At 38.5% G+C, this 209312-nt stretch overlaps 1 protein-coding gene and 1 pseudogene across 3 annotated transcripts; both read left to right on the top strand.

Annotated features, from left to right (window-relative positions):
• The first annotated feature begins 24563 nt into the window (after positions 1-24563).
• On the top strand, positions 24564-162338 carry SLC26A7 (solute carrier family 26 member 7). 3 transcript variants are annotated; one of them, XM_043879256.1, is made up of 18 exons: positions 24564-24756; positions 47271-47381; positions 55498-55670; positions 66169-66333; positions 79324-79476; positions 85504-85586; positions 94147-94294; positions 96582-96695; positions 106640-106717; positions 107686-107781; positions 116098-116204; positions 119371-119437; positions 125000-125137; positions 134893-134938; positions 142419-142519; positions 157600-157654; positions 157737-157840; positions 159130-162338. In XM_043879256.1, exons 1-18 carry the CDS (start codon positions 24564-24566, stop codon positions 159163-159165), a joined length of 1968 nt encoding a protein of 655 aa, XP_043735191.1. In that variant the 3' UTR covers positions 159166-162338. The 3 variants fall into 3 exon arrangements, with proteins under 3 accessions (XP_043735191.1, XP_043735192.1, XP_043735193.1); XM_043879258.1 differs by lacking the exon at positions 24564-24756 and adding an exon at positions 40882-40885; XM_043879257.1 differs by lacking the exon at positions 66169-66333.
• LOC122679643 lies at positions 120581-123042 on the top strand (annotated as a pseudogene).
• Positions 162339-209312: the final 46974 nt, after the last annotated feature.

The following is a 209312-nucleotide window of genomic DNA, read 5'->3' as shown; positions in this document are numbered from 1 at the left end:
AGAAAAATCAGTATGTGTGGCAATTGTCATTTTTTTCTGTCATTTTATTTTGATGAGGTCAAGTATTTATTTTATGGGTATTTTGCAAGTGAAAGAGAATAATTTTTTGGTGTTAGATAGTTCAATTATGATTTCAGTTGAGTTCTTATTTTCTAAGAGGCACTAACATCTTTCTTTTTCTTTCTTTATTAAGGTAGCATCGGTTTATAACATTATGTAAGTTTCATATATTCAACATTATATTTAAGCTTCTGTATACACTTCCAGAAGTTTAGTTTCCATTCACTGCCGTATGGTTAATCCCCTTTTATCCATTTTGCCCTCCCCCACCCCACTTCTCCTCTGGTAATCACTAATAGGTTCTTGGTATCTGTGTGTATGTTTTGCTTGTTTATTTTGTTTTATATTCCACATATGAGTGAAATCATATAATATTCATCTTTCTCTTATTTCATGTAGCGTAATCCCCTCAAGGTCCATCCCTGTTGTAGCAAATGGCAATATTGCATCTTATTTTTTTATGACTGAGTAGTATTATATAATATCCCATATCTTCATCCATTCATCATTCATGAACACTTAGGTTGTTCCCATATCTTTGCTTTTTGTAAATAATGCTGCAATGAACATAGGGGGCATATGTCCTTTCAAATCAGTGTTTTTATATTCTTCAGATAAATATACAGAAATAGAATAGCTGGATCATGTAATTGTTCTATTTTTAATTAAAAATTTTTTTATTGAGGTATAATTGATTTATAATATTGTTAGTTTCAGTTCAGTTCAGTTGCTCAGTCATGTCTGACTCTTTGTGACTCCATGGACTGCAGCACGCCAGGCCTCCCTGTCCATCACCAACTCCTGGAGTTTACCCAAACTCATGTCCATTGAGTCAGTGATGCCATCCAACCATCTCATCCTCTGTCTTCCCCTTCTCCTCCCACCTTCAGTCTTTCACAGTATCAGGGTCTTTTCCAATGAATCAGCTCTTTGCATCGGGTGGCCAAAGTATTGGAGTTTCAGCGTCAGCATCAGTCCTTCCAATGAATATTCAGGACCGATTTCCTTTAGGATAGACTGGTTGGATCTCCTTGCAGTCCAAGGGACTCTCAAGAGTGTTTGAGCGTCTCCTGTGGAGGTGCGGGTCAGTGGTGGGCTGCCACAGGGACAGGGGCTCTGGGTGCAGCAGACTTGGCTATGGCATAAGCCCTCTTGGAGGAGGTGGCCATTAACCCCACCACGGAGCTGCCAGAACTTACACAGGACTGGGAAGTAGACTCTTAGAGGGCACAAACAGAACCTTGTGTGCACCAGGACCTGGGAAAAAGGAGCAGTGACTCCACAAGAGACTGACCCAGACTTGCCCGTGAGTGTCCGGGAGTCGCTGGCGGAGGTGTGGGTTGGCATTGGCCTGCTGCAGGTTGGGGACACTGAGTGTAGCAGTGCGTGCATGGGATCCTTTGAAGGAGCTCACCATTACCTTCATTACCTCCACCATAGTTTGGCCCCAGGTAAATAACGGAGGGAACACAGCTGCACCCCTCAACAGAAAATCTCAAACAGAAAAAAGATTTGCTGAGCATGGCCCCACCCATCAGAACAAGACCCAGTTTCCACCACAGTCAGTCTGTCCCATCAGGAAGTTTCCATAAGCCTCTTATCCTTATCCATCAGAGGGCCGACAGACTGAAAAACACAATCATGGAAAACTAACCAATCTGACCACATGGATCACAGCCTTGTCTAACTCAGTAAAACTATGAGGCATGCCGTGTGGGGCCACCCAAGACGGACAGGTTGTGGTGGAGAGGTCTGACAGAATGTGGTCAACTGGAGAAGCGAATGGCAGACCACTTCAGTATTCTTGCCTTGAGAACCGCATGAACTGTATGAAAAGACAAAAAGATAGGACACTGAAAGATGAACTCCCCAGGTGGGTAGGTGCCCAATATGCTACTGGAGATCAGCGGAGAACTAACTCCAGAAAGAATGAAGAGACGGAGTCAAAGCAAAAACAACACCCAGTTGTGGATGTGACTGGTGATAGAAGCAAAGTCTGATGCTGTCAAGAGCCATGCTGCATAGGAACCTGGAGTGTTAGGTCCATGAATCAAGGCAAATTGGAAGTGGTCACACAGGAGATGGCGAGAGTGAATGTCAACATTTTAAGAATCAGCGAACTAAAATAGGCAGGAATGGGTGAATTTAACTCAGATGACCATCATATCTACTATGTGGGCAAGAATCCCTTAGAAGAAATGGAGTAGCCACCATAGTCAACAGTCTGAAATGCAGTACTTGGATGCAATCTCAAAAACGACAGAATGATCTCTGTTCATTTACAAGGCAAGCCATTCAATATCAAAGTCTATGCCCTGACTAATAATGCTGAAGAAGCTGAACGGTTCTGTGAAGACCTACAAGACCTTCTAGAACTAGCACCTGAAAAAAGTGTCCTTTTCATCGTTAGTTTCAGTGTACAGTAAAGTGAATCTATTATACAAATACATATATCCACCCTTTTTTAGATTCTTTCCCCCTATAAGCCATTACAGAGTACTGAGTAGAGCTCCTGGTGCTATACGGTAAGCCCTTATTCAGTTCAGTTCAGTTCAGTCGCTCAGTCGTGCCCCTTATTAGTTATCTATTTTATATATGTACCATTTGCAGCAACATGAATGGACCTAGAGAGTCTCATACTGAGTGAAGTAAGTCCGGCAGAGAAAGACAAATATCACATGATGTCACTTACACGTGGAAACTGAAAAAAGGATACACATGAACTTTTAAACACATACATATTCTTAAAAACTAAAATAGAGTTGCAGGTGTAGAAGATAAACTTATGGTTATGGGGTGTAAAGGGTGGGGGGAACAGATACATTGGAAGATTGGATCGACACATACATATTTTTAATTTTTTGAGGAACCTCCATACTGTTTTCCAGAGAAGGAAATGGCAACCCACTCCAGTATTCTTGCCTGGAAAATCCCATGGACGGAGGGGCCTGGTGGGCTACAGTCCATGGGGTCGCAAGGAGTCGGACACGACTGAGTGATTTCACTTCACTTCATACTGTTTTCCACAGTGGCTGCACCAGTTTACTTTCCCACCAACAGTGCATGAGGGTTCCCTTTTCTCCACATCCTTGCGAGTGATTGTTGTTTTTTGTATCCATTCTAATGGGTGGGAGGTGATATCTCATGGTTTTAATTTCCTTATAATTAGTGATGTCGAACATCTTTTCATATGCCTGTGGGTCTTCTGTATGTCTTCCTTGGAAAAATGTCTATTCAGATCCTCTGCCCATTTTTGAATCAGGCTTTTTGTTGTGGAGTTTTATGAGTTCTTTACATATTTTGGATGTTAATGCCTTATTTGATACTTGATTTGCAAATATCTTCTCCTGTTGGAGGTTGTCTTTTCTTGGTGTTGATGGTTTCCTTTGCTGTGCAAAAGCATTTTAGTTTGATGTGGTTTAGTTGCTAGGTTGTGTCCAACTCTTTTAACTTCATGGACTGTAGCCTGCCAGGCTCCTCTGTCCATGGGATTCTCCAGGCAAGAATACTGGAAATTTATTTTTGTTTTCATTTCCTTTCCCTGAAGAGACATTTCTAGAAAGATACTGCTAAGACCAGTGTCAAAGAGTGTATTGTCTGTGTTTTTTCAAGGAGTTTTATGATTTCAGGTTTTACATTCAAGTCTTTAAAGCTGAGTTTTGTGTATGATGTAAGATAATGGTCTATTTTCATTCTTTTGTATGTGGCTGTTCAGTTTTCCCAGTACCATTTATTGAAGAGACTATCCTTTCTCCATTGTATGTTCTTTGCTCCTTTGTTGTAAATTAACTGTCCATATATGGCTGGATTTATTTCTGAGCTCTCAATTCTGTTTCATTGATCTGTGTATGTTTTTCTGTCAATACCATGATATTTTGATTACTTTAGCTTTGAAGTACAGTGTGAAATCAGGATTGTGATACCACCATCTTCTTTTTCTTAAGGATACTAATGTCCTCTTGACTAAGATAAAACCTTCATTCCACTTAAAAATGAGTAGAAGCTGAAAACCCAGGCTTGGTTACTCCTAACATCACTTTTTTTCTTGCTTTTAAAGCTTTTCAATTTTTTTTCCTACAGGAAAACTGTGGGAAGTAGTGCTGGGATGAGAATTTGACCCCTTTTCTCTGTGGGACAGCAGAAAAGTAGGGGGGAAGTTATGAAAATGTGTAGTACAGTTTGCATAGATGAGTAGCTTTTGGAAGTGTTGTTCTGTCCAGCAGCATGCACATCACTTGAAAACTTGTTGGAAGTGCAAATTATCTGTTCCCACCCTGAACCGCTGAATCAGAAACCGGGAGAGTATAGTACAACAGTCTGTGATTGAAAGCTCTTCCAGGTGATTTTGATGCACACACTTATATGAGGCCCCAGGGACAGACTAAGATAAATTTTCTGTGTGTTCAGAAAAGCAAGAAATTTAATTATAATTTATTTTTAAACCCCACTATTCATGTGACTAATTGGTGGTGGCTTTTATGGAAAGCTGAGTGATTTTTCATCTTACGTATGTTTTATTACCATGTTACCTTCCTAACTAGGCCTTTGTTTAGTTCACTTCAGGACATGGTCCTTCATGCAGGAGGGTTGCCTCTGGCATACCTGAGAAGCTAAATAAATGGAGCTTAACTGAGAGGCTCTCAGTTCTGAAGAATGTAAGAGTCAAGCCCCACTGAGACAGAGTTGCGTTGAGGAAAATTTCTAAAGGCTCCATTAACCAAGAATGCATTTTAAACAAACCAAAAAAACAAGGTACAAATGAAAGTCATAGGAGCTCACTTAAAAATGAGTTGCAGGAATAGACTGTGTATGTTTGCCGAGGGAAAACTACCGAGAAAATTGATTTTGATTAGGGAAATACCTTATGCAACCATGTTGTTGAAAAGCATATTTGTTTACCATTTTAATCTCATGACTTCCGCTATAATTTATGTGCCAACCTTGGTTTTGGGGAGAAAATTGTATTCACTCATTCATCTATGTGTTCACTTATTCAACAAGCATTTCAGTTATTCTTGAAGCTCAGGGGACATGGAGACTGTTGACTGTCCACCTTCACATTTTTACCCACCCCTCCTGCATGTCTCAAGTTACCGAGACTTGGTTTCTGCCACATTATTCCAAAAATGGCCTTTCAGAAAATGGCCATCAGGGGCTTCCTACCAATTCAGCTGCTCCTTATCTGGCTGTTCTGTAGGTTTGGTCCTGATTGACCATCTTCTGCCTCTTGGAACTTTATGCCTTAGGATCATTATTTTTCTGATGGCCTCTTGCCCATAGCTTTAACTGAATTGTCTTCTATATCTTCACTCAAGAACAACGGTTCTATGAGGAGATTTCTCTTAGTCCCATTTTATTGTCTCTTAGCACTGTTTCTTTACCTGAAGGAACTCACCTATTCCCACCAGTTTCATTTAGCTTCACTTATCACAGCTAGGGGAGTAGCTGCTAAATCTTTTTCTTTGTTTTTAACCCAGGTTTCCAAGCTTCACTATCTAAAATAGAATTTATTCTATTCTTCACAAATTATTTATTCATGTATTAAGTAAATATTTATTGAGGGGCTCCTGTCTACCGGGCACTGTTTTCTGTTCTAGGAATACAGCAGTGAACAAAACTGACAGGTCTCTGATTTTAGAAAGCTTATATTCTGATGGCGTTGGGGAGGCAAACAATAAAAGCCAGACAAATAGTATGGTGATATGTACTTTGAAGAGAAATAAAATAGGATTCAAGAGATAGAGAAATGATGAGAATACTTTTTAGAACATTTTGGCTGCGCTGGGTGTTCACCGTGGTGTCTGGACTCTTCCTTGCATCACTTGGCCTTTCTCTGGTGGCTGCACATGGGCTTAGCTGCTGTGCCACATGTCGGATCTTAGTTCCCCAACCAGGGATCAAACCTGCCTCCCCTGCGTTGGAGGGTGGATTCTTAATCACTGGGCCACCAGGAAAGTCCCCAAGGATACATTTTCTAGAGAGTAGTCTGGGTCTGATAAAGTAATATTTGATCAAAATTATGAAACAAGTGAGGGATGAATTCTGTGGGTATAATGAATAGGAATCAGTTGAGTCTTTGAAGGGCAAAAAGTGCAGGAAGAATGCCAGAAAGCACCAAATAACTGGGTGTGTGCTAAAGAGAAAGCATGACTCTGAGCTCAGGAGACTTAGTTTTGCTGGATGCATGATCATGCATGATCACAGGAAGGTTCTGGGGAATGATGCCGCTGCTTCTGCCCTGTGTTCAGAACCATTATTTAATTAAATGAGAAATTTAATCTTACTCCATATATATATGGGTGTCCATTGGCATATGCATGCAAGGCGGGAGATGCGGTGGGTTCGATCCCTGGGTTGGGAAGATCACCTGGAGAAGGGAAAGGCTACCCACTCCAGTATTCTGGCCTGGAGAATTCCATGGACTGTTTAATCCCTCAGGGTCACGAAGAGTCGGACACAGCTGACTTTCACTTTCATTGGCATATGAGATTGTAGTCTCTTCTTGCCAATTTGTAATCCTTCTGAAATTCTAACATTATGTTAGAATCTGAAACACTGCAAAATATTTTCAAGCAATTACAACAAACTTTTATTTACTCAAATGAAGTTGAAGCAACTGAAGCATTAACTTTTTGTGAGTTATTTGAATTTAGTATTTCTCTGTCTCTTTTGTGGGTCCTCTCTGGAATTTTTTGGTTCCCTCACACTTGCCTCAGGAAGACATAGCCGAGTAAAAAAGAGAGACTCAAGTCTTTTTTACTGTTATAAATTTGTTATTGTCTGTGTTGTGGGAAGGTAGATTCAAACAGAAAGATGTATATTTTAGGATTGTTAATAAATTCTGTTTGTCGCTGGTTACTAATTCCATGACACAGTGAGCAGAGAGGAATTCCTTTAAAATAAACCGGATCAGTGTCCCCACCTCAGTCTCCCCTTTCGCTCATCCCCGTCTGATGGCTCTTCTCTGACGTGCCTGCTTATTCCCCCGGCCTGTGGGAAGTGACTCCCTGGCCACCATGTTTCAGATTGTGAGTTTCACCCCCAGCACCTACTTCACCGCTTCCCTCCTGAGCGCTTCTCCTGTCCCTTCTGTTTCACTCTAGAGTTCCTTCTATTTCGCTCTGTAATCTGCCTACTGATTTTATTTATTGCCTGTCTCCCCCTGCTCACGTGTCAACTCCGTGAGAGGAAATGAGGCTTTTTCCCCCCTAACATTTTATTATAAAAATTCTTAAACATATAGAAAATTTGGAAGAATTTTACAGGGAATACCCGTTAAGTCCATCATCTAGATTCTACAGTTAACTTTTTACTCTATTTGCTTTGTTATATCCCTCCAGTCAGCCATTGATCCAACTTATTTTTTGATTTATTCTTGAAGTTGCAAACATCAGTGGTTTCCCTTCTAATATTTCAGTGTGCATGTCGCTAATTAGAGTTCAATATTTGTTTCTCTCTTTCTTCTGAGGTAACTTTGATATTTACATGTTTTTTAAAAAATTAATTAATTTATTTTAATTGGAGGATAACTACTTTACAGTGGGCTTCCCTGGTGACTAGGCTGGTAAAGAATCCACTTGCAATGTGGGAGACCTGGGTTCCATCCCTGGGTTGGGAAGATTCCCTGGAGAAGGGATAGGCTACTCACTCCAGTATTCTGGCCTAGAGAATTCCATGAACTGTATAGGCCATGGTGTTGCAGAGTCAGACACAACAGAGCGACTTTCACTTTACTTTACAATATTGTGATGGTTTTTGCCATAAATCAACATGAATCGGCTACAGGTATACATGTGTCCCCTCCATCCCGAACCCCCTTCCCACCTCCCTCCCTACCCCATCCCTCTGGGTTGTCCACCACTCTTTGGGTGCCCTTCTTCCTGCATTGAACTTGCACTGGTCATCTATTTTACATATGGTAATATATATGTTTCAATGCTATTCTCTCAAATTATCCCACCATCACCTTCTCCCACTGAATCCGAAAGTCTGCTCTTTATATCTGTGTCTCCTTTGCTGCTGTGCTTGTAGGATCCTTGGTACTGTCTTTCTTAATTCCGTATATATGCATTGATAGACAGTATTTGTCTTTCTCTTTCTGACTTCCTTTACTCTGTGTAATAGGATCCAGGTTCATCCATCTCATTAGAACTGACTTAAATGTGTTCCTTCTTATAGCTTAGTAATATTCCATTGTCTATATGTCCCAAAACTTCCTTATTCATTCATCTGCTGATGGACATCTAAGTTGCTTCCATGTCCTAGCTATTGTAAATATTGCTGCAATGAACATTGGAGTACATATGTCTCTTTCAATTCTTGTGTCCTTGGGGTGTATTCCCAGCAATGAGATTGCTGGATTTACATGCACAAATTTATATGACTTCAGCAAAAATACACTTATAAGCCCTCATTAAGATATGGAGCATTACCATTATTCCAGAAAATCTCATGTCCCTTCCCTGTAGTTTTGCTAGATTTTACAGAACACCCAGTTTAATTTGAATTTCAGTGAAGCAATGGATAAATATTTAATATAATAATGTCTCAAATGTTCCATAGGATATACTTATGCAAAAAAAATTCTTTGCAGTTTATCTGAAATTCAAATTTAACTAGAAATCCTGTATTCTATCTGGCAGCTCTACTTTCTAGTAAATTCTTGCCTCAACTCCCAGAGGAAGTTACTATGCTGATGTTTTTCCACCATAGATTTTGCCCATTTCAGAACTTCATATAAAAGGAATTGCACTATATATATTCTTTTCTGTAAAACTTTTTTCACTCAGCATAATGGTTTTGAGATTCATCTGTAGTGTTTATATGTATCATGAATTTGTTCCTTTTTATTATTGAATATTTTTCCATAATATAAATATACTACTATTTATTCATTCATTCTTCACCTTGGATTTTTTTTTCCAGTTTCCATCTATTGTGAATAAGCTGCTATGAGCCAACAATGGCTGCCAATTAAGTTCTTGACAAAGTCCCATCTCTTTAACATGGCTCATTCTGTGATTTTCTTACCTCTCCCCTGATCTCACCTCTCTCCACTCTTTTCTTAAGCTCACGACTCTCCGATCATACTCCCTTCTGTGTCCTGAAGCTTCCATGCTGCTCCCACCTTTGGCCTTTGCATGCTGTTCCCTCCATCTCCATCATCGACTCAATGGCCGTGAGTTTGAGCAAACTCTGGGAGACAGTGAAGGACAGGGAAGCCTGTCTGCGAGTTTTGCATGGTAGAATTGTACCTAAGCTATCTCCCTCTGGTATCAGGTGGAGAAGGAGCAGCTGGAGGAGAAGGAAAGAAATCTTACACGATAGAGTTTTGCTCTTTGGGACTGATCATAGGGGCTCTAGCATATGCTTTCTAATAAATTACCCACGTGGATGTTTTCACTCATTCTTATCAGGAGAAAAAGAGAGCATCATCATTCCCACCAGTTTAGGAACACTGTGAAACAATGTCAGTCATGAGCTACTTATGAAAACTTCGGAATGGAGAGAAGAGTCTGGGGAAGAAAGAACTGTGAAAGGTCTGGGAGCCACAGAAATATTTTGATAACAGAGAATCATTGGGGATTTAAAATACATATGTAAAAAGTTTGGTTCTTTAAAAGGAATAATTCCTAATGGATGTTTGAAATGTGTGTCTATGTATTTCTCAGAAACTCAGGATGTATTTCCAGCAGTCATTGACTAATAACTCTTGAGTCATATCTGAGTCGATATATTACCAGTTTTAACGCCATTTTTACTTAATTTAACTATCTGTTGGCCACTAGGCCATGGAATTCTGGCTTGGGATGTCTATAATAGTCTCATATAAGAAACAGATTAAGTAGAATCAGAGTAAAATCTCCTCCAAAGGCTATTTGGGATTCTTCATTTCTCTTGACATCTTTGGAAGTGAGCAAAAGCTGCATTTTTCACTACTTCTTAAAAATTTTACTCACATAAATAACCTTAAGAACTATAAATCTCTTATCTCAAGAGGCTCTCAGGGCAGAAGCTATAAAATATAACTAGAGTAGACACTGGTCCAGCTAATTTGGAAACAAAATTTGTGATTGAATATTTATATATCAATTTGAATTTCAGGAAAATAACATCTTTTCTTTTCCAAAAGAAGATCATAGATCCTCTTGACTGCATGAGAATGAAAACAGAAACTTCTAACCTGAATAGAGGGAAAATAATTTGAAGCTGGTAATTGAATAAACCTCAAGATTCATATTTCCAGTTCTCCCCACACCCTCCTCCCCTTCTGCTGAGATCTTCAGCGAATAGTAGAGTTAGGAGAAACTGTGAGAAGTTTGAAAACTATGAGTAATTTTTAATTAAAAGAGTTGGAATTTGTTTCTTTGACAGCATGTTAGACCATCAGGTGAAAATAGGTCAAAGCAGCAGATAGCTGAGACCCTTTTGGGAGTAGTATGTGGATCATTTTAATGCAAAGTGAGACTAATTTGATATGCTATATTGTGGAAAATATTATGTACCATCAAAAGTCATCACTGACATAATAAAGTCTATGTAGATACAAGCCCTGGCCACCTTTATCCAGGTGTTCTTAATTGTTTGTTGCTGACTTGACAGAGGGCAGAGGATGAGCTGGTTGGATGGCATAACTGACTCAGTGGACGTGAGTTAGAGTGAACTCTGGGAGACAGTGAAGGACAGGAAAGCCTGGCCTGCTGCAAGTCATGGGGTCCCAAAGATTCAGACGGGATTTAGCGACTGAACAACTGACCTGACAACCACTAGGTGGCGCTGTTGCTTCACCAAGTTGGTGCAGGAGGCTCCAGTAACTGCTCCAAAGGAAGTGCTGTTGTTTATTTTAGCCTGAAATGGAGCTAATACTGATCATCAACATAATTACAAGTAGCTCTGACGGTACTGTCTATTATACGTCATGTACGCAAGCTTATAGTGAAACGAAGTACTAAGTACTACTACTGCTACTCACCACGAGACCAGTGTCTAGTATATGTCGGTTCTGTGTGACCTTTGTGCTTTGTAGTTTAACTTAATCCTTCTGTTAATCATACTTGTGGGAGGTTATAAATCTAAGAAGTGGCAGAACCGGGTACCCTGGCCCCTTTATTGACAGATGTGGCCACAAGTCACATAGCAAGCTAGTGGTAGGATGTGACATCTCCGATGGTATGCGTTTCCAATCAAGCTGCCTACATCAAAATAAGAGGGCCTATGGAAAAACAGTGAAGTGAGTTAACCTAAACATAGTTTCCTTTCCATTACTTTTTAAAAGATGTTCTTGGAAACTCATATTTGTAGAAAAATTCTATTTGATATATCTACTAATATTTTCATTCACAGCAGATAATGTTAACTTAGGATTGCTAGATAAAACATGATTCCTATTTCAGATAAATATTAATAACTTCTTAGCATAAGTATGACCCATGCAAAAATCTGTATCTTTGGTAAACAATAAATATATTTATTTTTTGTATAAGTATGTCCCAAATATTGAATGGGGAATATCTATATCGAATAAAAATTATTTCTTATTTGTATGAAATGCTAATTTACCTAGGTCTCCTGTATTTTAATTTGCTAAATCTGTCAACATTACCTTACTTTCCTTTCAATTAATTTGGGACAGTTTAACAAAGCTCAGTCAATTTTCTCCCTCTTTATTTTGGACTCTCTCTCTTCTTTATCTACCCCTCTGTTCCTGAGGAATGTATTTGTCCTTTTACAGGCATATCCTGTGGTCTGAATCTTAAATGCTTCTGCTTCTTGCCAGACATACTCCGAGAGAATGGAGGTCACGTGTGAGAGTGCCGATACATGAGGCGCTTCGTCAGGTCCAGGGAGTGCTTGGTTGCTTTCACTGTACTCACTGTTTTTTGCATTTCCTGATTAGAGTGTGGGAAAGATCATACATACAATCTGCCTTATTCCTAATCTCAGAAATCAATTCCAGAAGGAAGTTTAGACTTTGAATTTTTAAATCTATTGTTCTTAGTTTTACAATCCTAATTATGTTAAGTCTCCTAAAGTGTCATGCTCCCTCATTCATGGGACCTCCCTGTGAATGAGTAATCCATGAGATATATCAGAAAACATTCTGATCATCCATTGTAATTTTTAAAGCAGCCAATTAAAACAGTGGCTTCAAATAATAAGACTGTTCATTGGACTGGAGACTTTGGCAGTATAAATTTAATTTAATTCCGTGAAGTTCTTCTTTTAAGTACAGGTTAATAGGCTCTCCCCCAAAAGTAATCCTTTCTGTACAGATAGGTAAAAAAGTTGAGAGGTATAAACACTATGTGCTACTAATAAGCATATTCATCACTTCTTACTTCACACTAGTTTTAAGATTCTATGTATTTTTTATAGATTAGAATGAGATCCTCAGCTTTTATAGAGTAGAATGGTTTTATAGATTAGAATGAGACCCCCAGTAAATTTATTAAAAGCAATTTATAGATGAAAATATTTCTTCTGGCTGACATAAAGAATTACCTTAGATTAAAGACTACCAGAGCAATAATGGTAAATTTACATTCGCACCAAACCATGGTGATATTACTAAGAGATCTATGCAAACTTTCTTTTTGAGCATGAATTCACTGCTTCAGAATTCTTCTTAACTCCTTATTTCAATAATTCAATTGAATTAATTCATCTTTACTGACCCAGGGTATGGATGACCTCTTGGTTAATCTTCAGAATCTAGAGGATATAAATACCAGAAGATAAAAAAAAAAAAAAAAGGCAAGAGTTTAAGCATTTAGAACCAACTTGAGGACATGGAAATGTTTAGAGTCTGAAAAGGAAACATGAAGTTGGCATTTTTGTTGCTATTATTCAGTCGCTAAGTTGTCTCCAACTCTTTGCGACCCCATGGACTGTAGCATACCGGCTCCTCTGTCCTCCACTGTGTCCTGGAGTTTGCTCAAATTCATGTCAATTGAGTCAGTGATGCCATCTAACCACCTCATCCTCTCCTGCTCTCTTCTCCTTTTGCCTTTCAGAGCACCAGGGTCTTTTCCAATGAGTCAGCTCTTTGTATCAGGTGGCCAAAGTATTGGCGCTTCAGCTTCAGCATCAGTCCTTCTAATGAATATTTAGGGTTGATTTCTTTTAGGATTGACTGGTTTGATCTCCTTGGAGTCCAAGGACTCTCAAGAGTCTTCTCCAGCACCTCAGTTCAAAAGCACCAATTCTTCGATGCTCCACTTTCTTTTCTTTCTTTCTCACATCTGTGCATAAGTACTGGAAAAACCATAACTTTGACTATATGGACCTCTATTGACAAAGTGAGTCTCTGCTTTTTAATACTCTGTTTAGATTTGTCATAGCTTTCTTCCAAGGAGCAAGCATCTCTAAATTTCATGGTTGCAGTCACCATCTGCAGTGATTTTGGAGCCCAAGGAAGTGAAATCTGTCACTGCTTCCACTTTTTCCTCTTCTATTTGCCAGAGAGTTGTCATGCAGGTCTTCAAACTAAGCAGAGATATGTGACCATTTTTTTGAGGATAAATAATGTTGTAGTGCAATTTAGAATTCTGAGTTCAAGCAAGGCAGATAGAAGTACTGGGTTGGCCGAAAGGTTCTTTCATTTTTTTCCTGTAAGATGGCTGTGATGGGACTTAGTTGTCTTTAGCTTCATTTGAGACAATTTTGTTAGACTGTATTGTGACAGCTGTCGTACCAGCATGTATTTTTTAAAAAAACTTAACAAAACTGGTGAATTTTTCCATAGCCATTTTAATATTGAAAATGGAAGAAAAAAGCAACACTTTTGGCATATTATGCTTGTTATTTCAAGAAAGGTAAAAGTGCAACTGAAACTCATACACAAAAATTCTGTGCAGTGTATGGAGATGGTGTTGTGCTGATCAAACGTGTCAAAAGAGGTTTGCGAAATTCTGTGCTGAGGATACCTTGGATGATGCTCCACAGTCAGGTAAGGCCAGTTAGGTAGGTCAGCTTGACAGTGATCAAATGGAGACATTGATTGAGAGCAATCAACATTATACCTTGCAAGATATGGTCAACATACTCAAAATACTCAAATCAAGTATTGAAAATCGTTTGCACCAGCGTGGTTTTGTTAATCACTTTGATGTTTGGCTTCAACATAAATTAAGCAAAAATAAAAAACCTTCTTTACCATATTTCTGCATGAGATTCTCTACTTAAACATAATGAAAACATTCTTTTTTAAAAAACAAATTGTGACAGGTGATTTAAAAAGTGGATACTGTACAGTAATGTGAGATTGTGGTACAAGTGAAATAAGCCAACATCAGCCTCACCAAAGGCCAGTCTTCATCCAAAGACGGTATTGTGTATATGGTGGGATTGGAAAGGAGTCCCCTGTTATAAACTCCTTCTGGAAAGATGAATGATTAATTCCAACCCAATTAGGCCAACTGAAAGCAGTGCTTGATGAAAAGTGGCCGGAATCAGTCAATAGAAAACGCATAATCCTCCATCAGGATAATGCAAGACTCTTTGTTTCTTTGATGACCAGGCAAAAACTGTTACAGCTTGTCTGGAAAGTTCTGATTCATCTGTTGTATTCACCAACCATTGTACCTTCAAATATCCATTTATTTTGGTCTTTACAAAATTCTCAATGGAAAAAATTTCAGTTCTCCAAAAGACTAGAGAAAGCACCTGAAACAGTTCTTTGTTCAAAAAGAAAAAGTTTTGGAATGATGGAATTATGAAGTTGCCTGAAGAAAATGGCAGAAGCTAGTGGAACAAATCAGTGAATATGGTGTCAATAAAGTTTTTGGTGAAACTAAAAAATGTGTCATTTATTTTTACTTTAAAAAAATGAAGTACCTTTTTGGCCAACCCAATAGATTTGGCTTGTTACTCAATTTGGATCTAAGTAGGCTGATTTGCAAAACATATAAACTGGATAAGATTGTCCATCCCAGGAAGAGAAAGCATTCCATTCTAATTTAGTGATTGGAAGTAAGACACTATTGAAATATATTATTCAAGTCATCCTAGCAACTAATGAAAGAAATGTATAGGAACTAAAAACTAACAGTTATCAGTGCTTCTCCTATATGCCAGATATTGTCCTTGGTACTCTACTTATCAAAATCCTCCCTTGAAAGACCTTGAAAAGTTGGCATGAAATTTTAGCTTTGCTTGCCAACATGCTGGTTGATTATCTGGCTTCACAATACAGTGCTTCAAATATTTCTTTTTTTCATGTTCTCCTTTTGACATGAATAAAAAGTAATGTTCCCTGGGGCTTAATTTGTCTGCTCTAGTATATATATACATATATATACACACACACATATATATGTAACTGCCAAATAAATAGTGATTATGTTATAAAATATCTTTGTAATCTATGTGCAACATAGATCTTACAGCTTTTCACATAAATTTTAGTTATACCACTAGTTAATTGGGAGAATGAGAATTCCGGTACTATTCCCTATGTGCTACTTCTTAAAGTGAAAGAAATGCTTTATGAAAGGCCTAAAATATACCTCAAAGTTTTGAATTTTCAATAAACTAAAATTATTTGAGTATTTGTCTACAGTTCAGTTCAGTTCAGTCAGTCAGTCGTGTCCGACTCTATGGACCCCATGGACTGCAGCACGCCGGGCCTTCCTGTCCATCACCAACTCTTAGAGTTTACCCAAACTCATGTCCATTGAGTCAGTGATGCCATCCAACCATCTCATCCTCTGTCGTCCCCTTCTCCTGCCTTCAATCTTTCCCAGCATCAAGGTCGTTTCAAATGAGTCAGCTCTTCACATCAGGCGGCCAAAGTATTGGAGTTTCAGCTTTAACGTTTGTCTCCATCTTCCAATAAATGATAAATTTTTTTTATTTGTTTGACTTTGATATCTGAGTTATACTTAACTACCCAATTTGACTTCCTAAGGACAAATAAGCTTGAGCATTGAGAATTTCTGAATGTTATTATGTACATTATGGTAATAAGACATTAGTTTTAGCAGCCGATATTTGAATTATAAATATTGAATGTAAACAAGTAAGAAAAAGAAAAACTGACTCAAAAGAAAAATATGTTTCATGGCTTCAATGTCCCAGGATATTCTAAGTGTAAGTGCTCTAAATTTCCTTTGGGAAGTCAGTTGGTCCAGAAAAGTAAGCATCATTTAAGTACTGTGGAAGTCAACATGTAATGTGTTGAAGAACGTCTCAGTAAAACACCTCAAAAGATCAGTTTCTTGTACATCTGGGCTAGCATGAGATGTTAGCCCAAAAAAAGCCTCATTGAAGCACTATTAGTAAGATGTATATCTCAGTGTTATCTTAAAAAAAAAAATCCACAAAACTGGAAGAACCAAAGTATCTACTCCTCGGAAAATGATGTAAACCTTGGTACACCTTTATGAGGGAATATTGTGCAGTCATTAAAAAATTGCGTTCTCTAATAAGAGTTTTTCATGATATAGCAAAGGGTTATAATGCTCAGTGAAATTTAAAAAAATGTTATGTGTACAGCATTGTCTCAGCTATGTAAAGAAAAATATTTCATAGGAAAAAATGGAACAAACTACAAGCAGAACTTTAATCAACAGTGTGATCCTGAAACATCTTTTTTTTAATATCACCATTCTATACTTTACAAAACTTTCTATTTTATAATAGGAATTTGATTATGTAATCATCAGAAAAATGAAATCTATTGAAAAAAATTAATGGCTTCTGAATTCTTACCAAAGTACAAGTGTTCTGCTTATACCCTATTGATCCTTGACACAAAGTATACAGAACAATGGAATTTGACCATGGAAAATGAAAGCAATGAAATAAGTAGAGACCTGAGTTTTAATTTTTGGTGTTTTCATACACATGTATTAAATACATATATATACACATGTATGTATATATGAGAGCATTTAAAAATTTTTTTCAGTTGTGTAAGTATACTCATATTTCATGTACACAGTCATTATCTTGGATAAAAAACACTTCTTGTTGCAAGTAAGTGAGACCATAAGGGTAATTAATTATCAGTCCTAAATCTTCGATTAGCCCCCTATTTCATGCATAAAAACCTGTGACCGTTTCTCAGGAATGCTATAAAAATGATTTCCACACAATTTGAATCCTCTTCATTAGGAGTCACTCCTAGGTACAATTTCAACTTTAAGACTTAAGACTTAATGAGGTAACACTAAAATATCCTTGCTAATATTGAATTTCCACTAAAAGTGATTGCATAAATCAAACACCGACAATGTTGGGGAAACTTGCTTGTTTGGATGATCCCTTTACTGCAATATAGACTATATGGAGTATTTTAGACATTTTTCTTCTAACAGAATTCCAGAGTCTATTTTTTTCTCTGTTATTATGAATGATACCTTCTAGATGAGTACTCTATACCCAGAGTAATGAAATTATTAGATAAGCTCTATCATCTCTTTTAATAGAGGTACTGGATTTGAAAACTTGCATGCCTACAGAAGACAGTATATTTGATTTCAGTAATAAGTTTGATACAAATTCTTAAGAGACTTGTGTGGACAAAATTAAAAGAAAGTCCTGTTTGACTATTCTCAATTTCTACTAAAGAATAAACTTCAATCTGAAGGAGAGAGTCTAGCCAATGTATCTGGGTTTTCTTATTTGCTGATTTGAATAAAGACTTATATGACATGCGTAATCAGATTTCGGGTAATACTATGGACATGTCATGCCCCCCGAATTCATATCTGAAAGTACTAACCCCCAGTATGATGGCATTTGGAGATGGAGCCTTCAGGAGATAATTAGGTTTAGGTCACATCATGAAGTGCTGCTTCTTTCTCTCTGTTACGTGAAGAAGAAAGTGAGATGGCGGCTCTTTGCAAGCCAGGAAGAGAGCCCTTATCAGGAACCAAGTTGGCTGACTCCTTGATCTTAGACTTTCCAGTCCTCCAGAACTGTGAGAAATAAATTTCTGTGGTTTAACCTAACCAGTCTATGGTATTTTATTATAGTAACATAAACGATTAATAATACAGGTGACAATGTTTGGTGTGTTTCAGGAAAGAGCTGACTCCATGTGGATCTGTTTCTTTAACTGTTGCTTTTGTTCACTGAAAGAATATGTTTATATAATGGCCTGCCTCTCGGAACCCTGCCCCTCTGCCTGAATGTTAAACCAGAGTGCCTTTGTTCAGCACCCTGTCACCTGTGGATGGCTGCAGGAAGAAAGAAATGAACACAACGTTAATACAAGGGAAAGTGGAAGTATGCAGTTGTAAGGTCCTTATACTAAATGTGAAGTGCTATGCTATCATTTGAAGATAGACTTTAATAGGTAAAGATGTACGCTATACACTCTAAGGGCTTCCCTGACAGCTCAGCAGTAGAGAATCTGCCTGCAATGTAGGAGACCTGGGATCGATCCCTGGGTTGGGAAGATACCCTGGAGAAGGGAATGGTAACCCACTCCAGTCCCTGCCTGGAGAATCCCATGGGCAGAAGAGCCTGGCAGGCTACAGTCCATAGGGTCACAAAGAGTTGGACATGAATGAATGACTAACACACTTATACACTCTAAAGCAATCATCAGTATAAGAGTATAGGTAATAAACCAACAAAGGAGTAAAATAGAATAATAAAAATGATTCAAAAGTTGGTAATAAAAGGAAAAAAATAAAAAGCTGATGAGATAATTATAAAATAAATTACAATGATAGTTTTAAACCCAACCATATCAATAACCATGTTACATATAAATGGTCTATATACTCCAAATAAGGCAGAGATTGTCACACTGGATTACAAAAGCAAGACTATGCTGCCAACAAGAAATCCACATTAAATAAAAAGACATAAAATATTTACACTTATTTCCCTTAGTACAAAAAAATGTTATTATTCCTAGAAATAGGACATCTGAAGCAGCAGTTATAGATTCACAATCATGCACTTCTTAGGAAGTGAATTTCTATTGGATAATCCCTTCTTTTGGTATCATCAGATCTGTTCAAGTCCTGCTATTTCCCCAGCTATAGTTTAATTTACTTACCATTTATCAATTGTTGGTCAGAAATGAGAAGGGGGTTTTTAACTAATACTCAGTGAACTGTTACTGTTTTTTTTTTTTTCCCCTTCCTTTTTACTCCATTCTTGCTTCCCTTTCTCCCTTCCTTTTTTTCAGTTCAGTCTCCTATAAACAAAAACATCACAGACTGCATGGCTTAAACAACAAACACTTATTTCTCACATTTCTGGAGATGCAGAAGCCCAAGATCAAGGCACCAAGAGATTTTGTATCCTCACATGGCTGAGATAGTAAGCTCTAGTCTCTTTCTCTTCTTGTAAAGATACTAATCCAATTGTGGTCTCCACCCTCAAGACTGTGTATAAAACTGATTATTTCACAAAAGCCCCACCTTCTAATACCATCTCATTGGCTGTTAGGGTTTCATCATAAGAATATTAGGGGGACACAAATATGCAGTCCAAACACCTTCTGTCCTGCCTCCCTCTCTTTGCTCCCTACCCATTCCCTCCTTTTTCTCTGAAAATGCCTTGGATCCTTGTAAATACACACTTGAAAGTACAAGTGATTTTTTTCACTTCACTAAAACTATCTCCTTTTGACCCCTATTATGAGTCAAAATAAGTCACGAAATAATGGCAGAAGGAAAAACATGTTAAAGAAACAGACTGGAAAGTGTTATTTAATTCAAAGAAAACAAAGTAAGTTATATGAGCAATCAACACTGAAAGAATAGAATTTTGCTCCCCCTACTATACTGGTTGGCCTGTCATGAGTAAAACATGAAATGCACTGTTTAGGACTGTAATTGACATATACGTGCAGCACATTTAAATGTCTCAGTATTTCTAAAACAGTACCACCAAAAATCAGAGCTTTTTAGGGATAGCACTAAATGAATCAGTCCTGAACCATTGTGCATGTCACAGGGATTAGGATAAAGACTGAAGAGTGGGCATTTTAAATGGCAGATATTGGCTCAGTAATTAGGAATAATGTTCTAAAAATTAGAGTGTCTGAAAACTGGAATGAGTTATTTTTCTAAACTTGTCAATTACAGTCATCGGAAGAATTAAAACATAGGTTGGATTCAGGGCTGTGTCAACCTATAAGACATTTTAGGTAAATTGGGAGAGAGGTACCCTATCTAGTGCATGACTTAATAAAGTTTGCTCCCTCTGTACTGATGTATCCCCATGCCAGTTACATGACAGTGGACCATGGATTAGTTTCAGCTGCTAGTAACCTACTCAGATGGGAACCTCTTGCAAGGTCCTCTTATTAGAAATGCTGTAGATCAGCTTTCTTTCTTTTTTTTTTAAACATTTATTTTTTATTGGCATAAAAATAAGTATAATGAGCATTTCATATTGAAATTCAAGTACACATTTATATTTCTAATATCTTACAGTGATATATGTATAAGTTTTTTTTTTAGAGATTTTCACTTTATTAGGAGTAGGTAGCAATGTTAATGATATAAGTAGACTTGAATTTGGAGTTAATGCCCTCTGAGATTTATGAGTCTACATTTCTGAGTGTAACCTGAATATAAATCACTACCTTAGGTGTCCTGCTCTCCACAAAGACCACATTCAAAGAAGCATAATGTTACAATCAAAAGTAATATGAGAAGAATTTCAGTTTAATAAGTGTCTCTCAAAAACTATTAAATATGATCCAGTTTATAGTGTACAATGTTTCTTGAAATGTTTTTCTTCAACATTTTTCTTCATTTGTACCTGGTTCAGTTCATAATTTTCATTATTTTATTTTATGTGTTTAAATTTTATTTTTTTAAATTTATTTTTAAATTTTTTTTATAATTACTCTGGAAAGATAGAATTTTCCTTATAATTGTGAAAGAATAGGGAAAATTTGAGCAAGTAAAGACAGAATCTCTCCTTGTTTTTCCCACTACTCTCTCTCTCTTTCTGTCTCCACCTATTTTCTTGATTCTTTAACAGCACAACCTGGAAACTAGGTTGAGATAGAGTAAATGATTCTCTGGTAATTTCGGGAGTAGGGATATGCATGTGTTAATAATTGCTGAGTGGATCCTATGTCTGCAGAACCTTCCATTAGATCTTGAGGAAAGAGGCAAAGCAAGTTATGTGAATAATATCTACACTCAAATAATTTACAGTCTCATGAGCCAACCTGGATAAAATCACACACAATAAATTTTAAGCAAGAAAATCAATAGACAGTGGAAATGACTACAGCTGCGCACCTATGGATAACCTAAAGGTTACCTAGATATCTGGTGTATAGGGAGAATGGAACTGTAGGGAAGCCAGGGAAGTTTTCACGGAAAAGTTACGTACGGCCTAAGTGTTCAGACAGGGAAAAAACTAGGAACGTGGAACTAGGGAACTCTGTATAAAACCGGAGAGTCAGTGTGCAGCAGATGGCGAGTATATGAATCTGCCGGAATACAGGCTGGAGGGGAAGTGCTTGTTCTCAGTGGGAATGCCACTCTCCATCCTGAGCTCCTGTGACACTTACTGTCTGACTTGACTGTTAATTTATTATATTCTGCCTTTTTTCTATAACCTCCATTAAATAATCCTTAGAAAATAGACAGTATCTTCCCCACCCCCATCCTTCTATTGCATTTCACATGATCTAGCCGAATATGATTGATCAATAAATACTTGCTAATTTAAATAGAGTCGATAAGTAGCTAGTAGGGAAGGGGTGGAGAAGTGGAGAAAGGATCACATGTTTACACTAAAGAGTTTGAGTGTAATATGAGAAATCACTGGAAGTTCAAACATGTCAGAGACACGATCAAAATATTTTAGGAAGGAGAATTTTTTTTGTTGTTTTACATGAAGATAATAAGTTCATCTTTTTATTTGTATAGCTGTTGCCTGAACATTTGGGAAGAGATGTCTCATATAGATGACATGTAGCACTGAATTTTAAACTAATTGTAGCCATTGAAATTTTTGAATAAATATGTTTAGCTTTAAATTTACGGGCTAGGTAAAGTGCTCTGAGAGTCTCATGGGTGTGCATAAATTTCTTCACAAAAGTTTTTTTTTGAGTTGCTGATTATAATCACTTCTACACTTGATAGCGTGCTTTAGAGTGAGATTTTGGCATGTTTTAAATAATGTCAAAACACATGGAGTTGGAAGAAAACCTGGAATTTAAAAAATATTTTTAGGAAAGATTTACTCTAACTTTTAGGAGTTTTGTTTTTTTTTTTTTAATTGAGAGACTTCAGAACTATTTTATCAAACTAATTATTTTCGCTCCTGGTCTTAGAATGAAAGTGAAAGTGTTAGTCATTCAGTCATGTCAGACTTTATGCAATCCCATGAATTGTCTCCTCTATCAATGGAGTTCTTCAGGCAAGAATACTGGCGTGGTTGCCATTCCCTTCTCCAGGGATCTTCCCAACCTAGGGATCGAACCCAGATCTCCTGTATTGCGGGCAGATTCTTGACTGAGCCGCCAGGGAAGCCTTCCTGGTCTTTGGATGTTTTAGAGCAATTGCTGTCACTAATATGCTTAGATGTTCTATATAGATTCATCTTCAATTCCAAAAATGTTGTTCATATGAATTCTTTGTTACTAGCATTTAACACAAAGATTTTTTTTAACATGATTGAAATTGCACAAATCATAGGTGTTGACTGATTATTTCAGTATTTAAGCTTTCAGTTACTTTTTTTCATTTTCTTAACTTGGATTTGAATTTTTGACCTAAATATATTTTGAAAAAAGAATCATTACTGTTAATTTTGATTTTAAAAGTAATAATACTCAGTTTATACATAGCTTCTGAATTTCTTCATTTATGTAATGGGTGAAGTATATAGAACAAAGTTAGATTGCTGTTTGTGAAGAAAAAGCAACATAACATCTCTATTAAAGGTGAATTTACTTATCTGATGAATCTACCTCTCACACTAAAAGAATAGGGCTAAAATATTATGAGCCTCTGGTGAGACTTTAAATCTCATGAAATGTTCGTAAATGTAACATGTGTAAACAACTGGAAAAATACAAAGTAAATTCTATTCTGTACATATGAATAAACTGTACATATATTGCTATATAGTTAGGATTCATTGCATTTAAAAAGAAAAGTATTTTTGCACAGATAGAAAGCCAATGATGTCATTTGTGGAAGACTGAGAGAGTAGTTCTTCACCTTAAGTTAAAAACAATGGGAAAAGTTACAGCCAGAAACACTGGAAGTAGCCAAGGTATCCAAGTAGCAATATTTTGTTATTTTAAAGACTTCCAGAAGACAGATCTCTACTCTGGACCAATAGGCATTAAGAGGGCTACAGCAAACTATGTACAAGCTATTCTTCTTGGCTTCACATTTTTTGTTAGTGTATTAGCTTTTTGGTTTATTTCAAATGGCACAGTCTCATAAATGCAGGCTCTTTCTTCTTGGAGCTGGGCCTTATAATCATAAAATAAAGGTCTTTGACAGCCTGACTATTCCATTATAAAATGCAACATCCTTTCTGAAATAGAGAAACCCACCCCCCCGCAAAAGTTTTATGAAAAGGGGGAAGAATCATAAAAAAATGCTGGGAACTCTTCAAAAAATATTATGAACCACATGTTATTCCTTGGAAATTTCAGTGAGGATAGTGCTGAGTGTGAGAATTATATGACTTGGAAAAATAGAAAAAACTGAGTGAACAATTCAGAGACAAGGAAGAAATGTTGCCACAAATAATTGTTCACTGTAAGCTTATTTTCCTAGCCCATGAAATGAAATTTCTTTTTGTTTATGAGAACTGGCTATTCTGTTGCCAGACTAGGCAGTGGCTGTCTGAATGTTTCTCGTGAATGAAAAGCTCGTCTCCCAGGGGGGAGAAAAGATAAGAGCATTTAGCAAAGCCTCTTAGGTTTCTGAATATTTCAGAAATGGCAGTCATTTGATATACTGAAAATACCCGCTTCCCAAAGAAGTAAATCTAGATTCTCTGACTACATCTTGCATAACAAAACCTCTCTGGTTTTATGATTTTGCATGGTTTGTCGGGAGAATGCAGGGATAGCTGAATGCTTCCTGGTTTCTTTAGCATAACCCAGCCCACTTGCAACACATGCCCAGAACTACCTCATTAGCCACTGGGATATAAGCCAAAACATCAGACTACAGTGAGTATAAGGGGGATTACTGGCAAGAGAGCTCTACACCAACTTAATACTGAATCTACTACTTTTCCAAGATCAGAAAATATTACACTAACAGGTACCATTTCTCCATCTCATTCAGATAGAAATTAATGGTTTTAATCTGCATCTTTTATCCAGAATAATTAGCCGTACCATAATAAAACATGCAGCCTGGCTGCATATATATTTATATACATATATATATGCTTTTGTTAATCTCTCTCTTTTATTATTTCCTGGGTAGCTTTGACATTGTAAACCACAGACAATTTGGAGTCTGGCATTGAAGGGAGGTGACCTACAAGAATTTTTTATCTTGTATAAAGAAGTTTAATCTACAAGAGGTAATCTGAAAATGACAGGGGCAGAAAGGAAAAAGAAAAGCATACTCTGGAGCAAGATGCGTGTCCCCGATTGTGAAGACTTTAAACAGTGGTGTAGACGGCGGCTGCCTATTTTGGACTGGGCGACACATTACAGCCTGAAAGAAAACTTGCTTCTGGATACTGTTTCTGGGATAATGCTGGCCGTTCAACAGGTAACACAAGGTAATGTACTGCATTGGATTTTCCTGTTTTATACAGAATAGATATCACTTTGCTTTCTTGGAAGAGTGTTGTGACCTAAAGTCTACTAACAAAACCGACTTTAAATAACTTTGGGAGAATAAACACATTGAATATCTGTACACAAAAGTTTTCCTACTTGTCTTTTTCTTTTTGCTATTTTTGAGAGATAGTAAGCATCAAACCAATTTTTAATGGCATTATATATTTGTAATGTTAAAATTCATACTATATGAGTAAAAGATCAGTCATTGTGGGATAATGAGTTTTTATAGTTTGACCTTACTAATACAGCTTTCTACTTAGGTTGACTCAAGCTATAAAATATCACCTGGCTTGAACATATCATTTGTAAACCTAATTAGCTGCATGCAATGACCTGTTGTAACCTTGAGGGTTGCTATAAGCAAGGAATAGAGCTATCTGTACATAAAGGAGGCTCTTGGCCAAGATCATTATTTGCTGAATCCTCTGTCCTGAATGTGCTGAATCCATGCACATTTTACTGTGCATGCCAATTTAATTTGGTATCACATTATGTACTATTTATTTCTCAATTATACATTTAAACTGATGATAAGTTTAACTTTCCCGAAGCTGTTTATAAATGATATTCTAGATTTAGATGGATGTTTCTCTGGGTAAAAACTGTTAGGTAACTGGTGTGCATATGGTGTATGAGCATGTGTGGGTTGTGTGTGTGTTTTCCTTAAAGATATATTCATTGTATTTTTAAAAACTAATTCAGGTAATAACTTCCTACTTGTAGCAAGAAAAGAAACTGATTTTTCAGCCTTGAGAATTTGTAAAATGTTCCTTGGCACAGACTCTGTAGATTTATATTTTTTTGCAATTTTACTACCTCCTGGCTTGAACTATTTTTCATACTGTTAAATTATATGCACTTTTCTAACTCTGTAGCTGGAACAAACTGGTTTGTGTGTTTGTGTTTTTAGTGTGATTAGGAACATCTGCTCTGGTGCTTTAAGATCTATACTACTATTGTACTTCCTGGGATTCCATTTCCCCGAATAGTCATATTTTTAATGACCATTTTGCTAAAAATAAAACATAGTAGTCTTTCATAAAAATACAAAGTAAATAACAGATTAGGCAATTTTTTAGGATTATTATTATTAGTTTTAAATTCAAAATGAGACACTACCATGGACTTTGAAACTAAGATGATGAATTTACAAGAGCTTTTTCACCAGATAGTTTTAGTATATTTTATTAATTTATTTTATTTAATTTATTATAAAGTAAAAGAGAAATATATTTTTAAAAATATTTTGTTTTATCATCTTTCTGAAATATCAGGTTAATTAGAAAATTTGGGGATATGATAAAGATACCTGTGATATACTATGAGTATTATCATTTATGTGTCTTTGGCAGTTGATTGTGTGACTTTCCTTTGGGTATAGAAATTGAGGTGTTTTGTTTGATGAGTCATACATTTTATTGGTTATGAAGAAATATGTTGGCCAGCCCCCAGTTGATGAGAAGCACAAAGCTTACTCAACTCTTGTGTCTTGGAAATTGTGGATCTGGCTCTTGATTCTCCTAGAAGACTCCTAGTGATTGGGCAAGGAAGGCTGCACTGCTAGAAAGAACTTAAAGGTTTTTGTTGGTGTATGGAAAGACTAATTCTTGAACAGGGAGTTGGTGGTAGACAGGGAGGCCTGGCATGCTGCAGTCTGTGGGATCGCTAAGAGACGGACATGACTGAGCGACTGAACTGAACTGAAATGAACTGAATTCTTCCAAAAGTTCTTATTCTTTAAAAACAATTCTCAGACTTTCTCATGATTACCCATGATGGGTAAATATCATAAGCTACCATTTGTTGTAAGGGGCCTTGTGCTAAATCCCTTATGTGCAATATCTTCCCCTGTCCCAACAAAATCCTAAGGGACAGTGGCCCTCCATTTCCCACTTGAGAAAGTGGAAGCTTAGACAAGTAAATAATTTTCTTTGGACCTCATACTTGATAAGTGGTAGAGTCAGGACTTGATTCCAGTGGTAACACTCAACATTTTATGCTTTATACTCTACACTGCCAAAATAAGTAGACTTTTTTGTAGTACCAATCTTAGTAACAGAAGGCATATCTTGGGAAAGGTGCAAATATCCTTCCCTGTAAATTACCTTTGTGTTTGGGCTTCCTAGGTGGCGCTAGTGGTAAAGACCTAAGAGATGCAGTTTTGATCCCTGGGTTGGGAAGATTCCCTGGAGGAGGGCACAGCAACCCATTCCATTATTCTGGCCAAGAGAATCCCATGGATAGAGGAGCCTAGTTGTTTTTTAATTCCTTTTAATTCTTCTTTCTCAAGATATGCAATTAAAATTAAGGCTAATGGAAACTAAAATTTGAGTCTTTTCTATACGTCAGCTATCAAGGAGCAATTTTAAATTACCTTATTAAAGATTTCCCAGTTGTCAAACACAGATGCTTGTTAGTCATCATAATAACTGATTCCAAAGCAGTGTTTTCTGTGTTGACTATACTCTCTCTAAAATCATTTCTTCTCTTGAGCTTTAGACATCGCTTTTCTGTTTACCTTCTACTGCCTCTCTGGCCTTCTCTTATTATTAGCTTCTGCAAATTTTGCCTCCTCTGTTACTGTTCAGTCGTTCAGTCATGTCTGACCCTTTGCAACCCCAGGAAGGCTTCCCTGTCCTTCACTGTCTCCCGGAGTTTGCACAAACTCATGTCATTTTCAGTGATGCCTCCAACCATCTCATCTGTCGCCACATCTCCTCTTGCCCTTAGTCTTTCCCAGCATGGCTCCTACTCTATCTACCCATTAAACAGTAGCGTCCGGGAGATTCAAACCCTGGGCCTTCTCTGAATATGCCTCAGGCTATTTCCTCTGTGTAAGAGGCTCTAGCCATCATCACTGTACTTTCTTCTCAACCAGAGATACATATATTCAACTAGACAAACCTAGAATTACCCAAAAGCATTACAATGCAGCACTAGTCTTCTGGAAGAAACAAACTGAATGAAACCACCATCCTAACCAGAATTATAATAATAAATAATAATAGCTAATTTTTAGACACAAAAGAACACTTGACATATATACAAAACTGAGGCTCACAGAGGATAAATAACTTGATTAAAGTTACACAGTAAGTGAGTTGGAAGTAATAGGATTTTAACCCAAGTAGTCTGGCTCCAGGGACTATATGCTCCCCTTTACACCAAACTTTGTACTAGATTGCCTCTTATATAGTCTTAAGTCATTCTCAGCTTTTCCCTCTCTTTCACTACTATACCCATCAGTGTACAATCACCCACCAGGTCCTGTCGTTTCTGTTTCCTAAATATCTTTCCAACCAAGAAATCTCACTTCATGTCCCCTGCTACCGCCCCAACCCCTAAACTATTGAAATCATCATGTTATGGGTCTTCATTGTCTGTCTCCTCATGTAGGCCATTCCATGCTACATCTAACCATATCAGTTCTATGTTCAGAATTCTTCTGTGACCCTCTGTTTCCATAGGATAAAGCAAAATTCTTTAGAATAATCTAAAGTTCAGTTCAGTTCAGTCACTCAGTCGTGTCCAACTCTTTGCGATCCCATGAACCGCAGCACGCCAGGCCTCCCTGTCCATCACCAACTCCCGGAGTATGCCCAAATCCATGTCCATCGAGTTGATGATGCCATCCAACCATCTCAACCTCTGTCATCCCCTTCTCCTCCCGCCCTCAATCTTTCCCAGCATCAGGGTCTTTTCAAATGAGTCAGCTCTTCGCATCAGGTGGCCAAGGTATTGGAGTTTCAGCTTCAACATCAGTCCTTCCGATGAACACCCAGGATTGATCTCCTTTAGGATGGACTGGTTGGATCTCCTTGCAGTCCAAGGGACTCTCAAGAGTCTTCTCCAACACCACAGTTCAAAAGCATCAATTCTTTGGGACTCAGCTTTCTTTATAGTCCAACTCTCACATCCATACATGACCACTGGAAAAGCCATAGCCTTGACTAGACGGACCTTTGTTGGCAAAGTAATGTCTTTGCTTTTTAATATGTTGTCTAAGTTGGTCATAACTTTCCTTCCAAGGATTACGCATCTTTTAATTTCATGGCTGCAGTCACCATCTGCAGTGATTTTGGAGCCAAAAAAATAAAGTCTAACACTGTTTCCTGTTTCCCCATCTATTTGCCATGAAGTGATGGGACCAGATCTTAGTTTTCTGAATGTTGAGCTTTAAGCCAACTTTTTCACTCTCCTCTTTCACTGTCATCAAGAGGCTCTTTAGTTTATCTTCACTTTCTGCCATAAGGGTGGTGTCATCTGCATAAGATCATTAATAATCTGGGCCCCTTAATACAAAGGTCTACTCAAAGAGATCTTTCCTCTGAGAATCCCTGCCAATCTTCTGGAAAGATGTACCTCCTACTCCCTTTGTACTTTTTACATATCTCTATGATTGGCCTTGACCACCTGACCTGCCTCTTGAGAAACCTGTATGCAGGTCAGGAAGCAACAGTTAGAACTGGACATGGAACAACAGACTGGTTCCAAATAGGAAAAGGAGTACATCAAGGCTGTATATTGTCACCCTGCTTATTTAACTTATATGCAGAGTACATCATGAGAAACGCTGGGCTGGAAGAAGCACAAGCTGGAATCAAGATTGCCGGGAGAAATATCAATAACCTCAGATATGCAGATGACACCCCCCTTATAGCAGAAAGTGAAGAGGAACTAAAAAGTTGAAATTAAAAGATGCTTACTCCTTGGAAGGAAAGTTATGACCAACCTAGATAGCATATTGAAAAGCAGAGACATTACTTTGCCAAGAAAGGTCCGTCTAGTCAAGGCTATGGCTTTTCCAGTGGTCATGTATGGACGTGAGAGTTGGACTGTGAAGAAAGCTGAGTGCCGAAAAATTGATGCTTTTGAACTGTGGTGTTGGAGAAGACTCTTGAGAGTCCCTTGGACTGCAAGGAGATCCAACCAGTCCATCTTAAAGGAGATCAGTCCTGGGTGTTCATCGGAAGGACTGATGCTGAAGCTGAAACTCCAGTACTTTGGCCACCTGATGCGAAGAGTTGACTCATTGGAAAAGACCCTGATGCTGGGAGGGATTGGGGGCAGGAGGAGAAGGGGACGACAGAGGATCAGATGGCTGGATGGCGTCACCGACTCAATGGACATGAGTTTGAGTAAACTCTGGGAGTTGGTGATGGACAGGGAGGCCTAGCATGCTGAGGTTCACAGGGTCGCAAAGAGTTGGACACGACTAAGTGAACTGATGATCAGCCTGAACAGACTGTATTGTATTCTTTCGGTACAATTCTTTATGCACTGGTGGGTAAGCTTTGGAAAGAATGTTTTAATCTTTATACTCTCGCCGGTTTATATATTACCTGGCACATAGACACAGGTCTTCAGTAAATGTTTCTTGGAATCATTAAGCAATTTGCCTCCTAGAGACTTTTATTATTTTATGGTATCTTGCTGCCACTCTTGGAAGGGAAATTTAAATTTCTTTTTATATTTTAAAAATAAATGTAATAAAGATACTGATAGTAAAAGATACATTAAAATATGAATAACTAATTTCTTCCAATTCTCCTTACTTTCCTGAATTTATAAACTTGTAGCCCTCCAGACAAATATGATAAAAGATTTGTCTGCATTCCCTTTTTCCCCGTGTTTAATTTTTTCTCAAGCCAACATTAACCCATCTGTATAGTTCATATGAAAATCTAGAAGTCTGTCTTCTCTTGCAAAAGGGAAATAAATGGCCATAAGGTTCTTATGTTTCCATGTGGGAAAAATCTTTTGGCTCCCTCTGTAGACAGGGCATGTGCTTTATATTTTGCCACAGTCCCCATCATTCACATATCTGCTGTCACCCTTTCTCCTTGTATCCCTCTAAGTCTGACAAGGCACTTTATAACATGTTTTGTTGAAATGCCTTGAACTCCCTCTTGAATAAAATCTTTAAGAGGGGACTTCCAAGGTGGCGATGTTGGTGACGGACAGGGAGGCCTGGCATGCTGCAGTCCATGGGATCACAAAGAGTCAGACAACTCAGCGACTGAGCTGACTGACTCCAAATTGGCACTAGCAGTAAAGAACCTGCCTGCCAACGCAGGAGATGTAAGAGACACAGGTTCCATCCCTGGTCGGGACGATCCCCTCGAGGGGGTCAGCCCACTCCAGTATTCATGCCTGGAAAATCCCATTTACAGAGGAGTCTGGCAGGCTACAGTCCATAGGGTCGCAAAGAGTCAGACATGGCTGAAGCAACTTAGCGCGCGCGCGCACACACACACACACACACACACACACAAAAGATTAGGTCCTTAAATCCACAGGAACTTCAGGTCTGTGAACCTGCATCAATATGTTCTAATATACTTCATTTCTTTATAATTCTATAATTCTCTTTAATTCTATTTTCTTTTACTTATTTTAAAAAAGTGTCCTGGGAAGGAGTTTATAGACTATATAAGATTGCTAAAGGGGTCCCCAAAATATTTCCTCACCAAGGTAAAAACATAAATGTAGATTTGCTCATTTTAATGAAAAAAAGAAAAGGAACTTTAGGTCATTCTTTCACCATGTTCAAATATTTCTTAGAAATGATTTGTGTGTTTGTTAATATTAAAAACATTTGGGAGCACTCATTACTAACATCAGGTGAAAACCAGTATAGCTGGCATGTACCAAAATGTTCTTAATTGGCATCTCACTGCAGAATGTAGTTTGAGGATCAACAAACATTCTAGAGAATGTCATTAATTTAAACATGTCACCGACATGGTTGGCAAGTTAAGCAGTATAAAACTCCTAGAGTATAAATACTTTAGTTCACATTCTACCCTGGATGACCACTTGAGGGGAATTTTTTTTTTTTTTCCCCAATCTGAAAACTCAAGCATTGAGACAGGGTGGAGACCTAAAATGCATGACTTACCATATAAGTACCTAATACACTGAGGAGGAATATGAGAATGTTTTGACTTGCATTCCATGGGATCACCTAGAATTTTTGTTGCCAAATCATGAAAATTTTCTGCTGCCATAGGACTGCCTGATGTTCAGACCACAGTGTTCTGGGTCACAGACAAAGGATGGATGTTCCTTATAATAATGTAGAACTTGTGGCATTACTGGTACCAAAATATGTGGAAGCTGATCTTCTTTGTACTCCTGAGGGCAGCTTAGAGACGTGTGGAACAGTAAGTGGAATTCCTGGAAGCATTCACTGTGAAAATTAAAGGCTTGTCTGAGAATTTTCCCTGCATGGTTTCAGCCTTGAGGATTAAGAGACGTAGCATTAGCTACATATCTCTAACCTAACCCTCTTAATCATTAATGTAGATTATAATGTAGAGAAATTATAATGATTGGTTATATTTGTTGAATGGTATCTATTCTCTTCTCTAAGAACAATGGCAGCCAAATATTGCTAAATAAATCTAAAGTATACTTGCCCTGGGGCTTCCCTTGTGGCTCAGCTGGTAAAGAATGCGCCTGCAATGCGGGAAACCTGGGTTGGGAAGATCCCCTGGAGAAGGGAAAGGCTACCCACTCTGGTATTCTGGCCTGGAGAATTCTGTGGACTGTATAGTCTATGGGGTCTCAAAGAGTCGGACGTGACTAAGAGACTTTCACTCACTCATACTTGCCCTGACCGCCATAAAAATGTACCCAGGAGCAGGGAACACTCTGCTGACTTTTCATTCTCCATTTTCTCTCATCCCATGATACATGCTCTCGCCCAAAGCTTTGGGCTTCATCCAGCATTTCTGAGTTCCTTTCTTTCTTACATGTAAATTAATGGTGATTTGTGTGTTAAAAGGTTACTTTTATATTTCTGCAGTTAGAATAATTCTCCCTGTAACATTTAGACCAGTTCACATGGAAGACTTTCCAGTTTAGAGTGTTGAAAACTTGGGAAGGTTTGCAACAAAATAGATTGGCAGTGGTTGTGAAGATAAGGTATGTGGCCTACGTAATAGGACACTTCTGTTTTTGCCAGCTAGAATCCATCCCTGCTTTTAGTAATTTTTGTAATTAATTACTTTTAGTAATAATACAAGAATTGCTTTTAGTAATTCTTGGATTTGTTTTAAGGAACAACCCCCGCCCCACCCCTGCTTCTGTTTTTGGTATACGTGGTTTCAGTGAGGTTCTAATTTTGGCTCTAGGCTGATCAGTAAAAGAAGTATCCCTCGACCAGGAGTCTCAACTTTGGGGACCCACTGGAGCCATCTTGGTGACTAAGAGAACATTGGTACGTGAGTCTCAGATTTCCCAGGAGTAGTTCCCAGGCATGGAGGACGTTGTGTCTCTTCTTTTTTCAGCTGTCCCAGATCGCAGTGTGCAACAGTGTTGACAGCTGCATCCAGACACTTCCTAGTCCAGGTGACGACTTGCGGCTCGTGTTGATAATTAGCACTGTTCCACACACCAGGTCAGCTACTGGTTCCGTGCTGAGGATTTCTCCTCTAGGCACAAGGAGGGTTGACTATACCACCAAGCAGTCATTTCTTATTTTAAAATGGTGGTGGCGATACCCGTCACCTGAGAGTGGCCCAGTCAGTCTGGATCCTGGGACGTGTGCAGAGCCTCTGAGGGAAAAGGGAAAGGCGTCTTCCTTCGCGCTGGGCCTACTGACAGGGAGGGTGACATTCCTCTACATCTTCCCTCGGCTCCGAAAGCCTGGAAGTGAAGCCAGCACAGCAAAGGGAACAGTAGAGAGAAACTGAGTCCTGATGGCAGCTAGTACACGTCTGAGTTTTCACTTGCGCGTGCAAACACTTTTCTGTTGTTGTTAATTAGGTTTAAGTTGGGTTACTTTCAGTCGCCTTAACTACACATTTGAGTGTCATTCCAATTTAAATGTTACACAAATTGTCTCCAATTTTCTAAACCCATCAAGAGAGATATATATACTTTATATTCATGTTCATTTTCATGAGAAGAGGAGATTGAGGTTCAGAACCGTGGGTATCTTGGCCTCAGTACTGCTAAGAAAGACTGAAATATAAACCTACTGGGCTCCACCCCGCATCCCTCGCTGTCTTCTGTTCTCCAGTTTGCCTTGAGTACTGCAGACATAACCTGAGCAGGACTATAACCTGAGAAGCACACCGCACGTCAGCCCCTCAGCCTGCCCCCTCCTGTGATGACATGTCAGCTTCCTTGATAAAATAAAACCCTGAGATTCTTGCTGAGAGGGGAGAGGACTGTGCCAGGGGAAAGAAGTACCTATACCAGAGCTCCTGTTCTTTCCCTTGAGAGCTGCTCATGCCCCCTGCTAGACTAGCTTAGGGTGAGGGACACAGGAGAGACGTGCTTTAACACTGGCCTGCGAATTCAGCAAACAATAAACAGCTTTTACCACGTGGCAGAGCTGGCTCACCCCTTCACAGAGCACAGCCTTGTCATAGCGAAGGGGCTTGCATAACTCAATGAAACCATGAGCTGTGCCAGGCAAGGCCACGCCAAATGGATGGGACACAGTGAAGAATTTTGACAAAACATGGTTCGCTGGGGTGGAGAAGGAAATGGCAACCCACTCCAGTATTCTTGCCTGGAGACTCCCATGGACAGTATGAAAAGGCAAAAAGATATGACGCTAGAAGATGAGCCCCCCACGTTGGAAGGTGTCCAGTATGCTGCTGGGGAAGAACAGATGACAATTACGAAGACCTCTAGTAAGAATGAAGTGGCTGTCTCATTTTAAAATTGAGTTTTTATCCCTTTACTTTTTTATTTTTTATCCCTTTATTTAAATCTAATTATTTAACAGCAAATATTCCTTGAATGGAAACAACAGGCCAGAGTTGAGTGGTGCCTGCACCCTTTCTGTGGGCGTGGGCTTTGCAACTTGTCATATTCCCCCAAATCCCCTATCCTTTTGTATTAATTCTGCCTCACTGCTGTTATTCACCCTCTTCAGGTCTAGAGTAGGAAGTTCTCAAACTCAGCTCAAAGACACCTTGATTGTCCAAACCCATCAAGGCATTCAGAAAAACAAGATATTTTATATAAAAAGAAAACTATAAATAGCCGACTTTTCTCTTTTTACACAGGCATGAACTTCTGAAAAGGTTTTTCAAGGCCCTTCAGTACCCGGATCTCACACATATCGTTTTCATCCTATGTTCTGGCTGCGCTGAACTCATCTTAGTGTTCTAAAGGGTCATGCTTGCTTTGCCTCAGGACATTTGCATGTCCTGCTTCCTCCTAAATGGATAATCTTTCTCCCCTGACCCTCTTTATCTGAGTATATTTTAGCATACTTAAGCTGGGTTAGGCTCAGTAGTTCTCAACCTTGCCTGCATATTTTAATCTCTTTTGGCACTTGAAAAAAATACCCATGCCTCAACCCTATGCCAGTTAAATAAAAATCTCTGAGAATTTAGGGCAAATCTTTTAATGTTTTGTACCTCAGCTTCCTCAACTGATGAAAAAATAAAGTAAAATGAGCAGCTAGGGTTGAGAACTATGGATTTTCAGAAAGTACTTGATAGATACCTCTGTTCTGTTTTCCCGTGGTACCCTCACTCATCCACTTCACTAACACTATCACGTTTGTTTTTGATTTATATTTGACTTTTCTTCTAAGCTGTTAGTTCTTTGAAGGTGTAGACTGTTTATAGTCTAGGTTGACCAACTGTTCTGGTTTTAGTGGTAAATGTCCTGAGTCCTAAGAAATCCTTTTAGCTCCTATCAATGTATTTGGCACATAGTAGGTGCTGAAATGTTTCTTGATGGTAAAAAAAATCATGATTCAAATGATGAGATAGGGCTTACCTGTGCCCACTCTTTGGTGGATACTCTTCTCCATAGACACTTTTAATCTCTTACTGTTTCTAATATTTAAGCTCATAGATCTGTTGATCATGAAGCTTTTTGACCATGATAATTCTTTATTTTCACTCTTGTGAAATCTCATCTACACAATATGTTACAGGATGAACCTATTGCCTTAACCTGTCCAGTGACTAGAGCCAATGATCTTTAACAGCACTTGTTTGTGAACCAAGAGGATGTTTGTCTACAGGAATTTTGTTTTCATACATCTATATTTCTTGGGTAGATACAAATTTACCCTAGGAGATTCACTTTTAATATCACTGAACCCTGAGCCCACTGATGCAGTGAACCAGACAGCTGATCACATTGTGGTTTATTAATAACAGTGCTAAAACCACCATAAACAGTTGCTACAGGGAAATAACTTTTATAATTACCCACACAATTTGTGTTTGATTTTTTTTATATGTAATTCTTGGGAGAGCCTACTACTACCTAATTATTTTGTTTTTAAGAATACTAATGTGTCTTCTAGGGTTCTTTATTCATTTCTATTTTTAAAAAGTGCTTGAAAAAATACAGTCTTTTGCTATGTTTTTGGTAAGAGAGAACAAAAAGGCAACAATCTAGCCCACAAGGGCCTTATTTTTCCCTGTCTCAAATTTGTACAAAAATTTATGTGAATATGATCTTGTTATTTCAACCTTGAAGATATTCTGGTGTGGGAATGCAAGGGTGGGAACATTTTCTTAATGAAAATTTGCAAAATATTGGTTTCAACCACTTTCTGAGTAGCTTGTATAAATCCAGGGAGCTGCCAAATAATACTGTGTTTTTATTTGGAAAAATGAAGAATGTACAATCCTATCTAATAAGAATGACATGAAATTAATATTTGGTGATAAAAATTGGGTGAACATAGAGAACAAAGTGACAGTCTTAAAAAAACTGGCAAGACTTGAAGAGCTGAAGATATATGGTATTATAAGATACCACTTCAGCATTCTTGCCTTGAGAAGGCCATGAACTGTATGAAAAGACAAAAAGATATGACACTGAAAGATGAACACCACCCCGCCCCCACCGCCAGCTCAGTAGGTGTCCGGTATACTACTGGAGAAGAGCACAGATATTGTTCCAGAAGTAACAGAGAGGCTGAGCCAAAGCAGAAATGACACCTAGTTGTGGATGTGTCTGGTGGTGAAAGCAAAGTCAGATGCTGTAAAGAACAATATTGCATAGGAAGTTGGAAACTTAGGTCTATGAATCAAGATAAATTAGAAATGGTCAAACAGGAGATGGCAAGAGTGAACATCAACATTTTAGGAATCAGTGAACTAAAATGAATGGGAATGGGTGAATTTAAATCACATGACCATCATATCTATTACTATGGTATGAATCCCTTAGAAGAAATGGAGTAGCTTTCATATTCACAAAAGAGTCTGAAATTGAGTACTTTGGTGCAATCTCTAAAACAACGAACGATCTTGGTTCACTTCCAAGGCAAACCCCAATATCACAGTAGCCAAGTCTATACCCCAACCACGAATGCCGAAGAAACTGATAATGACTGGTTTTATGATGACATATAAGACCTTTAGGAACTAACACCAAAAAAAAAAAGGTGTCATTTTCATCATAGGGGACTGGAATACAAAAGTAGGAAGTCAAGAGATACCTGGAGTAACAGGCAAGTTTGGCCTTGGAGTACAAAATGAGGCAGGGTGAAGGCTAACAGAGTTTTGCCAAGAGAAGGCACCGGACATAGCAAATACCCTCTTCCAGAAACACCAGAGATGACTCTACACATGGACATCACCAAATGGTCAATAACCAAAATCAGATTGATTATATTCTTTGCAGCTGAAGATGGACATTCTATATAGTCAGAAAAAACAATTCTGAGAGTGGACAGCTGTGGCTCAGATCATGAACTCTGTATTGCAAAATTCAGACTTAAGTTGAAGAAAGTAGGGAGAACCACTAGGCCACTCAGGTATGACCTAAACCAAAGTTCTTATGATTATACAGTGGAAGTGACAGATTGATTCAAGGGATTAGATCTGACAGAGTGCCTTAAGAACTATGGATCGAGGTTTGTATAGGAGGTGGTGGTCAAAACCATCCCCAAGAAAAAGAAATGCAAAAGGGCAACATGGTTGTCTGAGGAGGCCTGACAAACAGCTGAGAAAAGAAAAGTGAAAGGCAAAAGAGAAAATGAAAGATATCCCCAACTGAATGCAGGGTTCCAGAGAACAGCAAGGATAGATAAGAAAGCCTTCTTAAGTGAACAATGCAAAAAAAAAAAAAATAGAGGAAAACAATAGAATGGGAAAGACTAGAGATCTCTTCAAGAAAATTAGAGATACCAAGGGAACATTTCATGAAAAGATGGGCACAATAAAGGAAAGAAGCAGTATGGACCTAACAGAAGCAGAAGATATTAAGAAGAGGTGGCAGGAATACACAGAAGAATTGAATGAAAAAAGGTCTTAAAGATCTGGATAATCATGATGGTGTGGTCGCTCACCTAGAACTGGACATCCTGGAGTGTGAAGTCAAGTAGGCCTTAGGAAGTACTACTACAAATAAAGCTAGAGGAAGTGATAGAATTGCAGCTGAGTTATTTCAAATCCTAAAAAATGATGCTATTAAAGTGCTGTACTCAATATGCCATCAAATTTGGAATACTCAGTAATGGCCACAGTACTAGAAAAGGTCAGTTTCATCCCAATCCCAAAGAAAGGCAATGCTAAAGAATGTTAAAACTACTATACAAGTGCACTTATTTCATATGCCAACAAAGTAATGCTCAAAATCCTTCAAGCTAGGCTTTAGCACTACGTGAATCAAGAAACTCCAGATGTAAAGGCTGGATTTAGAAAAGGCAGAAGCAAGAGATCAAATTGCCAACGTCTGTTGGATCATAGAAAAAGCAATGGAATTCCAGAAAAACATCTTTTTCTGCTTCATTGACTATGCTAAAGCCTTTGACTGTGTGGATCACAACAAACAGTGAATAATTCTTAAAAATATGGGAATACCAGACTGCCTTACCTGTCTCCTGAGAAACCTGTTTGCAGGTCTAAGAGCAACAGTTAGAACTGGACATGGAAGAATGAACTAGTTCAAAATTGTGAAAGGAGTAGGTCAAGGGTTATTTAACTTATATGTCACCCTGTTTATTAAACTTGTATGCAGAATACATCATGAGAGATGCTGGGCTGGATGAAGCACAAACTGGAATCAATATTGCCAGGAGAAATATAAACAACCTGAGATATGCAAATGACACCACCCCTATGTAAGAAAGTGAAGAGAAACTAAAGAGCCTGTTGATGAAAGTGAATGAGAAGAGTGAAAAAGCTAGCTTAAAACTCAACTTCTAGAAAACTAAAGATCACAGTGTCCAGTCCCATCACCTCATGGCAAATAGATGGGGAAAATATGGAAACAGTGATAGACTTTATTTTCTTGGCCTTCAAAATCACTGCAGATGGTGACCTCAGCCATGAAATTAAAAAATGCTTGCTCCTTGGAAGAAAAGCTATGATAGACAGCATATTAAAAAGCAGAGACTTTACTTTGCCAACTAAGATTGGTATAATCAAAGCTATGGTTTTCCAGTAGTATGTATGGATGTGAGAGTTGGACCATAAAGAAGGCTGAGCACTGAAGAATTGATGCTTTTGAACTGTGGTGTTGGAGAAGACTCTTGAGAGTCCCTTGGGCAGCAAGGAGATCCAACCAAGCCATCCTAAAGGAAATCAGTCCTGAATATTCATTGGAAGGGCTGATGTTGAAGCTGAAGCTCCAATACTTTGGCCACCTGATGTGGAGAGCCAACTCATTGGAAAAGACCCTGATTTAGGGAAAGACTGAAGGCAGTAGGAGAAAGGAGCAACTGAAGATGAGATGATTGGATGGCATCACTGACTCAATGGACGTGAGTTTGAACAAACTCTGGGAGACAGTGAAGGACGGGGAAGCCTGGCCTTCCTCTATGGCATCACAAGGAGTCAGACACACGAATGACTGAACAACAACATGGTATTATATAAAATGGAATTTAAAGAAATGAAGTCCTACCATCACTGTTTCTCTGGAGAGGATCTCAAGGGACCTCTATGCACAGGTTACATTTAGGGAATATATTCCACTTTATTAGCTGAATTATTGTTTAAAACATAGATCTAGTAAAGCTGGAGTGGAGCACAACAATTTAGGCCTGAGATTGAAGAGCTATTACTATTTCTTTTTTTCTCATAAAGCTGAGATTTTAATGTGCTTGTGGAAAAAAAGAGACATATCACAGTTAGTCTTGAGGTAGGTCCTGGTCTTTTATTATCATATTGGTAGCAAAATAGTTCAGTTCAGTTCAGTCACTTAGTTGTGTCCGAGTCTTTGTGACCCCGTGGACTGCAGCATGCCAGGCCTCCCTGTCCATCACCAACTCCTAGAGTTTACTCAAACTCATGTCCATAAAGTCGGTGATGCCATCCAACCATCTCATCCTCTGTCATCCCCTTCTCCTCTCGCCTCCAATCTTTCCCAGCATCAGGATCTTTTGAAATGAGTCAATTCTTTTCATCAGGTGGCCAAAGTATTGGAGTTTCAATTTCAGCATCAGTCCTTCCAATGAATATTCAGGACTGATCTCCTTTAGGATGGACTGGTTGGATCTCCTTGCAGTCGAAGGGACTCTCAAGAGTCTTCTCCAACATCACAGTTCAAAAGCATCAATTATTCAGTGCTCACATCCATACATGACCACTGGAAAAACCATAGCCTTGACTAGATGGACCTTTGTTGGCAAAGTAAAGTCTCTGCTCTTTAATATGCTATCTAGGTTGGTCTCAGCTTTTCTTCCAAGGAGCAAAATAGTAGAAGAGCAAAAACACACGTACGGGTGGACATGGCCTTTCTCGTCATGAATGCGTCTCCTTCGGGGTGTTCCACTTTGACCCCTCCAATCAGCAGCCCTCCCCTCAGATAGAGGAGGTGGGAGGTGCTGGAGAGGAGCCTGAGGACGCGCTTTGCCACTTGGCCTGAGGTTGTGGCACCGTCACTGTCCTAGGGAGGTGGATGGAATCCAGATATTTGAGAAGGTGGAATTGAGGTCAGGTCCAGGGAGGTTAGCGAAAGCATACAAACTCACAAAGCCTGTGAGTATAAAGTTTAGTACCTGGGTGTCAACCAGTGGGACCAGGGCCCAAAAAGTCAAACTGGAAGAAGTGTCAGAAGCTCAGTCAAAGTGTAAGAGCAACTTAGGATTAGTACCTGGCTCCAAGATTCTGGGTAAACAAGGTCTAGATCGCATAGTCTTTTCTAATTTCCTACCAGTATATGAGCAGGCCTCAAATTTTGGTAGGTGGGACTGAACCCACAGGAGGCAGTGAGAAGGTGCACCCACCTAGGAAGAGACATGAAAGGGAGGAAGACATTAGCCGGCAATCAGTGTAAAGTGGGGAGGAAAGTTCTTATCCTTTGCTGATTTCTGGCCTAGTGAGTGGTATAGAGGGGTGTTATATAAACATGGTCCTCAAAAAAAAAAAAAAAAAAAAAAAACAAAACACCACTAAAATATGCCTTGAGTCCATTCCTGTTCAACTTTACTTGGATAGAGTATTCAAGGGGAAAGAGTATCAGGACCTCTGAGAAGCCTTGATGTCCCCAGTCACCTTCTGCCCTATGTGATCGGTATCTCCTAAAAAATTAGCATTCAACACCTTTGAGCTGGTACTGGGTTCTGCAATGAACTGCTCACTATCTTCATTTCCTGACCTCTTTACAATCTTCTGAACCATTTAACCTTGCTTGTGCCTTCATTCACCTGATAATCAAGGCCTTTCTCCGCTTTGTTCCTCTGTTTTTCTTTTCATAGTCTTCATAGCTTTGGATAAATGTGTCATTTGATTCCTGGGCCTGTTTCTGTGTTTATCACCGCTCCGTGAAAGAGATCCTAGTGTTTTGCTTGATGCGCTAAATGGAATTGATTCTTATTAGCTGCCTTAATAATATATCTCACAATATAATTGGAGACCTGGACAAAAAAGCAGGTTTTTAGGATAATTTTGGTATATTGTATGAATGAAGAATGTACAAGGTACAACAATAGCGCTGACAACATTATCATCTCTTCCTAGAGTGACGATGAGATTGGTAGTCAAGAGGAAATTATGCTTTAACTGAATCTTGAAGGGTCATATGAGTTTTCCAGGTAGCTCACAGATGAAGGGCACTGTAGAAAGAAGAAAAATATGCAGTGATAAGAAGAATAAAAGAATGTAGTTTGTTTAAATACTTCCCAATAATCCCACTTGGTAGGAGTTGTAGCTGGAGAGGTTAGCAGAGTCCAGATTATAAAAGTCTTATTGAATAACATGGGAAAAGTGTTTGGGCTTATTTTCCATGGTAATGTAGCACTTTAGTGGATCTTGTGTGATGACAGGGGGTGACAAAGGTTTGTGTTATAAAGAAATTACTCTGGCCTCAGCTTATATTATATACTTGACAGAGGCAAGAGACTAGTTAGGAAAGACTAGTTAGGAGAAATCTTGTTCTGTCGTTGGGACAGAGAAAGGCAGGAGTAATTGCAGTGGAAGAGAAGGAATCCACCAGTTTTAAATGGAATAGATAAGGTGATTAGTCTACTCAGGGATGTGAGGGTGAAAAAGAAAAAGCATGTTTTTGATAACTTCTAGGTTTCTAAATTGGTGACTAGATGGGTGGCAGTGTGATTTTCTGAGATAGGGGTTATGTAAACAGGGAATCAGCTGCAATTTTGTGTTTGTATTTAATGCATATCATTTTGTTGTTATGGTGGAACTTATGGTGGATGGGGTCAAAATAAATAATTAATAAACAATTTTCATTTTGGATTTGTTATGTGAGTGCCTGTCGGATCTCTAGTTGACGTACCTCTGAATCTAGAGTTTAGGTGAATATTATTAAGATGTTTGAATTAACCATGATTATCCTATCCAATCCCACAACATCAGTCATGCATGGATGATCCTCTAGAATAAACAGAGGAATCAGAATGGAAGAAGCTTTAGGAAACACTGATATTTAAGTGGATGAGAAGCTAGCAAAGGAGAATGTGATCCATGAATATCATGGTGCTCTGGGAGTCAGTGGATAGGAGCTTTAAGAAAGGTGTAGTTGACAGGGTAAGTTATATATATGGAACACAGAGCCTCCAGGACAAAAGCAATAATATTTAGAAACTAAAAAAAAATGTGACATTCAACAAAAGAGCCCTAGAAGATACTCTTAATGACAAAATCAGTTGTATCAGAACAAAGTGCTTGACAGCTGTTTAGGAACATAGTCAGCTTGTGGAAAAATCTTATAAAAATTCTGTCCGTGTTTTAACCCACACAAATTATAATCCTGCAGTAAAAGTTTCTATGATCATATCTCTTACAGTTTCTTTATCTTTAAAGTTTGACTACACTGATTGTTCTATAAACTGAACATAAATTGTTTAATGTTGGATAATGTTTGTTTCAGGCAAGGACCTTACAGTTCATATTTCATGTTCCTTTAAATCTCTCATGGAATTTAATAAGTGGATTTGGTTTCATCGTAGAGCTTTATGAGGCTTCCCTGGTGGCTCAGGCGGTAAAGAATCTGTCTGCAATGCAGGGGACCTGGGTTCAGTCTCTGGTTTGGGAAGATCTCCTGGAGAAGGGAATGTCTACCCACTCCAATTTTCTTGCCTGGAGAATTCCATGGACAGAGGAGCCTGGTGAGCTACAGTCCATGGGATCGCAAAGAGTCAGATATGACTGAGTGACTAACAATTTCACTTTCCAGTATTCTTGCCTAGAAAATTCCATGGACAGAGGAGCTTGCCAGGCTGCAGTCTATGGGGTCGCAAAGTGTAGGACATGACTGAGCACACACACACACACACACACACACACACACAATTTGTGTATAAAACATATCAGACTTATTTTTACATGCTCAATATATACCTTGTTTAGTACTGCATCTCCATTTGCATGTGCCTCTTCCAAGACCAATTGTCTTCATGTGATCATATATTTTTGTAAAATTTCCAAAGATATTTTAACAGAAATTAATTAAGACCACTGTCTTTTCCCAACTCACCTTCCCTTGAGTCATGGCTGCCGGTATGTATATTTTTAAATTATGAATGTATGATAACCCATTTATAGGATACTTGGAGAATACAGGACAAAGTTGCATATTGTTCACACACACACACACACACACACATATAAATATATATATATATATATAAGTGATTTCCCTGGTGGCTCAGGTGGTAAAGAATCTGTCTGCAATGCCAGAGACCTGGACTTGATCCCTGAGTAGGAAAGATCCCCTGGAGAAGGGAATGGCAACCCACTCCAGTATTCTTGCCTGGGAAATCCTATGGACAGAGGAGACTGGCGGGCTACATACAGTCCATTAGGTCAACATGACTGGGTAACTGACACTCACTTCACTATGTATTACAATTATTTTTCTAAGTAGATAAGATTTTTAGTTGGAGTTTAAATATCAAACTCTCAAAAAGCAATAGAATGAATAGACAGAAAAGTAGAAGGATACAGTAGACCTGAAAAGCACTATGGACCAATTCAACATAATTAAGATTTATACAATTTTCACAAAACAGCAGGATACAAATTCCATTCAAGTTCCCATACACTATAAACCAGGAGACACTGGAACATATCCAGGGATGTAAAAATGTAAAAAACATGCAAAAATTTCATGGCCTAAAGGTATTGAAATCATACAGAGTCTGTTTTCTTATCACTGTGGAGTTATATTAGCAAACAATATCAAAAGATTTTTGAAATAAGAGACATATTTTCATGTGCCTGTGATACTTACCAAGAGAGATCTTTGACATACTTACTGAAAGCCTCAAAAAAGTTAAAAGATTGAAAAATACAGAGGGTGATTGCAGAGAAGAAAGCATTTAAATGAGAAATTAATATCAAAATGAGAAATTAACCTAGCACATACTTAAAATCCCCATATATTTGGAAATCAAGTGTCTACTTTTAAATGATGGATGTATCTAATAAGCCATAACAAGGAAAATTAGAAAACATTTGTAATGGAATAAAAATGAAAAGAGAATTTATTAGAATTTTTTGCATGCAACCGAAGCTGCTCAATGCAACTAAATATAAGGTGGCATCTTGAATAAGGTATAAAGACAAATAAGGGCCACTAGCATAAAATTTTGTGAAATTTGAAAAAAATCAGTACTTTAGTTAATAATATTGTATCACATATTAATTTCATATTTTTTTACAACATGGTATTCCTTTATATTCTCAGAATTGGCTTAGAAGTTTCAAGACTCATAACATTTTTTTTTCAAAAATTGCTAAAATAATAAGGTTTTTAGACTTCTAGCAGTCATACTAGATGTCAGAATAAATGGAATTATTTGAAAGTTTTGAGTGACTATAAATTAGAAATCTAGCATTCTATTTATACTTAGTCAAACAAGTAGAACCAAAATGTCATGTATTTTTTAGCTAAGCAAAAATTCATGTTTTCTAAAATATATATATTTTACATCTCTCTCTATATATTTATGTATACAAAAGCTTTTCTACTATACATGATAAAGGCTTGAGAAAGAACAATAAAAAAAAGACAGAAAAATTGGAAAACATAAACTTAATGAAATGAGAGCACTGAATATGAAATAGAAGAATTGAAACAAACTAGATAAAAGTAAATGATCATCATCCAGCCCAGTTGTTTTTGAACTTGGCTGCTCATTGGAATCATGTCAGCGGCAGACATTTTTGTGGTCTGGTGAAGAGTAAGTTGCCACAAAAAACTGACTTGATGAAGATCAAATAAAGCTCATTGTATGGCACTGTATAAAGGACATTGTCATGGAACTGGTTAATTCTCAAATAATGTTTAAGCTTTTGCATACAAAAACTTGAAATGTCTTCCAGTTTTATAGTTATCAGCAATTCTAATAGAGCTTTTCTCAGTTTTAAACGTTATAAACCTAAAATAAAACTTTCTAATCTATTAATAGAAAAATAAATTTAAATATACTTTAGTCTGACTCCTCAGAAATTAGAGCTTGAGACAGAGGGATTATGCACTCCTTTATCGTTAGGGAGTGCAGGCCCAGAGGGCAGACGTCAGGTACCAGGAACAGAGAAGGCTTGTTAAATGTCTGGCTGCCCCTAAGGGGGTAGGTGACTCTATGTTGGGGCATCCTCCTTGTGACTGATGTAACGTGCACAATGTGTTTACAAAGTTGCTTGCCCTATCAATGCCAGGAGGTGTTTGCTATTGGGATGGGGAAATAGTTAGCCTTACAGTGCTAACTTGGCTTAGAGATATGCACCTTTGCACCCCCTTTCTCAACAACAAGATTGCTACGTCTCATCCTGCCGGTGTGAAATTCTAGAGCAGCATCTGCCACTGACTCTTCTATAACCGCTTTTTATTTGTTTTCACGAGACTGCTAGGAATACATTGTTAGTAAACAAGCAATGCAAGTAGGTTTTTAAAAATAAAGAGAGGACTAGTAGTTGGTAGATTTTTCATACATTTTACTCATAACTGAACTATCCTGTACTGCTTGGAAAAAAGTATTTGATGTAGAGCTAGAGTTTATTTTAAGGAAATTAACTTTAAATTAGTGAAAGTTAGGCAGTAAAAAGGTACTGATCTGGGAACCAGAGTACCAGGCTCCATAGTGTGAATAATTAACTGGCCTAACATTCAGGTAGTCTAGATTATAATGCTACCTCCTTCCTCAAATCTTTTTGTAGCTTGTCAAGTCCACTATGTCCAATCAAATGGCTATCATTAAACTGTACAAATTTGAATGGGTTATCAGAACCCAGCTGAACTAGCTGTTTAATGTCAAGGAACAGCCATAAACAAGATTACTTTAATCAATTTGTACTCACACATACTTTGGTCACATTTAAATGGCTAGTGTTAATTTAAACATGTCTAGGAAAATTTTTTGTGTGCCTGTAACAATCAAACTAGGCAAGCAGTAGTATCCAAGGAGAATAAAAAGGAACAGTTTTGAATTACTCCTTACTTATTCTTTGAATACATAGAAGTTTAATTTTTTTTCATTCTAAGAAATTGTACCTGAGTATATAGGCTGGGGTCCAGTAATGAGACATGCATGGAGTCACACGCTGGTCGATACAGTCTCAGGCTAGTCAGCTGGTCAGTCAGCCAGGCAGCTTTGAATGTGTGTGTCCCTTTTGACCCAGCATCAGTCACCTTTCATGTCAGGCTTCTTGTCTATCCGTGGTATTGCTACTACTCTTGTCCATCTCACAGATGCTATTGTGTGAATAGACGGAACATGTGAAAAGGATTCTCTGAGTGTGGAGATGCTTTGCTGTGATGCTATCACTTTTACCAGGAAGACACTCTGAGCTAATGTCTTCTTATAGACTTCTGGTAGTCAAGGTAAAATGTAGTAGGCCTAAAAGAATGGTTTTAGAATTGAAATGTAAACATGAGCTAATGAGTAAATTTTCTGATATTTGGGACAATGTTGCTAGTCTGTCACTGAACAAGTAGAAAAAATAATTGTGGTTCCTTTAATCATTAATAAACCAACATCCCTTCTACTTTGTAATGGACTGTCTGTTGAGGTTAAAAGGTGTCCTGTTTACCTCTGTATTCACAGGGCTGGCCTTTGCTGTTCTGTCCTCTGTGCACCCAGTGTTTGGCTTGTATGGGTCTCTGTTTCCCGCCATCATCTACGCCATATTTGGAATGGGGCGTCATGTTGCCACAGGTAATAATTTCTGTCTATTCTTATGCTTCTCATGCTACTAATGAAAGGGACTCAGAAGTGATCATTTGTTAATAACATTTCCAATGCAATTCTCACTTTACTATTGAAAATATTAGGGCAAATATTATCAGCAAATAATATCAGTAAATATTAGGACAAGATATTTAACTTTTTGTGTCCAATACATACTGTGACTTATTGCTCTATTCCTGTGTAACCAAGGTTATTGTTAAAGATTCCGTTCATTTTTAAGTTGTCAGAGAAGGGCAATGTTCCCAATTTACAATGAAATGAAAATAAGCACACCGAGGAAAAGAGAAGACTGTATAAAATTTAGTCACTCAAGTGTTAAAAATTGTTTTCCACACAATATTTGGATTAGGACTTCCCTGGTGGCATGGTGGATAAAAATCCACCTGCCAATGTAGAGGACACGGGTTCAATCCCTGTTCTTCAAAGATTCCACATGCACCGCAACCCTTGAGCCCGCGCTCTAGAGCCATGAGCCCCAACTGCTGAAGTCCGCTAGCCTACAGCCCATGCTCCACAAGAGAGAAGTCACTGCAGTGAGAAGCCCGCGCATAACAACGAGGAGTAGCTCCCACTTGCCACATCTAGAGAGCGCCTGCACAAAGCAGTGAAGACCCAGTGCAGCAAAAAAAAAAATAATTATTGGACTACACAATCTTTTAGGTTTCTTCCAGCCTAGATTCTACTTACCCTCTCATTAGTATACCTCTTATGTTGCCTAACATTGCATTACCAAATAAAATGTGAATCACAAGTAAGCTGATAATAGAGTAGGCTGGTTAAAAAAAAAAAGACTTGGAAGTTAGATAGATTTGGGTGTGTGTCACATTTGTTGTTTCCTATCTGCATGACCTTGAGCAAAGTTTTAAAGATCTGTTTGCTGCTTTCTTGATAGTAAAATGTCAAAAAAAGTCATGACTGTAATGAGCATTAGATGAGATAATTGATTTGCAAGTGTCTAATTTGTTACTTGCTACATAAAAATTAATTAAAGCTATAATCATTCCAGAAAAGAAAGTGAAGTTGCTCAGTCATGTCCGACTCTTTGCGACCCCATGGACAGTAGCCTACCAGGCTCCTTCATCCATGGGATTTTTCAGGCAAGAATCCTGGAGTGGGGTGCCATTTCCTTCTCCAGGAGATCTTCCTGAACCAGGGATTGAACCCAGGTCTCCTGCATTGTAGGCAGATACCTTACTGGCTGAGCCACCAGGGAAGTCCTTATACCAAACCTCAATCATTACAGAATTGATACCTTAAACTTAAATGTTAAGGTAATACAAAGTACAGCAAAATGAGGACGGCAGCCCACAAGACAGCACGTCAGATAGCTCTGAGAAAATGCTCCAAAGAAGTAATGGGGGATGAAGTGAAGTGAAGTGAAAGTCACTCAGTTGTGTCTGACTCTTTGTGACCCCATGGACTATACAGTCCACGGAATTCTCCAGGCCAGAATACTGGAGTAGGTAACCTTCCTCTTCTCCAGGGGATCTTCTCAACCCAGGGATTGAACCCAGGTCTCCCGCATTGCAGGTGGATTCTTTACCAGCTGAGCCACAAGGGAAACCCAATGGGGGATGGGGGAAGGTCAATATAAAAGATTTTGGTGAAGAGGGAGTTCAGTGTAATCAAACACTTATTTTACAAGAGATTTTCTGCTAGTCACGAGGAGCTGAGGTCATTATGAAGGGATTTAGTGCACTTCTAGATGTGAGGAGATGCAAGGATTGGTCAAATTGCCAACATCCATTGGATTATCAAAAAAGCAAGAGAGTTCCAGAAAAACATCTACTTCTTCTTTAGTGACTATGCTAAAGCCTTTGACTGTGTGTATTGTAGCAAACTGTGGAAAATTCTTCAAGACATGGGAATACCAGACCACCTGCCCTGCCTCTTGAGAAATCTGTATGCAAGTCAAGAAGCAACAGTTGGAACTGGACATGGAACAACAGACTGGTTCCAAATAGGAAAAGGAGTACGTCAAAGCTGTATATTGTTACCCTGCTTATTTAACTTATATGCAGAGTACATCATGAGAAATGCTGGGCTGGATGAAGCACAAGTTGGAATCAAGATTGCTGGGAGAAATATCAATAACCTCAGATATGCAGATGACACCACCCTTATGGCAGAAAGTGAAGAAGAACTAAAGAGCCTCTTGATGAAAGTGGAAAAGGAGAGTGAAAAAGTTGGCTTAAAGCTCAACATTCAGAAAACCAAGATCTTGGCATCTGGTCCCATCACTTCATGGCAAATAGATGGGGAAACAATGGAAATAGTGTCAGTCTTTATTTTGGGGGTCTCCAAAGTCGCTGCAGTTACTGACTGACTGCAGCCATGAAATTAAAGGACACTTACTCCTTGGAAGAAAAGTTATGACCAACCTAGACAGCATATTAAAAAGCAGAGACATTATTTTGCCAACAAAGGTCCGTCTAGTCAAAGCTATGGTTCTTCCAGTAGTCATGTATGGATGTGAGAGTTGGACTATAAAGAAAGCTGAGCACCGAAGAATTGATGCTTTTGAACTGTGGTGTTGGAGAAGACTCTTGTGAGTCCCTTGGACTGCAAGGAGATTGAACCAGTCCATCCTAAAGGAAATCAGTCCTGAATATTCACTGGAAGGACTGATGCTGAAGCTGAAGCTCCAATACTTTGGCCACCTGATTCAAAGAACTGGCTCATTTGAAAAGACCCTGATGCTGGGGAACACTGAAGGCAGGAGGAGAAGGGGATGACAGAGGATGAGATGGTTGGATGGCATCACCAACTCAATGGACATGAGTTTGAATAAACTCTGGGAGTTGGTGATGAACAGGGAGGCCTGTTGTGCTGCAGTCCATGGGCTCGCAAAGAGTCGGACATGACTGAGTGACTGAACTGAAGGATTGGGATCACGAAATCAGTTCCTGAAAATATCTAACTGTCTAAAGTCCTGTTCCACCAGTTTCCCTGGAGCAGAGTGCCTCACTGTCCACCCTGAACTACTTTCAGGGCATGTCAAAGGTCAATAGCTGCAGCAGCACAGAGTTCAATCTCCACAGGGGCAGAGGCCGAATGCCCTTGGCAAGCACCAATCTGCTGTTGACACTATCTATCTGTATATGTTTGTGTATATATATGTACTTAGATTTGAGAACCTCAGATATACTATTAGGTGCTTTATTAAGAACTTTACATATTTTATCTTAATACAACCATTTAAAATAGACATTGTTATTTTGATATTTAGGTTAAAATAAACCCTACATTTCAGAAAGGTTTCTGTGAGCGCACAGATTAAGTTGTAGGTGCATGGGTTACAAACGAGATGTGGCTAAATCTGAAGCCCAAGCTTTTCCTCTTTTCAACCAGTTGCTCAAGGATGCAGTTTCCTTTTGTCCTGATGTGAAGGGAAAAAAGCACAGTAATGATTTAGAAGTTCGTGAAGCCATTATATTCAAATTTTCCTGCTCTGTAATTTCCTAACATTTATTTTCATTCTTCAAAACAGTTAACTATGTCACTAACAAGAAAAAGTCTATTCTTGTAGAGCTGACCTTGAAGCATTTCCTCTGTTAAACAAAAGATAAATGAAAAAAGTAAAACAATTTCCCAATAGACACTAATTACTTTACAAGAAAAAAGTCAAAAATACTTAACTTGATATACCTAAGTATGAGTTTACATAAACCACTTTATTTCCTAAGGAATCATTATTCCTAAGGTGGCATTGCTGTGAAACTGCCATTTATATAACATTTTGTATTTAACAGATATTGTTAACAGCTAACAGTTAACAAATATTATTAACAGGAATCTTGTAGTCTACTAGGTTAATAATATACATTTCAAAATACATATATAATTTACAGACTCTACTGTAGACACTGTGTAACACAATAAATGCTTAAGGCATTTTATTTCTGCATATGTATCAATGCTTCTCCAAAGGACAGAGTCAGCTGTACCTTCTCATTTCTCTATTTATCCTAACAGATTTAGAATTATTTAGAATAATATTAAAACGTTAGCATTGTGTGTATATATTTATATTCAAGAAATATACTGATTATTTTTTGCTTTCCTATGGTCTTAAACTTAGGAGCCAAGTGAATCTCACCTAAATTTCCTGAAAATATTTAGTATAGAGAAAATATTTTTCTTTTAAATAATTTTGTTGTACTTTAGTTTGATATATAGAAGTATGTGAAGCTTCCTACTTTCATTTTACTATTAAAAGACTGATGTTGCTTTCATAAAGAACAATCACTTTATCTGGGATTTTAACTCCAATTCTGATAGTCAGAATACAATAATGAATTAGGAAATGCAATAATAAATTATGCTTGAGGTATGTTTAAAAGCAAATAACTTAAAAGCCAGACTATAAAGACACCAAATGTCCTGTTTTTTAACAATGTGATTTTTTTCTTATTTTAATTTAAAATACATATATATTTTTTAAAGGATTAAATCACTGATTGCTTCTTGTGACTTGCAAAGAAAATGTCTTAGAATAAAGAGGAAAAGAACAGAAACTTGGGTATCAATCCAGTGGAAACAAAATTGTTAAAGATAACCCTTAAGTGACAATTTGTAAGATCTAATTATCTTCTAAAATTAGAGAAAAATATTTTTAAAGAGAGTGATCTGTTCAGCAATTTAGAGAAAAGATTAGGGAGATCATTGAGGATAGTCTTTAGAAGAAAAGTAAGCAAATATTTATTTACCAAATGGGGTAGGAGTTGTGATAGATGACTTTTACATATGAAATCTCATTTAATCTTTACCCAAATTTTATAACTAGATATTTATCATCATTTTGCCAATAAGGAAGCTGAGCGAGGTTAGATAAGTTGAACAGGAATTTGAGCTTAGATCTGCCCAGTCCTGAGGCCCTGCTACCCACAGTACTCTAAAGCTACTAGATGGATTTAGTGGTGGTGGCTCGGATGGTAAAGATTCTGCCTGCAATGTGGGAGACCTGGGTTGGATCCCTGGGTTGGGAAGATCTCCTGGAGAAGGGGATGGCTACCCACTCCAGTATTCTTGCCTGGAGAATCCCATGGACAGAGGAGCGTGGCGGGCTATAGTCCATGGGATCACAGAGAGTTGGACGTGACTGAGTGAGTAATCCCTGGAGAATGAAATGGTAACCCACTCCAGTATTCTTGCCTGGAGAATCCCATGGACGGAGGAGCCTGGCGAGGCTACAGTCCACGGGGTCGCAAAGAGTCGGACACAACTGAGCTTTATCATACTTTGAGTGAGTAATATTTTCACTTTCACTCAAAGTTACCACTGGTAGGCTTAAAACCTAGACAGGGTGAAAAGTTGACAAAGTGAGGGAAGGAGCAGAGGAGACGAGGGGAGGAGATCAAGACGAAGCCAGACCAATAAGAGAGAGAAGGTTAAATGTCATTCACAGCATCCTCATATGGTCACCACAGCCTCAACATCCTTGACTGTCATCAGCTGTCTCAGAAACAGCAAAGTAACAGCCTTTGAAAAGAGGCAGTGCTTCCATAACCATGTTGGCACAGTGGGTAACCCCCATACCCTTTCTGGCAATATCTCTCTCTCGAGTCATATCTTGGGATGTGACTCACGTGGAGGTGAGACTCACTTTTCTCCCCTCAATAAAACATTTGAGATGGCCTTTTCCTCTTACCATTCAATTCCTTCTTATTGTCTTACAAATGCTAGGAAAAGTAGGCCTAAACTTAAAAATGAACCCTAGATCATTTTTGTTCTCAGTTCTCTAGTTGTTTGTTCAGTGGCTTTCATACAAATCTTTTTGCTCTATGTCCTAGACTTAAAAGTCAAAAGACACACTTCTTTATTCTCAGGAATATCAAACTTTGAGAAATTTTATTGTAACATATTTGGAAAAAATGTCTTATCAAGAACAGATTCAATGGCAGATATTCTTTATTTGGTATTGCTTATCTTTGATGCCAGAATCTTGTCTCTAATCATTAGATATATTTGTTCTTTGATGTGTTCTTAATTTAATAATTTGTGATGAGAACAGTGATCATGAGAGCAGATAGTTATTGATGATTTATTGAGAATGACAACTTCCTGAGAGAACACATTTTTATGTGCCATCAACTCAATGGAACAGTTAATATTGAATAACAGAGCATTTTGATTTTAATCTCATTGTGAATTATCTTTTTTAGGTGCCATATGTTGTGATGTGTGGCATATATATAAATGTGTGTGTGTATAATTTTTTAGTTCCTAAGTCATGTCCAACTCTTCTGACCCCATGGACTGTAGCCCACCAGGCTCCTCTGTCCATGGGATTTTTCAGGCAAGCATACTGGATTGGGCTGTCATTTCCTTCTCCAGATGATTACATTATTTCTTTTAAGTCTCATCACAACCCCTTTGGGTGAGGAATGCTTTCTATGTTTAGATAAAGAGATTGAGATGTAGTGTGCTGGGATTTAAGGTGAGGTTTATTGGAGGCTACCATCATCATACTATTCTGAATCACAGCACATACTGCCTTATCCTGTGAAACCAAGGGATTGCTTATGTTGGGTTTTTACTGAGACCTTGTCTCTGTTTGAGTTGGCTCTCTTGATCTATGAGGCTGCATGCCATTTGTTGAGATGTCTACATCTTGTAATGTAGACCCTTTTTCACAAAGTGTCACTTATGATCTGGGGCAAACTAAGGTCTTTAGGTAGTGAGTTGGAATGTTTGCACAGTGCTGCAGTTTGTTTCTTTAATCCCAAACTGCTGCACCCTCTCTGTGGGAACTGGCCTGCCGGTGTGGCTGCATTCTCAGACATGCTGCGCCAAGATAAGAGCATCAGAACTCTTGGCAGAAAGAGAGGAACACGCTGAAAATGATCCTGCATTTCTGTGAGGCCAGGACAATTCTTGGGAAATACCTTTGAACCATATCTGGGTATAGTAGACAGGAATGGTATATTTAGCCATTTTATGGGCCACAGCATGTTGTTGTTTCTGTGCCCTGAATAGAAAGATTAAACCTGGCCCGGAAGGTCTGGGATGGATCTATGCTGAATATGGGATTTGAGCCAAACAAGGAAAGACAAGGGTAGATTGTCTAAGAAGATTGGAGGAGCAAGCATTTCAGCAATGAGTCTCAGATTCAGCAAAGGGTCCCATTTTCCATATGAGCTTATTGAGGTGTTTATCATCTCTTTCATATTCTTCTCAAACTCTAGAATATAGGCATTATCACCCTCATTTTTTTTTTTTAAAGCAGAGACATTACTTTGCCAACAAAGGTCCGTATAGTCAAAGCTTTTCCAGTAGTCATGTATGGATGTGAGATTTGGACTATAAAGAAAGATGAGCACTGAAGAATAGATGCTTTTGAACTGTGGTGTTGGAGAAGACTCTTGAGAGTCCCTTGGACTGAGATCAAACCAGTCCTTCCTAAAGAAATCACCCTGAAGAACTGATGCTGAAGCTGAAGCTCCACAACTTTGGCCATCTGATGCAAAGAGCTGACTCATTAGAAAAAACCCTGATGCTGAGAAAGATTGAAGGCAGGAGGAGAAGGGGATGACAGAGGATGAGATGACTGGATAGCATCACCGACTCAATGGACATGAGTTTGAGCAAGCTCTGGGAGACGGTGAAGGACAGCAAAGCCTGGAGTGCTGTGGTCCATGGGGTCGCAAAGAGTTGGGCATGACTTAGTGACTGAACAAGGGCAACAGCAACAGCCTATTTTATGGATGAGGCGATTTAGACTCAGAGTAATGTACTTTATGCTGCGATAGTGATAAATGGAGGAGCTGGATTCAAGTCCAGACTAGGACCTTTATCCCTGTCCTGCATTCTCTATATAGGTCTGCAGAGAGGTAGGAAAACATATGGCCTAGGAGGGAATAGCAAGTAGATGGTGTGGCTGTGCAAGAAATGTGCAAGAAATATGTGTGTATAAAGGTGAGTTCTGTTTATTCCAGAGTGAAGGGTGGAGTAGTGGGGACGCAGAAGAGAGTGCTTCTAATAGATCTGTTTTGGTTTTACAAGGTAGATTCACCTTTAATGGTGGAATACAATAATGTTTATTCAGTCTGATACTAACAGAAGACTCCCTTTCCCTTTTTAGGCACTTTCGCCTTGACATCCTTAATATCAGCTAATGCAGTGGAACGACTTGTCCCTCTGAGCAGTCAGAACCTCACCACACACAGTAACACAAGTGTACTGGGATTATCTGACTTTGAGATGCAAAGGATCAGTGTTGCTGCCGCTGTTTCCTTTCTGGGTGGTGTGATTCAGGTAAGTATACTGAAACTGGTGAATAAAGAAAGGGAGAGAGTGGCCAGGAAAAGGAAATTGGTGCTTTATTAAACTTTTCTCTTCAATTGAATTTTTCTTCCAGTTTTATTGAGATAATTGCCACAACACTGTATAAACTTAGGGTGTACAGAAAAATTATTTGATATACATACATCATGAAATTTAAGTTTCATGAACATCCATGGTGGCTCAGCTGGTAAAGAATCCACTTGCAATGCAGGAGACTTGGGTTCGATCCCTGGGTTGGGAAGATCCCCTGGAGAAGGGAAAGGCTACCCACTCCAGTATTCTGGCCTGGAGAATTCCATGGACTGTATAGTCCATGGGGTCGCAAAGAGTCTGACACAACTGAATGACTTTCACTTTCAATTAGAGCAATGAGGTGTTGATTTCAAGGCAAGGTGGAACCATTTAAAATGCCTGTATCAGTTAGTATTTTTGCTGGGGAATCAAGCACTTGATAAAAATTATGGCACTTTAAAGCCAAAACTATTTTTCTCTTTTCTCTGTAGCTTTTATTATCATCTATAATGGGCACTTTGCCTTTTTTCCTTTTTCCAAGAACTTAAAGTGGTCTGGGATTACTTTTGGAAAATTTCCCAAGCTTTTTTTTTCTAAAGCAACCACTGGACAAGATTTCTGCCCCAGAGGACATGGAGATATATAGCTCTTTTGACAGTTACACAAGCATGGGGTGACATAGCTGGAGGTATTTAGTGACAGAGCCTTTTATTATTGTACTGGTACATTCTGGAAACACAGTCTTACATCTAAAGGACGGTAAGAACAACTGCATACCCAAATAAGAGATTCTCCACTTACTTTTGATTTTGTACTAGACATTTTTTTGCACCTTTTAAATAAAGGGATCATGAGTATAGAAAGGATTTAAGATGTTAACTAGTTTAACCTGCCTGTTCAACAGATCATTCTTAACTCTTTCCAGAAAAATCAGTTTTATTCTATTGTAATGCTGGGGGAGGACAATCTAAAGTTCCTTTTGACGATGTTTCACTGTTTCACAACCATTATAGACGAGAAGCCATTACTGTTTAAATCTTTCCAGCTGTGCGCCCACCTAGTAAAGCAAGATGCAATTCACTTAATAAAATTAGAATTAAAAGCCTTAAAATTATAAATTGAAAATTCCTCACATTAAAAATAGTAATTATATTCATTACCCTACTATGTGCTAAGCTCTGTTCTAAGCATGTATTCATATATTCAACCTCTGTCAGTATTGTATGAAATAAATATTTGTCTTCCCATTATACTGATGAAGATACTGAGAAGTAAAGCAACTTATTTAGAATCTCATAATTAGCAACTGGCAGGGTAGGAGTTGAACTAAAAAATAGAGTCTCTGAAGTGCGGTGCTGCACAGCTTTTTAAACTAACATTGCGAAAGGAAGCAAGGAAACTCAGTCCACCACCTTTTCAAGCCAGACCCCGTGCTAGTGTCTCCCACACTTTATCCCCTTGACAATAGCAGCAACCGTGTTTTAGGCGTGATTCGTCTGGTGGGGCCATGTCCTTGGTTATATAACTGTGTGTCTGTCATTCTTGAGACCTTCAGGGTCTTTCTCACACCACTTACATGACACCGCTTGTACTTCTTTCAAGGCTCAGCTCAAATATAATCATCTCAGAGAAATATTCATTGACATCTCTGGACTTCCTCTAGAAGACTTTGGACCTGACTTACATGTTAGGACTTCTCAATCTACCAGAAAATATTTTCCTCTAGAAGACTTTGGACCTGACTTACATGTTAGGACTTCTCAATCTACCAGAAAATATTTTCCGGGTATTTGCCTCTCTACCTGGAATTAGTCTCTAGAATTGTTGAACTCTATAATTCTAAGAGCTGGTACAGAATAAATGTGAGTTGAATCACTTGAATAAGAATAAAGTCAACTAGATTTTAGTAGCACTATTGTGTCAAATAGGCAAAATTAAATTGAGATTTTATTTTTGTGTCTTCTAGTTTATCATTTTCTCTCTCCACCCCCCACCAGAAGAATAGGGAATGGGTGAATATCTGCTTAAATTGTAACACAATTCCTAATGAAAAGGAGTAAAAAAAAAATGTATATAATTTTTTACTTTGGTCATCGATTTTGTCAGATCCACCTAGCTAAAAGGTGAAGACTTTTTCAATGAAATCTCCCACCTCTTCTTACAACTATCCCCCAGCCAATGCCTGAAGAAAAATAAAAATGCAACCACTCCTACAACTCCCCCACTCCTCCGTGTCTTTTAATAATATTGTGCTCCAATCATCCCATTTTAAAACTTAGTTGTTTTCTTTAGCTAGGGCAGAATTCCTTTCCTATAGCGTGCACGCACAGTCACTAAGTTGTGTCCGACTCTTTGGACTATAGCCTGCCAGGTTCTTCTGTCCATGGGATTTTTCAGGCAAGAATACTGGAATGGGTTGCCACTTCCTACTCCAGCGACTATTCCTGATCCAGGGATCGAGCCTGTGTCTCCTACATTGCAGGCAGATTCTTTAACTGCTGAGCCATCGGGGAAGCCCAGTGGAAGGCTGAAGAGTCAAATTGTTGTCCATCCCTCACAGTTCTGAGTCTCACTGCCTCTTACATTAGAGGCTATTTTCTTTTCTACAAAAGTCTGAGAACTGAGAAGATTATGGTGCTGCCTTCAACCATGCAATTCCAAATAAAAATAATTCTTAAGCAGTGAATTTCTACTATATTCTGTAATAAAAAATAAAATATGAATTGTGGTGGTTTCCTAAACATATGATAAGTTTACCTACTGAATGATCCACTATTTGTCTCGGATCTGTTGCCCATTCCTGCTATGTCCAATGTAGGTGCTTTCATCTCTTTTACTCTTGCTACTCCTCTCAGGAGGAGAAGGGGGTGACAGAGGATGAGATGGTTGGATGGCATCATCGACACAGTGGACATGAGTTTGAGTAAGTGCCGGGAGATAGTGAAGGACAGGGAGGCCTGGCATGCTGCAGTCCATGGGGTCTCAAAGAGTCAGACAGGACTGAGTGACTGAACTACAACTGCTCTTATACTAACCTTTTAAGCAGCCAGTGGTTTCACATTCTATCATCAGACTCACGCTACCAAAGTGCAACTTGATTTTTGAGCCAGCGGGCAACAGTGATGTCATTGCTGAGTCCTTTCAATGAGTATTCAGGGATGGTTTCCCTCAGGAAAGTGGGCAGCATACTTGTTTGCAAAATTAGATGTTCAATAAATGTAGGGAAGAGTGATGTCACTCACACTTGGAAAACTCTTCTTTTCACTACATTTTGTTGTTATTGTTCACTCAGTCATGTCTGACTCTTTGCAACCCCATGAACTGCAGCACACCAGGATTCCCTGTCCTTCATTACCTACCAGAGTTTGCTCAAACTCACGTCCATTGGGTCGGTGATGCCATCCAACCATCTCATCCTCTGTTGCTCCCTTCTCCTCATGCCTTCAATCTTTCCCAGCATCAGGGAAAGCATCACTGCTTCTAAACTGCTTTATACTGTGACTTCAAAATGGCTTGTTTTAATGTTATTATTACCTTTTGGCTAGTTGTGCTTCTTCTAAACTAACAATGCTGTGTCTTCCGTACATAGTCTGTGCTGTCCTGCTTTATATGCGTATTCTTCCCTCTTTCTGGAATTCTTTCGAATAGCGTCTTTCTTCTTGGATTCCTTAAGGGTCAAGATATAATTATATTCCTGTCTAGCAGTATTGCATTCTCCTTCTGAAAAACTAGTGGCACATTTTCTGTTCCTCTCTTTTATATGTGTGCAGGTTTGTCTTGGTGTGGTTATCTGCACAATCATGTCTCTGAAACCCAGCTGCTTAGAGCTTCTCCTAGAGTCCCTCTTTTCCCCTGTCCCTGTGTATGTGGAACTTGGAAACTCGTATTGAACAACGCATGCAGTTGGAGAAATACAGACTTACCTGAGGTTCCTGTGGGAGAGGTAGAGGAGGTTTTCTTCTCTTTTTCATTTTTTTTTTTTAACAAATTCCTTGATTTAGAATTTTTTTAAGTAAAGTTGCAAAGATAGTAAACAGTTGCCACGTATCCTAAGCACCCACAGTTTCCCCTATTATTGATATCTACATTAGTCACAACTAACGTATCAGATTATATACACTGCATACATTGTAATCATACATTATAATGAGATTTCCTTAGATTTTACCTGATGTTTTCTGTTCCAGAATCCCATCTGGTGCACCACTTTACATTTAGTTGTCTTGTCTCGTGGTAGGGTCCTCTTACCTGTTAAAATGTCTGAGACTTTTCTTGTTTGTGATGATCTTGACAGTTTTGAGGACTATTGGTCAATAGTCTCTAGAATGTCCCTTAACGGGGGCAATTTGTCTGATGTTTTTCTCATGATTAAACTGGGGTTGTGGGTTTTGGAGAGAAAGATGAGAGAGATAGAGTGATATTCTCATCACATCTTATTAGGAGTACAGACTATCAACTTAATGTACTACTTTTAATGTTAACCTGGATCACCAGGCTGGACTAGTGTTAATTTGTCAGGTTTCTTCAAATTACTCTATTTTCCACTTTTCCAAACTGCAGTTTTTGGAAAGAAGTCAATATGCACAGCCCACTCTTAAGATATGGGAGTTATGTTAAAGAAAAGTTAAGATAAAGAGTGGGGAGTATCTACATAAATTACTGGAATTCTTCTCAACAGGAGTTTCCCAACTCTCTCATTTTAAAATGTAATCAATCATTTATATCAGTATGGACTCAGGGTTATTTATTTTATCCTTTGGGTTATAATTCAGTACAGCTTTATTTATGTTGTTCTTCACATTGTGCTGGCTTTGAGCATTGGGAGCTTTTTTTCAGTTGGCTTTTATGTCCCTCCTTGATATGCTCTCATTTATTTATTTGTTAGTTATTTTTGGAGCTCTTTTTTATTTCCTGGCACTACAAGATGATCTAGGCTCATGGTATATATTTGCTACCTTAGTCATAGAATCAGTCATATTTCTAAGGAGATCTGATTTCTTTTGTTGGAGAATGCTATTAGAAATTAAGATTTATGTGCTGGGTGTGCTCTTTGCCACAGAGGTGTTGTTACTTCTAAGCTATTTCAGCTGACACAAGCAAGGAAATATATATATATGTGTATCAACTAAAAGGCTTCCCTGGTGGCTCAGATGGCAAAGAATCTACCTGTAATGCAGGAGACTTGGGTTCATTCCCTGGGTCAGGAAGATCCCGTGGAGAAGAGAATGGCTACCCACTTCTGTATTCTTGCCTGGATCCCATGGCCAGAGGAGCCTGGGGGACTACAGTCCATAGAGTCACAAGGAGTCAGACATGACTGAGTGATTAACACTTTCACTTCATGTCAACCTATGTATGTAAACATATCTCTCTAATTTCTAAATATTTCCATCTATATCTGTGTTAAAATAAACATGATTTCCTACTGATGTCTGCAATTCTTATCCCTTCCATACTGATCATTCTAATCTTCTCCCCTTGCTTGCAGTAGATTTCTTCAATAGTGAGAAATCTGGCTCCCACCACCTACTAACCATTTATTTCATTTTTCAGTCCCAGTGTATACTTATAGTGGTTTCAGAATTATTAACTTCTAGACCCATGGGAATTAACTTTATCAACTCAAGGACAGTATCTTTATTACCTTTGGTTTGACATACTTTGGGCTTCCCTGGTGGCTCAGATGGTGAAGAATCTGCCTGCAATGTGGGAGACCTGGGTTCGATCCCTGGGTTGAGAAGAAGGGAACGGCTACTCACTCCAGTATTCTAGCTTGGAGAATTCCATGGATTATACAGTCCATGGGGTCGCAAAGAGTTGAATACAACTGAACAACTTTCACTTTCACTTTACATACTTCACTCATTTCCAGAGTTATTCATGTGAGCACATTTTTTGCATCCCTTTCAGTGAGGTTTTTTCATACCTTTAACTAATCTGAAAAGTCTATATATTGTATGAGTCCATTTAAATGCTACTTAGGAAAAGCAAACATATAAAGATAGTAAATGCAGCTTTGGTTGTCAGATTCTTTGTCACATTCTGCAATCCACCCTGGGACCTCCCAACCTCCAAATAATTTTCTAAAAAATAAGGTTCATGGGTTTTGATAAATGTGCTATCATATATCCACCATTACAGTATTGTACCGAGTAGTTTCACCATTCTAAAAAATTCCCTGTGTTTCACCTATTATATATTTTCCAAGCCCCAGCAGCTACTGATCTGCTTACTGTCTTTTTAGTTTTGCCTTTTCTAGAATGTTGTGTAATGGAATCATGCAATAAGTCATTGCATGACTTGATAGGCCATTCCTTTTTATAACTGAATAGCATGGAGGCAGGCTTTATCTTCTGACTTCCATAGCACGTAACTTCACAGAATACAACTTCACAGGTACCCTTTTGACGTTTTTCCTCTATTCTCTGGTCACAGAGTTTTTTTCCTGCCATATCCCTGTGCAGCACTCAGCTGTTCCATTGTTGTTTAGTTGCGAAGTCATGGTGAACTCTTGCGGCTCATGAACTGTCACCCTCTAGTCTCCTTTCCCAGGCGAGAATACTGGAGTGGGTTGCCATTTCCTTCTCCAGGGGATCTTCCCCGCCCAGGGATTGAATCCATGTCTCCTGCAATGGATTCAGGAAGGTTCTTTACCACTAAACCACAGGGAAAGCCAACTGATCCATTATCATGAGCAATTTAGCTCTCTTCCCCAAGTCTGCATGCAATACTCAGTAGAGAACAAAGGGCTTTGAGGGTTTTAGCTCCCATTCAACTTCTTAGTCTTTACCTTCCTAGCAACAGCTACGTTGCAGTTCTTTACACTCCTGGTTAACGTTCCCTGCTCCCAACATCAACACTTTGCCTCACTTTATAAGGTTTTTCAAAGGAACTGTGTCTTTATCTCTGTATTCTGCAACAATATTGTGCCTTGACCCTAGCAGGTATTCAATAAATATGCATTGAACAATCAAATAAATGATTTGGTATAATTATACAGACTGCAAACTGATAAAACCTGAAATGCATGCAGTATTCCATCCACTTGGTCAGTGTAGTTGTTTGATATGAACTCTTTTCTTTTTTCACTACTTGAAGGCCTCTTGCAAAAAATGGCTTGAGATCTGAGATACATTCAATTTATATAGAACACATGGTGTTTATAAGAGCATTACCAAATAGTATCATGCTTGTGGACCTTGATAATGTGTGTCAGGGGTTTTCAGCATTAGCGCAGAATATCAACATTACTACAAACAGCTGAAATATATTGTATGAAATTAATTTTCTCAGGAAATGTTGCATGGGCAAATTTTGGGAGTTGGCTAGCCAGATTATAATTATTATCATCCCCATTATTAGTCAAAGGAACAGATGTGGCTGTTTATTAAGTCATTAACCTAACATGTTTTTTAACATTGGCATAAAATTTAAGTATTAGGCCTCCAAGCAAAATATTCTAGAAGGATCCTCATTTTACATACTTAAGTTCCAGGATAATCTTGGAAACTGCAATTCCATCTGTGGATACCTCTTACAAAGCCTGTGTGTTACAGGTACTTGCTGCCTTCAGCTTGTGTACCTCAGCCTCTGTATACTAGAACCCTCATTTTGATGTGAACGAACTATTGAAACGTGGGTGGTGAGGAAAGAGATGTTTTAAAATTTCTCCTTCTTCTCTTTCTCCTCCTATCCCTCTTTTTTCTTCTTAAAATGTCTGCCCTTGTCTTGGATTATGGAGAATGTTGTCATCAAGAAGAAAGTAATTTCTCTTTAGTTAAATCTCACATGTTTGCAACCATCCTTCACATACACAATATTTTGTATCAGAAAGGAGGTCTTAGGGGAGTTGGTGAACTTTCAAGAGTCAAGAATTCTTCATTTTAGGAATTTATCCGTTACTGGGAAAGTTTTTTTCTAAAGAATAAAAATGTGTACAAGAAGTATATTGCAAAAATACATGGGGTCTTTGGATAACTTTTACAGATTACCCCAATCTTTTTGGTTTATATTGTAAGGTAGGTACATGTATTTTCAAGATTTGAAATGGCTGAGCCCTTCATATTTTGAACTTTTCCTATATCCTTCTATTTGTAGCAATCTGGTCGTGGAAATGACACAGAAGTTTTTACTAGAAGATAGTGGTTAGCTGGAGGTGGCTGGCGTGTTACTTATGGTTAGGTGACCTTTGTTTCTCAGGCATGAGAAGATACTAACCCCTCTTAGTAGGTGGTGGGTAGGAAACAAGTAAAAACCAGAATGTAAAATGGGGATGATCTCTACACGTCCTCTCAAAGGAATTTGCTTCTCAAAACAAATGAAAATAAGGTTTCTTTGCATACAAATAAGAACTTTCTGACACTCCACATATGTGTCAAGTTCCATATAGGGAAGCAGGCTTCCAATTTCAAAGATTTGGATCGCTTGTATGCTGCATTTCAGTGAATGAAAATTCAACTCTCTGGTGTTCATTTTGCCTCAATAATATGCTAGTTTCATCCTCATGGCCTGTAAGAATTAGTGTCATAATTTGGAGCGAACTAATAGAAAGATACTTGGGAAAAATTGGTTCCATATTTTTCTTAACTAATTGTGTTTTTAGGATGAAAAAATCAAAAGACTATGAATCGGTGTGTTCCACTTGTACCTACACCATTGATTGATTGGGTATTTCCCTTGGGACATTTCTATTTGACAAACTGACACAGTTTCTGAACCAAAAAATGTTGGTAATAGAAGCTGCTGCTCTGGTTTCATTTTTTTGGTGGAAGAATTGCCTAATTTCTGTGTTGGCAACCTGTATTGTTTTCTTTACTACATATTGAATAAAAAAGGGGGGGATAAATGCAATTTATAAATAAATTATTTTAATTTATTAATAAATGCAAGCAATTCAAATGCATTTCTTTCTGCACTGATAAATTCTTTCATGCTCTCTAGAGTTGGAAAATATGGTGTGGCTCTTTCTACATTTTCAAATCTAGTGGCTAGTTTTCCATGCTATGTAAATATATATGGCACCTTATGACATTCTAGGTACAACACACATGTTGCATATTTTATGGGTCTCAAAACTCTTTCATATGTTATTTCACACTCTCAACAATTCTGAAAAATCAATAGAGCAGACATCATTCTCATTTTTTATAGATGATGAGGCTTGGAAAATTTTAACAGATATTCTATAGGCAGAAAACTAGGATACGGTAAAGTCAGAATCAGAACTCAAGTTTTCAGATTTGAGCTCAGAAAACTCCATGCTAAATACAAGTTTAGAGTATTATTGTTTCTGGTCAAGGAGCATTGTGATGTGAAGGAAATGATATATTTTTCAGTGTATTCTCTGGGAGTATTTAGCACTTTATACTTCTCATTTTTATTACTGTGGCATCTTGATAGAAGGAGATTTCATTGCTATTCTTTCCCTTGATTTCTTTAATACTTAATCTTATTTTCCAGCAAGAATTTTAAGACCTGACCTAAATATTATAATTAACACATTAAGGAAGATATGTCAGCATAACTCACTTTGTGTTCCCTTTTTCAGTGTGAATACTAATGAATATAATTTAATGTTACTTTCAAAATGGCAAATTTCTATGACAGTTTACATGGATATAGTGGATGTAGTCAGAGAGTGGGCCATCTGAGTTCTTTCTCTTTACTGATCATTGCAGTGTTAACAGTGAGAAAAGAGATTTGATTTTTGCTGTCATCTTTGCCCAGTAGAACTCAATGCACAGCTTCTGCTCAGATGAGATGATTTTGTCTGGTCATGAAACAGTTTTGCAATGGAGCATAATGTTATGAGCAGAAAGGAAAAGTTTTTAGAAAATGACTTTCCTATTATTGATTTCTGAGTTTCTTAAGGCATATTCCTTAAACCTATCTCTGTCTTTTCCTCTTCTCCATAAACACTGATGTCTTCTTATTAATATATGCCCTTTATAGCTACTTGACAGAGTATCTTGTCAAAACAGTATGTTTCCATTTCTTAAAACCTGGCATAAACTCAAGAAATGGACTTTTCTCCTCAGTGCTTTTGAATTTTAAGCCTATTGGGTATAAAGTCATGAATTATGTCCTTTGGACTTTTAAAAAAATTATAGATATGATAATGCAAGTTTTATTTTTACCCCACAGACTCCAATATATTAACTGATTTGAACATATTTCCTTTCTTGTAATGGGCATTATTAGGAAAAGAGAAAAAAAATCAATGTTCAAAAAATAACTGTGTTAACTTTAATTGAAAGACTTGTAATTGTACCCCAAAACATTTGGAAAGTCTTGGAACCTACTAATGTTCTAAAGAAACCTCAGTCTGTTGAATGAATGAAATTTAAGGAGCACATTTCTCATCATTTCTCCGTGTCTGTGTGTTGAAAATGAAAATGTGTCAGACATGAAACCCTCTAGGAAGCCTGGGAAGTCTCACCTTTCTTTGTCCTCTCAGGTGGCCATGTTTGTGCTCCAGCTGGGCAGCGCCACCTTCCTGATTACAGAGCCTGTGGTCAGTGCAATGACAACAGGGGCGGCCACTCATGTCGTGACTTCACAAGCCAAATATCTCTTGGGAATGAAAATGCCATATATATCTGGACCACTTGGATTCTTTTATGTGAGTTTTCCCCTGTACCTTTGTTCATATATTTGGGGCATGTGTGTTTCACATAGTAAAATTTGGTTAATTATGATGCTGAGATTTTTTCAGTTTTAAAGCAACTTGGGTTTAAATAAAATCTTTTAGGATATTTAAATGTGATTGAGGGTATGAGACTAGTTTATGAGTGAAACCTACTAATTAGGGAGCAATTCTTTGTAACACACAATTAAACAGTATAATTTGGGAACATGGTTGAAAAAATATAGCTTGAATTTTTTTGTTGCTAACTGCTAATGGAAGCCGCATCAGGCTTGTGACCCAGTGTAACAATAGTATACCCTACCACACTCTTTCAGTATAGTGAACCCAGGTATAGATCATATCCGTTCAGTTCACTCAGTCATGTCCAACTCTTTGCAACCGCATGGACTGCAGCACGCTAGGCTTTCCTGTCCATCACCAACTCTTGGAGCTTGATCAAACTCATGTCCATCAAGTCAGTGATGCCACCCAGCCATCTCATACCCTGGGGTCCCCTTCTCCTCCTACCTTCAATCTTTCCCAGCATCAGGGTCTTTTCTAATGAGTCAGTTCTTCACATCAAGTGGCCAAAGTATTGGAGCTTCAGCTTCAGCATCAGTCCTTCCAATGAATATTCAGGACTGGTTTCCTTTAGGATGGACTGGTTGGATTTCCCTACAGTCCAAGGAACTCTCAAGAGTTTTTCTCAACACCACAGCTAAAAAGCATCAATTCTTTGTCGCTCAGCTTTCTTTATAGCCCAAATCTCACATCCATACATGACTACTGGAAAAACCATAGCTTTGACTAGATGGACCTTTGTTGGCAAAGTAACGTCTCTGCTTTTTAATATGCTGTCTAGGTTGGTCATAGCTTTTCTTCCAAGAGCAGCATCTTTTAATTTCATGGCTGCAGTCACCATCTGCAGCGATTTTGGAGCCCCCCCAAATAAAGTCAGCCACTGTTTCCATTGTTTCCCCATCTATTTGCCAAGAAGTGATGGGACTGGTTACCATAATCTTAGTTTTTTGAGTGTTGAGTTTTAAACCAACTTTTTCACTCTCCTCTTTCACTTTCATTAAGAGGTTCTTCAGTTCCTTTTCACTTTCTGCCATAAGGGTGGTGTCATCTGCTTATCTGAGGTTATTGATATTTCTCCCGGCAATCTGGATTCCAGCTTGTGCTCCATCCAGCCTGGCATTTTGCATGATGTACTCTGCACAGAAGTTAAATAAGCAGGGTGACAATATACAGCCTTGACATACTCCTTTTCCTATTTGGAACCAGTCTGTTGTTCCATGTTCTGTTCTAAATGTTGCTTCTTGACCTGCATACAGATTTTTCAGGAGGCAGGTAAAGTGGTCTGGTATTTTCATCTCTTTAAGAATTTTCCTTGGCTTGTTGTGATCGACACAGTCAAAGGCTTTAGCATAGTCAATGAAGCAGAAGTAGATCTTTTTCTGGAATTCTCTTGCATTTTCTATGATCCAATGGATGTTGGCAATTTGATCTCTGGCTCTTCTGCCGTTTCTAAATCCAGCCTTGAACATCTGGAATTTCTCAGTTCACATACTGTTGAAGTCTTGCTTGGGCAAAAGAGTCTGAAATGCAGTACTTGGGTGCAACCTTAAAAATGATCTCTGTTCATTTCCAAGGCAAACTATTCAATATCACAGTAATCCAAGTCTATGCCCCAACCACTAATGTTGAAGAAGCTGAAGTTGAACGGTTCTATGAAGACCTACAAGACCTTCAAGAACTAAAGGACATCTCAAAAAGGATGTCCTTTTCATTACATGGGACTGGAATGCAAAAGTAGGAAGTCAAGAGATACCTGTAGTAACAGGCAAATTTGGCCTTGGAGTACAAAATGAAGCAGGGCAAAGGCTAACAGTTTTGCCAAGAGAACACATTATTCATAGCAAATCTCTTCCAACAACAGAAGAGAAGACTCTGCACATGGACATCACCAGATGGTCAATACCGAAATCAGATTGATTATATTCTTTGCAGCTGAAGATGGAGAAGCTCTATATAGTCAGCAAAAACATGACTGGGAACTGACTGTGGCTCAGATCATGAACTCCTTATTGCAAAATTCAGACGTGAGTTGAAGAAAGTAGGGAAACCCACTAGACCATTCAGGTATGACCTAAATCAAATCCCTTATGATTATACAGTGGAAGTGACAAATAGATTCAAGGGATTAGATCTGATAGAGTACTTGAAGAACTATGGATGAAGGTTCCTAATATTGTACATTAGGCGGTGATCAAAACCATCTTCAAGAAAAAGAAATGCAAAAAGGCAAAATGGTTGTCTGAGGAGGACTTACAAATAGCTGAGAAAAGAAGAGTATTGAAAGGCAAAGGAGAAAGGGAAAGATGTATCCATTTGAATGCAGAGTTCCAAAAACTAGCAAGGAGAGATAAGAAAGCCTTCCTCAGTAATCAATGCAAAGAAATAGAAGGAAACAATTGAATGGGAAAGACTCAAGATCTCTTCAGGAAAATTAGAGATACCAAGGGAACATTTCATGCAAAGATGGTTACAATAAAGGACAGAAATGGTATGGACCTAACAGAAGCAGAAGATACTAAGAAGAGGTAGCAAAAATACACAGAAGAACTACATAAAAAAGATCTTAATGACCCAGATCAAATCAGAGGCCTGGTCAAAACCAGGGGTTGCAGCCCAAATAGCAGACAACCGGTTATTAAAAGTCACTTGAACTTGAGAGAGGAATACGTGTCCAGTTTCAACATATCATCCTAATAATTCTCCATTGTTTTTGGTCTCTTTTTGAAGTTAATGTAAGATCTGTAACTGCTCAGGAACTCACATCCTATTGGAATTTTACAAGGAAATCAATGTCGTCTTAATGAAGTTGAGTGCAATCAGGCTTCATTTTATTTAATTTTGTATTGTAGAGAAAGAGAAAGTATCTTTCCTTCTACCTTTGAGGAGCTGAGGCCCCTGTAGCAGAAGACAAATTAACAAAAGAAAAACAAACAGATTTATTAGCATGTGTACTACCTTAGCTTCTCAACGTTAAAGAAGCCATCCGTCAATGCAGGAGATATGGGTTGGATCCCTGGGTGGGGACGATCCCCTGGAGAAGGAAATGGCAACCCACTCCAGTATTCTTGCCTGGAGAATCCCATGGACAGATGAGCCTGGCGGGCTACGGGCCATGGGGTCACAAGAGTCAGAATGGACTTAGCAGCTAAATACACAGACACACACACATTTCATACACACATGGGAGAAACGCTGGGATGAGTAACTTGTATTGCTTCCCATCCTGCTCACAGCGCCAAATGTCTCGCTGTTCACACTGTCCGCACTGTTCCTGAACCCAGGGTGGGCAAGGTGCACGCTAGGAAGCTGGCAGGAAACGCGAGGAGCCGCAGCAACTAGGGACGGGTTTATTCTCTTCTGGCCCGCACAGCACCCGCAGAGGCAGACACAACACAAGATGACGTCCACAACCTCCCTCCTGGCTGACGCAACAGCCTAGCAGCATTCGCGTGTATTCTCTCCTCTCAAAGCTGACGCGGCAGACATAGCCGTGAGGCAGCAGGAGTCCCTGCCGCTTCCGGGTGGAGCTCCTGCGTCCCTGCAGCAGGGCGGGAGTGCCGGTGACGCATGCGCAGTGCTGTAAATAGCTCAGCGGTTCAGTCACCACCAAACGTGGGTTGAGACATCCTGACCGCCATCTTGGCTAGTTTGCGTTTTCTCTACATAACTCAGAATTGGCTAGGATGTGGGCTTAAACGACGTAATTCCAAGCTCCAGATAAAACAAAAGCAGACCAAAGCAGCTGTACATTATCAGGCGACTGGCTAAGCTACAACTTTTGGTGACATCAGGTCTGCGCCAGCAGGAGCCAATCAATACTAGATTCTGTCTTGACCTCCTGGCTGGGAAGAGCATGCTTATCTGTGCATGAACTACACGTAAAGAAATACATGCTGGTTACAAATTGGTCACTTCAGTCATTTTCACATTACACAAATAATCATTCCTCTTTTCACTAGTTGGGTTGAAAGAATCTGGGTAGCCTGATATGAGAACATTTGACCTTTCAGCTTGTTTCTCTGGTGGCAAAGTACGTAAAATGCTACACTGAAGTGTTTTGTGTATGATTTTTTTTCCCTCCGGCTTCTTGGAAGGTAAACTGCAAGCTACATTTTCATTACTTAGTAGATCAGACATTGTAATGTGACTTTTGGGGGCCTTTTGTAAGTTCTTATGCTGAAATGGAATCAGATTTAGAGACGTTTTTGGATGGCTGACTAAATTCGCATCACTCGGTAGAAGTTGCTAAGCTTTGTGCAGATGGAAAACAAAGAAAAGTTGCTCTTGCTTTTCAAAGTCACAGATCCTCATACTATTAAATATCTAGGTTGGAATGATGCTTTAATTCTTTGCCAAGGTTTCAAAAGTAATGTTGATATTGCAATGTTAAAAATTATTGCAATCTGAGCATTACCTTAAGAAATAAATTATGTGTCATGTATAGGTTACACTTGGACATTTGGAAGGTGTGCTTTGGTGTAGTTAGACTGAAAAAGACTCTGATGGTGATAATGTAAACATTAATTTGCCATAGATCATTTAGGTGGGATGTGAAAGAGGAGAGCTGACTGAACTCAGCCCAGAGGTATAGAACAGAGGACAAAATAGATGCATTGATCATCAGGTAAGAGAACCTAGAGGAGAGTCATTTCACACATTTTTGGATTTTTCCTTCTAGGTTCTCATAACTGTTATATAATTTACTAAAATTACTCAGGCTGATGAAGGATAAAGAATCTGCTAGTGATATTCCTTAGAACATAAGTTAATATCTAGAATATTTGAGACTCTTATACAATAAGCCAGTCACCACTCCTTAGTCTTAGCTGGAACACTCAGATTTCCTGAAAGAATTCAGACTTGGCCAATCAAAATCTGCATTGATTAATTCTAGGAAGAGCAGTGCTTCTGGGCAATTTTGAGAGAATGCATAGCCTTTTGCATTTATTCTGTTCTCAGGTCACTGTGTATTGGATATCTTCCACCTGCCACTCCAATGGCATCTGTGGTGTTTTCTTCCTGGTGGCTGCCTGATTATGTTCTACTGTGTGTGCTGTGTGCAGTGCTCACTGAGTCCTGTCTGACTCTTTGTGACCCCATGAACTGTAGCCCACCAGGCTCCTCTGTTCATGAGATTCTCCGGGCAAGAGTACTGGAAAGGGTTGAGTGCCCTTCTCCAGGGGATCTTCCTGACTCGGGGATCAGATCTGTATCTCTTAGGTCTCCTGCATTGGCAGGCAGATTCTTTACCACTAGCACCACCTGGGAAGCCCATATGTTCTAGTAAGAGACTCTAATCCTCTAGTCTGAAAAGTGGAAATCTCTGTCTCTTTGGTTACTTGGGGCTGGTGGTAGTTCTTGTTTCCACGGAACATCCCTAAGGAGTAATCTGAATCATATATGTTAGTGTGATGTGCTCAGTTCTGCCCTCTCAGATTATCGGACAAGATTCTAATAATTTTTTTGTTTTGAATTGTAGTTGATTCCTTTTCAGATTCTTTTCCGTTAAGGTTATACAAGGTACTGAATATAATTTCCTGTGCTATACAGTTGGGCTTCCCAGGTGGCTCTGGGAAGAATCTGCCTGCCAATGCGGGAGACATCTGAGATGGGAGTTTGATCCCTGGGTTGGGAAGGTGCCCTGGAGAAGGAAATGGCAAACTTCTCCAGTATTCTTGCCCGGGAAGTCCCATGGACAGAGGAGCCTGGCAGGCCAGTCAATGGGGTTGCAAATGAATGGATACAACTGAGTGACTGAGTATGCTATACAATAGGTCCTTCTTGTTTAGTTTGTGTCTGTTAATTCCAGATTCCTAATTTACCCCTCACCCTTACTCTCTTTCCATTTTGGAAGCCGCAAGTTTGTTTTCTATGTCAGTGAGTCTGTTTCTGTTTTGAAATAAGTTCATTTGTGTTATTATTATATTTGTAGATTCCACATGTAAGTGATATCATATGATATTTGTCTTTTTCTTTTCGTCTTGAGGGTAGACATAGCCCAATGTTTCACCCTTTGCTACATCTGAAATGCAGAGCACATGTCACCAACTCCAGTTAGGCTCAGGTGTTTAGGCAACTCTTTCTCTTCTAGCTGAAAACTGTTAACCAGCTTTCTCATGTGAGGGATTCTCCCAAAAGTGTTAAATCCACTGGTCCTTTGAGTAGCTCTCCCAGCATTTCTGGGGTCTGCATATTCAAAGGGAGGTTCTGGAATACTGTCATGACCTTATTTCTTTAAAAAAGTGAATAGAATTAGGTCTAAATCATCATTTATTCTAATTCCCTTTACATATAATATTTTATTTTCCCTTTGTTCTTCAAATTTTATCTTTAAATTTATATACTTCTAATAAAACTTTCTTTTAATGTTATATCTGTTTCATAATGAATTTGAAATATCCCTCTTCAGTTGTATGTTGGGTAAAACTTAGTTTTTTTCTCTAAGTGAACTTTTACGTCTGATGATTTTATTAGGGCCCATGCAATCAGGTAGACATTAATTGATCTGTCTTTTTTCCCTTAGAAAGAGGCAATAGAACTAGAACTTTAGAATCAGTGAAGCCCTGAGTCAGATCATGGCTATTCTCTTGACTGAATGACCTTGTAACTTTGACTTCCAGTTGTCTACTGTATAAGTTGGTGATAATAATACCAATGGGGATTCATTCCCAAAATAAAATGCCTGGAACATGGTAGATATACATTTAATGGAAGTGATTATCTTTGTACTAGTAATGAACAGTTAGATTTAACAAATTTAGAGTTTTAAAAAGTGCTATGTAAATAATAGTTACTAATCCTTTTCCTCTCTACAAGACTGTTAATCAGATAAAACAAATATAAACAATATAACAAAATCATATATCCTTTTTCAATTTACAAATAAAGATGATTCCAAAATTTATAAAACTTATAAAAATACCTGCTATTAATGAGGGCTAGTCATCTGGAGTAAAGGAATGCTATGTTTTTTAGTTTATTTTTATTTTAAAATATTTCCATCTATTCAGCTCAATTCCCCCAAGCAGTTATAAATCCCTTTAATAAATTATGAACAATTCTGCAGTATATTTGAAAATAACCAGAAGCAATATTATTGTAAGAGCCACTTCTGTCTTGGGACCCTGGCTCACCAGTTAAATCATTTTATTCCTGTGTTCTCAAAAATGTTTTCCTCTATTTTGTTATATTTGTAATTTTACTTTTTAGACCTCACATATATATGATATAATATATAATATAGTATTTGTCTTTCTTTGTATGACTTATGTCACTTAACATAATACCCTCCACATCCATCCATGTTGTTGCAAATAACAAAATTTCATTCTTTTTTATGGCCGAATAGTATCCATATCTTGGGTATTGCAAACAATGTTGCTATGAACATTGTGTAAATGTGACTTCTGGAATTAGCATTTTCTTTTTGGAGAGATTAATACGCAGGAGTGAACTTACTGGGTCATATGGTAGTTCTATTTTTAATTTTTTTGAGAAGACATCATACTGTTTTCCATAGGAGCTGTACAAATTTACATTTCCACTAACAGTGTACTAGGGTTCCCTTTTGAGAGATTAAAAAATGAAACTTTGAAGTTTTATACTCATTAGAAGTCAAAATTCTCTAATTGGTAAAACCAAAATCTAAACAAAAAGGCTAACTATGTGACTTTTTGAAGCTTAAACACATCTGGAGAAGGCAATAAGAGAGGAAGAAGATCGGTCAAAACCAAATAAAATTTTTTATCAAATTTAAAATTTCTGACTGATAGTTGGTCCCACAAGAGGGAAAAGTTTAACGATTCTTTTCAATTAAGATTGATTTTTATTTTGAGAACTGATGTATCTTTTTATTAGAAGGTTGTTTTCCCCAAAAGGCACAATAAAAATTAACAAAAATTCTTAGCTCATCTTAGCACTTGTGAATTTCTTTGAAGTGGTGCAAAGTGTCTCAGCCTGTAGCAGTCTATGATAAATTTGGCAAAGCTGTTTTCATTTGCATGACTTTATATGCGTATCCTTCAATATGATTATGTACAGTTCTGTACATTAAACCCAAAGCACAAGCCAAACTTGGCAATATATTCAACTAACTTTTTGGGAAATTTGTATTTCCTTTCTTAAAATGGGTTTTCAGAACCAGAAAGCAATTTCATTCCCATTCCCATCTATGAAGTGCAAGCAAAGCATTTTTCTAGTTTTCAGGATATCCCTGAAGGCTATGAAGCAGGAACAAAGAATGTTAACAAAATGGGACAAAAACATCGGAAGGAAATCAGAACCAATGAAATATTTTCTTTTATAGAGAATGAGATCACAGTCAAATATGTACAAATAAGAGTTATATGTGGAGTACAAATCTACTTTGAAGACATAGGCCTCCTGAGATTTCTGAATCAAGAACACACTTTGGTGGTTTATGGAAACCCACATTTTCTCCACAGTTATTGTGACATTTCTATTGTGACTTGTGAGGACATTCATTACACCCTGAAAAATGGACAGAATAAACTGAAGAGGAGAGAAAAGGAATATTCATCTGCAGCTTGAATCGATCAGTGACCCAGGGGATAGAAAATGTCTCAGGTTTAATTTGGATATGAGACAAGTATATGGAAATTAGTAACAAAGATTACCTTAAAATTCTAAATATTATAAGGCAGATATTTTAGCAACTCAATTATCTTGAACTGAGCTCTCCATCCTTCACTGAAAAAATACATCGCCATAAAATGTAGTTGTTTAACTGCTTCAAATTAAACCTAGTTTTCTAAACAAGGGATGGCTGGATGCCACTTGGACCTTGGCATGCTTGGTTGTGAGTTTGGGCCAAGTGAGTTTTGTGCTCCCATGTTGTCTCTAGTTGTTTAACATACCATATTTCCTCTACATCATATTTTGGTTGGAGATTTACTGTATCCCTTACAGCAATAGTTTCCTGGGATAAATTCCCAATGTGAGATGCAGTTATTGATCAGAAGTTTGCATATAAAATGATGTAAAGAATAATAGAATGTTGTAATTTTTTCTTCCCTTTGGAGTTGTGTTTGTATTCATGAAAACACAGACTGGGGTTGAGATTTAAACTTAATATCAGTCTTATTTTCCTATTAGTGTGTGTTACTTTGGGAAGTAGAGGGGTTAGGGGAGCTTGATTTTAACAACAACTATTCTAAGTTGTTTAATGATATAATGATATATAGGCAAAGTTTATAGGTGACATTACATTCTTAAGAACAAAGAGAACTTGTACCCACATCAATTTTAGAATTATCATAGATGGCTTTAATGGTCCCTGAGTAGGAATCTAGATCTGTTTAGATGTAGATTTAAAGCATAATCAAGTTAAAAGCAAGTTGGGGCAGAGAGAGGGTATTCCTGGGAAACTGTGGCTCATGTTTAAAGACTCCAAGGATGTGAAAGCTACTTTAAAAAACAAAAGCCAAGGCTGGCAGCAGACTTCAGTCTCCTCATCTTCAAAGTGGGAGAATCAACTAAATATGAGGCTTCAAAACCAGAAATATTCAACAGAATAATCCACACATGGATGGGAAGAGATTAGTATGCATCTTTGATTCAAGAATTGCTATAATAGATTTATTCAACAGATGTTGGTTGACCACTTCATAGGCAATGAAGATGCAGTTGAAAAATGACATCCCTTTCCAATGGAGTTTTATTGAAATGCTGAGGGGGAGGATGTGGAATAGGATCAGTTCAGTTCAGTTCAGTCGCTCAGCCGTGTCCGACTCTTTGCGACCTCATGAACCGCAGCATGCCAGGCCTCCCTGTCCATCAGCAACTCCAGGAGTTTACTCAAACTCCTGTCCATCGAGTCGGTGATGCCATCCAACCATCTCATCTTCTGTCATCCCCGTCTCCTCCTGCCCCCAATCCCTCCCAGAATCAGGGTCTTTTCCAATGAGTCAACTCTTCGCATCAGGTGGGCAAAGTATTGGAGTTTCAGCTTCAGCATCACTCCTTTCAATGAACACCCAGGACTGATCTCCTTTAGGATGGACTGGTGGGATCTCCTTGCAGTCCAAGGGACTCTCAAGAGTCTTCTCCAACACCACAGTTCAAAAGCATCAATTCTTCTGTGCTCAGCTTTCTTCACAGTCCAACTCTCACATCCATACATGACCACTGGAAAAACCATAGCCTTGACCAGATGGACCTTTGCTGGCAAAGTAATGTCCCTGCTTTTTAATATGCTATCTTGGTTGGTCATAACTTTCCTTCCAAGGAGTAAGCATCTTTGAATTTCATGGCTGCAATCACCATCTGCAGTGATTTTGGAGCCCCCCAAAATAAAGTCTGACACTGTTTCCACCATTTCCCCATCTATTTCCCATGAAGTGATGGGACCAGATGCCATGATCTTAGTTTTCTGAATGTTGAGCTTTAAGCCAACTTTCTCACTCTCCTCTTTCACTTTCATCAAGAGGCTTTTTCGTTCCTCTTCACTTTCTGCCATAAGGGTGGTGTCATCTGCATCTGAGGTTATTGATATTTCTCCTGGCAATGTTGATTCCAGCTTGTGCTCCATCCAGCCTGGCATTTTGCATGATGTACTCTGCCTATAAATTAAATAAGCAGGGTGACAATATACAGCCTTGATGTACTCCCTTTCCTGTTTGGAACCAGTCTGTTGTTCCATGTCCAGTTCTAACTGTTGCTTCCTGACCTGCATATAGGTTTCTCAAGAGGCAGGTCAGGTGGTCTGGTATTCCCGTCTCTTTCAGAATTTTCCACAGTTTATTGTGATCCACACAGTCAAAGGCTTTGGCATAGTCAAGAAAGCAGAAATAGATGTTTTTCTGGCACTCTCTTGCTTTTTCGATGATCCAGCGGATGTTGGCAATTTGATCTCTGATTCCTCTGCCTTTTCTAAAACCAGCTTGAACATCTGGAAGTTCACAGTTCACGTATTGCTGAAGCCTGGCTTGGAGAATTTTGAGCATTAAGTTATGACCAACCTAGATAGCATATTAAAATGCAGAGACATTACTTTGCCAACAAAGGTACGTCTGGTCAAGGCTATGGTTTTTCCAGTGGTCATGTATGGATGGGAGAGTTAGACTGTGAAGAAAGCTGAGTGCCAAAATATTGATGCTTTTAAACTATGGTGTAGGAGAAGACTCTTGAGAGTCCCCTGGACTGCAAGGAGATCCCACCAGTCCATCCTAAAGGAGATCAGTCCTGGGTGTTCATTGGAAGGACTGATGCTGAAGCTGAAACTCCAGTACTTTGACCACCTGATGTGAAGAGTTGACTCATTGGAAAAGACCCTGATGCTGGGAAAAATTGAAGGTGGGAGGAGAAGGGGACCACAGAGAATGAGATGGTTGTATGGCATCACTGACTCGATGGACATGGGTTTGAGTAAGCTCCCGGAGTTGTTGATGGATAGGGAGGCCTGGTGTGCTGTGATTCATGGGTTTGCAAAGAGTCGGACACGACTGAGCGACTGAACTGAAGTGAACTGAGATGAGTGCAATTGTGTAGTAGTTTGAGGATTCTTTGGGATTACCTTTCTTTGGGATTAGAATGAAAACTGACCTTTTCCAGTCCTGTGGCCACTGCTGAGGTTTCCAAATTTGCTGGCATATATTAAGTGTAGCACCTTCACAGCATCATCTTTCAGGATTTGAAATAGCTCAACTGGAATTCCATCACCTCCACTAGCTTTGTTCGTAGTGATGCTTTCTAAAGCCCACTTGACTTCACATTCCAGGATGTCTGACTCTAGGTGAGTGATCACACAATCGTGATTATCTGGGTCATGAAGATCTTTTTTGTACAGTTCTTCTGTGTATTCTTGCCACCTATTCTTAATATCTTCTGCTTCTGTTAGGTCCATACCATTTCTGTCCTTTATCGAACACATCTTTGCATGGAATGTTCCCTTGGTATCTCTAATTTTCTTGAAGAGATCTCTAATGTTTCCCGTTCTGTTGTTTTCCTCTATTTCTTTGCATTGATCACTGAGGAAGGCTTTCTTATCTCTCCTGGCTATTCTTTGGAACTCTGCATTCAAATGGGTATCTTTCCTTTTCTCCTTTGCTTTTCACAGCTATTTGTAAGGCCTCCTCAGACAACCATTTTGCCCTTTTGCATTTCTTTTCCATGGGGATGGTCTTGATCCCTGTCTCCTGAATAATGTCACGAACCTCCTTCCATAGTTCATCAGGCACTCTGTCTATCAGATCTACTCCCTTAAATCTATTTCTCACTTCCACTGTATAGTTATAAGGGATTTGATTTAGGTCATACCTGAATGGTCTAGTGGTTTTCCCTGCTTTCTTCAATTTAAGTCTGAATTTGACAATAAGGAGTTCATGATCTGAGCCACAGTCAGCTCCCAGTCTTATTTTTGCTGACTGTATAGAGCTTCTCCATCTTTGGCTGCAAAGAATATAGTCAGTCTGATTTCGGTGTTGACCATCTGGTGATGCCCATGTGTAGAGTCTTCTCTTGTGTTGTTGGAAGAGGGTGTTTGCTATGACTAGTGCATTCTCTTGGCAAAACTCTATTAGCCTTTGCCTTGCATCTTATTTGCTCTTAATAGTGAATCTGCATGTAGCTAATGAGTTTTAGATCTCTGCCCATTGAAGTGACTGAGAAGGAGCTGGAAGTGTTGTATTGTCCTTATGTAGGAAGGAATAAACACTGAGTTTGGTGGAAGAATCAAGAGGAAAGCAATTCTGTACGTGCAAATGAATCATAGCCTTATCTGTATCAGCACTGACTGATATACCCTTCTACGCCCCACTGTTTCACTTTCAGCTATTTTTTTTTTTTTTTTGCAAGTCGTCACAGAGTTCATCTGGGGCCAGATTTTAATTCTGGTATATTGTGGATGATTCTGAAATCTGTTTGTATTTTTCCTTATTACTGTAGATCTATGCATATATCTTTAAAAACATCAAGTCTGTGCGACTGGAAGCGCTGCTCTTATCCTTGCTAAGCATCGTGGTGCTTGTGCTGGTTAAAGAGCTGAATGAACAATATAAGAGGAAAATTAAAATTGTCCTTCCTGTTGACTTAGTTTTGGTAAGTACAACATGAACGTTTAAATTTCTTCCCTGCAACACTTGCAGCTGCTGTGGGTAACATGCAAAGGTTCACCTTATTGTCTATAGCAACCCGCAGTTAGTCCTGTCTCTCACTAAAGCAGGACTAACTTGGCTGTACATTCATGTATAGAGAGGAAATATTTTGAGTCAATAATTTTAAAAAGGAGGCACACATGTTTCTAATTTTTGCAGAATTTCTCATATGCTTGTATGTTTTTGGATAAATAAGACAACATATATCCTAAAATTTTAAATATGGAGACATTTCTGAGGATGAGACTCAAAAGATCTCTGGCATGATTCTCCATAAAGCAACAAAAAGTGATAACTCATCTTTTTGATATGGCATCTATATGCTGCATAGAAATATTATCAATCAACAAATGTCTACTAATGGTTGATAGATTTATTATATTTACTGACCTAATTTTGCTTTATTGAAAGGATATTCTCATAATTTTCAGTGTCCAAGGCTTATTCTCTAAGATATTTTTGTTGTTGTAGTTGGCAAAGCAACAAATTGTACTTTGCTCCTAAGGCTTATGAAGTTCAAAAATACATTTTGAAATTTTAAGAGCCTCTAATGGGAACTCTTTTTTAAAAAATTATATTTATTTATTTGTACTTGATTGATGATTGCTGTACAATATGGGTTTGGTTTCTGCTGTAGATCAACATGAATCAGCCATAGGTATAGACATGTCCCCTCCTCTCTCTTAAAACTCCCTCCCACTTCCCACTCTTTCCCACCCCTCTAGGTTGTTACACAGCCCTGGTTTTAGTTTCTAATGGGAACTCTTAGCTAAACAAAGCATTAGATTGAAAATGAAATGTTAAGCAAACCAGTCTTCTAAATTACTTATTATTAATTGGCCTTAGTTTTTTTTTAATTATTGGTGATAAGTGGTGTCTAAATAATTTCACCTATTGAAATGTCACTTCATACAAATAAAATGATGTAGGTTTTCTGTATATGTATATAAGGCTAGCATATTGGCAACTGTCTCTGAGGGATATGACTTCTTTCTGCATAACTAAGATGTATTGCCTCTTTGAATAGTTCAGTTCGGTTGCTCAGTTGTGTCTGACTCTGTGACCTCATTGACTGCAGCACATCAGGCCTCCCTGTCCATCACCAGTTCCCGGGGTTTACTCAAACTCATGTCCATCGAGTCGGTGATGCCATCCAGCCATTTCATCCTCTGTTGTCTCCTTCTCCTCATGCCTTCAATATTTCCCAGCATCAGGGACTTTTCAAATGAGTCAGTTCTTCGCATCAGGTGGCCAAAGTATTGGAGTTTCAGCTTCAGCATCAGTCCTTCCAATGAACATTCAGGACTGATTTCCCTCAGGTTGGACTGCTTGGATCTCTTTGCAGTCCAAGGGACTCTCATGAGTCTTCTCCAACACCACAGTTCAAAAGCATCAATTCTTTGGTGCTCAGCTTTCCTTACAATCCAACTCTCTCATCGATACTGACTACTGGAAAAACCATAGCTTTGACTGGACGTGCCTTTGTTGGCAAAGTAATGTCCCTGCTTTTCAATATGCTGTCTAGGTTGGTCATAGCTTTCCTTCCAAGAAGCAAGTGTCTTTTAATTTCATGGCTACAGTCACCATCTGCAGTGATTTTGAAGCCCAAGAAAGTAAAGTCTGTCACTGTTTCCATTGTTTCCCCATCTGTTTGACATGAAGTGATGGGACTTGATGTCACGATCTTAGTTTTCTGAATGTTGAGTTTTAAGCCCATTTTTTCACTCTCCTCTTTCACTTTCATCAAGAGGCTCTTTAGTTCTTCTTCACTTTCTGCCGTAAGGGTGGTATCATCTGCATATCTGAGGTTATTGATATTTCTCCTGGCAATGTTGATTCCAGCTTGTGCTCCATCCAGCCTGGCATTTCTCATGATGTACTCTGCATATAAGTTAAATAAGCAGAGTGACAATATACAGCCTTTTCATGCTCCTTTCCTGATTTGGAACCAGTCTGTTGTTCCATGTCCAGTTCTAACTGTTGCTTCTTGACCTGCATACGGATTTCTTAGGTGGCAGGTCAGGTGGTCTGGTATTCCCATCTCTTTAAGAATTTTCCACAGTTTGTTGTGACCCACACAGTCAGAGGCTTTGGTGCAGTCAACAAAGCAGAAGTAGAATGAGCTACTGAACTGAACTGAAGTGAGCTGTTTCTCCTGAACTCTCTTGCTTTTTTGATGATCCAGCAGACGTTGGCAATTTAATCTCTGGTTCCTCTGCCTTTTGTAAATCCAGCTTGAACATCTGGAAGTGCACAGTTCATGTACTGTTGAAGCATGGCTTGGAGTGTTTTGAGCATTCCTTTGCTAGCGTATGAGATGAGTGCAATTGTGAGGTAGTTTTAGCATTCTTTGGCATTGCCTTTCTTAGGGATTAGAATGAAAACTGACCTTTTCCAGTCCTGTGGCCACTGATGAGTTTTCCAAATTTGCTGGCAAATTGAGTGCAGCACTTTCACAGCATCATCTTTTAGGATTTGAAATAGCTCAACTGGAATTCCATCACTTCCACTAGTTTTGTTTGTAGTGATGCTTTCTAAGGCCCACTTGACTTCACATTCCAGTATGTCTGGCTCTTGGTGAGTGATCACACCATCATGGTTATCTGGGTCATAAAGATCTTTTTTGCATAGTTCTTCTGTGTATTCTTGCCACATCTTCCTAATATCCTCTGCTTCTGTTAGGTCCATATCATTTCTGTGATATGATTTCTGTGATATTTCTTTATTGTGACCATCTTTGCATGAAATATTCCCTTGGTATGTCTAATTTTCTTGAAGAGATCTCTAGTCTTTCCCATTCTATTATTTTCCTCTTATTTCTTTACATTGATCACTGAGGAAAGCTTTCTTATCTCTCCTTGCTATTCTTTGTAACTCTGCATTCAAATGGGTTTATCTTTCCTTTTCTCCTTTGCCTTCAGCTTCTCTTCTTTTCTCAGCTATTTGTAAGGCCTTCTTATACAATCATTTTGCCTTTTTGCATTTCATTTTCTTGGGGATGGTCTGATCACTGCCTCTTGTACAATGTCGTGAACCTCCATCCATAGTTCTTCAGGCACTTTGTCTATCAGATCTAATCCCTTGAATCTATTTGTCACTTCCACTGTATAATTGTAAGGGATTTGATTTAGGTCATGATTGAATGGTCTAGTGGTTTTCCCTACTTTCTTCATTTTAAGTCTGAATTTGGCAATAAGGAGTTCATGATCTGAGCCTCAGTCTTTTCTGTGGCTTGATCTCCTGGTCTTGTTTTTGCTGACTGTATAGAGCTTCTCCATCTTTGGCTGCAAAAAATATAATCAATCTGATTTTGGTATTGACCATGTGGTGATGTCCATGTGTAGAGTCTTCTCTTGTGTTGTTGGAAGAGGGTGTTTGCTAGTTAGGCCTTGTATAATATGTGGAGATACATATAACTGACTTGATGGACATGAGTTTGAATAAGCTCCGGGAGTTGGTGGTGGACTGGGAAGCCTGGCATGCTGCAGTCCATGGAGTCACAAAGAGTCGGACACGACTGGGTGACTGAACTCACTGGCGTATATATAACATATGTGACCTATATAATATGTGTGTTTGTATGTGTGTGTATTTAAGATAAGCCATACAAGTGGAGGATACTATGATTATTAATAGTTTTTTAAAAAACCAACTGTGAAACATATTTTATTCCAAAGTCCTATAGATATTAAGGAATCCTTATTATATATTGGAAAGCTTGGTTATATGTTTCATGAGATCAGACATTGAAAGTTACCTTGGGGAAGTAGGCCCTTGAATTTGTTTTATTCAATATTGAATAAAATAGTTGCCTTTTTTTTTTTTTTTTTTTTTTACAGAAATAGTAAAAATTATCCTTACAAAAGTAAAGGGTGGAGAATCCCATGGACAGAGGAGCCTGGTGGGCTACAGTCCACGGGGTCGCAGAGAGTCGGACCCGACTGTGCGACTTCACTTCACTTCACCTCACTCCTTATGCAGTGTTGACCCTACTGTTGTAAGACCTAAAGCAAAAATAGTAATATAGGCCCAAATACTTGAGTTATAGATCAGAATGTAAATAAAACGAGTCCTATTTTCCTATCTTGGCTAGAACACCTTGAAAGGCAGGTTAAAGTAGAGAATTTTCCTAATTCTTTGGGCTCTGCCAGAATGTGGCAGTATGGAGCAAGGAGAAAACCAGCCCCTCAGCCTGCCTCTTCCCTTCCCGTTCAGCTCTATCACCTCCAATGGGACTCATGAGTATATACATAGATACTCCTGCCCCAGCATCCAAACTCCAAACACGTCTCCACTCTTCAGCCACCACAACTGTTTCTTGGCCTTTCCTTGGGCCATGCTGGAAGGGTAAACCTGGGGAAGGTATCTAGAAGCAGACTTTGGCAGGAAATTATAGATTCTTGGGAATTCAGTGTGTGATCCATAAAGATGAGCCCAGGTTTGAGTTAGGTACCTCCTCTTGCCCCCACAAAACTCCCATTTTATGAGGAGAGTTACAGCTGGAAGATGGCAGATGAGAAACTTCTAAAGCATTGTCTGAAAGACAAAGTTAGTGACTTAAGTTACTTAATTTTAATATTGGCTATGTGCATTGAACACCATGCATTCTTCCATTTTCAATAAGGATTCAGCATCTTGTGGCTATGGTGTATTTTCTTTTACAACTCTCAGTATTTTCTGACTTGATATAAATATTTCATGAAATTTATTATCAATTAAAATGTATTAACTGGCTTAGGAATTTTTGAATACATTAAAGCTTCTGATTCCAACCTAATAGCCTGAATTTTTTTTACTAGTATTTAGAAAATACAATTATGTCATAATATTTATAAAATTTGAAACTATTACCTGTCGAGTTTTGTTGCCTTTTAAAAAATTCTCAAGGGTCCTTTGTTTTTTGTCTATTTAATGTTTTAAGAAATCTTATAAATTCAGTTAAATATCATCACGGAGAAGAGAAATAAACAGTGAAAATCCCTACAAAATAATATTATTGGACATTGTTAGATATTCCTTATTTTGCTAGTGTGATTTTTTTTACACATTTTTTCTGACCATGTATATGGTAAATTTATACTTTAGGTAATTAGTGTGTTTATTTTTAACAAAAAAGCATAGTATATAAATGGTTAAACAGATATCAAACTGATAGATAACCATGTGAAATTTCCAGTACCTATTAAATAGTCAAAAGAATGAAGAGAATGTGAAAATGGATGGAAAACATTAAGGTGGTATGACTGGTGAAAACAAATCCTGAACAGAATTCCGAACATACATTTTAAAGGGGATTATGGATACTTGCAGAGAATGCATGGCTTTGCTTACTGTATGTCATACAATAGAGGGTCAGGCTCCTGAAACTCCAGGGAGGTAATTTAAAAAACATTGGGTTCAACACATTATTAACTAGCATATTTTTCTTCAAGAAATAGCAAAAGCTCAAAATTCAAGATTATTCCAGGAGACTGTAAATCATCAATTACTAACCTACATTACGAATATTGATACAACATCTTAAACTCTTTGGTGACTACTCCAATGAAAGGAAAATGTTCTGTGTTAAAACATTCTTTCATATCATGAGAGACATGTATTTAGGTTGGATTGTGGTATCTGTGCACGCACACACACACACACACACACACACACACAAACACACATTCCACATTCTGTATTCTGCACCCCTTCAGAATCAGACATAATTGGGTTGATATAATTGGAAAGGATATGATAAAAATTGTATTATTGTAATGGCATTTAATTTTTGAGACTGCAGATTAAGTGCTCTCAAATCTCAGAGAGATTTTATTTAAATGTTTTCTTAGTTTTAAAAAATCTGTGCAACTACTATATTACTGTTGATAATCATGGAGCAGTGGATAATGTTTGCTTTTAAAAATAGTTTTAAGATGTTTGAGAGATAGGAATAATTTTCTTTTTCTCTTTTTCAAATGGAACCACACAGATTATTGCTGCATGTTTTACTTGTTATTGTACCAATATGGAAAACACATATGGATTAGAAGTAGTTGGCCATATTCCAAAAGGGTAATGTAGTCTTTTTTCTTTCTCTCTTTCCTTTTGTTTGTTTCTTGATGGAGGAAGAAACTGGGTAGTAGGTGGGTATGAATTTTATTTCTCTCAATGGTTATATGTGGTACAAAATTCTAGTTAATTTCTGTTTTACAGTGTTAGAAACAGCTCACAATAAAGAAAAATAACTTCTTAAAGTGTATATCTATTATTTGAGAAGTTGATAACTAGCTTATACAGCATTGCTTCAAGTGAAAGATTTGGAAATTATTAATACAAATTATTTGAAAAAGAAAGCAGATCATCGAATTTCCAAATTAGAGTCATGCTCTAGGATGTAGTCTTCCCTATTCCACTCACACATTCCTATGACTATTTTTATTTCACTTAAAATATAGTAAAAGTACACAAGCATCGATATAGCAAACCTATAGACATGGGAGGCATGCATTGGTGAAAGAGAGGGTGGAAATAGAAAAGACAGCATGTTTCCCACCTGTCTTAAAGCCTTCCTTTGGACACTAAGAGAAGATTAACAAAAAGAAGCAGTATTCACCCTGAAAGTACAAAATATTTTTCCAAATATAGCCTGAAAGAAAACAACATCATCTTAGGGGAGAAAGAGGATGTCTTATGAATTATTCTCTTTTAATGGGCTGTACTATACACGAATATTTATAGATTTGGGGCAAAATTAGAGTTGTTGGCTTCTCCATATTTTTATCTTCCAAACATAGGCCAATAGTGATTATTGGAATCAACTTGTGTTTTCTGAAGAGTTCTCTACTTTACCTTCAAATTTAGTTTATTATTTTTTATTCCTATAGATTAACCTATCATTATTAATAATTAGGCAAGCTTTATTTTCATGAAACAAAATGTCTTATTGTTTGAAACACTTTTATGTATAAGTGGGCAAAAAATATACCATGCCTCTCCTTCATCTAGTCTAGTTATCCTTTATTTTGAGTGACTTTTACAAACTCATCTTCTTAAAGAATCATAGAAAAAGTATGGCAATGATAAGATGGAGCTGAGGTTGTATCCCAGCTCTACCATCACTTTGTGATTAAGATACATTTCTTAGAATGTTTTCTTATCTATACATTGCATTAGTGGTACTTGATCGGGGGATTGTGGGAAGAATTTAATAAAACTGCTACTATGAAAGTGCTGAGCATTCAATTTATATGCTCAGTATTACATTAACATTAATTATTTTCCCCCTTTCTTCTACTGTTGCCCCAGAGGGATTTTTTTTTTTTTTTTAAAGAGAGGAGGTAAGTGTCACAAAGCATCATCAGGGATAAATAAACAATGATACTTTGGCTCAAGTGGTTTTCAGAAAAAAAAAGTAAGACAATGACTAGGTATTAGTTGTATTAGTTGGAAGAAATATTTTAAACAGTTGTTTAAAACTGAGAAACAGAAGCTTGCACAAGCCTCTTAGCCTCATCCACCAGAGGGCAGACAGAAGAAGCAGGAAGAACTACAATCCCACAACTTCAAAAACAAAAACCACAACCACAGAAAGTTAATCAAAATGAAAAGGCAGAGGATTATATTCCAGGTGAAGGAACAAGATAAAAGAAAACTAAAAGAACAACTAAATGAAGTGGAGATTGGGAAACTTCCAAAAAAAGAATTCAGAATGATAGGGAAGATGATCCAGGATCCTGGGATAAGAATGGAGAAGATGCAAGAAATGTTTACCAAAGACCTAGGAGAGCTAAAGGACAAAGAAATGGAGAGGAACAATCCACTAGAAGGAATCAGTTGCAGAATAACTGAGGGAGAAGAATGGGTTAGTGACCCGGAAGGCAAAATGGTGGGGATCATTACAGCAAAGCCGATTATAGGAAAAAGAATGAAAAGAAATGAAGAGAGCGTAAGAGACTTCTGAGACAACATTAAATCCACCACCATTCACATTATAGGGCTGCCGGAAGGAGAGAGAGAGAAAGCACCTGAGAAAATATTTGAAGCGATAATAGCTGAAAACTTCCCCACCGTGGGAAAGGAAATAATCAACCAAATCCTTGAAGTGCACAGAGTCCTAGGCAAGATAAACCTAAGGAGGAATACACTGAGACACATAGCAATCAAACTGACAACAATTTAGGACAAAGATAAAATGTTAAAAGCAACAAGGGAAAAATGACATATACCCTTGTGTGTTTTATATATTATCAGCTGATTTCTCAACCAAAATTGTACAAGTCAGAAGGGAATGGCAGGATATAGTTAAAGTGATGAAAGAGAAGAACTCACAAACAAGAATACTCTACCCAGCATGACTTTGTTCAGATTTGATGGAGAAATCAAAAGTTTTACAGACAAACAAAAATTAAGAGAATTCACTACCACCAAATCAGCTTTACAGCAAATGCTAAAGGAACTTCTCTGGGCACAAAACTTAAGAGAAGGAAAAGACCTACAAATATAAACCCAAAACAATTAAGAAAATGGTAATAGGATCATACATATTGATACTTATCTTAAATGTAAATGGATTAGATGCACCAACCAAAGGCAATGGACTTGCTGGGTGGATTTTTAAAAAGACCTATATATATGCTGTCCACAGAAGACCCACTGCAGACCAAGGGACAGTGATAGACTGAGAGTAAAGCAATGGGAGAATGTATTCCATGCAAGTGTAAATCGTAATAAAACTGGAGCAGCGATACTCATCAGAAAAAATAGGCTTTAAAGCAAAGGCTGCTTTAAGAGACAAAGAGGACGCTACATAATGATAAAGAATTCATTCCAAGAAAAAGATATAACAATTATAAATATATGCACACCCAACGAGGAACACCTCAAAACAGAACCCATTTTCAGGGCAGCAATGGAGATGCGGACATAGAGAAAAGAGTTGTGGACACAGTGGGGGAGGAGAGGGTGGGACAAACTGAGAGAGTAGTATGTAAATACGTACATTACCACATGTAAAATAGACTGCAAATGGGAATCTGCTATGTGACACAGGGAGCTCAACCAAGTGCTCTGTGACAGACCAGAGGGGTGGGGTGGGGTGGAAGATGGGAAGGGGGTTCAGGAGGGAGGGAACATGTGTATACCTGTGGCTGGTTCATGCTGATGTACGGCAGAAACCAACACAATGTTGTAAAGCAATTGTCCTCCAATTAAAAAAAAAACACTATAAAAAACACAAACATGTGGCAGCTAAACAATATGCTACTAAATAACTAATGGATTACTGAAGAAATCAAAGAGGAAATTAAAATCTAGAGACAATAAAAATGAAAGTCAAACCTTCCAAAACCTATGGGATGCAGCAAAAGCAGTTCTAAGAAAGAAGTTTATAGTGATACACTCCTACCACTCTTACCTCAAGAATCAAGAAAAAAAAAAAGCCTAACTTTACACTTAAAACAACTAGAGAAAGAAGAACAAATAAAACCTGAAGTTAAGTAGAAGGAAATAAATCATAAAGATCAGAGCAGAAATTAATGAAATAGAGAAAATAATTGCAAAAATTGATGAAACTAAGAGATGGTTCTTTGAAAAGACAGATAAACCTTTAGCCAGACTCATCAAGAAAAAAAAGGGAGAAGACTCAAATCAATAAAATTAGTAGTGAAAAAAGTTACAACTGACTCCACAGAAATCCGAAGTATCATAAAAGACTAATATGAGCAACTGTATGCCAATAAAATGGATACCCTTGAAGAAATGGACATATCCTTAGAAAGATACAGTCTCCCAAGACTGAATCAGGAAGAATTAGAAAATATAACAGACCAATCACAAACACTGAAATTGCAACTGTGAATAAAAAACTTCCAACAAACAAAAGTCCTGGCCCTGATGGCTTCACAGTCAAATTCTATCAAACATTTAGAGAAGAGCTAATACCTATCCTTCTGAAACTGTTCCAAAAAATTGCAGAGGAAGGAACATTTCCAAACTCACTTTATGAAGCCACCATCACCCTGATACCAAAACCAGAAAAAGATACCAGAAGAAAGAAAATTACAGGCCAATATCACTGATGACCATAGATGCAAAAATCTCGAACAAAATACTAGCAATCTGAATCCCTGAATACATTAAAAAGATCATGCACCTTGATTAAATGGGCTTCATACCAGGGATGCAAGTATTTTTCAAGATCTACATATCAGTGTGATAAACCACATCAATAAATGAAGAATAAAATCTGTATGATCATCTCAATTAATACAAAAAAGGTTTTGATAAAATTCCCACCCATTTTTTCTAAAAAGTCTCCAGAAAGTGGCCATAGAGAGAACACACTTCAACATAATAAAAGCCATAAGACAAACCTACAGCTAACATCATACTCAACAGTGAAAATCTGAAAGTATTTCCTCAAAGATCAAGAAGAAGACAAGAATTCCACTCTCATCACTTTTATTCAACATAGTTTGGAAGTCCAATCCATGGTAATCAGAGAAGAAAGAGAATAAAAGGAACCCAAATGGGGAAAGAAGAAGTAAAACAGTCATTGTTTGCAGATGACATGATGCTATACACAGAGGATCCTAAAGATGCTATCAGAGAGCTGAAATCATCAATGAATTTGGTAGATTTGCAGGTTACAAAACTAACAGAGACATCACTTTGCCAACAAAGGTTTGTATAGTCAAAGCTATAGTTTTTCCTGTAGGTATATACAGATGTGAGAGTTGGACCATAGAGAAGGCTGAGCACTGAAGAGTTGATGCTTTTGAACTGTGGTGTTGGAGAAGACTCTGGAGAGTCCTGTGGACTGCAAGGAGATCCAACCAGTCCATTGTAAAAGATATCAGTCCTCAGTATTCATTGGAAGGACTGATGTTGAAGCTGAAACTCCAATACTTTGGCCACCTGATGAGAAGAAATGACTCATTTGAAAAGACCCTGATGCTGGGAAAGATTGAAGGCAGGAGGAAAAGGGGATGACAGAGGATGAGCTGGTTGGATGGCATCACCGACTCATGTCCACCGAATGGACATGAATTTGAGCAAGCTCTGGGGGATAGTGAGGGACAGGGAAGCCTGCTGCACTTCAGTCCATGGGGTCATAAAGAGTCAGATATGGCTGAGCAACTGAACAGCAAAAACAAGATTTGCAAGTTACAAAATTAATACAGAGAAATCACTTGAATTTCTATACATTAACAATGAAATATTAGTAAGAGAAATTCAAGAAACAATTCCATTTTCTATTACATCAAAAAAATAAAATGCCTAGGAATAAGCTTATTTAAAGAGACAAAAGACCTATACTCTGAAAACTATAAGATGCTGATGAAAGAAATCAAAGACACAAATAGATAGAAAGATATACCATGTTTGTATATTAGAAGAATCAATATTGGCAAAATTACCATACTACCCAAAGAAATCTACAGATTCAATGCAATCCCTATCAAATTTCCAGTGGCATTTTTCACAGAAGTACGACCAAAAATCTTAAAATTTGTATGGAGACGCAATAGACCCAGAATGGCCAAAGCAATCCTGAGAAAGAAAATCAGGGCTAGAAGAACCAGGTGCCCTGATTTCAGATTATACTACAAATCAAAACAGGATGGTACTAGAACAAAAATAGAAACATAGATTAATGGAACAGGATTGAAAGTGCAGAAATAAACTCACACCCTTCTGGTCAATTAATCTATGACAAAGGAGGCAAGACAACATAATATTGGAAAGATAGTCTCTTCAACAAATGGTGCTGGGAAAATTGGACAGTGACATGTAAGAAATGAAATTTGTGTGCTGTGTGTTTAGTCACTCAGCTATGTCCAACCCTTTGCTACTCCATGGACTGTAGCCCGTCAGTCTCCTCTGTCCATGGGGCTTCTCCAGGCAAGAATACTGGAATGGGTTCACGTGCCCTTTTCCAGAGTATCTTCCCAACCTAGAGATTTAACTCAGGTCTCCCACATTGCAGGCAGATTCTTTACCATCTGAGCCACCAGGGAAGCCCAAGAATGCTGGAGTGGGTAGCCTATCCCTTCTCCAGGGCAACTTCCTGATCCAGGAATTGAACCAGGGTCTCCTGTATTGCAGGTGGATTCTTTACTAACTGAGCTAGCAGGGAAGTCCTAGAGAGGGTTGCCATGCCCTCCTCCAGGGGATCTTCTCAACCCAGGGATTAAACCCAGGTCTCCCACATACCAGATGAATTCTTTACTGTCTGAGCCACCAGCAAAGCCCACATGTTAAAAAGTGAAATTATATCATTCTTTAATACCATATAGAAAAATAATGTCAAACAGATTAAAGATCTAAATGTGACACTGGGCGCTATAACACTCCCAGAGGAAAACAGGCAGAGTACTCTGACATAAATCACAGCAATATCTTTTTTAATCTGTCTCCCAGAATAATGGAAACAAAAGCAAAAATGTACAAATAAGATGTACTTAAACTCGAAACTTTTGCATAGCAAAGGAAACAATAAAGAAAATGAAAAGACAACACACATATTGGGAAAAAATATTTGCTAAGGATGTGACTGACAAGGGATTAGTTTCCAAAATTTACCCACAGTTCATGACACTTGATAGTATTAAAGCAAATAATATTGTTTAAAAATGGGCAGAAGACCTAAATAGACATTTCTCAAAAGAAGACATACCGATGACCAAGAAGCACATGAAAAGATGTTCAACATCAGTAATTACTAGACAAAAGCAATTCAAAACTTCAGTGAGATATCATCTCACACCAGCCAGAATTTGTTGTTGTTCAGTCGCTCTGTCATGTCCGACTCTTTGTGACCCCATGGACTGCAGCATGCCAGGCTTCCCCTGACCATTTTCCAGCCTGAATGGTCATCATCAAACTGCAATGGTCATCCACAAACAGTAAGTGCTGGAGAGGCTGTGGGGAGAAGGGAACCCTCCCACACTGTTGGTGTGAATGTAAACTGGCACTGCCCCTATGTCGTATAGTATGGAGCTTCCTTAAAAATCTAAAAATAGAGCTACCATGTGACCCTGCAATCCCACTCTTGGGGATATATCTGGAGCAAAATATAATCCCAAAGGGTACATGCACCCTGTGTTCATTGCAGCACTGTATATGCTAGCCAAGAAATGGAAGCGACCTAAATGTCTATCAACAGTAATGGATAAAGAGGAAGTGGTGCCCATATACAATGAAATATTACTCAGCCATTAAAAGGAATGAAATAATGCCATGTGCAGCAGCAGGGACGGACCTAGAGATTGTCATAGTGAATACAGTCAGTCAAAGAAGGAGAACTATTGTATGATACTCCTTATATGTGGAATATAAAAAAAATTGTACAAATACACTCACAAAACAGAAAGAGACTCACGAACTTAAAGAACAAACTTATGGTTGTTGGGGGGAAGGATTGGGGAAGGGATAGTTAGGGAGTTTGGGATGGACATGTACACACTGCTGTATTTAAAATGGGTAACCAGCAAAGACCTTCCACAGCACGTGGACCTCTCCTCAGTGTTAGTGGCAGCCGGGATGGGAGGGGAGTTTGGGAAAGAATGGATACATACATTTGTATGACTGAGTCCTTTTGCTTCCCACCTGAAATTATCACAAGGTTGGTAGTCTGCTACACTGCAATAAAAAAAAAAAAAAGTAAAACTGAGAAACAGTGTTAGCTCTTATGCGGTCCCATGTTTTGCAACAGAGGGTAGGTGGAGCCTATATAGATATTTTTCATAACATGTGGTACATAGAGTCACAAAACAAAATTCAACTAAGTACATTTAGAGGTCTACATTGAGCAGCAGCCTATCTACCAAATCAAAAGGAGCTCTGAAGAGCTAAACAAAATAAAGGCGTTACAGTCAGAAGGAGGACAGGAAAAGGGCGTTTTTAGCAAAGAGTGAATCCACGATTGTTTCAGGTAAGCTCACCTTCCATTGGGGTATGGAAAGGCACATTACCTCACTGGTGTTAACCAGGTAATTCTAGGCTGACTGACTCAGGTTACATTCCTGGAATAAGGTGAAATTCACTTAAGTTAGGTATTAATTCTTGATTTGCTTACATGGGGCTTAGCACAAATAACTTCACTGTGGGTCTGTTGTCTCCTTTTTAACAATCATTAAGTGCACCATTAAAGGGTCAAGTTAAAAACATAATTAACTCAATGGCAAACTTAAGGATTAGCTGAAAGAATCATAGCTCACAGTAAACTAATGTTTGCATACAGTACTGTAGTATTCAAGGCAGGAGGTACAGTATCTACTGCCAGCCACATAAGTGTTTCAAAAGATTCAGTGAAAGAATGTTCCTGATTTGCTTTTGTTCTGATGCAGGACATTTTTGTTGAGTCAAAGTTTCTGTGCTATTACTTAAATTTCCTGGGAGTAAATGCCAGTTAAATGTGTGGTGCTCTCCCTATGGTGTTCTTTGTGATTTTGCTTTTCTCCAAAAAATGTAGAAAATAAAAGGCTTCTAAGGGCAAGGCTGCTTGGTTTTCTCAGGGGTATTTCATGTATTTTGTGTCAACTTCAGAGTCTTTACCATAGTTGAATTCACTGCAAGTTGTTAAAGAAATTACCTGTGAGTTGATGAGTTCAATATGGTTTCTCTTTCACAGAATTCCTCCACCTCGAGCTCCCCCAATGAACATCCTCTCTGCAGTCATCACTGAAGCCTTTGGAGTGGCCCTTGTAGGCTATGTGGCCTCATTGGCTCTTGCACAAGGATCTGCCAAAAAATTCAGATATTCAGTTGATGACAATCAGGTGTAGTATGTCCCAGTCCCTCTCCACACCTCCCCATAGCTATTGTATCATTTTGATGTGTACTTCCAGATGCTGAAAATGTTGAATTTATGAAAAATACAGCTTTCCTAAGTGTATAACAAGAATAGGTAGAACAAACCAAAACAAAAATCTGTAAATCACTGATAGAAAGGTGAAAATCTGAGCTTCTTGGGTTGGTTATAGTACACTTTTGTTTTGAAATAGAGGGATATCTTGTTCTCTTTGTTTTTAGGAGAAAATCTAAATATATTTAATGACTCATGCCAACTTTTTAAAAAATTCAGATTTCAAAATACAAAGAACACTATTATCCTTCTTAGTAAAAAACTAAAGGATGAATGGGTTTCTTAGCATACCAAGGATGAAGATTTTACTGAGAATGTTTCTGAATCTACTTTTACTAGTGTTTTGTCTCAAGCCCCATGGCCCTACATTCCTACACAGTTCTGCAGGAATAGCTGTGCAGTAGTGCTTAGAATCCCAAAGTACCTACGTCTAAAATCTCACTCTGAAATTGTTTCTATGCCCCAGTTTTGTCATTTGTAAAAAAGCAGGTTTATTAATTCAACATATGGATATTGAACCCTATGTATAGCAGACACCAGTCTAGGAGCAAGGGATACAATGGTGCATAATACAGACCATGTCTTTCTTCATCTCAAAACCTCCCAGTGGCTTCCCGTAGTACTTAGATTAAAAGCCTATTGCCAAGGCTTACAAGGCCCAACCTGACCTTGCTACCATCTCTTTTCCTCTATAATCCCATATTTTTTTTGTAGCCTGTTCGAGCCTCACTTCTTGCCTTGTTTTTTTTTTTTTTTTTTGAGTTTACTAGCTATGTTGCTAGTTCAGGATGTCTGTACTTGCTGTTCCCTTTTCCAGGAATTCTATACTCTCAAGTAGCTGCATTCCTCCTTTATTTAAATATTTCCTTCTTAGAGAGGCCTTTCTTGGTAAACTAAATCCTCATCTCCGAAACTTCCCACTCTCTGTTTTATTTTCTGTGTTCATCTTGTTTATTGGTAGCATCCCTCCACTAGAACACCAGTCTGTGAGGGCAGGGATTTTTGTCTGTGTTCCTGGAAACAGCAGAAGCAGAAAAGTGTTAGGAAGCTTCTGTAGGAATCCAGGTGACATCTGATGACTTGGATGCAGCAATGAAGGAGATGAGAAGTGGATGGATTATGAATTGGATGTGGGCACCATCTGGGCAAAGGGGAAGTCAAGACTCTCTCTAAAGCTTTTGGCCCAAATAGAGCTTGAGGTGGGGAAGGGTGTGGGAGGACCAGCGTGGGAGTATGTAGAGCAATAGCTGATTAATTAAGCTTGGGATACCTGTTAACCATTCAAATGAAAATGCTGAGGAATAGGTTGCCTGTATCAGTCTGAAGTTCAAAAGAGTAGTCTAGGCTTGGAGAGATAAATGTGGCGGCTGTCAGCATGTTTTTGGGTAGCTCAGAATAGAGAAAGGAGTGCTCCAATGTTTGTGATTGTTTGTGTGAGGAGGAACCACAGAGGAGGCTGAGAAGCGGTGGCCAGGGAGATCGGAGGAAACCAGGGGGGTGAGAGGTTCAAGAAGGACCAGGAAGGAGGCTTTCAGGCGGAGAATTTGGGCGACTGTGTCAAATGCCACTTTTACTGCCGGGGAGGTAGGAATTAACCATTGGATTTGGCACCCTGGAGGTCATTGGTGGAGTGGTGGGAACAAAACCCTTTATTGTAGTAACTTGAAACCCGAGTAATTGGCAACAGATACAGTAAATACCTTGTGCTTCCCTATAAAGTTATTATTGTCACAAGGATCAAATGAGTGAAGGGCTCAGAACAGTTTCTGGCTCATTGTAAGCACTCAGTAAATGTTAGCTATTTTTAGAATGATGGTTAAATTACAACCAGTGGAGAGAACAGAAGAAGACAAAAGACGCTGCATTCCATGACAAGCTCTATCTGTGGTCTCTAAAATCTGGGCTTCCCAGGTGGCGCAGCGGTTAAGAATCCACTGTCCGTGCAGGAGATGCTAGAGAGGCAGGTTTGACCCCTGGGTCAGGAAGATCCCATGGAGTAGGAAATGGCAACCCACTCCAGTATTCTTGCCTGTATGAACAGACTCCTTCATGGACAGAGGAGTCTGGCAGGCTGTAGTCCATGGTGTCGCAAAGAATTGGGCATGACTGAGCACATCACACACACACACACTCAAACACACACACGCTGAAAGTGGATTGTGATTAGGGAATGATACATTGCCTTGTCATCATTCCTGCAGGAACTCCTGGCCCACGGCCTCAGCAATGTGATCGCCTCCTTCTTCTTCTGTATACCAAGTGCGGCTGCCATGGGAAGAACGGCTGGTCTCTATAGCACAGGAGCAAAGACACAGGTAACTTCATTCTTCAGCAGGCACAGAAGGACTGAGAGAGAGAGAGGAATGAGCGTCTCTCTAAGTTCCCGAGAATGTTGTTATGTCTTTAGTCTCTTAAAACTAGCATCAAGGCAGTTTATCTGTTCTCCTGCTTAGAAATGCCCCTTGAGAAGCTGAAGGATTCAATGAGCAGACAAAAAGAAAGTCCTGTGCTAGCGGCAGGTTTCTTGTCGCCAATCGTTGAGCAAAAGCTCCCTCTCGTGGTGCCTCTGATTTTACTTTTTGCTAATCTAACCCGTCAGTTTGAAATTTTGAAATCTTCGTTCGTTTCCTTTAAATAGAATGAAAACAGTTGTATGCAACATCAGTCCTTGATACTGACATTCCTGTCTATAGAGATGTACAAGTATGTGCATGAACAATACAATGTCTATGCACATTTTGGCTTAAAGAAACAGTGGTGTGTTTTAGGAACTCAAATCAGTTTGACATTTTAGAGCCTGCTGTATAGTAGTGATTATGCTGGATACTAGTAAAATTATCAACGGTGGCAATTAAGATGATTCTGTGATGATAAGGATGGTGGTCGTGGTGGAAGCATATATTGAGTTATATGCCAGGCATTGCATGTCATACTTTTTTTTAATAAATGAACTCATTTAATGTTTTAGGAAACTCTATGAAGGAGGCGTAATTATTATTCTAGGTTTCCACATGAGAACATTGAGGAAAAGAGGGTTAAACTAACTTACCCAGGTCACGGAGCTAGGAAGTGGCAGAGCTGAGATTTGAACCCAGATAGATTTACTCCAAATCTTGCATTCTTAAGCACTGTTCTATACAAGGAAATTCATATGTGTGTTGATTTAATAAATTAACACGAACAGCTAACCATTGTTAAAACAATTCATGCATATTTTATTTTCTTTTTAGGCTTTTTTTGTGTTATTAGTTGGCTGTGACGTGTCTTGGTTGCTGCACGCTGGCTTTCTCTGGTTGCCATTGGTGGGGGTGCCTTTGTTGCCCTGCATGGGCTTCGCATGCAGTGCTCCTCTTGTTGCAGGGCCTGGGCTCTGGACATGGGCTTCAGTCGTTGCAGCACGTGGGCTCAGGGGCTGGGGCACACGGCTCTGTTGCTCTACAGCATGTAGCCTCTTCCTGGACCAGGGATCCAACTGGTGTCTCATGCATTGCAAGTGGAATCTTTACCTGCTGAGTAACCTGGGAAACCCATTTTTTAGTAGCCTACCTTATGTTAAGTCCTTTTGGGGGTGTTGTAGAAGAGTAAATTTGAAAAATATATAGTTCTTGACCTTGGGGGAGAGTGGCAAGAGAAAGATGGGTAAATAAACATTAAAATATAGCATAAAACTAATAAAATTATTGATGAATGTATCATGAAGCAGATGGGAAGCAGTAACAAATTCTGATTCTATCATAAAATATGACATATTATTGCCACAACACATCAGCAAGGATGTGTAATTCTCATTCAATGTTGTTTTACATGACATTTGATTTTTAGGTGGTTCATGATTTAAAGCATAAGTTCATAATGTGCATTGGCACAACCATTTTTGCCAGCTCTCAAATATTTGTAATCTAAATTTGAATGTTTAATATATAGTGTACTCAAATATCATTCCTTACTCTGAAGACTTACATCTGTAAAATTCGAGGATTCTATAGTGATTTCCACCTGGTTTCTTACAAGGATGAGTGTGTGAGATTTCCTTTCATCAGTTCTTCATGGTATTCTCTTCATTAGACTTGAGAAGAAATAAAAGGCACCTAACAAAATACTAATTCACAGAAGCAAAACTCAGCAGCACTGTATTTTTATGCTGTTTTGCTTGTTGAGATCATCCATAATCTGCTCAACTAGTCCCATTAAATTGCACAGGGAAGTAACCTGACTTAATGTGCATACCTCAATTGAGGATGTTTTCCCATGGTAGTCATTTTGGCATTACAACTATTAAGTTTACGTGGGGATAACAGACATGATTTGAAGAAGGCTCTGGGACAGCCAAGTCTTAAAAGTTTTGTTCTAAATAGGCTATTTGTGAAAACAACTTTCCATGTGACAAGACTTCACAAAGTAATCCCTTAAAATATCTCTCTTTCTCTCATAGATACTAGACTTATACCCAGTAAGTTACTCTAGAAGAATGAAAATCTTTCAACTTTCAGGCTAATAATAGCCAATTGTTTCACCAATTGACTCTTATTCAGAAACACTATGAGTATTTCTGTAGAAAGATAGCTTTTAAAATGCAGATATGGCCTTGTTCCTTCCTCCCAGAGCCCATAAACGGTCTTAGCTTTCTGGCCTTTCAGCTACCCAAACTGTGTGCTTCCCCCTGCAGCCTCATCCTGGACTGTTCTCCGCCTCACTCTCAGCTCTCTAGTCCGCACCTCCTTCCTCGTGAGCTCTGGTGTCTTCCTTTTGTCCGTTTTGTCTCTGTGGCTGCCTCCTCTTCCCTTCTAAGTTAACTCCTCCCATTCACCAGATTTCACTAAGACTTCTGGGCCAACTGTGCTCTTTTCTTCAGAGACCTTAGCTCTATTGGACTTCACATGTTTATCGGTGTGATTACACGATTGATGTCTGCCTTCTGCTCTTGACTGCAGCTCCTAGAAAGTCCCTGTCTGCTTTTGTTCTCCATATCATCAGCGTCCAGCCCAGGACTTAGCACATGGCTAAGCACTTAGCACTTAGCACTCAGCACAGTAAGTGCGGCAAGGGTGAATGAAAAATAAAAGCGTTGGATGATTATAAAAAAGTCAATTTTGCTGGTTTAAGAAGGAACAGAATAAGTCAGGCAATAGCTTTTATTCTCACTTGATATAGTACATTTGAAATCAGGAAAATGCTTTCATTTGAAATCAGGCTTAGGATCAAGTTGCTCAGTCATGTCTGACTCTCTGTGACCCCATGGACTGCAGCACGCCAGGCCTCCCTGTCCCTCACCAACTCCCAGAGTTTACCCAAACTCATGTCCATTGAGTTGGTGATGCCATCCAACCATCTCATCCTCTGGTGTCCCCTTCTCCTCCTGCCCTCAATCTTTCCCAGCATCAGGGTCTTTTCCAATGAGTCAATTCTTTGCATCAGGTGGCCAAAGTATTGGCGTTTCAGCTTCAACATCAGTCCTTCCAGTGAACAACCAGGACTGATCTCCTTTAGGATGGACTGGTTGGATCTCCTTATAGTCCAAGGGACTCTCAGTGTTTAGCTGAGCAAAGTCTTCCCGGTCTCTAAACTGAGGATAACCAACCAGTCAGTATCCAAACTAATTCTTCCCAGTGTCCTTTACACTGGGGATAACCCACTTAGTGCCTGACTTGAATAAAACCTTCCCAGTCCTTCAACTGAGGATGTCACTCAGTATCTAAACTGAGCAACCCAGGTTCGTCTTCTTGAAACCAAGTTTCAAGGATAGCCTTGTCCCCCATCGACTAAAACTTAAAATCATCAATAATGGGAGATCCTAGAACCATGAAAAACTCACTCAAATTCATCTGGACTCCCTGAGGTGGTCGATGGGCACATGGAGCCTCTGCTGGTACCAAGGCTTAAGACCCTCATAGGATTCAGGCAGAGGAGAGGGATCCTTCTTTGTGGTTGCCATAACTGTCAACTTAAAAAAAATATTCAAAACCTAAAAGTTGAGAGTTATGCTTTAGTGAAAGTCGCTCAGTTGTGTCCGACTCTTTGCAACTCCATTGACTATATCCAGTCCCTGGAATTCTCCAGGCCAGAATATTGGAGTGGGTAGCCTTTCCCTTCTCCAGGGGATCTTCCCAACCCAGGGACTGAACCCAGGTCTCCCACATTGCAGGTGGATTCTTTACCAGCTGAGCCACAAGGGAAGCCCAGTTATGCTTTATTCAGTGGGAATTTTTAGGACTTCAAGCCTGGAGGACAGCATCTCAAGGGACCCTGAGAAAACTGATCTGAGGAAGCCAGGGAAGGAGTAAAGTCATGGAGAAGTTTTGCAACAAAGAGCAAGTAGTGTGAAAATCAAAACATTATTATAAAAGGAAGCCAGATATATTCAGGTTAAGGAATTTGGTGCTTTTCTAGGTAGGGGAAGATAAGAGAGTCTGGGCTCCCTGAAATCACTCCTTTCATACATGTCTCCACTATCTGGGACCAGTGTTCTGTGTTTTTCACACCCTGAGCTTCTCTGAGGTGCACCACAGGGAGTGGCTGCCGGATCACAGGGATTCTTCTTCCCGGGTGCCCTTAGGAGCCCAGGAGCTCACACTGGAGGGCTGCGATCCCTGATGGCGGTGACATCCTTGTTTATTGATACGGCAGGAAATACTCTATTTCTCAAGGTTCAGTTCAGTTCAGTTGCTCAGTCGTGTCCGACTCTTTGTGACCCCATGGACTGCAGCACGCCAAGGACTCCCTGTCCATCACCAACTCCCGGAGTTTACTCAAACTCATGTCCATTGAGTCAGTGATGCCATCCAACCATCTCATCCTCTATCATCCCTTTCTCCTCCCACCTTCAATCTTTCCCAGCATCAGGGTCTTTTCAAGAGTCAGTTCTTCGCATCAGGTGGCCAAAGTGTTGGAGCTTCAGCTTCAGCATCAGTCCTTCCAATGAATATTCAGGATGGTTTTCCCTTAGGAAAAGGTTAACACTGATGTTTGCATAGTCATCTTTGTAAGTAACCTGTAACGCAGATAATATTTGTTTGAGAATGTAACAAGAAGAAAATATAGATTATTTCATTATCCTATACCAGAGTTAGCATAAACATGAATAGTTACAACTTTAGAATAAAAAGTTATCTGTGGATATATAATTACCACGAAATGAAATGAGTTAAAGAAAACTAAAATGCCTAGAAAAATGTTTGTCCTCTGGTTAATTAAGTGTGTGAACAGTTTTTTCCTACTAGTTGCAGTCTAAGCTAAGCTGGAACTTATTAAGAAGGAGGCATTTAGCTTTGTTTGTTTTCTGAGTTTAATAAAGGAAACAAGTTTATCTCCCTTCTGGTTGTAATTTGCCTTTAAATTTTTTTCTAGGTAAGTCAGAGGTATGTAAGAAAGTAGCACTTCATATACAAAGTTATGGATGTTCAGAATGTGGGTAATACTTGAAAACATAGTGTAACTGTGTTATTACAGAAGTCTAAAGTCAGAGAAGTCTGTTATAGCATTGCAAATATCTCATCTTAGTTTAACCTCAGTGTAGTGACTGAGTTGGTTATCTACGGAACAGTGGCTTGGACTGAATGCTTTTTTTTTTTTTTTTTTTTTGATGCTTTTATTTTATTTTATTTTTTTCATTTATTTTTATTAGTTGGAGGCTAATTACTTTACAATATTGTAGTGGTTTTTGTCATACATTGACTTGAATTAGCCATGGATTTACATGTATTCCCCATCCCGATCTCCCCTCCCACCTCCCTCTCTACCCGCTCCCTCTGGGTCTTTCCAGTGGACTGAATGCTTTTAAAGGCGTTTTCCAAATTCAAACTTTAGTACCTGGGTCTCTTATTTATGGAGACAAAGAGTGTCAGTATTTTGAGTTTTGAGAGTGGAAACTATTATATTATTGATTTCTATGCCCGAGGAGTAGATACCCTGGGCATAACTGATAAGGATTTCTTATCTAATTAGATGCCCTTGTCTTTTGATCTAGGGCATCAACAAAGATGAAATGCATTAAAGAGCTGACATAAGCTATTTGATTACATAGTCTGTTTCATTATATGACTTACTATCTAAGGTAAACAAATAGTTTTTTTCACCCGTTGTTTGTCATCCTTTGAAAGTAAGATCCATTTAACTCTTATTTTAACAATAAGACTGAAATTATAGTTCAGTGAGCACACTATTGTTAATGTATTTACAAAAAGCTGTGTAAATAAAAAATAAGTAATCTTTAGAGAAAATCTTGAAGGTAGTTGACGTTTACTGTTTTTAAAAAGAATTAGTTAATTAGGTTGTAGCTTCTCTAACAGCTTTAGTGTATTTAAGGTATCTAGAAACTTGAAATATATTTGACTTTATGGATCTAATTCAGTTCATAATCCATATTCCTTCTAATTCTTAGCTCTGTGACCTTGGGAAAGTCACTTTGCCTTTATGTCCCTCAAATCCTTCAAAGGAATTTAGAGTCTAGCTGTCTCAAGTTCATAGCTGCAAATAAGATTAAGGTACCTTTGTAAGTGTTTGATAAAGGTCTCACGGCGACACTGCATGCCATTGTCTTTTTTTTTTTTTTTCCAGTGGGTTTTGTCATACATTGATATGAATCAGCCATGGATTTACATGTATTCCCAATCCCGATCCCCCCTCCCACCTCCCTCTCCACCCGATTCCTCTGGGTCTTCCCAGTGCACCAGGCCGGAGCACTTGTCTCATGCATCCCACCTGGGCTGGTGATCTGTTTCACCATAGATAGTATACATGCTGTTCTTTTGAAATATCCCACCCTCACATTCTCCCACAAAGTTCAAAAGTCTGTTCTGTATTTCTGTGTCTCTTTTTCTGTTTTGCATATAGGGTTATCGTTATCACCTTTCTAAATTCCATATATATGTGTTAGTATGCTGTAATGTTCTTTATCTTTCTGGCTTACTTCACTCTGTATAATGGGCTCCAGCTTCATCCATCTCATTAGGACATGGTTCAAATGAATTCTTTTTAATGGCTGAGTAATATTCCATGGTGTATATGTACCACAGCTTCCTTATCCATTCATCTGCTGATGGGCATCTAGGTTGCTTCCATGTCCTGGCTATTATAAACAGTGCTGCGATGAACATTGGGGTGCACGTGTCTCTTTCAGATCTGGTTTCCTCAGTGTGTATGCCCAGAAGTGGGATTGCTGGGTCATATGGCAGTTCTATTTCCAGTTTTTTAAGGAATCTCCACACTGTTTTCCATAGCGGCTGTACTAGTTTGCATTCCCACCAACAGTGTAAGAGGGTTCCCTTTTCTCCACACCCTCTCCAGCATTTATTGCTTGTAGACTTTTGGATAGCAGCCATCCTGACTGGCGTGTAATGGTACCTCATTGTGGTTTTGATTTGCATTTCTCTAATAATGAGTGATGTTGAGCATCTTTTCATGTGTTTGTTAGCCATCTGTATGTCTTCATTGGAGAAATGTCTGTTTAGTTCTCTGGCCCATTTTTTGATTGGGTCATTTATTTTTCTGGAATTGAGCTGCAGGAGTTGCTTGTGTATTTTTGAGATTAATCCTTTGTCTGTTTCTTCATTTGCTATTATTTTCTCCCAATCTGAGGGCTGTCTTTTCACCTTGCTTATAGTTTCCTTTGTAGTGCAAAAGCTTTTAAGTTTCATTAGGTCCCATTTGTTTAGTTTTGCTTTTATTTCCAATATTCTGGGAGGTGGGTCATAGAGGATCTTGCTGTGATTTATGTCGGAGAGTGTTTTGCCTATGTTCTCCTCTAGGAGTTTTATAGTTTCTGGTCTTACATTTAGATCTTTAATCCATTTTGAGTTTATTTTTGTGTATGGTGTTAGAAAGTGTTCTAGTTTCATTCTTTTACAAGTGGTTGACCAGTTTTCCCAGCACCACTTGTTAAAGAGGTTGTCTTTTTTCCATTGTATATCCTTGCCTCCTTTGTCAAAGATAAGGTGTCCATAGGTTCGTGGATTTATCTCTGGGCTTTCTATTCTGTTCCATTGATCTATATTTCTGTCTTTGTGCCAGTACCATACTGTCTTGATGACTGTGGCTTTGTAGTGCATCACCCTCAATGGTGAAAAATTGAAGGCATTTCCCCTGAAATCAGGAACAAGACAAGGGTGCCCACTCTCACCACTACTATTCAACATAGTGTTGGAAGTTCTGGCCACAGCAATCAGAGCAGAAAAAGAAGTAAAAGGAATCCAGATAGGAAAAGAAGAAGTAAAACTCTCACTGTTTGCAGATGACATGATCCTCTACATAGAAAACCCTAAAGACTCTACCAGAAAATTACTAGAGCTAATCAATGAATATAGTAAAGTTGCAGGATATAAAATTAACACACAGAAATCCCTTGCATTCCTATATACTAACAATGAAAAAACAGAAAGAGAAATTAAGGAAACAATACCATTCACCATTGCAACAAAAAGAATAAAATACTTAGGAGTATATCTACCTAAAGAAACAAAAGACCTATACATAGAAAACTATAAAACACTGATGAAAGAAATCAAAGAGGACACAAACAGATGGAGAAACATACCGTGTTCATGGATTGGAAGAATCAATATTGTCAAAATGGCTATTCTACCCAAAGCAGTCTATAGATTCAATGCAATCCCTATCAAGCTACCAACGGTATTTTTCACAGAACTAGAACAAATAAATTCACAATTTGTATGGAAATACAAAAAACCTCGAATAGCCAAAATAATCTTGAGAAAGAAGAATGGAACTGGAGGAATCAACCTGCCTGACTTCAGACTCTACTACAATGCCATTGTCTTTTGACGTGAAGTGCAGTTTAACAATTGGTGCCTTTTTCTTTCCACATGAACATGGATATACTGAATCACTTATGGGGATATCTGAATGAATTCTATAACTTGCCTTCTGACAACAAGCTTTTTTCAGTCTAGTGGAATGACAGGCATAATATTTTGTCATTTAAAAACTCATGTAAAATCACCAGTTCCTCCTAAATGATCAGTTTAGCGGCAGTTTAGTGTATTAGAACTTCCCTAACAACCTCTAGTTCCCTAATGACTTATTTCCCACAGAAGGATTTTTCCCTTTTATATGCTGTATAATGCTGTAGAGGAGTTCCACTAAATATGGAAGGAACTTGTATCAGTTTCTTTCTCTTAGTTTTATGATTTTGAGTTTAATCCATGCTGTTACATGTGTGAATAGTCTTTTTATTATTGAGTAGTATTCTACTATAAGGATGTACCAAAATTTATCTATTCACCAATTGGTAAACAATTTAATTATTTACAGTTTTAGTGTTTATGAATACAGCTGCTATAAATATTTACATGTATGTTGATAAGCATAAGTTTTCATTTGTCTTAGGTAGTTTTAGGTCAGACATTACTTCATCAGAAACTGCCAAATTTTTTTTGGAAGTGGCTGCACCATATCTTAAGTCCCACTAGCAGTGTCTGAGACCTCAAGTTGCTCTGAGACCTTACTATTGATTATTTGTCTATATATTTATTTTTAACCACTCCAGTTTCCTTTGATTCCTCCATTATGATATTTTAAGTATTTTTTTGGTCCCGGGAAAGCCTCTTTTCTCTTGGTAGGCTGACAGTTTGGCTAAATGTTTCTATTAAGATGTGAACGTTTGTTTATGTGAAACTGATTCTCCATCAAGTGGAGCTTAGTTAGAAGTGAGCTGTTTTGAATTGCCTTTTGTCAACATATTGAGTTGGTTAAAACACAATATTAATGATTTTTTAGGATTAATAAAATTGTTTGCTTCACTGCAGAGACTGCTTCCATAATCCCATATAACTGTTTCATACTAACGAAGGACTCCTAAGAAGAGAGCAAAGGCTTCCGTGGAAATTTGTCATCAGCCCAGAAAATCCCTAAAGCTGTGTGTATTCAGTTATTACCCACATAACTAAGAAATGAGAAGGGAGGTCAGGTGAACAACAGTAGGCTTAAGTACAATTGAAATGTCATTTTCACCACTAAACAACGGAAAATTGTGATGTGTGATAATAGTTGACGGTGTCCTGTTTCTTTGTGTAGAATGGCTTTTCTCTCAGTGCTGACTGAATTTCATCGCACTAGTTTGTCACCTGTCACGTTTGGGTTCCTTCAACTACACAATATAGATAACGATAGTCTGTATAATTTAACAATCCCGTGCCAACATTTTGTTTCTTCTTATCAAGAAGAACTAAGATTATCTTTCCCCCCTATAACTTTGGAATAACAAAAAATTGAAGGATTTCTCTTTTTGCTGTCTTGTGTTTTGCAGGTGGCTTGTCTAATATCTTGCATTTTTGTCCTGGTAGTCATCTATGCGATAGGGCCCCTGCTTTACTGGCTGCCCATGGTAAGCAGTACTTTTTATTATTTAATTTTAAACTTTAACATTAAAGAGAATCATTCCATTTTAAGCATTTCTTTGAAGAACAACCTCAGTGATCCTAACTCTGAGAAGTTATGTGGCATAAGTAATGGTTGTACGGAGGAGAGATAGAAAGAGCCCACATCTGATGGGTAAGGTACGGGAGGGTACCATGGCTGTTTTCATTTAATTAGATTTATTCTGTGTTCAGTTGGAAGGTAGAATTAAGCAATCTCTGTTATGAGAAATAGACTTTGGAAGAAGTTTATAAAATTTAGACTCTTAGAAAATGCATGCTGGGCAAGAGAGTAGGGAACAAAATATTTCTTGCCACCCTTGATACCTCTTTATACAAAGTGACTCAGAACATTAGTGTGGGTATCTGCCTTGCTTTTCGCAGGCCTGGGACACTATAGCAAGATGCTGGTCTTCAGGGATCCAGAGACAGTTCTTGTTCTAACTCTTCATTCATGTAATAAGAATAAATCATTTTCATGAGAGGATCTTCCAATAATCAAGTTTATTTCTCAAGAGACTTATAAATATATTCTGATGCAACCAGATAATTTATATTCAAGATGATTAAAGAAATACATGATACACTGAATTTTGCAATAAGTTGCAAACAAATGGCAATGAATAATTATTATAAAGTTAACAGGACATTCAGTCTTATCACATTCACCCTTATAATTCACTACTTTTCTTTTTATTTCCTCCTTTTTTTAAGAATGGAATAACATTTACCCTGTGACTTTTCTAGAACTGATATTATGTTCTTAAAGTACAATAATAGGTTAGTTCTAAACAAAATGAATATTACTTTAGTCTTCTAAATGGTAACTATTCTCTAGTAAGTATTTAGAAAACAAAGACATAAAATACCTTGATTCTTTTAAATTTAGATTAAAGTCTTTATCTTGCATCTTCATCAGCTTATTTTTTATTTGTAGTGTGTTCTTGCAAGTATTATTGTTGTGGGACTGAAGGGAATGCTAATACAGTTTCGAGATTTAAAAAAATACTGGAATGTGGATAAAATTGACTGGGTAAGTAGAAGTTTAATCTAAAATTGCTCTCTTGGCTTAAACACATGTTACAAAATAAGCTTTAATAGTTCCATTTGCAGAAGATAGTTTTAGCCATTTAAGTCTTACATTTTACGAACAGTTTTTACTTATTTACAAACTATAATTTTTTTCAAAGTCTTAAAACATTTTTTATAAGAACAGAAATGGAATTGTATCAAGTTTTGACTGATGTGCTGTTTAAGACCTTTTTAAAAAATGTTATCACTTGAATGGTTTGTGAATTCCCAGTTTCCATTATGAATTGATTATAGAAGTTAAGATCATCAAGAAAGAGCTAGTAGAAATATGACTATATATAACATATATGAAAAGCCAGCATTGATTTCTAAGAAACATGTGCTTCATTGACAGGATAAGCATACTAATAGTGACCATGTTCTCAGTCGCTCAGTCATGTCCAAGTCTTTACAGTCCCATGGACCGTAGCTCCCTAGGCTCTTCTGTTCATGGGATTTCCCAGGCAAGAATACTAGAGTGGGTTGCCATTTCCTTCTCCAAATGGTGACCATATTCATTCTAAATGCAGAGTCTCATGAATTGCTTTTTTAAATGAGTTACATTGAGAAGAATATTATGTTAATAGTATATCACTAGGAACACATTCCTCTGGTGGCTCAGCTGGTAAAGAATCTGCCTGCAGTGCGAGAGACCAGAGTTCGACCCCTGGATTGGGAAGACCCCCTGGAGAAGGGGATGGCAACCCACTCCAGTATTCTGACCTGGAGAATTCCATGGACAAAGGAGCCTGGTGGGCTACAGTCCATGGAGCTGTAAAGAGTCAGACACGACTGAGCGGCTAACAACATAACACAAAGGAACAGATTAAATTATACTATAAAATACGGATTCTACTAACATCAGTTTTTAGTATGCTTGTTCTAGAGAAATGTGTCTATGTGAGAACATTCAGTATTCTCTCCCTCCCATAGATGAGTGAGCTATTTCATGAGTAGACTCTGCTTAGCTCTATTATGGCATTTACCATATTGAAATGCAATTATCTATGTACTCCTCTTTCAAATTCTTTACTCTGACAGACTTTGGAGGATTATTTATGCTGGAGCCTAATTTAATAATACTCCTCTTATATCTCAATATTACTGAGCTCCTACCAAGGTACAGTACTAGGTGTTATGTGAAAATAACAGAGATAAATAAAGAAGTACTTATCGTCTTCAGACACTGATATCTGTGCAGTGTGCAGACACAGACACATTAACTGTTACGTGAGGCATGATACAACATAACAGAAGCAAAAGTAAGAACTTGGCACTGGAGAAAAGTAGAAGCTGAAACATTTAGTTTGGACTGGGTTAATACAGTAGAGTTACAGCAGAGCTGAAATGTGGACTGAGACTTGAAGGAATAGTGTTTTTTGGGCAGTCGAAGAGGCCAAAACTAACCAGGCTGATGAAGGAACAAGACTTTTTTAAGGTGATATATATGAAGTGGCACATGGAAATAGAAAAACTGAGAAGATGCAAAGTTATTTAACAAGCCATTGATAATCACATGATAAAGGTATTGATAAGAAACTCATTAATCACATAAGGGGGAGGACATTATCATAATGGAAGGGGAGAGATCTCTAGGAAGTGTCAGAGGATGAGATGGCATCACTAACTCAAACTAACATTAGTTTGAGTAAACTCAGGGAGATAGTGAAGGACAGGGAAGCTTGGCGTGCTGTCATCCAAGGGGTCGCAGAGTTGGACATGACTTAGCAAATGAAAAACTATATATATGTATACATATATATATATATTTATGCAATGAAATATCATTCAGCTATAAAAATGAACAAAAATGGGTCATCTGTAGAGATATGGATTGACCTAGAGACTGCCATAAGGAGTGAAATATGCAGAAAGAGAAAAGCAAATATCATAGAATGATGTATGTATGTAGAATGTAGAAAAATGGTGCAGATCAACCTATCTTCAGGGCAGGAACAGAGATGCAGATGCAGAGGCTGGACATGTGGACGATGGTGCAGGCGGTGGGGTAAGATGGATTGTGAGGCTGACATATATGCCCTACTGTGTGTGAGGCCAGTGGGAACCGCTGCGTAGTGCAGGGTGCTCAGCTCAGGGCACTGTGGTGATCTAGATGGGTGGGATGGAGATCCAAGAGGGTGGGGATGTATGTAAAAGTTCAGTTCAGCTCAGTTCAGTCTCTCAGTCCTGTCCGACTCTTTGCGACCCCATGGACTGCAGCACGCCAGGCCTCCCTGTCCATCATCAACTCCCAGAGCTTACTCAAGCTCATATCCATTGAGTCAGCGATGCCATCCAACCATCTCATCCTCAGTCGCCCCCTTCTCCTTTCACCTACAATCTTTCCCAGCATCAGGGTCTTTTCCAATGAGTCAGTTCTTCCTATCAGGTGGCCAAAGTATTGGAGTTTCAGCTTCAGCATCAGTCCTTCCAAATGAGTATTCAGGACTGATCTCCTTTAGGATGGACTGGTTGGATCTCCTTGTTGCCCAAGGGACTCTCAAGAGTCTTGTCCAACACCACAGTTCAAAAGCATCAATGCTTCGTGCTCAGCTTTCTTTATAGGCCAACTCTCACATCCATACATGACCACTGGAAAAACCATAGCCTTGACCAGACAGGCCTTTGTTGGCAAAGTGATGTATACTCACAGGCTGATTCACTTTGTGGTGCAGCAGAAACACACACCATTGTAAACCAACTGTGCCCTAATAAGTAAACTAGAGAGCCTTACGCATCATTAGTAGTAAGCTACCTTAGTTCTTTTAATAGCAGTCCTAGAAAAGAGAATGCTATTGAAAATGACCAAAACTATTCACAGTTTTATTTGCAATATTATTACATTAAATGAGAAAATAGTGGAAAATTATGGCATGCTTTTGAACCAAACACATAAACCAACAATTTACAGATTTTAAATAAAGTCTTTGTGAGGATTGAATTAGCGGTTGGCAACATCTCTATATAAAAGACTGAAATTTGTCACTTTGCCTTTCCATTAACCTCTGCCACAGGGAGTCTGATGGAGTGTGGATTTGTTTCTGTTTTTCTGGACTTTGTGTGTGTGTTTATGTGAACATATATTTTTATTTCTCTCAGGTAATTACCCAGTAGTGAAACAGGTTGGTTATGTGGTATGTGTGTGTGTGTATATATATATATATATATATCTATATATGCCTCCCTGTAGCTCAAATAGTAAAGAATCTGCCTACGATGCAGGAGACCAGCGTTTGATCCCTGGGTCTGGAAGATACCCTGGAGAAGGCAGTGGCAAGCCACTCCAGCTTTCTTGCCTGGAGAATCCCATGGACATAGAAGCCTGGCAGGCTACAGTCCATGGAGTCCCAAAGAGTTGGACACAACTGAGTGACTAACACACACACACACACACACACACACACACATATATAATTTAATTTATAAAAATATATATAATTTATTTTTAGTTGGAGGATAATTGCTTTAGAATGCTGTGTTGCTTTCTGCCATACAACAATGTGAATCAGCTATAAGGATACATATGTCCCCTCTTTATTGAATCTTCTTCCCACTCTCCAACCCATCCCACCGCCCCTGGTTGTCAGAGGGCACAAGTTTGAACTTCCTGTGTTATCCAGAAACTTCCCACTAGATACCTACCTTGCATATATTAATGTATATCTGGGTCTTGTAGTGTTTTTATTCCTAGTTTGTAAAGAAATCTTCATAATGTCTCCATAGGGGCCCTATCAATTTACTTTCCCACTAACAATGAAAGAAGTTTGCCTTTTTTCCACATCCTCTCCAACATTTATTTTTTGTAGATTTTTTTATGATGGCATTTCTGACTAGTGTAAGGTAATACCCCATTATACTTTTGATTTGCATTTCTCTAATAATGAGCGATATTGAGCATTTTTTTTCCCTGTGTTTGCTGGCCAGCTGTATATCTTTTTCAGAGAAATGTCTGTTTAGGTCTTCTGCCCATTTTTAGATTGGATTGTTTGTTTTTCTGATATTGAGCAAGCTGCATGAGCTTGCTTATATGTTTTGGAGATTAATCCTTTGTCAGCTATTTCATTTCCAACTATTTTCTCCCATTCTGAGGATTGTCTTTTCATCTTGTTTATGATCTCCTTTGCTGTGCAAAGGCTTTTAAGTTAAATTAGTCCCATTTGTTTATGCTTATTTTTGTTTTCATTACTTTAGGAAGTGGCTCAAAGAGGACCTTGCTATGATTTATGTTGAAGAGTGTTCTGCCTATGTTTTCCTCTAAGAGTTGTATAGACTTTTGGTCTTACATCTAGGTCTTTAATGCATTTTGAGTTTATTTTTGTGTACGGTATTAGGAAGTGTTCCAATTTCATTTTTTTACATGTACGTACACTTGTCCAGCATTCCCAGCATGGCTTCTGGAAGAGGCTGTCGTTTCTCCATCGGCCTGTGTTTCTGTTTTTGTGTCAGGATCATGCTCTTTTGTTCATTCATTTTTTCTGACAATGCAAGGGACTTTATTAGGAAGGGATGCCTGAGTGGAGAGCAGTAGGGTAAAGGAATCCAGGGGAACTGCTCGGCCACGTGGCTCACAGTCTTAGGTCTTATGGTGATAGTATTACTTTCCAGGATCTCTTTGGTCAATCATTCTGACTCCTTCCTGGTGTTTCCTGGTGGCACGTGCATTGCTCAGCCAAGATGTATGCCAGAAAGAAGGATCCTGAGAGGTAGTCGGACATGTGAGTACCATATTGTCTTGATCACTGTAGCTGTAGAGTGCAGTCTAATGTCAGGAAAATTGATTCCTCCAGCTCCATTGTTCTTCCTCAGGATTGCTCTGGCTATTTGGAGTCTTTTATGTTTCCATAGACATTGCAAATTTTATTGTTCTAGTGCTGTGAGATATGTCAATGTTAATTTGATAGAGTTTGCACTGAATCTGAATTACTTTGGTTAGTATAGTCATTTTCACAATATTTATTCTCCCAGTCTAAGAACATGGTATATCTCTCCATCTGTTTGTGTCATCTCTGATTTTTTTCACCAGTGTCTTAATTTTCTGCATATAGATCTTTTGTCTCCTTGGTATATTCCTTGGTCTTTTATTTCATTTTATGTGTTGCAATAGTGAATGGAATTAATTCCTTAATTTTTCTTTCTGATTTATCATTGTTCATATATAAGAATGCAAGGTATTTCTGTGTATTGATTCTGTATCCTGTGACTTTATTAAATTCATTGATAACCTCTAGTAATTTTCTGGTAGTGTCTTTAGGATTTACTATGTATAGTACCATATCATCTGTAAACAGTGAGAATTTTACTTCTTTTTTCATCTAGATTCCTTTTATTTCTTTTTCTTCTCTGATTGCCATGGCTAGGACTTCCAAAGCTATATTGAAAAATAATGGTGACAGTGGGCATTCTTGACTTGTTCCTGATCTTAGAGAAAATGCTTTCAGCTTTTCACCATTGAGAATAATATTTGCTGTGGGTTTCTCATATATGGCCTTTATTAGGTTGACATAGATTCTGTCTATGCCTATATTCTGAAGAATTGTTATCACAAATGGGTGCTGAATATTGTAAAAAGCTTCTTCTGCATCTATAGAGAATATCATATGATTTTTATCTTTCATTTGTTAATATAATATGTAACATTGGTTGATTTGCATATATTGAAGTATTTGTAGGATTAAACTCTAATTAATCATGGTGCATGATGTTTTAATGTGTTGTTGGATTCTGTTTGCTGGAATTTTGTTCAGAAATTTTTCATCTATGTTTACCTTTGATATTGACCTGTAATTTTCCTTTTTTGTGATGTCTTTTCCAGTTTTGGCATCAGGGTAATGGTGGCCTTCTAGAATGAGTTCATTAGTGTCCCTTCCTCAGCAATTTTTTGGGAAGAATTTAAGGAGCAACAGCATTAACTCTTCTCTAAACATTTGATAGAATTCACCTGTGAAGCCATGTAGCCCTGGGTTTTGTTTTTGGGAGATTTCTTTTTTATCACAATTTCAATTTACATGCTTGAGAGTGATCTGTTTGTATTTCTGGTTATTCCTTGTTCAGTCTTAGAGGTTGTAATTTTCTAAGAATTTGTCCATTTTTTCCTAGGTTGTACATTTTATTGGCATATAGTTGCTCGTGGTAGTCTCTTATGATCCTTTGTATTTCTGCATTGTCTGTTGCAATCTCTCATTTTTCATTTCTAATTTTGTTCATTTGAGTCTTCCTTCTTTTTATCTTGATGAGTCTGTCTAATGGTTTATGAATTTTGTTTTTCTTCTCAAAGAACGAGTTTTTAGTTTTATTGATCTTTGGCATTTTTCTTTCATTTCTTTTTTATTTATTTCTTTTCTCATCTTATGATTTATTTACTTCTACTTACTTGCTGTGTTTTTTGTTTGTTTTTTGTTCTTTTCCCAGTTGCATTATGTTGTCTATTTGATATTTTTTCCTATTTCTTGAGATAGGATTGCGTTGCTATATACTTCCCTCTTAGAACTTCCCAATAGGTTTTTTGGGTCATTGTGTTTTCAGTGTCATTTGTCTAAAGGTATTTAAGAAATCTTTTTAGTAACCTATTGGCTATTAAGAAGTATATTGTTTAAATCTCCATGTGTTTGTGCTTTTTTACAGTTTCTTTCCTATTATTAATATCAACTGTTATAGCATTGTGGTCAGAGAAGATACCTGTTACAATTTCAATTTTCTTAGATTTAGTAAAGCTTGATTTGTGACCCAAGATGTGACCTATCCTGAGAATGTTCCATGTGCACTTGAAGAGAAAGTGTATTCCAGTGCATTGGCTGGAATGCTCTGAAGATATCCATTAGGTTCATCTGATCTAATGTGTAATTTGAAGCTTGTGTTTCCTTATTAATTTTCTGCCTGGAAGACCTGTCAATTGGTGTAAAAGTCCCCTACTATTATTGTGTTGCTCTTGATTTCCCTTTTAAGTCTGTTAATGTTTGCCTTATGTGTTGAGGTGCTCCTATGTTGGGTGCATGACTATTTACAATGTTCTGTTTTCTTCTTGGATTGATAGCTTGATTATTATGTATCATCCTTCTTTACCTCTTGTAATGTTTTTTATTTTAAGGTCTAGTTGTCTGATATGTGAATTGCTTATAAGGTCTATTTGTCTGATATGCAAATTGCTACCCTGGGTTTCTTTTGATTTCCATTTGCCTGAAATACAATTTTCTATCCTCTCACTTTCAATCTGTATGTGCCCCTAGGTCTGAAGTGGGTTTCTTTTAGAGAGCATATATAAGGGTCTTATTTCTGTATCCGTTCAGCTAGTCTATGTCTTTTGGTTGAAGCATTTAACCCATTTACACTTAAAGTACTTATTGGTGTATAAGTTTCTTTGGGCATTTCCTTAATTTTTCTGAGTTTATTTTTGTAGGTCTTTTCCTTCTCTTGGGTTTCCTGCCGTTAGAAGTCCCTTTAGCATTTGTTGTATAGCTGATTTGGTGGTGCTGAATTGACTTTTGCTTGTCTGTAAAGCTTTAGGTTTCTGCCTCAAATCTGAATGTGATCCTTGCTGGGTAGAGTAATCTTGATTGTAAGTTTTTTCCTTTCATAACGTTAGGTATACTTGCCACTCCCTTCTGGCCTGCAGAGTTTCTGCTGAGAGATCAGCTATTAACCTTATATAGTTTCTCTTTATTTTACCTGTTGCTTTTCCCCTTCTTGCTTTTACTATTGTTTTCTTTGGGTGTAATTTTTGTTAGCTTGATTAATAAGTGTCTCGATGTGTTTCTCCTTGAGTTTGTCTTATATGAAACTCTCTGTGCTTCTTAAACTTGTTTGGCCATTTCCTTTCCCATGTTAGAGAAGTTTTCAACTATAATTGCTACAGAATTTTTTCTCAGGCCCTTTCTTTCTCTCTTCTTCCTCTTTTGTTGTTCAGTCACTAAGTTGTATCCAACTCTTTGTGACCCCATGGACTTCTGCACGCCAGGGTACGCTGTCCTCCTGTTTTGTGTGGATCTATAATCCTTTCCAGTGGTCAGGGACTCCTGCCAGTCCTCAGCTGGTGCTCTGTGGGACCTCCATCTGCAGATGTATTCCTGATGCATTGTGGAGAGAGATGTACTCCACATCCACCTAGTCCTCTGCCATCTTGTCACCTTCCCTGGGCTTGTGTCTACTACTCCTTAAATGATGTATTCTTGCTGAGAGATTTCATCACAGGGATGTTGTAGAGCAAGACTGTGAGGACTTAGCAATCAGGAGGAAGATGAGCATACGAAAGGACCCATACACTCTGTCTCCTGTTCTCTTCCAGGGCATATGGGTCAGTACATACTTATTCACAGTATGTTTTGCTGCCAACGTTGGGCTGCTGTTTGGTGTTGTGTGTACCGTAGCTATCGTGATCGGTCGCTTCCCAAGGTAAGATATTATTTAAATGCTGTTTATTCTGACACAGCAGCAAAATAAATGGTGTTGGCAGTTACTTTTATTTCTGTGGAATAGATGGTATTATAATCTCATGCTTTTAGATTTAAAGCTAGAAACAAAAGTTTTTATCTACATGTGAAATATAACAATGTTAGTCTTAATGGAGAAGAAATGGCCTTAAAGGAGGAGAAATATTTTGTTATAGCTATAAAATAGAATATATAAAAACTATTAAAGTGAATTAATTAGCCTCATAGCCATATACTGCATTATAGAGTTACTTTTTTTTTTTTAATTAAGGGAATGGATATAGTGTCTAATGAGACCCAAACAATATAGCAGTGTAATCATTTGAAAAGTTAAATAGCCTCAATACATTTAATTTTTCTGAAGTTGTATTAATTTAGCTACTTTTTCCAGATAACTTATTAAAAAGTGCATTGTTTTTGTTTTTTACTAAACATCTGTAAAGCATTCCATATTTTGATTATTTTTTTGTTTGCTCAGTGTTCACCATCTGATAAAGCTTCTACTCATATCTTATCCTTCTTTTGAAATTATTTGTGAAATACTGTAGTCTTAAAAATTAAGTTTTATCTCTATAGATTCAATTGTTATAGAGTCTATCAGTGCAGTTCAGTTGCTGAGTGACGTCTCATTCTTTGCGGCCCCATGGACTGCAGCACGCCAGGCCTCCCTGTCCATCACCATCTCCCGGAGCTTGCTCAAACTCATGTCCACTGAGTCAGTGATGACATCCAATCATCTCATCCTCTATCATCCCCTTCTTTTCTTCCTTCAATCTTTCCCAGCATCAGGGTCTTTTCCAATGAGTCAGTTCTTTGCATCAGGTGGCTAAAGTATTGGAGTTTCAGCTTCAGCATCAGTCCTTCCAATGAATATTCAGTGTTGATTTCCTTTAGGATGAACTGGCTGGATCTCCTTGCAGTCCAAGGGACTCTCAAGAGTTTTTTCCAACATCACAGTTCAAAAGCATCAATTCTTCAGCGCTCAGCTTTCTTTATGGTCCAACTCTCACATCTACACATGACTACTGAAAAACCATAGCTTTGACTAGATGGACCTTTGTTAGCAAAGTAATGTCTCTGCTTTTTAATATGCTGTCTAGGTTGGTCATAGCTTTTCTTCCAAGGAATAAGCATCTTTTAATTTCATGGCTGCAGTCACCATCTACAGTGATTTTGGAGCCCATGAAAAGAAAGTCTGTCATGGTTTCCATTGTTTTCCCATCTATTTGCCATGGAGTGATGGGACCATGATCTTAGTTTTTTGAATGTTGAGTTTTTTTTTGAATATTGAGTTTTAAGCCAATTTTTTCACTCTCCTCTTTCACTTTCATCAAGAGGCTCTTTAGTTTTTCTTCACTTTCTGTTATAAGGGTGGTGTCATCTGCATATCTGAGGTTATTGATATTTCTTCCAGCAATCTTGATTCCAGCTTTTGCTTCATCCAGCCCGGCATTTCGCATGACGTAGTGTGCATATAAGTTAAAAAGGCAGGGTGACAATATGCAGCCTTGGTGTACTTCTTTCCCAGTTTGGAGCCAGTCCGTTTTTCCATGTCCAGTTCTGACCGTTGCTTCTTGACCTGCATACAAGACGGTCGGGTCATGGTGGAGAGTTCTGATAGAATGTGGTCCACTGGAGAAGAGAATGGCAAACCACTTCCATATTCTGGCCTTGAGAACCCCATGAACAGTATGAAAAGGCAAAAAGATATGACAGTGAAAGATGAACTCCCCAGGTCAGTAGGTGCCTAATATGCTACTGGAGAAGTGTGGGGAAATAACGCCAAAAAGAATGAAGAGATGAAGCCAGAGTGAAAACAATGCCCAGTTGTGGATGTGACTGGTGATGGAAGCAAAGTCTGATGCTGTAAAGAGCAACATTGCATAGGTACCTGGAATGTTAGATCCATGAATCAAGGTAAAATGAAAGTGGTCAAACAGGAGATGGCAAGAGTGAACATTGAGATTTTAGGAATCAGTGAACTATAATGGACTGAAATGGGTGAATTTAATTCAGATGACCATTATATCCACTACTGTGGGCAAGAATCCCTTAGAAGAAATGGAGTAGCCCTCATAGTCAACAAAAAAGTCTGAAATGCAGTACTTGGGTGCAGTCTCAAAAATTACAGAATGTTCTCTGTTTCCAAGGCAAACCATTCAATATCATAGTAATCTAAGTCTATGCCCCAACCACCAATGCCGAAGAAGCTGAAGTTGAACAGTTCTGTGAAGACATACAAGACCTAACACCAGAAAAGATGTCCTTTCATCATAGGGGACTAGAATGCAAAAGTAGGAAGTCAAGAGATACCTGGAGTAACAGGCAGGTTTGGCTTTGGAGTATGAAATGAAGCAGGGCAAAGGCTAACAGTTTTGCCAAGAGAACGCATTGGTCATAGCAAATACCCTCTTCTAACAACACAAGAGATGATTCTACACATGGATATCACTTGATGGGCAATGCCAAAATCAGATTGATTATATTCTTTGCAGCCGAAGATGGAGAAGCTCTATACAGCCAGCAAAAATAAGAGTGGGAGCTGACTGTGGCTCAGATCATGAACTCCTTATAGAGTCTCTCTCTCTCTCTCTCTCTTTCTCTCTCTCTCTCTCTCTCTCTCTCTCTCTCTCTCTCTATATATATATATATATATATATATATATATATATATATATATCAGATAGAGATAGGATCAGATAACAATGAATATATATATATATATATATCTTGCTATTGATTATATTGATCTTGCTATTGATTTCCTCTTTACTTCCTGTATTTTACATAAGATTTCTGACAAAACATATACTTTCTAGCCTTTTCCCTTATTGCTCACTCTTTTTTGTCAATTCACCTCCTACACCTTGAAGATATGATAGCTGGGAGTTCAGGTGAGATAAATTACATTTTAAAAATCTCAGTTTAGATGTCTGTGCTGTTACTTTATTTCTGAGGGTCCCAGAGAGATACACATTTACCAGTGTCTTATGAACAGTTGGGATGTAGTGTGGAAACCACTCTAGATACTTTCTAATTGTTATAATGAAGTGACTCATCCTTTTTACTTCTTCATGGTTAATGTAGTAACTTGCAAATTATATATTTTATATATGCTTTCATTCTAGAGCAAAGACTCTGAGTACAAAAAATATGAAAGAAATGGAATTTAAAATGAAGACAGAAATGGATGATGTAAGTTTAGTTTCCTTTTCCTTTGTGTAATTAATAATTTTTGTAGGTCAGATAGTTTCAAGATATAAGAAGCAGATAAATTACTAATTTTAAAATGATAATTCTATTTTTGATTAGTTTGAACTTTTAATAGTATATGTGACCACTATATACATGGCAATCAACATGCAACAAATCAATAGAACAACAACAGAAATTTTGTATCAGCATTCAAATAATAGAATAACATGGTACATAAAAATACAGTTCACAGCAGAATCATTGTCCAGATTACTTCAAGTATTTGGAAACCTCTTTTCCGTCTGACATGTCTGTTAGTTTGTGTGTGTGTCACTTAGTCGTGTCTGACTCTTTGCGACCTCATGAGCTGTAGCCCACCAGACTCTTCTGTCTGTGGAATTCTCCGAGGATACTGGAGTGGTTTGAAATTTCCTTCTCCAGGTGATTTTCCTGACCCAGGGGTCTCCTGCATTGCACGCAGATTCTTTACCATCTGAGCTATTAGTTTATATTGACATATAACAGTCAAACTAAACTAATAGTCTATTCCAAATTAAATGATGGAGGAAGATAGGGAAAAGGGAAGGGAATAAAGAAAAGTAGGATCATGGTATTTGTTAACACAGTCAATGAATCTTATCAGCAGGGCCTAATTAACGACTCTAGGCTTGGTTTCTTGCACAGTGGACACCTTTTAAGGAAGTAACTTATTAAATTATCTCACCCCCAGGTGGCGCTAGTGGTAAAGAACTTGCCTGCCCAGGCAGGAGACGTAAGAGACGCAGGTTCGATCCCTGGGTCTGAGATTCCCTGGAGGCGGGCATGGTAACCCACTCCAGTATTCTTCCCTGAGGAATCCCATGGACAGAGGAGCCTGGCCGGCTACAGTCCATAGGGTTGCACAGGGTCAGACACGACTGAAGAGGCTTAGCAGGCACGCATGCAATCCATGTTTAGGCAGGCCAATTGTGTTTGATTACTAGCTTCTTGTTCTGAAGGACGATACAAGTTTAAGGTGAAGAAAGAAAATGTTGACTGAAATTCTTGTCAATTAAAGAAATTGGCCTTACTTTGAAACTGCTTTGTGATGCTTGACTAACCTTTTTTATCTTTATTTTTCATTTTTACTTGTTTTAATACCTAATGATTGTCCTCAGAACAGAGAGAACTTACCTCCTACCAGAAGGATCAGTGTCAGGGTATTTCTGAGTAGACTGGAAGTAAAAAGTAAGCAACAGGAGCCCTTCCCTGATACCCAGGGAAATGGCTTGTGTTTTTAATATGTATGGAAAGATTTGCTTCATGGAAAGCTATCAGAGTTCAAAGACTTTGAAGGTGTCCCAGACTCAAGTTTTCCACCAATGTTACCTTTCTTTCTTTCCTGTCCCTTTCTTTTCTTCCTTTAAATTTTTCAGGTGCCAAGTCCCAGACTCAGGCCTCTGTGTATCCACCCCACTCATGCAGCTGTGTACCACAGTCTTGACGTTCTTAGCTTTGAAGCAGAATTCAAATTTAACTATTTTTCAGTTTAAAGATCACTCATTATAAACTGTACCTAATCCATACCTTCTCCTCAGGCTAAATGTGTGAGAAAATGAATAAGGGGCTTTGCAGGAAGATGAAAGTGCCACAGTCTCTCCATGTCTTGCCCTTGATTTGTTCCAGTCTAGTTACCTACCCAAATAATAACTGTACCACAGGAAATCTTAATTTTATTAGAATATTGCACCTCACTGGTTATTTAATGTGTTATATCAAAACTAAGAGGGAAAACACTAAGAGAAAGATTTGAATATGAACTGTTCGGTAGAGTTTTAAGCTAATGTCAAGTGTAGCGGAGATCTGTCCCTTCTCTCTCCCTCTCCGTCTTCATATGAAACAGTTTGGAAGGTCTCTTTCTACTCAGGGACTTCAACTCTATTGAGAATTTCTTTTCTGGCCCAACTCCATTCCTTAATAAATGCCTATCTTTAAAAAGCACACTAACTTAAAACATACTGGCCCAATCATATGGTGAGATTAATGAGACAATCTAAGATGCGGGGGATTTGTCATAACTAAACACGACAGGCCACGTGTTTTATTTTGTCTTTTAAGAGATTTCCTCTTTATTAAAAGTTCCTTTGGTAACATAAAGGTTTTTATTTTCTTGAATTGTTTAGTTGTGGCAAATGTCCTCACTTTCTAGAGCTTGAACAGTTGTGTAGCTATAGAAACTTTCTGAGATTATCCGGTTTAAAACGTCCCTGCTTTAGCTCTCACGATCCCAGTAGGGGAAGGAGGAGGAGGCAACGAGCAGAGTCGCTGGGGGTGACGGGGGCGGCTGTGGTTTCTGCGGCTGCTGCAGCGCCGTCTCTGTGCTGCTGGGATGGGGAAGGACGTGAGGATCCCAGGTGGGGCCAGCGGCCATGGGAAGGCGATGACAGCATCATCTGATGGCTGCTGCAAGGGAGAGGGTCCAAGTCTGGCAAGAATGTTCAGCTACAGGGACAGGAAATCGGAGGACTGTTGTTATTACAGGCCTGAGAGAGCTTTCTCAGTCAGCCTATCCTACTAGGACTGGAAGCACCATTCAAAATACACGGTGATATCCATGGGCAATCCTGTATGATTTGCTGTGACTTTCTGAGTACAGTGGTTTCCCTCCAGAAGCAATTACTTGTTTCCTGGGGTCTATGTGAACAAGGGAAAGCAGTCATTGGACACTCTGCCTCTTACTGGCTTACAAAATCAAATATCTCTTGATTGTTTTGTTCTCAGAGGAAACCACGAATGTGACAGTATCAGTAGAATTTAGGGATTTTATCATGAATCAAAAGAAGATATATCATTAAAGTATGGAAAACTTTCGCAGACTACTTTAACTGTTTATGGATAGCAGTCATCCTGGATGAGAAAATATTCTGCTGTCATGGAGGATTGTCACCAGATCTCCAGTCTGTGGAGCGGATTTGGTGAATTATGCAGCCAATCAGTGACCCAGATCAAGATTGTCTTGGTGACCTTTTGTGGTCTGACCCTGATAAGGAGGTTTTTGGCTGGAGTTTGAAAATGACAGAGGGTCATGCTTTGCACTTGGTGCAGAAGTGGTTGCAGAGTTCTCCATAAGCATGATTTGGATCTTACATGTAGAGCCCGTCGGGTGGTTGAAGATGGATAGACGTTTTTGCAGAGAGACAGTTGGTCACTCTGTTTTCTGCATCCAGTTATTGTGGCGAGCTTGGCAAAGCAGGTGCCCTGATGACTGTGGATGAGACACTAATGTGTTGTCTTCAGATTTTACAGCCTGCAGAGAAAAAGCAGTGCCGTGCGACCTGAAGTTCCTCCAAGGGCTATGATCACAAAGCAAGCAAGGAAATAGATGTCATTTTGACACTGCCTAGTTGGGACTTGTAACATATATAGCTTTTATTTTTAAAGCTGTAATGTGTATTGGCCAGCTTACTTAATGTTTGTGGGCTCCCGTTACATTTTTTACTTTATCAATAGTATTTTTGATTTTAACAGCAAATAAAAGATTCCCCACTCTCAAGGAAAGATGTTTTATTTTGTTTAGTTCACTGTTCCTTTTGCAAACAATTTTAATGATAGTGTAAAGCTGTACACCCCAGGACAGTTTATCCTGACTAAGGGGTGAGTGTACAATTGATCTTTCTTTACATTTGTTACAGCTCATGAATAATGTAAATACCCATTTTTTTTAGGATATAAAGAGAGATCTAGGGTGCTCAGTGTGTACATGTTATTGTCATAAAAGGCATACTGTTGGATACAAAACACCATGAACTTTTTGTTTGCTTGCTTCAAAGAAATTGCTCTTTTTCTTGTCTTGTCATGTACAAACTAGTTTTTAGAGTTATCAAAATTAGGAATAGCTTTCAACCTTGCCAGCCTCTCTTGTATGTATATTTAATTAAAGTACACTTTCCCCTGTGATACACTTAAAATGACAATTAAAGCCATTATTTTAAGTGTTTGTGATTCTTTCCTAAAACCAAAGTTTCTATTGAAATATAAATGGACACTCTCCTAAGTACAAGGTGACATGATTGTGTACGCCTGCCGCTTTCTTGGGGATTCAAAAATAGGTTTTTAAGTTTGAATAACAATTAATAACATAAGGCTGTTTACACTACTAATGAATAAAGTTAATAACATTTGTACTATTTTCAGTCTATTCATTAAATAATCTTTTTATAGTTAGATCAGGACTGAACCTGTCCATTCAGAAAGCTTCAAATTATAAAAACAATACTGTTCTGTATGTGTGACTGATTATGCCTTCTTTGGCCTATGTTCTTTATTCTGTGATGAAGTTGAAGCTTGTAAGTCAAAACAAAGGAACTTAACTTACAGAACTCACAGTATCTATGACTTTTTAAAACTAATATCTGTTTTAAAAAAAAGAAAGCGGTTTCAACAGATGACCAGGTACAATACCATGTGGGAAAAATGAATTCAGACTTATTTAATGATGAACTTGTTAAAAAAATTACCTACTTTAAAAAACAAGGAAGCTAAGAGAGGTTAAATGAATTATCCAAATTCACAGTATCTATTATTTTCCAATCTTTCTATCTCCGTCTGTATGTGTCTGAAGCAGTACTGCTTTATTTAGTTGGTGAGGAATTAACATTTCATAGAGCTTCCATTTCTCTCAGCTTCTAAGATAGACCCCTGCTCCAAAGGTCATGGTGCTGTGCTGCGCTTAGTCACTCATCACGTCCGACTCTTTGTGACCCCATGGGCTGTAGCCTGCCAGGTTCCTCTGTCCATGGCGATTCTCCAGGCAAGTACACTGGAGTGGTTTGCCATGCCCGCCTTCAAAGGATCTTCCCAACCCAGGGATTGAACCCAGGTCACCCGCATTGCAAGTGGATTCTTTACCATCTGAGAAGAGGGTATTGCCAGGAAGACCTGGGCAAATGGCTGCAGCAGACAAATTCTGTATTGAAATTTCTCCTCCATTTCTTCATGTCTTGCCTACATCCTGGCAATCCAATATAATCTAGGCCTGCCCAAAGTGAAAGTACCTTCCTGATAATACCTCTTGGTTTCTTTCTCCCAGTTAGAACTATCAGTCACTTGTAAGGTGACTTCCAGGCAAAGGAAGGCTACATCATTATCAGATAAATGATTAACAGTTGACCTTTCAGGTCATATTTTCACTTTAAAAAGTACGGGATGGCTAGGCAAAGGAATTTTAAATTTCTGGATTGAGTGGAAGAGGTACTTTTAGGAGGATAAGTCTTTCTGATACTCTTTGGATAGTCTTTTGCCTCCCCAAAACTCAGTAGAAATAAGGGGTATTTTCTGAAAGGCTACAGACTTATCTAATGATTGCTAAAATTTCTTAGTAAAGAAGAAGTACATATTTTCCTTGAGAAGTATGGTAGTATATTAAGTCCTCTAACAATTTTTAATAATGAAAACATCAGCAAAGAAATTGTCAATCATGATTGAGTGACAGTTGGACTTACAGGGTTTCAATTCATTGTAGGATTTATTTCATTCAGAACTTTGAATCTGTTCATTTCTTTTTTTTTTCTCTCTCTCTAAAAGGAAACCCTGCAGCAGGTGAAAATTATCTCAATAAACAACCCGCTTGTTTTTCTGAATGCAAAGAAATTTCATACTGATATAATGAACATAATCCAAAAAGAAAATACTGGAAACCAACCACTTGATGAAATCAGAAAGGTAAGGTCAACTCTTTTGATTATATTATGCTACAGGTAATCCTATATCTTGATACCCCAAAAAGGAATCATGTAAATATAATACATTGTAAAAATGTTTAGAGGCCTCTTCCCTCAGTAAAAGCTTATATTATGTTGTAGTTTTTATCTAGTTTGTAGTTAGCTTTTAGGTAATTGCTCTTGTTCACTCGTTTGTTCATTCACTCATTAATTCATCATTATCTAAAGGACATGTGTGTTGCGCTGTTCTGTGCTTAGTCACTTAGTTGTGTCCAACTCTTTGCGACCCCAGGCTCTTCTGTCCATGGAATTCTCTAGGCAAGAATACTGGTGTGGGTTGCCATGCCCTCCTCCAGGGGATCTTCCCAACCCAGGGATCGAACCCACGTCTCCCACATTTCAGGCAGATTCTTTACCAGCTGAGCTATCAGGGAAGCCTGTGTTCTAGGTGCTATAACCCTGGGAGGAATATATATGACAATTTACTTAAAGCATATTTTTACCCAATGAAAGAAGAGTTAGGTCTACCTCTAAAAGAGAATATAGTAGATGACTCAAAGAGGTATAAACTGTCCACCTCATTGTGATAACATTGTCTTAAATTGCCATCATTTTTTATCTCCACAAATTATCTCAGTTAACAGGGATAGCAAATAAAATGTGCATGAGAAAGAGTTTATGCATAATCATTTGAATCCTTAAGCCCTCTGCAATGTTAAGAGCATAGACTTTGGAGCTAAGCTGCCTGGGTAAGCCACTTAGAAGCTACTAGACCTTCAGTTCAGTTCAGTTGCTCAGTCGTGTCCGACTCTTTGCGACCCCGTGGACTGCAGCACGCCAGGCTTCCCTGTCCATCACCAACTCCCAGAGTTTATTCAAACTCATCCATTGAGTCGGTGATGCCATCCCACCATCTCATCTTCTGTCGTCCCCTTCTCCTCCTGCCTTCAATCTTTCCCAGCATCAGGGTCTTTTCAAATGAGTCAGCTCTTCGCATCAGGTCGCCAAAGTATCAGACCTTAACCAAATTATTTAATCTTTTCTATTTAAGTTTTCTAATCAGTACTATCAACAATTAAATATGTTAATATATGCAAAGAAATTAGATAGTGCCTGGCCTACTTAATACTCTAAAATCTTAGCTAGTCTTACTGGTTTGATTGAGTGCAAATAATATCCTCTGAATGAAGAGTTTCTTGACTATTGTAGATCACAAAGTTCTCTTCTTTCTCTTATATCCTTGAGCATATACTATCTCTCTGTCAGTCAGATGCATAGGAGACCATGGTCCTCCCATTTCTGGTATCTCAGGAACTAATTCCACATTCCTGTCTCTGAAGCTTGACGTGTCTACCCCAGGCCTCATGCTGATCCACACTACAGAGACCCTAGATATAAGATCAGATATGAAATTTGCTGGGCACAGTTCAAAATGAAAGTGTGAAGCTCTTTGTTCAACAACTGTTAGGAATTTCAAAATGGTGACAACACAGCATTAATCCAAATGAGAGACCCTTCTAAGCTTGAGGTCTTATGTGACTGCGCAGGACTCTAGCCCACAAAACTGGATCTGCCTGTATATCTCCAGACCTTCTTTACCACTCACTGAGCTCTTTTAGATGTCACTTTCATTGGAATATTAGGAGCCACCGCCTGTGATTTTGGGTTGAAAAGAACTTGCTCTTATTCTAAAGGGGGAGGTATATACCTAATTATTCAAGTTGTAGTACTATATTAGGCCTGTTTTTAATCACAAAGTCATTCTATACCTGTATGTGAAACAGGTATGTTCTTGTAGCTGACTTTAAGCTCATAACCACCATGTATAACAGCATTATGGGAAAATCTGTCTAGAGCTTCATGTAATCTAATTAACCTACAAGAAGTTTGTGGTCTTATTTTTCCAAAATGTAAGCTTACTTCTTGAAATAATATACTAAATTGTGGGCTTTATCATTTCTAGTAGAGTACCTGACATGGGAATTCTTACAGCTAATTATTTATCAATAGTTGATAGTGTTTTCCTTATTTTCCTGCAAGATTAAGATTGCTCCAACTTGTTTTCAGAAATTACAAAATGACATGTGTTTACCTTTTAGTATATCTTAGAAACAAATCTCATTAACACAGTCTTCTGTGAGAAGTTGCCACATATATGATTTTACCTACTTGGGATTTCAGAAAATTGAGTCTAAAAATCAAACAGGCAACTAAACAGAAAATTAACAAGGAAACACAAACCTTAAATGACACAATGGACCAGCTAGACCTAATTGACATCTATAGGACATTTCACCCCAAAACAATCAACTTCACCTTTTTCTCAAGTGCACACGGAACCTTCTCCAGAATAGATCACATCCTGGGCCATAAATCTGGTCTTGGAAAATTCAAAAAAATTGAAATCATTCCAGTCATCTTTTCTGACCACAGTGCAGTAAGATTAGATCTCAATTACAGGGAAAAAATTGTTAAAAATTCAAACATATGGAGGCTAAATAACACGCTTCTGAATAACCACCAAATCATAGAAGAAATCAAAAAAGAAATCAAAATATGTATAGAAATGAATGAAAATGAAAACACAACAACCCAAAACCTATGGGACACTGTAAAAGCAGTGCTAAGGGGAAGGTTCATAGCATTACAGGCTTACATCAAGAAACAAGACAAAAGCCAAATAAATAACCTAACTCTACACCTAAAGCAATTAGAGAAGGAAGAAATGAAGAACCCCAGGGTTAGCAGAAGGAAAGAAATCTCAAAAATTAGGGCAGATATAAATGCAAAAGAAACTAAAGAGACCATAGCAAAAATCAACAAAGCTAAAAGCTGTTTTTTTTGAAAAAATAAAATTGACAAACCATTAGCAAGACTCATTAAGAAACAAAGAGAGAAGAACCAAATTAACAAAATTAGAAATGAAAATGGAGAGATCACAGCAGACAACATTGAAATACAAAGGATCATAAGAGGCTACTACCAGCAGCTCTATGCCAATAAAATGGACAACTTGGATGAAATGGACAAATTCTTAGAAAAGTATAACTTTCCAAAACTGAACCAGGAAGAAATAGAAGATCTTAACAGACCCATCACAAGCAAGGAAATCAAAACTGTAATCAAAAATCTTCCAGCAAACAAAAGCCCAGGACCAGATGGCTTCACAGCTGAATTCTACCAAAAATTTAGAGAAGAGCTAAACCTATCTTACTCAAACTCTTCCAGAAAATTGCAGATGAAGGTAAGCTTCCAAACTCATTCTATGAGGCCACCATCACCCTAATTCCAAAACCAGACAAAGATGCCACAAAAAAAGAAAACTACAGGCCAATATCACTGATGAACATAGATGCAAAAATCCTTAACAAAATTCTAGCAAACAGAATCCAACAACATATTAAAAAAATCATACACCATGACCAAGTGGGCTTTATCCCAGGAATGCAAGGATTCTTTAATATCCGCAAATCAATCAATGTAATACACCACATTAACAAATTGAAAGATAAAAACCATATGATTATCTCAATAGATGCAGAGAAAGCCTTTGACAAAATTCAACACTCATTTATGATTAAAACTCTCCAAAAAGCAGGAATAGAAGGAACATACCTCAACATAATAAAAGCTATATATGACAAACCCACAGCAAGCATCACCCTCATGGTGAAAAATTGAAAGCACTTCCCCTGAAATCAGAAACAAGACAAGGGTGCCCACTCTCACCACTACTATTCAACATAGTGTTGGAAGATTTGGCCACAGCAATCAGAGCAGAAAAAGAAGTAAAAGGAATCCAGATAGGAAAAGAAGAAGTGAAACTCTCGCTGTTTGCAGATGACATGATCCTCTACATAGAAAACCCTAAAGACTCTTCCAGAAAATTACTAGAGCTAATCAATGAATATAGTAAAGTTGCAGGATATAAATTAACACACAGAAATCCCTTGCATTCCTATATACTAACAATGAAAAAACAGAAAGAGAAATTAAGGAAACAATACCATTCACCCTTGCAACAAAAAGAATAAAATACTTAGGAGTATATCTACCTAAAGAAACAAAAGACCTATACATAGAAAACTATAAAACACTGATGAAAGAAATCAAAGAGGACACAAACAGATGGTGAAACATACCGTGTTCATGGATTGGAAGAATCAATATTGTCAAAATGGCTATTCTACCCAAAGCAATCTATAGATTCAATGCAATCCCTATCAAGCTACCAACGGTATTTTTCACAGAACTAGACCAAAGAATTTCACAATTTGTATGGAAATACAAAAAACCTTGAATAGCCAAAGTAATCTTGAGAAAGAAGAATGGAACTGGAGGAATCAACCTGCCTGACTTCAGACTCTACTACAAAGCCACAGTCATCAAGACAGTATGGTACTGGCACAAAGACAGAAATATAGATCAGTGGAATAGAATAGAAAGCCCAGAGATAAATCCACGAACCTATGGACACCTTATCTTTGACAAAGGAGGCAAGGATATACAATGGAAAAAAGACAACCTCTTTAACAAGTGGTGCTGGGAAAACTGGTCAACCACTTGTAAAAGAATGAAACTAGAAAACTTTCTAATAAACTCAAAATGGATTAAAGGTCTAAATGTAAGATCAGAAACTATAAAACTCCTAGAGGAGAACATAGGCAAAACACTCTCCGACATAAATCACAGCAAGATCCTCTATGACCCACCTCCCAGAATATTGGAAATAAAAGCAAAACTAAACAAATGGGACCTAATGAAACTTAAAAGCTTTTGCACTACAAAAGAAACTATAAGCAAGGTGAAAAGACAGCCCTCAGATTGGGAGAAAATAATAGCAAATGAAGAAACAGACAAAGGATTAATCTCAAAAATACACAAGCAACTCCTGCAGCTCAATTCCAGAAAAATAAATGACCCAATCAAAAAATGGGCCAAAGAACTAAACAGACATTTCTCCAATGAAGACATACAGATGGCTAACAAACACATGAAAAGATGCTCAACATCACTCATTATTAGAGAAATGCAAATCAAAACCACAATGAGGTACCATTACACGCCAGTCAGGATGGCTGCTATCCAAAAGTCTACAAGCAATAAATGCTGGAGAGGGTGTGGAGAAAAGGGAACCCTCTTACACTGTTGGTGGGAATGCAAACTAGTACAGCCGCTATGGAAAACAGTGTGGAGATTTCTTAAAAAACTGGAAATAGAACTGCCATATGACCCAGCAATCCCACTTCTGGGCATACACACTGAGGAAACCAGATCTGAAAGAGACACGTGCACCCCAATGTTCATCGCAGCACTGCTTATAATAGCCAGGACATGGAAGCAACCTAGATGCCCATCAGCAGATGAATGGATAAGGAAGCTGTGGTACATATACACCATGGAATATTACTCAGCCGTTAAAAAGAATTCATTTGAATCAGTTCTAATGAGATGGATGAAACTGGAGCCCATTATACAGAGTGAAGTAAGCCAGAAAGATAAAGAACATTACAGCATACTAACACATATATATGGAATTTAGAACGATGGTAACGACAACCCTATATGCAGAACAGAAAAAGAGACACAGAAGTACAGAACAGACTTTTGAACTCTGTGGGAGAAGGTGAGGGTGGGATGTTTCGAAAGAACAGCATGTATATTATCTATGGTGAAACAGATCACCAGCCCAGGTGGGATGCATGAGACAAGTGCTCGGGCCTGGTGCACTGGGAAGACCCAGAGGAATCGGGTGGAGAGGGAGGTGGGAGGGGGGATGGGGATGGGGAATAAGTGTAAATCTATGGCTGATTCATATCAATGTATGACAAAACCCCCCAAAAAATAAAAAAAAATAAAAATCAAACAGGGTTCATTGAATTTAGGTTATTAGTAGATGAAGTCACTCAAAAGGATTCTTCAACTCAACTTTATGATGGTGAGGAAGAATTTGTTGAAACTGAGTTCCACTATAATGATAATGATGCAAATATTGTATGTATATTTGTATGCTGTGAATTTTAAAGGAACTCCAAGGATTCAGATGGCAATTGGGAAGCCCTGCTCTCAGAGGAACCTGGGATAAACCTTTATTTGGAATGATTAAAAGGATAGTCTTGAGCTTGAGTGCTCTTTGGGGCATTTCGTATTATTCTTGTCAGACACTGTCAAGGATATCTACCTGTCTTAAGGACTGTGCACTTATTCCAAGTTCAGTTTTAGAGTAAGACGTCTGCATCGGTTAATCTCTATGGCAGCGTTGCCTTCCTTTATCAGTCTGCACAAAATAGTTCACAGTTGTGCCTTGAACCAGAGTACTCTGCCGGGGCCTCGATTTTCTCTTCTCTGATCTTCTCTTCTCTTCTCAGCTGCGTTTTCAGCAGCTGGTGGTGATGGAAGGACATTGAAAACACTCCAGAGCAGGAAGATTCACATCCCATTCAAAACAAGAATTGAAAAAGTATCCTCTGTTAGGTTATATAATGATATACTTCTATATTGCTATACTTCTTGTATGCTCAGTCGTGTCCAACTCTTTGAGACCCCATCGACTGTAGCCTGCCAGGCTCCTCTGTCCACAGGATTTCCCAGGCAAGAATACTGGAGCAGGATGCCATTTCTCACTCTAGGGGTTCTTTCCGACCCAGGATTGAACCTGCGTGTCTTGTGGCTCCTGTATTGGCAGGCGGATTCTTTACCACTGAGCCTGTATATCACCATTAAATATCTCCCTGAATGCAGAAGCTTAGAAGGATCTCAGGCTGCTAGCGTTTGATGGATTTGTGCTCGCTATTATATAGAGCTACAGATATTCACTATTCATTACCATTTGTGCTCTCACTTTGCAAGAGAAGTTTCAATCTACCATTTATCTAAAATTTTCTTTTGCTCAGACAAGATGTTTTTCAAAACTAGACTTTGTTTTTGGAACAGTTTTTTAGATTTACAGAAAAATTGAAAAAAGTTAGTATAGAGAGTTCCTGTATTAGAGAAAATTCCTATATATACCCCACATGACACAGTTTCCTCTATTATTAACATCTTGCATTAGTGTGATATATTTATTATAATCAATCAACCAATATGGATACATTATCATTAAGTAAAGTCCATGCTTTATCTGGACTTCTCAGATGGTGCTGGTGATAAAGAACCCACCTGCCAATGCAGGAGACTTAAGAGATGTGGGATCTGTCTTTGGGTCAGGAAGATCCCCTGGAGGAGGGCATGACAGTCCATTCCAGTGTTCTGGCCTGGAGAATCTCACGGACAGAGGAGCCTGGTGAGCTATAGTGCCTAGGGTGGCATAGAGTCGGACAGGACTGAAGCGATTTAGCACACATGCTTTATTTAGATTTACTTAGTTCTACCTGATATCCTTTCTCTGCTCTAGAATTCCATCCAGTATATCATGTTACATTTAGTTGTCCTATCTTCTTAGTTTCCTTTTGACTGTGACAATTTCTTAGGCTTTCCCTTTATTTAATGGTCTTGACAATTTTGAGTAGTACCGGTCAGATATTTTGTAGAATGCCCCTCTGTTGAAATTATCTCTTATTTTTCTTGTGATAGCACTGGGGATATGGATTTTTTAAGGAGGAAAACTATAGAGGTGAAGTGCCATTTTCATCACATTGTATCAAGGGTACATAATACCAACATTATTTCTCGCTGTAGATATTAATCTTGATCTTCTGGATGAGGTAGTATTTATCAGGTTTCTCCCCTATAAAATTACTTTCTTTCCCCTTTTGCATGCTGTAATCTTTGAAAGCGAGTCACTGTGTGCAGCTTGTATTTAGGGAAAGTGGAGTCATGCTCCACCTTCTTGAGGGTGGAGTATTTATATAAATAATTTGAAGTTCTTCTGCAGAAGAGACTTCTGACAAGGTATTTTTAAGAGGAGGGAAAGGAAACTCACATTCCTTGACTGTCTTTCAGGGGCTCATCTCTTTACCTGGGCTATCTAACATACTTATCGTCAGCCCCATGATGTAACTGACTTTACCTGAATGTTACGGAAAAAAAAAAAAAGATTGAGACTTAGAAATGTAAAATAACCTGGGGGAAATTATTTGATAACTGTCAGAATCAGACTTAAAGTACATAATCTGGGCCAGTGAGTGCAGTACCAGTGGCTTCCCAGGTAGTGCTGGTAGTAAAGAACACGCCTGCCAGTGCAGGGGACTTAAGAGTCGTGGGTTCGATCCCTGGATGGGGTTTGATCCCTGGGTTGGGACGATCCCTTGGAGATGGGCATTGGAACCCACTCAAGTATTGTTGCCAGGAGAATCCCATGGACAGAGGAACCTGGTGGGCTACAGTCCATAGGGTCACAGAGTTGGACATGACTGAGCAGCTAACACACACACAGTGGATATTAAGAAGGGAAATTGATATTCTGTGATCACCCTCCAAGATGAAAACTGATTTCATGGGAAAGTAGTATAATGTAGCAGTTTGGAGCAAGAGGTACAGAGTTGAAAGACATGAACTTAGATTTTAACTTAACTCTTGCTAGCTTTGTGACTTTGGTCAAATTATTTAACCATTTCAATCATTAGAAGTCTTCCAAATTTAAAAATTTTCCAACTGTCAAATGGAAAATGATATCAGTAACTTCACAGGATTATTCTGATAATTAAATGATTAATGTAAAGTTCTTAGGATACAGTAAGCAGTAAGTACTCAAGAAATAACAATTGCTATCATCATGAACAGTAACAACAAGACATTTTTGAGAAGTATATAGCCTGTTATAATTTTAGAGGCATCAATTATTTTTAATTTCAAAAAGTTTAATTGTAGGATATAAAGTCATTTTCATTCTCTAGCGTTTCCATAAATCAGGAATCTTTTTTTCTTAGACATTTTCATGAAACTTCAGATGAACAGCTAATTTTTAAAAAAAATTATTTTTATTGAAGTTTAATTGATTTACATTTTGTTAGTTTCAAGTGTATAGCATAGTGATTCAGTTACACATAAATATATTTTTTAATGATTCTGTTCCCTTATAGGTTAGTACAAAATATTGAGTATAGTTTCCTGTGCTATACAGTATGTCCTTGTTGTTTATCTATTTTATATGCAGTAGTGTGTGTATGTTAATCCCAAACTCCTAATTTATCCCTCCCCCACCCTTTTCCCGTTGGTAACTGTAAACTTGTTTTCTATGTCTGTGAGTCTGTTTTTGTTTTGTATGTAAGTTCCTTTGTATCTTTTTTTTTTTTTTTATTGGCTTCCCTGTGTATGTTATGTTATGTGATATTTATCTTTCTTTATCTGGCTTACTTCATATTACTCAGCCATAAAAAATACAATACTGCCATTTATAGCAACATGCATGGACCTCATACTAAATGAATAGCTGACTTTTGTATAACATGAAATGCATGTTTGGTGGCTCTCTCTTTGAGAGTGCTGTGTTAATGAGGTTAATTTCTGATTGGATACATATATGAAAAACACATGTAAATATTCACTTCCTGATATAAAAATGAAAACAATCTTGCAGAAAATGTTCTAAAAAGGAGAGTCTGACTTGATAAATTATCAGCTGAGCTAACATAAACTTAGGACTAACTTACTATTTCAGTTTGTTGTATTTATCATTCTGAAAGAAGGACTAGGGAAAATAATTATTGGAGACCATTTTCTGTTGTTATTATTATGGAGAAAAGAATGATGTTCTTTTTTAGGGGCAGAAATGAATTTTTATAATGTTGTTCATCTTTTTATGTGTTTTTATTTCAGTATGAACAAAGCACATTGCTCACTTCTCTGAGTGGCATTTGCAACGGTGAGTTAGCATAAAGGAAATGTAAGTGTTCTGATGTGACTGTAGAGCAGAAGATGAAACCTTTGCCTTCTTGCGGCTTCCTGCTTCTGTTCCCCTTCCTCTCTCCTCCTGTCTGCCTCTGCCCTCCACTTTCCTCCCTTCCTGCTCTTCCTCTCCTCATTCTACTCTGTCCCCCCCATTCCTCCTCCTTCTCTTCTTTGTCTTCCTCCTCACACTCCCAGTTTATTTTAGAGATTAATTTCAGATGTATCAGCCTACAAAGAATGAAGGTAGAAAAATTTATTATAAGACATTATGAATACCTGAAACACTTAAATTAATGGTATTTTTTAAAATGGAAGGAAATACAACGTCCATCAATCAGAATACACAATGTTGAAAAGATGTCAATTCTCAAATTTTGTTATAGATATAAATTGAATCACAATTAAAATTCTGATAGGACATTTTAATGGCAGTTGATAAACTCATTCTAAATTTTGAACAAAACTCAAATGGCCAAGAATAGGCATGACTATTGAACTATATGAAAAAGAGAGAGAGCTTGCTTTCTTATGTATGTATAAATGTATTATAAAGTTCTAATAATCAGTGTAGTGTGCCACCAGTTCAGAGACAAATGAACAGGTCAATGGGACAGAGCAGAGAGCACAAAAGTGAGGAAAAACTCACATATATTGGTGTTTTACTTGTGACAAATGTGGCACTGCAGAGCAGTGAGCCAAAGACTGTCATTAATATACAATGATGAGACAATCACACACCCATAATGAATGGAATTAGACCTTCATCCCATCCCATCCCATCCCATCCCATCCCATCCCATCCCCCAAATCAGTACCAGCTCAACGTCCTAAGAGTGGTAGGCAAATTATAAATTTAAAAGAAAATATAGGAGCATATGTACAAGAAATGTTAAACATTATCATTAAACTTCACTAGATTATAAAAAGTTTTGTTTACCAAATGACATCATATGAAGCCTGAAAAGATAAGCTAGGGTAAAAGAAGATAGACGTAATTTATAAAATGGAGAAAGAATTGTACTCCCCAACATACGAAGGAGTAAAAATGGCAGATGACCCATTAGAAAAATGCGCAAGAGACATGAACAGGCATTCCACAAAAAGAGACATTTTAAAATTTACTAATAAGCATATGTGGATATGTTTACTTAGATTCACTGATGCTATTCATAATACTTGGGGAAATCTAGATTAACTTCACAATAAATAACAATATATACGATTGATAGTTTTTGAAGTCTGACAATACCAAGTATTGATGAGAATGCAGAGCAACAAAAAGTCTCTTGCAATGCTAGTGGGAGCGTAAACTGTAACAACTACCTTGGAAAACAGTTTGGTAATATCATATAAACCTGAAGATACACAAGATACACAAACCAGCAATTCCACATCCAGTTTACATTCTAACAAGTTACATAAACAAGAATGTTCGAACAGTATTGTTTTTAACTATCCAAACCTGGAAACAGTTCGTATTTCAAAAAAAAAAATTAGCTGGTATGTATAAGTATGGAATATTTATACATTTGAATTTTTAGTTGATATATTTATTATATGGTACACATAAGCAATAATGAAAACTACATGAGTCTTATAAACGTAATTGGACCAAAGTGAAAAGGCAAAGGAAAACATAAATTCTATTATATAAACTTAAAAAAAAAGCAGGAAAAGCTGACATACTGGTTTTAGCTCTTCTAAAGACAATAAAAAAGGGAGCCTCTTAATATCTGCACCTGGAAACATATACAAGATTGTTCATAGTAACTCTGTTTATAATCCTCCTTAATGAAGAAAAACTAACACTTTTTAGCAGTACAGTGGATAAAAGAACATGTGGAATGTTTATATATAAATATATATTATAATATCTATCATATTACTTTAAAGTACTCTAAATAAATATATAAAATATAGAATAGAATAAAATAAATATCATATAAATATACAAATTAATTGCACGGCCCACATCAACAGGGTAGCAGTTCAGATGTTAGCTTCTCTGGTCTTTTCTAATTTCTCCTGACAAATTTGTGGGCTTCCCTGGTGGCTCAGAGGGTAAAGCGTCTGCCTGCAATGTGGGAGACCTGGGTTTGATCCCTGGGTCAGGAAGATTCCCTGGAGAAGGAAATGGCAACCCACTCCAATATTCTTGCCTGGAAAATTCCGTGGACTGAGGAGCCTGGTAGGCTACAGCCCATAAGGCACAAAGAGTTGGACACAACTGAGCAACTTAGCTTTCTTTCACTTTCACTTTCTTTTCATGAGAAATTTGTTTTCTTCTACTTTGTGCTCTGAAAGGATGCTTATATGATACCGGTATTGTACTTTTTTTTTTTCCATTTATTTTTATTAGTTGGAGGCTAATTACTTTACAATATTGTAGTGGTTTTTGCCATACATTGACATGAATCAGCCACAGGTGATTGTGTCCACCATCCCGATCCCCCCTCCTGCCTCCCTCTCCATCCCATCCCTCTGGGTCTTCCCAGTGCACCAGCCCTGAGCACTTGTCTCATACACATGTCTCTTAACATAACTAGCACTGTTTGGGTATTGAGTGAAGGAGGAGGGCAATACAAATGATGATTCAAAACTCTGAAACTCTCAAACTGGGATAATATGAAATCCAGGAGGGTAGCTAAAAGGAAAGGGAAGTTTATTTTAGAAGATGGTGAATTTATCATACTGGAAAACCTTCCAGGAGATATCCTTGGGTTTTGGGGACCATTGAATAGATCTGGAAGTAACTAAAGCAAAGGGAAATGTTAGCTGGGTGAGGGAGTAGGAAAGAAGAAAGAGAATAAATAATACCCACTCCTGTAAACAGTCTTTACAGAAGAGAAAGAATTGATTGAATAAACTAAATAAACTTACAAACCATGTAAATAATAAGGTGAAAGTCATCATATTTTTCTGAATGAAAACAAAAATCACTCAAATGCGAAGAAATTTCCCATTACCATGTTCGGTAAATTGTGTTCCAAAGCACTTCAGTCACATCGTGCCGTTACCAAGAGGCGCTCTGTCAACATCTTTCTCAGCATCGTGATTTTTCAGGTTTACCTCCACCACCTTCTTACCTGCTTCCCTTCAAATTATCCTCCAAGTCTCAGCTTCCTTGTCCCATTCTTCCTTTCATTCCTGTGTCAATTAATAAATGTCCTTGTTCACTTAGCAAACCTTTCTTGTATTTAGTGAGCATTTACTAAGTCCTAGGCACAGTGGTGGGTGCTGTATGTTCAAGGTTGAGAAAGCAGGTGTGACTTCTGTCATCACAGATCCTGAAGCCTAAATTGGTTCCCCTGCCACAGCTGCCCCCATCCTCATCCAGTTCCCTAGACGAGCTGTACTTTGGAGGCTACAGGGGAGAATCCTCTTACTTCCTTATCCTTTTCAGCTTCTAGAGGCCATCTACATTCCTCAGGTCATATCCTTTCCTCTATCTTCAAACCAGCAGTGCTGACATCTTCAAACCTCTCTCTGACCTCTTCTTGCATCACCACGTCTCCTTCTTTGCCTCTTCCCCTCCTGCTTTCCTGTGATAAGAACCCGAGTAACATTTGGACTTCCCCCCCACCCAGGGTAATTCAGAATAATCTCATTCAGGATTCTTAATTTAATCAAGTCTGCAACATTCCTTTGACCATGTAAGGCAACATATCCCACAGGTTCTAGGGATTAAGCTATGGACATCGCTGGGGGTCATTTTTCTGTCTACAGTACCAGGTCTATCCTGTGCCACCTGAGTGCTTTCTGCGTAACTTTCAGCCTTGGTAACACTTTAGATTACTAGTTCAACTGACTGGTTTCTCAGCTTACTTGTGAGTCTATTGAGAGTAAAGACCATTATCTCGCTTGTCCATCATTCTACTTGTATTTCTTAGGACGGTGCTTAGAGTAAGCACACACCACATCTATATTAACCAATTGTTTGAATGAATGAATAAAACAGATAATTTACACAATCATGTGCATACATGTTTTCCAAAGATAGTGTTTTGGTTTGTCCTAAATATTTCTGATTCCTTATTTTCTTGAGATATTAGAGATATAAATCTGTTTCTCAATAATTACTTGATATCAACAGAAAATGCCTTCTTTTAAAAAATTATGAGTAATTCACAAACTGCCAGAAACCTTTTCAAGTATAAAAAAAGCACCCCTAAATTATGCATCTATGAATACTTTTTAATTAAACAAGTTAATGAATATTCCACAGGAGAGAACTGACTTGCAGAGTCTGGAGTTAATCACCCACCCACACCTGATGGTTAATTTCTTTCTTTAGTTTTCTTTGATTTTTGTGGATAAAGCCCATCATTTACCACATCCCCCATGAGTATATATTAGTTATCTCCTTTGCACATGCTCCAAGCTTACCTCATTTTGTTTAAGGCATATTAGCTGTTCATTCAGTTTTCTACAACAATATGAATTTTATTGCATGATTGATTTACTTAGAAGCTTAGAACACAAGTATATATTAATAGTCATAAAATCAGCACAATGACAGAACTGAGAGGCTACTATATAAAAGAAAACTTCACTTATTTTTGGAAAAATTTCAGAAATGCCCATTGTATTTAAATTTTCATTTGAGGGAATTGGTAACTTTGCCATTAACAATGTCTTTTTTATTTACAAAAAAAAAAAAAAAGAACTGCTTCTCTTAATTTTTTTTAAGCTTTTTTTAGCTTACTTAAATTATTATCCACAACTACATGGCACAATTCTTTTATTTCTTTTGGACAGTCTGAAAATGTGCCTACATTTTGATTAAAGGAACACAAAAGCAGAAACTCAGATGTAAAAATGAAGGACAAAGCAAGCACATTCTGAAACAAAAGAAAAATTTTTGTTTCACTATTGATTAAACCCAAACATTTTTAGTTAGCAATCTGTCATCACTTAAATTATGAAATAATTACAAGAAAATATAAAGAATGGCAAGTATAATTTATAAGTGAAATTAAATAGGATAGAAAAGAAAAAAAACACCTTCTTTCTTAAATAATTTTCTGTATCCTTTTACCACCATTTCCTAGTCATTTAGATTAGTGATCAATCTCTCTAAATAATATGCATAGTTTTTTCACTGGATTATTAAGTTCAGATTGACAAGTAAAATTGCTTATGAACTAGTAGTGACTTTCTGAAACACTGAATTGATAGAAATTCTAGGGTCTCCTTTGAACTGACTGGGAAAAAGTACCATGATTGATTAGCCATGTCTGGCTTGTTAAAGAATACGGGATGATAGAATGCATGTCATAAATTTAGTTGCAGATAATAATTTATGTACCTCCTTCATGAAAAGCAATTATAAATAAAATAGTTGTTAATATTTTCTGGATTATATTGAGTATATATGTTGAATTATATTCAGTTTTACCATTGACAGTTATGTTTTCTAATAAATGAAGAATAAGGCTTAAAGATCTCAAAGAATTCATAATTTAATTTGGGTGGATTAGATGTTAATGATAACTTTTTCTACATAAATTTTTGGACTAAGAATTTTAGATTTAGCTTTTTTGTATGTACTTACTATAAAAGACTATAAGGAGATGGAAAAAAATACTTCATTAATTTTGTTATCAAATTGTATCATCACTGTCATTTTAAGATCTATTGCTAAATATGTCAGAGGTTTAAGTCATTTATTTAATCCAAGCTATTGAATTTTTTAAAAAATTACTGATTATTTTCCTTGTGTTTAGTAAGAGTAACCATATTTACCTAATGATATGTTGGTAAATCCAAAAAACTTTTGGAGTGGAGAATATGGCCTGGGGTGGTGGAGAAGTGTGATTTCTTGCACTTGCCAATTTCCATGGTGTAAATATTTTCAAGCTACCACCATGCTGTCATTAAATGTGGAGCTTGAAAAGATTTGTACACAGTTGACATGCTGAAAAGATGTCAAAATAGCTGGACTGAGTTGTCTTCTAAAAAATCATATACATTTTATTTTCTAAAAATAATAGTCAGAAGTATTGCATAGAAACCCTTCAAATTTTGAACTCCATGGTACATTAGCAAATGATCAGGCCATGTGGATTATTGAACTTTTGTAGGAAAGCTTATCGGATATTCAATTGTTAAAGATTCTTATACTCTGAAAATTCAACAAAATGTTTCCAAATTGGATAAAACGTGTTTATGAATCATAAAAAATTTGCAAGGAAGTACATATCACAAACAAATAATGAGTCAAATGTCTCAGCAAATCTTTTAATATTTCTCTAGTAATTCTTCTTCTATAACTCTAAATAAAATGGAATAAAAGTATCTCTAAACTAATTAGTGTAGTGCCAACCTGTGTATGTGTGTTTGTGTGCGTCTGTTTGTGAGACTAGGAGATAAAAGGAATAAATACCAATCAACAGTCTGCTGTTTGTCCTTGCCTAGGATTCATATTTTTATTTTTCCTGTGATCTTAAACCCACTCTCCAATTTCTGATAATAGCAATGACATTATATCTGAGGCTAAAAATAAGAGCCCTTCTGTAGTGGGGCTGGGTTCTATCTTTAGGCAAATAGTGAATGATGATGATTACTACTGAGTGGTCAGTGGATGAGCTAAGTTGTGATCACTTTTCATTTTGCTTAAAGTTCTAATTTATTATGTCGAGCCAATGGTAGCATTGCCTGAATCTGTACTTGCCCTCAGAGCTCCCTCTTGGGAGGAAAAGGGAAACAGAAGGCACTGCTAGAGTAGCTGGCATGTGGGAGGTCCCCAGTAAATTCTTAAAAATATATATTTTTTAATTTATTTGGCTGCACTGGGTCTTAGTTGCAGCACATGGGATCTTAGATCTTTGTTGCAGCACGTGGGATCTTTAGTTGTGGCATGTGAACTTTGGGTTGCAGCCTGTGAACCCTTAGTTGTGGCATGTGGGACTAGCTCCCTGGCCAGAGATCAAACCTGGGCCCCTGCATTGGAAGCATGGTTTCCTAGCCACTGCACCACCGGTGTAGTCACCCCAGTAAATATTGGTTGAGTGGGACAGGAAAATTTTGAGATCTCAAACTGTCATCAGTGTTTCATTAAAGTTGTTCACATGATTGGAAGGCTAACAACTCTGTATTGCTTCTACTTTTAGAATTAAATATGTCTTCAAGGCTACTTTTGCATGAAGCCTTCCCTGGTTGCTCCAGAGGGACATCTTATTGTAAATTTCCATTTCCTTTCATTTTTAATCATATGCTATTTACCAATATTATCCTTGGCACTCAAGTTATGTAATAATTACCTGAGATAATATTGGAATAATAAAAAATCAGAGTTCAAAAATAATTAGTAGCCAACTGAAAATGTAAAATTAAAAGTGTTTGGAATTGGTTTCGTTAAACATTAGGCCACTGTTGATCTTCCCAATGTTCAACAAAACCAGTGGTGAAAATCTCTAAGAATTTTCTCTGATTCAACTCTGTTCTTCTTACAGAAGAAGCTACCCAACCCTGCCTGAATCCAAAGTGTTCTTTAATCCTGGATTGCAGTGGATTGACCTTTTCTGACTATTCTGGAGTCTCCATGCTTGTTGAGGTATTTGCACAGCTTGTGTTTGGACTGATTCTTTCCCTTCTCTTTAGGAACGGTGTTTTCACGGACTCTTTCTCAGCTATGAGGTCGTGACCCTGCTTGTCTCAATACTCATCTCACCCATTCTCCCCAAAGGACATAGACTTTATGCCTCCCGCTACAGTAGATTTCTTTTCAGGAGATTTCATGAAGTTTCTAGCTTTGCGTGTATCAGGAGGGTGTAAGCGGAGTAGACTAGGTATTCACGTGGGACATGAGTTTTTACATTTTCAGTTAACTGCTAATTTATTTTTGAACTCTGACTTTTGATTATCCCAATATTATCTCAGAATATGTATTTGAGATGTAGTGGGTGCAGTCCATGCTGGGCAGTCAACTCCCAGGCTTCTAGAAAGAAGGAGAAAAGCCCCCTCCATGAGCAAGTGCCCTGAAGTTGGTAGGATATGGGCTTTCATATCATGGATGGGTACAGTCTGACCTGAAACCATTCCTGGCCTGAATTATTGGGAAACTACCTCCCAGACAGGGACAGGTCGAGCTTTGGAAGCTCAGAGGAGAGCACAGCGACAGGTGTGTGCGAGGCAAAGCAGAGAGGGTTCAGCACAGAAATCGGCACCGACCAGCATTTCCCAACCTGAGCCGCTCGACCGCCCGGCCGCCCACCGTGGCGGGGGGCTGGGTGCTGAGGCGCAGGCTTCAGGGGTCTGACCCCAGGAGAGGACTGGGGCTGACTGCCGTGGAGACACTCTGAGGGGGCGCGTACGACCCAGCTGAGGGGAAAGCCTGGGACTGCCAGAGGGGCGACAGGCCATTGCCTCCACCTCGGATGCTTACAGATGCTAGGACACCGCCTTGGTGAGCGCCCGCGGTGGGGCTGGCCGCAGCTGCGGTCTGCAACCCCAGAGGGATTTGGGCTGGCTGCTACGAAGGCTCACGTGAGTGCCCGAGCCAGGACTGGTCACGGCTCTGGCCTGCAGCCTCAGAGGTGGACACACTGGCCAGCCACGGAAAGGCTGGCATGAGTGCCCGAGCAGGACTGGTCACGGCTCTGGCCTGCAGCCTCAGAGGTGGACACACTGGCCCGCCACGGAAAGGCTGGTGTGCGTGCCCGAGCCAGGACTGGTCACGGCTCTGGCCTGCAGCCTCAGAGGCGGACACACTGGCCCGCCACGGAAAGGCTGGCGTGAGTGCCCGAGCCAGGACTGGTCACGGCTCTGGCCTGCAGCCTCAGAGGCGGACACACTGGCCCGCCACGGAAAGGCTGGCGTGCGTGCCCAAGCCAGGACTGGTCACGGCTCTGGCCTGCAGCCTCAGAGGCGGACACACTGGCCTGCCACGGAAAGGCTGGTGTGCGTGCCCAAGCCAGGACTGGTCACGGCTCTGGCCTGCAGCCTCAGAGGCGGACACACCGGCCCGCCACGGAAAGGCTGGCGTGAGTGCCCGAGCCAGGACTGGCCACGGCTCTGGCCTGCAGCCTCAGAGGCCAGCCGCCGCCCGGGCCGGTGGGGGTGCCGGAGGCAGGGATGAGTAGCGCCGCAGGCCCAGCCCCAGGGGTCGCAGGTGCAGGAAGCTGCGAGCAGGCACAGGTCACAGCCCACAGCTTCCTGGAGCTTCTGCACCTCGGCGTTGCTGAGGTTCCCACGACCCGGGGCCAGTTCCCCTGGGAGAGTGATGGCCTGCCTCAGGCTGCAGCAGCATTCCGAAGGCCTTTACCGCCCCAGGCCCTCCCCACACATTCCACTTGTGCCTGCCATACCCCTCCCTCTTCCCAGCCCAGCTGAGTAAGCGAGGTCCCATACCCTCTGCTTCTGCCCCACCTTGTCTGGGTGGGAAACAGACACCAGAGCGTAGCCTGCAGAGGCAGGGCAGAACTAACGTGAGCCGCAGAGGCTGTGTGACCAAAGAGGACGTGAACTGCCTCCTGCAGCCACGGGAGCAGCAGATTAAATCCCCGCAGTTGGCTTGAGGGTGTGGAGTTTGGGGGCAGTTGTGGACTTTGGAAGCAAGTACAAGTTGGAGTGTGGACAGGTGTGAGTCTGAACTGACCCCATAGTGCCCACAGCAGGTCTGGAGACCTTCCTAGAAATATTGGAGGTCTTTCTGATGAGGCACATTAGCTGGAACTCACTGTGTGGCAGGAAAACTGAGAACTGAGGCCACAGGAAAATAGTCTTCTTACCACCTCTCTCTCTCTCTTTTTTCATTTTGTTCTGTTGTTCTTTTTTATTATGATTACTTTAATACTTATTTTTTACTTAATTTTTCCTTTTTTAAAGCTTTTATTTCTAAGTAAGTTTATTTTATTTTTTCCTATTTCTACACTAGTATTTTGTTCTGTTGTACTTTTTTCATGTTTTTGGTTCTGAATTTTTTCCAGACTAGTTTATTTTGTGTGTTTTCATTTATGAGTTTGCTTATTGGTTTGGTTGCTCTCTTCCTTTGTGGTTCCACTTTTTAAAATTTTATTTTAGTTTTTTGTCTTATTTTCTTTTTTTGAGTATGAGTGTGTGAGTCTCAATGTATGTTCTTATCTGTTCAGTGTTACTTTTATCATTTGTCTTGGGGATTTGTCTGTTCATTTTTTGTTTGCATGTTTGTTTGTTTGTTTGTTTTCTATTTATTTCCTTTTCTCTTCTGTGCTGTGTGGCTTGTGGAGTCTTGTTGCTCCAGCCAGGGGTGGATTCTGAACCTCCAAGGTAGAAGGTCCAAGTTCAGGATGTTGGATCACCAGAGATCTCCTGACTCTGAAATATTAATTGGCAAGATTTCTCCCAAAGGCCTCCATCTCAATGCTAACACCTGGCCCCACCTAAAGGCCTCCAGTACTGGATGCCTCATACCAAACAATTAGCAAAATAGTAACACAAACCTACCCATTAGTAGGCAGGCTGCCCAAAGCCATACCAAGCTCATAAACACCCAAACACACCATTGGATGTGACAGTGCCTTTCAGAGGAATAAGATCCAGCTCCACTCACCAGAACACAGGCGTCTGTCCTCTTACCAGGAGACCCTCACAAGGGGCTGGTCAAAACCCACCCGCTGGGGGCAGACTTCAAAATTAAGAGGAACTGTGGCCTTACAGCCGTCAGGAGAGAGGCCCCAAACACAATAAATGAAATGGAAAAGAAGCAAAACAAAGTAGCGAAACATGCATCAGATGAAGGAACATGGTAAAAACCCACAACACCAAACAAATGAAGATGAAATAGGGTGTCTATTAGAAAAAGAATTCAGAGGAATGATAGTAAAGATGAACCAAAATCTTGGCAATAAAATGGAGGCATAGATAAATAGAATGGAGGCATGGATTGAGAAGATACACGAAGTGTTTAACAAGGACATGGAAGAAATAAAGAACAGACTATCAGCAATGAACAATGCAATAAGAGAAATAAATACACTAAAGGGAACCAATAGCATAATAACTGATGCAGAAGAATGTTTAAATGAACTGGAAGATAGCATGGTAGATGCAGAGCAGAGCAAATAACTGAAGCAGAGCAGCATAAAGGAAAAAAATGAAAAGAGAAGAGCCCAGTCTCAGAGATATTTGGGACAATATTAAGCACATCAGCATTCAAATTATAAGGATTCCAGAAAAACAAGAGAAAAAGAAAGTGTATGAGAAAATCCTGAAGGAGAGTACAGTCAAAACTTTCTCTAACATTAGAAAGGAAATAGTCACCCAAGTCCAGGAAACACAGAGAGCCCTACATAAGATAAACACAAAGAGAAACATGCCAAGACACATATTAACCAAACTAACAAAAATTAAACACAAAGAGAAAAAATATTACAAGAAGCGAGGGAAAAGTGACAAATAACATACCTGGGAATCCCCATAAGATTAACAGCTGAGCTTTCAGCAGTAACTCTGCAGGCTGGACAGGAGTGGCAGAATATACATACAGTGATAAAATGGAAAATATGAGACCAAGATTACTCTACACAGCAAAAATCTCATTCATATTCAACAGAGAAATCGAAGGCTTTACAGACAAGCAAAAGGTAAGAGAACTCAGCAACACCAAACCAGCTTTATTTACAACAAATGCTAAAGGAACTTCTCTAGACAGGAAACACAAAAGAAAAGGCCCACAAAAAGAAACCCGAAACAAAAAATAAATGGCAATAGGATCATACATGTCAATAATTACCTTAAATGTAAATGGATTAAGTGTTCAAATCAAAAGACACAAACTAGCTGAATGGATACAAAAGCAAGACCCCCTACCTATGTTGTCTATAAATGACCCACTTCCCACATAGGGACACAAACAGAATGAAAGTGAGAGGCTGGAAAAAGATTTTCGATGCAGATGGAAATTAAAAAAAAATAAAGACTTTAACAACAGACAATGAAGGATCTTGGATTGATTAAGGGATAAATCCAAGATGATGATATAATAATTATAAATATATATGCACCCAACATAGGAGCACTCCAATGCATAAGGCAAATGCTAACAGACATAAAAGGGGAAGTCAACAGTAACACAAAAATAGTGGGGGACTTTAACACATCACTCATGCCAATGGACAGATCACCCAGACAGAATATTGAATAAGGAAACACAAGCCTTACATGACACTTTGGACCAGAAGGACCTAATTGATATCTAAAGGACATTCCATGCTAAAGTAGTAGAATTCACTTTTTTTCTCAAGTGCACAGGAAACATTCTCCAGGATAGATCAAATCTTGTGTCACAAATCAACCCTTCATAAATTTAAGAAAACTTAAAATTGCATCAAGCATTTTTTTTTTTCTTACCACAATGATATAAGATTAGATATCAATTACAGAAAAAGACTGAAAAACAAAAACCACTTGGAAGCTAAGCAATATGTTTCTAAATAACCAAGAGGTCACTGAAGAAATCCAAGAGGAAATCCAAAACAAACAACACAATCACAACAACTCAAAACATATGGGAGGCAGTATGAGCAGTGTTAACAGGGAAATTTATGGAATACAAGCTTAAATCAGGAAATGAGAAAAATATCAAGTAAACAACCTAACCTTACACCTAAGGCAACTAGAAAAAGAAAGAAGAAGGAAAAGAAAACCAGAGGTAGTAGAAGGAAAGAAGTTATGAAGATCTGTGTACCATGTTTTAATCACTCAGTCATGTGAGTGATCTTTGTGAGTCAGCGTCCGACTCTTTGTGATGCCATGGACTATACCTCTCCAGGCTTCTCTGTCCATGAAATTCTCCAGGCAAGAATATCAAAGTGGGTTGCCATTCCCTTCTCTGGGGTATTTTCCCAAACCAGGGATTGAACCTGGGACTCCTGCACTGCAGGCAGATTCTTTACCATCTTTTTATCTACTTCTGCTCAGATGAAGATCAGAGCAGAAGTAAATTTAAAAAACGAAGGAAACAATGCTGAATACTAATAAAAACAGAAGCTGCTGCTTTGAGAAGATAAACGAACTTGACAAACCATTAGCCAGACTCATCAGGAAAAAAAGGGGAGAAAATTCAAAACAAGAAAATTAGAAATGAAGAAGTTATAACAGACAACACAAAAATAGAAAGGATCAAAATAGAGTATTATGAGCAATTATATGTCAATAAAATGGACAACCTGGAAAAAATGGGCAAATTCTTAGAAAAGTACAACCTTCCAAGACTGAAACAGGAAGAAAAAGAAAATAGAAACAGACCAATCACAAGCACTGAAATGGAAACTGTGATAAAAAATCTTCCAAAAAACAACAGCCTAGGGCCAAATGGCTTAAAAGGCAAAAAGTAGCAAACTTCTAGAGAAGAGCTAACACCTATCCTGCTCACTCTTCCAGAAAATTGCAGAGGGAGGAAACTCCCAAACTCATTCTGTAAGGCCACTATCACCCTGATACCAAAACCAGACAGATATCACACACAAAATAATTACAGGTGAATATCACTGATGAAAATATATGCAAAAATCCTCACAGTAATATTAGCAACAACACATGAAAATGATCATAAAGCGTGATTAAGTGGGGTTTATCCCAAGGATGCAAAGATTCTTCAATTTATGTAAATAAATCAATGTGATACACCATAGTAACAAATTGAAAGATAAAAACCATATGACATCTCAGATACAAAGAAAGCTTTCAACAATATTCAACACCCATTTATAATAAAAGTTCTTCAGAAAACTGGCATAGAAGGAACCTACCTCAACATAAGAAAGGCCATATACAACAAACACACAGCAAACATTATTCTCAATTGTGAAAAAATGAGGGCATTTCCTTTATGATGAGAAAAAAGACAAGGGTGCCCACTCTTGCCATTATTATTTTATATAGTTTTGGAAGTGCTAGCCTTGGCACTCAAAGAAGGAAAAGAAATAAAAAGAATCCAGATTGGAAAACAAGTAAAACTCTTACTGATTGCACGTGACATGATGCTATACATAGAAAACGCTAAAGATGCTACCCTAAAATTACCAGAGCTAATCAATGGATTTAGTAATTTCCTAGGATACAAAATTAAAACACAGAAATCTTTTGCATTCTTATACAATAATAATCAAAAATCTGAAAGAGAAATTAAGGAATCAATCCCACTCACCATTGCAACAAAAAGAGTAAAATACCTAGGAATAAATGTACCTAAGGAGACAAAAGACCTATATTCAGAAAACTACAAGATACTCATGAAATAAATCAAAGATGATAAAAACATGGAGAGATACACCATGTTCTAGGATTGGAAGAATCAATATTGTGAAAATTCCTATACTACCCAAGGGAATCTACAGATTCAATGCAATCCCCATCACATTACCAAAGGCATGTTTCACAAAACTAGAGCAAATAATTTTACAGTTTGTATGGAAACATAAAGACCCCAAATAGCCAGAGCAATCTTGAGAAAGAAAAACGGAGTTGGAGGAATCAGTCTTCCTGATGTTTGACTATACTGCAAAGTTACAAAGCTATGATAATCAAGACAGTATGGTACTGGCACAAAAGCAAAAATATGGATCAAAGGAACAAGATAGAAAGTCCTGACATAAACCTACATACCTATGGACACCTTCTCTTTGACAAGGAGGCAAAAATGTACAATGGATAAATGATAGTCTTGCCAGTAAATGGTGCTGGGAAAACTGGACAGTTACATGCAAAAGAATGGAACTTGAACACTTTCTAACACCATACATGAAAATAAACTCAAAATGGATTAAAGACCTAAATATAAGGCTAGAAACTATAAAACTCTTAGAGGAAAACATAGATAGAACACTCTGACATAAATTGCAGCAAGATCCTCTTTTACCCACCTCATAGAGTAATGGAAATAAAAATAAAAGTAAACAGTTGGACCTAATTAAACCTATAAGTTTTTGCACAGCAAAGAAAACTATAAATAAGATGAAAAGACAACCCTCAGAATTGGGAAAAAATAATAGCAAATGAAGCAACTGATCCCAGTCAACCAAGCAACTGATCCCAAGCAACCTAATCAAAAACAAAAACAAACAAACAACAAAAAAAATGGGCAGAAGACCTAGAGAGACCTCTCTCCAAGGAAGACATACAGATTGCCAACAAACACAGGAAGAGATATCATTTATTATTAAAGAAATGCAAATCAAAACTACATCGAGATATCACCTCACACTGGTCAGAATGACCATCATCAAAAAAATCTACAAAAAATAAATGCTGGTGAGGATGTGGAGAAAAGGCAACACTCTTGCACTGTTGATGGAAATGTAAATTGATAGAACCACTCTAGAGAAGAGTATGGAGATTCCTTTAAAACAAAAAACAAAAAAAACCCTAGAAATAAAACTACCGTATGACCCAGCAATCCTACTACTGAGCATATACCCTGAGAAAATCATAATTCAAAAAATACATGTTTACCCCAATGTTCATTTCAGCACTATTTACAATAGCCAGGACATGGAAGCAACCTAGATGTCCTTCAACAGATGAATGGATAAAGAAGTTGTGGTACACATATTCCATGGAATATTACTCAGTCACAAAAAGGAACAGGCTTCCCTTGTGGCTCTGCTGGTAAGAATCTGTCTGCCATGTGGGAGACGTGTGTTCAATCCGTGTTGGGAAGATCCCCTGGAGGAGGGCACAGCAATCCACTCTAGTATTCTTGTCTGGAGAATCCCATGGGAGGGGGCCTGACGGGCTACCGTCCATGAAGTCACAAAGAGTCAAACGCGGCTGAGCGACTAAGGGCATACACACACAGACACTTCTGTAATTGTTCCCCCCTTTTTTTTAAATTCAAAGTCAACAAGGAATGCACTCCCTTTCTTATTTCTATGTATTCTCTCCCCCAGTACCCCAAACATGCGGGAGGATCTTGAGGATTAGGCCGTGTCTGTTTCAAAATGGCCCTCAGTCCCCCATTAGCTTCTGCTGTGTGAAATCGGCTCTCCTCACCTTGCTGTCTCCTCCCCAGTGGGTCTCTTACTCTGGCCTCAAACAGTCTCCTGCTGAGTGAGACTTTCTGTTCTGTCAAAAACTTAATCATAGCCCTTAATAATTTCTGGGGCTCTTTTCCTACATATTTCCCTCCTTTCCATTGTTCTTGCTCATAAATCTACCCACTTGATCCTTCGTGAATGCCAATTCAGTCTTCTCAGCTCCGTAAGTGGCTGCATTTTGCATGGGTCCCCCTATCATGTAGTGGCCCACAAACTGCTTTGCAGTAGAAATCTGAGATGATCTGAGAGCTGGCCTCATTCGTTTTCTTTCTCTCAGAGAACTCAGTCCTTTGCTGCCTGTTCCCATTGCTGGAAAGCACTTTGTATATTTTGTCCAGTTGTCTACTTACTTATGGAGGATAGGATAGCCTTTATATTAGTTACTCAGCATGAACAGAAGTCAGAATTGAACATTGACTTTTTAAGAATTAAGACCAGGGCAGTCTTTAGAAGAACTTTTGTAGATTTTGATTATTTCCTCATGGTGTTGCATAACTGTGTCTCCATTCATATTTTAAATTTGAAATGTCCAAACTTTGAAACTCAAAATAGTACAAAGGTCAGCTTTAATCTGGTTTTCCTGTGAAGATAGACTGGGGTTATGTGAAGGGAAGCACCTTAAATATATGACAGTCAGAATATATTCTAAGATCTAGCACACTGGGAGGTGTTAAGGAAATTGTTTAACTTGTCTGGATCTCAGTTTATTCATTTCATAAAAATGAGGGAGTGACTTTGTTTCAGAACTAGTTAGATATTAAAAAAAGCAAATTATGCAAAAGAACTGGGTTTAAGTTTCCTAGGCCTTAAATCCACTGGCTATTTTTTGGTAAGTTGTCCTTTTTCTCATGTAAAGATGGGCACAATAAAGGACAGAAATGGTATGGATGTAACAGAAGCAGAAGATATTAAGAAAAGGTGGCAAGAATACATAGAACAGAAGAAGAACTATACAAAAAAGATCTTCATGTCCCAGATAATCACGTTGGTGGGATCACTCGTCTAGAGCCAGATATCCTGGAATATGAAGTCAAGTGGACCTTAGGAAGCATCACTATGAACAAAGCTAGTGGAGGTGATGGAATTCCAGTTGAGCTGTTTCAAATCCTAAAAGATGATGCTATGAAAGTGCTGCACTTAATATGCAGCAAATTTGGAAAACTCAGCAGTGGCCACAGGACTGGAAAAGGTCAGTTTTCATTCCAATCCTAAAGAAAGGCAATGCCAAAGAATGCTCAAAATTCTCCAAGCCAGACTTCAGCAATATGTGAACCGAGAACTTCCAGATGTTCAAGCTGGTTTTAGAAAAGGCAGAGGAACCAGAGATCAAATTGCCAATATCCACTGGATCATCGAAAAAGCAAGAGAGTTCCAGAAAAATATCTATTTCTGCTTTTTTGACTATGACAAAGCCTTTGACTGTGTGGATCACAATAAACTGTGGAAAATTCTGAAAGAGATGGGAATACCAGACCACCTGACCTGCCTCTTGAGAAACCTATATGCAGATCAGGAAGCAACAGTTAGAACTGCACATGGAACAACAGACTGGTTCCAAATAGGAAAAGGAGTACGTCAAAGCTATATATTGTCACCCTGCTTATTTAACTTATATGCAGAGTACATCATGAGAAACACTGGGCTGGAAGAAGCACAAGCTGGAATGAAGATTGCTGGAAGAAATATCAATAACCTCAGATATGCAGATGACACCACCCTTATGGAAAAAAGTGAAGAAGAACTAAAGAGCCTCTTGAAAGTGAAAGAGGAGAGTGAAAAGTTTTGCTTAAAGCTCAACATTCAGAAAACTAAGATCATGGCATCCAGTCCCATCACTTCATGGCAAATAGATGGGGAAACAGTGGAAACAGTGGCTGACTTAATTTTTTGGGGCTCCAAAATCACTGCAGATGGTGATTGCAGCCATGAAATTAAAAGATGCTTCCTCCTTGGAAGAAAAGTTATGGTCAACCTAGACAGCATATTGAAAAGCAGAGACTTTACTTTGCCAACAAAGGTCCATCTAGTCAAGCTATGTTTTTCCAGTGGTCATGTATGGATGTGAGAGTTGGACTATAAGGAAAGCTGAGCACCGAAGAATTGATGCTTTTGAACTGTGGTGTTGGAGAAGACTCTTGAGAGTCCCTTGGACTGCAAGGAGATCCAACCAGTCCATCCTAAAGTAAATCAGTCCTGAATATTCATTGGAAAGACTGATGCTGAAGCTGAAATTCCAATATTTTGGCCACCTGATGCAAAGAACTGACTCATTTGAAAAGACCCTGATGCTGGGAAAGATTGAAGGCAGGAGGAGAAGGGGACAACAGAGGATGACATGGTTGGATGGCATCACCAACTCAATGGACATTGGTTTGAGTAAACTCTGGGAGTTGGCTATGGACAGAGAGGCCTGGCTTGCTGCGGTTCATGGGGTCACAAAGAGTTGGACATAACTGAGCGACTGAACTGACTGACTGACTGATGCTTTCATATTCTTGTTGTTCACCACAAAAACTTCTCATAACTTGGCATAGAGTTCAACCTCAGTTCTTTTCTTGCATCTGAATCTAGACTGGAAACAGATAGTCCCTCATCACTGGAGGGCTTCTATGTTCCACACTTTTACTTACTGTGCTGCCAAGGTCTGGAAGAGCACTGTTAAACCACTTTTTAGAAGGATCACGTTGGGAGCTTATTTAAGATGTAATCTTCTGATGGTAACCTATAGTGATCATTTTGAAAAGTATTTGTTGTTATTTTCCAGTTGCTCAGTCATATCCAACTCCTTGCAACCCCATGGACTGCAGTAGACCAGGCTCCTCTGCCTTCCTCTATCGCCCAAAGTTTGCTCAAATTCATGTCATTGAGTTGGTGATACTATGAAACCATCCCATCCTCTGCCACCCGCTTCTCCTCTTGCCTTTAATCTTTTCCAGCATCAGAGTCTTTTCCAATGAGTCAGCTCTTCACATCAGGTGGCTAAAGTATGCTTCAGCAACAGTCTTTCCAATGACTATTCAATGTTGATTTCCTGTAGGATTGACTGGTTTGATCACCTTGCTGTCCAAGGGACTCCAAAGAGTCTTCCACAGCATCACAATTCAAAACCATCAATTCTTTGGCTCTCAGCCTTCTTTATGTCCAACTCTCACATCTGTACTTGACTACTGGAAAAACCTTACCTTTGACTATACGGACCTTTGCTGGCAGTGATGTCTTTGCTTTGAATACCTTGTCTAAGTTTGTCATAACTTTTCTTCCAAGGAGCTAGCATCTTTTAATTTCATGGCTACAATTACCATCTGCAGTGATTCTGAAATCCAAGAAAATAAAATGTCATTGCTTCTACTTTTTCCCCTTCTATTTTCAATGAAGTGATCAGACAAGATGACATGATCTTAGTTTTTTAAATGCTGAATTTCAAGCTATGTATACCTGTACATGACTACTGGAAAGACCATAGCTTTGACTATATGGACCTCTAGTCTTTCCCATTCTATTGTTTTTCTCTCTTTTCATTGTTCATTGAGAAAAGCCTTCTTATCTCTCCTTGCTATTCTCTGGAATTGCATACAGTTGGTTATATCTTTCCCTTTCTCCCTTGCTTTTCACTTCTCTTCTTTCCTCAGCTATTTGTAAAGCCTCCTCAGACACCCACTTTGCCTTCTTGCATTTCTTTTTCTTTGGGATGGTTTTGGTCAATTACATCCTATACAGTGTTATGGACCTCTGTCCATACTTCTTCAGGCACTCTATCAGATCTAATCCCTTGAATGTATTCATCACCTCCACTGTATAATTGTAAGGGATTTTATTTAGGTCATTCCTGAATGGCCTATAGGTTTTCTTCACTTTCTTTAGTTTAAGCCTGAATTTTGCTATAAGGAGCTGATAACCTGAGCCACAGTCTTGTTTTTTCTGACTCTATAGTTTCTCCATCTTTGGCTTCAAAGAATGTAATTGATCTGATTTTAGTATTGACCATTTGGTGATGTCCATGTGTAGAGTTATCTCTTGTGTTGTTGGAAAAGGATGTTTGCTATGACCAATGTGTTCTGTTGGCAAAACTCTGTTAGCCTTTGCCCTGCTTCAATTTGTACTCCAAGGCCAAACTTGCCAGTTAGTCCAGGTATCTCTTGACACCCTGCTTTTGCATTCCAGTCCCCTATGATGAAAAGGGCATCTTTTTTGTGTTAGTTCTAGAAGATCTTTTAGGTCTTCATAGAACCAGTCAACTTCAACTTCTTCGGCATTGGTGGTTGGGGTATAGGCTTGATTTATTGTGATATTGAGTGGTTTGCTTTGGAAACAGAGATCTTTCTGTCATTTTTGAGATTGCACCCAAATACTGCATTCTGAACTCTTTTATTATGAGGGCTACTTCACTTCTTCTATGGGAATCTTGCCAAAAGTAGTAGATATATTGATCATCTGAATTAAATTCACCCGTTCCCGTCCATTTTAGTTCACTGATTCCTAAAAGGTCGATGTTCACTTTTGCCATTTCCTGCTTGATGATATCCAATTTACCTTGATCCATGGACCTAACATTCCAGTTCCCTATACAGTATTGTTCTTTATAGCATCTGGTTTTGCTTTCACTATCAGACACATACACAGCTGAGTGTTTCTGCTTATGTCCTTCTTGCATTCACTTTTCTTTGGGATCGTTTTGGTCATGCCTGCTGTACAATGTAATGAACTTCTATCCATAGTTCTTGAGGCATTCCATCTACCAGATCTTATCCCTTGAATCTACTAGTCACCTTCTCTATATAACAATAAGGAATTTGATTTAGGTCATTCCTGAATGGCCTAGTGATTTTCCCTACTTTCTTCAATTTAAGCCTGAATTTTGCAATAAGGAGCTCAGGATCTGAGCCACAGTCACCTCAACTGCAAGTCTTGTTTTTGCCTACTATACAGAGCTTCTCCAACTTTGACTGCAAAGAACATAATCAATCTTATTTCAGTATTGACCATCTGGTGATGTCCATATGTAGAGTCTTTTCTTCAGTTTTTGGAAAAGGGTGTTTGCTGTGACCAGAGTGTTCTCCTAATAAAACTCTGTTATTCTTTGCCCTGCTTCATTTTGTACTCCAAGGCCAAACTTGCCTGTTATTCTGAGTATATCTTGACTTCCTACTTTGCATTCCAGTTCCAATTGGAATTCTCTTAAGAGAATAAATCCTGAGAGTTCTCACGACAAAGAAAAAAATCTTTTTTCTAGTTGCTTAATTTTATATCTATATGAAATGACCAATATTCACTAAACTTATCGTGGTCCTCATTTCAGGTTGTATGCAAGTCAAATCCTTATGCTGTACACCTTAAACTTATACAGTGTTTTATGCCAATTATAACTCAATAAAAATGGAAGGACAAAAAATACAGATTTCTGAATCCTAGTCCTGGCCCAGGAATCTTCATTTTAAACAGCATAGGTTGTTTATGGATGATAAACGACATCGTTTTTTTATTGTCCAAGGTTCGTGTTTTGAGAAACACTAGACTAGGATTGTACTTTTACTGGGAAAAGCCACTATGTATATTTGTTATCCAATTGTATTTAAACTTTGTTTTTCAATATACCCCAGTATTTATTAGCTACTTTCTCTAGATACTGCAAATCAAGACTTAGAGTTAGTAAATATGAGGAAGTGGTTAACTATTCCCACTGAGTTTAAGATCTAAGGTTGAAAGTTCAGAGGAATTCAAATAACCTAAGTACTGGGAATGCTAAGAAAGAAACTTTTAAAAATCTTGTCTTGTTTAAAAATGCTACACAATAGAATGATTGAATAAGTCAACTGATGCATAAATTTGAAGAAAATGACATTTGTGCTTCTGTATACATACAACCAGCTGTTTTGTATTAGTTTGCCACTTTTAGTTTCCTTTTCACTGTTTATTTCATTATGGTTACAGTAAATTATGATATGTGTTAAGAACATAGACTTTAAAGATAGACAAATTCTGGGTCCACATCCTAGCTGGATAACTAGTTCTAGGATCTGGATTTTAAGTATTTGTTTGCTTAAGTTGCTACTACTTGAGAATTTCTAGGACTTAAAGAAGGCAGGACCCTGCAATATGCCAAGAAAATTAGTTAGGATCTCTCATCTTAATGGACCATAAAAATGGAAGGTGGGGATCAAACTTGACTTTGATTGTAGTGAGGTTTGCAATTTACTATCCATGGATGGAGTTTAGAGACACAGTGAATATATAAAATAGCAAAACATTAAAGTAAGCAGATTTCATCATTTTCACAAATGGGTCCTTGACTTCCAATGAGGCAGTTGAAAACAGTTTTATATTATTCTTACAAGGAGGGAAAGGTGGTGTGTTTATTTCTATTAAATAAAGTGGAGAATGTAAGCAGCAAAACTGAGTTACATGAAAGGTGAATGCCTTGCTGGCATTTAGCTTTCTTCGCTAAGACCATCTCTTTTAGAAGTGAGTCAGAGTATGCCTGATTGTGTTATGGTGCCACCCCCTGGTGATACAACATCATTTTTTTTTATTTTTAAACTAGAAATTCTCCCTTCTGAGCTCCTTATTTTTTCCTGTCAGCTATCCTGAATTAATTATGAGTGTATTATTTTAATTCTTTCAGGTTTACATGGACTGTAAGAACAAGAGTGTGGATGTGTCTTTGGTCCATTGCACAGGTAAGGGAGTACCCTTGACTAACACTGGACCTGATCCTTCTGCTGCTCCATGAATCCTTATATCGCTTGTGTTTTCTTATAGCTTCCTTGATAAAAGCAATGAAATACTGTGGAAACCTAGATTCAGAGAAACCAATTTTTTTTGAATCAGTGTCTGCTGCAATAAGTAACATGCATCTAAATAAGGTGAGTTGAACAAGTTGGTGTGCCAGAATCATAAGAAAATTGGAATGTAGAATCAAGGGCTTTGTGATTTTTATATTAGACTATTGTCCCATTTGCATCTTAAAACCTGTTAAAATGTGTCCCCTCCTCAGAGTCCTTTGCTACAAGCAAATAAATTTTTTCATTCCTTTTTTGGACAACGCATGAACGTTGTTTAAGAATTTGGAGTTTCCAGCAATATCACTGTTTAAAGGATCTGGTGATCACCTATTAAGTGCAAACTGCTTGATTATAAAATAAATGCATCTTCCAGGATCCACTATCCTGGAAGTTGGAATCTACCTCTGTCAAATACAAAAACTCGAAATGTAACCAAATAGTTTTTAACTGCTCTGATACCCTGTACTCTAAGCTCATATTGCCATTTTTGGAAATACTATTTACAGAACCCAGCACACACATGGTCTGAAGTGTCAAAGTTATCTTCTAATACTGGGCTGTATGGTTAATTTTAGAACTATTCCTAGAAATTTGATTTCCCACAATTTTTCTTTTTTTAACTTGAACTGTTTTGCCTTTCCTTATTCCTGGAACAGCATTTATTGTCTTCCTGGGTCATCCTCATTACATGCAACCAGAACAGTATGCATTTACAAAGTAATAAAAATTAAAAAATTAAAGTAGAAATAATTATTATTTCTACTATTACTACTACTAACTATTATATCTTATGAACATTCATTGAGTGCTCATGTTCCAAGACTATGCTAAGAGCTTTACCTATATTTCTTCACTAAACTCACCACAAGCTTATGAAGTAGATACTATTATTTAACCTATTGTTAGAAATGAAGAAACAGGTTCGGGAAGTTGTACCATTTATATGTGGTACAGCCAGTTTCAAAGTCAACAGTCTGACCTGGCACTTGGAGCTATAACCTTCAATACTCTGATGCCTTGGAGAATACCCATTTTCTTAGTCTGACTAGACAGCTGGCTTCAGTTTCTAATGTTCCTTTACCTGTGGTTATCAACTTAAAGTTAAGTAGCAAGTGGGGCTTCCCAGGTGGCTCAGTGGTGAAGAATCTGCCTGCCAATGCAAGAGCCGCAGGAGACGCAGGTTCAATCCCTGGGTCGGGGCACACACACCCCAAACCCAGTATTCTTGCCTGGACAATTCCATAGACAGAGGAGCCTGGCCAGCTGCAGTCCATGGGGTCATCCGTGGGGTCACGAAAGAGTCCGACCGCACTTAGCGACTAAACAAGAAAACAAGTAGTGAGTGCTAATTTTTTCTTCTTCTATTTCAGAATTTGAGCATACTCAGTGACCCCAGTGAAGTTTGACACTCTTTTGCTGCAGTACCAGTCTTTTCTTTAGCAACTTCCCTGAAAAGGTCATAGTCAAGTGTTTTGCACAAACTTTTTCATTGTGTGGAACCTACAAATGACCTTTCCGACATGTGTGTGACTTTGTAACTGCATAACCCCTGCTCAAGGTTTGCCAACAATTTTATCTAATCTTTGTCAGTAAGTAAATTCACTTTGTAGGTTATTGTATACTTATTTTATAAAAATCAATATGCATTTAGTTTTAGTGTACTGAAAGATAAACATGATTTTTTTTCCTTTTTTTAATACCACAATATTTTGTGTTAATTTAGTTTTGTTATAGGTTGATTTGTAAAAGTGAGAAGTATTTTGTCCTGTCGTAGGAGATTTAGAACATTTGCAAGTCGTTTGTAAAAATGCAGGATCATATGTATAATACAAAGAAACAACTTATCAAGTGTGCCATTTTCCACTACCAAAAAAGCCATTAAATATCAATAAGCCATGAAATATTCATGTAATATGATATGAAATTCATAGAAAGTAAGTCAAACAAAACAAATGACAAATTGGAAACCATTCTTCTTCATATCTTTCCATGCCTGGAAGTCTTCAGGAATGTTTTTACATCACTAGTATCCCAGTGAAATCAAGTTCTTGACTTTGGTTTTGTTGTGACTGTTAAAAATGTTTAGGATCTTCAGGCCTTAGCCCTAGTTTGCACATCCCCACCCCATAAAAGTCTCTATTTTCAGCTTAAGTTTTGTTGGAACTAGAAAATGTGGAAGTTGCACATTTTATGTTTTTTTTTTTTTTTACAAATATGATTTATAGATGAGAAAGTATCAATAGCAGAATAACTTTGTGCTAGTCCAGTGTAGGATTAGCTACAGTAGTTTGAGACTTTCCCATTTCAGAGAGATAGTCAATATAATATAATACATTTATCTGTCTAAGATAGATAGATCTCCAGAGAATGCTTTATTTTTTTCTTTTGTTAGAGAAGACTTAGATAAATGCTTATCTGTAAACCCACTAAATCAACAGAGTAATTGACAAGTAAAACCACAGGCTAGGCTGACTTATATAAGTTACTGTTTTCATGTTTCTACATATATTTCAAATCACATAGTTTCTTATGTTTATCTAGCAACTTGATTTACCTATAAGAATATCACTTTGAAAAATAGGTATAGATACATGCTTTAATCTTAAGGCATTTTAGCTGTTCTAGAAAGTACCAGTTAACAAAAAGCCAAGTACTTTGAAGTGAGTTTGCAAACAAAATGAAAAGGGTTTAATTTTAGGTCATTTAGGTGTTTTTCTGGACATCTGTAAGAGAAAATTCTAATATCTGCCAAGTGATGTAATGGTCCCTAGCAAATGTATAACAAACATTCATATGGCCCTTGTTTTTACCATTAAACTCTAAGCAGACAATGTAAAAGAGGAATAATAAACATTTCAAAATTTTATAACTTATTTAGCTATGTTAATTTTGATTGACATGAAATACAAAGATAGCTTTTGTCCCATAGGAAGCCTCAATCCCTTCATCACTAATTTGGAATGAAATGAGTGAAGCCAATTTTCCTTCCCATCAAATACTGTTCCAAGAAAAGGTGGAAGTAATAGTTGAAGGTAAACTTTCCTTAAAAAGAGGAATTTCACTCTGCTTTGCCTGGTTAAATTATTCAAGTTGTGGATGGTGGCAACAGTCACCGTCTCTAATCCATTGGTCACGGGCACACAAATTGATGTATTTCTATGCAACTTTGGCCTATTATTAAATTTATGCACTGTAGACATTTTCTAATTTGTTAGAGATTATGGACTATAGATGGAATAAAAATCATTACAGTTAATCAATGGATAGTTTCTTCTATTTTTTATTGAAGCTAGCATACAATTGCTTGAAAAGATGTACTTGAATGCACTTCAGTATTTATAGTATATATTTAATGGATAAAACTTAAAAGTCATAACTTTTATCAAATATTATTATTTTCAAAGTAAAAGAATATCAAAACAAAGGTACCATAAACCATTTGTTCTAAGGCTTATTCTGCATGCTAGGTCACAGTGACTGTAGACCTAGAGGAACGCCCTGGAATTAAGTCTTGAAAGCCCAGTAACTCAGTATGAGTTTCACACACACAAGATCCTCCTAAAATATACATGTTTATTTCAAAACAGATATTGATTATAGAAAAACTACAATAAAGTCCTGATGCTAGAATGTTTCTAATCATGTTGAACTATTTTTATGAGATTATTTATTTTTGTATATGATAAACTACTTATATATTACTTATTATGGTAAAATAAAATAGGGAAAAATTAAAACTGACCTATAAGAGTGTTAAGGACTTAACAGAGGGACATACAATATACAAATTAACCATAAAGCAAGTAACCAGGAAAAGACTGTTAATATTACATTTATACAGATTAAATGTCCTTAATTTACCATTTGTCTTCCATTTTAAAGATTATTTGCTCCCAATTGTGTGATTCTAGTGTTAAAAGTCTAACTTGAATTACTTTGCAGTAATTTATTTGACAGATCTCTACTGTGTAAATGCGTAATATAATGAGAAAAGAGATCTCTCTTTTTTAATGAAAATGTTAATGTATTAATACCCTGTATGGATGATGTTTGACATTTAGTGTTTACCCAAATATGTTAATATGTTTTTGAATATACATATGACTGGAGATGCATGTTCTACATTCTGTGGGATGATCATCTACTTCAACATAGACTATCCTTTTTATGGTGATTTTGTTGCCAATTTTTCAATAGGGAGTTTAGTGAGGCTTGCACAATATAGAGATTTTTAGTTACAAATCATATCATCTAGTATGTCACACTTAAATTTTTATGTTTCAATAAATTTAATTACTTTTTAAATAATCCTTTGCAATGACTCAGCATATAGCAATCGATTTACATGGAAAATAAACTGAAATATTACTGTGCTTAAATGGATTTCTATTATTTCAAAGTACTTACTGAAGAGCAAATAGTACATTTTGCTTGCTTAGACTGACCTACAGAGTATTATGTGTTGACAATTACTGGATTCAATATTCTTTGTAATTTATTCTTACAAAATTTCAGCCTAAAATTGTAAAGTGTTGTATGTCAATTTACAGAAGTTTAATAAAGCTACTTTTTGCTGCAACACTACTTTTACACAGTCCTTTACACCAAGTTTAAATCCTTTCTTGTTTTAATTTTAATTAATACATAATTTAATTTGTTAATTTGTTTGGCTCTTCATTTATATACTGTTGTTTGTCTTTTCTGAGTTTCTAGGCTGAGTTCAATATTCTCCAGCATTAGGTTACTGCTCAAAGAACAAGAAGATAAGGCTCTTTTCCAGGTGCTGGAGATATGGCAGTGAATAAAGCAGAAAAAAAAAAAAATCCCTGCCCTTATGGAGCTTGCATCCTTACTGGGGGAAGACAAAATAAATAGAATAAAATTTAAATACCTTTAAGTTAAATGAAAATATGTGCTGAGAATAAGAATAAATTAAGGAAAGAGCATAAAATGTATGGCAGAAGGTGGGTGTTGTGTCCCGAGATAGAGTGACAGGCATGGTGACTAATGAGAATGTCTTAGTAAGCTCAGGCTACTATAATCAAATAGCACAGACCGGAGAACTAAACAGTAGACATTTATCTCTCAAAATTCAGTAGGCTGGGAAGTCAAAGATCAAAGTAGCACCTGATTCCGCTTCTGGTGAGAGCTTGTTTTGTGTCTTGTAGACAGCTGCCTTCTTGCTGTCCTCACGTGCCCTCACATGTTGGAAAGAGAGTGCACTCTGGTTTCTCTTCTGAAAGATCCTATAATTCTGTAAGCTTAGGACTTCACCCTTATGACCTTATTTAGCCTTATTACTTCTGAACATGCTCAGCCTCCACATACAGTTACACTGGGGTTTAGGGAAACACAAGTCCATAGCAGGGAGTTATAAATTTCTTCTATTTTAAAACATTCCTTTTTATATCTAAAAATTAGGCTTGCTAGAATTTTATAAGTTAGGTTGCCTAAAACGTTCATTTGGGTTTTTCTGTAAGATGTTGCAAAAAACCCATGTGAACTCTTTGACTGACCCAATGTTTAACATAATGCTTTTGCATGAAAAACATGATAAATAATTGTGAACTGTCTGGCTAAAGTATTTTAATGCTAGAGACTGTAGATAAGCATAGATATTACCAGCCATATCTGGCTACTGAGATGAGATTCTGGCTATGAAACATAGTGAAGTGGTCAGGAATGGGTTTGCAATATACCAATGGCTATTCGAAAGCTGAGACATTATATTCTGGTGATGGTTTCTAAGGATTAGCCATCCTGTTATAAAGATAGAATTGAATTAGTTAGCTTTCCTTTAACTATCATATTGTTTTAAAGAAAATAACAGCGGAGACGTGCTTAATTCTATCAGCAGTCACAGAGACAGATGCAGAAGAGTCCTGATGCCAACTGCAGTGAGAGCTTTCCACATTTTTGTTTGTTTTTTGTTTACTAAGAAGAAAAGAATAGTAGGTTACTGCACGAATGAGCTAAGTGCTGTGAAATGACGGCTTTCAGGGTGCTCATTATGTAAAAATCCTCACTCATTTTCTACTGATTCCACGCTAGAAAGGTCGTTTTGGTCAAGCTTATTTCCTTTCTGTCCTTAATAATAAAGACCATTCTCTCCACTAAGTATAGAAAGCTTTTTAGTACCTTTTTCCCAATTTGGTACCATGTGTTTTTATGGCCACATTTAGAAATTGGCTAATAAATAAGTCTAGTGAGAATTTATACTTAACAAGAACAATTGTTGCATTAAAAAATAAAATGATTCAATTAAAAAAATCTGGAATTGTGTCTTTACCTCCTTTGCTACTAGAGCTGCCTTTTTCCCCTTCTTGGTTTTGAAGCAGTTTATGGCCTTGTGAGGGCAGAAAAGTGAGGAGAGGCAGATTATTTTAGACTAGAGTGTGTTTTCCTCAACTTCCATATTTAACACCCCTATTTCCACACTTCCTTTCACCTTGATTTATATCCTACAGAGTTCTCAAGCTTACCTGCTCCCTGTTTTCTTAAATTTGTGTTAATAGTAAGAGATCTATTGCTTACACAAAGGTGCCTTTCCTCAGGCTAATGAAGCCTGAGCCAATGTGGGGAAGGGAGGGCAGTGAATGCACTGCCTGGCCACTGGAAGGCTTTAGGGGAGGAGGAAAAACTGAGGGTAAAGGCAGGTAGTGAGTAGATGAGGAGAAAGTTGGCTAGCATGACTAACCCTATCATTTTAGGAATTTCTAGCTGTCTTCTGGGTCCAAAGATATACTCCATTATTCTTTTTTTTTAATTAGTTAATTTATTTTAGTTGGAGGTTAATTATTTTGCAATATTATTCTCTTAAGAGGCCTGAGATTCTCAGCGTTAACCACTTTGTTGCTGTTCAGTCTCTCAGTCATGTCTGACTCTCTGCGGCCCCATGGTCTGCAGCACTTATTTAGGGTGGAGTAAATATGATAAGAAAGGAAGAATGCATGTAAGCCCTGCAATGCATTGTGTTAGTCTTGGAAAGAGCTAACTCATTCGATAAGCTTATGACACTGTTGGGCTTCTCTGGTGGCTCAGACGGGAAAGAATCTGTCTGCAGTGCAGGAGACCTGTGTTCAATCCCTGGGTCTGGAAGATCTCCTGGAGAAGGGAATGGCAACTCACTCCAGTGTTCTTGCCTGGAGAATCCCATGGACAGAGGAGACTGGCAGGCTATGGTCCATAGGGTTGCAAAGAATAGGACAGGACTGAGTGACCAACACACACACATGATATCGTCATCAAGGGCCAGAGAAAACAAAGCACAGAGTAAACTTTGATGAAGATTGGTTGCTTCATCGTGTCTGACTCTGTGCGACACTATGGACTATGGCCTGCCAGGATTCTCTGTCCATGGGAATCTCCAGGCAAGAATACCAGAGTGGATTGACATGCCTTCCTCCAGGGGATATTCCCAACCCAGGGATGGAACCTGTGTCTCTTACATCTCCTGCACTGGCAGGCAGGTTCTTGACCACTAGCACCACCTGGAAGATTGGTTAGAACTCTCTTTTGGAGTTCCCCCCTGCTGAGGGCAGGGATGAGAATGGTGATGTAATTTGGGGATACAGGCTGAGCAATGTGCCTTAAGCATGCATGGATGTCCAGGGCCCTCCCCTCATCACCCCACTCCAAAGATACAGACATGGTGGAACTAACTGGTGTTCATGAAGTCAAACACAATTCTTCCCATATATCATCTTTTCTTGGAGCTTGGACCTGGGCTTTTAGCTTTTGCTCTGGAATTAAAATTTAACAGTAGCCGTGTAACTGCCAAAAACAGAATTGACATACAATTTTTATCTTGTATGAACCTAGTTCTTCAATCTCTCCTTTGCACTCTGCCAATGAAAAGATTGAAGTAGTGTGAGTCTCACCAGAGTAGAGGCTTATTCAATTAAAACCAAGAAAATGATGGTGCCAGGTCTCTCCTCAACCTTGGTTGAAATGTGATCCTTATAATATCTGCACAAGAATCACTACGGGTATTTTCTACATACGTAGATTTAAGCACTCTACCCCAAACCTAGAGGATCAGAATTTCTTTGGGGTTAACTTAGAATAAGAGTTTTTAAACAATCATTCACTTTCATTTTATATACTACAGTTTGGAATCACAGTCACAAAGGCTTTCTTTAGTCTAGTATTTGAAAAAAGCCCTGTACTCCAAGACTTGGCACATATGTGTTCATTTGCTTTATTTGGGCTTGTGCAACGGTCAGAGTGTTGTGGGTGTATGCTGGATCTACAGTGCTATTCTTCAGCAACCAGGACTGAGTGTAACACGGCAAAGCGCCGGGTCAAATTCACCATAACTTTGGATCAATATGGGTTTGTCTGAGTCAGAAAGGATCTGAAACATACTATCGCTATTCAGTTCCTCCTGGGTGAATTTCCTAAGATTGGAAATTTGTATTTAGTCTCTTTCATCATGGAAAATTTCAGTCTTCTCCTTCTTTCACAAAATTATACTGTTTCTGAAAGATATTCATGTGGTCATAGAAGAAAACAGTCTCATCCTCCAAGTTGCTCCTCACACATTTCCTTTAGAAACACTTCATAAAGAGAGATTTCTCTTCAAGCCTAAGGCTCCTTGGGTAACTATTTTCTTTCAGCCCCTTCATTGAAATTTCCTGTGAAATGCTACCAGAGTGAACTGTAGTTAAAATCTCTCATTCTGCATGTACGGAGCTGGGATAAAGTGATGGTGGCAGTAATTATATTACTCAGCTATTTTTAGTTTGGGAATGGGGCTGATATAAACCATCATAACTACAGAGAAAATGATATTCAGTTATGAATCACTACCAGATGTGTGAATTTATATCTTCAGGTTTAATTTTCTATAATATTCCTAATGCAGTATAATCCTTATCCACTTTTTAAACTGATTTTCTTTCTATGGGTAATGGATTTAATTGCATTAAATGTTCAGAAGATCCCAAAATTAATAAAATATGTATTTGTACTCATAAATTTCACAATCCTTTTTTAATTTCTTTTTTTTTTTAAAAGAAATCATTCATGTGTTCAAAAAGTATTTGAACATGTATTGCATTCCATGTACCATGCTGGTTGATATGGATACAAGAATGAGTAATATCTTGCCTTTAAGATATTAGAAGGGCTTGCCAGGTAGCGCTAAGCAAGTAAGTAAGTGAAGTCGCTAAGCCATGTCCGACTGTGACCCCATGGACTGTAGCCTACCAGACTCCTCCGTCCATGGGATTTCCCAGGCAAGAATACTGGAATGGGTTGCCATTTCCTTCTCCAGGGCATCTTCCCAACCCAGGGATCGAACCTGGGTCTCCCGCATTGCGGGCAGACGCTTTACCATCTGAGCCGCCTAATACAGAACAAATTGAGAGGATGCAGGTCAAACACCGCTGAGCTCCACTCAGCTCAAATCAGACGAGTCTACTGCCTCCAAAGCTGCTTTCCTAATGTGGGGGTTTCAGCAGCATGAGATAAGATTTGCTGAGCACCAGAGTAATCTTTCAAGACACTGATCAAAAACATGGTCCTATATTTTAAAAGCCCCAGAAGCGGTTTTAAGATGGCAGAAGCACCTCGGCCACTAAAATAAGCAAGATTCTAAGTAAAATTACCCACACAACAAATCTTTTAACAGTTCAGCAACCAGTAAATGGGAAATGTTCCTTAAACTCTGCTATTTCCAATTATTCCAAAGAATCCTTCAAGCTCTGTGGAAAATAATTAGTTGTCATAGAGCTTCTGACCACGTGGGATGTTTCTTAGGAAAGAACACTGGTCTAAGCCAAGCATGGTGAACTTGGACCAGGCACACAGTAGGTGCTTCCAGTTCTGAGGCGGTGGGCTCCTCCTGAGTAGTGTCTGACAACTGGGCAAGTGTCACAAGACTTTACAGCCTGACATAAAAGCAATATTAAGTTTCAGCTCTCCTGAAATCAATCCAAGAAAGAGATGACTAGTGTTAAAGGCGTACTACAAATACACAGGCCTGAAGCTTCAATAAATTAAAACAGCCCTTGCTAACATATACTGAACACATCAGCAAATACTGTTATATTGAAGTGCATATAGTCAGACAAATATTATATGTTACCACCTTTAATATATTAGAAGGTCTTGCCAGGTGGCACTAGTGGTAAAGAACCCGCCTGCCAATGCAGGAGACATGAGACATGGGTTTGATCCTGGGTCAAAAAGATCCCCTGGAGAAGGGCATGGTAACCCACTTCAGTATTCTTGCCTGGAGAATCCCATGGACAGAAGAGCCTGGTGGGTTACAGTCCATGGGATCATGAAGAGTCTGACATGACTGAAGTGACATTGTGTGCACGCGTGCACACACAGACACACACACACAAGAATTAGATATCTCTGGGTAAGACATGAACAGGTTAAAAAAAAGAATTATAATCCCACATGCTAAGTACACACAGTTTAAAATGCCATTCAAATATCATCCAGGCTATCTTTTATGATCATCTGTTTGTGGTGACAAGATAGCTCAGTCAGTTCAGTTCAGTTCAGTCACTCAGTCGTGTCCGACTCGTTGTGACCCCATGAATCGCAGCATGCCAGGCCTCCCTGACCATCACCAATGCCCGGAGATTACTCAAACTCATGTCCATCGAGTAGGTGATGCCATTCAGCCATTTCATCCTCTGTCGTCCCCTTCCAATGAACACCTAGGACTGATCTCCTTTAGGATGGACTGGTTGGATCTCCTTGCAGTCCCAAGGACTCTCAGGAGTCTTCTCCAACACCACAGTTCAAAAGCATCAGTTCTTCGGCGCTCAGCTTTCTTCACAGTCCAACTCTCACATCCATACATGACCACTGGAAAAATCATAGCCTTGATTAGACGGACCTTGGTTGGCAAAGTAATGTCTCTGCTTTTCAATATGCTGTCTAGGTTGGTCATAACTTTCCTTCCAAGGAGTAAGCGTCTTTTAATTTCATGGCTGCAGTCACCATCTGCAGTCATTTTGGAACCCAAGAAAATAAAGTCAGCCACTGTTTCCACTGTTTCCCTATCTATTTGCCATGAAATGATGGGACCAGATGCCATGCTCTTAGTTTTCTGAATGTTGAGCTTTAAGCCAACTTTTTCACTCTCCTCTTTCACTTTCATCAAGAGGCTTTTTAGTTCCTCTTCACTTTCTGCCATAAGGGTGGTGTCATCTGCATATCTGAGGTTATTGATATTTCTCCCGGCAATTTTGATTCCAGCTTGTGCTTCTTCCAGCCCAGCGTTTCTAATGATGTACTCTGCATATAAGTTAAATAAGCAGGGTGACAATATACAGCCTTGATGTACTCCTTTTCCTATTTGGAACCAGTCTGTTGTTCCATGTCCAGTTCTAACTGTTGCTTCCTGACCTGCATATAGGTTTCTCAAGAGGCAGGTCAGGTGGTCTGGTATTCCCATCTCTTTCAGAATTTTCCACAGTTTATTGTGATCCACACAGTCAAAGGCTTTGGCATAGTCAATAAAGCAGAAATAGATGTTTTTCTGGAACTCTCTTGCTTTTTTGATGATCCAGCAGATATTGAGAAGATAGCTACACTTAATCAAAATTTGGTTTGAGACTGATGATGGGACATAGGCACCAAGACGTTTTGAAAATGTTTGTTGCTTACATAATCAGCTTCCTGTGGGTAGCAGGGCAAGCATCCTACCCAGGTAAAAAAATGATTTGAGAGATCAAGGGAAGGAGGTAAGTTTGAGATTTTTATGGGATTTAGGATGCATGGTCAGGATGGTGCTATTGGTAAAGAACTTGCCTGCCAATGCAGGAGACATAAGTGATGCAGTTCCCATCCCTGGGTTGGGAATATCCCCTCGAGAAGGAAATGGCAACCCAATCCAGTATTCTTGTCTGGAGAACTCCATGGACAGAAGAGCCTGCTGGGCTACAGTCCATGGGGTCGCAGAGTCGGATGCGACTGAGCAACTTTCACTTTTTCAGGGAAAATGTTCTTGAACTCTCCATAACAAAGGAGGAAGCACTCAAGCCTGCTTAGAAGTTTGCCCAGATGTGGAGCAGAAGGGGAAATGAGAGGTGTTTGGCTTAAAACTGTCAGCAGTAGTCACATAATGGAGTCTTAAGTCTTTTTTACAATTCACCCAGTTTACATTAGATGACTACCCATTCCTTCCTCTAAGGTTACACTGATAGTATTTTATTATAATTGTTCATTTATATGCTTTTAAGGCAAAGCATCAGCTGTATAGTAATCTTTGTGTTCCTGGTTCAGTGACTGTTATGGTTAATATGTGTTTGTTGAAGGAATGAATAAAGTGATAAGTCAATCAAAATTAACAGTATATAAAGATATTAAAAACCTAGGAATCAACTAAGAAAAAGAAGTCTCTTCAAGGGACTCAAAAGGCCCATGTGTTTAGGAAAGAATAAAAATGTCAGTGATTTGAAGTAATTCTGGGGAGATAAATAGAAATTTCTTCATGAAAAGGTGACTTTCTCTATTGAAAAATGTAAGCATGCCAGTTTCCAGTGACAATTACACTGCAGGGTTCTAACCTTGACTCCAGAGAGCTAATCTCTAGTTTCAGGTGGAGTAAGCAGGTATCTGTAAGATGCCGTCTGAGGGGGAATCAGAAGTTTCAATTCTTCAAATACTTTGCCAATTTGTGACAGTTCTCAAAATTTGTACCGATAAAACTGTTCTTTTCCAGTAAAGCATTAATTCCACATGTCATCAATAAAAATACTGTAATATGAAAAGAGAAAATTAAGATATTAACTTGCTATTACAATATACTATATTTTATTGCCTACGAAAACCTGGGCCTGGGGTAAGTGGAACTTTCAGGTGGGGCATATTGGATCAATAGAAATATCCTTTTGGCAGTCAGTTGTACTATGTTAAATTATCCATTTCTTCCTAACAAACCAACTCCAAAACATAGTGATTCATCATTTATGGTAGCTCTATCTGTCGGCAGGATCTGCTGGGCTCCCCTGGGCTCACTCATGTTGCTGTGTTCAGTTGCTGAGTTAGCTGAGGGCTGGGCTTCTTCCCAAACCTGGAAGTCTTACCATCAAAGACAATGAAGGCAGCAGTCTCAAGGTCTCTTAAGGCTCATGATCGGGAACTTAAAAATGTCACTTCCACCACCTTTTTTCCACCACAAGTCCAGCTCATTTTTAAGAGACTGGAGAATGGAGAAACAGACTCCATCTCTGTGTGGGAGGAGCAGCAGAGCCACTTTGCAAAGGAATGTGCACAATATTCATCGCAGCTCTGTTTATAATAGCCAGGACATGGAAGCAACCTAGATTCCATCAGCAGACGAATGGGTAAGGAAGCTGTGGTGCGTATACACCATGGAATATTACTCAGCCATTAAAAAGAATGCATTTGAATCAGTTCTAATGAGATGGATGAAACTGGAGCCTATTACACAGAGTGAAGTAAGTCAGAAAGAAAAACACCACTACAGTATATTAACACATACATATGGAATTTAGAAAGATGGTAACAATGACCCTATATGCGAGACAGCAAAAGAGACACTGATGTAAAGAACAGTCTTTTGGACTCTGTGGGAGAAGACGAGTGTGGGATGATTTGAGAGGATAGCATTGAAATGTGTATATTATCATATGTAAAGCATAGCGCCAGTCCAGGTTCGATGCATGAGAGAGGGTGCTCAGGGCTGGTGCACTGGGATGACCCTGAGGGATGAGAGGGGGAAAGAGGTGGGAGGGGGGTTCTGGATGGGGAACACAAGTGTGCCCGTGGCTGACTCATGTCTATGTTTGGTGAAAACCACTACAATATTGTAAAGTAATTAGCCTCCTATGAAAATAAATTAATTAATGAAAAAACATAAATGTGGGCAGGATTGGGTTGATGAGGGTCCCTACACACTTGCAGCTGCACTCTGTGCTGAAAGGGGTACAGGAGGATTTAATGGGTCAAAGCTAAAAGGAGAGTCTGACCGTTAGGGAGAAACACATCTGTACCCGCCAGGGGTCTCAGGACACTAACTGCATCAGCAAAAGGTATTCTTCCAGTTTTCATATCAGATGAAGGCAGAGTAAAGGTTGCAGGAAACATAGATCTTGGACACATTTCTTACGAGAAGGCTGAGGCTCAGTCATCTAGAAAGGGGTGGGGCCTAAGATGGAGCTGACAAAATGGAGACAGGTTAAGCCATATAAAAGAGTGTCTAAAATGTTTAGGGGTAAAATATAAATGATCAGTTTTGGTTTGCCTCCTTCAAAGTATTATCGTAATTTAAAGCCTAAAGCAACTCTGATATAGAAGGGTTTCCTCAAAGTTGTTCTTCTTAAACTCTGGTTAAGATAACCAAGGATTTGAACATTCTTTTTTGAAAATTCTAGGAATATCCACATTTTCTTCTCTGCATTTATCTTTATGTGTATCTATTTATTCTAAGGGAAAATAGCTGAATTTATATACAATTTTGCTTTATTTTGTGCTTTCCCCCCTTCAGTGTAGTTAGTTTATGCTTGGGGGTACTTTCTTAAAGTTAAAAAGTTATAGAGCTTAAAATCATTAGTTTTCAAACCACAGAGACATTCTGAGATAAAAGTTTTATACTATCATAGAAGATATGATATGTTTAAGAATATCTTCTCATTTTTCATATAGATATAAAATAAAGATGAGATTGTAAGAAAAATATGACATAATATTACAAAGCTTCCCTCGTAGATCAGTTGGTAAAGAATCTGCCTGCAGTGCAGGAGACCAGGGATTGATTCCTGGGTCAGGAAGATCCCCTGGAGAAGGGAATGACAACCCACTCCAGAATTCTTGCCTGGAGAATCCCATGGACAGAGGAGCCTGGCAGGCTACAGTCCATGGGATCACAAGAGTCAGACAAGACTTAGAGACTAAACCACCAACCACCAAAGGTTTTGTGAAAACTTTTTATATAAATTTTCCCTATCATATAAAATGCTCAGATCCAATAATATGGGAAATGCTATGTCACCAAATATGTAGACGCCAATACGCAAGTGGTCCCTATTTTATTAAATTTCCCCAACATCCCAAAGGTCAATGACTATTCAAGATCACTGCAGATGGTGACTGCAGCCATAAAATTAAAAGATTTTTGCTCATTGGAAGAAAAGCTATGACAAACCTAGATAGCATATTAAAAAGCAGAGACATTACTTTGCCAAAAAAGTCCATATAGTCAAAGCTATGGTTTTTCCAGTAGCCATGTGAGAGCTGGACCATAAAGAAAGCTGAGCACTGAAGAATTGATGCTCTTGAACTGTGGTGTTGATGAAGACTCTTGAGAGTCCCTTGGACTGCAAGGAAATTAAACCAGTCAATCCTAAAGGAAACCAGTTCTGAATATTCATTAGAAGGACTGATGCTGAAGCTCCAATACTTTGGCCACCTGATGCAAAGAACTGACTCATTGGAAAAGACCCTGATGCTGGGAAAGATTGAAGGCAAGAGGAGAAGGGGATGGCAGAGGATGAGATAGTTGAATGGCATCACTGACTTAATGGATATGAGTTTGAGCAAGTTCCAGGAGTTGGTGATGGACAGGGAAGCCTGCTGTCCATGGGTTCATAAAGAGTTGGACACGACTGAATGACTGAACTGAACTGAATGACTATGAGAAGACAGCAACATAAAGACACGACCTAAAATCACAAATAGATGACTATGAGAAGCGATAGTAGTATTCACACTATATAGGGTTTTGCTTTTGGCAGAGGAAACTGTCCCAGTCAGCTTGGGCTACTATAAACAAAATGCCACAGTAGGGGTAGCTTAAACAATAGGAATTTGTTTCTCAGAGTTGTGGAGACTGGAAGTTTGAAGTCAAAGTGACAGAGGATCAGTGTCTGGTGAGAGCTCTCTCCTTGGATGTGTTTTAAAAAAAAAGAAAAAAAAAAGGCTCAATGTGAGAGTTGTGAGTAGTTTTATTTGGGGCAAAATCAGAGCTGTAGCCTGGCAAACAGCAACTCCAATAGCTCTGAGAGACTGCTCCAAGGAGGTGAAGAGAGGAGCTAGGACACAGAGGAATTTTGTAACAAAGGGGAGCTAGTCAGGAATGCCATAAGATTATTGTTAGTTAAAGAAAACCAGATATCTCAAGCAATTTAGAGATTTTCTATGTATGGGAAGATGCAAGAGTCTGGGCCCACTGAAATCATTTTTTTATATTCATCTCACCTATCTGGGGCCAATATCTTTATTATCACATCCTGAGTTTCCCCAGGATTCACAGTAGTGGGAGGCATCAAATATTCTTTTTCCCCCTGCCTTTCTGCAGAGTTCACCAGTTCATGTAGGAGGGCTGCAAACTTTGATGACTGTGGCATCCTTTGTTTACTGTTATGGCAGGAAATGTTCCATTTTTCAGGTTTTTGGTGTCTGCCTTCTTCCTGTGTCCTCACATGGCCTTTCCTTGGTGCCTTCCATTGGAGAGAGAGAGGAAGCAAGCCCTGTGATGTCTCTTTTTATGAAGGCACAAATTCCATCATGAGGGCTCCACTCTAATGAGGGCTCCACATCTAAACTTAGTTTGAGGGCAGGAGGAGAAGGGGGAGACATAGGATGAGATGGTTGGAAGGCATCATCAACTCAATGGACATGAGTTTGAGCAAACTCCAGAAGATAGTGAAGGATAGAGACGCCTGGCGTGCTGCAGTCCATAGGGTTGCAAAGAGTCAAACACAACTGAGGGACTGAACAATAACAACAACAAAGCTTAATTAACTCCTAAACGCCTTATGGTTAAATATCTTCACATCGGAAGTTAGAGCTTCAATATATGAATCAAAGGGTGGGGGGTGGGGTAGGGCCCAATTCAATCCATAACAGAAACTTCATCGCTTTCTCTTTTAAAAACAACCCATATATCCTGTACATCTGTGTCTCTTTTTCTTTTTGCATATAGGGTTATCATTACCATCTTTTTAAATTCCATATATATGCATTAGTATACTGTATTGGTCTTTATCTTTCTGGCTTACTTCACTCTGTAAAATGGGCTCCAGTTTCATCCATCTCATTAGAACTGATTCAAATGAATTCTTTTTAATGGCTGAGTAATATTCTGTAATGTATATGTACCACAGCTTCCTTATCCATTCGTCTGCTGATGGGCATCTAGGTTGCTTCCATGTCCTGGCTATTACAAACAGTGGGAGAAGGCGAGGGTGGCATGTTCTGAGAGAACAGCATTGAAACAAGTATACTATCAAGGGTGAAACAGATCACCAGCCCAGGCTGGATGCATGAGATGGGTGCTCAGGGCTGGTGCACTGGGAAGACCCAGAGCGATGGGGTGGGGAGGGATGCGGGAGGGGGGATCAGAAGGGGGAACACAAGTAAATCCATGGCTGATTCATGTCAAAGTATGGCAAAAACCACTACAATATTGTAAAGTAATTAGCCTCCAACTAATAAAAATAAATGGAAAAAAAAATTAAATTAAAAACAACCCATATGTCCTTACTAGCTTAAGTTAGAAGCCTCAGTAAAATACAGCAAAGATTCCTTTCAAATTCTAACCAAAGCTCCATCTAACAAACTGCTAAGGTTCATGCAGCTCTAACTCATACTGAGGTGTTAAAAGAGAGCGAGAGTTTTATTCCCAGGGCTTGTATATAGCAGGAGCTATATATACGGGGGAGCATGTGTCTTGCCTTTATTCCTTTCTTGATCTACTTTACTCCAAGTTGCCGAAGAGCTACTAAGCTGAATATAGATGATGAACACTTGGGAGAAGTGGTGCCAAAGAGACATTGAACAGGATTTTGTATTGGTCAAAATTGTGAAAGAGCCTTTTAAAAAACACAAACAATTCTAAATATCTATGCCAAACTGATGCTATGAATCTGTGAGTTTGTCAGATGGGCACATAATGGAGAAGGTCCAGGTCTGAAGGCCTACAGAATTGGCTGGCTTTGGATTTTATCATAGGCATTTACTTGCTGTGTGACCAAAAGCACGTTGTCCTCAGTCAGCTCACAGGAAGACCATTCATTAAATGGGAGAATTAATGCAAGGCATTCAGAACATTTTTTCATCTAATGAATGGTTGTTAAGCACACCAGTCATGGGCCAGGTTCCTTGTTATGTGTTGTGTATTGATTGGGGACTGAGAAGGAGCTGGAACCTGACTTTTACTTTATTATAGTAAAGAAGAGACAAAAATAAATAAACTGGAAAGTGCCTTGAGGAACTAAACAAGTTACCACCATGGTAGAGAAGAACACAGCTTGGAAGGAGGAGGAGAGAGGAGCAATTGACTGAGACAGTTGCGAACCTAACACTTCTCAGAGGAGATGATTTTAAGTGAAAATTTATGGAGAAGCGGGAGATACCCCCCCCAACAAAAAAAAATAAGTCTAGTGTGGGTGAAGCTGACACAAGATGACTCTAAAACAGGAAAACTCAGCGGCAAGAAAGAGCACAAGTGTTAAATGCTGAAAGGACAATAGCATGGCTTGAGGGTGATAGTGTGGGGGTGGGAACAGAACCTGGCATGAAGGAAGTATCTACAAATGCTTTTAGCTTTTATTCTTGACATTTTTATGAGAAAGAAACAAGATAATGAATGAAAACTATCTAGTATAATGCTTGAAACATAATGGGTGCTCAATCAACAGAATTAATTGTAGCTGTTATTTTTAGCAGTCCTAGTAGCTTTGCTATTTTCTGAAAACAGTTTTCCTTGATTTGGGTCATATGCAGCAGTAAGCAGTGGCTAGAAGTAGGATCTTAGTTCCCAGACTGGAGGTCCTAACCACTGGCCCGCAGAGACCAGCTGTGAGGGCCTGAGTCCCTCATTTATGCCTGCTTTGTCAAGAAAGAATTCAGGTGAGGAGGTAGAAGGTAAAGAGAAAAGTAAAATTTATTGGAAAAGAAAAGTGCATTTGGAGAGATGCACGGAACTCAGAGAGAAAGGCACCTTTGGGGAGTTTAAATCCTTTAAAAGTGTTGGGTAGTTAGAATAGGAGAAAGGAGTCCAGAATGGCAGTGGCTAAAAGACGAGGAAGGGAAAAACCCTCGAAAATAGAGCAAAGGAAGGTCTGAGGACTGGAGTGAGGACCTCAGGTAAAACAAACAGTACTCCTGGCTAGCCCAGTTTACATAGGGCAGACACAGGGCGAGGAGAAAAAACATGTAAAAGAGGAGCCAGAATTGGGCTAGGGACCTTTCTTCTCTTTGTGTCTTTTGGGTGAGCATGCCCTCATGCCTCGAGGGTGTATTTTCCTTTACTTTCTAAATAAAGCTGAGCTCTAACACGGAGCTATAACACTGGTCTGGCCGTCGCTTCAAATTTTTGCTACGATGAGACAGAACCGAGGAAACTACACACTCCCCCGACAAAAGGAGCAGTCTTCCGGGTCCTTGTCTTCTTTCTGACCAATCATTCTGTTTTGACCCCTGTGGCTAATTTGCCTCTGGACCCTCCCCAGGGTGTGCTGCACCCCTCAGTTAAGATGAATCCCACTGTGGAGACTTACGGCAGGGGATAGCAAAACTTGTATGTCTGGCATCCCCTGCCTTTTTGACCCCATGAAGGATTTTGTGCATGCATAGTGTCCCCTTTGTGCTAAAGATGGGGAGTGTGTGACTTCTTGATCTTTCAACAGGGTTTAGTCCCACTCTGTCCTTGCCATTAAAATGCCCAATGTCTGGTCACTTACCCCATTAGTACTGATGGTTTTTATATCAGAGTGGGCTTGCTTGGAGAATCTCCATGGACAGAGGAGCCTGGCGGGCTACAGTCCATGAGGTCTCAAAGAACTGGACATGACTGAGCGACTAAGCACAGCACAGATCTCAAAACATAGGCAGGAGTTCAGTCCTAAACACGACGTCCTGGAGTCCTTTGTCTTTTGCCTCAGGAAATGTAAACGGAGGGCTGGTAATAAATGTCCTGACTGGAGCTCATCTTCTCACCCCGGGAGAGGTGACCAGGAGGCCAGTTGTTAAGTACCTAGCCTGGAGCCCATCTCTCTTCTGCCTCAATCTCACTTTGAATGTCTCCTTTTGATAATCCTCTTATCTGTCTGTCTGTCTGTCAGTCTCCATGACTCTCCCTCTTGCTTTTCGTGCTTACCTTCAGAGTATCTATCTTAAGCTATCATACCCTCTAGATATTCTACACATAGTTGGTAGACTCTTTGGAATATTTGTTTCTCAAAAACATTTACACTTTAACTTTTTATTTATTTATTAAAACCTATTTTTAAAGAGAAAAGACTAAATAAAAATTTAAAAATCAAGTTAGTTTCATCAGATACCCTATATTTGGTACTGAGAGGAATGATCATAACTCTGATTATCTGACAAAAATTAGGAGCCTTGGTCTTGTGAGTGGGATTTGGGAACGCCCCCAAATTTGTCGCTTTTCAAGCATAGGGATGCCTGCTCCTCTCTGCAAACTGTCGTGAATGATTGATTTGAGATTCTGGATTCTTCAGAGCTTCTTCCAAATGAACAAAAGACAGTCATGCTTGGAGTCTTGATGACATTTAGTCAGCCCTTTAATGTGATTCTAATGGTTTGTGTGTGTGTGTGAAAATTAACAGTAAATTCATTATGAAAACCCATTTACCACAGGGTTGACACCAGCAAAAGCCTGAGGCAGCTCAGCGAATTCTGGGACATGCCATCTGTTTCACTGAGCATAAGTCAGATCGTCCACATACAAGCTCACTCACTGGGGCTTAATAACTTCTTGCATAGCTCTTTCTCTCCTTGGGACATGCACATTCAGACACAGAAAACCATAAAGGCCAACTGTCTTCTTTAACCCTCCAAGGCTTAGTTAGATAAAAGGGAACTGTCAAGAGCCATAGCAACTAGCTATGTGAAAATAAAACAATAAGAAAAAGAAGAAAGAAAGAAGTCAATTTGATGATTTAATTCAAGATCCTATATTTCCCTGTATTGGTGCTTTGGCATCAAATTTTTATGTATATTTAAAATAGAAGGTATAATTCGATTATACCTACTTGTTATTTTTTACTGTTAATAAGTTTGTTGAAGTGTAAATGGCCTCATATACTAATTGGGTGTTCTTCCTGTGACATATGCAAACTGACTTAGAAACTAACATATGCTGTTATTACTCATAATACATCAGCTTTGTCTGAAATATTTGTGCCCAAAATTACCATTTGGCATGTCTCCAAATTCAAATCCACCTTCTGCCCTGAGATGAAATTCAAGGATTTGTTTTCTGTTTTATATATTTTGGAGAGGCTGCTTTCACTGCTATAATAAGGCGTGTTCAGTGTTTACATTATAATGACTATTTATGGAGGTTTAATATGTTGCTTGTTGCAAATCACATCCGACGGAAGCTTGGCAAAGCAGCGCAGAGATGTGGGACCACATTCAACTATATTTAACATCATATCATGCAGTTGATCTTTTGAAAATCTATGGTGTTAAATGATATTTATCATAATCTTACTCTTTCATCTTTTGCTTTGTAGAAGTTAAAAATGGTTCTGAGTCTTATGGTATCTTCACCAACAATTTACTAAGGTGAAAAGACAATGAGAGGATCTAAAATCAACGGCTTGATTTTTTCCATTTTTTATTGGAATGTAACTGCTTCACAATTATATAATGTAATTTGTTTCTGCTATACAATGGAGTGAATCAGCTGTAGGTATACATATATTCCCCTCTTCTTGGACCTCCCTCCCACTCCTACCCTCATCCCACCCAGCTAGGTCATCATAGAGAACACAGCTGAACTTTGTGTGTTTATAGCAGGTTTCCATAGTTATTTGACACGTTGTATTGTATATATATCAATCCGACTCTCCCAGGCTGTCCCACCCTCTCCTTTCCAATCCTAATCTAATTCAGCCTCCCCAGTTTGAGTCCATGTGTCCACACACCTCTTCTCTAAATTTGCCTCTCTATTCCTGCCCTGGACATAGACTCATCTGTACCATTTTCTAGATCCCACATATATGGATTCATATATGATATTTGTTTTCCTCTTTCTGACTTACTTCACTTGATATGACGGACACTACGTCCACACACGTCTGCACAAATGACCCTAGTTGGTTCCTTTCAGCGACTAGATCCCACATATATGGATTCATGTATGATATTTGTTTTCCTCTTTCTGACTTACTTCACTTGATATGACAGACATTATGTCCACACACATCTGCACAAATGACCCTAGTTGGTTTCTTTCAGCGACCAATAGTCCATTGTACATATGCACCACAGCTTCTTTATCCTCTCTGTCAGTGGACATTTGGGTCATTTCCTTGTCCTGGCTATTGTAAATATGCTGCAGTGAACACTGGGGTACGGTTAGGGAAATAAAAGAGAAGTAGTCTCTTTCAGGCTTCAGAGGCAAAGGAGCAGAGCGGGCCTCTGATTTTGCTTCTGACCTCCCTGGACACTGCCCTGACTACTGCCGTGTCTGTATCAGCCACACCTGCTGTGAGTTTTGGAAGAGAAATACAATGGATAGATAGGAAGCGGATCTTGGAATTTGTTACATCCCTGGAGGAGGTTTTCCCTTGTGCCTCAAGTGGAAAAGAATCCGCCTGCAATGCAGGAGACCTGGGTTTGGTCTCTGGGTTGGGAAAATCCCCTGGAGAAGGGAAAGGCTACCCATTCCAGTATTCTGGCCTGGAGGATATATTCCAAGGGGTCGCAGAGAGAAGGACACAACTGAGTGACTTTCATTCACTGGAGGAGGTCTGGCCAACCACTCCCTGGACTTAGCAACATTCCAAGATCTGCAGAACAAAGCCAACAGCATTATAAAAAATTAACATGATACCAGAGCTGCAGTTTTGCTCGCAAACTAATAATGATATTGGTTTGCAGCCTGGGGATTATAAGTGGGGCCCCATGAGACAGCAGTCCGATCTCACCCTTGGAGCGGACGCAATGCCTGGGGCCTTCTCCCAATTGGAACTCCGCACATGGGACTTCCCAGCATTGTTAAGTCTGGATGTCAGCAAATCCAATTTGGTGATGTATATACTATTGCTCTCTTCCACTGTTTTTATTTCTTGTTTTCTTTTAATGTACTACATTGACGTAGACTAGATAGTTCTCTAGTAAATATTTATATTATTTATTTATGTATAGCAAGTGGCTTATCTTGTTAACAAATCCTTTGAACCTGAGACGGAAGTAAACACTTTTGGCAAAACAAATATATGTATCCTTTTGAATTATTGTTTTCTCAAGCTATATAGTGAGATTGCTCAGTCATGGTAATTATATTTTTAGTTTTCTATGGAACTTCCATGCTCTTCTCCACAATGGCTGCATCAATTTGCATTCCCACCAGCAGTACAAGAGGGTTCCCTTTTCTCCACATCCTCTCCAGCATTTGTTTGTAGACTTTTTGGCGATGGTCATTCTCACTGGGGAGAAGGCAATGGCACACCACTCCGGTACTCTTGCCTGGAAAATCCCATGGACGGAGGAGCCTGGTGGGCTGCAGTCCATCGGGTCGCTAAGAGTTGGACACGGCTGAGTGACTTCACTTTCACTTTTCACTTTCATGCATCGGAGAAGGAAATGGCAGCCCACTCCAGTGTTCTTGCCTGGAGAATCCCAGGGACGGGGGAGCCTGGTGGGCTGCCGTCTACGGGGTCGCACAGAGTCAGACACGACTGAAGCGACTTAGCAGCAGCAGCAGCGTTCTCACTGGTGTGAGGTAGTACCTCATTGTAGTTTTTATTTGTATTTCTCTAATAATTAGTGATGTTGAGCATCTTTTCATGTGTTTGCTGGCCACCTGTGTGTCTTATTTGGAGAGATGTCTTGGGTCTTCTGCCCTTTTTTCTTTGATTGGGTTGTTTGTTTATGTGATACTGAGCTGTATGAGTTGCTTATTTATTTTGGAGATTAACCCTTTGTCAGTTGCCTCATTTGCAATTATTTTCTCCCATTCTGAGGGTTCTCCTTTCATCTGGTTTATAGTTTTCTTTGCTGTGCAAAAGCTTTAAATTTTAATTAGGTCTCATTTGTGTACTTTTGTTTTTATTTTCATTACTCTAGGAGGTGGGTCAGAAAAGATTTTGCTGTGGTTTATATCAAAGAATGATCTTCCTATGTTTTTCTTTAAGAGTTTTACCATGTCATCTTACATATAGATCTTTAATACATTTTGAGTCTATTTTATGTATGATGTTAGGGAGTGTCCTAATTTCATTCTTTCACAGACACCTGTACAGTTTTCCCAGCACCACTTATGAAGGGGCTTTATTTTCTCCTTTGTGTATCTTTGCTTGCTTTGTCATAGGTGCCCACAGGTGCCCGGGCTTATCTCTGGACTTTCTATCTTGTTCCATTGGCCTATATTTCTGTTTCTGTGCCAGTGCCATGCAGTCTTAATTACTGTAGTTTGTAGTACTCTCTGAAGTCAGAGAGCCTGATTGCTCCAGCCCCGTATTTCTTTCTCAAGATTGCATCAGCTATTCAGGGCTGTTGTATTTTCATACAAATTGTAAGATTTTCTTGTTCTAATTCTGTGAAAAATGCCATTGGTAATTTGATAGCAATTGCATTGAATCTGTAGGTTGATTTGGGTAGTACAGTCATTTTCACAATACTGAATCTTCCAATCCGAGAGTATGATATATCTCTCCATCTGTTTGGTCATATTTGATTTCTTTCATCACTGTCTTATAGTTTAATGAGAACAGATCTTTTGCTTCCTTAGGTAGGTTTATCCTAGGTATTTTATTCATTTCATTGCAATGGTAAATGTGATTATTTCCTTAATTTCTCTATCTGATCTTTCCTTATTAATGTATAAGAATGAGAGAGAATTTTGCACATTAATTTTGTTTTATTTAGCTTTACCAGACTTCCCTGGTGGCTCAGATGGTAAAGAATCCTCCTGCAATGCAGGAGACATGGGTTTAATTCCTGGGTGAGGAAGATTCCCTGGATGAGGGCATGGCAACCCACTCTAGTATTCTTGCCTAGAGAATCCCCATGGACAGAGGAGCCTGGCAGGCTACAGTCCATAGGGTTGCAAAGAGACATGACTGAGTGACTAACACTTTCACTTCCTTTAATTTTCAACTTTACCAAATCCATTGATTAGCTATAGAAGTTTTCTGGTAGCATCTTTAGGATTTTCTATGTATGTCACCTGCAAAAAGTTTTGCTTCTTTTTCCAATTTGGATTCCTTATTTTTTTAAATTAATTTATTTCTTTTAATTAGAGGATGATTGCTTTATAATATTGTGATGGTTTTTTGCCATGTATGAACATGAATCGACCATAGGTATACATGTGTCTCCCCTATCTTGAACCCCCCTCCCATCTCCCTCTCCGCCTTACACCTTTGGGTGGTCCCAGAGCACCGGCTTTGGGTGCCCTGCTTCATGCGTCAAACTTGCACTGGTCATCTATTCTACATATGGTAATGTACATGTTTCAATGCTATTTTTTCAAATCATCCCATCCTTGCCTTTTCCTACTGAGTCCAGAAGCCTGTTCTTTATATCTGTGTCTCCTTTACTGCCCTTAATGTAGGAATTTGGCACTGTCTTTCTAGATTCCATATATATGCATTAGTATACAGTGTTTGTCTTTCTCTTTCTGAGTTACTTCACTCTGTATTATAGGCTTCAGGTTTATCCACCTCATTAGAACTGACTCATGTGTTCCATTTTAAAATGGAGTAATATTCTATCGTGTATATGTACCACAACTTTCTTACCTATTCATCTGCCAATGGACGTCTAGGTTGCTTCCATGTCCTATTTATTGTAAGCAGTGCTGAAATGAACTTTGGGGTACATCTGTCTCTCATTTCTGATTTCCTCGGGGTGTATGCCCAGAGTGTGATTGCTGGGTCATAAACAGTTCTACTTCCAGAGTTTTAAGGATCTCCACACTGTTCTCCATAGTGGCTGTACCAGTTTTCATTCCCACCAACAGATGTAAGAGGGCTCCCTTTTCTCCACACCCTCTCCAGCATTCATTGTTTGTAGACTTTTTGATGATGGCCATTCTGATCAGAGTGAGATGATACCTCATTGTGGTTTGATTTGTATTTCTCTAGTAATGAGTGATGTTGAGCATTTTTTCAGGTGTTTATTAGCCATCTGTATGTCTTTGGAGAAATGTCTGTTTAGGTCTTTTGCCCACTTTTTGACTGGGTTGTTCATTTTTCTGGTATTGAGCACATGAGATGCATATATTTTGGAGATTGTCAGTTGTTTCATTTGATATTATTTTCTCTCATTCAGAAGGCTGTCTTTTCACCTTGCTTATAGTTTCCTTAGTTGTGCAAAATCTTTTAAGTTTAATTAGGTCATATTTGTTTATTTTTGTTTTTATTTCCACTTCTCTGGGAGGTGGGCCATATAGGATCTTCCTGTAAGGATGTCAGAGAGTGTTTTGCATATGTTTTCCCCTAAGAGTTTTATAGTTTATGTCCTTACATTTAGGTCTTTAATCCATTTTGAATTTATTTTTGTGTATGTGAAAGGCAAAGGAGAAAAGGAAAGATATACCCATTTGAAGGCAGAGTTCCAAAGAATATCAAGGAAAGATAAGAAAGTCTTCTTAAGTAAATAGTGCAAAGAAATAGAGGAAAACAATAGAATGGGAAAGACTAGAGATCTTCAAGAAAATCAGAGATGCCAGGGGAACATTTCATGCAAAATTGGTACAAGAAAGGACAGAAATGGTACAGACCTAGCAGAAGCAGAAGATATTAAGAAGAGGTGGGAAGAATACATGGAAGAACTGTACAAAAAAGATCTTAATGGCCCAGAATAACTACGATGGTGTGGTCACTCATCTAAAGCCAGACATCCTGGAGTGTGATGCCAAGTGGGCCTTAGGAAGCATCACTACAAACAAAGCTAGTGGGTGTGATAGAATTTCAGCTGAGTGATTTCAAATCCTAAAAGATGATGCTGTTAAAGTGTTACACTCAATATGCCAGCAAACATGGAAAATTCAGCAGTGGGCACAAGCCTGGAGAAGGTCAGTTTTCATTCCAATACCAAAGAAAGGCAATGCCAAAGAATGTTCAAACTACTGCACAATTACTCTCATTAAACATGCTATCAAAATATGCTCAAAATTCTCCAAGCTAGGCTTCAACAGTATGAGAACTGAGAACTTCTGGATGGTCAAGCTGGATTTAGAAAAGACAGAGGAAGCAGAGATCAAATTGCCAACATCCGTTGGATCATTTAAAAAGCAAGAGAATTCCAGAGAAACAACTACTTTTTCTTCATTGACTATGCTAAAGCCTTTGACTGTGTGGATCACAACAAACTGTGGAAAATTCTTAAAGAGATGGAAATACCAGACCACCTTACCTACCTTCTGAGAAACTTGTATGCAGGCCAAGAAACAACAGTTAGAATTGGATATGGAACAGCGGACTCTATCAAAATTGAGAAAGAATTATGTCAAAATTGTATATTGTCATCCTGCTTATTTAACTTGTATGCAGAGTACATCATGAGAAATGTCAGGCTGGATGAAGCACAAGCTGGAATCAAGATGGCCGGGAAAAATATCAATAACCTCAGATGTGCAGATGATACCACCCATATGGCAGAAAATAAAGAGGAACTGAAGAGACTCTTGATGAAGGTGAAAGAGAGTGGAAAAGCTGGCTTAAAACTCAACATTCACCAAACTAAGTTCATGGCATTCAGTCCCATCACTTCATGGCAAATAGATGGGAAAACAATGGAAACAGTGACAGACTTTATTTTCTTGGGCTCAAAAATCACTGCAGATTGTAACTGCAGCTGTGAAATTAAAAGACACTTGTTTCTTGGAAGAAAAGCTAGGACAAACCCAGACAGCATATTAAAAAGCAGAGACATTACTTTGCCAACAAAGGTCCATCTAGTCAAAGCTATGGTTTTTCCAGTAGTCATGTATGAATTGTGAGAGTTGGACCATAAAGAAAGCTGAGCACCAAAGAATTGATGCTTTTGAGCTGTGGTGTTGGAGAAGACTCTTGAGAGTTCCTTGGACTGCAAGGAGATCCAACCAGTCCATCCTAAAGGAGATCTGTCCTGGGTGTTCATTGGAAGGACTGATGCTGAAGCTGAAACTCCAATACTCTGGCCACCTGACTTGAATAGCTGACTCATTGGAAAAGACCCTGATGCTGGGAAAGACTGAAGCCAAGAGGAGAAGGGGACGACAGAGGATGAGATGGTTGGAGGCATCACCGACTCAGTGGACATGAGTTTGGAAGCTAGTCATGCTGCAGTCCGTGGGGTCACAAAAATTCAGACACCACTGAGTGACTGAAGAACAACAGCACATGATCTTAGAAAGTGTTCTAGTTTCAGTCTTTCCACATAACTGACCAGTTTTCCTAGCACCACTGTTGAATAGACTATCTTTTATCCATTGTATAGTTTTGCCTCTTTGTCAAAGGTAAGTTATCCATAGGTGCATAGATTTATCTCTGAACTTTCTGTTTTGTTCTATGGATCTATATTTCTACATTTTTAAAATTTCTTTCATCAGTGTTTTATAGTTTTCTCTATACAGGTCTTTTGTTTCTTGAGGCAAATTTGTTCTTAAGTATTTTATTCACAAGATGACTAGCATAGCAAATTTCAAATTAGAAGAGGGTGGCAGACAATGAGATGATTGTGTAGCATTACCAATTCAATGGACGTGAACTTGGGCAAGCTTTGTGAGATAGTGAGGGACAGGAAGGTCTCGCATGCTGCAGTTCATGGGGTTGCAAAGAGTCAGACCCAGCTTAGTGACTGAATAACAACAACTCTGCCTATAAAGTAAATAAGCAAGTTGGCGATATACAGCCTTGATGTACTCCTTTCCCAATTTTGAACCAATCCATTGTTCCACGTCTGGTTCTGTTGCTTCTTGACCTGCATACAGGTTTTGCAGGAGTCAGGTGAGGTGGTCTGGTATTTCCATCTCTTTAAGAATTTTCCACAGTCTGTTGTGAACCACACAGTCAAAGACTTTAGTAGTTGTCAAAGAAGCAGAAATAGATGTTTTTTCTGAAATTCCCTTGCTTTTACTATGATCCAACGAATGTTGGAAATTTGATCTCTTGTTCCTCTGTCTTTTCTAAACCAAACTTGTACTTCTGGAATTTCTATACCACGGAAGCCTAGCTTGAAGGATTTTGACCACTACTTTGCTAGCATGTGAAATGAGTGTAATTGTGCGGTAGCGTGAACATTCTTTGGCATTGTCCTTCTTGGAACTGGAATGAAAACTGACCTTTTCCAGTCCTGTGGCCACTGCTGAGTTTTCCAAATTTGCTGTCATATTGAATGCAGCACTTTAACAGCATCTTCATTTAGGATTTGAACTCACTCAGCTGGAAATTGATCACCTCCGCTAGCTTTGTCCTTGGTAATGCTTGACTTCACACTCCAGGCTGTCTGGCTCTAGGTTAATGACCACACCATGGTGGTTATCTGGGTCATTAAGGTCTTTTTTGCATAGTTCTTTTGTGTATTCTTACCACCTCGTCTTAATCCCTTCTCCTTCTATTAGGTCGTTACCATTTCCGTCATTTGTTTTCTCCATCTTTGTGTGAATTATTCCCCTTTGCATGAACTATTCATCTTTGCATGATATCTCTAATTTGGTTTGCCATATATGGCCTTTATTATGTTGTGATAGTTTCCTTCCATGCTCACTCTGGAGAGTTTTTGTTCTTTTTTTTAATCATAAGTGGGTGTTGAATTTTGTGAAAAATTTTTTCTGCATCTACTTAGATGATCATTTTTATTTTTTGAATTGTTAATATGCTGTATCATACTGATTGATTTGTGTTATACTGAAGAATCCTTGCATTCCTATGATACATCTCACTCGATCGTGGTGTATGATCCTCTAAATGTGTTGTTGGATTCTGTTTGCTAGTATTTCGTTGAGATTTTTTATGCCTATTGTTCATTAGTTATATTGATGTGTAATTTGATCTCTTTGTAATAGTTTTGTCTGATTTTGGACTCTACTTTTTTTTAACTGCTAATGCTTTGGTAAAAATATTCAGGGACACTCATGACTCCTGCCAGTTGCTTTCCCTGACAATATTATTTTCAAGAATCAACAATATTCCTTTGAGGTTAAACACTAGCTGGATATACTATTGTTTACATGATCTGATTCAGTGATCTTAACTCTTTCAAAATCTAGAACATTTAACCTGTTTACACAAATTACAGCTTATGAGATGATGAAGAATCTACTTCTTTTCCTATGTGTCTAAAAGTTTAGATTTTACAACTTAGTGCAATATTTCAAACTGGTATAGTATAATATAAACTGCTCTTGTACAAACCAACCATTTCATTTTGGCTATTGTATTATTCTTTCCCAAATACACATCCCCCACCCGCCCCTTTATTTTCTGCCTCCATCTTTTACTCAGCCACAGGGGGATGTGCTAACAGATAAGACAAAAACACAAAAGTCCAATAACAGTCCACAAAGCAAGTGTCCCTGAATACTCCTGCCCTGTATATAAGCTACAGGGTTTATCCACGTTCTGACCCTGAGCACTCTTCTTAGTTAGACACACGGGCCACTAAGGAGGTCCAGATGACCCAGGTGGCCTCCTTCCTAGTGGAAGGGAACTGGTGCTCACTCGAGGATTGCTGCTCCCTTGGCTGTGGGCCTCCATCTGGGCCCATGGGGTTGCCCACAGGACTCGGGGGCCCAGGATCCCGCACCACTGTGCTAATGTCCCTGCCATGTGCTCTGCTGTGAGTGATAAACTGTCTCATCTACATTTGACATCTATGGAATGGTAGCACCTTGTTTGTTCCCTCCCTTTCTCTTAAAGATTGAGGTTCCTCCCTGACAAATATATTTTGAAAGATCCTCCCTGCCTCCCAAATTTTGCGCCTAATTATGTAAGGATTGTACATTGGCAAACAAGTATAATAAACAATGGAAGATATTTTACAAAGAATATAGACATCACTCATTTTTAAAAAGCATTGTATAACATTTATTAGAGCAGAGCTAATGAATGAATAATAAATTTCCCATTTATTGGTGTCTATGATGTACATTTTTCTCAATAACCTCATAAGATCACTATTATTATGCTGTTTTTACTTACCAGTTTGTATTATTTTTTTTTTCCTGCTACAAATTTTGTGTGCTAAAACATTTATTTTCAGGGATTCAGTCTGTCACCTCCAGGTGTGGCTGTTGTACACTTTTCATTCTACTGCTCTGCCATTCTGAAATCATAAGCTATATTTTTGAGGTAAAATCAGGATTAGAAATCATAATTTGAGCAAATATCACTGTCATGGGATCTGGACTGTTTCTAATAAATAAGGTAAGATGTTTCAGATAAACTTGATTGTTCACATTAGTAAGTAACTAAATAGTCCCCGAAAGGTTGATGTTATTTTAAATAAACTGATTTATGGTGAATTCAATTCACCTCAAATTTTTATATAATAGAATTTAGTTTTGCCAGACTCCTCAATGCAATAGATAAATGATAGAATCTGGGTTAAGTGAAGGGACCAGATGGTCTGAGGTGGATAGGATAGCATAGTCCCCTTAGGTATATTTGATATATCATGTTTAGGATTTTCCCAGTTCTAATGCTGCTGCCTGGATCTACTATAATAATGTAGTGACAATAAACAAAGCAAGCCAGTTGATTCTGCTGTCACTGTGATTAAATTTATAAAACGTGACTTGCTGTTAAATCTTCTAACTGCAGGCAAATAAATTAATCCATGATTGAACATCTACTAGGGCTCTGTAGCATTTAGCCAAAAACTTTAAAAACAGATTCTAGAATGTACTGGGGGAAGTAACAGTTGTGGACCCTTTTGTATCCTAACAAGGATACTTCTAAAATGTTGCTTTGGAAAATCACCATCTTCTGTGCTTAAAATGGGAACATTCTGAGCAGTTTCAATTCTCAGACTAATGCCTGAAGAAAGAAGAGGAAGTTCTATTTATATAAGATGAAGTCTGACTCTGCATACAGAAATAACCTAGGCTGGCCTGGTTGATTGAATCTACTGCCCTTAGGCATTGTAAATAATAAGAAAGTAGGTCTAGGCTCTGTGGGAACTGGAGTTTAAACTATGGGAAGTGACCTCTCAAATCCAGAAAAAAAGGTTATGCTATTAGGTACAAAAATAAGTATTTATTCATATTAGGAAAAAAATTAAACAGTTTAAAAATGTGATAAAACTGACAAATATTATAAACACTCCCAAGCTTAGACAAATAACACTATTTTTAGTCAATTTAACCTCTGTATTTACTTCCATAATTTTTTTTTTGGCCATGTGTCATGGCCTATGGGATCTTAGTTTTCCTCAGCCAGGGACTGACTCTATGCCACCTGCATTGGAAGCACAGTCTTAACCTGTGGACCACCAGGGAAAGCCCACTTCCATAACTTTGTTAAAACATTTTTTCCCTGTATACTCTTTAATCACCACTTCAAAATGACAGCAATTATGTAAATTTTTAAACATTGAAAATTTATTATTTCTTTTAACATGGTTGAGTAGAATTTGTATTCTTGTGTTGGTAATTTTGAAAATACTTTAGATTTGTAATTTGGATTAATAATGTCATATAGACATTTGGGATACTTGTCAAAATTGTGAAAAATCTCTATCAAAAAAATTTTTTTTTCATGTATTAGCTATCTCATTTCAGATCATTTCAAGTTTTCTTGTGCAATGACTACTTTCAAGTGGTCTTTGAATTAACAACTGGCATTAACTGGTTTGTCATTGGCATTTTTGTTGTACTGTAGAATTTTGAGTATTTTATTATCTTTCCCCTTGCTCATCTTGGTTTAATCAGAAGGTAATTTAAATCTTTTCTTCAAATGTATTAATATGATTTACTTCTTTTCATTAATTGAATTCTTAAATAAACCAAATGCCTATTCATTATTTCTATTTGGAAATGACCCCCTTATGTAAAGAGCTACTGACTTCAGTATTATGTGAGTTTTGTTGTGCTGAAATTCGTCTCTTGTTATAGAAACATTGTCTTAATTTCCTTGTATGTATTTTTATTCTGTTTCCTACTCCATTAATTTTTAATCTGAGCTTAAAAAGCATATTTAATAGGTAAATTTAAAACAGACAAACTATAAAGTCAAATCAATTATCTGTAATTTCCATGTATTTTACTGAAACCTTCTAAAACATCTTTCTCTATTTCATTCAATATGGCATACCCCAGCTTACCTCTTCCTTAGCCAAATCCTAAAATATGGTCAGGGTATAGTCATAGCCATGCTAAAGCCATGGTCAAAGGTAAAATGTACATAGGAGTCCTAGGAATGGAAAGATACACCTGTCTTAATCAAGTCAGGTTAAAAGGTCTGACTTTTGAAAAATGTTAATTAAAAGCATTCCATCATGGAATACATTAATGAAACCTTTCTCAGGGACTTTGAAAGGACTCATGCACATGCAGGGTCTTGAAATTCTACACTTCAGCAGCTCATGGTAAATGGGCCTCTGCTGCCCACCTGAGGAGGAGTCCAACCAGAAACCATCCCAGAGCACGGGGGCTCTGAAGTTGTAGGTGGCTCCCCTGGTAGCATAGCAACAACTTGGGCTCATTTGAAGATTGTTGCCTCTTCTGTTCACGACTGAGAAGCAAGTCAACAGGACAAAGTTAAAAATATGTGAGTTAGGGCCATTTTCACCTATGCTCCCCTAGTTCCTTACCAAGACAGCTGAAAACAGTCTCAGAATTGAGTAACTCTTGAGGTCAGAGTGCTGGGAGCCTCTAACCTTCCCTAGGTTACACCAGGAAAGGGTCACTTTGGCCTTCGCGTGTCTACGGCTACCTCAAGTTTACTGCAGGCCTGGCCGTGCTGCACCACAAAGACAAGAGGAGCCAGGATTAAGGTTTCTAACAGGCTAGGGGCCCACAGTACTGACTTTTCCAAGACTGAGGTGTTTCCTTGGAGAAAAGAGGTGCATCTCAGTTAAAACCAGGATAGTCCCAGGGGAATCAGGGTGATGGGTCATCTAAATCAGACAGGCTGATCCTTTAAATGGAACCCTATATCACAATATTTTCTAAACGGCAGAATGTGGATTTCGGAGTAAGCTACAGTGAGTATGAATTTAGTTTCTAGTCACAGAACTTGGGCAAGTGGCTTAAACTTTCTGGGCTTCATTCATAAACCGAAGATGACAATGTTCACATCATAGAATTTTTGTGATCAATAAATTACATACTAAATGCAAAGGTTTTAGTATGGTATCTGACACGTTGAAAGCTGGTGACTCCCACATCACTCATATCATCATCATCTAAGAAGTTAGAATTAGTGGGTGAAGTCGGCCACAGTTTCCAGGTGATGAAGACATTTTCAGCTAGGTAAATTGCAGTATCCGGACTCATAGAGTCTGTCCAAATAAAGGTTACTAAATGTAAGGGTCTCTGAGGATGTCTTGGGGTACTGGTGAACAGGCTTCTGTCTTGGAGAAAGGAACTGGCAAGAATCAGGCAAATGACACAGGTACCAGCTGAATGGACTGGTTTCAAGGGAGCGCATCAACCCTGTTGGGGAATTAGTACCACACGCAGAAAGTTGAAGAAATCATAATTCTGGTTTTGTGTCCTTGGGTGACAAAAACTTCTCTGTGCCTATACTGTAGAAGAATTTGTTAGTGGAGATTGGTACTAATGAATGCTAAATTCCTGGGACTGAGTCTGAGTCCTGGTAGGCACCAAATCAGTGGAAAAGAAAGGCGATGCAGGTGACCCATCCTCAGCCAACTTGGCTTCGGAGTTGTGTACCACTTCTAGAGCCCATGACAAATGAGCCAGTTACCCAGGTGCCTGAGTGTCGGGCATGCAGGGGTGTCCCGTGGCTGATTCCACATGGGTCCATCTATTCTGTATTGCCAATCGAGTGCCAGGGTGTCTGCTACCCAAACAGAACTTTGGGATAAAGTCCAAATTCTAGTGAGCAGTTGAGCTAGAGACTCAAGAGGGAGTGCCAATCAGAGCCTTAGCAAGCTCTAGACCTAGATATTTGAGAGGGTGTAAAGTGATAATGGTAGGTAACAGGGACCGAGCTAATCTTTCTGTTTGTTATCTCAACAATGGCAGTTCCCTTCCAGGAGGGCAATATTTGTTTGTTGGTATTGTTTCTGGTGTAAGCTGGGGTGTTAGGAAAGTGTCTATTAGAAGTTGGGGAAGGGAGAGGATGTAACTTCTGTTGGACACTTTCTTGGCTTCGTGGGATAACTGGGGACAGTGAGTACCTAAGACTCCACAGATTTCTTTAGATTGAGGATGGTCCTTTCATTAAATTGTGGGTTCTGTTCTGGGATCTGGAAGGGCAGTTGGGTAAGCAATGTATCATTAGCGATAAGAGAGTCCAATACCAGAGAGCAGCCACTGTCCTTATATCTTTCTATTCTTGTGCTTACTGGAGTTGAGAATGCCAGAGAAGCACGCTTTGGGCAAAACTGAGGGAACCATTTGTGTTAGAGGGAGCTGAGACTTCCTAGGAAGAGCACCCCGAGGCCTTTGGGGAAAAATATGTTACCTAGTACAGTGACAAGCTTGAAGAAGCGTCCAATACGCATTTTTTTCAATGGTTGAACAGAAAATGAACAAATAAGTACTCTGGTTTTCAAATACCTAGGTGATTTTAGGCATTGTTTCTCCATTCAGTGATTGGTTAAAAACCCAGAAAAATCAGAAAGCTGAACAAAAACATAAAGTTGTAGAAAACAGAAGGGAATCACATTCCAGCATTTCTTAGTTGTTTAGTCGCTAAGTTATGTCCAACTCTTTGTGACCCCATGGACTACAGCCCACCAGGTTCCTCTGTCCATGGGATTTCCCAGGCAAGAATACAGAGTGGGTTGCCATTTCCTTCTCCAGGGGATCCTTCTGACTCACGGATTAAGCCTGCATCTCCTGTATTGGCAAGAGGATCCTTTACCACTAGCCACCAGGAAAGCCCATTTCTTTGTTGCCACACAATTATTTGACTGAGTGAAATAGACTGTCTGAAGTTGTTGTATAGATATTGGAACTGAAGAGTATTTTCACTTGAAATTATTTTGACTGATCTTATGAAGCCTTATAGCCACCACAGAATAAATCTCTGGTATTCTGATGTATCTAAGGGAGCAAGACTGGGTTTCTCAGGTGGTGCAGTGGTATAGAGTCCACCTACTAATGCAGGACACTGTTTGATCCCTGGGTTGGGAAGATCCCCTGGAGTAGGAAATGACAGCCTCCTCCAGTATTCTTGCCTCAAGGAAAACTCCTTGAACAGGGGAGATTGGCAGGCTATACAGTCCATAGCATCTCTAAGAGTCAGACATGACTGAGCAACTGAGCACGCAAGAGAGCAAAATGGGTTTGTGGTATATACGGGCTGGGGTTAGCCGAAAATAAAAGTGCAAAACTTCACCCATTATTTTACAATTTTTAAAAAAAATGATTGCATTCTAAAACTTTTAAGGGTGAAGAACTTTGCTTTATGTAATTTTCCCACTGCTGTCTTTTATAAGGGCTTATAAAGTAACAATTTTCTCCATTAGAGAAAAACACAAACTTTCTAAATTAATTTAAGCTCTCTCTTTATTGTCCATCACCTTTGGCACATCATGTAGCAAACCTCATACTAAAAATCAGCACGTGGAGCATTATCACAATTTATAAAATCCTCTGGAGCATAACATGCAAAAACCACTTTTCACTAATCGAAGAATCATTGTGAACTTGACTGATGATCCTATGATAAATGACCTTCATTGTTTCTCAGAAAGTATATGCTTTGTAAATACAGTACATTTCACATGATCTGAAACTCAGTATTGAGGAAAGAGGCTCTTTTTAGTCCAGCAAGAGAATGAAGGATGACTTTTTACTTAATTTCTATGCCTTGGAACATGCCTCTAGCAAAACTGTTGGGACTTTCTGTGTTTACATTTGTAGAAGAGAAATCCTAACCTGATTAGTAAGAGTGCAAAAAGCATGAATTTTGCACTTGTGATTAATTCAGAAACTTTCTTTGCAGAAACTAATTAAACCATAGAAATTTAGATAGACTGACCTACAAATTTCATTTAATCCAAACTGACCAAGATTTCTAAATGTACACTATTTTTTTTTCTAGAGTTGGGAAATCCATTCACAATTCTAGCTAATAATGGTTTTGTATTGAAGATTATGAATATGAAGTAGATTAAATCATCAATAAACCATTATTTCTATTATGAGTTTTAAAAGCTAAATAAGAAATTCTCTTGTCTTTGGTCATGATACCTAAAGAAATTTACTTAGTAAGTGGGCAATTTTATCTACTTAAAGACAGATATTACTCATATTACTTTGAAATATATTAAAGAACCAAGATAAGCACCTTGGAAGACATATATTGGACAAATAGTTGACAACCAATATTATTTGTGTAGGATAAAAATGGGAAAAAATGGATTAAAAATATAAATCATTCAACACCCACATGAAAACGTAGGGGAGCATCTACACCTAGGTGGACCTAACTTCTAAGTCCAAGACTCTACCAAACAACCCAGGGGAGGTCAGAGTTCACAGAACTCTGAGACAATGCCATCATACCCTAGAATAGCTAAAGCCATATTCTGAGTCAGAGTCCCCTTTCGAGAATAATATATCAGGGCAACAGTATTATAAAATTCTGAATAATTTTTCTGAGAATTGTATTCATCAAGAAGACAAAATGTTAATAAAGATGTTTCTAAGACACTAGAGATTAATAGTCATATTGTTTTATTACATTCTTTTTGTTTCAAATGATTCATCTTTCAGAAAAAGAAAAACTGAAAATCCTCCAAATATGATCCATATTGCTGAGTTGGACTATAGAACAATCATTTAAACATGCTGGCTTGCCATTTACTCTTTCAATTATGTAACAAATTATGACTGAGCAGTAACTAGGTCAGCTAAAAAGGAAGAAAGACACTCCCAAGGAGCTCACAGTTTACAGTTAAGAGAGGGCTTCCTGGGAAATAAACTGATTAGGAAGCTATGGTTTTGCTCTTGGGTTTGCAAGTCCAGGAGTTTCATTTTTCAGTTTACCCATGGGGCTTCCTAGGTGGCCCAGTGGTAAAGAATCCATCTGTCAATGCAAGAGATACAAAATACATGGGTTTGATCTCTGGCTCTGGAAGGACCTCGGAGGAGGAAATGGCAACCCTCTCCAGTATTTTTGCCTGGAAAAAATCATGGACAGAGGATCCTGGTGGGCTATCATCCATAGGATTGCAAAGTGTTGGACACAACTAAGCAGCAGGCATGATATAGCATAGGTAAGCTGACTCAGGAGGATAAATGTACAAGACGCACAAACAAAGATAAAGAATCTTGAAAGCATCACAATAAAAAAAAGTCTTGGTATATACAGGGGTTCTTTCATAAAATTATTAGAGGATTTTGCAGCAGAAACTTTACAAGCCAGAGGGAGTAGGATGATACAGTCAGAGAGCTGAAAGGAAAAATAAAAGCAACACTTGCCAACCAAGAATGCTAAATGGAGCAAAACTGTCCTTCAAAAATGGAGGAAAAATAAGGAACTTCCCAGATAAAACCTGAGGGAGCTCATCACTGTTGGCTTGCCTTAACAAGAGTTGCTAAAGGAAGTCTTTCAAGTTAAAATAAAAGACCCTAGGCAGGAACACAAAAGGATATAAAAATCTCCCTGGTAAGGGAAGTATATAGATAAATACAGAATCCTTTAATGGTGGTACATAAATCATTTTCAATTCAGATATAGAGCTTAAATTATAAAAATATACTTATGAAATATGTTAATGGATAAAAAATATTTTTAAAAAGATGAATTTTTGACATTGATAACACAGGAGTGGTGAAGACTTGAAGAAGTAGAGTTGTTATGTCACTGTACTTAATTTGTTATCAGTTTAAAATTGATTATTTTAGTTATAATATGTTTTATATAATCGGTATGGTAATTATAAAGAAAATACCTGTAGAAAATGCACAAAAGAAAATGAGAAAGGGATCAAAGTCTGTCATTGCATAAAAATAAACCACAGAGAAAGGCAGTGAGAGGAAACGAGGGACAACACAATTATACAACATACGGAAAACAATAAACAAAATGACAATATAAGGTTCTTTCCTATCACCAATTACTTCAAATATAAATGATTTAAACTCTCCAGTCAAAGGACATAGAGTGTATGAATGGGTGAAAAACAAGGTCAAATTATATACTATTTAAAAAGAGCATATATGTTCTTTAGATATAAGGACATGACTAGGCTGAAAGTAAAAGAATGGAGAAATATATATGAAGCAAATGGGAACCAAATGAGAATAGGGATGGATATGCTTATATCAGACAAAATAAATTTTAAGTAAAAACTGTTATAAGATACAAAGAAAGCATTATGTAATCATATATAATCAATTCACCAGGAAGACATAATGCTTGTAAATACTCATGTTCATAGCAGCAGAGGATCCAACTACGTGAAGTAAACACTGACACAATTGAAGGGGGAAATAGTGCAGAGTAGCAGCAGATTGCCATACTCTACTTTAGTAATGGATGGATCAATCCAACAGAAGATCAGCAAGTGAACAGAGGACTTTAACAACGCTATAGACTGTTGGACCTAATAGACATATACAGAATATCTCAACCAACAAGAGCAGAATAGATATTCTCATGGACACATGGAACATTCTCCACATATTAGACAACAAAACAAAATAGCTGTCCTTTCTGCCTCCTTATATCTAGGCATATAAGGCATCTAGATATATGCCTTATATCTAGAAAGGCAGCTCCTTTCTGCCTCCTTATGTCTAGTAAGAGAATCACTAGCCCACTTCAACTGGAAATGTGCCAAAAAGATAATGGGAATATAGTTCAGTCAAACAGGCAGTTTACAAAGTCAACAGTCATGCATTAAGTCTATAGAGTTCTATGCAATATGCTTCTTATATTCTTATTTTCACAACTGCAGATTCAACCAAACATAGACCAAAAATATATTTTAAAAAATCAAGAAAGTTTCTGAAAGCAAAACTTGAATTTGCCCTGCACCAGGAACTATTTATTTTTTTTATTTCAGAATTTACTATTTACTATTTATTTCAAAATTTACCTTGTGTTTACAACTATTTGCATAGCATCTATATTGTATTAGGCATTATATTAATAAGTAATCTAGAGATAAGTTTAAGTATATGGGAGGATACGTGTAGGTTATATGCAAATACCACATGATTTTGCATGATGAGTTTGAGCATCTGTATGGGGTCCTGGAATGAGTCCCCGAGAATTTCAAGGGACAATTGCATTTTGTTCTCTTTTCTTGCCTTACATATTCTCCTGGCCACCTCAGTCTTCTCTATGACTTTGACTACCATGTCTATATGAATATTCCCCAACTTTATATTCCCAGCTTGGATGACTATAGTCTTCTCTATAGTCTTAGATAACCAAGATGCTGATAGACGTCACCTCGATATCTCACTTAATCTTCCATTTGTTCAGGCTGAATTTGTCTCTTTCCTCTTTGTCTCATTTTGGCTAACAGTACCATTATGTACCTAGCACTCAAACCAGAAATCTTCTAGTCATTCCATACAGTTTTCCTTCCCACACACATATGACTAGTGAGTACTAGTCCCATTTACTCAATTTCTCCTAAGTTTCCACTGCTGTTATTCTGATGCAAACCATTATCATCTCGCATATAGATCAAGGCAACCATCTCCTGCCTCCCTACCCTCTCCTGTTACCCCATCCTTCTTTGTGCTTTAAGAATAGAAACCAGATATATTACTCTTCTATTGGAAGCCCTTCGCTGATCCTCTTTAAGATAATGGGTGAAATCCAAGTGTTGCATAGCTTAAACCATTCTCAATAACCCGACTATGACCTACCTTACCTGTAATCATGTTTGGAGCTATTATATTTGCTTCCTTTTCTAAGACTCAGACTGGACCTATTTTATTATTACTCCTTCCCTGGAGGTTCTCATTCTGCAGCTGGAAGAGAAAAATCTTTCTTCTCTCTTGATGGAGTTATCAGCATGTGGGACTCTAACTCCCTGTGTTCGTGTTCCTCACCCTGTAGAGAGGTCCCGGCAGAGTGAAAAAGAACAAACGATAAGATGCAAAACAAAGAAGAGATTAGAGACAAAGGTGGAGAAACAGAGCACCAACAGAAGTTGTGTCTCTGGATCCCGTTGCCCTAAAGGTTACTGTTGACTTTCTGCAGTTCAGATTTCTCTTATATGTTTAAGTTCACTTGAGCTGTATTTCTCTTGCATCAGAGTAGTGATTTATATACATAATTGAAACTCATACATTCAATGTGTAGCCATAAAGTACCACATGAACACATTCCCATTATATGTCACTGTGTCTGATACAGCATTTCTCTTCATTTTTTAAGTGAATGAGCTTGAAGAATAATTCTTCAAGATTCTGTTTAAACATCAAATCTTACCAAGTTACTTCTTGATAACTTCAGATTAAGCTGACCATTATATTTTGAGAGCCTCTTCATACATACAGAATTTACCCTTTTATATTTATTCATATCCTTTATTAGGAGGTAAAATTTTGGAAAAAAGGGACCCTTCCTTCTTCATTTTTGTCATTGATCATAGTGTCTGAGATAAAGAAAGTGCCAAATTAATATTTGTTAAATGATGGATGATTTTGCAATTTATGGTTACTATTTTAAATGGGAATTATTTTTGTGTTTGGGGATGTTTTATCAATTTGCTTTTGGACATACTTGTAGGAACCTTCATGTTATCACTTTATTTATACACTATGGGAACAAAGAAAGGAACAAATGCTATTGTTTCCATTTTATACAAAGTATAAATAAGTCAATTTATAGTATTTTGTCAACATGTAAGTTAGAAAAATAAATGGGATTAAACCAAAAGGAAATCGCCCTTAGGACATAGGTTCCTAAGCATTATGAAGTGAGACTGATATTAACAAGCAGCAATCCAGTGGAGACTAAGCCAAGTGTTGAGGTAAAGCTTTTAGAGCAGATACCCTTACAATTGGGCTTCCCTGGTGGCTCAGACCGTAAAGCGTCTGCCCGCAATGCGGGAGATCCGGGCTCGATCCCTGGGTTGGGAAGATCCCTGGAGAAAGAAATGGCAACCTACTCCAGTATCCTTGGCTGGAGAATCCCATGGACGGAGGAGCCTGGTAGGCTACAGTCCACAGGGTCACAAAGAGTCGGACACGACTGAGCGACTTCACTTCACCCTTACAATTATCAATTGTTTTTCCATTTATTTTTATTAGTTGGAGGCTAATTACTTTACAATATTGTAGTGGTTTTTGCCATACATTGACATGAATCAGCCATGGATTTACATGTGTTCCCCATCCTGATCCCCCCTCCCCGCTGCCTCCCCATCCCATCCCTCTGGGTCATCCCAGTGCACCAGCCCCCGAGCACATGTCTCACGCATCCAACCTGGACTGGCGATCTGTCTCACACTTGACAATACACATGTTTTGATGCTGTTCTCTCAATTTCAAATCTGATATGTGTAATCACCGGACTTAAGCCTCATATTCATTTTTCAAAGATTAACAACAATAAATTGATGTACCTATACACAATTGGGGCTTCTGTCATAGCTCAGTTGGTAAAGAATCCCTCTGCAATGCAGGAAATCCTGGTTCAATTCCTGGGTCGGGAAGATCCCCTGGAGAAGGAAAAGGCTACCCACTCCAGTATTCTGGCCTAGAGAATTCCAAGGACTGTATAGTCCATGGGGTCGCAAAGAGTTGGTTCTGACTTTCACTTTCATACACAATTGTTCATAGAAAGCTCTGTAACTTCCTAATTTAAGTCTGTTTTCTAATATTCAAAATAAAACTCTAAGTCAGTTTGCATGAACTTGCATCAGACAGCCTCTGTATTTCATTTTCAAATTATGTTGTATTGTTCACTTCAACCAACCTCCAAAAGCAATTTTAGTAATTTAATATTATTTTATTTTACTTGAGATAAATCAATCTCCAAATTGATAAATAGATGTACATAATTCTAGCAAGTAATTGTAGCAAGTAATTGATAGCAAGTAATTGTAAACAGTATTTTAATTCTAATAGAAATATATATATATATATATGCTTAGTTGCTCGGTCATGTCCAACTCTTTGCAACTCCACAGACTGTAGCCGACCAGGCTCCTCTGTCTGTGGGATCCTCCAAGCAAGAATACTGGAGTGAATTGCCATGCCCAGGGAATCTTCCCAACCCAGGGGTCAAACTCCGGCCTCCCTCATTGCAGGGAGATTACTAACTGAGCCATCAGGGAAGCCCAAGAATACTGGATTGGGTAGCTTATCCCTTCGTCAGGGAATCTTCCCAACCCAGGAATCGAACTGGGTTCTCCTTCATTGCAGTGGATTCTTTATCAGCTGAGCTACCAGGGAAGCTCACATATATGTACACATATATATATGTATATATTCAAAAGTTTCTTATAATTTTAAAATATTGTCCTCTGTCTTAAGCCAGGTTGCTTCAACAAAAATACTGGGTGGCTTATAAACAACAGAAATTCATTTCTCACAGTTGTGGAGGTGGGAATCCCACGATCCAGGCTGGCAGGTTTGAAGTTTGGTGAGGACCTGCTTTCTGGTTCATAGATGACTATCTTCTCACTGTGGCAGAAGTGGAGCAAGAGAGCTCTCTGAGGTCTCTTCTGTAAGGGCACTGATCCCATTCATGAAGGGCCATCCCCGTGCCCTAATTACATGCCGTGGGCCCCACCTCCAAATACCATCCCCTTGAGAGTTAGACTTCAGTATATGAATTTTGGGGAGCACAAACATTCAGTCCTTAGCAGTTTCTGATCTATCATTTACTGAGAAGCTGCATGAAACTCTGCCCCCATTTGTATGGATTGCTGAATGAGTACCATCATTCTGTCCGTTTTAAATTTCATATATTTTGAAGCAATGAAATTGAATGAAATGATTTTTGACATTTTATGTTTCCAGATAATTGTTCCTTTTATTCTTATAGTGTCCACCTTTCTCCCTAGCAACGAATATTCAACCATTCCTTATCATAATAGCAAATGATTATTTAGTGCTTCAAATTACTAGATGGGCTTCCCTGGTGGCTCAGCGGTAAAGAATCCACCTGCAATGCAGAAGATATGGGTTTGTCCCTGGGTTGGGACGGTTCCCTGGAGAAGAAAATGGCAACCCACACCAATATTCTTGCCTAGGAAATCCCGCTGATGGAGAGCCTGGTGGGCTGCAGTCCAGTGTCTCCAGGAGTCCGACATGACTTAGCGACTACACCAACCGCCATATATTTGCAGGTTTACAGAGAGTTTTAGCCCAGTAATACAATGCAGTGCTGAGTTTGATGGAATCATAGCATAAAATTTTCTTCATTGATTTTCAAAAAAAGCTGTGAATCAAACCAGTTCTTTCACTCATCTGTACTCAACACCGTTGAGTCCATTTTCCTTTCTTTTGAGGTTTTTAGCCAAAAAAGAAAAAAAGATCTAGGACCATCTGATTTTAACCCCATAGGCAGAGATGACCATTTACATCGATGAACTTGGATTCTTTCCTTTGGTTGCTGTTCTTCAGTCACTCAGTCGTGTCTGACTCTTTGTGACCTCATGGATTGCAGCACTCCAAGCTCCCCTGTCCTTCACTATCTCCTGGAGTTTGCTCAGAATCATGTCCATTGAGTGGGTGATGCTGTTTAACCATCTCATCCTCTGCCGTCGCTTTTCCTTTTCCTATAGGAAAGCTGAAAATCTTTGAAAAATCCATTTATAGAGCATAACATAACATTTCATTTTATTTAACCTGATAATTTGTTCCATTCCTTAGATGTGTAGTTCTGATCAAACTGATAAATTCTTCCACCAACCCCATAAACTTCATTCTACTCAATGTGGTTCTGACTTGGCCTAATATTTTATATCTCCTATAGCTCTGTGGGATAGTTTGGAGTTGTATATTCAAATAAGGCCTTTTTTTTTTTTTTTTTTGGTTTGAAGGTATCAAAAAAGTCTATAACCTATTTGAACTAAATAGTAACGACTGTCTCATGAAACTTAGAATTCTTGGAACAGAGCCAACTTCAGATAATAGCTGCATCCTGGAAATCAGAAATTGTCATTAGGGTTCTCCTGTACTCTTTCGCTTGTCTCTACTTAATTTCAATCTGCAGGCAGGGGCTCCTCTTGTGATCGTCAGAATGACTTCCTGGACTTCCTCTTAGCTCTTAGGAAACACTGTGACTGTTCCAGTAAAATCATATGACCATATTGGAATAACCAGCCTTGGTCACACCCTGTATATCCTGTGCCTAAGGGAAGATATGATATGCTTTTCCAAAAGAAAAGAAAAAACAGGATGATATAAGCAAAGAGGAGGAAATGGAAGCCCGTTCCAGTATTCTTGCCATCGACAGAGGAGCCTGGTAGGCTGCAGTCCATGGGGTTGCAAAGAATCAGACACGACTGTGCACACATGCATAAGCAAAAAAAGGGCATAGGATACACCCTGTGATGACAAAATCATAGCTTTTATAAGATTACTGTTCTAGAAAACATTCATCTCATCTGTGCAGCCCATATATCCTGAACAAAATGGTACAAAGAATAATGTTAAAAACAGTCAGTTGGAGGAAAGATTGTTTAGGAAAACTATACACTTTTTGACTTATAAGATGTTTTAATGTCTTATACAAGATTTTGAAAAAAAAAAAAAAAAACAAACTCATGGTCTCAGAGGTGCTCTTAAAATATACCTGATGAGAATTTATATTGGTATAACATTTCTGGAAAACATTTTTGCCGATTCGTAACCAAGATATTAAAAGATCTAATAATACTTAACCTAGGTATTTATCTGCTTCTAGGTATACAGCTATGGATAAATTAGAAATAAAGACAAATATGTATCAGAATGTTAGTCATAGAACATCAGTCCTTAGAACTGATGAAACACTCAGTTCAGTTCAGTTCAGTTGCTCAGTTGTGTCTGACTCTTTGCAACCCCATGGACTGCAGCACACTAGGCCTCCCTGTCCTTCACCAACTCCCGGAGCTTGCTCAAACTTGTGTCCATTGAGTCGGTGATGCCATCCAACCATCTCATCCTCTGTCGTCCCCTTCTCCTCCTGCCTTCAATCTTTCCCAGCATCAGGGTCTTTTTCAATAAGTCAGTTCTTTGCATCAGGTGGCCAAAGTATTGGAGTTTCAGCTTCAACGTCAATCCTTCCAATGAATATTCAGGATTGACTTCCTTTAGGATTGACTGGTTTGATCTTCCTTGCAGTCCAAGGGACTCTCAAGAGTCTTCTCCAACACCACAGTTCAAAAGCATCAATTCTTTGGCGCTCAGCTTTCTTTATGGTCCAACTCTCACATCCATACATGAATACACAACAACTCTCACATCAGTACAGCAAAACCACAGCTTTGACTAGACAAACCTTGCCAGGAGCCAACACACGAGACCCTACCCATGACAAGGCCATAAGGGAGAAAACCTGACGGGCAAGGCGGATCAGGTTTTCAGGGGTTTCGAAAAAGTCAGCTCACGAGACCCTACCCCTAACAAGGCCATGAGGGAGAAAACCTGATGGGCAAGGCGGATCAGGTTTTCAGGGGTTTCGAAAAGGCCAGCTCACGAGACCCCACCCATGACAAGGTCACGAGGAGAAAGCCTGACAGGCAAGGCAGATCAGGTTTTCAGGGATTTCGAAAAGCTGCCCCCGGCGCTCACCTTAAAGATGATATCTGTCTTTCTGATGCCTGCCTCAATGGACTACTCCCTAATTTCTCTGACACAGGCAGGAAGGCCTTCCCCGGTCTCTTCCCAAATAAGAATCAATTTAGAACTTTAATCAATAAGTTTCCCAGGTGGTGGTATTTTATGAGATTATTCAGGGTGAAAGGAGTGTTTTAATTTAAACTCCTTTGCTGGTAGTTTGTTAGCCAAACGCATTTATGCCCTTGGTACTAATATGCATGATTGCTTATAATATCTTAATCATAAAATAGCATAAAGAACCTGAGTATATAAAAGCCCTAATAGACATAGAGCCTTTTTAAGGGGTAAAGGAGTCCTATTAGCAAACATAAGAAAAATTATTCTGTAGGTGGTTATTGGGTTGTGATTTGCTTGCTGTGTTTTTGCTTGCTGTATTTTTGCCTTTAATGTGCTAAGGTTGTGTTATAGAAACCATTGTTAATATAGTTAAAGATCTAGAGAAATAAGAACTTAGCCCTAGTGTGGTAACAATGAGATGGTTGTTAATTGTCAGTCAGGAGTGCTAGGCAGAAGCTGCCTCACCAAAGTCGCAGAGTCAGTATGGGGTAAACTTCTTAGATAAATGCAACTGACAATTTTTGCAGAAAGATTAATTTTTGTATTAACAAGAATATAATTCTACTCTGTACTATTTCCCTATGACACTGTTACCTTTCAGTTAAGGTCACCATAAAAACGGAAAATAGGTTTACATTCACCTGACCTGCATAAAATATTAATAGCCCCAAGGCCAGAAGATCATGTGCTAAGAATTACTATAGAATTAGAAAGCAAAAAAAATCCTGCTTTTCCTAAAAATCAAAATGAGGTAATGCTAATCCTGTGTTATCATGAGTAAGCATCTTGTACCTTGAAAACGTTCTGTGAAAGGGTGTAAAACCAGTTGTCAAAAAGTAAAACACAGACTTGGCCCTATCAAGGCTAGTCTCACATGTCTTCTCTCTCTCTCTCTCTCTCTCTCTTTCTCTCTCTCTCTCGCCGACGCCGTTCATCCTGAGGGTATCCCCTGGATCCTGCCGAGGCTGGTCCCCGGCAAAACCTCTGTTGGTAAAGTAATGTCTCTGCTTTTTAATATGCTGTCTAGGTTCGTCATAGCTTTTCTTAGGAGCAAGCGTCTTTTAATTTCATGGCTACAGTCACCATCTGCAGTGATTTTGGAGCCCAAGAAAATAGTCTGTCACTATTTCCATTGCTTCCCCATCTATTTGCCATAAAGTAATGGGAACGGATGCCGTGATTTTAGTTTTCTGAATGTTGAGTTTTAAGTCTACTTTTTCACTCTCCTCTTTCACTTTAGGAAGATGAAATGTACTACAGTAGAAGATGGTTTAAAAAGATCATAGCATATTTCAAATAGTGGAATATTACGTAACCATTATAACTTAAATGAAAAGAAAAATGCTCATATAAAAACCAGATTTGAAGCTATTTAATAAAAATTTAATCTTTATTTGGTGTTTGTAAATAGTTGTATCTATAGTTACACAAAAATTTCAAGTTTTTTCCCTGGTGATCAAGATTAAATGTGGTTTCACATTCATATTTTTTTTCTAAGTACATAATCTATTATTAATATTTATTTTTTAAAGAAAAATCTTTCTTCCTGAAAATTGTATCTTATTTAAAACTCAATATTCAAAAAAAGAAGATCATGGGATCTTGTCCATCATGGCATATATATGGGGAAACAATGGAAACAGTGACAGACTTTATTTTCTTGGGTTGCAGATGGTGACTGCAGCCATGAAATTAAAAGATGCTCACTTCTTGGAGGAAAAGCTATGACCAACCAAGACAGCATGTTAAAAAGCAGAGACATTACTTTACCAACAAAGGTCATCTAGTCAAAGCAATGGTTTTTCCAGTAGTCATGTATGGATGTGAGAGTTGAACCATAAAGGAAGCTGAACACTGAAGAATTGATGCTTTTGAACTGTGGTGTTGGAGAAGATTCTTGAGAGTCCTTTGGACTTCAAGGAGATCCAACCAGTTAATCCTAAAGGAAATCAGTCCTAGATGTTCATTGGAAGGACTGATGCTAAAGCTGAAGCTCCAACACTTTGGCCACCTGATGTGAAGAACGGACTCAGTGGAAAAGACCCCAATGCTGGGAAAGATTGAGGGTGGGAGGAGAAGGGGATGACTGAGATGGTTGGATGGCATCACCTACTCAATGGACATGAGTTTGAGCAAGCTCTGGGAGTTGGTGATGGAGAGGGAAGCCTGATGTGCTGCAGTCCATGGGGTTGCAGAGTCAGACACGACTGAGCGACTGAACTGAACTGAATTGACTATTAGACACTATGAATTAAGAGTTTTAGGTGCCTTTTTAGTAGCTATGTTACAATGATAATATAACTAACTCCTTCCCATAGTGCAACAAAGAATATCTAAGAACTGCTCAGATAACATGAGATACTTAAGCATATTGGTAAACCAGCAAGGAGAGAGCCACTTGACTCCTAATGGTGCCAAAGGATGTCAGCTTCCTGAGGCAGGGGCAGGGTCCACTGTCCCCAGCACAGTGGCTGACACAGACGCGATACTCATGGAATTGCTCATCAAACACTTTTTCTCACTCATGCAAAATAACAACTCAACTAACTATAGCAGATAACTATGAATACAACTCACTGGCTACCTGTGTCTTTGAAATCTTTAAATGCTGGCACATATGAAGAGAGGCTTGTTAGTTGACATATATGGAGGAAAGGGTGATGCAAAATGAGACCTGGAGGTTCTCCTGGAGACTCCCACCGCTTCTGATGCTGTGAAGTGATTGTCATACAAATGACACTGAACAATAACCGTACCACACTAACATCAAACAAAAGCATTTTGGATTTTCTGACAAACCAGAAATAATTTTCCAGGTGTAGGCAATATACTCATGTTGGCATTTGTAAGTTCTTACATGTGGTAATAAATATTGGGAAGCAGCCATGCCAGTTGTCTTGGGGCTGGTGGAACCATAGTTATTGGATTTATGGTGTTCCAGGTCCAAGCAGAAACTACCTCCTCACCTTAGTTCATGCAGGGATTCTTGGTAATATGCGGGGTCAGAATGGAGCTTACACAAACCTGCTTTCCATTGACTTTTACTCTAGCATTTGGTTCTGCAAAGAAACTGAAAATGACTAAAGGCAGTAAATAAAACTCGTGGCTCGATCACAGCTCTGCAGTTGTTTGCCAAAGGTTAGGCACACCAAGTGAATAGCAAGAGGAAAACAACCTAGGAATCTACAGATTGAAAAGATTTAAATGCACTTGTTTCAGCATGTACCCTCATAGGCCTTCTGTTAATAGTAGGATAGCTGGTGTGCAGGGTTGCATGTTATAGGGATATTTGGTATATATGACAATCGTGAGAAATGGCACCAAATCCTACTTGGAGTAAAGCCCGATACTCATTCTCTTTATTTAGCAGATTCTCAGCGTGCACAGCAGAGTTGAGATGTCTCAACATCACGTAGGGGTTTGGAACAAAACTGAGAGTGGGATCGTTGGATATCAACAGGGTGTAAGGAAAACAGAGCTGCCCAGCCCTCAGTGGCTTACTACTGATCTCTTGACTGTATTTAAACCACATGCTGCTGGTCAGGCCACAGAGGGAATGCCTGGAGTAACCCTGAACAGGATAAGGAGGAAATACATGAACAATATTAATGCATAATGTTTGAAGTCTACAAAGTTAATGTTCCCCCAAGGCTTATGGTCCTGAGATAGAGTGAAGGAAACAGAAGATAAAAGTGGAAGTTACTTTGGCAGGTAATGGATCATGGGCAGAAAAGCCATCATACCTCTTCTACGGGAATGCTGCTTCCTGAAGGAACTTCTAAGGATGTCTGATGGACACTGGGGTCCCTGTGGCTTTGGCCACACAGAGGATGCTAATGCAATGACAGCCAAGCAGACAGGGGAAAAAGTGAGAAAATGAGTCCACTCAAGCCTCAAGTCCTCCACGAGCTGTCCTTGCTTTGCTCAGAATCACTCTATCATCTCCTTTGAGAGGTTCCCATCTTGGAAAATCTCAGTGGTTCCTTTATAGCAGTGGTTCTCAAACTGGACTGCTTCAGAGCAATCTGGGTGACTTGTTAAAGCATCCATTTCTGGGCCCTTCCCTGAAGATTTGATTAAAAAGCTCTGTAGTGGGACTTGAAAATTTGCATTTCTAAGTTGCCAGTTGATAATGGTCTTGCTGGTCCTGGCAGCAAACTTTGAGACCCATTGCCTTACAGGACACTAGCTAAGATCACGGCATCTGGTCCCATCACTTCATGGTAAATAGAAGGGGAAAAAAATGGAAACCATGAAATTAAAATATACTTGCTCCTTGGAAGAAAAGCTATGACAAAGCTAGTGAAAGTGAAAGTCAGTCATGTCTGCCTCTTTGCGACCCTATGGACTGTAGTCTGCCAGGCTCCTCTGTCCATGGAATTCTAAAGGCAAGAATACCGGAGTTGGTTGCCATTCCTTTTTCCAGGGAATCTTCCCAATTCAGGGATTGAACCGGAGTCTCCTGTGTTGCATGCAGATTCTTTACTGCGTGAGCTACCAGGGAAACTCTAGATAGCATATTGAAAATAGAGGCCTCGCTTTGCCAAGAAAAGTCCATATAGTCAAAGCTGTGGTTTTTCCAGTACTCACTTATGGATGTGAGCATTGTGCCATAAAGAAAGCTAAGGTCTGAAGAACTGATGCTTTCCAACTGTG

The sequence above is a fragment of the Cervus elaphus genome, chromosome 21 (genome assembly GCF_910594005.1).
Source record: "Cervus elaphus chromosome 21, mCerEla1.1, whole genome shotgun sequence".
Lineage (NCBI taxonomy): Eukaryota > Metazoa > Chordata > Mammalia > Artiodactyla > Cervidae > Cervus > Cervus elaphus.
This window is presented reverse-complemented; position numbering and strand designations above follow the sequence as displayed.

What these genes read in the sequence shown, in the direction of transcription:
- SLC26A7 (XM_043879256.1), top strand. Translation starts at nt 24,564, where the DNA reads ATGACAGGGGCAGAAAGGAAAAAGAAAAGCATACTCTGGAGCAAGATG. An exon ending in TTCTGGGTGGTGTGATTCAG is followed by an intron (nt 55,671 to 66,168) that starts GTAAGTATACTG and finishes TTGTCCTCTCAG; the next exon opens with GTGGCCATGTTTGTGCTCCA. An exon ending in GACCACTTGGATTCTTTTAT is followed by an intron (nt 66,334 to 79,323) that starts GTGAGTTTTCCC and finishes TTATTACTGTAG; the next exon opens with ATCTATGCATATATCTTTAA.